General features: G+C 42.7%; 3 protein-coding genes, 1 long non-coding RNA gene and 2 pseudogenes across 5 annotated transcripts; 4 read left to right on the top strand and 2 right to left on the bottom strand.

Annotated features, from left to right (window-relative positions):
• The first annotated feature begins 24746 nt into the window (after positions 1-24746).
• On the top strand, positions 24747-25727 carry LOC133060474 (glyceraldehyde-3-phosphate dehydrogenase-like; annotated as a pseudogene).
• A 56875-nt stretch (positions 25728-82602) lies between these two features.
• On the top strand, positions 82603-161601 carry LOC133060987 (aldehyde oxidase 4). The gene is made up of 35 exons (XM_061149039.1): positions 82603-82656; positions 84812-84869; positions 89301-89397; positions 91876-91984; positions 95556-95682; positions 98596-98657; positions 101834-101917; positions 102728-102808; positions 104417-104561; positions 104810-104902; positions 108588-108739; positions 109167-109260; positions 110334-110443; positions 112734-112918; positions 115448-115610; positions 116214-116306; positions 117193-117362; positions 117703-117817; positions 118250-118372; positions 123275-123371; positions 127893-128017; positions 130481-130614; positions 131837-131924; positions 132242-132328; positions 132503-132694; positions 133691-133918; positions 135557-135652; positions 136032-136160; positions 148547-148621; positions 149796-149848; positions 150316-150430; positions 150592-150657; positions 156801-156986; positions 159261-159428; positions 160607-161601. Exons 1-35 carry the CDS (start codon positions 82603-82605, stop codon positions 160658-160660), a joined length of 4008 nt encoding a protein of 1335 aa, XP_061005022.1. The 3' UTR covers positions 160661-161601.
• Positions 83130-84953, bottom strand: LOC133060989 (biogenesis of lysosome-related organelles complex 1 subunit 1-like; annotated as a pseudogene).
• On the top strand, positions 119863-121094 carry LOC133060988 (tumor susceptibility gene 101 protein-like). Its single transcript, XM_061149041.1, has one exon. The coding sequence runs from the start codon at positions 119919-119921 to the stop codon at positions 121092-121094; it is 1176 nt and encodes a 391-aa protein (XP_061005024.1). The 5' UTR covers positions 119863-119918.
• An 11136-nt stretch (positions 161602-172737) lies between the features above and the next one.
• On the top strand, positions 172738-250374 carry LOC133060985 (aldehyde oxidase 2). Its single transcript, XM_061149038.1, has 36 exons — positions 172738-172791; positions 173548-173605; positions 175083-175179; positions 176308-176416; positions 177725-177851; positions 179971-180032; positions 182913-183002; positions 187781-187861; positions 190053-190197; positions 191606-191698; positions 199294-199445; positions 200893-200986; positions 203547-203656; positions 205000-205184; positions 205795-205978; positions 207579-207671; positions 208738-208907; positions 209466-209580; positions 211518-211640; positions 215794-215890; positions 216342-216466; positions 217206-217339; positions 219240-219327; positions 221929-222015; positions 222196-222387; positions 224398-224625; positions 228123-228218; positions 229864-229992; positions 231742-231816; positions 232556-232608; positions 235093-235207; positions 237070-237135; positions 237249-237437; positions 237736-237903; positions 248592-248667; positions 249749-250374. The coding sequence occupies exons 1-35, from the start codon at positions 172738-172740 to the stop codon at positions 248643-248645; spliced, it is 4038 nt and encodes a 1345-aa protein (XP_061005021.1). The 3' UTR covers positions 248646-248667; positions 249749-250374.
• LOC133060986 (uncharacterized) lies at positions 237947-245493 on the bottom strand. Of its 2 annotated transcripts, XR_009693882.1 has the most exons (4): positions 245402-245481; positions 244058-244117; positions 240813-240914; positions 237947-239658 (listed from the first exon to the last, which is right to left on the bottom strand). It is a non-coding gene; the product is annotated as an uncharacterized LOC133060986 (long non-coding RNA). The 2 variants fall into 2 exon arrangements; XR_009693883.1 differs by lacking the exon at positions 244058-244117 and having other exon boundaries at positions 245402-245493.
• Positions 250375-250597: the final 223 nt, after the last annotated feature.

The following is a 250597-nucleotide window of genomic DNA, read 5'->3' as shown; positions in this document are numbered from 1 at the left end:
TTACTTCTGCTCACTTTCGTGTAATGTATGTTTGCCTGGCACGTGCTTATGGGAACAGTCTTTGCGTGGGTGATTTTTGATGCAGTTGCAATGTTCCTGGATGGTGTTGGAAATATTAGGACTTTAAAAATCTTTTAATTATGTATTTATAGCCAGCCAAAAGAAGCAATGACCTTTCGGTTTGTTTTTATGTTTTGCTGTGGCTGTTGCTGCTACAGTTGTTATTTAAGAATTGTTAATGCTTATGAAATCACAGCCTTTTAGACATTAGAAAAAATCACGTATGATTCATAAACTTATACTCAATTGAAAAAAAGCCTTAAGATTTTTCACACTGGTATTTCCCCTTTCTGTCATTTTGGAAAATTTTAAATTCTTATTAAGCAGCACATATGCCTTCTATCCTGTCATGTTACTTTTTAAAATTTTATTCTATTATTTGCAAATCAGATCAACATTGCTTTCTGTCTGTGTGTACATCACTGATTAAAATATTGAACTGAATAAGCCGAGCAGAGAACTATGAGAAAATTAATCGACCCTGGACCTTTGTTCAGGCAAGTACAAACCCTTCTGTGGTGTCATGCATTTAGCATCTCTCCATTTGTCCCACTGAGGGAGCACAATCATGTCAAATACCTCATGAAACCCTCATGCACTGTGTCTATGGCACGGACCAGTTTCTCAGTCTAGAAGTCTTCTCTCAAAAGGCAAAGAGGGTCGTTTTCTTCAGTATTTCCTCTCCTCTTAGGGACCACTGCTCAAGGCCCTCTCATCAATAACCTATTCCAGAACAGATGCAGGAAGATGCCTGAGAGCAAAGTCAACCTCGTCTTGAAAAAATGTATTTTTTCAAGAACAAGGATCAATGATTGCCTGTCATGAGCTCTGCTCTGGTTTCCTGTGATGTCTCCAAAGATTACTGATCGTGGTTTCACAAGCCCATCTACAAACTCAAGGTCATGGGACAAAATTCACCTTGTTCGATCTGACCATTTGAACAAATTTAAAGAAAATAAGTGCTCTCTTAAAACCTCCACGTGTGGTGCAAATCACATCTTTCAAGTACACTTATCTGATGTTTTTGGTTTATCACGTGTTCCTTTAGTGAGAAATAGGGAAGCAAAACTAGAAATAAAACAGTTGTGCCTTCTCCCTAACATGTGTTAATATCATTCGATCTTCACTGAGCGGTATATTTGCTCTCTTGATCTATACATCTTATGGTTGAGAGTATTTCCCAAAAGTTCTGTCTGGCATTTGGTACTCCAAATTCACGTTTCTGCCTTTGGCATCAGTTTGCCCCATTATTCCATAATTTGTTCACATCTTTTCTTTGTCTTTGCTGAGCAGAGAGCAATCTGGCTATAGCAGCCCCTCTCAACTTCTTCTTTCTCATTTACAATTGAAAAAATGAAAGTGTTAATCACTCAGTCGCCTCCCACTCTGTGCAACCCCAAGGACCATAGCCTGCCAGGCTCTTCTGTCCACGGAATTCTCCAGGCAAGAATACTGGAGTGGGTAGCCATTCCTTTCTCCAGGGGGGTCTTCTCAACCCAGAGGTAGAGCCCGGGTCTCTTGCATTGCAGGCATATTCTTTACCAACTGAGGCACAAGGGAAGCCCCATTTACATTTACAATTACCTCCTCTAAATGTCATTTCTGAGAGCTTCCTGGGCATTTTATGCTGTATCTCTTTTCACAATTTCTGGTAAATGGGAGAAGAGCCATCACCACTCTGCACTTTCTGAAATGGACTTATGAAAAGCCCACAGCCCTGAATAACAACACCTGGCGCTCTTGTCTTTCCCATGTTATGAACCCAAAGATGTTCTCCCAAAAAATTCTGTCACTTTCCTATCAGAGACTTGTGGTTAGCTTAACAGCCATTTCCTTCATTTATTCTTCTCACTTTTGAGCCATGGAAGAATTTTTTTAGACTTTCTTCTTTTAAAGAGGTTGACTTTCTCAAACCCGGGTAATTGAAGGATCTCTTCTCAGCTATATTCTGCCTTTGTTCCAGTTTTGTGATTAGCTTTAGGGAGGCCCCATCCATACTTTTTGCTGGACCAAGCAGTTTGTGTTGTCAGACCCCTCTGGGAGCAAGCTTTTGGTACGAGTACAATAGTGTTGGAGGTGTGAAGACATCTTACGTTGGGGCTACAGAGGATCCTAAAACTACGTGTTCAGATAAAGACAGCTGGATCCAGTAAGCCAGAAGTAGAAGTCTCAGCCACAAACTGAGGGGCCAGAGGCCAATATAAAAGCCCAGGAACACCAAGGAACAGATGATCAGGTGTAGAAACAGCAAGTTAGGCAAGAAGAAGCAGTGAATCTGGACAGTTACCCTCAGCAAGTGCCATGACCCATACTATGATGCATGAGAGTCATGGGCACATTTCTGTGTTTCTATTTGCACTCTTACCCAGATGGTCTCTATTTCCTTCTCTCCCTGTGAGGTTCCTAGATTTCCACTCAAGTTTACATTTTATGATCATACGGTCCTACCTCCTTTGTTAGTTTTCTGGTTTTTAACATTGCCAGATATCACCTGTGGGTCTCATCCCTCTAGGTTTTGGTGGTGTCTATTTAGACAACACCAGCATCATTGCACCAAGATTGCAAGTCTTCTTTCTTTATCACCCTTAGTCTTTGCTTTAATATTTAAACACCACCATAACAGCTAACCTTTACTGAGAACTTTCTATCTACTGGGCACTATTCTAAGGTAGGAGCATGCATGCATGCTAAGTCTCTTCAGTCATGTCTGACTCTTTATGAACCCCTGGTCTGCAGCCTGCCAGGCTCCTCTGGCCATGGGATTTTCCAGGCAAGAATACTGGAGTGGGTTGCCATGCCCTCCTCCAGGGGAATCTTCCCAAACCAGGAATCAAACCTGCATCTCTTATGTCTCCTTCAGTGGCAAGAGTGTCCTTTACCACTAGTGCCAAGTGGTAATGGGAAGCCCTCTAAGGTAGGTACTATAAGCCAATTGTGTAAATGATGAAAGTGAGGTAGAGTGCTTAAGTCACTACCTGAGGTCACTTCACTAGCAAGTGGAAGAGTCAGGGTCGGAACCCAGGTAATCTGTTGTAGAATCCATCTTCTTAACCATCTCATCTAAATCTGTTAATTTTCCTGAGACCATTATTTTTTCTGGAGAATTACCAGGATCTCCTTTACTATTATTACTTTTTCCTCCTACTATATCTAGTATCCTCTTTGGTTTCGTATTTTTAGGTTTCATCTATATAAGATTTTTTTAGTCTCATAATTTACTTAATTCTTTCCCACATTTATCCAAGCTCCTCTCTCCAAGCCTCAGCATCTACTGTGTTCTGAGCTGTATGTCTATGGTTCTTACACTGAGCAAGAATCAGTCCAGATCAGAGGTTCTGATTTGGGGCCAGTTAATGTCTTTAGGGAGTCCATGAGTGTGCAAAATGTTTGTATATTCACACATGATTTTGAAAATATAGTCACAGAACTAGCATCAGATTCTCAAAGAGTCTATGACCCCTTTCCACTGGTCTAGAGAGACACAGAAATAATTATAATACACAGACATCTTGATCAGATCTCAGAGCCATCCCCCTAAACATGCGCTCCCAAACTTGGCAAGAAATGCTCTTCCTTTGTCTGGGACAGTCCTTGCAATGTTAAGAGATGTTTTTACACCACCTCATGACATCAAGGAACTGAGATTGGGTCTGAGATTTTACCCTACTTGTTGAACACAAACTAATAAATTAGCCCGACAGAGTTTGACAGATGCTAGCAGAAGACACAAGACCCCTGGATCAGAGACAAGGGACTTTATTCTTCACAGAAATAGCGGAGCTTGATTATTAGAATTTCTGCCCACATCCTACCCCCAGCTCCTAAGGCAATGTGAGGAAGGCCAGTCGTCATGTGGATGTGCAAGGGCTGCATTACACGAGAAGAACTCTCACATTAGGGAACTCCAATCTTTTATAATGGGTGGTTAACCTCCCAGAAGGTGACATATTTATTACACTGGACAGGGAGCATTTCTGGTAATTGCTCCACCGGAAGACACTGTCTTTATCTTCCAATACTGTCCATTCTACTATCATCCTTGAAAAGAAGGTCTGGAACCAGAACAGATCAGTGGTCTCTAGGGATAGGGGGTGGCTGGAGTGTTGATTACAAAAAAGGAATGGGGAATTTGTAGGGGAGATGGAGCTGGCTCACCGCTTGTTTGTAGTAGTGGGTACACAGTTGTACGAGTTTATCAAAACTTGCAGAACTGGACACAAAAAAGAGTGAATTTTACTGTATATAAATAAAAACTAAATATCATCATTAAGAAAATAAGAGCAAAAGAAAAAAGAACAATAACGAAGAAAGCGAGACGGGAACAAAAGCAGGCAGAGCCTCGGCTCACGAGATGGGCACACCTCCCACATGTGACGTGCATGCTGGAGGCTTGCTCAGTCTTTTTGCCCTTTCTCTTCAGGGGTTCCCTGCTCCGCTCTCCTCCACAGAGGGCAGTCCAGAAGTGTGTCCTGAATGTCTTCTGATGACACCAGTTCGATTTAGAAAAACTATTGGGATTGTGTATATGATCCTTTAGGAGGGGAGGAGTCCTAGTTATGAATGAGGGGGGCATGCCAAGGGCAGAAGAGTAACCTTTGGGCAGAAACTTTGTGCATTTACTCCATCCCAGGTAATTTATGCCGTTCTACTGGCTACAGACCCATCATGGAGAGTCAGAAAAGTTTCAGTCCAGTGAATATGAAACCACCGAGAGCTGCCAAGCCAGCATTTCTAGATTAAATGGCAAAGCATTACACCCATCACGTGGAACTGGTTTTCAAGGAAAGTACAATATTGCACATTAGAGACTCAGAGGTTCGCCATTTGGCCCAGCTCAGTGAGGACAGCTAGATATTTTTCTCAGAAATACAGACAGGTAGCACCTTAGTAGCTTTTTTGAAGGTGGAGGTTGTAAAATAGCATATTCTAAGTGAAAACAGAATAGGCCGTCTTCCACACATCTAGGTCTGTGAAAGGGAGATATAGAGAAGAATCTGTTCCTCACACTGTCATTTCAGCAGCACATTTTGTGGAGTCACAGCCAACGTGAAACATTTTTCTGAAATAAATGCCTTTATTCTCTCTGAATGTGACTCCTTCTCTGATGAGTACTAATGGTCTACAGGGAAGAGAGGAAAAGCTGCTTCCATTTTTCATGCTGCAGTGAATCAATAGCCACTAAGTATATGTAACATCCATAGAGCTTCCATTTCAGACCCTCCTCTGCCCAGTTCTTCCACATCCCTGCCCCTGAAAAGCCTATGATAAATAACTAAGAAAGGCCATATAGTAGTATTAATTTTAAAAGCATAATCTTTTTCCTACAAAGATATAAACTGCAGAAATTATACATTCAGGGATGTTTGGATTTCCAGAGGAATGTAGAAAAGTGAGAGAATTAGGATGATGCCAAAAAGGGGGACATGTGAGCAAAGACATCTAAAGGAAAGATTAAAGAGTGGATTCAAGTCCTTCACTGATGTCATCATAGACTGGGAACTCATGTGTCCAAGCTCCTCCCAACCCCCAAAGAGCAGCTCTTAGCCACCGCCCAGGCCCGGGGGTGAGCTCCCGGCTGTACCCTTGCAGTCTGTGAAAGGAGGGACTGGAGCAGGGGCCACATGGGTCCTAGAAGGTTTGGGGCTTGCGGCAGGGAATTCTGAGGTTGTGCGTGCCCACGGCTTGCAGCTAGAAGGCAGGGTACTGGCGGAGAGTGGAGTGTCCCTTTGATCCCAAGGATGCCTGCCCCTTGGGGAGGGGTGTGGCAAACAGGGGCCAGAACTGAAACCTAGAATGGAGTCCCAGCGATCTGAGCCTAAGGATGAGGTTGGGAATGGACTCCTTAAGTCTCATGTGATGCTTCCAGCCTTAACAGAAATATAAAGAAGACTTGACTTGGGGATGGTAATTCATATTCATAAAAAATATTACAGAAAAATCTAATAACAGTACTGAATCTAACCACCCCTCTTTCTTCAGCTATAATTTTCCTTACATCACCTCCCTACAAAGTGTCAACTAACCAAGTTTAATCCCTGTTAGAATTGGTAAACTTCTCTGTTGTAAACGTCCCTGGAACTATAATAGCCAACAGATAGAACTGGATTCAGCGGTTCCCCAGGCCAGCTCTAGTTTAGACAGCCATTTCCAATTTTGTCTGAGACCCAGTTTCCTATGTGTATGTCCACATATGGGACCACGTGGGCAAGTCTGTGCCTCATTTATGAGATAGCCTCTCCCATAGGCACAGACAGCTCTCATCTTCACTCTGCTTTTGCACTCACCCCCCTTGCCCCCGTTCTCCCTTCTTCTTTTTTTCTCCATCTCCCCATCCCCTGTTACCTCATCTCCCTTCTAGCTGAGTTATTTTCTTGCATTTCCTCACTTAATGTCTCATTCATTCCAGGATTCCAGGTAACCTCTCCATAAATGATTCCTAAATCCCTTCCTACTTCTGCTCCCTCATATACCTAACCCTGAGTTCATTGTGACCACCACTCTTCTGCTAAACTAGTCTTTCTCCTGCCCTCCATATGTATGGGAAATGGTACCACAATTCTTTGCTTTTTCTCACCCAGAACCAAGGCCTGATGCTTTTAACACACATTAGCCTTTAAGCTCACCTACGGCTTTCCTGTGTACTCACGCTACCTCGATCTAGCCCTTCTTCATTTACACCAAGATCGTTACAAGTTCTGGAACTGGTCACCTTCCTTCCAACACCTCCCCAATACGACCCTACTCATGGCAGGGTCCCCACATTTTCCAGAATTCCTTAGGAAGCTTTCTAAAAATGTGATGGGCTATTTCCCTCAGTTTTACTAGACTGGCACCTCAGGCTGTGGGGCCTAAGAATAGCTCTGAATTTTTTACAAAACTCACCAGGGGACAAATGCAACCCACCTGCAGGTCTGGCATCAGGAACCACTGCAAACAGTAGTCAAAGAAGTCTTCCAGAAATATCTGCTCAGAGATGCCAAATGATTTTTCACTGGCTGCTGATGCCATCTTGAAACTGAAGCCTGCCTTTGAAGACTTTCTGCAGTTTGCCTGCTCTGACCTGACTCTCTCTCTCTCTCTTTTTTTAAGATGTATGCTTTTTTATTTCAAAAAATCTTTTATTTATTTGTTTGCTTATTTATTTGGCCACATGGCATGGCATTTGGTATTCTAATTCCCCAACCAGGTACCGAACCCACAACCCCTACAGTGAAAGTGCAGATTCTTAACCACTGGACTGCCAGGGAAGTCCCTCTGAGCTGACTCTTAACACCACCTCTTTCTAATCGCTCTTCTGGAGTCAAGGCCATCCACTTGGCTTCTTCCGAGGATGTCGCGGACAGCCTCCTAGCTGAATCTGCACCAGCTCTATCGCCTCCTCTTCCAGGAAGCCTCTGGAACCACTTGCCCCATGACCTCCTGGGAAGCCTGCCACCTGGACCCCTCTTCTGACTCGTGGCTCCTGCTGGCCCTAATTGCAGTTCATCTTGCTCCAGCCGAGGCCCCATGTGAGGCACAGAACAACTGCCTGACAGCTGCTCCCGCTGCCTTCCCGCCAGAGGAAACCTGAGGGGCTGGTCCTCATCCTCATCACCTTCCCCAGAGCCCAGCCCAGGGCCTTTCAAACCTGAGACACTCAGTCGTGGGCTGTTAATGACCGTGTGCAATGTCGCTTCAGCCGTGTCTGACTCTGTGACCCCATGGACTATAGCCAACCAGGCTCCTCTGTCCATGGGATTTCCCAGGCAAGAATACTGGAGTGGGTTGCCATTTCCTTCTCCAGGGCATCTTTCTGGCCCAGGAATGGAACATACATCTCCTGCAGTCCTGCATTGCAGATGAAATCTTTACCACTGAGCCACTGGGAAGCCTGTTAATGATCATGGTGCTTATCAAACTTAAACTTTTTTTTTTTTTTAACCAAAAGACTAAAACACAATTTTTTTTTCCTTAAAGTTTGCACCAAATTGTATTCAGAAGAACTGCAGCCCCTGGGCCCAACCCAGGAACCTGTATTTCCACCTAAACTAATGTTATGTTCTATTTTCCTGATTTCTTTCTCTTTTTATGTCAACTATAATGGAACAAACAGTCCATCAGCTCATCCTCAGGTGATACTTTCTAGTATCTTTAACTCGATGTCTTAACCTGAATGTCAAAAGGGAATAAAACATCTTCAAAGCAAAGCACTCTCTCCCTTATAACTCGTTTTTTAGTTTTCCTCTCACTGAAAATAGAGCCAGAGTGAAAAAGAATCTAGTATCATAGCAAATTTTACTTGTTCAAAATATTGACTTAATATCCATTTGCCCCATGGGTAACTTTGCAGGAATCTGCAGGTTCCTGCCCTCCGGTCCTACCCTTGAGTGAATATACCTTGTCCATGACCTTTTATCTAGTACAACTCTTTTCCTTGTGGCCAAAGCAGGACCGTCAGAGTCTGTTTTGGCATGTAAGGATCTTTATTAAAATCCAAAGAAAACCAAGGGTACAAATTATAAGCAAATGAGCTCCCTGTATCACTTACCTGACAGCTTGGTATAGGTTCAAAGCATCTAACTGCCTCCTTTCCTTTTCTTTTTAAAAACCTGTCTCACCAAGTGTCTGCTGGACTCATTTGGAATTTTTGCACAACCTTCTGTGGGGAGACTCCAAATGCTGGAGCAGAGCAAGGCCCCTGGATACAGAAATGATCCAGGAGCTGTCTCAGGAGCTCACAGACAGATGGATGGGTAGGATAGATGTGCCCATCGCAATTAACAAAAGACGGTGAAGAGGGTTGTACAGGAAACTTGGGAACCGGTGTCTGGGAGTGGAGCAGAGAGCAAGAGGTGGTGGAGAGGGTGGACATCCACAGAGACTTTGCCAAAGAGCCAAGATTGAACTAAAACATGAATTATAAATAGAAGTTATCAAGAAGTAGGCAGGGGAAATGAATGGAACAAGACAGGGGAATTCTAGGTTAAGTAAAAATCACATGCATTGGCTTGTGGCCTTGTAGAATGAAGAACTTTCAGAAAAAGCAATTTTAGATGATTGAGGGCATGGCATGTTGGAGGGTTCACTGTAACCCCTGCCCCTCCCCAAAGTGTGGAACTGGAAAAGGCAGAGGAGAGCAGGTCCTGACAAGACTTTAGTGCATATCGAAAGAATATAAATTGTTTGTGCAGGTAATGGAGTGTTACGAAAGGTATTCTGATAAGAATATTTACCATTTTGAAATATTACCACGCCTTGTACACAAAGTAGAGATTAGAAGGGGTCACAAGGGAATGCAGGGTGACAGGTGTGTATCACACAGCCCAGGAAAGGGTCAGTGGGATCGAGGATTAGGGCGTTGGTGGTGGAGACGGAGCAAGAGGGCAGATGGAGAGATGGTTAAGGGGCAAAATCAATAGGATGTGGTGGGGGACTGGGTTGAAGAGTTTGACTTTTGTCTTCTTTATGTTTATTGATGTGTTTTTGGCTGTGCTGGGTCTGTGTTGCTGTGTGGTCTTTCTCTCTAGTTGCAGTGCACGGGGCCCTCACTGCAGTGGCCTCTCGTTGCAGAGGACGGGCTCTAGGGCACCTGGGCTTCAGAAGCTGTGGCTCCTGGGCTCTAGAGCGTTGGCTCAGTAGTTGTGAGGCACAGGCTTAGGTGCTCCCCGACATGTGGGATCCTCCTAGACCAGGGATCGAACCTGTGTCTCCTGTGTTGGGAGGCAGATTCTTTACCACTGAGCCACCAGGGAAGCCCTGTCCTCTTTATTAGTGGAAGAAGCTTGAACGTTGATGGGAAGAATACAAGTGAAAGGGAGAAGTTGAAAACGTCGCCGATGGAAGGGGTAGCTCTACAGCACCGACTGAGGGACACCTTCTCTATTTCTTTCAGAAATCTTTCACTAAAACACGCTTCTCAAGTCTGAGGAGGAATTCCCCCTGTGCTTCCTAGAGCTCTGTCCTTCCCCTCTAGAGTGTTTTCTGTGGGGCTGGGATCCCCTACACACTCGCTAGGTTGTCAGCACCAGCCACCTGCAAGAGGAGTGTGGTGTTCACCCCCGTAGTGTTCACCCCCGCGGGGTTCACCCCTGTGTCACCATCGCCCTGTAGGATGAGTCTCAATTTTTTGGTCTCCAGCCTGATTATGCCCTTACAAGAATGATTAAGGACCCTAAAAAGCTTTAGTTCATGTGGTGGTGGTTGGTTTAGTTGCTAAGTCATGTCCGACTCTTGCGACCCCAAGGACTATAGCCCTCCAGGCTCCTCTGTTCATGGGATTCTCCAGGCAAGAATACTGGAGTGGGTTGCCATTTTCTTCTCCAGGGGATCTTCCCAACCCAGGAATTGAACCCAGGTCTCCTGCATTGTAGGCAGATTCTTTACCGACTTAGCTATAAGGGAATTAGTTCATATGAGGTAGAGCTATTAACCTTCATAGTATCTGAAATTAAAACTGGGAAATATTTTGCATATTTATTTATTTATTTGAAAATACCATGGGTGAACTCATTACACATGAACGTGCATAACATGTGGTTGGTGAAGAATAACTATTTTTACAAGGAGAAATCAATGAGCGGAGTGGCGCTGTTTTACCGTTTTTGCAAACCTCTTTAATACTGGCTTGAAAGAACACAGCTAGATTTGCATATTCAGCCTGTCAAGGTACCAGACATGATGCAACCTTTGGAAAGCTCCAGTGCAACTTGTGAGAGAATGAGAAGGAAGAGGGTAAATATGACAGTTTTGACCTCAGAACCCTGAAGGGAATCCATGGACTATGCTCTAAGAATCGCTAGCCAACCTGATGAGACAAACATTCGGATTGTTTCATTAACTGGAACTTTCAGTCAGTTCCCAGAAACTTCCATCTCTCTGTCATTCTTTCCAACAAAACATATAACTTAAGGCAAGATTTACAGAATTCTTCTGAAAAAGAAATTCTCATTTAGCCAATCTGCCTTTATTGTTCAATCCCCATTGCTTTAATCAAGTAAGCAACTTGCACCATAATTTTTGTTCCGTGTTGAAATTATTCAGTGTGAAACAATTTATGGAGACACAGAAACTCCGCCCGAAGATCTGCCCTTTGGTGGCTCCCACAAAGAGCAAAATAAGTTTTTATAAAATATTTTTTATAAGGTTATCATCAAATTTAATTTCAAACAAATTAATTCAATTCCCTGGAGAAATGGTTTCCTTATTTTTTTAACTAGGGGAAGTTGTTTAAACCATGTTTTTCCAGATGTGTGGAGCCATTTCAGCTTAGAGGACTCTGGGCAGGGAGCCTGGTTCCCGCCCTTGAGTTCACGGTCCAGTTCACATTAACCATCTGTGTTGCCTCGACCAAGTTATTTCCCCTCTTTCAGCCTCATTGTTATTTCCTTCTATAAATCTAGGCCAGTGGTTCTCAGATTTACTTCTGTGAAGGAGCAATTGGAAGTCAAGGGCTTTTCCTTGAATATCATATTCTTTACTGAACATCATAGAATAGTGGCAAATTTAGTTAGGCTGAGTAGAACGGGAACAGTTTTAGACTTAGAAAATATGACTGTATTATATGGTCCCTGAAAGTGAAAGTCACTCAGTCCTGTCCGACTCTTTGCGACCCCAAGGACTACAATCCACGGAATTCTCCAGGCTATAATACTGGAGTGGGCAGCCATTCCCTTCTCCAGGGGATCTTCCCAATCCAGGGATCAAACCCATGTCTTCCACATTGCAGGCAGAGTCTTTACCAGCTGAGCCATCAGGGAATCCCTGGTGGTCCCGGCACCAAGACAAAATGGGGAGCACAGAAGCCCATTAGAAAGAAAATGCCACCCAAGTAAGCATAGTCTATTATTTGCAAATCACCCTCATAAATATTCACTTGTTCATTCCATCTTATTGTCACCTATCACCTGCAGAGCTGTAGGTTTTAGAGAACAAAATGGAAGGAAAACTTGAACAAAATTCTGCCCATTAACTACTTCTGCTAATTGAGAAAAGTTCAGTTTCAACTGTAGCTATAAACTCCCCTCAATCTTGCTTGGGAAACAATGATGATCAGTGAAAGGAAGGTTCCTATTGGCTTTAAAAAGTCTAACATTCTATGCTTTTTATCATATTTCAACCAACAGCCAGACTTACCTCATAGAAGTATGGCCTATGAAACCCAAAAGAGCTTCTAGTCAAATCCCTAACTTGCAGATAAAGTCAGGCCTAGAGAGGTGCTGTTGTTGTTGTTGTGTCCGACTCTTTGTGAGCCCCATGAACTGCAGCACACTAGGCTTCCCTGTCCTTCGCCATCACCCGGAGTTTGCACAAAGTCATGTCCATTGAGTCAGTGATGCCATCCAACCATCTTGTCCTCTGTCACCCCTTCTCCTCTTGCTTACAATCTTTCCCAGCATCAGGGGCCTTTCCAATGAGTCATTTCTTTGCATCAGGTGCCCAAAGTATTGGAGCTTCAGCTCCTGAGGTTTTCCTAAATTCACCTGGCTCGTTAGTGGCCAGGGCTTAGAACCTAGGTCTCCTGTTTCCTGGGGGGCTCGGTGTTTTTGAACTTTGCAAGCTTGCCTGATAATAAATAGCACAGACACTCCCAGTGCACATACAGTTAATCCTCACTTGATGTTCCATCATCACATATAACTTAGCCAACAATTATTTCTTCAGTTGAGAACTTGACGTTAGAGAACTCATCCCCGGCACATAAGATTCTGGCTTGTTTATAAGTTAAGATTTAATTAAAATCCACTTAGTTTTTTTTAATAAACCAGAAGAGATGGAAAAATAAATATGCAAAGCAGTGAATTTAATTGTGAATTGATGAGGCCACTGTTCTGTATCTGTCTTTGTTTTGTTATCCATGATGGGTTCCATTCAATCTTGCTCAGTCTGTAAGCTCTAATGAAGTCCGTGTGTTTGTCGCTGACACCAGCATTAAAGTCTGCATTTGGCTGTTGTGGAGAATGGTGAAACAGCCCAGAAGAAAATGTCTGACTTTCCCTGGATCACGCAAAGAACCGTAAATGATCTACTGGGACTGAAAATAAAGGATGCCAAAGGTCTCCTTGTGATGGGGAACACTTGTAATGGTGACAACAATGACGCCATAGTTACCACTTTGATTGGAAAGCAAAATTAGGGACTTCCCTGGTGGCACAGTGGACAGGAATCTGTCAATGCAGGGGACACGGGTTCAATCCCTGGTCTCAGAAGATCCCACACGCCACAGAGCAACTAAGCCCGTGCACAACAACTTCTGAAGCCCTCAAGCTCTGGAGTCTGCAAGTCACAACTACTGAGCCTATGTGCTGCAACTACTGAAGCCTACACACCTAGAGCCTGTGCTCTGCAACAAGAAAGCCACCGAAGTGAGAGGCCAGTGCAGTGCAACTAGAGAGCGGGGGGCCACTGTAGAGAAAGCCCGTGCAGAGCAACGAAGAGGCCCTCCAGCCAAAAATTAAAAAATAAATTAAAATTAACCAAAAAAGATCTGTCATGGCATCTACTCACAAATCAAAATACATACCTGGTGATTCAAATTCACTCTTTTGCTCAACTAATAGCCAGGTTGTCACGTAATTATTAGTTTGTGGGATCTCAGTTCCCTGACCAGGGGTCGAACCTGCACCCTCACGAGTGGAAAGCACAGAGTCCTAACCACTGGATCACCAGGGGGTTCCCAAAAATAAATAAATAAAAATTAATGAAAGAAGATGTTTCCCTGGTGGGAAGAGGGTTTCCCTGGTGGCTCAGATGGTGAAGAGTCTGCCTGCAGTGTGGGAGACCTGGGTTCCATACCTGGGCCGGGAAGATCCCCCAGAGAAGGAAATGGCAACCCACTCCACTAGTCTTGCCTGGAAAATCCCATGGATGGAGGAACCTGGCAGGCTACAGTTTATGGGGTCACAAAGAGTTGGACATGACTGAGCGACTTTGCCTTCCATCCCAGTGAAAGAAGATGTGTCCTGGCATCTATCCACAAACCAAAATATTTGTCTGGTGATTCAAACTCACTCTTTTGCCCAACTGATAGACAGCTTGTTACATAATTAAAATCTCTAAAAGGTGCAATTTCACCTCTAGAATGTGGTTGAAAGCAAGTCTCATTTTTCAGTTTTATTTCATTTTGCTTATTAGGCCTATGATAATTGCTTCTAGGTCACGGTGTTACTTGGGACACGACATCTAGCTGGCTTCTTTCCCACTAATGATAATTCTCCTACCTGTTAGGGCCTGATACAAAGCTTAAAGGAGTTTTCCACCCAATTATTATCTCTCTTGAAAGGATTTTGGAATTATTTATAGAGACTAACACAAAAGATGTGCTCTCTTTTTATTATAACAAGGTCCTTATGTTACAGATGGTTCTGCTAAAGAAAGCTGAGGCTACTTGCCACTAACCAAATCACAGGATCATGAAGACGTGAGAAACTGTATTTTGTAGGGTAATGCTCAACCACATCTGATCTTTCAAAAATTCAGAAAATCCTGCTAAAGACTGTACATCGTCTCTAGAGACTCAACAGATGTCTGTTGATTCGCCCAGAAACTCATCCAGCTGTCCTGACTACTTCCATTATTCAAGGAATGCTTTGTCGGTTTGCTTCTTCCCTCCAGCAACAGATGAGAGCAGCCACTACATTCTCTATAAACAGCCCAGGGCGTTTTCACAGACCACAGGCGTCACCAGGCGTTTCCTCAGTTTTCCTTTCTCCAAGCAGCCCGTCCCGAAGGTATCCAACAAGGAGAGGCATTTTATTATTATTACTATTACTATTTAGAACTCAATTATTTTTTTAAGTGACAGAGCAGGAAAGAATCTCCCAGCCATGATGTGTGGCAGAAACTAACACAATTCTGTAAAGCAAGTATCCGTCAATTAAAAACTAAGTTAAAAAAAAAAAAGAATCTGCCAGCCAATGCAGGAGATACAAGAGATGCCGGTTCAATCCCTAGGTCAGGAAGATCCCTGGAGAAGGAAATGGCAACCCATTTCAGTATTCTTGCCTGGAGAATCCCATGGACAGGGGAGCCTGGTGGGCTACAGGCCATGAGGTCGCAAAGAGTTGGACATGACTGAGCACAAAACAGAACTCAATTCTTTTTTTTTTCAGGACTCAATTCTTTAGACTGATATTACTCTGTGAAAAGTACAGGTAAAATAAAATCATTTAAAACATTCATTAGTCTATCAAGTTTACAGTTATTCAGCATCTGTCAGGCGCTGGGCTATATGCTGGTAAATCAAGTCTACTGAAAAAGACACGATTTCTTCTCTAGGATTCATCATATGGTGGGAAAGACGGAGAGAAAAGTAATTACACAGCCATGTAGTAAGTATGATAGCCTTTGGCTGCACCACATAACTTGTGGGATCTTAGATCCTCAACCAGGGATTGAACCTGAGCTCTAGGCAGTGAAAGCACAGAATCCTAACCACTGAACTACCAGGGAATTCCCAATATTTTCTTTTTCATCAGTGGAATATTCCTCTACAATCCAAGAAGTGCTTTGAAAATTGTTATGTTTCTGGATTAGCCCAGTTATGATGATTTATAAATTTTAGTCAAGGAAAATTTGGGGATTTTTAGGTAAGGAAGAGAGAAGAATAAATATCATTTAAAACACTGCATGCATATGAAACAGAAACAGTTTCAAAGACATAGAGAACAGACTGTAGTTGCCAAGGGGGAGTGGGGTGGAGATGGGGTGGAGTGGGAAGTCGGGGTTAGCAAATGTAAGCTATTATGTATGGAATGGATAAACAACAAGGTCCTAGTGTTCAGCACAGAGAGCTACATTCAGTATCCTGTGATAAACCATAATGGAAACAAACATATATATATTCATCGTATGTATATGTATGAGTGAAAGTTGCTCAGTCATGTCTGACTCTTTAGGACCCCATGGGCTGTAGCTCACCACGCTCCTCTGTCCCTGGAATTCTCCAAGTGAGAATACTGGAGAGGGTTGCCATTCCCTTCTCCAGGGGATCTTCCTGCCCCAGGGATGGAATGTGGGTCTCCCGCATTGCAGGCAGATTCTTCACCATCTGAACCAGCAGGGAAGCCCATGTATATGCATAACTGAATCAATCACTGCGGTACAGAGAAATTAATGCAACACTGTAAATCAACTACACGGCAATTTTTAAAAAACAGGAAAAAAAAACCATCGTACACATTCATTTTAAAGCTAGATACAGAGTTGCAAGCACTAGTTTAAAATAAATAGCCTATGTTTTTTATGGTCTTCTCCACATTTTTCTCTCAATTTCCTATTAATAAATCTGTTTGACTTTGCTAATGAGAAAACAGAGTGTTTTTAAATGTTGTTTTCAATCTTGTAGAAATGAGATTAGAATGCAGAATTACTAATCAGATATGTATTATAAGGAAAATTCTGCCTCATATGCCTTTTCTGCCACTATTACAGTCTTCTGGAAAACAGAAAATTGTAGATCACGTGCACAAAACCCCATCTGTTAGTGCTGCTGGCTTCACCTATGGCTTCAGAACTGCTGAGTCACCTTCATGGTTCTGGTTCTTCATCTAAGAGATTAATTCTTTCTCTCAATCTTTATTTATTCTGCCTTTGACCTTGGCTCATGTGGTAATAAACATTCTTTGAAGTCTAAATAAATATCTGTTTCATAATTTCAAAGGGCAGAGACCTCAACAAGCATGCATTCAGTGTCAAATCACAGTCGTGTTAGAGCAAGTCAAATAAGTCCATGCTTATATATGGAATTTAAAAAGATGGTAATGATAACCCTATATGCAAAACAGAAAAAGAGACACAGATGTTTAGAACAGACTTTTGGACTCTATGGGAGAAGGCAAGGGTGGGATGTTCTGAGAGAATAGCATTGAAACAAGTATATTATCAAGGGTGAAACAGATCACCAGCCCAGGTTGGATGCATGAGACAAGTGCTCGGGCCTGGTGCACTGGGAAGACCCAGAGGGATGGGATGGAGAGGGAGGCGTGAGGGGGGATCGGGATGGGGAACACATGTAAATCCATGGCTGATTCATGTCAATGTATGGCCAAAACCACTACAATACTGTAAAGTAATTAGCCTCCAAATAATAAAAATAAAAGGAAAAAAAAAAGTAGAGCACGCACACAAACACACACACAAAAAGTGCATGCTCTTCAGAGTGCAGCCTAGCACAAAGGTGGACTAGTGGACCGCTGTCTTCTTTCTAGATGAATCCTTGGTCTGCGGACCTGGGGGACCTGTTCCAAGTTAGCCTATTTAATATGTAAGATAGAACCTTATTAAAGAAAATTCTGCCCCGAAATAAATTCATCAGTCATATCTATTTACGTATGTAATCAGATGGTCTTAGCTCCAACAAATACTCAAAGAAAACATTATTTAAAGTGAGAGTTGCAGCGTTTACTTTTTTTTAAAGAACCTTGCTTTCTGTCCAATTTCTCAAAATTAAAGCATGAGCTCCCTCTGCTGAGTGAATGAATATATGAGACAGAATCTAAAACTTTTATGCCGTGCCTGTGATGCCAGTAACTTCTTAGAAACATAAGCAATTATGAAGTGTAAAAAATATTTTACTTTTTAAAATCCATGACTATAATACAAGGTAGAATGGAAAGGTAGAGGAGAGTCATTTACAAGATACAGATTCATTAGTTGAGATTTTTCCCCCTAAGCCTGACTCCTGCATAACACTTTGTAACCACCATTGATGGGGTCACCAGGAAGTGTATACACACCTATTACCTGGCTTTGATCCTTCATAGCACTGATCATATCTGATTTGATTGTACTTATTTATTCATTGATCTGGTGATGGCTGTCTGTCCCTGCTAAAATGCTGGCTTCCTGCTAGAGAAGACCTTGTCTGCTCTCAGCCCTAGAGCAGTGCCAAGCACACAGTAGGTGCCCACAGTAGGAATATTTGTTTACTGGGTGGAGGAAGTATAAGGGAGGCAGGGAGGCAGGTCAGCATTTGCTGAAAGTGTCCCTTAGGAACATGATCCCATTAGAGGGCAATTCAAGCAGAATTGTGTCCAGTCAAGCAGAACTGGACACAAATTAGTAGGAAATGAAAGAGAGAATCACTGAAGGCACAGCAAAGTGGGGTAGAATTCAAGCTCAACCTTAAAGATGGGGAGGGTTTGGTTAAGTTAGACAAGGGAACAAGCACTGTACTAAGCACTGGGATGCAATGGTCTTTACAAAAACGCATAGGCCCTACCCTATGGGTGGGAAGTCGACAGTCTAAGGAAGTCTACACAGTCAAAGAGTGAAGACAGATGTAAAGCAAATAATCACACAAACTAAAATTTCAATTGGACAAGTGCTCCAAAGCAGAGGTGCATAATGCTAGAGGAATGGACAGCAGGATGGTCAATTTTATGCAGGAATTAGGGAAGGCTTTTCCTTGCATGCATGCACACAGCCTTCGATTCAGCTAAGTGCTTCAGCTGTGTCCAACTCTGTGACCCCATGGACTGTAGCCCACCAGGATCCTCTGTCCGTGGGATTCTCCAAACAAGAACACTGGAGTGGGTTGCCATGCCCTCCTCTAGGGGATCTTCCTGATTCAGGGATCTAACCTGCGTCTCCTGCATTGGCAGGCAGGTTCCTTACCCCTGGCACCGCCTAGTACCACACATGTCAAGGGGTGGAGATGCAAAACAGTGCCACCGCAGGACCACGAGGGGAGAAGCTAGAGATAGACACAGCACCGAGGAGGAAAGGCCCTCTGTGTCCAGAGAGCAAGAAAGGGCTCTAATGGCTTCCACGGTTTTTCAGGGATTCTAAGCTACTTTGATGTTCTTTTTCTTTTTATACCTAATTTTTTTTTATTATTATTCAAAACATTTATTTTCACTTAATTAAAAAAATGTTTATTGAAACTTACCAGCTGACGTTCTTTTTCTTACTTTATTTACAAGAGGGTCCAACAACAAGTGGGTTCTCCAGGTGGCTCAGCAGTAAAGAATCCGAGGCCAACGCGGGAGACACAGGAGATGTGGGTTCCGTGCCGGCGTCTGGAAGATCCCCTGGAGGAGGAAATGGCAACCTACTCCTGTATTCTTGCCTGGAAAATCCCATGGATAGAGGAGTCTGGCAGGTTACAGTCCATGGGGTTGCAAAGAATTGGACACAACTGAGCGCGCACACACACATACACACCACAAGAAGTATATGCTACTTTAATAATAATAATTTAAAAAAAGGGACATTTATGAAAGAGAAAATGTCACCATGTGCCCACTGGAGCCTTCTTTTGCAACTTGCCTTCTTCCTCTCCAGGCCTACAGCAGCTGATGACGAGATCTCGCTGTCAGGCAGGAGAGCCTGCCAGGGGCCACCATACAGTTCCTGGCGTGGGAAGTGTGGCGGGGGGGAGATGCAGGCACGATCCACTTAAGAGCCTGGACTGCACAGAAGATAACGGCTCTGTGCTCTCGTGGCCTCCCATCCGAGTGCGGGTACCTCAGTGAAGAAAGGTTGTTTCATTAAGTATTGCTGCTGTTTCCCGATACATCCATCTGCGCTTTCCACATGGCCAGGCTACTTAATTTCTGATCTTTGTGGCATAAGTCACTTAAATGACCAGGTTTTAAACGGGGAGGGGGGCATGACCTTCATGGTCCCCCCATGCAGGCCCCAAATCTTCACCTGCCATTGTCTGGTGGGGGGTGGGGTACATCTATCCTGTTCTGAAAGTCAATATCAACAGCCCCCAAAGGGGATTGGGAAGATCCCCTGGAGGAGGGCATGGCAACCCGCTCCAGTATTCTTGCCTGGAGAATCCCCATGGACAGAGAAACCTGGTGGGCTGCAGTCCACGGGGTAGCAAAGAGTCAGACACGACTGAGCGACTAACACACAAAGAGGACCTTTAACTTGTTGCCTTAAAAGGACAACTAGTGGGTTCATTGAGATCAACTGACCTGGCAATAAATACCAATGAGAACGACATAATTCATTCAAACTTTTAGGGTAATTCTATACTATAGTAACTACAGCATATCATATATAGCTATAAAATATTAACTATGAAATATAATCCACATGTGAATAACGTACTGCAGAATTGCCCTTGTTACCCCTCCATGCCTCTGTATGAAAGAATTGTTGGGTTGGGCCTGCAGCTCACTCTAAACGTTCCTCTTTGAATGCTGAGGCTTTGCATCCCTGTAGGCTCCCTCTGGAGCCTGTTCTGTTCACATTCTACCTGCCTGAGTTAGGACGTCTGTCTCTGTGAGGGCCTTTAACCACTGATGGTAATCTCAGTCTATCTGCAATCCACTGTTCAAAAGGAATTTCTCAAAGATGGAATCCTCACCCCTGGCCTTCCCTGGGGGCAGCTTCCCCAGAAGGAAAGTTGTGACTGTGTGTTGCTCACAGGCCATCGTTTCTCCACCCTCACTCACATCTGATGCCCTTGGTCGTTATCAGCTCTGTGATGCCTGCATCTGCACTGAAGCTGCAGGGAGGGCTCATGGTGCCTTGCGGGGAAAAGTTTTACTACAGTGGAATCCCCAGAAGAGGACTCATGCGGATCACAAGACATCTTACCTGGTGTCAAGAGCCTTGTTGCTGTTGTTCAGGTGCAAAGTTGTGTCCGACTCTGTGCAAACCCACGGACTGCAGCATGCCAGGCTCCTCTGCCCTCCACCATCTCCCTCAGTGTGCTCAGATCTAGTCCATTGAGTCAGTGATGCTCTCCAACCATCTCATTCTCTGCCTGCTTTCTCCTTTTGTCTTCCCTCTTTCCCATCACCAGGATCTTTTCCAAAGAGTCATCTCTTTACAACAGGTGGCCAAAGTATTGCAGCTTCAGGTTCAGCGTCAGTCCTTCCAGTGAATATTCAGGGTTGATTTTTTTTTTTTTAGGATTAGCCATTTTGATCTTTCAGTCCAAGGGATTCTTAAGCGTCTTCTCTAGCACCACAATTCGGAAGCATTCTTCAGTGCTCAGCCTTCTTTACGGTCCAACTTTCACACCTATACTTGACTACTGGAAAAACCATAGCTTTGACAGTATGGACCTCTGTCAACAAAGAGATGTCTCTGCTTTTTAATACACTGTCTAGGTTTGTCATAGCTTTCCTTACAAGGAGCAGCCATCTTTTAATTTCACGACTGCAGTAACTGTCTGCAGTTATTTTGGAGCCCAAGAAAATAAAATCTGCCACTGCTTTCATTTTCCCCCCATCTATTTGCCATGAAGTGATGGGACTAGATGGCATGAGCTTAGTTTGTTTAATGTTAAGTTTCAAGCCAGCTTTGTCACCCTCCTCTTTCACCCTCATCAAGAGGCTCTTTCATTCCTCTTCACTTTCTGCCATTAAAGTGGTATCATCTGCATATCTGAGGTTGTTAATATTTCTCCTGGCAATCTTTATTCCACCTTGTGATTCATCCAGCCTGGCATTTCACATGAGGTACTCTGCATGTAAGTTAAATAAGCAGGGTGAGAATATATAGGCTTGACGTACTCCTTTCCCAATCTTGAACCAGTCAGTTGTTCCATGTCTGGTTCTAACTGTTGCTTCTTGGCCCACATCAGGTTTCTCAGGAGACAGGTGAGGTGGTCTGGTACTCCTATCTCTTGAAGAATTTTGCACAGTTTGTTGTGATCCACACAGTCAAAGGCTTTAGCGTAGTCATCAAAGCAGATGTTTTTCTGAAACTCTCCTGCTTTGTCAATGATCCAACAAATGTTGGCAAGTTGATCTCTGGCTCCTCTGCCTCTTTGAAACCCAGGTTGTACATCTGGAAGTTCTCGAGTCACTTACTGCTAAAGCCTAGCTTAAAGGATTTTGAGCATTACTTTGCTAGCTGTGAAATAAGCACTATTGTATGGTAGTCTGAACATTCTTTGACATTGCCCCTCGTTAAGATTGGAATGAGAAATGACCTCTTCCAGTCCTGTGGCCACTGCTGAGTTTTCCAGATTTGCAGGAGTCAAGAGCCTATTGAATATAAAATACCTAGTTTTATACCAACCTTGTCAGGTAAATTAACTGGAAAAGAAAGTTCCCACAGGACCAGCCTGTGATGAAACTGAAGGCAAAACAGAGCCCATCTTGTTATAAACTACACAAGAAAAATTCATCTCTTTTCACTTGACTTTTAACCAAAAAATGTTTTAGCCAACCTTATCCATTAAGCTGGCTTTTGAATGTCTTTTGTCTCTTACCATAGATCAAACCCCCTTCGAAGGATAAAGGTTTATTGCCACAAAAGCCACAGGTTTTGAAAGAACATCCCCCACCAAGATCTCCCCAAATGTCTTGAGGAGGACAGCACTGTTGAGATAAATGTGTGGTCTCTGCATGGAGACTACTTCAGGGAGCATAACATTTAGTAGCCCGTCTGTGGTTCAGGATTTGGGCTGAAAATAATCACTTGCCTTCATAACTGTCTTTCACTGATCGATGCTATTTGTCACCGTTATTTGTATTTCCTTTGTTCTCATCACTGCTCTTATAAGTAACACACCTGTGTTTACCACTGACCCTCTTGAGATATTTCAACTCTTCCAGCTCACCCACATGCTCTTGCCCTCAATGTACCATCTGTCTGCCACAGTCGCATGGCCTCAGTGACTCAGACTGTTCCGCCTGCTAGATCAGCCCCTGTGCCTCGGCAGAGTGCTTCCCAGAAACTGGCTGAGTCCTGCTCTGCTAGCACAGGTGGAAGGCTGCTTCTCCAAGGCAGGGTCCCAAGATACCTCTGGTGGCAACTGCGTCATGGGAGAGCCAGCATGCTATGTGTGGTCATTTTTTGATTCCATTTTCACTTTAGAATGCCTTTTTATCCTAAGATTACTATTGGTTAATAAGGTGTAAAGCTGTTTCAGTAGTAGACTCCTCTGTCCATGGGATTCTCCAGGCAAAAATACTGAAGTGGGTTGCCATTTCCTTCTCCAGGGGATCTTCCCAACCCAGGGATGGAACCTGGGTCTCTTGGATTGCAGGCAGATTCTATACCATCTGAGCCACCAGGGAAGGCCTTTCAATAGTATACAGTGCCTTTAAATGAATGCTTCTCTGTCAACCCCACCATGGAAGGAACACAGCAAATTCCTTTAAATGACCATTTTCTTGCTGGAGCAACACATGCAAGCCTTAAGCCAGTTCAAATCTAGTTCTGTTTTCATTCCTGTCTTTTACAAGGTGCGAGATTATTAAGTTTACGATATCCATTTTCATCTGTCTTGGTTGCTTTATCCTGAATTGGATTCAACATAATAAAAATATTATGTATTTTTATACATACTTATGTGCAAACAATAACAGATTAGATCTATATCATTTGAGAGTTCCAGATCATTGCACTATTTTCTTATACGTCTTCTTTCAAAGTTCCAAAAATATAGGATTCTTAGCATCACAAAAGAGACTAATAAACCTATGATATAGGTATGATATAGGGCTAAGAAATGTAATTATTTCAACAAGTTCTTATAGTGAATGGGTGGCAGAGCCAAGACCAAAACTCTCAAATAATAAAAATACCGAAACCGAGCAGTATCGTGTTCTTAAATGTTTGAAATAAAATGTCTGGGGTTAGCAGAAGCCCACCGACAGAGGGCAGCAGAGGCCTTCTCGCCCACCTCAGTGCGTTTCACGCTCTAGTTTGAGAAAAGCGGCTTTTCTCCAATGTGATTTCTGTGGTGACGGAACCAAAACAGCAGATATGTTACCAGTCCCCGCGTTAGTGACAATGAGGAATCAGGTGGTGGCTGGCCAGATGCTGTCTCCAAGTCAGAATGTGTTCTACCCATCGGAGCCGAATGGATGACAGCGCCTCAGTTCCTAGGTTGTTGAGGGGGCAACTGTCTAAGCAGGAAGACAGCATTTAAAGCACTAGTGCTTGAATCCGGAGTTTTTCACCAGGAATTCTTCTCATTAGTCAATAAATTAGAGCAAAGGAGAGCAATGAAACTAAGAAACTGCCTGAAATTCTTATTTGCATTTCCTAACCAAATACCAGGCCTCTCCCTGGTGGCTCAGATGATAAAGAGTCCGCGTGCAATGCAGGAGACCAGGGTTCGATCCCTGGGTCAGGAAGATCCCCTGGAGCAAGGGAATGGCAACCCACTCCAATATTCTGGCCTGGGAAATCCCGTGGACAGAGGAGCCTGGTGAGCTACAGTCCAGCGTGGCGGCTACGACGGACGGTGCAGAAGGTGGCCGATAGGAGCTACTCCACACCCGAGGTCAGGGGCGGTGGCCGAGAGTAGCAACCCCATGTCCAGGGAGCGGCGGCTGCGTGGGCGCAGGAGGGCGGAGAGGAGCTACTTCACGTTCAAGGTCAGGAGGGGCAGCCATGAGGAGATGCCCCACGTCCAAGGTAAGAGAAACCCAAGTAAGACAGTAGGTGTTGCAAGGGGCATCAGAGGGCAGACAGACGGAAACCACAATCACAGACAACTAGCCAATCTGATCACACGGACCACAGCCTTGTCTAACTCAATGAAACTAAGCCATGCTGTGTGGGGCCACCCAAGATGGACGGGTCATGGTGGAGAGGTCTGACAGAACGTGGTCCACTGGAGAAGGGAATGGCAAACCACTTCAGTATTCTTGCCTTGAGAACCCCATGACCAGCATGAAAAGGCAAAAAGATAGGACACTGAAAGAAGAACTGGTTCTCTGCTCCTGCCCGTTGGACAGATAGCCGTAACTTTCGTGCTGTGCCAGCCGCATCTCTGAGACAAGATGGTGAAGGTCGGAGTGAACAGATTCCGCCGCGGGTGCCTGGTCACCAGGGCTGCTTTTAATTCTGGCAAAGTGGACATCGTTGCCATCAATGACCCCTTCACTGACCTTCACTACATGGTCTACATGTTCCAGTATGATTCCACCCATGGCAAGTTCCACAGCACAGTCAAGGCGGAGAATGGGAAGCTCGTCATCAATGGAAAGGCCATCACCATCTTCCAGGAGTGAGATCCCACCAACATCAAGTGGGGTGATGCTGGTGCTGAGTACGTGGTGGGGTCCACTGGGGTCTTCACTACCATGGAGAAAGCTGGGGCTCACTTGAAGGGTGGCGCCAAGAGGGTCATCATCTCTACGCCTTCTGCCGATGCCCCCATGTTTGTGATGGGCGTGAACCACGAGAAGTATAACAACACCCTCAAGATTGTCAGCAATGCCTCCTGCACCACCAACTGCTTGGCCTCCCTGACCAAGGTCATTCATGAGGGACTCATGACCACCATTCACACCATCACTGCCACCCAGAAGACCGTGGATGGCCCCTCCGGGAAGCTGTGGCGTGATGGCCAAGGGGCTGCCCAGAACATCATCCCTGCTTCTACTGGCGCTGCCAAGGCCATGGGCAAGGTCATCCCTGAGCTCAACAGGAAGCTCACTGGCATGGCCTTCCGCGTCCCCACCCCCAACGTGTCCATGGTGGATCTGACCTGCGGCCTGGAGAAACCTGCCAAATATGATGAGATCAAGAAGGTGGTGAAGCAGGCATCAGAGGGCCCTCTGAAGGGCGTTCTAGGTTACACTGAGGACCAGGCTGTCTCTTGTGACTTCAACAGTGACATTCACTCTTCTACCTTTGATGCTGGGGCTGGCATTGCCCTCAACAACCACTTTGTCAAGCTCATTTCCTGGTACGACAATGAATTCGGCTACAGCAACAGGGTGGTGGACCTCGTGGTCCACATGGCCTCCAAGGAGTAAGATCCCTGGACCCCCAGCCCTAGCAGGAGCATGAGAGGAAGAGAGAGTTCCTCAGCTACTGGGGAGTCCTTGCCCCACCTCGATCCTCCACCATACTGAGAATCTCCCGACCTCCACACAGTTTCCATTTCCAAGGCCCTAAGGAAGGGGAGAGGCTTAGGGAGCCCTGCCTTGTTGTGTACCATCAATAAAAGTACCCTATACCCAGAAAAAAAAAAAAAAAAAAAGAAAGACGAACTCCCCAGGTTGGTATGTGCCCAGTATGCTACTGGAGATCAGTGGAGAAATAACTCCAGAAAGAATGAACGGATGGAGCCAAAGCAAAACCAATACCCAGTTGTGGATGTGACTGGTGATAGGAGCAAGGTCTGATGCTGTAAAGAGCAATATTGCATAGGAACCTGGAATGTTAGGTCCATGAATCAAGGCAAATTGGAAGTGATCAAACAGGAGATGGCAAGAGTGAATGTCAACATTCTAGGAATCAGTGAATTAAAATGGACTGGAATGGGTGAATTTAACTCAGATGACCATTATATCTACTATTGTGGGCAAAAATCCCTTAGAAGAAATGGAGTAGCCATCATGCTCAACAAAAGAGTCCGAAATGCAGTACTTGGATGTAACCTCAAAAACGACAGAATGATCTTTGTTCCTTTCCAAGGCAAACCATTCAATATCACGGTAATGCAAGCCTATGCCCCAACCAGTAACACTGAAGAAGCTGAAGTTGAACGGTTCTATGAAGACCTACAAGACCTTTTAGAACTAACACCCCAAAAAGATGTCCTTTTCATTGTAGGGGACTGGAATGCAAAAGTAGGAAGTCAAGAAACACCTGGAGTAACAGACAAATTTGGCCTTGGGGTACAGAATGAAGCAGGGCAAACGCTAACAGAGTTCTGCCAAGAGAATGCACTGGTCATAGCAAACACCCTCTTCCAACAACACAAGAGAAGACTCTATACATGGACATCACCAGATGGTCAACACCGAAATCAGATTGATTATATTCTTTGCAGCCAAAGATGGAGAAGCTCAATACAGTCAGCAAAAACAAGACTGGGAGCTGACTGTGGCTAAGATCATAAACTCCTTATTGCCAAATTCAGAAATTGAAGAAAGTAGGGAAAACCACTAGACCATTCAGGTATGACCTAAATCAAATCCCTATGACTATATAGTGGAAGTGAGAAATAGATTTAAGGGACTAAATCTGATAGACAGAGTGCCTGATGAACTATGGGCGGAAGTTCATGAAAATGTACAGAAGACAGGGATCAAGACCATCCCCATGAAAAGAAATGCAAAAAGGCAAAATGGTTGCCCGAGGAGGCCTTACAAATAGCTGTGAAAAGAAAAGAAGTGAAAAGCAAAGGAGAAAAGGAAAGATATTCCCATTTGAATGCAGAGTTCCAAAGAATAGCCAGGAGAGATAAGAAAGCCTTCCTCAGCGATCAAAGCAAAGAAATAGAGAAAAACAACCGAATGGGAAAGACTAGAGATCTCTTCAAGAAAATTAGAGATACCAAGGGAACATTTCATGCAAAGATGGGTTCGATAAAGGACAGAAATGGTATGGACCTAACAGAAGCAGAAGATATTAAGAAGAGGTGGCAAGAATACACAGAAGAACTATACAAAAAAGATCTTTACAACTCAGATATCATGATGGTGAGATTACTCACACTCACCTAGAGCCAGACACCCTGGAATGTGAAGTCAAGTGGGCTTTAGGAAGCATCACTACGAACAAAGCTAATGGAGGTGATGGAATTCCAGCTGAGCTACTTCAAATCCTGAAAGATGATGCTGTGAAAGTACTGCACTCAATATGTCAGCAAATTTGGAAAACTCAGCAGTGGCCACAGGACAGGAAAAGGTCAGTTTTCATTCTAATCCCAAAGAAAGGCAATGCTAAAGAATGCTCAAACTACCACACAATTGTACTCATCTCACACGCTAGTAAAGTAATGCTCAAAATTCTCCAAGTCAGGCTTCAGCAATACGTGAACCGTGAAGTTCCAGATGTTCAAGCTGGTTTTAGAAAAGGCAGAGGAACCAGAGATCAAATTGCCAACATCCTCTGGATCATCAAAAAAGCAACAGAGTTCCAGAATAACATCTATTTCTGCTTTATTGACTATGCCAAAGCCTTTGATTGTGTGGATCACAATAAACTGTGGAAAATTCTGAAAGAGATGGGAATAGCAACCACCTGACCTGCCTCTTGAGAAACCTATATTCAGGTCAGGAAGCAACAGAACTGGACATGGAACAACAGACTGGTTCCAAATAGGAAAAGGAGTATGTCAAGGCTGTATATTGTCACCCTGCTTATTTAACTTATATGCAGAACACATCATGAGAAATGCTGGGCTGGAAGAAGCACAAACTGGAATCAAGATTGCTGGGAGAAATATCAATAACCTCAGATATGCAGATGACACCACCCTTATGGGAGAAAGTGAAGAAAAACTAAAGAGCCTCTTGATGAAAGTGAAAGAGGAGAGTGAAAAAGTTGGCTTAAAGCTCAACATTCAGAAAACTAAGATCATGGCATCTGGTCCCATCACTTCATGGCAAATAGATGGGGAAACAGTGGAAAGTGTCAGACTTTTTTTTTTTTTGGCTCCAAAACCACCACAGATGGTGACTGCAGCCATGAAATTAAAAGATGCTTACTCCTTGGAAGGAAAGTTATGACCAACCTAGATAGCATATTAAGAAGCAGAGACATTACTTTGCCAACAAAGGTCCATCTAGTCAAGGCTATGGTTTTTCCAGTGGTCATGTATGGATGTGAGAGTTGGACTGTGAAGAAAGCTTTTGAACTGTGGTGTTGGAGAAGACTCTTGAGAGTCCCTTGGACTACAAGGAGATTCAACCAGTCCATCCTAAAGGAGATCAGTCCTGGGTGTTCATTGGAAGGACTGATGCTGAAGCTGAAACTCCAATACTTTGCCCACCTCATGGGAAGTGTTGACTCATTGGAAAAGACCCTGATGCTGGGAGGGTTTGAGGGCAGGAGGAGAAGGGGACAACAGAGGATGAGATGACTGGATGGCATCACCAACTCGACGGACATGAGTTTGAGTAAACTCCGGGAGTTAGTGATGGACAGGGAGGCCTGGCGTGCTGCGATTCATGGGGTCGCAAAGAGTCAGACACGACTGAGTGACTAAACTGAACTGAAGCAAATACCAGGGCTTCCCTGGTAGCTCTCACAGTAAAGAATCTGCCTGCAATGCAGGAGACCTGGGTTCAATCCCTTGGTCAGGAAGATTCCCCTAGAGTAGGAAATGGCAACCCATTCCACTATTCTTGCCTGGAGAATTCCATGGACAGAGGAGCCTGGCGGGCGATAGTCCATGGGGTCACAAAGAGTCAGATAGCACTGAGTGACTAACACTCTCAAGCAAATACCAGCAACTAGAGCTACATCAGCTGTGTGATTTTGGGGGTTGGAACAAGGTGAGACTGGGAGGGGAAGATAAAAAATAAATTCAGAGCATAGATGTAAAGGACTAGGCTGAATAAGCTCCCTTCCCAGCCTCCAGGGTCTCCACCAGCTCCCCTTCCAGTCAGCTGCCTCCAGTTCTTTCCCATGCGGGCTCCCTTTCCTCCTCGTGTCCTCTCTGCCCTCCCCTGGGTCTCACATTTCAGACCTTCATGTGCTTCCCAGTCCCACACTCAGGACTCAGACTCCAGCTTCCATCAGTGAAGTAGGGGTGTGAGGGGACTGGAGGGTGGGGGGACTGTATATATGCCTATTCAGACACTTGTCCTCAGCTCCCCCTAAAGAAGTTAGTCCTACAACCAACTCAGCTGGCAGTGGAGACAGATTTTATTAACCTACCTGTGCTTATTCAGCAATACAGATTAGTTTTCTGGGAGCATTGTTGTTTATCTCGTGCATGTATACATGGCACTCCACGTCATGTTCAACTCTTTTGCCACCCCGTGAACTGTAGCCCACCAGGCTCCTCTGTCCATGGAATTTCCCATGGCAAGAATACTGGAGTGGGTTGCCATTTCCTTCTCCAGGGGATCTTCCTGACCCAGGGATCGAACCCACATCTTCTGCATTGCAGGCAGATTCTTTTACCACTGAGCCATCCAGGAAGCCCCTTTAGGGGCATAATAACACCTTCTCTTATCCATACCCTGGAGTCAGAAGCTGCTGTGTCAGTGGCTCAGACTGTAAAGAACCTGTCTGCAATGCAGGAGACCCAGGTTGGATCCCTGGGTCAGGAAGATCCCCTGGAGAAGGGAATGGCAACCCACTCCAGTATTCTTGCCTGGAGAATTCCATGAACAGAGAAGCCTGGTGGGCTACAGTCCATGGGGTTGCAAAGAGTCGGACACAGCTGAGCAACTAACACTTTCACTTTCAGATGCAAAAGCACTTTAAAAATCCTCAGGGAGGTAGGCCCTTCCCTGGATATAGGACCAGGAAAAGTATGGATTAAAGAATCAACTTAGAATGTATGTGTCTGCATATGCACATACGTTTTGTGCTTTATTTTTATAAAAGTAATATATGCCCTTTCACAGATATTTGACAAATATGAAAGGACATAAGGAAGAATACTGAAATCTCCTGTAAACCTACCACCTATATATAGCCACAGTCAAAGTATTTTGAAAAAAATTAAAAACTTAATTCTCTTACAAATCTAAACTAAGCACACATGAAAAATGTATTTAACTCATTACTGAGGGAACCAGCAAGATGATAAAACTGAATGAAAGTGAATTGAGAGACCATATGTACCAGCACTGAGATAACAAGGAAGCAAGACTGCTAGATACAAAGATGGGTCACATCTTGCAGAGAATGAAACCATAATCTTTAAGAGCAGATATAACTTGATTAGCTACTGGGGAAAAAATCCACATGTTGTCATGTAACTTTACAGAGTTCAGGCTCTAATCAGTAGTAAATACAGTTGTTCTGCTTATCTGCAGTTTCACTTTTCTGTGGTTCCAGTTACCCCTGGTCAACTGCACTAGGAAAACATTACATGGAAGTTTCCAGAAATAAGCAATTTGTAAGTTTTAAAGTGCACCAATTTGAGGCGCATGATGAAATATCTTGGAGTCCCACGCCATTCTGGCAGGGACAGGAATTATCCCTCAGCTCAGTATTTCCTCCTTGTTAGTTAGTTACTAGCTTTATCATAAGTACATATGTATTGGAAAAAAACAATATGCTATTATTCAGTATTATCCAGTTTCAGGCAACCACTGGGGTATCTTGGAACATATTCCCTTCAGATAAGAGGGAATGACTATAATAACTTAAACAGGGGAATGTTTCCCTAGAGAATCAGATAATCATTGCACAAGTCTGCTAGACTGTTCTGATGACATGGAAAGGACATACAGTCCTGCTTTTTTCCAAGTTTTGCATGGTTTTTCTTAACACATCGTTATAATTTTAGTAGATTTCCTCTAGTTTAAGAGTCTTTAGAGCAGCAAGGGAGAAACAACATATAACACACAAGGGGATTCCCATAAGGATAACAGCTGATCTTTCAATAGAAACTCTTCAGGTCAGAAGGGAATGGCAGGACATATTAAAGTAATGAAAGAGAATAACCTACAACCCAGATTACTGTACCCAGCAAGGATCTCATTCAGATATGAAGGAGAATTCAAAAGCTTTACAGATAAGCAAAAGCTGAGAGAATTCAACACCACCAAACCAGCTCTTCAACAAATGCTAAAGGATCTTCTCTAGACAGGAAACACAGAAATGTTGTATGAAAGCGAACCCCAAACAACAAAGCAAATGGCAATGGGACCATACTTATCAATAACTACTTTAAATGTAAATGGGTTGAGTGCACCAATCAAAAGACAAAGTCTGGCTGAATGGATACAAAAGTAAGACCCTTATATATGCTGTCTACAAGAGACCCACCTCAAAACAAGGGACACATATAGACTGAAAGTGAAGGGCTGGAAAAAAATATTTCACGCAAATGGAGACCAAAAGAAAGCAGGAGTCACAATACTCATATCAGATAAAACAGATTTTAAAATAGAGGCTGTGAAAAGAGACAAGGACACTACATAATGATTAAACGTTCAATCCAATAAGAAGATATAACAATTATAAATAAATATGCACCCAACATAGGAGCACCGCAATATGTAAGGCAAATGCTAACAAATATGAAAGAGGAAATTAACAATAACACAATAATAGTGGGTGCCTTTAATACCCCACTCACACCTATGGATAGATCAACTAAACAGAAAATTAACAAGGAAACACAAACTTTAAATGACACAATGGACCAGTTAGACCTAATTGATATCTATAGGACATTTCACCCCAAAACAATCAATTTCACCTTTTTCTCAAGTGCACACGGAACCTTCTTCAGAATAGATCATATCCTGGGCCATAAATCTAGCCTTGGTAAATTCAAAAAAAATTGAAATCATTCCAGTCATCTTTTCTGACCACAATGCAGTAAGATTAGACCTCAATTCCAGGAAAAAAAAAAAAAAAACTATTAAAAATTCAAACATATGGAGGCTAAATAACACGCTTCTGAATAACCAACAAATCATAGAAGAAATCAAAATATGCATAGAAACGAATGAAAATGAAAACACAACAACCCAAAACCTATGGGACATTGTAAAAGTAGTGCTAAGGGGAAGGTTCATAGCATTACAGGCTTACCTCAAGAAACAAGAAAAAAGTCAAGTAAATAACTTAACTCTAAACCTAAAGCAACTAGAGAAGGAAGAAATGAAGAACCCCAGGGTTAGTAGAAGGAAAGAAATCTTAAAAATTAGGGCAGAAATAAATGCAAAAGAAACAAAAGAGACCATAGCAAAAATCAACAAAGCTAAAAGCTGGTTTTTTGAAAAGGTAAATAAAATTGACAAACCGTTAGCCAGGCTCATCAAGAAACAAAGGGAGAAAAACCAAATCAACAAAATTAGAAATGAAAATGGAGAGATCACAACAGACAACACTGAAATACAAAGGATCATAAGAGACTACTACCAGCAGCTCTATGCCAATAAAATGGACAACTTGGAAGAAATGGACAAATTCTTAGAAAAGTATAACTTTCCAAAACTGAACCAGGAAGAAATAGAAGATCTTAACAGACCCATCACAAGCACAGAAATAGAAACTGTAATCAGAAACCTTCCAGCAAACAAAAGCCCAGGACCAGATGGTTTCACAGCTGAATTCTACCGAAAATTTAGAGAAGAGCTAACACCTATCTTACTCAAACTCTTCCAGAAAATTGCAGAAGAAGGTAAACTTCCAAACTCATTCTATGAGGCCACCATCACTCTAATTCCAAAACCAGACAAAGATGCCATAAAAAAAGAAAACTACAGGCCAATATCACTGATGAACATAGATGCAAAAATCCTTAACAAAATTCTAGCAAACAGAATCCAACAACATATTAAAAAGATCATACATCATGACCAAGTGGGCTTTATCCCAGGAATGCAAGAATTTTTTAATATCCGCAAATCAATCAATGTAATACACCACATTAACAAATTGAAAGACAAAAACCATATGATCATCTCAATAGATGCAGAAAAAGACTTTGACAAAATTCAATATCCATTTATGATAAACACTCTCCAGGAAGCAGGAATAGAAGGAACATACCTCAACATAATAAAAGCTATATATGACAAACCCACAGCAAACATTATCCTCAATGGTGAAAAAATGAAAACATTGCCCCTAAAGTCAGGAACAAGACAAGGGTGCCCACTCTCACCACTACTATTCAACATAGTGTTGGAAGTGTTGGCCACAGCAATCAGAGCAGAAAAAGAAATAAAAGGAATCCAGATAAGAAAAGAAGAAGAAAAACTCTCACTGTTTGCAGATGACATGATCCTCTACATAGAAAACCCTAAAGACTCTACCAGAAAATTACTAGAGCTAATCAATGAATATAGTAAAGTTGCAGGATATAAAATTAACACACAGAAATCCCTTGCATTCCTATACACTAACAATGAGAAAAGAGAAAGAGAAATTAAGAAAACAATACCATTCACCATTGCAACAAAAAGAATAAAATACTTAGGAGTATATCTACCTAAAGAAACAAAAGACCTATACATAGAAAACTATAAAACACTGATGAAAGAAATCAAAGAGGACACAAACAGATGGAGAAATATACCATGTTCATGGATTGGAAGAATCAATATTGTGAAAATGAGTATACTATCCAAAGCAATCTATAGATTCAATGCAATCCCTATCAAGCTACCAACGGTAGTCTTCACAGAACTAGAACAAATAATTTCACAATTTGTATGGAAATACAAAAAACCTCGAATAGCCAAAGCAATCCTGAGAAAGAAGAAAGGAACTGGAGGAATCAACCTGCCTGATTTCAGACTATACTACAAAGCCATAGTCATCAAGACAGTATGGTACTGGCACAAAGACAGAAATATAGATCAATGGAACAAAATAGAAAGCCCAGAGATAAATCCACATACCTACAGACACCTTATCTTCAACAAAGGAGGCAAGAATATACAATGGAAAAAAGACAACCTCTTTAACAAGTGGTGCTGGGAAAACTGGTCAACCACTTGTAAAAGAATGAAACTAGAACACTCTAACACCATACACAAAAATAAACTCAAAATGGATTAAAGATCTAAATGTAAGACCAGAAACTATAAAACTCCTAGAGGAGAACATAAGGAAAACACTCTCCGACATAAATCACAGCAAGATCCTCAATGACCCACCTCCCAGAATATTGGAAATAAAAGCAAAAATAAACAAATGGGACCTAATTAAATTTAAAAGCTTTTGCACAACAAAGGAAACTATAAGCAAGGTGAAAAGACAGCCTTCAGAATGGGAGAAAATAATAGCAAATGAAGAAACAGACAAAAGATTCATCTCAAAAATATACAAGCAACTCCTGCAGCTCAATTCCAGAAAAATAAATGACCCAGTCAAAAAATGGGCCAAAGAACTAAACAGACATTTCTGCAAAGAAGACACACAGATGGCTAACAAACACATGAAAAGATGCTCAACATCACTCATTATCAGAGAAATGCAAATCAAAACTACAATGAGGTATCACTACACGCCAGTCAGAATGGCTGCTATCCAAAGTCTACAAGCAATAAATGCTGGAGAGGATGTGGAGAAAAGGGAACCCTCTTACTCTGTTGGTGGGAATGCAAACTAGTACAGCCACTATGGAGAACAGCATGGATATTCCTTTAAAAACTGGAAATAGAACGGCCATATGACCCAGCAATCCCACTCCTGGGCATACACACCGAGGAAACCAGATCTGAAAGAGACATGTGTACCCCAATGTTCATCGCAGCACTGTTTATAATAGCCAGGACATGGAAGCAACCTAGATGCCCATCAGCAGACGAATGGATAAGAAAGCTGTGGTACATATACACAATGGAATATTTACTCAGCCATTAAAAAGAACTCATTTGAATCAGTTCTAATGAGATGGATGAAACTGGAGCCCATTATACAGAGTGAAGCAAGCCAGAAAGATAAAGACCAATACATTATACTAACACATATATATGGAATTTTAAAAGATGGTAATGATAACCCTACATGCAGGACAGAAAAAGAGACACAGATGTATAGAACAGACTTTTGGACTCTGTGGGAGAAGGCGAGGGTGGGATGATCTGAAAGAATAGCACTGAAACATGTATATTACCAAGTGTGAAACAGATCGCCAGCCTAGGTTGGATGCATGAGACAAGTGCTCAGGGCTGGTGCACTGGGAAGACCCAAAGGGATGGGAGGGGGAGGGAGGTGGGAGGGGAGATCAGGATGGGGAACACATGTAAATCCATGGCTGATTCATGTCAATGTATGGCAAAAACCACTGCAATATTGTAAAGTAATTAGCCTACAACTAATAAAAATAAATTGAAAAAAAAAAAAGAGTCTTTAGAGTGTATATAAATATGTGAATAAATAAAACATATTTTTTCCAAGTAATGATGATGTTGTATTTATTATCATGCCTGTTTCTTTTTCTCACTTTATAGGGTATCATGAACATTTTTCCATGTCACTAAATATTTTTCAAAAACAATTTTAATGGCTATTAAATTTTTTTTTATTCAGATGTGCTGCAATTTATATAACCAATCCCTTACTGTTGAGAACAGGTAGTATTTTAATGGACATTCTAGTACACAAATCTTTGCATTCATTCCCACTTATGTCCAGTTCCAATTAGTTCCTAGAAGGGAAGTTTCTGTCTACTTTTTAGGTCCTTAATACTTACCATCTTTAAAAAGATTATTTCCACTTACACTCTCAGCAACTGAGTATGATTACATTTATTTCATCACCCCTCACCAACATTGGGGGTATATATATATATATATATATATATATGGTTATACATATGGTTATACATACCATATACATATGGTTACCTATATGGTTACATATATATATATATATATATATGTATATATATATATATATAGTTACCTCCCACGGGATATAATACAACACAGGTCATTCATCAGTCCTGAAAGAAAAAGAGAGAACACGGAAACATGGAGGAGGCACTTCAGTCATTGATCGAGTCATTGAAGATCAATTCTTAAGTCCCTCTTCATCATGAACGTTTTTAAGATACTGATGCTATTTTAATTGATGATGCCACTTCTATCTTAATTCTTCTCATGGAAGTTAGTAAAGAGATGGACTACCCAGAACATCAGACTCAGAGAGGAGTGCAAGGTTTTATGAAGGACCTTGAGTCCTTGGTCAAAAATACTACTGGTTCCATAGACCATGGTAGACATTTGAGAGTTTGAATAGGAAAGTGATAGGATCAAAATTTCCCTTTAAAAAAAAAATTAAAAAAAATTTTCCCTTTAGTGAACCTGGCAGTGCAGTTTGGATTAAGTGTCCACTAGAAATAAGGCCAAAGGCCATTTTAGCATGCCAAGTGAAAGATAGTGGCTGGCACCTTGGAGTAGAGAGGAGAATACAGGTACAAGTCACTGACTAGGTGTGAAGAGTAAACAAGAATCAAAGAAAACCTTGAAATTAGAGGTTGGCAAGAGATGAGGGTTCAAGGGGCCAGTAAGGTATTTGGGGTACTGTCCCCCAAAATTTGAAGTCAGTTAGAAGGAAATTCTGGTGCTTTCAATACCGAAAGGTGTGGGGTCTGGGTGCTCCATGCTCAAAAGCCAATAAATATGCCAAGATCATGGAAAGGAAAGTTTACTTTATTTCATATGTTGGCAACTGGTGGGGTGGGGACTATATGCAGAAACAGCACAGTTATCTCTGAAAGTCATCTTCAAAGTGGTCATTGGTGGTCTGACCAGTGTCATCTTGGTTGTTTTGGGTACAGTTAATCTTCAGTTCCAGGATCCATTTGTTTCCATTTCTCTGAGGCCAGTTCTTGGAATTATAGCAGCTTATGTCATGGATAGTCTGGTCATCACATAGCTAACTTCTCCACCTGGTGTTTTAGTATCTATAAGAGAGCTCACAGGATATGGCTCAGAATATTATCTATAGCCCTTGAGAAATAAAGGTCCTTGACTATGTTTAATGAGTGCATTGATATTATTTGGTCTCCTTTATTTGGACTATTTTCCTTTTTTAATGCATTTCTCATTTCTCTGATTAAACTTATTCTTCAACTAAAGTTTTCCACAGACAAAAAACAGGCAAAGGACATGGGGTGGTGGGGCAAGGACCATAGAGTCCTGCTCTGCTTCTCTTTGAGAAATGCTGCGGGTGGAGATGTGGTTTTGGGAGAAGCCATGTGAGTGAATGTTGTCGCCAAAGGAGAGACTAATATCTGAAAACCAATTTTTAAAACATATATCTCACCTTCCTCAGAAGCTTTCAAGTAAAAAGACAAATACTTTAAGACCAGAATCTGAAGTAAAGGTGTGGAGAGAAAGGGAATTGGTCCTGTGATTTATTAATGAAAATTATAGCCATCAATTCACGGAGACAAGATGGAGACAGAGAATGAGAGGCGTGAAGACAGAATCTTTGGCACCACTTTTCATTGGAGTTACTGTTAAAGTCACAGTCTTTTCAGAGTTCTTTCACAGAAAGAACTAAAATTGGAGAACCTAATAATTTTAGGGCTTCCCCAGTGGATCAGTGGTAAAGCATCTGCTTCCCAATGCAGGAGATACGAATTCAATCCCTGGGTCTGGAAGATACCCCTGGAGAAGGAAATGGCACCCTACTCCAGTATTCTTACCCGGGAAATCCCATGGACAGAAGAGCCTGGTGGGCTACAGTCCATAGGGTCACAAAAGAGTTGGACACGACTGAATGACTAAAACAACAATAATGATAATTCCAGGATACCCATCCTAGACATTCAGGGATATGAATTCAAAAGCTGCCCATTTATAAATATTTCTGATACCAGGTCAATTCAAAGTTTATGTTGATGGGTTGATCACTAAGTGTTTCTCTGATTGCCCTGATACTTATCTGCACCATCTCCACCTTCTTGAAGGCAAAAAAATTTTTAAATGTCTAATACCTGTGATTAATTATAGATTCCTGAAGTTTTTACTTTCCACTTCAGTGAAATTTAGGGAAAAAAAAAGATTTTATCCTCCACTCCTTCCCTCTCCCCTTCCTTCACATACCACCATCTATTCCCACAGCTGGGGCCCCTGTGGATTTTAAAGAGGCCTCTTTCTTATTTTAGAATAGTTGGGTTTTTTTTTTTTTTTTTTTACTTTTCATTGAAATATAGTTGAATTACAATGTTGTGTTAATTACTGCTGTGCAACAAAGTGACTCAGGTATACATATACATTTTTTTCATATTCTTTCCACTATGGTTTATCACAGGGTATTAAATATAATTCCCTGTGGTATAAAGTAGGACCTTGTTATTTATCCATTCTGTATATACCAGTTTGCATCTGCTAACGCCAAACTCCCAATCTAACCCTTTCCCACCACCCCCACTTGGCAACTACTAGTCTATTTTCTATGTCCCTGCTTCTATTTCTGTTTCATAGATAGGTCCATTTGTGTCATATTTTAGATTCCACATCTAAGTGATATCATATGGTATTTGTCTTTCTCTGACTTCACTTAGTATGATAATCTCTAGGTCCATCTACGTTGTTGCAAATGATATTATTCCATTATTTTCTAAAGCTGAGTAGTATCCCATTGTATGCATGCACCACATCTCCTTTATCTGTTCATCTGTCAACAGACATTTGGGTTGTGTCCACATCTTGGCTATTGTGAATAGAGTCGCTATGAACACAGGGTTACCTGTATCTTTTTGAATTACAGTTTTGTCTGGGATATAGGCCCAGGGGTAGAATTGCTGGATCACATGCTAATTCTAGTTTTAGTTTTCTGAGGAACCTCCATACTGTTTTCCACAGTGACTACATCAACTTACACTCCCACCAACAGTGTAGGGGGGTTCCCTTTTCTCCACACCGAAAGAGGCCTCTTTCAATGGGAGCTGGTTGTGGTTTGGGGTGGGTTTAATCTTTCTAGTAAATAGATAGAAGATGAACAACTGGTAGGTGGACTGTTGAAGTGCAAGTTTTTATGGGCTGGGTAAAGCCACCCCTGCCTCCCTGGCAGTTTCATTGTAGAAGTGGATTCATGCTTAGGTGAGAATTATTATTATCATTAGGTGGGAATTCACTTAGGTGAGAATTATTCTTACCTAATGACTGATTTTTTGCTCAAGGCAATAATAATTCAATAATAATCAGTTTCTAGTTCTTGAGAACACACCAATGAAACCAAGTAGGGAAATGGAGGCAAATGTGTGGGAGTTTTTTCAACTGCACATAATTGCACAGTTGCCATATGTGTAACAATAGCTGCCTGTGAGAACTTCATCAAATTAAAATGACTTTGTAATCAAAACAGGAAACCAAATGTTTCTCCCATGACCTAGAAGTAAAAACAATATTAACACTTAGGGCTTCCCAGGTGGTGCTAGTGGTAAAGAATCCGCCTGCCAATACAGGAGATGTAAGAGACACAGGTTCGATCCCTGGGTTGGGAAGATCCCCTGGAGAAGGGCACAGCAACCCACTCCAGTGTTCTTGCCTGGAGAATCCCTTGGACAAGAGGAGCCTGGTGGGCGACAGTCCACAGGGTCACAGAGTTGGACGTGACTGAAGCGACTTGGCACACAAAATGCACTATATTCAGTTTTGAATATATTTAAATTAACTGTCTCTAAAACTAAGACCCTCTGGGAATTGCCTGGCCATCCACTGGTTAGGACTCTGCTCTCACTGCCAAGGGCCAGAGTTGGATCCTCTGTTGGGAAACTAAGGTCCCTCATGCCCCATGGCAAGGCCAAAATAAAAAAAAAAAAATTGTTTTTAAATTAAAAATAAAAATAAGACTCTCATCTGCTTGCTGTATTTAGCAAGAGAAACACACTTTGGAGGATGGAAACATTCTTATAAGGTGCTGAAGCAGAGGATAAAGAAGTGGACATACACCTGTCAAGCCAGCAAGCAGCATTTACACAGGTGAGTACACTGCTAGTCATGACTTTGAGCTCACAATGCATTTCTAAATGAGGTATTGTCATTTTCTTGATTTATAGCTGTGGAACCCAGGTATAAGAGCTAGTGGTTGGTCAAATGTTAAACAACAAAATAAAGGCAAAGCCCAGTCCTGATTTGTACCCATCTCTTCTAGTCTCCTCCAAAAGTCCTCCTCCCCTTCTTCCCTAGCTGACTCTTACTTCTTAAAAAAGAAAAAAGTAATAATAATAATAATTGAGGTCATCAGGTAAGAACTGCCCCAACCCCCATCTCCCCTCCCCACCCCCACCACGCACATGGTCTTAGATGGTGAAAGGTCTTCCCTCCTTTCCAGGGTCGATGTTGACACTGGCTCCTTGTCCCACTCACTCTCCACAATTATCCCGCCAACGTTCCATACCTTTAACTTCTCTTTTCTTTACAACCTCATTCTGATAATCTCAGGTCTGTCCCATCCTTAAAAGTGACCCTCTTTGATTCTGCTTCCTCCTCTAGCTATTGCTTCTTTCTCCTTCCCTTCAAAGACAAGTTTTTACAGCAGTTTCCTACATTCTCTACTTCCTTACTTCCCATTTATGCCTCAACTCACTGCTCTGCCGAGGCCACAAGTGGCTCACTAGTTCTCCAATCTGAGACTCTTCAACTCTTTCTGGGCATCCCTGCTGCCTTCTACACTGCAGACCATTTGGTCCTTGCAAATCTACTCTCCTAGCTTCTCTGACATTAATCTCTCAAGTTTCTCCTTATGCCTCTTTGCTCCTTCTCTGGCTCTTGCACCTCTGCCTAATCCTATTATCCTTCTGGAAACCCAGACCCCTTAGAATATAAAGGTATAGACCTTTCTCCCAGATAAACTATGTCCTACATAAGTTTGAAGGTGGGAGGAGAAGGGGACAGAGGATGAGATGGTTGGATGGCATTGCCGACTAAATGGACCTGAGTTTGAGTAAACTCTGGGAGTTGGTGATGGACAGGGAGGCCTGGTGTGCTGCAGTCCATGGGGTCACAGAGTCAGACATGACTGAGCAACTGAACTGAACCCCAAATCTTCATAGATGAGCACAACCAAAGTTGATTTCTTGATTTGGGCATGTTCTCCTAGGCAGCTCTCCTCCAAGTGTGATTCAAGCATCCATTCTCCAACATGTGGCTCAGCCATCTTGGAGTCTTCAGCTTCCAGTTGCACAGATGGGAAGTCAGGACAAGTGAAAGATGCATATGATTCTGCCCCCATTCCATTGGTCAGAGCTGGGTCATGATGTCACCTAGAAGCTACCTAGAAGCTGCCTGCCTCCATTCCAGGAGAACCTGAGAAAAGTAGCTAGCTATACATATAGAAGGACTTCCCTGGTGGCTCAGACAGTAAAGCGTCTACCTACAATATGGGAGACCTGGGTTCAATCCCCGGGTCAGGAAGATCCCCTGGAGAAGGAAATGGCAACCCCCTCCAGTACTCTTGCCTGGAGAATCCCATGGACGCAGGATCCTGGTAGGCTACAGTCCATGGGGTCGCAAAGAGTCAGACACGACTGAGCGACTTCACTGCACTTCACTTCATACATATAGAAGGGGCCTCCATAGTGGCGCTGGTGCTAAAGAACCTGCCTGCCAATGCAACAGATGCAAGAGATGCAGGTTCGATCCCCGAGTCTGGAAGATACCCTGGAGAAGGACATGGCAACCCATTCCAGTATTCTTGCCTGGAGAATCCCATGGACAGAGGAGCCTAGCGGGCTACAGTTCATAGGGTCGCATAGAGTCAGACACGACTGAAGCAACTTAGCATGCATGCACACACATAGAAATGATGCAGACTGGATACTGGCAAACACTACAGAACTGCTTTAAATGTCAGGATTCCTCTGGATCCCGCAGCTCATTGCTCTTCTGTCTTTAAGGCCTCACTGATGCTCTCATTGTCTCTCCTCATTTCTCTACCTCTCCATGCTGGTAAGGAACCACTTCAGCTGAGCTTTCCCATGAAGATCTGACTTCTGTCTCCAACATATTTCATTTGGTTGGGTCATGGACACTAAAATCAACAAGATCAAAAGTCAACTAACCATCTTCCTCTTTAAACCAATCTCTTATTCTGTTTTGACCTTAAAGAATGACCTTATCATTTACCTACTCACGTAAGGCAGGAAGCTAAGTGTCATTCTCAATCTCTCACCTTCACTTCCTACAGAAAATCCTCCCAATAACCTCTTACATGTTCTTTTAAGACTATTTAACATGCTTCTATTAAGTTTGACTATTTAAATTTTTTTGAAATTTTTCAATCATTTGGGAAAATGAACACCTGTATGTTCTTTCCCTAGATTCACCAATGATTTAATACTAATATTTAGCCATATTTGGATTTGCTCTCTCTCTTGCTCCCCTCCCCTCCCTCCACACTATTCTATCAGTGTTTATTCTTCTGAATGGTTGAAATTTTTCAAAATAAAAAATAGTAAAACATTAGAAGAAAATAAAATGTTAAATGCACACATATATTCCTATGTTATTTTCCTTCATAATTACAACACAATCATTCTTGAGAAATTTAACATTATATAATACTATTTCTCTCATGAAAGTGAAAGTCACTCATTCGTGTCCGACTCTTTTTGATCCCACGAACTATACAGTCCATGGAATTCTCCAGGCCAGAATGCTGGAGTGGGTAGCCTTTCCCTTCTCTAGAGGATCTTCCCAACCCAGGTCTCCCTCATTGCAGGCAGATTCTTACCAGCTGAGCCACAAGGGAAGCCCATTTCTCTCATATGTGATTCATGATCAAATTTCTCCAATTGACTCAATAATGTCCTGGGATTTTTTTTTGTTTGTTTTTTCTGATCTAGGATTGAATCCAGCATCATACATTGCATGTCTCTTTTATATCTTTTATTCTAAGACAATCTCATACTTTTTTTTTTTTTTTAATGGCATAGATATTTGTGAAGAGCCAGCAGGGTTGTTCAGCAGAAGATCCCTTTGTTTGGATTTGATGGTTGTTCCCTCCTGACTGGATTCAGGGTAAACATTTTTGGCAGGAATATCAAGTATGTCTTTTGAGCACAACTCATCTGGAGTCACAAGACCATAATGTGGTCCATTACCAGTGATGTTAAATTTGATCATTTCGTTAAAGTGGTACTGCCAGATTTACCTATGCAAAGGTAATGTTTCCCCTTGGTAATGAATAAGCTATTTGTGGAATGACAGTTCAAGATTGAGTGAATATTTTGTTCCCCTCAAGTCTTTCACCCATTCATCTAATATGAACTGATGACTCTTGCCTGGTGATTTAACTTTACTACATATTTTTCATTTATTATTTGACATTCATCTGTAGAGAAATTTAATTGTTTATATCAATATGGACTTTAAAAAATTAATATGTCAAAATCAATTTCAATCATATGTTTTCTGATACTCAAACTGTCCCAGATTTGGCCAGTACAAGCTGCTTTTGGCAGAATTTTGACATAAATTCATCAGTTTTTGAGCACATTCTTATTTTCTAACTCAACAAGATTGAATGCTTTCTTAGCCCCAAATCTGGAATTGACCTTTCTCCAAGGAACCCTGGTCACCTTTAGTGGGAAATGGTATTTAGAAACCAGATCTGCTGTTAGGTATGTTTGTTGCTACTAGGATGTCTTTATTCTTGGACTCATTGAGTGGAAAACACATATTTTTCAGCTAGGAAAATCATATTTTATGAAGAAAATATGTATTTGAAAAGAAATTTTCAATCCAGCACTGCAGAGTTCCTCCTGACTTTCCCCCATTCCATATTTTTATCCCCCTCATCCACAGTGAGAACTCTGGTTCCCAAAAATATACATGTATGTATTCATTTGCTCAGTCCTGCAAAACACCCACACCAAATAGATTCAGAATCACTACACTCAACACTACAAATCACAAACTCACTAAGTTGAAACTTTCTTTTTATCCTAACAATTGACCCCAGTGAGAATGTATAGCCTGAAAATCAAGTTCAAAATCTACTTGGATTAATGTTTTGTGGTAATAGTATCAGCTCTACATACAGTTAAATTATTTGTTTCTGCTTATATATTCAATTTTAGAGAATTTTCCCCATCACCATTTATGTAATTTTTATTATATAAAACATCTTCATAACTATTAATGGTTGTATATAAGGCTTCAGTTGTTGATATTTCACTAACAAGGTATTAGGGAAATTAAAATGGAGGAAGTCTTGTTCAGATTTCAGAAGCAGGAGAGCAGGCTTCTGACCTTACCTCTGATCTGCTGGGATACTGTCTAGATTCCATGCCTGCTTGCTAGTGCAGCAGGTCAGGTGGCACTTTAGATAAAAAAAGGGAGTGGGTCTTAGAATTCTCGAGCCTCTGGAGGTCTGGTCAACCATTCGGGGTATAATGAAACCCTATGACTCACAAGATAAACAAACAGCATTGTAAAAAGGTTAAAGGAAAATGAAAGCTGAATTTTTGCATGCAAACTGATGATTATATCAGTTTTTGGCCTAGGATTACAAGTGGGAAACCCTGAAACTGCAATTTGAAGTCTCACCCATGTTTGGACACACCATTCAGGACCTTTTCCCAACTGGAAATTCAGATTACTGTTAAAAAGGGACTTTACAGAATGCTGTTTAAGTCTGGATCTTGGTTGGTCCAATTTGGTGATGTATGTGTTGTGACTCTTCTCTATTGTTTTTACTTCTTTTCTTTTAATGATTGTGTGTTGAACTAAGTTAATTCTCTATTAAATATTGAAATTGTGTAACTAGTCATTTGTTTTGTAAATGAATCTTTCAAACCTGAATGAAAGTAAAACTTTTGGCAGAACATAAGGTATTTGGACTTAACTTCAGACTTTATGATGGGGCTTCCCTAGTGGCTCAGATGGTAAAGAATCTGTCTGCAACGCAGGGGACCTGGGTTCAATCCCTGGGTCAGGAAGATGAATATTTCTTCGGGAGACTCAGGAGAGTTTTTAAAAATATAAATAGTAATTTGTTCTTTCCCAGTGTCCTCGTATACCTAAGAGTGTGACAATAAATCTACCTGCCATGATTATCCCTTGGGATGGGGGCTGCAAGCTGGGACTCAGGGTGTTTATCTCCATCTCTACTCCTCTTACCCTAGCTATGGTGTCTGGGGTGTTTCTGGGACTCATGTCACTCCAGGCAGAAGTAACCCAGCAAAGATCATTTTTTTGAGCATTGGTTTGGTGCAATTACTATCTTAACTCTGGTGCAAAACCGCAGAGATTTTTGAATGCTGATACTTATATTTCCTTTCCAGGCCAACTAGATCAAAATCCCTGGGAGTGGGATATTTGTCAGTCAGGGTTGTTTTGTTTTTTTGTTGTTTTTGTTTTTTTGCTTAATGCATTGCTTTATGAGGAGCTACTTATCAGTCTTGCAAACTCTGGGCAGAAGATTCTTGAGATACCAGCCAATCCAAGCATCTATTGATAGCAATCCAGGCATGGGCTCTTTTTTTCCCAGAAATTTATCAAGAATTAACTATGTATCCTTGAGTCTTTATAAATCATCTAAAATTTTATGTAACTAAGATGTAAATACAGAGAATAAGATAGAAGTCATATTCAATGGTGTTTTGATATTAATGTTCAATTCATTTCTCATCCAAGAATTGGTGAGTCTTCAGCCAGTTATAGCTAAAGACTGTCCTTGGTCTTTCTCTGCCCCGATTTTACAATATGTCTATGTGTCTAGTATTTTTCTTATCCCACACGGTCCTGTGGATGTCTGATTCAGGACCCTTCTTACACTACACGAATTATTTTCTGTCCCTAAACACCTAGTCTTCTTATCATGATGTTTCCACAGAGGCTGTTCCCACCACCACTCACTGCAAGGAAACCTCCTGCTCTTCCCCTGGCCTCTGGTCCAGAGGCTCACCAGCTCTACTTTCTACCTGTCTATTCCAGCCACGGCATTCTGTGCTGGGTGCCTGTATCCTACCCAGTGATGCAGCAGAAATTATTTCCTCATTGATGTCTGAGTTAAACATGGATCCTGTACTGAGCAGACACACAGACTTCATATAAAGAAAGAGAGACATCTTTAAACTTCCTCTTACCTGCAGCTGCAGAGTTACCATCACCACTTCTTACCTGCCTCTGTGGGGCCATCACCAGCCTCAGACCCATGTGCTACCTTGCCCGCCTGACTCAGGAGCAATTTTAAAAAGACACTACAAGGCATATGTTCCATTTCAGTAGTCAAACCAAAATTAGGCAGAGTGTGGTCTTAAGAACTTCATAAAAGAGGTGGTGTTAAGTGACTTAATGAAATAAGAAAAAGTTGGGGTTCAATATACTGAAGGAAAACTACTATGTTTCTGTTATGGGAGCTGCAAAGTGATGTTTTTCTTGCAAAGTGGTTTCTGCCACTTTTATGGGGTAAATTTAAAATGGAAATGATCAGAGAAGATTCTGGAATTTGAACAACTGCAGTAGTTTGGATGTAAGAGAATTAAGGCTCAGACAAAGGGATGGCTGTTGAAAGTGGAGAACAGAAACCTAGAAACATGAGAGAAGTAAATGGCAGGGTTTGAACATGGATTGGTAATTTGGAAAAAATATGAGAAATTAAGGCTTAAACCTTTGCAGAACAGTTAATCATTAATGCCATTAATTACATGAAGAATCTCATCAAAGGTAATAACAAAGGAATGAAATAAAAGAAGCACCTCAAACTAAAGGATAGGGAGAAGAGGGAACACTCCTACACTGCTGGTGGGAATGTAAATTGGTGCTGCTTTAACAGGGAAGAGTCAGTTTTGACTCTTGCTTGTTAGGTCAGTTTCTTTAACTTTACTCTTGGTTTTTGCCATTTTTGTTATCATAATCAAACATAATGGCCTGCCTCAGAGAACCACGCCCCCTCTGCCTGACCCTTAAACTCAAGTGCCTTTGTTTAGCTCTGCTGCTGCTGCTGCTGCTGCTGCTAAGTCGCTTCAGTCGTGTCTGACTCTGTGCGACCCCATAGATGGCAGCCCACCAGGCTCCCCCATCCCTGGGATTCTCCAGGCAAGAACACTGGAGCGGGTTGCCATTTCCTTCTCCAGTGCATGAAAGTATAAAGTGAAAGTGAAGTCGTTCAGTCGTGTCTGACTCTTAGCGACCCCATGGACTGCAGCCTACCAGGCTCCTCCGTCCATGGGGTTTTCCAGGCAAGAGTACTGGAGTGGGGTGCCATTGCCTTCTCCATTGTTTGGCTCACAGGGGGATAATCTAACCCTGCCCACCTGTGAATGACAGTAAGAAACTAGCACATCCCCCTGCCTGAGGCTTGCCAATCTAGGATATATTTGCAAGAATTAAATGGATTTTCACTTTGTTTTCTCTCCTACCCTCCATCTGATCCATAAAAGGAACTGGCATCCATACCTCATCTCTTTATCCCTTTGCTTAGCACAAGGCATTATTATTGTCTGGATAGAACTATATAGACGGTTGGATGAATGGTTGATGGATGGTTAAATGCATTGTTACATAAACAAGGTGAAACACTGTGGGTATTGGGTCTTCTTTTGTAATGTTTTTGAAATTGCTCCACTAGTTCTAGAAAAATAAGATTGATTGTACAGTCCATCTTACAAAGACACAGCGGAATAATTAGAAAAGTACAGAGAAGATACCAACATTTTGGTCAACAGTTTGTTGCTGTTGTCTGTAGTTTTCCCAAAGAATATATCCCATCTTAGCAGTGTGGAAGTTGAAGCTAATAATAAACCTTTTAAAATCAGTGCCATTGAAATCTAGGTAAGACAGATCCCTGAAAGGCAATGTTAACAGTGGGATTTTAGAACCATTTTTAGATTTATAGTATTGCACTAAATCATTGGGGAAAAGATAAGAATATATATACATTTCTACAGGGAATGTCCATGGGCTCCCAGTTTAATAGGTAAGACTTTATGAGATATTTACCATGCTTCCAGCAATGGCTTTCCCACAGCTGACCCTGGGAAAGGGAGCAACTCTGATAAGTTATATCACCCCAAACTGGGTCATGTGTTTACTTCAGCAATTCTATTTTGCCACTGGAAGATTTGGAAACATAATCTCTACTTTGTAAACAGGGACTTCTTCCAGAAATTTTGTGGTTATAGGTCACCAGGGAAGACAATGACTAGGTTAATTGGCTTTTTTCTCAATTAATGTATATGTATATTTATTAACACACCCAGATGTTGCCTAAGTCTGATCTGCTTTCTAATCACACCTGCTCTCCCAGAACTTATTTACCCCTCACACAATCCACCTGACCAGGATTCTGCTTGCTTGAGAGAAAATAACCTAAGATTATAGATTTAAAAATTACACTTACCTGCTAAAATCTGTATTTTAATGAGGGATTTCTAGAATAGTGCCTGCCTAAATCTCCATGTTTCCCCCAGTTTAGGGGCCTGTGACCCCATTCAAGGCCCCATTGAAAAATGCTTGAAGAGAAGATATCAAGTATCTTTCACACCCAACCACACAGATGGGTGCTGAACATCCCTTCTTTCAAAGAAAAATTGTTAACATATATATTTTTGTGGGGATTCCTAAGTACCACTAGTGGTAAAGAACCTGCCTGCCAATGCAGGTGAGAGCAGAGACGCAGGTTCAATCCCTGGGTTGGGAAGATTCCCCGGAGGCGGGCATGGCAACCCACTCCAGCATTCCTACCTAGAGAATCCCCATAACAGAGGAGTCTGGGGGTCTACACTTCATAGGGTCACACAGAGTCAGACATGACTGAAACAACTTAGCACACACACACACATACATTTTAGTGGCCAAAATTTTTTCCTAATGAAAGTAACTTTTATTGCATTTATTTGTAATTATATAATATGTGCTTATTATTATTATAAAAAATTTTAATAAACAGTAATGTCCTTTCCTACATTTCTTTATGCATATTTACATGTCTATTTACCCTTCGGATCACTTTGTACATGCTGTATTTAGTTGAAACACATTTTTAAAATGTTTTTCCTTTTTTGTTTTGCTATATTTAGGGGGGGTGGAATGTTGCCTCCTCCAGCACCACTTCCCCCAAGGTAATCGATGCTAATAGTCTTGTGTTCATCCTTCCATTTCTTTCTCCATGTTCATATAATAAGTAAACATTTATACACACATATGGAGTTTGGGGTGCAACATTTTAATGTCTTTATGTGAGAATGTTTCTCTCATCTCCCAGTTACTATCATTTCTCCTCCCCTAGAGAATAAGTTGAAATTAGTGTTCACCTGAATGAAAAAGTAGTAGCTACAAGGGAACTTTCTTGATTCAGAAAAGACTGAGATGACTAGAGAGGCAATGTACAAAATAGAATACAAGGGAGGCAGAGAGTCTTTAGCACGCCAGCCCCACCCCTCACCTCATTGTAGTTCCCTTGTAGCCACACCCCAAACTCCATATGTGTGCATAAATGTTTACTTATTATATGAACGTGGAGAAAGAAATGAAAGGATGGACACAAGACTATTAGTATCGGTTACCTTGGGGGAAGCGGTGCTGGAGGAGGTAACATTCCCCCCACACACCAAATATAGCAAAACGAAAAAGGAAAAACATTTTTAAAATGTGTTACAACTAAATACAGCATGTACAAAGAGAGGGTGAGATGGTTGGATGGCATCACTGACTCAAAGGACATGAGTTTGAGTAAGCTCAGGGAGTTGGTGATGGACAGGGAGGCCTGGCGTGCTGCAGTCCATGGGGTCACAAAGAGTCGGACAGGACTGAGCGACTGAACTGAACTGAACTGAATGCCTGTGCCGCTGGACTGCATTCTAAGCAGCAAGAGCGGAGGCAGCACACCCACAACCGTTTCAGATACAGATCAGCACCACACCTCGCAATCAGCTTTTACAGAACAGAAATATCTGGTTCATCTGATACCCTTCACACCTGCAGAAGCAGTTCAGAGGTGTTAAATGCTCATCTCATTGAAATGTACCTTAGTGGGTGTAAGGCGAGTGCAGAGAAAAAGAGAGCAAGCCGGGCAGTCAGGCAAAAGGGAAGTTTAATAGAGGGAAATGAGAGGGTGGCTGGAAGGAGAACCAGTGTCCTCCCTTTCTGACGGGGTCTTTCTTATACCCCGACAGTGCACAATTTTCTGAAGGGATGGTTAATTTTTAGCCTGCAGTCGAGTCCTGTGGCACGTAGCCAGAGGTCTGGAATCTGGTGTCTCATAGCTTTGAGAAGGTAGCCACCAGTGAGAAAACAGAATGCTGTTTGGGCAACTTGGTCAGTCTCAAGGGTCACTGTGATTTTATTCTTTCTTTGCGAGGTCAACATAATGATCCATTTCAACCACAAGCCGCCATGTAGGCCCTATCAGTGGATGTCTGATTATTTGCAAAAGAAATTAGAGCTTATACCATCCAGTTCACTTCTGGAAATTTACAGGGAAAAGCAATACTTTTCCCTGTAGATTCTTTTTTAAAAAATTTATTCTTTAATTGGAGGATACAGGAAATTCTTGCATAGAGAAGCTACTAAGCTGGATCATGTTTTGAAAAACATCTTTGACTAATTAACAAATACGTGTTACTTTCCACACGCACATTTTACACTTTCATGGGAAAACTGGATAGGTATTCCCTGGGTGGTAGTTCTTGCTCTTCTTTCAGGAATAAAATTTTCAAATTCCAACATGACCCAGATTTGAAACTTGAGGGAGGTAGAGGTTCTGCAAAGCCACATGAGTGCTTAATTAGTGCTGTTTCAAAGTGACTTTGATGCTTCATCTGAGGCGGTCAGGGGGCAGGGATGGATGGACACACTGGCAACAACACAAGTGATCTACCAAAGTTACCCCATTTTATCACTTTGTTCCTTTGAATTTAGAATTATACTATGCATATTCTAACTATAGCTCAGAGTTATAGCTCCACCCTAGGCCCAGGGATGGGGACAGAACAATTTTGCTTGGGGTTCCTGCATTTAAACATCCACTGGAGACTTGTACCTTCAGAACTTTAAGAATTGTTTTTCAGTCAGTTCGCGGAAACAGTGACTTTGTCTCCTCACTCACTGACTCAGTGTCTCCTTGCTCTATTTTCTGTTCACTCAGCAAAATGATATTCCCAGTAAGAAGGAAATGGCTGTGAGCCAGCATGACTTTTCTTTCTTTTTTTTTTTTTTTTTTATTAGTTGGAGGCCAATCACTTCACAACATTTCAGTGGGTTTTGTCATACATTGATATGAATCAGCCATGGATTTACACGTCTTCCCCATCCCAATCCCCGTTCCCACCTCCCTCTCCACCCGATTCCTCTGGGTCTTCCCAGTGCACCAGGCCGGAGCACTTGTCTCATGCATCCCACCTGGGCTGGTGATCTGTTTCACCATAGATAGTTTACATGCTGTTCTTTTGAAATATCCCACCCTCACATTCTCCCACAGAGTTCAAAAGTCTGTTCTGTATTTCTGTGTCTCTTTTTCTGTTTTGCATATAGGGTTATCGTTACCATCTTTCTAAATTCCATATATATGTGTTAGTACAGCATGACTTTTCTAGCAGAGGAGGTGGAAGGTAAAGGCAGTGAGCTGGGCCATGAGCTGAGCTGGAGGGACCAGATGCTCTCTCTCAGGAGATACCACAGTGACTGGGGAGAAGAAAAGGAAAGGGAAGTGGGCAAAGAGAACCGAAGAAAAATCTCTTCTGCTCGCTGCCCCAGGAGGCAAGAGGATTCTGTCCAAGGACCTCCGGGACTCGTTTACTGCCTATTGGGCATGGGGACACCCAAAGCCCCACATGCTAGGCTCTGCCATCACCTTTTGCTTTTTTTTTTTTAATATACTTTTCTATCTCAGCAGTTAATTAGTTCTGGTAAGAGAAAACAAAAACTTGTGCTATACCACGATCTTCTGGAAAACAAAAGGAAGGCTCTTAACTATCAGTCTCTCAGATGGTTAAAGTCAAAATAATCAAATCCTGGCCTAAATGAGAAATTAACTACTTCAAATGCAGCGACAGAGGCACCTTTCATCAAACAGCATGAAAAATCAGGGTAATATGGTATCACAAAAAGAAAAAGGCAATTTTCTAGCAAGTGAACCACAGACATGGAATACTGTGATCTAACTGATAAAGAATTTTAAGTAGCTGTCGTGAAGAAATTCATTGAGCTACAAGAAAATTCAGGAAGACAATATGATGATCTCAGGAATAAGATTAGTGAACAGAAGAGCTACTTTACCAAAGAAGTTGTAAATCTGAAAAAGAACCAAACAAAAATTTGGAACCCAATAAATAAGATGAAGAATGCATTATAATATGCTGGAGATAGAGCAGATCATATGGAAGAAAGGATTAGTGACCTCAAGACAGGAATATAGAAATGACTCAAGTGGAAGAGGAGAGAGAACTAAGATTTTTAAAAAGTGGAGAAACCTTATGAGAACAATCTGACTACATTAGAAAAACCAACATAAGAATAATTGGCCTCCAAGAAGGACAAAAAAGAGACAAAGGAGCAAAAAATATATTTAAAGAAATAATAGCTGACAGCTTCTCAAACCTGGGGAAGGAATCAAATATACAAATCTACAAAGCTAACAGAACACTTTATTATTGCAACACAAAAAGACTTTCCCCAAGAGACATTATATTGAAATTGTCAAAAGTCAATGACTTTCGAAGGGAAACAGGGGAAAAATGCATTAACCTATAAATGTATCTTGATTAAGCTATCAGCAGATTTCTCAGTAGAAATTCTATAGGCCAGAGAGAATGGAATTAAATATTTTAAACAATGAAATATAGGGACACCTCTGGTGGTCCAGTGGTTAAGAATCTGCCTTCCAATGCAGGGGATGTGAGTTCAATCCCTGGTCAGGAACTAAGATCATATGTGCTGCAGGGCAACTAAAGCCCAGGGTCACAATAATTGAGCCCGTGCACTCTAGAGTCCATGCTCCACAACAAGAGAAGCCTGTGCTCAGGGCTGGTGCACTGGGAAGACTCAGAGGGATGGGATGGAGAGGGAGGCCGGAGTGGGGATCAGGATGGGGAACACATGTAAATCCATGGCTGATTCATGTCAATGTATGGCAAAAACCACTACAATATTGTAGAGTAATTAACCTCCAACTAATAAAAATAAATGGAAAAAAAAAAGAGAGAAGCCTGTGTGCCACAAGTAGAGAAGCCCCTGTGTGCTGCAACTAGAATGCCTGCCTGCTGCAACAAGGAACCCAGGTGCTGCAACAAAGACCCAGAGCAGCCAAAACAAACCTAGTCAAAGACAAAAATTACCAGCCAAGAATACTCTTCGGCAGTTATCCTTCAGATATGAAGGAAAAGTTAAATCTTGCCCAGACAAACAAAAGTTAGAGGTCACCACCACTGAACCTGCCAAGAAATGTTGAAAGGAGCTACTCAAGCTGAAACAAGAAGTACAGAGAACTCTGATTAAGGTGATAAACAGTCAGAATTAGAGCGCCTTAACTAGTTTTTAGAATACTATATATTAGACTCTTACCTATAGCACAAAAGTTAAAAAACACTAAAGATAACTTATATTTACTATATTTTAGTAGTGAAATTACAGCCTAAAAAGAGACAATTTGTGATATCAAGAATATAAAAAGCAAAAAGTTAAAGGGTGAAGCTTTAATAGGAACATGAAAGTAAAATGCTCAGAAGAAAAAGGACCACTATGAGATGTTTTCTGTAAACCTCATGATAACTACAAAACAAAAATCTAGAGACATGAAATATTTTTTAAAAAGGAGACTGAGCAAATCATCATGGAAAACCACCAACTTCAAAGGTAAACAGAAACAGAAAGACAAAGAAACAGTGGAGAGACAGACTAATCATTCCCTGCCCATCCTTTCAATGCTGATGTTCCATAGGGGGGTGGCTGATAAATGCTTGTAAATAGTGATGACACGGAATCCCAAACTCCCTGACCCCTGCCTTTAAAGTCCGAGACACTGATGTACACATAAGTTCATTTTCCTTTCAATCTTTATTCCCAAGCCCTGATGTAGAATGCTGGGAGCTACGTTGACATACACAAGGAAATTCCTTTGCACTAACTGGAGGTAAAATTTCTCCATAAAATCTAGAGTTTAATCCCCACCCCAGGCCTCTGGCATTTGGAGAGCTCCCTCAAGGGCAACGCCCCCAGTTCTCATTCCTTAACCCAATGAGAGGAAAAGCCGTGGGTGCAAAGAAGAACCAGAGAGGAAAAGAGAGCACACTCTCCCAGGAAATGAGGGGATTAAGACCTGGGGCCCCTTTTTAATATGCATGGAGCTTAGGGGCTTCCAGCCCCTGGAGAATGTAGTCTTCCCCTTGATTTTTCATTTTTTTCTAAGTTTTAAAGACTGACATGGCAAGATCAACATCCTTACCTTGATCTCATTTATGGCCTTGGATGTAATTAGCCCAAAGAGGCTGCTTTATCACCCCTTTAATAACAACACCTTTCAATCAAAGAACTGATCATTGTTTGTGATGTGACATCAGCCCACACATGGGGTGTTGGAATAGAAAATGTTGATAGAGCCAAGGTGATGTTTCTCAGAACTTATCATTTCAACAGTCATCACCTCTGAATAGCATTTCACTAAAACTGATTTATGGGCTTCCCTTATGGCTCAACTGTAAAGAATCTACCTGTAGTACGGGAGACCTGGGTTTGATCCCTGGGTTGGGAAGATTCTCTGGAGAAGGGAAAGGCTACCCACACCAGTATTCTGGCCTGGAGAATTCCATGGACTGTACAGTCCATGGGTTCACAAAGAGTTGGACATGACTGAGAGACTTTCACTTCACTTCAAAACTGATTTATACCCACTTTTCAACCCTATAATTTGGCCTCCACTCTCACCACACTACTAAAACAGCTGTCCCCAAATTCCCCAATATCCTCTGTGGTACTTTAGCCCTTAATCTTGACCTCTTAGCAGATTCATCATGGTTGGCCACTCCCACCCCCTCTTTCTTAAAACACTCTCCTGCTTTAGTTCCTGTGATGCCTCACCCTCCTGGTGTTCCTGTTCCTTCTCAGTCTCTTCCTTCTCTGTTCACTTTTTGCCTGTTTTTGCACATTCCCATTTCTCTGCCCATCCTATCGATGTTGATGTTCCTCAGGACTCCATCCTGGGCCTCTTCACTTTCACTCTATGGGTGTTCCCTAGACAGCCTTTTACACTAGTCAGTAGCTAGGGCATCTTAAGGCCAAGATCTGTGTCACTCATCTATATCCTCAGTCCCAGACACTCTTCAGGCCTATGAATATGACCCATGATTCTCAACTTCTACCTGCTTCAGAGGGTTTACGAGAGGGAAAACTAAGAATATATTCCAGGTCCTAAAAATAAAAGTGGAGAAGAATCTCCTTTCCAATGGTGGTGATCATTTGAAGTCCTGGAATAGATACATCTGGTACATTGGGAGAGTGTCACCTTGTGCAGTTTCAGAACCACAAATGGAAAAGGCCATAATGATGCATCACAATTCTCTTACCGTGTTTTCTTCTAGTGTGCTTTTTCAACCATGACATAAAAGTTATGAGACGCCTCTTGACCCAACACAACAAACACTCTTGTCTCCCAGTTTCCCCTTCCGCTCAACATCATACCCATCTAGGCCGTACGTCAGACAGTGGGGAACCTCACTGGAGAGCTGCTGTGAAGACCTTGCTTCCTGCCCTGGGGAGCATGTGCATCTCTTCCCTGAGAGATCTTGACCCCTTGCAATTTTTCATTCAGAGGTGCGGGTAGACTGGGCTTCATTACCTGTGTTAGGTGTTGAGTTTCTCCCCTAGTCCAGCACCCAGAGGGATAAACAACTAAATTGTATAGCTGCCACATGACAATCAGGAGAAATGGGCAAGCCCTCTAAGGAAATAAGGAAAGCTCTGCACAACAAGGGCAGTGGGCATCTGTAATATCGTTTGATGCAGAGTGCCAGAAAACGAGACAAGGGAAATCCCCACGTCACCTGGAAAACTCAGGCCTATCAGCAAACATGACCACCCTGCAGATGAAACAGGATTCCCATATCAAAGAAGAGTGTGTCCATAGAAGAGGCGAGTCATGATCGACTAGAGCAAAAGGGTCTCTCAGAGGAAAGACTGTAGATTCAGCCTTGTTGAGGGGAAAGTGAGGCTAGATCACAGCACTCCATAGCAAAGGTTCTCAAGTGCGACTGAATTGAGTCCAGTCCTGGCTCCCTTACTTCCTAACTCTGGGGCCTTGGGCTGTTAGTCACCTAGGTGCTCTGAGTCCCTGTTTCCTCATCTAAAATGGAGCTGATGGCAGTGCCTGACCCACAGAACTGTTGTGAGCATGAAGGGATGCAACCCACGCAGAGTGCTGGGCAGATGCCTGCAAAAGGTCAGCTGACAATAAGAGTTAGCTGCTAGTGCTACTTATGCTATTGTTAATGCTGCTAAGTCACTTGTCCAAGACAGGTGTTTAATCATATTTGTTCATTCAATAAATATTTATGTCAAGCACAGGTTATATGGTGTTGGTCCTTTAATGGACCGGAACCTGGTGGTCCGGAGTCGACGATAAGAAAGTAAGAGAGAGAAAGAGGCTGATAGCGCTTGTTGGTCCTTTAATGGACCAGAACCTGGTGGTTCCGAGAGTAAGAGAGAGAAAGAGGCTGATATCCCTTGGTTTACGCGGAAAGCCAATAGAGTCCTGTTCTTAGGGCTCGAGTAGGCACATAGGCACTGGGCGCCCTCTCGAGTGGGTGAAGGCACAGTGCGCCTTCTCGAGAGGGTCTTAGAAGCCCAGACAAGAAAGTGAGCTCAGCGGGCCTCCGCACTCCAAGGAATTAGCCAGAAATAGAGAGAAAGACAGAAATAATAGAAAGAAAGACAGACAGAAAGAAAGACAGACAAAAAGAAAGAAAGAAAGACAGAAAGAAAGAAAGACAGACACGGGACCAAAGCTCTGATGGAGCAAAGGTGTTTTAATCAACATGGCGTGGGCATATATACTGTAGTAATTCTCAGCAAAGATTAAAATTCCAGACTTAGAAAACATAAGATGATCCCTACCAAAGAGAGAGAGTTGCAAACAATCATCTTTTACCATTTGGCTCACAATAAGGAAGAGGGTACTTATCACTGTAATGAGAAATGCCTGGATTCCTCAGCCCCGGGAAAGGCGTGCCTCTCCTCTTAATTCCTGAGTATTTAGGAATCAATAAGGGCCAGAGGGTTCCTGACAGATCCAAAACAGCACACAGGAAGCCTCTTGTTAAATGCTTCCTGACAATATGGGAGTTCAGGTTACAAACATGACCTGCATGGTCCCTGTTTTTGACTGAGATGGTGCATTGTTCATCAAGCTTCTCAACGGCTAGAGTGAAATATCACTCAAAGATTTCTGCCCCATGTTAAGTCCACTCAACACTGTTTTGATCCAAGTTTGACTTCCCCTGTACATTTGCCTGCAGGAAGAGTGCACTGGTCCAACACTGTCTGTACGGAACGGTTTCTTCTTGTAAATTAGTGTAATGAGTCTGCATTCTAAAGCAATCCCTGGGGAGTCTGAGCAGGCTTCTAGGGGCCAATCAACACTCTGGAGCTCTGATTCAGTTAGGTGTCTGGTGGGTTAAGCAACAGACCCCAGGTTATAACGGACGCCACCCTCCAGGGTCCTGTATCCCCCCCATGTCTCTTCACCCGATGAAACTTCCCAGCCCTGGACACTCTGCCTGTTGAGCTGGCATCTGCCTGTCTTCATGTGCAGACAGCTGAGACATGGGGCGGCAAAAGCCCTAAGCTTGGACTCTGAAAGTCACTCAGTCATGTCCAACTCTTTGCAACCCCATGGACTGTAGCCCGCCTGGCTCCTCTCTATCCATGGAAGTCTCCAGGCAAGAATACTGGAGTGGGTAGCTGTTCCCTTCTCCAGGGGATTTTCCCAACCCAGGGATCGAACCCAGGTCTCCCACATTGCAGGCAGATTCTCTGCCATCTGAGCCAACAGGGAAGCCCAAGAACACTGGAGGGGGTAGCCTATCCCTTCACCAGGGGATTTTCCCGACCCAAGAATTGAGCTGGGGTCTCCTGCATTGCAGGTGGATTCTTTACCGTCTGAGCCACCAGGGAAGCCCTGGGGAACTCCAGCTGAGCCCCACCTCCAGCACAGCTCCCTGCCCGACTCTGGGCAGGGCGCTCAGATGCAGGGACCTCACTCCCCAGGGTGGCTGACAGGATTAGAGGGTAGAATGTATGTGAACAGACACTGGCAGCATCACACAGAAGGCAGGCGGAAGAATCACAGCCACAGGACCCCTGCCACCTCCCTGGGGCACTCTGGCTTACCCAGACGGAGGGACGGGAGACCTGAGTCCCTCCAGCTTCAGGGAAGAGCGGACTGCTGGCAAGGACAGAGCTGCTCCACGGTCACTGCTGCAGAACCCGACTGAACCAGTACAGGTGGAGGAGTGAGCCACCTGCTGATGTCATATGAAGGCCCTTGAAGCTTTCTTGAGCCGAAAGAACTCCCTCACCTGCCTGTTAACTCCCAGGTAGTCACTCACTACTTGAGGGATATCTTAGGTGTATTATATGAATTAAGGTATAACTGATCTGTTAGGCCACAGATTAGTTATATAATACATGAATAGAGAGAAAGCCACATAGCCTTCAACTCCTTGAATGGACCCAGTTTTTCCTCCCTCAAAGCCTTTCCACATGCCACCAGCATCAGTCAGGTTGTGCCGGGGTCCAGCCTCGGCAGGATCCAGGGGGCACCCTCAGGATGAACGGCGTCGGTGAGAGAGAGAGAAGATACGTGAGACCCGCCTTGATAGGGTCAAGTCTGCGAGGGAGAGAGAGAGAGAGAGAGAGTGACCAGACGGGGGTGTTTGCAGGGTCTGGCAGAGTCTGGCAATGCTTTATTTTTTACCGTAGCTTTTATACCCCAAGTAACTACATTTCTAAGGGGAAGATAGTTTAACATTACGTCAGCTTGTCCTTCACAAAACCAGGGTGTTTTCTGCATACTTCTTTGTTTATGAGGGTCTTGTACATTATCTTCTGGTCTTGGGGCCTATTAACATTTTATGCAGGTCAGGTGAATGTAAACCTATTTTCTGTTTCTATGGTGACCTTAACTGAAAGGTAGCAGTCTCATAGGGAAATAGTACAGAGTAGAATTATATCCTTGTTAATACAAAAATTAATCCTTCTGCAGAAGTTGTCAGTTGCATTTATCTAAGAAGTTTACCCCATACTGACTCTGCGACTTTGGTGAGGCAGCTTCTGCCTAGCACTCCTGGCTGACAATTAACAACCATCTCATTGTTACCACACTAGGTCTAAGTCCTTGTTTCTCTAGATCTTTAACTATATTAACAATGGTTTCTATAACACAACCTTAGCACATTAAAAGCAAAAACACAGCAAGCAAAACACAGCAAGCAAATCTCAACCCAATAACCACCTATAGAATAATTTTTCTTATGTTTTCTAATAGGACTCCTTTACCCCTTAAAAAGGCTCTATGTCTATTAGGGCTTTTATACAATCAAGTTATTTATGCTATTTTATGATTAGGATATTATAAGCAATCATACATATTAGTACCAAGGGCATAAATGCATTTGGCTAACAAACTACCAGCAAAGGAGTTTAAATTAAAACACTCCTTTCACCCTGGATAATCTCATAAAATACCACCACCTGGGAAACTTATTGATTAAAGTTCTAAATTGATTCTTATTTGGGAAGAGATCGGGGAAGGCCTTCTGCCTGTGTCACAGAAATTAGGGAGTAGTCTATTGAGGCAGGCATCAGAAAGACAGATATCATCTTTAAAGTGAGCGCTGGGGGCAGCTTTTCAAAATCCCTGAAAACCTGATCTGTCTTGCCTGTCAGGTTTTTTCCTCATGACCTTGTCATGGGTGGGATCTCGTGAGCTGGCCTTTTCGAAACCCCTGAAAACCTGATCCGCCTTGCCCATCAGGTTTTCTCCCTCATGACCTTGTCATGGGTGGGATCTCGTGTGCCGGCTCCCGGCCAGGTTGCATACACATGTGCGTGCTATGCTGAGTCATGTCCGACTCTTTGCGACCCTATGGACTGTAGCCCGCCAGGCTTCTCTGTCCATGGGATTCTCCAGACAAGAATACAGGAGTGGGTTGCCATTTCCTTCTCCAGGGGATCTTCCCAACCCACGGATTGAAGCCAGGTCTCCTGCATTGTAGGTGGATTCTTTCCCACTGCACCACATGGGAACCCCACATGTGTATGTGTAGGTATGCATACACATACATACATAAACATGCATACACATACATATATAAATACGCCTATATGCATATATTGGAGAAGGAAATGGCAACCCACTCCAGTACTCTTGCCTAGAGAATTCTGTGGACAGAGGAGCCTGATGGGCTGCTGTCCATGGGGTCACACAGAGTCGGACACTACTAAAGCGACTTAGCAGCAGCATATACATATATATATACACCTATATACACATATTCATACATACAAACATACACATATATATGCACAAAAAAAATTCTTTTAAGAGACTGGCTCATTCAGTTGTGCAGGCTGTGAAAAGTCCAAACTCTGTAGAGGAGCAACCTAGAAAAACAGGATTTCTGTTACAGTTTTGAGACAGAATAATTTCTTCCTCTTTAAGAAACCTCAGTTTCTGCTCTTAAAGCCTTCAGCTGATTTTGAGGCTCACACAGTGTCAAAGGCTCTCTCCTTTCCTTGAAGTCAGCTGATGTTAACCATATGTACAAAATATCTTCACAGCAACACCTAGACTAGTGTTGGACTGAACAGTGGGTGCCATCACCTCGCCGAGCTGATACACATATGCAACCATCACACTGCCTCTTTGTATGGGATTTCACCTCCCCCCTCCCCTGACTGGCACCTTCTTGCCTTCTGGATGTCAGTGTAAGTATCACTTCCTCAGGAAACCCATTCTACCCATCACCTTATGTCACAGTTGTTCTCTCTCTTAACACCTTTCATTTTAGTCCTCTGTTGCCCTGATCCAGTTCTAAGTATACCTTTGAGTCTGCTTATTTCTCACTGTATCTCCCTACCTGATCCTAGCTCCATTAGGGCAAGGCCACGTAGGTTCTGGTCACCACGGAAGGCTGCTCTAGCCCATAGAGCTTTGTCAGACACCTTGGAAAAGGCTCCCTTCCTTCAGGTGGCTGTGCCCCTCACTGATCAGGGCCTGGGGAGCAGACTGGGCTTCCACTGCCTGAAAGCCCCTATGCAGGAGTCAAGCCATGCAACCAGGCAGAACAGAAGACAGTGCCTGCATGAGAAGACAGAATGAATGAGTGTCCCTGACACAGTTGAACAGGGAGCATGTTCTGGGATGCTTAGATTTCAACTTGAGAAAAAGCCATGTAAAATCATAAGGAACGTGGAGGTGAGGGAGCAGGATTTAGTATTGTGTGAGGGAAGGGAGGTGGGATTCAGACAGCAGGAGGGGCTTAGTGGGGGCAGACAGAAGACTAAAGGATGAGAGAAATACATCAAAGAGGACTGCTAGCAGGAGGAAGGAAGGACAGAGTGGGGGTATCAGTGGCAACTGGCAATTGGAAAGGACACAGAAACATACCCCATCAAAATCAGAATAGATGCCAGGGGATACCTAATCCCAGAAACCCTCAAAGGCAGGCACTGTCCAACAAGAAGACACACTAGAATCCCCAAGAAGGGGCATATTTACTTCACAAAAGCACTGACTCGTTATCATAGTATTCCAAGTTTATACTTTTAAAAGCTTCTTATTTTCTTAATTCAAGATACGAAGCATAAATCTTTACATGGGCCTTAGTGGGAGTGTCACTGAAAGCCATGCTGACTTACTGGAAAAGGCTGCATGATATAGTGGCTTTAAAATCAGACTTTTGTTGTTCAGTCACTTCAGTCATGTCTGACTCTTTCAACCCCACGGCCTGTAGGCTGCCAGGCTCCTCTGTCTATGTGGTTTTCCAGGCAAGAATACTGGAGTGGGTTGCCACTTCCTTCTCCATTAAAATCAGATGACTGGGATCAAATCCAAGCTCTGCCACTTAAACTAACTGTAAGTGTTTGTTAGCCTTGGGCAAATTTTTGATGCCTCTGCTTCCAAAATTGTTATATAAAGAAAAAATGGCGGCTACCCAGGAGAGGCCCTGCATTAAATGAGCTGAGCTGTTTAACAGAGTCTGACACCTATTAACAGCTAAATAAGTGCTAGCGATGGATATTATCATGATGATTATAACTCCTACCCAACAAGTCCTTTGTTTCTAGCCTTATGTTTTCTGATTTCTCTAGCCCAAAACATTACAATGGAGATGTGAGCAAAGAAAGATTTTTTTGACTAGGTCACAGAAGGGGAAGAATATTGATATCTGAGGTTTGGCAGGAACGTTATAAACACTAACCCATTATTCCAACTTAGTGTCAGCTGAAACTTCCTTTAGGCACCAGGGCATATCCAAACCTGACCTGATTAAACAACAATACATTTTTAAAATGCTTGTGGGAAAATGTAGTAATATTTTGAGAGGGTAACAGGCAGGACGGCCAGGGGTCTCCAAACAGAGGAAATAGGCTGCAAATGTCAGACATTTTTAATCTCTCTCTTAAGCAGCAGGAGGAAACAAACTAGTGATATATTTTTTTTCCCCTTCTCTATACAAATTTAAAAAGAGGTTTCTCTTAAAACACTGTGTTGCCATAATGACACCTGGTTCCACCTGAAGTTAACTATTCTCAAACCTTGAGTTAACTAATGCATTTTTCTTACGGAAATGTTTGTCTTAAGCTATGTTAATGTACTATGTATTTACCCCAGACTCTGTGTTCAAGTCAGTTCCGCCTAATGGCTCAGAACCGACTTGACAAATCAGTATGTTATACTCAGACACTGTTCCCCTAATCTATGTAAATGAAACTATTTGTATGGTAATCTGCCTTTCTACAAGATTCAAGTCAATCGTTTTATGGCCCGGGATGACTTGGTCTGGTGCCAAGATTATCCCAAAATACATCTTATGGATGAGGGGCCTGGTGCCATTCTCTGAGTTTTAAGACATTCCTTTCTTTCATTAACAGACTGCTAGTGACTATATAACATCCAGCTGAAGACTAGCAGGGGGGCACTCTTTCTGCCCCCTTCTGATGTCTATGTCAGAAGCTTTCTCTATCTCCTTTATACTTTAATAAAACTTTATTACACAAAAGCTCTGAGCGATCAAGCCTCATCTCTAGCCCCGGATAGAATTCTTCTTTTCCAGAGGCCAAGAATCCCAGCATCTTTTCATGGTTCAGCAACAACCTTTCAATTTCTACATGCGAAAGGCACCTGACAACCAGTCAATAATTGTATTGCAGTATTTGTGGTTGAAATTGTTAGGCTCACTCCTCTTCAGGAGCTAAAGCAAAAGAGGGAGCAGAAAGCAGGCTGAGATGTATGATCATTCTTTTTATTTTTCAACAAATTTTTATGAAGCCCCTAGAAACTCATGGCCAAGCGTGTCCAGACTGGAGAAAATAAATCAGAAATCTGACCTCTTGGAGCTTATAATTTAACTACACTTGAGTCTATGATGAAATTAACAAAATAGTAGAAAATATTAAGCTAAATATGACCCAAATGAAGTTGCATGGAAAGGGAAGAGGAATGATATGCAGCTATTGTTGGTAAGATCTAGACAAGTGGCCTTAAAAGAAGAGGAATTCAAGCTGGAGAAAAATGCAAAAGCAAAAGCATGAGGGTCATCAAAGTATCAGGTACATATCAGAACACATAAAAATTGGTTTGACTGGAGGGAAATCTGGAGATAAATTTAGAAAACCAGGCTAGAACAAATCACAGAGATTCTAAATATAGGTTAAAAGTGCAGATTTTATTCTGTCAACAGTGCAGACCTTTGAAGGTTTTTATGAAAGTAATGGTATAAGGAAGGTTTGCTCTGACAGATTATGTAACATTAATTAGCCTGGGAGACAACAGCTAGAATGCTACTACAAAGACCCTGAGGCTGCGAAAGATTGAAGGCAGGAGGAGAATGGGGCAACAGAAGATGAGATTGTTTGATCTCACTGAGTCATCACTGACTCAATGGACATAAGTTTGAGCCAACTCAGAGAGATAGGGAAGGACAGGGAAACTTGACATATTGCACTTCATGGGGTTGCAGAGAGTTGGACATGACTTAGCGACTGAACAAGTCAGCCAAGGGATTTATCTAACAGGCAGTTAATTCAGGATTGGCAAGAGGTCTGGGTTGCAGACAGATTTATGAGTCAGTGCAATTAGCAACTAGATCCGGGAAACAGCACAAAACTTACTGGAAGGTGAAACTGCAGATAGGGAAGAAAATGTAGAAGGGGATGAGAGAGAGGGAAAAAGAAGAAAAACTGAAGAAGAAAGAGAAGAAAGGATAAACCAAGGATGGCTCCCCTGGGAAAGGTAGATCTAAGAGGCAGAAGTAGAGGGCAGGAAGTGCTGAACCCCTTGAAAGAAGTGGGGCATGCTGGAGTCTGGGCACACACTGGGAGTGTTACCAAATCACAAGTCTGTGTGCCTGACGCACAATGAGGCCAATCAATACTAAAATATCAGAGTTTGGAACAGAGAAAGGTTTATTACAGATTCATACAAGGAAAAGGGTGGCTCATGCCCTAAGAACCCTAAAATTACTGAAAGCTTTCAGCAAAGCCTTTTTAAAAGCAAGAGGTGAGGGAGGGTCATGGTTAGTTGCTACAAACTTCTTAGTGTCAGATCCTCTCTTCTTAAGGTCAGGTCATGATCAGGTAGCAATGTTCCTATAAATTTCTATCAAACAAACGCTATTCTCTCTCTTTACAAGAAAGGACAAGGTCCCAAGGCACAATTTTCACCCTTCAAGGTCCCAGTTCTGGCCCAGTGGAGGCAGATTTTGGCTGGCAGCTCTTTCAGGGCCAGATTCCCACACCCTGCCCAGCTGTCATCTCTGAAACAGCCAGGCACTTCAACCCAACTGTGTTCTCAGGCCACAAAAATGGGGTAGACCAGATCTCACAGACTGGAACCCAGGCAGATGGCCACTGCTATTAGGATTCAGAGACAGGGAGCGGGGAGAGGTTCACCATTGCTTCAAGGACTGGGCCAAGGCTAGTGGAGCACCTTAGTGAGGGCTCTGGAATCCTGCAGGACGTAGTCCCCAGTCTGTTCCCAGGGCCCTCTAGCTCACCCACCAGCCCAAGGCTGGATGAGCTGGAGGGTCTCCAAGAGAAGGCCTGAATCTGCCTCTTACCTCACTCTCCACCTGATGACCACCTGATGATCACTTCCCTAATGGTCTCTCATTGGCAGTTACTTGTGGGCGGGGCACACTGTGGTGCTGACCAATAGCTGAGCAGGACAACTAAAGGTGGCTCACTGACAGTTAACTGCCTGTGGGCGGGGCCCACTGTGGTGCTGACCAATAGCCAAGCAGGACAACTAAAGGTGGCTCACTGACAGTTAACTGCCTGTGGGCAGGGCCCACTGAGGCGCCTGAGCAATGGCTGAGCAAGACTGGTTGCCCACCAGCTAGAGGCTGTGCTCATTCTGCTCTGTTATAAAAGCAGGAGCACATCCTTAGATAGAGCCAGTGCCTGCCACCTGCCCGGGGGAGGAGGTGACCACCAGACAGCAAGATTTTAGAAGCCCTGAAAGTCCCCCATTGTATGCCCCCTACACACCTACACATCACAATAAACCGTGGAAAATTCTGAAAGAAATGGGAATACCAGACCACCTGACCTGCCTCTTGAGAAACCTGTATGCAGGTCAGGAAGCAATAGTCAGAACAGGACATGGAACAACAGACTGGTTCCAAATAGGAAAAGGAGTACGTCAAGGCTGTATATTGTCACCCTGCTTATTTAACTTATATGCAGAGAACATCATGAGAAATGCTGGGCTGGAGGAAGCACAAGCTGGAATCAAGATTGCTGGGAGAAATATCAATAACCTCAGATATGCAGATGATACCACCCTTATGGCAGAAAGTGAAGAAGAACTAAAGAGCCTCATGTTGAAAGTGAAAGAGGAGAGTGAAAAAGTTGGCTTAAAGCTCAACAGTCAGAAAACAAAGATCATGGCATCCGGTCCCATCACTTCATGGGAAATAGATGGGGAAACAGTGGAAACAGTGGCTGACTTTATTTTTCTGGGCTCCAAAATCACTGTGGATGGTGATTGCAGCCATGAAATTAAAAGAAGCTTACTCCTTGGAAGAAATAGACAGCATATTAAAAAACAGAGACATTACTTTGTCAACAAAGGTCCATCTAGTCAAGGATATGGTTTTTCCAGTGGTCATGTATGGATGTGAGAGTTGGACTATAAAGAAAGCTAAGCGCTGAAGAATTGATGCTTTTGAACTGTGGTGTTGGAGAAGACTCTTGAGAGTCCTTGGACTGCAAGGAGATCCAACCAGTCCATCCTAAAGGAGATCAGTCCTGGGTGTTCATTGGAAGGACTGAAGTTGAAGCTGAAACTTCAATACTTTGGCCACATGATGCAAAGAGCTGACTCATTTGAAAAAACCCTGATGCTGGGAAGGATTGAGGGCAGGAGGAGAAGGGGGCGACAGAGGATGAGATGGTTGGATGGTATCACCGACTCAATGAACATGAGTTTGGGTAAACTCTGGGAGTTAGTGATGCTGATGGACAGGGAGGCCTGGTGTGCTGCGATTCATGGGGTCGCAAAGAGTCGGACATGGCTGAGCGACTGAACTGAACTGAACACACCTACTTAAAACAAAGTAGTCTCCACCGGTCTGAAAGGCACAAGCTCATAATCCTGACATGGATGAAGGCACCCTAAACTCCAGAAAGCTCGATTAATGTGTCCCTAAACCAAGGGGGTGGGCTGTGAAGGTCTCAAGACTTGGGTAAAGAGCCATGGACTCTGGTCTGCAGGCTGCTGGGCAAATGTCAGCTGGCAGTGGCATGGATGAGGCCACCCAGGTGGCACCTCGTGCCAAAGTGTGACAGAGACTTCAAGGCTGGGTCCTTATGGGACACAAGGAAGCTGGGGGTCACAGGAAATGACCCGTGGGAACGTCTGGTGCTTTGGAGGGGAAACATGCACAGACTCAGACCATTTATGGCCTAGGAGGCATTTGGTGATGTGCAGCTAACCCAGCCCGGGTCTGAAGTCACTGGCCATTCTGATCAGCCTCTCCCAGTGCCCAAATACCCATGTTGCCATGAATCTGAGGCATCAAAGGCCCGGGGACCTTACCTTGAAAGTTGTTCAGTCATGTCCAACTCTTTGAGACCCCATAGACTGAAGCCCTCCAGGCTCCTCTGTCCATGGAATTCTCCAGGCAAGAACACTGGGGTGGGTAGCCATTCCCTTCTCCAGGGGCTCTTCCCAACCCAGGAATCCAACCCAGGCTTGTCTCATTACAGGCGGATTCTTTACTGTCTGAGCCACCAGCGAAGCCCATGGGCCTGGCGGGGGCCTCGCCGAAATGCGAAGCGCCTGGTGATGAGGGAGCGCTGAATGAAAGTTATCAATTCATCCGACACCTCCCTGCTTCCCGCTGTCACGAATGCTTTGCTTCTCCAGGTAAATGTCCATGGAGAGCATGATCCTACCCTCCCATCAGGCCCCACGCGGCCGAGCTTATGGGATGCGGAGACCCCGGCGGGGGCGGGGCTGGGTGTGGTCTCGACGCGCATGCGCGGAGGCCAGGCGTCCTCAACTTCTGTCCTGGGCGGCATGGGGGCCGCACAGCGGTTGAGCAGTTGACCCCAGGTGCGGGGAGGACCAGGACTCAGGCCAGGCAGTGAGCACCACCAGAACCCCGCTCGCGGGGACCTAGAAACACTGACCAGGCCGGCAGCAGCCACCCTCAGTTGTACCTCCAGGACATGCTTGTAAAAAGCGCACCCGGGTGTCTTGAGGACCCATGACCGCAAGGCGACAGTGGTGGCATTTATCGTTGTGCTCTGGAGCAAAGAGAATTTTAGGCAGAACATGTTGCGGCCAGTTTGGCTGTTTTTTGCAGTAGATTCAGTGGTTCTCGGAAAATACTTTGGTAGGAAACAGACTGAAAACCATACTTGACAAGGTCCGAAGGAAAACCGTTCTGGAAAGAGAAGTGCCTCAAATATTAATAGCTGCAGATACCTTGATGCTTCTGAAACCCACTTGTCAAGCTCTGCAAAAACTAGGAGTAAATCTCACCAGATGATTCATCTCTGTTGTATCAATCCAAGTACAAATGGATGTATATTCTTCTTTCAAAAGTGGATTTTTCTCCACCTAGTGCCTTCTGCATGCAAGGGAAAGAGTTTAATTGAAGCAGACACCTAGTTTCCCGAGTGTAGGGAAGATAAATTTCCTTCCTTAAAACAGCAAGGACAAAAACGTGCCAGCATGTATTTGAGGGTTTTATCACCAGTATAATGGCCTCCCTGAGAATACTAGGCAAAGTATTTCACTATTGCAGGAGGGTTGTCCTGTTTTTCAGAGAGTGGGCTTGCTATGCTCTGGAAAGAACCACGTAGTGGGCTGGACCTGGGAAATCGGTAAAGAACATGGAGGGAATAGCCTGAGATGTGGGAGACCCAGGATGGTGAGTATAACTGGTGTACACTGATTGACCCAATTTGTTACTTAAATTGTTAGCATTATTGTTCTAGTTGGAGACACCGATGAGCCATTTGATAGATCTTTGTGCTTACTGCCCTGAAGAAGCAACATTCAGATTATATTCACTCTTTTTCCATAGCAGCGGGTATTGACTTAGCAAAATTCTGATCTTTGTGTGTCTACTATAACTTCCTGTATAAGTCACCAGAAAAGAAAACTGCAAATGATTGTCAGCTACAAAATACAGAAAGCTGAGTCTCATCAGCTGGAAATTTGCAAATTTGTTTTGCCTCCTTTATATTTTAAGGACCCCACTGAACTAATTAAGCTAAAGTTACTAATAGTGAAAACGTTATCTCTGAATGCCTTCTCTTTATCATGCTGCTTTGCATGTGTAAAAAGAAAAGGTTTAAATCCAAGAAAATGTCTTTTAAAGTAATTGTGTTATAAAGATGGTATCTTGTGCTTTTGGTTTATCATTAACAGACAGGTACTGAAGAATTCAGGAAATACTATACTGTGCAATAAATACTATACAAATTTTCATTTTAGGTAAATTTTGATGCTACCAAATATTAGTGAATTCTAGTTATTCATATGTCAATGTAGTTATCTTTATGTAAATGTTCTCTTATTTAGATAAAACATTGTTAAAGAAAGAATTTTATAGTCTAAATATAAAGTCTGTTTTACCTGGTGTGTTTAGCCTTTTATTCTTACTACATACTGACTCTCCTCAGTTTTCCATATCCCTCCAGTAGGTTCTTGTTTTTAAAAATTACATAATTTATTGGGTTTTTGTAAACATTTTAACTTTTTTAAAATCAATTTAAGATAGTTTTATGCTTGTTTGACTTTGTATTTTAGCTTTAGATGGCATTTCATTCTTTCTGTGGCTGAGTAGTGTTTTATTGTATGTATAGACACCACATCTTCTCAATCCAGTCATCTGTTGGTGGACAGGGGTTGCTTCTGTGTCTTGACTATTGTAAATAGTGCTGTTGTGAACATTGGGGTAAGTATATCTTTTCAAATTAGTGCTTTCATTTTTTCTGGATATATGTCCAGGAGTAAAATTGCTAAATCACATGGTAGTTCTTATTTGTAGTTTTTTAAGGACCCGCCATACTGTTTTCCATAGTGGCTACACTAACGTACATTCCTACCAACAGTGTATGAAGGTTTCCTTTTCTCCACATTCTCCAACATTTGTTCTTGGTAGATTTTTTTGATGATAACCATCTGGCAGATGTGATACCTCATTGTGGTTTTGATTCACATTTCTCTAATAATAAGCAATGTTGAGCATCTTTTCATGTGCCTGTTATCCATCTATATATGTTCTAGAAGAATATTTTAAATAAGAATATTTGTCATTATTTGATATGTTGATTCCCTATGTTACTGCTCTATCGAAAAAACAGTTTAGTTTCTTTTTAGCTAGAGTAAAGATTGTGTACATTTAGTCTCTGCTTTGGTATGTGAAAGAATTAGGGATCCTTTCAGTTTATCAACAAAAACAATGGAAGAGAGAAAACAAGCTTATAAAAGTTAAAAAATTCTTGAAAAATAAATTAAATGGTCAAAACAGAAACTACTTTGCAGCAAATTATAGTTAATAGTTTTAATTTTTTTTTACTGTTTTTAAATCATATTCCTTGTCTTCTGAATTTTCCTTTTAGATTTCATTTACTGATTCTAAATGCTGTTACCTAAAGTTTGGGACTTGAGAACACAAGTTGATTTTCTGAATGATTTAAAGACTTGGCAGGTCTTAGCATACACCTCTTCATCTAAAATAGATGCTATCAGTTCAGTTCAATCACTCAGTCATGTCCAACTCTTTGCAACCGCATGGACTGCAGCATGCCAGGCTTCCCTGTTGATCACCAACTCCCGGAGCTTGCTCAAATTCATATCCATCGAGTTGGTGATGCCATCCAACCATCTCATTCTCTGTCGTCCCCTTTTCCTCCTGCCTTCAGTATTTTCCAGAATCAGGGTCTCTTTCATTGAGTCAGTTCTTCACATCAAGTGGCCAGAGTATTGGCATTTCAACTTTAGCATCAGCCCTTCCAATGAATATTCAAGACTGATTTCTTTTAGAATTGAATAGTTTGATCTCCTTGCAGTTCAAGGGACTCTCAAGAGTCTTCTCCAACACTGCAGTTCAAAAGCATCAGTTCTTCAGTGCTCAGCTTTCTTTATGGTCTAACTCTCACATCCATACATGACTACTGGAAAAAACATAGTTTTGACTAGAGAGACCTTTGTCGGCAAAGTAATGTCTCTGCTTTTTAATATGCTATCTAGGGTGGTCATAGCTTTTCTTCCAAGGAGCAAGCATCTTTTAATTTCGTGTCTGTAGTCACCATCTGCAGTGATTTTGGAGCCTAAGAAAATAATGTGTCTCACTGTTTCCATTGTTTCCTCATGTATTTGCCATGAAGTGATGGGACTGGATGCCTTGATCTTAGCTTTTTGAATGTTGAGTTTTAAGCCAACTTTTTCACTCTCCTCTTTCACTTTCATCAAGATGCTTTTTAGTTCCTCTTTGCTTTCTGCCATAAGGGTGGTATCATCTGCATATCTGAGGTTATTGATATTTCTCCTGGCAATCTTGATTCCAGCTTGTGCTTCACAGTCTGGCATTTCACATGATACTCTGCATATAAGTTAAATAAGCAGGGTGACAAGATACAACCTTGATATACTCCCTTCCCAATTTGGAACCAATCTGTTGCTACATGTCTGGTTCTAACTGTTGCTTCTTGACCTGCATACAGATTTCTCAGGAGGCAGGTCAGGTGGTTTGGTATTCCCATCTCTTTCAGAATTTTCCACAGTTTGTTGTGATCCACACAGTCAAAGGCTTTGGCATAGTCAAAAAAGCAGAAGTAGATGTTTTTCTGGAACTCTCTTGCTTTTTCAACAATCCAACAGATGTTGGCAATTGATCTCTGGTTCCTCTACCTTTTCTAAATCCAGCTTGAACATCTGGAAGTTCTTGGTTCATGTACAAGATGCTATGCTGAAAAGTTTTTTTTTTTTGAGCTTTTATCATTATTCTATATTAAATATAGCAGTATGATGAATGATAGTCCATAATGATTGTGAAAGCAAATACTCATTTATTTTAATGCATAAGTTTGTTGGCAACTTGCTTGACTTTCTAAGGCTCTTAGTTATCAAAGAATTATTAATTCACTCAATAAAATGTGAGGTAAAGCAGAGTCACCTTCTAAAATGAAAGGGAATTTAAGAGAACCATAGAAATAATTCCATAGAACCTGTGGAAATATTTGCCACCATAATTTCAACAAAGTAATTCTATTTATTGACTCTTTTTCCCCTGTGTGTGCGCTCAAAAATGAATATTGGTTGTATTCACTATTAAAACAGATCTACTGTGTTAAGATGAGAGTGGCCAAAATATTTGCAGCCAGTATTCTTATAGGTTAGGTTCAAAAGGCATAAACACTCAATATTTTTAATAACCGAAGCATATTTAAAAATTCTCCAGTCTGTAGTATTCTAACCTAAATGTCCAAATACTGAATAATGCCTAGTATCAAACATTATTCTATAAAATTTCTGTAATTTATACAAACAAGCTGATTTTGCTCATGGCATCACCATAAATCCATTCAGTTCAATAAATCCTCTTTGAATTCTCACTCATTTCTTTTCACTTTTTTCTTTTGAGATGCACTCTTTTGCATCCATTTTCAAAAACTAGAGCTGCTGTCTGAGGGTCATGTGAAGAGTGAAGAGGGTGGAAGACTAAGCAGGAGTGTGAAATTAGGGAGGCAGTTTATATACAGTGCAGGTAGTCAGGAGTTTTGTTGAAACTATAGCAAAGAAAATAATAATGACAATAATTATAGCCAATATTTGCATGTTACTGTAGAATTTCCAGAGTGTTTTCACATGTCTCACCCACCTTAAGCCTCATAGTTTGCTTCTGGGTACTTAATAAGACTCGCTTTGTAATTTTTGCTGAATCATTCATTATATCCAGCTGTCAGTTTCTGGGAAATGATTATGTCTCATATTTCATAAACATACATACACACCCTCTGAAAATATATGTTCTTAAGGTGATTAGCAAGTGGTTAAGAGCTTCATGTGGAAGATTTGCTGGATTTTGTGATGAAAAGGTGTTAAGGATACCAGTGACATCATCAAAGAGAACTAACTATAGGAAAATCTGTAGTGAGTGGGCCAAAGTAAGGAAATTGGACACAGGGAGGCCAGGAAGAGGAGAGAAGACTCCAGGAATTCTCATTGGAAAGATTAATCCTGAACCAAAGTCCTTCATTATTTTTAATGGCTAAATTGTTTTCCATAGTATCTATATTTCATAATCAACTATTTTTTCCATTGAAGTGCATTTGTCCTACTACACTGAAGAACATGTGTACTAAATTTTTGATAACATGAGCAATGCAGATTTTTAGGCATGAAGCTGAATATAATGGTTATATCCTAGTTCTTATTCCTAATTCTGTTTATTTGAATCTTCTCATATTTTCCCTTGAGCAGACTTGTTAAATATTTAATTACTAGATTTTCACCAAAAAGTTTTTTTTATCATTTCAACACTTTTCACATCTTCTAAATATTTTTTTCTGCATTTATCTTTGTTATATCCCTCTTCCTGCTTTTTCTGGATTTATGTTTATTTTCTACCTTGTTGAGTTGAAAGGTTAGTGCTTTTATTTTCAATCATTCTAGGTTAAAAATAAAACATTTCAGGTTATAGAATTTCCCCCCAATACAGTTTTAGTCACATCTCATTGGTTTTGACATATAACTTTTTCATTGACATTTATTGTTATGTCTTTATTTTCTGTTTTTAGTCCTTCTTTGAACCAAAGTTTTAAGAATTTAATTTTAAAATTTATCTGTGGTTAGATGTCTTTTATTTGTGTTTTTATCATTAATTTCCAATTTGATTGCATTGTGATCACTAATGACTGTTTACAGGGAAAATAAATAGAAAATGAAATAAGAAACAAACTGGAATGGGGGGATGGGGAGCATATGGATGAGACATGCATTAAAGAGTAAAGAAAAATAATGAAAACAAACCACAAATAGGAAGAGGAAGTAAAAGGGCCCAAATGACTGGACAGATTAGGAGGACTGAGTCTGTCAGTTACTAACTTGGCAAGAAGTTTGGCTTGTTGAATAGGGTACATGATTCAGGTCAGCATTAGGAGACCAGAATGACAGAGAGAGGGAAAGTAAATGCCCAGGCAGCACACTCCTGCAAGAAAACCCAGCTCCTCTCTGGTTGAGAAGGTTCTTTGAAGACTAGCAAGAAATGCCTTACTTGATCTGCTCTGATAATCTTTTTCTGCCCTCATCCCTTGACATATTAGCTTCTTGGGTAGACTTACTATTTCTTTATCTTCCACTAAATTGGAGGATTTCAATATAGAAAACTGAGGAACCCATCCCACTCATACTATTTTCTTCACCCAACAGTCATTTTTGAGTTCCTATTATGACCAGTACTGTAAAGGGTTATCCACTTCTAAACATCTAACATTTACAGCCCATGTATGCATTCCAGTTCTCTTTTTGCCAAGCAAAGAGAAGCTGCTCCTACTTGAGAAAGAGTGATTGGCCAAGGTTGCAGTTATTTCACAGCCAGAAGAAAATTCCATACCCCACTCTCTACCTACAACACCCAGTCACCGGGGGAGCAGGAGAGGAGACAGATTTCCCAAGCCACTCCCTAATTATTTCTTTCAGTGAAGAAATAATGAAGCTGCCCAGAAATGTCATGGTATCCACAAGTCCCTAGGGAGGAATTGGTACTTAGTGGTGAATACTCCTGCCTCAATTTTTCAGACCTGTAAGTGGGGATTATAATAATCCTTATCTAATTGGTTTGAGAATTGAATGAGCTAATGCTTTAGAACAGTGTCTGGCACACAGTGAGCACTCAATAAAATGAACTCTTACTGTTATTCCAGAATGTAGGTACCCTCACCAGTGCACAGTCATGAAGGCACTGCCATTCCTACAGAAAGAATGAAGCTACCAAAGAGAATACAGATAAAAGGATGCTGAGGTTAAACAAAGCCACAGCATCATGCAGGCCTTTTCATTAAAGAATTAAACAGCCATCCAGAAAGTTGTGACGCAAACTGGAGAGAAGCCAAGACTTCAGTAGACATCACTGAACGGGATTTTATACTTAAAGACTTTTCTTTGAACAAGTTAGGACCTGTCTGTAATGAGCACTGAGAGCCCTGAAATAAGACTCCTAGGAGGACAAGAACACCTTAGATCATCCAGAAAAAGGTCCAGAAAGAACTTGGATCATTCTTTGAGCCACAGTGCATAGGCTTATTATCAGTTCTTGAGTAAGAAAGAACAGGATAGTAGTCCACTCTAAAATCTTTAGCATAAAGCTCACTACAGTATGAATTTAGTCCTTTTTAGAAACGTAGCCTTTGTCTTTATAAAGTCATAGATGAGCTGGGCTTTGTGCTAGACATTGGAAACACATGGTGAACAAGACAGACCCACATAGAGTTTATGATTCAATAGGAGAGACTGGCATTAATCAATAATCACACAAATGTCATTGTAGGCCTTGATAAGTGCCCAGAAGAAATATAAAGTAGTCAATGAAGGTAATATCTGGGACTTTGAGACTTGGGGGTCCGACAGCTTTCTGAGAGAGCAAGAGCATTGCCACACCCTCAGGATAAGGGGGCATTGTCTGGGCAAGAACTGTAGCAGGTGGTGCCAGGAAATAGAGAGTGTGCTTGAAGGCTCTGAGGTGGGGCTCTGGCTGTGGGCCAGCAACTGGAAGAAGGCTTGTGCAGGGAGCTTGTCAGCAGGATAGAGAGCATGCCAGGCAGTGCCAGGTTAGCACCTTTGCTTTCTTCCAAATACAGGGCAGGTCACTGAAGGGTTTAGGCACACAGTTGATGCTGACATATTTAGATTTGTGTTTTCAATGGATCCTTCCAATTGCAGTGTGGAAAGGAGTTTGAGGGACTAGAATGGAAAAGAGAAGTCCATTTTGGGAGACTTTCAACCTGGCCATTAGAGCCAAGGTTATGATGAGCACAACCAAACACAAAGACCCCTTTACTGAATCAGATCCCAAAAGGCTCATACTTGTCTGGATGCTTCATGTGCTGGAGAGACACCCAAACCATAAGAGTCCAGGTGACCACAGTGAGACTGTCATTTGGGTAAATTTAGTTGAATCAGAAAGTGTCAAGAATAACACTTAGCCATGTAGAAGTTCATGAAAATAATGAGTTTGACCCAGCAAAATAAGTAGCTGGAAATGTGTGACTGAAATGATTAGCCAACATGCTGGGGTTTTGAAGAGGCTGCCTGGATTCAGAGCGGCTGAACAACAAGAGAAATTAGACAGATGAAGATCAAATTGCTCTACCAGTTTTATTAAAAGCAGAGTTGAAGAATTTGGCTTAGGTCCATGGGCAAGCCATGTTGCAAAAACTTCTAAATTCAACCTGCCTCTCAGAGTGTGCCCTGTAACTGAGGAAGGAGGTACAGGATAGAGCCTGTTTGGGGAACTTTTGCCTTTTGTGGGCTCGTTCCATAAGCAAAAATTAGAAATTATATTTTACAACTGCATTGGTACATAACTATAAACCAGGGTGGTTTATATTGATTTTTTCTTCTGATTGTAAAAGAAAAAAACTTTTTTGTGGCCCTCTAAACTGGGATGCATCAGCCCAGCAGAGGGCAGAATCCTGGGGTTGCAGGTATATTGGTCCTGAGATGCAGGAAAGGGGATGTGAGCTGAAAGTGCCCATGATGAACAGTGCTGACCCTCATGGGATCTGCCCATGGAACATGACTGGTTGTCCCTCCAACAAACTACACTAGGATCCAAAGACATGTTCTGGTCCTGGGTGACCAAATTTGTGTACCAGCAGATTCGGTTCCCTCAGTTCCGTGTACCAAGTGGCATTAAATACAGTCTTGGGACTTCCCTGGCAGTCCAGCCATTAAGACCACACTTCCAATGCAGGGGGCACAAGTTTGATCCCTGGTAGTGCAGATGGTGATTGCAGCCGTGAAATTAAAAGATGCTTACTCCTTGGAAGGAAAGTTATGACCAACCTAGACAGCATATTAAAAAGCAGAGACATTACTTTGCCAACAAAAGTCCGTCTAGTCAAGGATATGGTTTTCCAGTGGTCATGTATGAATGTGAGAATTGGACTACGAAGAAAGCTGAGCACCAAAGAATTGATGCTTTTGAACTGTGGTGTTGGAGAAGACTCTTGAGAGTCCCTTGGACTGCAAGGAGATCCAACCAGTCCATCCTAAAGGAGATCCGTCCTGGGTGTTCATTGGAAGGACTGATGTTGAAGCTGAAACTCCAATACTTTGGCCACCTGATGCAAAGAGTTGACTCATTGGAAAAGACCCTGATGCTGAGAAAGATTGAGGGCAGGAGGAGAAGGGGACGACAGACGATGAGATGGCTGGATGACATCACCGACTCGATGGACCTGGGTTTGGGTGGACTCTGGGAGTTGGTGATGGACAGGGAGGCCTGGCATGCTGCAGTTCATGGGGTCGCAAAGAGTCAGACCTGACTGAGCAACTGAACTGAACTGAAAGGGGAGCTAAAATTCTACATGTTGTGTGCTGTGTGGCCAAGAAATAAAAATAGTCTAGTAGCCAAAAATAATGTGTTTTCCAGTCTTTGTATCTCTTGGAGAATGTTAATTAAAATCTATAACTCGTCACAGCACGTCCAGAAAGACTGATTGTTCCTAATTCTGTCACGCCCTGCAACTGACTGCCCTTACAGCAAACCCACCTATCTGACCCTAGTCTGACTTATCGGTTTCTGTCTGGGTGTTTGAGTTGTTACACATGGACAAGTGGCACATGTGTGTTTCAACAGCTGGTGCTTTCAAACTCCAGAGAGGGCTTCCATGATGAAGTTTCTAGGCCCGTGATGCAGCCCAGCTCCCAACATGACCTTCATTTCCAGGGAGGATAAGAAGGCCATAGTCTTACATCTTTGACTAAACAAGATCCACGCCTACTGATAAGGCAAGAGCTTAAGAAATAACTAACTCCAAGGTGTAACTGCCTGTTTTCACATGGTGGGAGAAACCACATCTCTGTATTATTACAAGCTTAAATAGGCTCTGGGAGGAACTCTGTGCTATTAAATCTTTAAGAACAGTTGGTGTTCTATATATACACATTTCTACTCACCAGGCAGACACTGTAGCTCTGTTTGTTTGGAAAAGATGGCAGAATAGCCTGGACCTGGACTTGCCAATACAACTCAGGAGGCTGGTCTGGGTCTTCCTACCAAGCATGCTCCATCAGTGGTGAAACTAAGCCAGCCAAGCCATGGGCTGGAAGGCACCTGCAGTCAGATGCCCTCACAGTTCTTAAAATTTTGATGGATTATCTAGGGTGAAACAAATCACCAGCCCAGGTTGGATGCATGAGACAAGTGCTCGGACCTGGTGCACTAGGAAGACCCAGAGGGATCGGGTAGAGAGGGAGGTGGGAGGGGGGATCGGGATGGGGAATACATGTAAATCCATGGCTAATTCATATCAATGTATGACAAAAACCACTACAGTATTGTAAAGTAATTAGCCTCCAACTAATAAAAATAAATGAAAAAATAAATAAATTAAAATAAATTAAAAAATTAAATAAAAAAATAAAATAAAATAAAATTTTGATGGGTAAAGGATAGGGGGTAAATTGCCCCGGCATTTAAGAGCTGCAGTAATTTTGTTGTAGCCATGCGTTCTGGGAAACAAACTCACTCAGAAGGGCAATGCAGATAGTGGAGTGCAGTTTATTACACCAGCGGGCCCAAGGCAGAGTCTCCTCTTAACCAAGGACCCAGACCAGCATTTGTGACAATCTTTTATACCCCATGTGTACATGTCCAAACCCACCACCCCAAATTCCTTGAGACTTACATAAACTAAGGAAGGGTAAATACAATTCCAGTAACTCCATCACTCATGTGCCATGTGCTCAGACAGTTAAACAATTAGCCAATAATCAATAAGCACAAGGTTATACTCCAACAGGTACAGAAAAATTTATGGCCTGTCTGGAGGAAGGGGTGATTAGTGTATGTGTTCTCTTAGACTATGAGTAACCTGGATACGATCTTCAAGATTCCCCTGTCCAGAGGGGTCTTATCCTTCTGTTGTCATTATCATAGGCACTGAACACAGAATTCAGAGTCCATTGGAGAGGTGGCCGAGCATGATCAGCATGAACAGTCCTAAGATGGAGTCCAGGCCCTATGAATTCCTTCTTCAGTTTCTATTTTACAGGCAGTGAAAACTTTATTACTCTGTTAGGGTAATGTGGTACCAGCCTTCCAGGGAAACCAAAACTTATTCTGTGTCTCATATTTTTTTTAATTCTATCTCAAGCACGGTTCCAGCTGGCAGCAAAAACCCGGTCCTGCAGAGAGAAAACCCAGCAGTACAAAGTCCCTGTAGGAGATTTGGGACAGTGGTATTAGGAAAGGACACTTGCCTTGACATCCCTGTCTGTTCCTGGCATTTCTGCATTTGTCTTTGCTTCCTGACCTGAGAACTCCACTCTGAAGCCTGGGAGTGTGGCATGGCCTCCCCAATGCCTGAAAATGGGAAAAGGGGTGGCAAGGTGGAAGTACATCAGCTAATATTTCCTGCCACAATAGAAATACTCTACAGTTCCCATGTAGCTTGTGCTTATCATCTCTGAGCTGATGGTCTCCAGTCTGGATGATTCCTCTGACTTCTAGATTTCTGTACCCAATGGACATATGCACTTGAAAGTCAAATAAGCAGCTCACATTGAACAGACCCAAAAGACTCTTGGCTCCCTTGCCCTTCTCCCCAGTGTTACAAACCCTGTCCTGCTGTCTCAGCAAATGGCCCCATGGTTCACCCAGCTGCTCAAGCCAGAAACCCAGGACTGATCCTTAAGACCTCTCTTTGTTTTACCCCCACCCATATCTCATCTACCCAGTGGATTCTGCCCCCAGAATTCATACCAATTCTGTCCTTTTCTCTCCATCTCTGATGCCACCATCCTACACCCTAGTCTGATTCTCCATCAGCCCCATCAATAGCTTCAGATCTGGTCTCCATGCTACCCTCTTAGCAGTAATAACTCATTTCTCTATACAGTGGAATGATCTAATATAAACCATATCACATCCCAGCTCAAAACTCTCCATGGTATCCCTTCCCACATAGAAACGTGCAAACTCCTCCCCCGGCCATGTCATCTTTCTGACCTTCTCTCATGCCATCTTCCTCTCTGCACACACCCACGCTGGCCTTCTTTCTGCTTTTCAACATGACAAGTTCATTTCTTCCTTAAGGTCACTTGGAACTCTTTTCTTGTGCCTTCTCTCAGTGGGTTGGCCTTTTGGACTCAATTGAAGAAGGCACCCTAGTGCTAACTATCCAAAACTAAGCTAGTCTTTTAAGTCCATTTGTATCATCCCCCTGTCTTTATCATATCACTTACTATTCATTTCTTAAAGTTAACTTATTTCTCTAGTTGTTTGTTATCCCATCATATTAGAAATACATGGCATTTTATCTAGTACTTTACAGTTCACACACACACATTTGAGATCCAGGAGAACAGTGATCTTGTCAGGCACACAAATATTTTTTAGTAAATGAATCATCTTATTTGATACTCATATTCCTCTCACTCATTCTCATGCAATTCATACACAAGAATAAAATAAACTTCTTGTAAATCTCTGAAACATAATAAACAGTTTCAAACTTCCTTGACTTTACACAGTGGTCCCTGTGATGAAATGTCCTTTATTTGTTCTTCTATTCATCCTTCAAATCCCTGTTTGCTAAGCAGCATGCAGATGGATGTGAATAGGAGCCATGGAGGTGATGAGGCAGGGGAGTGGGGAGCCTGCCCAGTTGGTGAGGTCCGAGCTTGGGGCTGGAAGGAAGACTGGAGTCTCTGCAGGGAAAGTCTGCCCCAAACCTGGAGCCTTCCCTTTCCTCAATACAGGATGCAAGGAGATGGGGGACTTTGAATATTCAACAACCTACCCACCATCTTCATTTGTGTGTTTGTTTAAGTTCCCAAACTTTTACTATCCAAATAGAAATTGACATGTAAGATAGCCCCAGTCACCTGCTCAGCCTAAAAGCGGTAGAGGCATTTTTGACTCCACCCCTCACACACACACACACACACACACACACACACACACACACACACACACCTCACATCCAATTTGTCAGCACATCTGGGCCCTTCTTACTGCTGCCCCCAACTGGCACCCTAGTCCAAACGTCATCATCCTTGGCTGAGCCACCATCATAACTTCTAATTACCTCTCTTCTCTCTCCCATGTCCGTACCCTTCATTCTCTGCAAACAGCCTAGCCATCTTTTTAAAACCGAGACCCTGTCACCCCTACTAAAAGCCTTCCAGTGGCTTCCCATCATATTTAGACAGTTCAGCAAAACCTTCATCATGCCTGCCAGGCCTCCCTGCATGCTCTGGCCCAGACTCTGACCACTGGCCACCCTTCCAGTCTTGTTTCCTACCGTGTTTCCATCTGGAGCCCAGGAAGGAGGTCAAAGACACGGACTCTGGAGCAACTCTGCCATCACTGCTTGTGTGGCACTGAACAAATTGCCTGACGTCTCTGTGCTGCGGTTTCTACATCTCTAAAATGGCATCCCACTCCAGTACTCTTGCCTGGAAAATCCCGTGGACGGAGGAGCCTGGTAGGCTGCAGTCCATGGGGTCGCTAAGAGTCAGACACGACTGAGCCACTTCACTTTCACTTTTCACTTTCATGCATTGGAGAAGGAAATGGCAACCCACTCCAGTGTTCTTGCCTGGAGAATCCCAGGGACGGGGGAGCCTGGTGGGCTTCCATCTATGGGGACGCACAGAGTCAGACACGACTGAAGCGACTTAGCAGCAGCAGCAAAGAGAAGATGACAACACTTTATCAAGCTGCTGTAGGCCTAAGGGAATCCTGAAAAGGGTCTCCAGCCCATAGCAAGCTCCTGCACATGCTTCTGGTTTTAAGTAGTTTGATGTCTTAACCTTTAAATTCAGAGAAGCAAGTGAGTATGAAAAAACAGGTTAAGAGAATATACTTGCAGTTATATTCTTGCAACTTAATGCAAGTTAAGGACACATTTTTATGAAGTCTTTATAAAGAAATTATGAAGGTATGTACATAGCAAAATCTCCCTTTGCCCTTCAACTGGAGAAAAACCTAAGAAAGTGTCATGAGTTTTAATAGCACTGAATTAATTGATGGCTTGATTAGTTAAAAAAAAATAGTCTATTTAAAACTCTCTTTTATTTTTTTTCATTCCTGATGTTAAACACCTTCCCCCAGTAAAACCAGTCTTGGATTTCAAAGGGGACTGCCAAAATCACTGACCTGACTGACATGGAAGGGAGGAGAAGGGCGCACTCATGGGCTGGGCGGGCCGGGAGCTCTGGTTGGTGCTTCGTCTGCCAGGATGGCTATAAGTCACCTCTTCTCTTCCTGCTTTGGCAGCTTGGGCTTTCCCAAGGCTGATAAGCATCCAGATTTTTGCCCTACCATATCTGCTCTCCAAGAAAACAATAACCCTCTATCCTGGTGGAGGTATTTTTTCTGCCATAATGCCTTCCCTTTCCGATTCTGATGAGTTGATTTTTTTTGTGAATGGAAGAAAGGTAAGTTTATGATATGATTAATATGCATTTTCATATGTCAGAGATAAAAACCAAGCTGATTTTCTTTTACTGATGCTGTTTCTGATTTATTTAAACTCCCTTTTCTGTCTTTTTCAAGTCACATGTAGTAGTATGAACTTGACCATGGGTCGTTAGTTTAGGGTTTAGTGCAAAATGATTAAAGCTTGGGAGTGTAAATTAGCCTCCAGCTAGTTTGCTCTTTTCTTTTGGAATCAGTAAGGAACTCTCATCTTTATCTGTTAAATTACAATGGAAGTGAATTCTGACCCAGGCATTAAAAGCTATGTCGTCCTCCCATTACATGGAGGTTAGCTCTGCTTGAGTTTAGCAATGCTATTCTATTTTATTTATTTTTTTCCTTTGGAGGCTTGTGTTTTATTCATGGGCTATCGGCCTCCCTCCTGCCCACCCAGGGCAGGTAGGAGGCATGAGGGGAAGGGAGGGCAGCTGGGCTAGGAGGGGGCCGACTGCCGCTGCGCTTTGTAGATGTACTCCAGTGCAGGGGCGATGGTGCACATGTCCAGCTCGATTTTCTGAGCCCAGCTCTGCACATCCCCGATTTTCCTGAGTGCCTAGTGGAAGTTCTCCACCGTCCCGATCCACTGACCTGTCTGCTTGGCAGACGGGGCAGCCTGAATCTGTAGGGTCTTCACCTTGTGGTCCAGCTTTCCCTGGCTCCTGTTGGCCTGGGCCACACCTACATTGAGGTGATCCACCAAAACTTCTGTCAGGCTGGTGGCTGGAGTGATGGCCTCTTGCCTCCTCTGCTACTCTTTGCGTTCATTCTGCTTGGCCTGGTGCTCTTTCAGCAGGTGGGACAGCATGGTCACGGTGGGCTGGGGACAGGGCGCATCCGGCCCCCTCCAACAACACTGTTTTAATAGAAGGAGTATATGACATTGAGGATAATAATAGCAAAGGAGGGTTTTATTTTGCCCTAATAAATACTTTCAGGCTGCTCAATGACCCTCAAGGCTAAAGCATCCCGGCCTGCTACTTTGAGCCTGGAGCAATATCATGATTGAAGACAGCACTAAATCAAGTGTGACGATGATCCGGCAATTAGAATGGTTGAGAAACATTGACCTGGAATATTGCATCAGGAACATCGATGTCTTTATAACACAGAATAGTGTCAGCAGGCTGTGTCCCCTCAATGTAGGGGCACACAGGAGGAAGGGGCAGTGGTCCTGGCTTGCAGGCCATCACTCCCAACCCCCATCTTGCTTCCACCTTGGAAATTATTTCCGTAGCCACACAGGTAGGGTGTTAAAGCAGTCTAGGTGTAATGCTTTGCTTCTGTGATGACATTTCGCTCAGCCTGCTCTGCACGCTGAGATTCTGAGTGGGGAGCACTGAGCTCATCTCTGGCTGAGTGAATCTCCTGAGGACTCAAAAGGAGACTTGAAAATAGGAGGCAGTTATGAAAAATAATGTGGTTTGTTACTTTTTCTGGGGTGATCAAAAACACTTTCAGTGGAATAAGGTCCTGTGTCTCTAGTTTCAATGTTGCGCCCCTTCCTAATGTGTTTCCTCCAGTTCTCCTCTCTAATCTTGCCTGACTGTACCCAGCAGAGATGCTGCCTGAGTTGGGGAGGACAGATAACTTTATCTCATGTGCAGGCTTCGATCTATTGGGAGTAGCAGCCTGGAGTGCCCTGAGAGGCAGAAGGGAGATTCCTGTCCCCTTAAGCTCTTCCTTCACCCAGGCACGTCCGTTTCAGGGGGCAGGGGGAGCTGGTGGGGGCAGCAGGGGCTCCCTCATAGCATACTCTCCTATGACTCCCTTAGAGAACCTTCTCTGGCTAAGCTTTTTCATGACTTCATGTGGCTGAGTTATCTTGAGTCAATTTTGGAATCTGTTTCCCCATCTGGATCCTCTCCGAGTAGCTGTAAGGGAAAAAATTATCCAGAATTTACAGTTGTCACATATATGAGAAAGTTCAGAGACATTGAAACAGTGTTCCATTATTTCTCCAGAATTCTATTTCCAGTGTTAGAAGAGGCTTCTTTTGTTGTTTTTGGTCCTTGTGAAGCCAGCACCTTTCAAAAACATGCCCCCAAAACAACAGATAGGATTGCCATAACACGATGGTATTATCTTCCTAAAATCCCTTCTTATTTCACAATGTAGGTCATAGAGAAGAATGCTGATCCTGAAGTAAATCTACTATTCTACTTGAGGAAAATCCATATCCTTTTATTTTACTGTAATTAATCTGGCTTTGGTGGTAAAAAGAAAACATGCTAAGACTTCTAAAGGAAGTCATTCTTCCTTTTGTATTTGCTCTAGATAAATAACCTTGTGTTCAATTTGCACAGTCTAGTTGGAGTTCAGAGAATGCATTTAAAAATGACAGCTTCGTGCCATATTCATTGTATTTTTTGCCTGGGAAAAACCAAAATGATCATCCAGTGAACCATGAGTGGGATAACATTGGAAATAACTTTTTGACTTTTGAGCCCCATGGTCACCTTGATGATGGTTTTATATTCAGCAGGGTGAATGTGAAAATGTCCAGCCAGGAACTTCCCCAGTGGTCCAGTGATTAAGACTTCCATGTCCGGGGGCATGGGTTCAATCCCTGCTTGGGGAATTAAGATCCAACATGGCAGGCCAAACAAAAGATTAAATAGTCCAGCTGCTTGCTCAAGGGTACATGTCACTGACAATGACAATGTGTGTACCTTCCCACAAGGGCATTTCACTGACTTGTCATCTATGCCTTTTGATAATCCTTATCAGAGAAAATAAGGTTTTATAAGCCTATTTCAAAATCCCATTGTATAACTAATGCACTCCAGATCTTTACTTCTTATCTGGACTCTTTTTCACATCTCACTCCTCCTGCACCTTGATTAAATATTCAAAAATAATTTCTTGGGCTTGAGTGTAACTATAAAAGGGTAGCAGGAGAGAGTGACTGTGGCAGTGGTTACACAGATCTATGAGATACAATTGCGTAGAGCTGGGTATACCACATAGTATGAGAGCATGCAGAAGTGGCAAAATCTGAAGAAACTCTAGCCTTGGGTTTTCTGTTTTCGGTATGATATCTATGTCAGTTTCCTGGTTTTGGTGTGTTGCACTATAGTTCTGTGGGATGTCAGCATTGGGGGAAACTAGGGAACAGGTCCATAGGGCAGTCTGTACTATTTTTGCAACTTCTTATGAGACTACAATTGTTTCAGAATGTTTTGGAGATTTTGGGGGGAAGTTTCCTGGTGCCTAGTGGTTAGGATTCCGGGCTTTCACTGACATAGCCTGGGTTCAATCCCTGGTCACAGAAATGAGATCCTGCAAGCCACATGGCCAATAGATAAATCAACAAATAATAAGTTAAAAATAAGTATACTTATTCAGTGTCTACTGAGAACCAGGCACTGTACTAAGCTCTGAGGAATTGATGGTGTGCCAGACAGTCCTCTCTCCAGAATCTTCATTTCCTTCTGCTTCTGGCTCTTGGCCTCCCAACATGCACATCCAAAAACATGAAGCGTGACTTCCTTTCTCCTGGTCCTTTCCTCGCCAGACTTACCTAATAACTGTGTGTACCTAATGTCTCATTTCTCTGCTGACTCCATCTCTCACTATTTAACATTTCAATCTGGTTTCCTACCCCCATTATTCTACTACTCTAGCCAATACTGCCCCTCAGTGTCCCCATTGCACTCACTATTCAGGGAATTGGGATTACAGTTGAAACAAAACAAGGGAGGCGGGAGGGGGGATCGAGATGGGGAACACATGTAAATCCATGGTTGATTCATGTCAATGTATGGCAAAAACCACTACAATATTGTAAAGTAATTAGCCTCCAACTAATAAAAATAAATGAGAAAAAAAAAAAAAACCAAACAGGCCAAATCCTTCCTCCTTGGTTTTGCCACCTCCCATTTTCCCAGCTTTAAAATCTGTGTTAGTCAGCATACACTATCACTTCCCTTTTCTTACCTTTCTACATCTGTGCCACACTTTACCATGCTTTCTCTAGACTCCCAAAGTGAAGAAACTCTATATTAGGAACAAGCTGAAAATTCATGGGCTCCCAGGTAAGCAAGGCTGGTAGAGCCCTAGACAGAATCAGCCCCAGCCTCCCATTTCCATGGTGGCTCACACAGTGAAGAGTCTGCTTGCAGTGCAGGAGACCTGGGTTTGATCCCTGGGTCAGGAAGATCTCCTGGAGAAGGAAATGGCAACCCACCTACGCGGCCCAGACCTGCTGGGGTGCAACCTCATGTTACCCCTCCTTCTACATGACAGATCCCGGCCTGCTGTTAAGCAACCTGACCTGTAAAAACAAGATACTGCACCAGCAAGGGTTGATGTCCCACAGCTACATGGGTTAAAGAGGGTGTGTCATTAGGAAGCTGCTTTAATGCAACTGTGAGATCCTGGCTCTAGGATAAAACTGGAGAAATGGGATGGGTCAGAAACATCCTAAACACTTGTCCTCACTTTCCCACACCCTTCACATACCCAACCCTAACACCTTGCAGTTCTTGAAACAACTCTTCATTCAGTAGATGAATTTTACCAAGCACCACGTGTGCAGAAGTAAGCTGGAAGACACAGCTTCTGCCCTCAGTCTAGTGCATGAAGAGACAGACAGCGGGTGTGATGAGTGCCGTGTAGTGGGAACACGGACAGGGCCCTCCCACCAGGCTTGAGCAAGGAAGGAAGAGAGAAGGGTTGTGTCGGAGTTTCTGGGAAAGGGGAATTCATGGGGGAAAGGGTATTCTTGGTGGTGGTGTGGGGGTGCAGAAGCAAGATAATATATTGCTTTAGAAGAACTGAAAGCAGTTTATTCCAATGGATATAAAGCTTTGGGGGGTGGGGGTGGGAGGGTATAGCAAGAGATGAATGAGGAGTGAGATCCTTGAGGCAAAGAGTCAAGTTTGGCATGCAAAACTCAATCACTTACTGGTGAATGACCAGAAGTCAGTGGAAATTCCAGGGTCAACTGCACACGCTGGCCATGGGCATTTAGTCTCAGGGTAACTTCTGTATATCCCCATAGTGTTGTGCATCTTGGGGCCCTGAGAGAGTTCTTTTCTTAAAGAACCAAAAAAACCAAAAAATAAACTTCTGATATATTATTGTTTGTATTTGACTTATGTAGGGTTGTCAGCTTTAGCATATAGAAATACAGTATGCCCAGGCAAATTTGAATTTGAATGCATGGGACACACTTACACTAAAATATAATTCATTTTTTATCTGAAATTCAGATTTAACTGGGTGTTCTATATTTTGTCTGGTCACCCTACCTAGCGAAGAGCTTTAGGATGAGTCAACAGAACATGGAAGAAACTGCCTGAATCAGGCACTTCTGTTGGGACTGGAGGAAGGAGGCATCAAACTACTTGTCTGGTAACCAGAGGGCAAAGCAGCTGGTTGAATCAACCTTTCACTTTGCACTCAAGGCAATGTTAAAACAAGAAGCATAGATCTGCTTTAAGGTCTAACAGAGTGAAAAGTCAAAATTTGCCTCTTCTTTGAGTCAGACGGCTCCTGGATTCCTTTGCTTGAAAATGTCAGGTCACCAAAGGCAAAGAGAAGGGGTTTCTCTGAGTTTTCCATTCAGGTCAATGGTGCTTTCTCATGAAGGCCTCACCCACGTGACTCTGCCTGAAGACAGAAAGCTGGACTTGCCTGCATGGGCTCAGACAAGGGAACACAGGGAGCAGGGTACCACCCCCTCTGAGCCTCTGCAGAGAATCTCAGCTTCCTACTCTGCGGCCTCCTGACCTGGTATTATCTCTTCATGGGCAGCAATTTCTAGATGAAATCATTCTCAGCCTCCACCCAAGCCAATTATAACCTGTACCCACAAAATCTTTCTTAAACCTCCCCCAGAGAAGTCCCAAGCAAATTCTAGTAGACTCTAATAGCACCTGAAGCAAAGGGATTACATGTATTATTTGTTCTTTCTTTGTGGAAGCATGCCAGTGTCTTACACGGAAGAGGTACACAAGAGTTTGTTGATATTACTGGCTCAGGAACCAAGTTATCAATTTATATTTTCTAATCCTGTAATCCTATAAGAAAATAAAAGCGTTACATTGCTGAACCAGGAAAAGATAAACTTCCTGGCAGGGGTTTCTGAGTTTTATTTATGCACCACCTCCTAGCACCTCCACAGCAATAACATAACACGAGTGCAGAATCTATTGTCCCCAACCCTGAATTCAACAGGCTTTTCCCTATTCATCTGGATGCAGACTCTGATCTAACTGGCATGAGGCTCTCTGTAGTCTTCACATGTCCCACTCGGTGTGAATATCCAGAGGACTCACTGTAGAGCATGAGCTTTTGATTACAAGGTGCTGCCCTTGTGCCACTGGAGAGCTACCATACTGTCTTTCTAAAATCCAGAAAATGCCTCATTCACAAATGCCTTGGGGATTTCAGATAAAGCCGTGAGATGTGGGTGTGTAGGGATATCTTCTCACCTTTCATCAATTAGCTCACTTATGTGCAAAAAGTGGGGCAGCTCTCTTAAGCAGGAAATCTTAGGAGACTCCAGAAAATGACTCACTTGTTATCAGTATCTGAGGAAGAAAAGTATAGAAAGCAGAGCAGCCTGGGTCCCTCTTCTCCTTGACCTCCTTCCTTCCAGTCCGCCTCACCGGCACCAAGTACGGCTGCGGGAGCGGAGGCTGCGGTGCCTGCACTGTCATGGTGTCCAGATACGACCCCAAGACCAAGAAGATCCAGTATCCTTTGCATTGGCCCAAGCGCTTCTGGGAAGGGTGCAGAACCGCCACGTCCTGTCCCTGTGTCCCCTCTCCTCTCTCCAGGCGTCCATTGCACTCACATGGCCTCTGGACCTGCTCTCCTGTGACTTCCCATGCTCCAGATCTTTCCTCTGGACTCTCTTCCCATCAGGGTGTATCTGTCCTGCATTCCAGCCTCTCAGGGCCACTCTGTCTCTTGCCGTACAGATATTTGCTTTGCTTTTGAGCAGATCTCAGACCGAGGGCCAGGCAAGAATGGGTTTACACACAAAGAAGGGAAGCATTGTCCTGGCAGAAGGTTTAGATCAACAAACACTAGAAGAGTTCTTCCCCTGAAGGGCCGAGTGAGACCTCCCATCATGTTCTGTGACTGAGCCAACGCCAACTTGACCTAAAATGTAAATTTGCTCACTGCTTGCATGTGGTCGGAGAGTTGTCAAGCAGGATTCCCAAGTTTTTGGTCTTAAGTCTCTGGGTTATGCTTTTCACAGATTAGGAGGAGGAGACGCAGGGGAAAGGAAAGCGGTGAGTTTAGCTTTGGACGAATCGCATTGCAATTACTATGGGACATGCAAGAGGGATTGTCCACAGGTATCTACATAGACAGGTCTGTTACTCAGAGGGGAGGTCTCATCCGGAACTAGTTTGTTGGAAGTTATCAACATAGATACTAACAATGACAATAGAAAGAGCTAATGTTTATTGAATGCTAGGCACTGTTCAAAATAGTTTACATCATGTTATCATATTCAGTCCCCAAAACAACTTTGAGATAGGCTCGACTGTCACTCATATTGAAAAAAGAGGAAATGGAGGCAAAGAGGGTTAACTAACTTGTCAAGGTTATGAGGGCCAGTTAGTGGTTTTCAACCCTGGTCATTTAGAACGTAGCGGGAATCACAGGAGAGCTTCCAAGTTTAGGACACTGCACAACAAGAGACAGGGAGATGGGCAAAGAAAGACACCCCCAAAAGGAGACCAAGAGGGAGTAGCCAGGTATGAAGGAGGAGCATCCAGAAGAGAAAGTTCCCAGGTGGTAGAAGTGCAATAGTATGAAAGACCAGGACATGGCTCAGAGCCATTAGATTGCTCCCAGAGCACTGTCAGCAGACTTGTGGGGCTGGAAGATGAGGTACAAATACGCAAGAGTGACTGGAGGGCCAGGAAGGCATGGATAGCTTTTGAAAAAACTCGACTAAGAAGGAGCGAAAGATGGGCTGGAGAGATACATTGGCCTGGGGATTTATTTTTAGCACACAAAAAAAAAACATTTGAACTTCTAAATTCAAGGGAATTTAGAGAAATGAGACCCTAGAAAGGAAGAGCTTAGAAGGGCAATTGATAACGAAGCAAGTCCATGGGAAGACAAGAATAGAAGGGATTCAGAGCCCTGGGGAAGAGGTGGGGTGGGGTGTCCTCACCCTCCAGGCCTGGACTGGGAAATGAGGCTGACTGCAGCTAGAGATGAGTAGGGGTGGGTTGGGCAGTGATAGGAGAATATGCCTCTATTTCCTGGATGAGGCATAAGGCTAAGACAGGAAACCAATGAGCCCTGGAAAAGTTGAGAGAAAAGGAGGAGGGAGATAATATTAAGAGAAAGTAAACTTAATGGAGGAGGGCAGCTGGAGGACGAAAAAAAAAGCGCAATAACCCAGGGTTCACGCTAGCTCTGTACACCAAGCACTCTTCCAAGAGACTAAACTGGACTAATGAAGACTGGACCCCATTCCCAACCAGTGAGATGAGAATCTGATGTAACCACATCTGCTGTGTCAATAATACAGACTCTAGTGTGAGAGAGACTGTCAAGACAGGGGCATGAACCCATGGTTTACATACTTGCCCATACACTGGAATCAGCTGAGGAGCTTTGAAAAGTGATGGAGTGATTGCATCCCAAAGATTCTGGTTTAATTAGGCTAGCCTTGGACTTCCCTGACAGTCCAGTGGTTAAGACTCTGTACTTCCGATATAGGGGGCTCGGGTTCAATCCCTAACCAGGGAACTAAGATCCCACATACTGTGTGGCATGACCAAAAATTAATAATAATAATTAGGCTAGCATGCAACCAGAATTTTTGTATTTTTAGAAACTTCCCACAGTTGAGAATCACTGGGGTAAATTATCCCATGATGGTTTACATGAGTCAATATATCATTTTGTGATGAGAAAAAGCCTTTTTTTCCTCTGAATGAGAAAAATAAACAGAGAATGAGGGTCTCTTGGAGGTTCTACACAGAGCTCAGTTTTCTTTTTTTCCATTTCTCTCTACCATTCTACTCCAGCCCTATATTAAGTCCTTTCTTGAACACTTCCAAAAATTACGGTTTTTATCTAACGTTCTCTGTGTTCTCAGGGAAATACAGTCTCAAGACCCTTTCTAGAAATAACTCCCTGAATTATGTTACCTCCTCCGTGTGATTCCAGTGTGCTCTCTTTACAAAATCCCATCACAGCCATTATCCGGTTACAGCCTGCCTGGTGCCCATCTGCTCTCTGTATGGGGCTGCCGTCACCACCGTGGAAGGTGTAGGAAGCATCAAAACCAGGATTCACCCCGTGCAGGTAAGCGGACAATGTGGGGGGACCCAGTGCTGGTATCGGCACCCTCCATAATCCAATGGACTCCAGTTAGGTCATCAATTTTGAGGTATTTTTTGTGCTTTTAAATTCTCATTTTGTGGGATTTAGTGCTTCATAGCTAGGGATCTTTTCAGAGCTTGGTATATAGGGACTTCCCTAGTGGGCCATTGGTTAAGATTCTGCACTCCTCCTCTGCAGGGGAGCACAGGTTCCATCCCTGGTGGGGGAACTAAGATCCCATATGCCAAAAATAAAATAAATTTTTTTAAAAAGAGAGAGATTTGTGTATAAGATTTCTTCATCTTTATAATTTTAATATATCTTAGCTTCTCAGTCTCATCCTTGCCCTAAACTAAAACAAGGACAACCCAGTCTGATAAGAGAAGAAAATGAGATAGGAAACTACAAGTTTATAGAAGATACCACTGGCCTACCACATTTCGAAATTACTGAACTGTGAATAAGAAGCTAATCTTGTATACAAATACTCCCCAAATGTCTCATGAGAAGCTGAACACCATGCTACAATAAAGCACAACTAAAATGACGAAGTATTTATTGATACTAATGTTCAGAGGACTTTTTAAAGAAATTGCAGTGTTACTTTTATGAACTATTGAACAAGAGTTTCTTCGGAGATTAAATTTTAAAAGCAGGGTGTAGAAAGAAAATTATGGATTGCCATAATCTCCTTGGAAATTTCTTCCCCTAGAAAATTGTGTTAGAACGCGGAGGCTCAGAGCTTCCTCTGTTGATGTGGTGCATTTATGAGCACTTTTGGTAGTGTTTATCTTTCAGCTGTAAACTTAATGACTTTTTGATCTTATTAAGCTCTTACTCCACACTTGGCTCACCATCCTAACAGTTATGGAAGCAACCTAATGCTGCAGCTTATCAGAGTTCTTCCTCCCAAATTCTGACAACACTTGATAGTTCAGTAGTGTCCCGAACAGGCTTTTACTGACATGTGAGAGCCGCTTCTCTTGTGTTGTTGGAAGAGGGTGCTTGCTATGACCAGTGCGTTCTTTTGGCAAAACTCTATTAGCCTTTCCCTGCTTCATTCCATACTCCAAGGCCAAATTTGCCTGTTACTCCAGGTGTTTCTTGACTTCCTACTTTTGCATTCCAGTCCCCTATAATGAAAAGGGCGTCTTTTTGGGGTGTTCTAAAAGGTCTTGTAGGTCTTCATAGAACCATTCAACTTAAGCTTCTTCAGCGTTACTGGTCGGGGCATAGAATTTGATTACTGCTGGGAAAGATTGAGGGCAGGAGGAGAAGGGGACGACAGAGGATGAGATGGTTGGATGGCATCACCGACATGACATGAGTTTGGGTGGACTCTGGGAATTGGTGATGGACAGGGAGCCCTGGCGTGCTGCGGTTCATGGGGTTGCAAAGAGTCAGACACGACTGAGTGACTGAACTGAACTGATCTGAGAGCCGCTTGTTAAATGTTAGGGATTTTGTGAGGCAGGCTTTAAGCACAGCTGTTACTAAAAACTAAACTATACAAACTTAAAAGTAGGTAAATGATATTAAAAAACAAAGTTAATAAATAGCAACTTTTATTGTATCCTAATTATTTTACTACATTTTTCTATCACCTATGCTTTTGAGGCCATTTATGTCTATTGTAGCTACACAGTGGAAGTACCTTGTAAATGTATCCACATTCAATGACACCACATCAGAAGTTTAACCTCAGCCTCTATGGAAATATTTATATTACCAAAAATAGTAGAAGCTACAAATAAGGACTGTCTTCCCAGAGATCCAGTTGTTAAATATTTACCAGCACATCTGCTGTGTCCGTCTATATGACACATCTGAAACAACTTGCCTTCTAGCAGTAAACCCAACACAGCCATATTTTCCTCTAGGACTATAACAATGTCTTTCCTTTCAGTTGAACCATGGATGAAGTTTTTGGTTTCCATCTTAAGGCTCATGCTGTTTGAAAAATGTTTATTTAAAAACATTTGAATCACATTCAGGCCAGCGAACTGAGTATCCTCAACTCATTGAGAAAGACATGGGACAAAGACACACAGTGGGACCCACAGAGTCATGTTTCCCATCCGCTCATGGATTGGGTCTTTGTACAGAATGAACAAAGTAAATTGTCATTTCTCATTCTATTTCTCACTCTCTTTTTTTTATTGTTTTGTTATATATAAATGCATAAAGTTGAAAGTGCATAAATTAAGTATATAAATGGCACAACACTACTAAATTATACTTCAAAATTTTCAAAGCATTTATATATATTGTCATTTAATCCATAAAACATTATAGAATATAAATGAAGAAGAAGATAAAATTTACTTGCCAGAGACTGTTAAATGATTTGTATATACTCATTCATTTATTCTCAGTTATCTTGTGCCATAGATACCATTATTATCCTAAGTTTAAAGATGGGAATAACTTGTGGACACAAGGTGGGAAGGAGAGGGTAGGATGAATTGAGAGAATATTATTGACATATATACACTACCGTGTGTAAAATGGAGCTTCCTGGGTGACTCAGCAGTAAAGAATCTGCCTGCAATGCTGGAGACACAGGTTCAATCCTTGGGTCAGGAAAATTCCCTGGAAAAAGAAATGGCAACCCACTTCAATACTTGCCTGGGAAATCCCATGGACAGAGGAGCCTGGCAGGATCCTCTGTCCATGGGATTACAAAAGAGTTGGACATGACTTAGCAACTGAAATGACAACAATGTGGAGAGTAGATAGCTAGTGGGAAGCCGCTGTATACCACAGGGAGCTCAGCGGGGTCTCTGTGGTGACCTAGAGGGACGGGATGCGGGTGGGCTGGGAGAAGGGCTCAAGAGGGAGCGGACATATGTGTACTGATTCATGTTGTTGCACAGCACAAACTATTAATAACACAACATTGTAAAGCAGTATATTGTTGTTGTTTAGTCACTAAGCTGTGTCCAACTCTTTTGCTACCCCATGGACTACAGAGCCCCAGGCTCCTCTTTCCATGGGATTTCCCAGCCAAGGCTACTGAAGTGGGTTGCCATTTCCTTCTCCAGGGAATCTTCCTGAAACAAGGTTCAAAATGCATCTCCTGCATTGACAGTCAGATTCTTTACCACTGAGCCACCAAGGAAGCCCCAAAAGCAATTATACTCCAATTTTTTAAAAAAACGTCTTTTTAAAAGGAAGTGAAAAAGATGAAGAAAGGAAGAAAGTCAAGTAAATCATCCAGGGACCCACAATTAATGAATACAGGAAGGACCAAAATCCACATGAACATGACTTCAAAGCATTTTACTCATTACTTAAACTATATTCTTATTTCGCAGGTAAAGAATCCAGAGAGTCTAGAGAGTAAAGTAACTTAATACATGCCAATAGGCTTTTCTTGAGTCGGTAGAGTGAAACATATGATTTCAGGAAATAGAAATATCCTTCCAGATTGACATTTTTCACCCTGCAGTTATCTCTAGAAAGTTAAATATATAAGCTTTGCTCCTATCTGGTATACAAGGGAGGGAAATGTGAGGTTTACAGTAGAAGTAATGTACCATTTTTCCCCCAGGAAAGACTTGCCAAGTGTCATGGGACACAGTGTGGCTTCTGCAGCCCAGGAATGGTGATGTCCATCTACACACTGCTGAGGAACCACCCGGAGCCCACCCCTGAGCAGATAACCGAAGCTCTTGGAGGTGAGGCTTCTCAGCCCTCAGCAGGCAGGACTTCCAGTGGGAGGTGCCGAAGGAAGGAGGGAAGAAGGCCCCAGCTGGTGGAGGGAAGCTGTGGTGCAGCTCTGGGGCTCCAGGCACCTGGTCAACAAGTAGGCTCATTAGCCCTCACCTTGACCACAGGCCTCTCTAGGAAGGGCCGCCCTCATTGGTCAGCATTGGTGCCAAGAATTGGGGCAATATTGTTTCATTACAAACCTTTCTCCTTTAATGGAGCCTGTAGTCACTCTGCAAAAGCATTCAAATAGACTGTTTCTAACATTTTTAATACAATAGTTTCCAAATGTGGAAATCTGGGTAGTGTACAAGAATGAGATTTATTGGTTTATTTTTAAATCAACCTGTCAGAATTATTCATTAACCCTACTTACTAAAATTAATTTTACAAAGAGAATAGATTTCAGAAACTTTACCTTTTTCTGTCCTGGTTGGGTTCATTACAAGATCGAGAAGCCCATAAACAGGAATTAGTTATCACAGATAAGCTTGGTGAGCAACTCAATCTCCTATGACTAGCTATTGAATTTAAGTGAACAAACACTATTTACTACCAGAAAAAAAGCATTTTATCAAATGTAGTTTCCTTCAATAAACATACTAGGTTCAATGTAACCAGTTACTAGTTCTTTGAAGAAAGCTGTGGAAGCAAACCTCTAAACATTATAAGAAAACTCTTTGTCCCTTTCAGTAAACAAGCCTACACAAAAATTCAGTTTTATGATGAAAGGATACAGACTAAAACAAAGTAAAATTTCAACTTAAGTTGTATGGTGAGTAGAATATAAATATTCACTAATATTTTCCCTTATCTCTCATCAACTTCTACATTCAACATTTTTCAGTTTCTCATTAAGTATTGTAAGAATTTTGGCCAATGGTTTCAATTATAATTTTAACTAAACCTGAATAAATTTGAATAACAGATAATCTTTGTTTTATAAAATAACCCTCACAAATGAGATATTTAGAGCTTTGAAAAGTAAAAGTCTTGAGATTTGCCTTACTTTTTGTATGTTTCTTTGAATATGCACAGACAGTCTTATAAACATGAATTATTTCCTCCCAGATTCTATGCCTATAACTCACTTAACCACCAGGAGATGGCATTGTAAAGTTTGGCTAAATTATAAAGATAACTTCATTCTAGGTGTGGATAACTTCGAGAGTATATTTTGTTTCACACTTCATTTGCTTGATCTCTTTTCTAGAATTATAAAAGCTAGGCACACTGATCACCTTTATGTTCATATTTTGAGAAAACTGATCAAATAAAAACTCAAAAGGAATGCAATTAGACATGACATATACCTTCTATAATGATCAGCTGATACAAATGACCACTTCATTTAATCTTGTTTTTTTCTTCAAGACTAAGAAAAGAAAAAATTTGAATTTCCATATTTTTCTCCCTCAGAATCAGAAAATTTTCTGTAATGGGTGCTATTTGTTTCCCTTGGTGGGCTTTTACTAGCGCTTCTGATTATGTGGCAAACAAAACTAAAAGCTTTGATATAGCTCTCTCTAGCTTTTAATGCTTTCTCACTGTTTATCAATGAGAAATTGTCCTTTGCCTCTTAAATAGTTCAATTTCATGCCCTATAGCTATGTTCTAGGTATTTCAACTCCTTTTTTCTATGCCAGAGAGAGGTTTGTAATTCACAAACTCTTGTATTCTTTCTTCTTAGCAAAAGGAAAGATTAAAATATGGAATCTAAATCCATCCTTGTGCATGTAGTTTCTTTCTAAACAATTCTTGCTCAAATGAAAAAAGAGAAGTAAACCTATTATCCAGTTTCTCCACATGACTCACTGGCAACAAGTTTCCAAACAACACTTTGCTTCTAGCTAACTAAACCTGCCCAGTTGACATTTATACATTGCTTCTGAGATTTTTAAACTGTATTTGAACATAATAATCTTAAATTTATTTTTAACATAAAAATGATGTATTTCTATTATGAAAAATGAAAAAAAATGAAAAGATAAGGGGAAAACTCATTCGTGTGCTAGAAGACAAGCACAGTCAAAATGCTTCTCTTTCCGTCTCTTTTGTGCATAGTTTTTGTAGGCTTATTTTAAATTCTTGTGACTATTATGTATGCAATTGCATATTACATATACAATTTTTAACTATACAACATTAGAATTTTCCCATATTACTAAAACCTCTTCATAAATGTCATTTATACTGGCTTCAAAATTTGAATATACTTTTTCAAAGGACAGTGGTTTCATCACCGTTTCTTTTTGAAGTAACTAATTAAAACAATACCAGGTAATTACTGAACACCTACTTTGCTGTACTGGGAGGATTCGAGAACATCTAAGACTGTCTTTGTTTTCTCCATGAGCTTAAGAGCCAATGAAGGAAATGAAGCATGCACATAAACGACCCTACTCCAACATCGTCAGCGATAGACCTGGGAAAGGATCCAGACAATGAGTGTACGGCTCTGGCTGGGGTGTTAGAGCAGACTCCATGGAGGAGGGGGCTGTGGCCCTAATAAATGGACACCCTCTCCCCAAGAGGACCTTTGAGGCAGAAGAAACTACGTGAGAGAAGCTTAACAAAGAGGCCCATGTGAGATGTTATGGGGGACGGTGGTCACATGTTACATGAGTTAGGGCAGGGGTGAGAAATAAGGTAGGAAGGGTCAACTGGGAAAAAACTATAGAGATCTCTGATATTTCAGGATAAAACTGTAATCACAAGTATATTCTATTTTTGAAGGGCATTTCTGTTTCAAAGAGCCATTTTGTTGGTTTGAGAAACAAAAGGTAAAAACTGAAAAACTACTAGTATAGCTATTACACTGAAAAAAAGCACAACTATGCAATATATCTCTATCATTCCTTAAACATCAATTTCTTCTTCAGGTAATTTGTGCCGCTGTACTGGATACCGGCCAATTGTAGAAAGTGGAAAAACTTTCTCTGCGGTAAGTTATGATAAAAAATATTTTTTCAGTTGATTTAACATATTAAGAAACCTTTGTGTAAAACTGTCTCTTGCATTCAGTTATCTCTAAACTGTCGTGCTTTCTAGCCACTGAAAGTGATTAAATGCCCCTATTGTTGTTTTTAAAAATAAATCTTTAACATCTATCTTGTTTACAGCCCTAAATTAGGCAGGCAGTCTTTCGAAGTAACGTATGTGGTCCATTACTTCAAGAAATGCAAAGCCTATAGAAGAAAATGAAATATATAGATTAAAAAACAATAAACACATAGTTGAAAAGCAAGATATTAAAAGCTCAATATATCCTCTCTAGCGGGCTTCCCAGGTGGCACAGTGGTAAAGAACCTGCCTACCAATGCAGGAGATTTAGGAGACTTGGGCTCCATCCCTAGGTTGGGAAGACCCCCTGGAGTAGAAAAATGGCTACTAACTGCAGTGTTCTGGCCAGGAGAATCCCAGGGACAGAGGAGTCTGGTGTGCTATAGTCCACTGAGTCACAAAGAGTCGGACACGACTGAGAACAGCACGGCGTAGCCTCTCTACCTTGTAAATAAGCTTTAGAGGAATATGGATTAAACAGAATCAGAGTGGGGAGGGAAGATACAGAGACTTATTGGAGAAGGAGAGTTTTGAGCCAGGTCTTAAATGAAGTGATATTGATGGATGGGTAAAGAGAGGTGATTAGAAAATTTCCAGTAAGAAAATGTTTGGAAGTAGAAAAAAGAAAGATGTCCACAGTTCAACTAAGAATTTGATGTGGCTGAAGCATTAAGGAATTTAGGCTTAAAGCTGATACCTACTATATAGTCATTGTTTATTCTCAAGATAGAAGTCACACAAGAACAATATTTCAAAATTCTTGGCACCTGTCTATAAGGAGAATAAAGCCTGGAAAGAGAGAATGGGGATGAGGGCATGTACTAGTGCACTATCCCATGTATGAGGGAATGAGGACCTAAACCAGTGTGGTAGATATGGGCCCAAAATGATACCTTTCAGGAAGAGGATTGCCAGAATCATAACCTCTAGATGATAAAGGAGGCAGTGAGAAAGAAATCCAAATCAGCTTCCAAACTGAGAGATCAAGGAATCAAACAGGTTGAAGGAAGTTGTTAAAGAATGATTTACTATATGGCCTGGAGGCAGGTGATGTCTTGAGATAGATTTAATTTTCATAAAGTTAAATATCAAGACTAGGCATCATCATGGCAAGTATTCAGCTGTGTTTTTCATCACCTATTTTTATGGTAAAAATTATTTTTATATAATTTTGATTGACCAAAACCAATTCAAAGGGTGCAAGTTCATTCCAAATACTAAAACGTCTGAAAGAAATCTTTGTTTATACCAGAAATGAAGAATTTCAAAAAGATTTCCAAACTACAGGCTAGTTTATTTTAAATCCTGAGCAAGGTATTTTTTATGTTGTGCTATATGTGTGGCCATTTTGACTCACGAGAACAGCAATTTCATATGACTCAATCTATTACTATTTTCCTGAGGGCAAAATACATACAAAGGTAGACATTTTGTCACACTCACTCAGAGTCCCCACATTCAGCCACTAGTTGGTCCCTTTATCGTGCATGATGTTGTCACAAAGTCCAAATCCTTTCTTAACTCTGGACAGTTACCTTATGAGTGAAAATACCCACCAGCATTCCTGCAGTTCTTCCTGTGTGTCACATACTGTGCACACCTGTCACATATTTAAATCTGACAAACCTTTTGGGACGGGTTTTATTTTCCTAATTTAGCAAACTCAATCCAGCTAGTATGTGTTAAAGCAGGAACTAGAACACAGGTCTCTGACTCCACGTATAAAGCCAAACCATAGGTCTCCAGACCACCACAGATCCTTAGGCTGTTTCTGCATGTGAAAAGGGCAAACAGGAATGATGATTTGTCTGAGAGTTGAGGGAACTGACCAGTGAATTCAGGCCAAAAACACTACTTTGGGTCTACATGAAATGTCCTGAAAATTAAGGCAAAATGTTTTGGGAACTGCATTCTCCAAATACCTTGGAATAGCTCCAAAAACATTCAAAGAAACTCAGGTTTTTCAGTCTATTTATATTTGTATACAGGACATCTTAAAGGCAGTTTGTCCTCCCAGGACTTCATTAAAAAATACACATGCATCATCTCCTCCCAGGACTTCATTAAAAATTACACATGCATCACCCTTCTGATGAAAAGCCAGCTGTTTGTCTTTCTAATTACCCCCTTGTAACTATACTCCTTTTGGAGAAGACAATGGCAACCCACTCCAGTACTCTTGCCTGGAAAATCCCATGAACGGAGGAGCCTGGGAAGCTGTAGTCCATGGGGTTGTGAAGAGTCAGACATGACTGAGCGACTTCACTTTCACTTTTCACTTTTATGCATTGGAGAAGGAAATGGCAACCCACTCTAGTGTTCTTGCCTGGAGAATCCCAGGGACGGGGGAGCCTGGTGGGCTGCCGTCTATGGGGCCGCACAGAGTCGGACACGACTGAAGCGACTTAGCAGCAGCAGCAACTATACTCCTTTAACCTCAGTTCCAGTAGGAAGCCTTAGCTGATTGACCCACCTTCCTCTAATTACCTTCACCTTCCCCTGAGACTCAAGCGGAGCCGTTTACAAGACCCAATCAGGAACATGTTTGCACACTCCCTGCATTTTATCTGATCCTTCAGTGATGGAATAGCTTATGCTCTGTCCCACACCATTACAGAGTCCCTGAGATTCCCTGGTTGCTAAGCTGGTAAAAAAAAAAATCTGCCTACAATGTAGTTCAATTCCTGGGTTGGGAAGATCCCCTGGAGAAGGGATAGGCTACCTACTCCAGTATTCTTGGACTTCCCTTGTGGCTCAGCTGGTAAAGAATCTGCCTGCAGTGTCGAAGACCTGGGTTCAATCCCTGGGTTGGGAAGATCCCCTGAAGAAGGGAAGAGCTACCCACTCCAATATTCTGGCCTGGAGAATTCCGTGGACGACAGTCCATAGGTTCACAAAGAGTTGGACACGACTGAGTGACCTTCGCTTCGCTGAGGGCCAGGATGAGCTCTGTTACTTCTTCCATAGCTCCTATGGGGCCTGGGCACTGCTGGGTGCTCAGGGTGGTGTTTAGAAAACCAACCAGTGGGTTTGTTATAAACTGTATTACTTCCTCAGGAATCAACTGTTTGTCAAATGAAAGGATCAGGAAAATGTTGCATGGATCAAGAAGAGACGTCTTTCACAAGTAGACAGGAAAAAGTAAGTATCTATTGTTCTACTTAAGTTGGAATTGACTGAAAAATGCCCACATCAATCCAAATTTATTATTCTACTCTTCCCAATGAATAAAATGTAAAGTTAATGAATTCAAGGTATAAACAGTCTTTAAAAGCCCCCCAGGTTAGCAAGCCCACGACTTTCACGAGGGGCTTCCCAGGTGGCACAGTGGTAATAGAATCCACCTGCAATGCAGAACACATAAGAGACATGGGTTCAATCCCTGGGTCAGGAAGATCCCCTGGAGGAGGAAATGGCAACCCACTCCAGTATTATTGCCTAGAAAATTCCATGGACAGAGGAAACTGGTGGGCTACAGTCTACGGGGTCGCACAGAGTCGGACATGACTAAGCACCCGTGCACAGACTTTCATGAGGCTAGTCACCACAGAAGACTGTTTTCCTTCAGAGCACTACAAATTTCTGTGCCTTAATCTGGGCTTACCCCCTGTCATACCCCCCAACAAGCACTACAAGGGATGAAAGCAGGGACAAGTCTTCATGCCTATGGCAAATAAACACCTACCAGTGATACCTGAGACCCAGACAGAAGCTTAAAATCCAACTCCTGACACCAAAAGAGGAAGCCCAGGGCCCAGCAGATCTGCCAGGGAAACCATCAGTGTCCTCTGAGGGTGGGAAGAATTCTGCCAGGGCCGCCCTGTGGCTCTGGTGCTTCTATTTTATATCCATAATGTCAGATGTGGGCTCTGACTCTGAAGTTTCACACTGAGAGACTCCTATACATCTCTCAGCATCTCTGAAGTTCCATTTGTGTTTTGTTTTGTTGAGATGTGTACCAAACTGTACAACGAAGATGAATTCCAGCCCTACGATCCAAGCCAGGAACCTATATTCCCTCCTGAACTGATAGTAAGATACTTTACTTTTGTTGTCTTATAACATGATGTGGTTTAAGCATTTTGCCTTACACTATGAGACTACTGAGTTTTAGATCCTAAAAGTTGGGAGAGTGACTAACACAATAACCCATTTTTAGAAACATGTTCAACTCCACTGTGAATAGTATAAAACAGACAGCTGAGGAAAGCGGTGCTGCCAGGACCACAGGGGTGCTTGGGTCTACCCCTCCACTGAAGATCCTGAGCTCAGAGAGTGTAGGTGACTTAACCAAGATCACACAGCTACACAGTGAGATGCGTCAAAGGCATTTTCTAAAACTAGTAAAGTAAAACTCAGATGATACTTATTATAATGGAATTTCATTATTCCTACTCTTAACCTCTGTGTTCTCAACTCAGTGGGGAGAAAGAGAGAAAAACACAAATATTGTGGTATGCCCATCATTCTATTCCATGGCTCTGTCCTGGAGAGAGCATGAGGTGAGGGCTATGATTCTACTGGCTTCTCAGAAGGCTTCAGTCCCTATGTTACCAACCAGGGTTCTTAGCCTCCTTAATCAGAGAAATCCATCAGAGGCCAGACAAGAAATTCAGGTAAACCTTCACTAGGGCCCCTGCTGCAGCATGGGGGAGTCAAAACACACAACAGGTTCCCTTTCGGCTTGCTTGCTCCCTGAGGTGGGGGGCGAGCTTGTTCCTTATATGCGGTGAGGGTAGGGGTGTGTCCAGGGGTCAATCCGGAGGGATGGCTTAAATGGTTTGCCCATCCCTTAGGTGATGTTAGGTGCAGGGGGGTGTGCACCATACCCTGCTTTTTCTCTGGGCTCGTCAAAAGCGGCAGCTGGGTTTTTTGGTCTCTTTGCATTCTTTGTTCAACATTTGCCTCAGTTGCGCGTGCATATAGTTATTTTTTGACCCATACAGTTTCCTCGTATTTTGTTACTCAAGGAGAGATCCAGGTGTAAGCATTACAGCACTTCAGCAAAAGGTCCCAGGTCCCCACCTGTCTCACATACACACCCCTCAGAGCGTGAGAACCTGGACACACCTTGTATTTAAGGATTATTTGTAGATGTAGATATGTAGATAAAGGTATATATTTTAAATATATTAATATATTTGATATATATTTCAATATTATATATATATGTACAAAGTTGTAAAAGTATCCATTTACACTCTACCAGATGAATGATTTAAGGGATTTTTTTCCCCCAAGGGTAATATTGCTTATAAGCAATTTCTGTCCCACTGAAGAATCTAATCTCCAAAGGAGGGGCCCCTTTGGGTCACCATTATGGCAGAATTAGAGCAAGAAGCCTAGCCCTTTAATTCCAGGCTAAGATACCTTCAAGCTGCCATGCTGCCTCCTCTCCGTGTAGTCACTTCACAAATGTAGAGTTTGCTCTACTCTATATGCAGCTGTTGATGGACAGACACCCATTATGAGAGTTATTCAGTGGTGCTAACACAGATCTTCTCAATTTAGGTAGCTTCAAACAGGCCACCGTCTCCTGATACCTAGAAGTTAGGTTGTCTCAAAAAGCTAAAATGACCTGCAGGCTACTTAGACACCCAAAGCATTACTTGGAAGTTTATTGGTTTTGTTTCCCTATAGAGAATGGCAGAAGACCCGAACAAAAGAAGGCTCACGTTTCGAGGGAAGAGGACCACCTGGATCACTCCTGTAAACCTGAATGACCTTCTGGAGCTGAAAACCAATTTCCCTGAAGCCCCCATCATCATGGGGAACACTGCAGTGGGTAGGTGGTCTAGGGGCATGTTTTTTAGTCTAGATTGGGGGTAATTCAAACATCTGTGTCTCTTTTAAAACTCTGCATAAATGCGATTCACTTTTATCAGTGAGTACCTATGATCCTTTAGAATGTTGTGTTGTTTTCTTTTACAAGTGAGTTGCCGTGTAATTTTCACTTTGAATTATCAGCAAACCACATATATTAGTATCCACTGTCTTTCTTTTCTAATTGCTTTACATGTTTTTCTCCTTAAGGACCCAGCATTAAATTCAGAGATGAATTCCATCCAGTTTTTATATCTCCACTTGGGCTTCAAGAACTATATTTCGTGAATAGCACAGATGATGGTACGTATACTTTTTTTCAAATAAGATGTAACCATTGGCTGATAGTGGGCTGTTAATCAATTACAAAAATTGGACTAATTTGAAATCTTCATAGAATAGCTGACCTCATTTACTCTTTCAGAAATATTTATTGAGCACCTATGTGAGACTTCTACTAGCTTTATCCAACTGCCCACCCAGCTGTGTCACCATGGACTACCTTGTCATAGAAGCCATAACGGCTGGAGGATGGCACACAGCTCAGCCAAGTATAGACAGAGTGACTGAGTAAGAAGACTTAAGACATTATTTGGCCAGTAGGAAAGGTTCTTGCCTGATATTACTCCCTGATTCACAAATTTACTTGAGGCTTATCTTATAAACATGCACACTAACCAAAAAGAGAAAAGATCTGGGCCATAAGATTTGAAAATTTAACTGTGAACAACAACCTTATTTGTTTTTACAATCTTCACAGTTTACTAAGCATTCTCACATCTCTTATTTGTTTTGATCCTCACGATAACCCTGGGAAGTAGACATAGCAGGTGGTCGTGAAATCCCCATTCTCCGAAAGAACATACAGGATCAAAAGGCTTAAGTAACTGCTGAACTTCACAAAGCTAACACAAGGTCAAGTCAGGACTAGATCCTAAGTCTTCTTAATCCAAGTCAAGTATTCCTTCTTCATCATGCACCAAATAAGGCTATCTGAGACATGTGTATCGCTGTCTACTACCCAAACTCAGCATGTGAATGGATAAAAATCATCAGTTCAGTTCAATCACTCAGTCATGTCCGACTCTTTGCAACCCCATGAACCGCAGCACACCAGGCCTCCCTGTCCATCACTAACTCCCGGAGTCCAACTAAACCCGCGTCCATTGAGTCGGTGATGCCATCCAACCATCTCATCTTCTGTCATCCCCTTCTCCTCCTGCCCTCAATCTTTCCCAGCATCAGGATCTTATCAGATGAGTTAGCTCTTTGCATCAGGTGGCCAAAGTATTGGAGTTTCAGCTTCAACATCACTCCTTCCAATGAACACCCAGGACTGATCTCCTTTAGGATGGACTGGTTGGATCTCCTTGCAGTCCAAGGGACTCTCAAGAGTCTTCTCCAACACCACAGTTCAAAAGCATCAATTCGGCACTCAGCTTTCTTCACAGTCCAATTCTCACAGCCATACATGACCACTGGAAAAACCATAGCCTTGACTAGATGGACCTTTGTTGGCAAAGTAATGTCTCTGCTTTTTAATATGCTATCTAGGTTAGTCATAACTTTCCTTCCAAGGAGTAAGTGTCTTTTAATTTCATGGCTGCAATCACCATCTGCAGTGATATTGGAGTCCAGAAAAATAAAGTGAGCCACTGTTCCCACTGTTTCCCCATCTATTTCCCATGAAGTAATGGGACCAGATGCCATGATCTTAGTTTTCTGAATGTTGAGTTGTTTTTTTGTTTTTTTTTTGAATGTTTTGTTTTAAGCCAACTTTTTCACTCTCCTCTTTCACTTTCTTCAAGAGGCTCTTTAGTTCTTCACTTTCTGCCATGAGGGTGGTGTCATCTGCATATCTGAGGTTATTGATATCTCTCCCGTCAATCTTGATTCCAGCTTGTGCTTCCTCCAGCCCAGCGTTTCTCAGGATGTACTCCGCATATAAGTTAAATAAGCAGAGTGACAATATACAGCCTTGACGTACTCCTTTTTCTATTTGGAACCAGTCTGTTGTTCCATGTCCAGTTCTAACTGTTGTTTCCTGACCTGCATACAGGTTTCTCAGGAAGCAGGTCAGATGGTCTGGTATTACTATCTCTTTCAGAATTTTCCACAGTTTATTGTGATTCACACAGCCAAAGGCTTTGGCATAGTCAATAAAGCAGAAATAGATATTTTTCTGGAACTCTCTTGCTTTTTTGATGATCCAGCAGATGTTGACAATTTGATCTCTGGTTTCTCTGCCTTTTCTAAAACCAGCTTGAACATCTGGAACTTCACAGTTCACATATTGTTAAAGCCTGGCTTGGAGAATTTTGAGCATTACTTTACTAGCGTGTGAGATGAGTTCAATTGTGCAGTAGTTTGAGCAATCTTTGGCATTGCCGTTCTTTAGGATTGGAATGAAAACTGGCCTTTTCCAGTCCTGTGGCCACTGCTGAGTTTTCCAAATTTGCTAACGTATTGAGTGCAGCACTTTCACAGCATCATCTTTTAGGATTTGAAATAGCTCAACTGAAATTCCACCACCTCCATTAGCTTTGTTTGTAGTGATGCTTTCTAAGGCCCACTTGACTTCACATTCCAGGATGTCTGGCTCTAGGTGAGTGTGAGTGATCACACCATCATGATTATCTGAGTTGGGAAGATCTTTTTTGTACAGTTTTTCTGTGTATTCTTGCCACCTCTTCTTAATATCTTCTGCTTCTGTTAGGTCCATACCATTTCTGTCCTTTATTGAGCCCATCTTTGCATGAAGTGTTCCCTTGGTATCTCTAATTTTCTTGAAGAGATCTCTAGTCTTACCCATTCTATTGTTTTCCTTTATTTCTTTACATTGATCACTGAGGAAGGCTTTCTTATCTCTCCTGGCTATTCTTTGGAACTCTGCATTCAAATGGGTATGTATTTCCTTATCGCCTTTGCTTTTCGCTTCTCTTCTTTTCACAGCTATTTGTAAGGCCTCCTCAGACAGCCATTTTGCTTTTTTGCATTTCTTTTTCTTGGGGATGGTCTTGATAAAAATCATATGTCTGAGTAAATATCAGATACGTAAGCAGAAATCAAATGAAGAATTTTCTGCTTTGCCCTCTGATCTTCCCATCTTAGTCTTCTCATTCTTTTCTTATTTTTTCACTTGTTGAAAAGTTCATATTAATGGACCCACAGAAGGAGATAGAGCAAGAAAAGGTCAGGCTGTATAGGGAAGGGCTAGAAGGAAGGGATGTGGTTATGGTGAGGTAGAGATGGAGGGACTGGGTGGTAGAACCTGTAGAATTAGGTCAGTATTTCTCAACCTTTTCATCATTTCTCACTCTAAGGAGTGATAGACATTTTTTCACTCATCATCCTCCATCAAATTTTAACATCACAGATAGACTATATATCTATATGGGTATTAGGGCTTTATAAATAAAAAGAATAAGTTTTTTTCACTGCCTTGGTGGCAGTATTGCCCCCATTGAGAAATGCATGAACTAGAGGACATCACTACTCAAAACACTCCCTGTAAGCTCACAGGCAAATAGAACTAAGCCAAGTTTCAAGCAGGTATCTCTTCTTGTTATGATAAAGGAACAACAGGAAGAGATGGCTTGGAAAAAGGGCAAATGGGCAATGCAGATTTGGAAGTCAACTTCCACTCAAGTGTAATGATCTTTTCAAAATCTTACAGGATCTTGGTTGAAAATGTCACATTTGATCTGTTTATTCAGGACAGCACTACACTGGGAATAAACAAAGTAATAAATTTCAGATATCTATGGTTGAGATGTCCTAAAATGTAAGGCAGATATAACTGTGTACATGAATGAGAAAAATCTTTGGTACTTAATATCTGAGAATAAAGCAAATTGCCAAAATATCTTTGTTTCTGTCCTTCTAAGTTTATATGAAAAGAGAAGATATATTTGAAAGAGTGTTTCCAAGCAGCCCATGCATCTTGTTACCTTCCACTTTAAGTTTAAATTCCATACCTTACTTTCAGGGGTGACGATAGGCGCAGGATACAGCCTGGCCCAGTTGAATGATGCCTTACATTTTATTGTTTCCGAACAACCAAAGGAGAAGACCAAGACCTACCATGCTCTCCTGAAGCACCTGAGAACCCTTGCTGGAGCCCAGATTAGGAACATGGCGGTATGTTCTCTAGTGTCATATGAAAAAAGACTGTGTCAGAGCAGCCTTAGAGACGGCTTTGGGACAAGGAGAATTGTGCTGACAGCAGCACAACACATATCAGTTTAGAGTTTCCTCAGGCTCCAGTCTCCTCACTTCCCCATGTTACTGGACACGTGCTAGGGTCAGTTCTGAAAGAGGTTTTTTTCCTCATTGCATATAGATAAGCAATATTTTCTCAAGTTCGAATTGGCATCAGAGGGGTGGGAATCTTGCACACTGTGTTGTCTGACTATATTTAGCTGCTCCCCCCCAAGTTTCCCAGATCTTTCTATGAAACAAAGAAGAGAATTTTTAAAGCTTACACAAGATCCCTGTATACATAATTCCTTACCTGTCAAATGACTGAGTGTAGCTTTAAAAATGCCATCTTTTCTTTTTTATCTAGACTTTAGGAGGGCATGTGGTGAGCAGGCCTAACTATTCTGACCTGAATCCCATTTTAGCAGCAGGAAATGCTACCGTCAATCTGATATCTAAAGGTAAGAGACCAAGCTTTAGGCGTTTGATTTTATAATTACCACATCAGTTATGTAGCTCCTTTGCAAACTATGAACAAGGAACCCAAATATATCTCACTTAGACTCACCAAATATATCTGGCTGTATCTCCATTACCTCAAACATGAGGATGAAACTGAGATCATTCGCCTTGTTTTCTGTATGTTCTATATCTTGTGGATCACATAAGTTCCTGCACTGGACAGTTTTTCTGAACTAGTTGGCTGTGTTTGTGCATAGTCCGAATTGTAGTATCAAGGCAAACAAAGGAAAATTTAATGAGGTGTATATACGTGATTTTAAAGTTTTATGGCATATTTTATTTCAGAGCTTCATAAAGGTGAAAATTTTCCTTATAGTACCTTTCATTTTAAACAAAATCAAATTTGTGGGGCGTATTACTCATTTCTTCTCTCTTTAGGCAAAGACAGCTTAAACTTTGCCAAGAGAAAATGATTTAAACTTAAAGAAATAAAAATAAAGACAAATGTGTGTTATTCACAGGTCCAAGATACCCTCTCTTTGATTAAAATCAGATTTTTTAAACTGTGGTGGAGCAAAAGAGAGAGTATGATAAACTGTGTAAGGGGAAAAAAGTATATATCAGGCATCCCGGCCCTGCCCTTCATCCATCCCTATCTCTTTGGACAGGTCATCTGTCCTTTCTTGACCCAGGGCCTCAGTTTTCCCATCTATGAAATGCACTGTAACCAGTGTACCCATTACCCATTTGTGAACCTCCTTTATACTAGGTAGTTTCCAAATAGCTTTAAAGTTCTTCAAAGCCCAAAATCTGTGAATGGTGTATAATGGGCATAAGAACAAGAAAGGATGTGTTAGTGTACTGGGTCCAACCCTGCCATTATGCATGAGAAACCAGAAGCCCAAGGTTCCAGGACCTGCCTCAGCCAACCGATCATGGGAGCTGGGCGAAGAACCCACATCTCTGGCTCCCAGCTGCACTCTCTCTTTCTACCAGTGCATCACATCTGTCCCTTTGGGCATATTCTCCAATTTGATAACTTCATCCTAATCAAGGTCATTTTTTCTAATAGAAGGAAAACGGCAGATTCCTTTAGATGGCCGTTTTCTCGAGAAGTCACCTGAAGCCAACCTCAAGTCAGAAGAGATTGTGTTATCTGTGTATATTCCACACTCCACTCCGGTAAGGGCTCCCTGACCCGCCGCCTACCCCAGGGAAACCCAGCTTCACCCTGAGCAGCAGGCCACATGTGGGCTTCCGAGGAAGGGGTGTCCTCTCCTTTCCAACCAGCTGCTGCAGGGCGCCTTTGGGGCTGCCCACAGGAGGAGTGCCTTCCCAGGTGACTATGGATTTGCTTTCTTATCAGAGCCACAGTTTGAACTCAGGGGTCCTGCGTGCTTTGCCTTTGGTCAGTCCTTTCCTCCATAAAAGATAAAGTAAAAAATATATATGACTGTGTCAGTATAAAGATAAATATGATCCAGGCTGCCTTCAGTGTTATATATTCATTATTATTATATTCATTTTTCCTTTTGATTTTAAAAGAAATGAAAACATTTCCATGAGCCTTATCTCTCTGCCTGCAGGGAACATTAGCCCTGTAAAAAGGAGAGCCCTTTGTGTGAAGAGTTGAATTGGGAGTTTCAGACAAAGATGCAATTTAGCCAAGATTGAGTAAAACTATAGTCTGTTGACTACAGCAAGTTTCTGGTAAACTGAAAGTTCATTGCCATAAATGTACTACCAAGTCAACCAGATATTTTAAGTGCAATTTTCTATTTATTAGCTGCCTTTATTATTTATCTACATGTCTGGCACAGTGCTAAACTCCAAAGACTACAAGACACAGCGTTCAGTCTTTAAAGGTCTCTATACCTATGAGGAGGCCTTGAAATAGGAAGGAACTAATCTCAGACAGGAAATGAGTGGACAAAGAATTGAGGTAGTTCCAGTGATGGGGAGAGGCCTGCCCTGGTGTTGTTAACCATGAAGGAAGGCGGTTGGGATCAGCATAGATCAGTGTAGAGAAGGGGGTGGTCTTTCCAGGATTTTCATTCAATTTTTAAATATTTTTTAAATTTTGTGTGGGGTATAACCAGTTAACAATGTTGTGATAGTTTCAAGTGGACAGTAAAGGGACTCAGCCATCAAAAACATACATCCATTCTCCCCCAAACTCCCCTCCCATCCAGGCTGCCACATAATTGTCCCATTTTTTTTAATTCTATAAAACAAATAGTCAAAGAGTTAATAGTCTCATGGGGGTGGGGGCTGGGCGGCATGGCAGGCTGAAGGCCAGATGTCAGGGCGAGTTGTGTGAAGCAACCTGTGAGATGAGTCTGGAAGGGAGGTTGGGGCTCCATCACCAAGCATATCTATTGCTCTATTAAGGAGTCTGTATGGGTCCTAGCAAACAGCCACCTCTGAAGGCTTTAAAGAAGATCCAGTCTTAATGAAAGTCGCTTTTTAGAAATATTGGTCACTAGAAAGATAGAGGATGAGTTGGTTGGAGGATAGCCTAAAAGTCGAATGGTCAGTTAGGAGGCTAATGCAATAGGTCAGGCAAGGGAAGGTGATGAGGAATGAGGGGCAAGTCCCCAGCAGTCAGTGTGGTACAGCAGGAGCAACCAGTGTCTCTCAAACACGTCTTTATAACCTTGCTTTCTAGATCAAAGATGTTTGCTCCTCGTCAGGGTCCGTGATGGTAGGGTCTAATCTCTCCCCTGCCCCCTGCCAAGATGCTGGCCACACAAAGAGGCTTTCACACTTTGTGGCGCCAATGTTTCAAACTAGTAATGAAACTCAACCTAGAATGACAGATTTAAACTTGGCAAGCACCTTGGAGACCATTTGTCCTGTGGTTTCCAAGGTTTTTTTTCAACAGGAGAATTCTTTATTCAAATGAGATTTACATAGAACACCAAACTAAAACTGCCACAAGTGGAAGTGAGGAAGTTCACTGTGAGAGGCACCCTACCTCCTCATCTTCTGTTCAACCATCTCAGCAGTCACCAAGGTGCCATCTGATCAAATTAAACCTTATCATTTTAAAGAAGATTAAAACTGGAACAGTTTAAGTCCCCTGCCCAAGGCCACACACGGATTCACAGTGGAGGGTAGATGAGCACAGACCCCAGAGCCGACACTGCCTCTTCCTCTGTGAACTTGTGCGGGCGACTCAGCCTCTCAGTTCACTCAGCAGGAAGCTGGACGTGAGCAGAGTCACTGTGAGGATTAAATATTAACACATAATATAATAATACATAATAATTAACACATAATGTAATAGGTAATAATAGATAGAAAGCACGCGGGCAGTATGTACTCCTCAGTCAGTTCGATACTCCGTAACCACACCTGTGTGAGAACTTCTATCACTCACAAGATCTTCCTCATTATCAATACCGAACATCGTTGTTGCTGTACATCAGACAGTGAAGATAAGCACTACACATCGTTTCTCTGTTTCTAGTGGCACTTTGTGTCAGGACTCCGGCTAGCCCAGCGTCAGGAGAACGCCTTTGCCATTGTCAATGCTGGGATGAGTGTGAAGTTTGAGGATGGCACAGACACCATCAAGGAACTTCAGATGTTCTACGGAAGTGTTGGCCCCACCGTTGTCTCCGCAAGCAAAACCTGCCGGCAGCTTATTGGGAGGTATGTCATAACACATCTGAAACATGAAACCCAGGCCTTGCCATTTTAATATTTTAATGAAAATAACACTTGGAAAATTTTTTCTGATTCTAATATGCATATATATATACACGCATGCATATAATGTGTTGAAAATTTAATCACTGCAGAAAAGTACAAAGAAAATAAAAATCACCCAAAAACCAACCACTTTCAAGATGCAATGATTCTTTTGTTGTAGTTTCTATGATAATAATTCATAAATTAATCTAAGATAATCTAAGTATATAGTATCTCCAGAATTCCACTTCAAATTAACCTGAAAAATAAGTAAATGTTTCTAATACTGTGTCCTAAGATAACTGAAAATGTCCTTAAAGAGCTTAAAGGAGATGAAATAGTCCAAAAGGTGAATTGGCCTTCCTCCTGTCATTTGCATTATTTCTAGCATTTGAGCAGCAAGTTTTTGAAGTTCTTCTAACCAGGAATTTTACAGTAATTTTCATCCACCCATCATGTTTTTTGTCAACAATTATAACTTAATGCAAGTTTTTTTCTGATACTGAAATAACTAAAATAAGTGTTCTCAAAGCATTTATATAGAAACTTTCAGGCATGAAAAATGGCAAGTATCATCAATAATTGAGTCATTTACTAGTCTTTAGTCGGGAAGATCCCCTAGAAGAGGAGATGGCAACCCACTCCAGTATTCTTGCCTGGAAAATTCCGTGGACAGAGGAGCTTGTGGGCTACAGTCCATGGTGTCACAAAGGGTCAAACACGACTGAGCAACTGCACACGCATGCACCCGTGCCAGGCACGGTGTCGTTGTTGGAGACCCAGCCATGAACAAAACAAAGTCCCGGATCCTGGGAAGCTTGATTTGAGTGCTTTTTTCATCCAAGCTATTTGAGGTAAATCAACATTCCAGGCCATAACATTAAAAATAATCAAAACAATCTGATTAAAAAATAGGCAGAGGATTTGAATTGATATTTTTCCAAAGAAGACACAGAGATGGCCAACAAGCGTATGAAAAGATACTCAACATCACTAATCACAATGCAAGTCAAAACCACCATGAGCTTTCATCTCACACGTTTGAGCTTGTGGGCTACGGTCCATGGCATCACAGAGTCAAACACGACTGAGCACGTGAGCACGCATGCACTCGTGCCAGGCGCGGTGTCGCTGTTGGAGACACAGCCATGAACAAAACAAAGTCCTGGAACCTAGGAAGCTTGATGTGAGTACTTTTTTCATCCAAGCTATTTGAGGTAAATCAACATTCCCAGGCTGTGATGTTAAAATAATAAAAACAATCTGATTAAAACATAGGCACAGTATTTGAATTGACATTTTTCCAAAGAAGACATACAGATGGGCAACAAGCGTATGAAAAGATACTCAACATCACTAATCACAATGCGAGTCAAAACCACCATGAGCTATCATCTCACATGTTAGAATGAGTATTGTATGAAAGACAAGAAATAACATGAGTGGAGAATAGGAAATCCTTATGCACTGTTGGTAGGAATACAAATTGGTGCAGCCACTGTAGAAAACAGTATAGAGGTTCCTCAAAAAATTAAAAATAGGACTACCATATGATCCTACAAAGAAGAAGGAAACATCTACTCAAAAGACATAGGCAATTCCATGTGGCATGCAGCATTATTTACAATAGCCGAAATAATGGCTATGGGGTCCACCTAGCAATCTAAGTGGTCATTGATGATCAATGTATAAAGGAGATATATATATATAGATAGATAGATAGATAGATAGATAGATATACACACACACACACACACACATATATATATTTAATGGAATATTATTCAGCCATAATAAAAGAGGAAACCTTGTCATCGGTGGCAACGTAGATGAACCTTGAGGGCATTATGCTGAGTATGATGCAGAGAAAAACAAATACTGTATGATCTTATATGTGGAATCTAAAACAAAGCAAAAACTGAGCTTGTAGATATAGAGAACAGTTTGATGGCTGCAGTGGGGTGGAGGATAGAGTGCAAAATGAATGGAAGGGGTTAAAAAAGTACACACTTCTAACTATAAAATAAATGTCATTGGGATGTAATGTACAGCATGGTGACTATACTTAATAATACTATATTGTATATTTGAAAATTGCTAAAGACAAAACTAGATTTTAAAAGTTCTTGTCCCAAGAAAAAAATTTGTAACATATGGTGATGAATATTAACTAGATTTAGTGTGGTGATAATTTCACAATATATACAAGTATCAAATCATTACATTGTACCCCTGAAAATAACATAATGTCATGTCAACTACACCTCAATTAAAAATTAAAATTTTTTCAATAATATTTTTGAAAAGAGGACTTTGTAAGAAAATTTGGGAGCCACTGCCTCAGATTCTAAAGAAAGCTAGTGAGGTATTTGAGAGTATTTTGTGTAGACTTCAAAGACAGATACATATTGCTCTCCATCTTTTCGTACTCTGCTGGATTACTGACTGTCTCTGCCTCTCCTGTGAAACGTTCACACTCTTTCCTGCTAGGCAGTGGAACGACCAGATGCTGAGTGATGCTTGCCAACTGGTCCTGGATGAGATTTACATCCCTCCAGACGCTGAGGGTGGCATGGTAGAGTATAGGCGAACCCTCATCATCAGCTTACTCTTCAAATTCTACCTCAAAGTGAGGCGAGGCCTGAATAAAATGGTAAGGATGATTTCTCTGGGTCTCTGGAGTCCTTGGCCTTCTGGACATGAGCCTGCACATGAAGGGCCTCCACGGCCTGGTTTTAATAATACACAGAGGGTGTCAAGGGTGGGGCTTTCGGGTGGAGCTTCCCCGCCTCCAGCAACTTCCTCCTGGCCCTTCTTGTTTCTTTCCTTCCCTCGCCCTCCTTCACTCCTGAGCTGAGAAGGGGATAGATGACCTTGTTATTCCATTTGACTTATAATTTGTATGACAGATGCTAATATGCATTCAAGTTGATTTATAGTAGTGAAGAGCATTCAATGAATAAATACAATCTTTTCCTTAAAATAAGACCTATTTTAATATTTTGAAAATATGAATAAGACAAAAAGGGAGAGAAAATCATCTATAATCCCACAGCCTGTACATAACCATTATTAGTATTTTATTATGTACTTCAAACAACAGTGCTAGCCCAGGGAATTCAAAGCTCAGGGCTCTCTCCCAGCAGAACTGGTATCTGATGTCTGGAAGAATAAATAGGATAACCTATTCCTGACATGTGTTTTTCCATGCTAGTCACTCAGATTGTAATTAAATGTGAAATAATCTTCTTTTCAGGACCCCCACAAGTTTCCTGATATCCCAGAGAAGTTCGTGAGTGCTCTAGAAGATTTCCCGATAGAAACACCCCAAGGAACTCAGATGTTCCAGGTCGGTGGCTGGGGTTTTTTGCTTTTTAATCTGTCTGTGCATGTAAGTGTATGCCATTATGCATATATCTTCTTTCTTTTCAATAACTTATTTTTATTACTTGTACAGACAAAGTCTGCTAAAGCCAGTTAATGTTACCCATTGTCACCCACGCCTGGCTTTCTTGGTTTAGCTTCTATGCTTTTACTGAAGGCTACACAAAGCATTAGATTCTGTATCTCCTTTCCCTACTATTTTCAGTTTTGCTGCTTAAAATTTCCTCCCTTTCTTGGCCCATGTCTGTCCTTTCTTTAAAATCTGACTTAACATTTACTGCTTCGCTCAGTCCTGTAGAAGTCTTTGTGACCCCATGGACTATACAGTCCATGGAATTCTCCAGGCCAGAGTACTGGAGTGGGTAGCCTTTCCCTTCTCCAGAGGATCTTCCCAACCCAGGGATCGAACCCAGGTCTCCTGCATTGCAGGTGGATTCTTTACCAACTGCGTTATGAGGGAAGTCCCTGCTTTCTTATTATCATCCTAAATCTCCCAGAAACTTGTGTATATTTCTTGCACCAAATTAGTTGATGTCAGCTATTCTTTATTGCTATACAAAGTTGATCACATTGTGTTAATGTTATGTTATGTTAATGTGTATTCTGATACCTCAGCAAGGTTGTAGTCTTTGAGGGCAAATAAAAAAAGTCTTCTTTTTTGGGGTGAGGGAGTGGTTGTAATCAGAATGTATCCTTTACCGTACGGATCTTTATTAATGTTGACTCACAGATATAGATACCCAGTTGCCTATAGTCTTTCTTGACGTTGGAGTAGGCCAAGATATATCAGACCCAAGTTTCAGTGCTTGAGGACGTCTGGCAGTAAAATAACTTGCTTTGTTCGTGAACAGTGTGTGGATCCCCACCAACCCCCACAAGATCCAGTTGGCCACCCAGTCATGCACCAGTCAGCCATTAAACACGCCACAGGAGAAGCGGTGTTTGTTGATGACATGCCGCCCATCTCCCAAGAACTCTTCCTGGCTGTAGTCACCAGCACCAGAGCTCATGCAAAGATCATGTAAGAAAATAAAACGTCCTTATATGTTACTGGAATGCATTCACAATTTCATATTAGAATTGACAATTTATTACATATGTGGGTCAATTAAGAATAATTTTCTCTTCTGAATGGGAATCAGTCATTTTTTAAACATAGTTAAGAAAAAAAAAAATATATATATATATAATATATATATGGCCAAAAGTAAGAACTACTAACTGCTGGCACTTTTCACATGGAATACTGCCCATGACTTGTTATGAGGTCATCAATTTTTCATGGTGTTTGAGGAATCACTTATATTACCCTGAACTTACCTCTGTAACTCAAGTGTGTGCTTTCAAACTTTCCTTCCTAGATTAATTGATACTTCAGAAGCCCTGGCCTTTCCTGGTGTTGTTGATGTGATAACAGCAGAGGATGTTCCAGGAGATAATACCTATCAGGGAGAGATTTTCTATGCACAAAATGAGGTGTGTGATTTGTGTGCCGCTTATCATTCAAATGCTTTGCTGGAAATGCCAAAGTGATTATTGGTCATGACCCATGTTCACATCACAAAGACCTGCAGGGAACCAGTGACTCCCCCTCAAATTCTCTCTTGAACGGTGGACCCTTTTGAGATTCTGTTAAAAGCCATAAGCCTTCTCAGGGAAGGCTTCTAAAAAACCATCAAGTGGTAGAAGCAATACAGAACATAGGACATTAAAAGAACCAACATTATCTCAGGACAACTGGATTACTGGCTGTGACATGGGAGTGGGAAGGAATGTGACTGAAGACAGTCACAGGCCAGGTCCTTAAATTCTGCCTCCAACCTATGTATCCCCTGAACCCCACTCAAGTTACTGTTTTAGATTTATTCTCAGAGGTTGAAAATAATACAACATGTGACTTTTCGGCAGGTAATTTGTGTGGGTCAGATCGTCTGCACTGTGGCTGCTGATACCTATGCTCATGCAAAAGAAGCTGCTAAAAAAGTGAAGATTGCTTATGAAGACCTAGAGCCCAGGATTATAACAATAGAGGTATGCAGGCCACCCTATGTCTTCTAGAAAGACTAGGGTGGTATAATTTTGACAGAATTCAACCCATGGGGTCACAAAACCATATAGGGCTCACCTATACTGGGTTTAGAGTTGTCCATAGTTTTAGAGAGAAGGCTCTAGCAATCTACACCTCGAAATATAATACTGAGAATTTTTCTGCCTGGAACTCCCTCCTTTCTTGTGTCCATTTCTCCTCCCTTGATCTCTTGCTAAGGTATGGCCACAGAATACAGATAAGGGATACCAGTGAGATGTTCTATGACCTCACATACAAAACTAGTCAATGGGGAAATCCAGAGAGTGTGAAACTCAGAACAGTTGTAACATTTACTGGATTACAGCTTGGGTCCTCTGTCTCCCTGCCTACTTCCTGCTTAAACACAAGCTCTGGAGATAGTACTCTGACTCACAGTCTGACTCTGTCATCTAGTGGGACCTTAATAGCAATGAAAGCTTTGACAAGTTGTTTCAACTCCTCATACCTCAGTTTCCTCGACTGTAAAATGGGAACCATGAAAGTACCTACACCAAAAGGTCACTGTGAGGTTAAATGAAAGAATTCAAACGCTTGGAACAGCACTTGGGACATGGAATCCATTCAATAAATGTTAGCTGTCTTTTTGTTTTAGTTGTTTTTGTTAATGAGGACAAGAACATATTCTCAGTGCTTTATAACCCCAGTACCTAGTGAAGCACTAAGCCCATAGTAGGTGCTCAATAAATATGTGTGATGGAAGGATAGATGAGTCCGTAAGCAATGTGAATCCCAGCCAATGGGATGCAGTCTTCATCATTCTCTGTGATTCTCCTCTGTCTTTCCCAATGGTTACCAAACTCAAGTATTTCCCAGTTATCCTCGGAATGCCTCTTAATTCTGTCCCTATCTTTCTATTCTCATTTTGTCTCCCATCTCACGGTTCGGCCAGATCCTCATCACCTGTCATCAGATTAATTATCATAACTGCTTTAAAAGGCTCTTGTATTCTATTTCAACCTATCTGTCTATCACATTAACTTTCTAAGCCTCAAAGTTCAGCAGATCACTTCTTCCACACAGCAACGTCCCCTGAGATGAGGTTCTTAGTATGGGACTCAGGATCTTTTTGGGGGGGCTCTTCGGGCCTTCATTGCTGCGCACAAGCTTTCTCTAGTCGTGGCGAACAGGGGCCACTCTTGTTGCAGAGCGCGGGCTCCAGGGCATGCAGGCTTCAGCCGTTGTGGTGCGTGGGCTCAGTTGCCCTGTGGTGTGTGGGATCTGCCCAGATCAGGGATTGAATCATGTCCCCTGCCTTGGCAGGCAGTCTCCCAACCACTGGACCACCACGTAAGTCCTCAGGATCTTTCTTAATCCAACCTCAAGGCAACTTTCTAGCCCAACCTACTGTTTCTTGATAGAAAATCTCCACTGGGGGTGTGGGGGGCAGCTGGGTGGGCGGCGGCTGGCTCGTCTGTGTGGGGTTGTGTGGGGCGGCCCCGGAGTGGCTGACCCTCTGCCTGCAGGGACCTGAGTCGCGAGGCGGCGGCCATGGCGGGGTCGGAGAGCCAGCTCAAGAAAATGGTGTCCAAGTACAAATGCAGAGACCTAACTGTACGTGAAACTGTTAACGTTATTACTTTACACAAAGATCTCAAACCTGTATTGGATTCATGTGTTTTTAATGATGGCAGTTCCAGGGAACTAATGAACCTTACTGGAACAATTCCTGTGCCTTATAGAGGTAATACATACAACATTCCAATCTGCCTGTGGCTGCTGGACACATATCCATATAATCCCCCTATCTGTTTCGTTAAGCCTACTAGCTCAATGACTATTAAAACAGGAAAGCATGTGGATGCTAATGGGAAGGTATATCTTCCTTATCTACATGAATGGAAGCACCCAGAGTCAGACTTGTTGGGGCTTGTTCAAGTCATGATTGTGGTGTTTGGAGATGAACCTCCAATCTTCTCTCGTCCTACTGTTTCAGCATCCTATCCACCATTCCAGGCAACAGGGCCACCAAATACTTCCTACATGCCAGGCCTGCCAAGTGGGATTTCTGCATACCCATCTGGGTACCCTCCCAATCCCAGTGGTTACCCAGGCTGTCCTTACCCACCTGGTGGTCAGTATCCTGACACAACAAGTTCCCAGTACCCTTCCCAGCCTCCTGTGACCACTCTTGGTCCCAGTAGGGATGGCACAATCAACGAGGACACTATTGGAGCCTCTTTCAGCTCAGTGGTCAGGGATAGGCTGAGATGGCGGATGAAGGAGGAGATGGATCGTGCCCAGGCAGAGCTCAGCGCCTTGAAACGAGCAGAGGAAGACTTGAAAAAAGGGCACCAGGAACTCGGGGAGATGGCTACCCGTCTAGATCGAGAGGTAGCTGAGGTCGCTGAAAGCATGGAACTTTTGAGAAAGAAGGATGAAGAACTCAGTTCTGCTCTGGAGAAAATGGAAAATCAATCTGAAAACAATGATATTGATGAAGTTATCATTCCCACAGCCCCACTATACAAACAGATCCTAAATCTGTATGCAGAGGAAAATGCTATTGAAGACACTATTTTTAACCTGGGAGAAGCCTTGAGGCGGGGAGTAATAGACCTAGATGTCCTCCTAAAGCATGTACGTCTTCTGTCCCGTAACCAGTTCCAGCTGAGGGCACTAATGCAGAAAGCAAGAAAGACTGCCGTTCTCAGTGACCTCTATTGACTTCTCTGATACCAGATGGAAACTGGACTCTTCTAAAGTATTCTTTTCTTCTCTTCTTTTCTCTTATATCAGTAGGTGCCCAAAATAAGTTATTGCAGTTTATCATTCAAGTGTAAAATATTTTGAATCAATAATATATTTTCTGTTTTCTTTTGGTAAAGACTGGCTTTTATTAATGCACTTTCTATCCTCTGTAAACTCTTTTTGTGCTGAATGTTGGGACTGACTATGCTAAATAAAATTTGTGGCATAAAAAAAAAAAAGAAAATCTCCACCCTTCCAGTTGGCTTGTTCTCATTTTGGCCCCTCAGCTTGATTTCAACCTCAAACTACTGCTTTATGAGGTGCTTTAAACTGTAAATGATTCTCCCTCTCTTCTCTAGCTGTCCTCAGTTCAGTTCAGTCGTTCAGTCATGTCCGACTCTTTGCGACCCCATGAATCGCAGCACGTGCCAGGCCTCCCTGTGCATCACCAACTCCCGGAGTTTACTCAAACCCATGTCCATCGTGTTGGTGATGCCATCCAGCCATCTCATCCTTTGTCATCCCCTTCTCCTCCTGCCCACAATCCCTCCCAGCATCAGGATCTTTTCCAATGAGTCAACTCTTCGCATGAGGTGGCCAAAGTATTGGAGTTTCAGCTTCAGCATCAGTCCTTCCAATGAGCACCCAGAACTGATCTCCTTTAGGATGGACTGGTTGGATCTCCTTGCAGTCCAAGGGACTCTCAACAGTCTTCTCCAACACCACAGTTCAAAAGCATCAATTCGGTGCTCAGCTTTCTTCACAGTCTAATTCTCACATCCATACATGACCACTGGAAAAACCATATCCTTGACTAGATGGATGTTTGTTGACAAAGTAATGTCTCTGCTTTTTAATATGCTATCTAGGTTGGTCATAACTTTCCTTCCAAGGAGTAAGCCTCTTTTAATTTCATGGCTGTAATCACCATCCACAGTGATTTTGGAGCCCAGAAAAATAAAGTCAGCCACTGTTCCCACTGTTTCCCCTTCTATTTCCCATGAAGTGATGGGACCAGATGCAATGATCTTAGTTTTCTGAATGTTGAGCTTTAAGCCAACTTTTTCACTCTCCTCTTTCACTTTCATCAAGAGGCTCTTTAGTTCCTCTTCACTTTCTGCCATAAGGGTGGTGTCATCTGCATATCTGAGGTTATTGATATTTCTCCCGTCAATCTTGATTCCACTTTGTGCTTCCTCCAGCCCAGCATTTCTCATGATGTACTCTGCATATAAGTTAAATAAGCAGGGTGACAATATACAGCTTTGATGTACTCCTTTTCCTATTTGGAACTAGTCTGTTGTTCCATGTCCAGTTCTAACTGTTGCTTCCTGACCTGCATACAGGTTTCTCAAGAGGCAGGTCAGGTGGTCTGGTATTCCCATCTCTTTCAGAATTTTCCACAGTTTATTGTGGTCCACACAGTCAAAGGCTTTGGCATAGTCAATAAAGCAGAAATCGATGTTTTTCTGGAACTCTCTTGCTTTTTTGATGATCCAGTGAGTGTTGGCAATTTGATCTCTGGTTCCTCTGCCTTTTCAAAAACCAGCTTGAACATCTGTAAGTTCATGGCTCACGGATTGCTGAAGCTTGTTTTGGAGAATTTTGAGCATTACTTTACTAGCATGTGAGATGAGTGCATTTGTGCACTCATTTTGTATAGCTTGAGCATTCTTTGGTATTGCTTTTCTTTGGGATTAGGAAGAAAACTGTCCTGATCCCACTCAATTCAGCACCTAACTTTCATCACCTACACAAGGTCACCCTTGAGCATTCCTGGCCCCACCAACCTCCTTCTCTTTTCCTCTCTTTACTCTGTTATTTGCCCGCCTCACCACAAAGTTGGTACCTTAACACCAAACTGCCTCAGGCCCTCATTCGGCTGTCTAGAGTAGGACCGTATTGTATATATCAATCCTTGTCTCCCCCTCAGCTCTTCCTCAGAGCCCTGAACAAAACTAAGGCAATGCCAGTGCCTGTAATCCATTTCAACCCAACATCTGTTGTCTCTCCTTACTGCTTGGATTGTCTTGGTGTGTGAAGATCTGATTGAGCAGGAGCTTGGGGTTTTGATGGTGGGTGAATGGCTTATTAGAATGCTTTTTAAAAAACAACACCTTTTTCTTGTTTGTTTTGGTTTGTTATTTCCCCTGCAGCAAGCCCTAGAGCACAATTCATTTCTTTCTGCTGAGAAAAAAATTGAGCAAGGAGATGTAGAGCAAGCCTTTAAACACGTTGACCAAATCATTGAAGGTAAGTGATCTTGAGCCAAAAAGGTAAAGCCTCTGCAGTTGAAGACTTAATTCAGTCATCTGGCTTGAGAAATACTAGAGCTCTCAGGCAAAGTTTCTCAACCCTAGTGTGATTTTTGAATCACAATTTTAAATGCACAAATAATTAATTTACTAAGCTTGATGAAATTTTACATATGTATAAGTCTATGGGTGGAATGGTTAGATAACATCACCAACTCAATGGACATGAATCTGAGCAAACTCTGGGAGATAGTGAAGGACAGGGAAGCCTGGCATGCTGCAGTCCATGGGGCAAAAAATTGGACACGACTCAGTGACCAAATAAGAACAATAGGTCTATGTAAATACTACCCATACCAAGATATAGAATATTTCCAGCACCCTGAAAGCTTCCTTGTGCCCCTTCTCAGTCAGTAAACCTCCCAAAGATTTTTGTTTTAATTTTACTTATTTGGCTGTGCTGAGTCTTTGTTGCTATGCAAGGGCTTTCTCTAGTTGGAATGTGCAGGCTTCTCTTACCGAAGAGCATGGGTCTAGGGCTCTCAGCCTTCAGTAGTTGTGGCATATGGGCTTAGTTGCCCCTCAACACATGGAATCTTCCCAAACGAGGGATCAAACTAGGGCCGCCTGAATCGGCAGGTAGATTCTTAACCACTGGACCACCAAGAAAGTCCCCAAAGATTTTATTCTAACCTTTACCACTGTAGATTAGTTTTACCTCTTTTGAACTTCATATAAGTGGAACTTTATAGTATAACTCCTTTAGCGCCTACTCCTTTTATTCAATATTGTGTATGGAGGGCTCATCCATGTTGTTGCATAGATCCATAATTCTTTTTCATTGTTCAGGAATATTTCATGGTATAAATATTTATATATCCATTATATCTGTAATTATACCCATAATTTATTTATCTATTCTACCATTGATATGTATTTGAATTTTTTCAACTTGGGGCTTTTATGAATAGTTCCTGTAAACACTGTTATTACACATGTCTTGTGGTGAAGATAAGCACTCATTTTCAATAGAATATACTCAGTAGTAGAAATGCCAAATAATTCTGTTTTAATATGTTTTGCTTTTAGTTAATGCAAAACATTAAAAAATGTTTTTCCTACTTTACTCCTAATAACAATTGTAAAAGTTCCATTGTTTGTTTATTATCATCAGTCTTTTTAGTTTAAATCTTGTACACCCTTCTCAGTATTTCTTTCTAGTACTTGATACTTCACAACGCTATTGTAATGCTATTGTAAATTATATTTTTATTTAATTTTCTACTCATTTATGTCTAATATATAAAGACAGTTGGTTTTTGTATATTGAGCTTACAGCCAGGAGTTTCACTAAATTCCCTCACTATTTTAATTGTCTTACAGAGTCTCTTGAATTTTCTGTGTATAAAGTTGTATCTTAACAGTTTTATTTATCTTTCCTAATCTTGATACTATATTGTTTGCTTGCTTGCTAGTTTTGAATTGCTGCACTGGGTAAGACTTAGTACAGTTTTTTAAAATACAAATATCCAGATACCACCTCAGACTTGTGAAATCAGAACCTTGGAGTAAAAGGTCAGAGCATCAGTATTTTTTAACAGATCTCCATGTGGGTGAGTCTAATTTGTGGCCAGAGTTGAAAGCTGCAGTTGTCTTTACTAAGAGAATTGCTACAGATCTTAAGTAAGAGAAAATAGTGATTTTTACAGTAATTTTTACAATCTGTTACCTACTTCTAAATAAACGGAATGGCAAGTGCTATATTTTTTACTGAAATACCTTTAGAATACTTATTTCCCAGCATCATTCTGTTTAAGCAGAAAATGTAGACTGATTCCCAATCATAAAAACAATTTACTACCTCAGAAGAATAGTTAAATACAAGCAGGAAAGCTAAGAAAGATGCTCAGAGATTTGACAATATCTACCCTTGTGTCAAACATTCATTATTCCATAATAGATTTTATAGAAGAAACTAAATGGGATTTTACAAAGACTATAAATTTGGGCTAAAGGTTATTTAGTTGTGATAAAAATATTAGTTAACATTTATCAGGTACTCATTGTGCCAGGCACCCTGCCAAGCATTTTACATGTTTTATGTTATTTAATCCTGACAACAACCCTAAGAAATGAGTAGTATTATTATTAAGTCTATTTTAAGTTCCTAAGTATTACTGCTTACTATTTAATATGTAAGTAGAACACCGCTGAGAAAGAACACATCAGTAGTTCTTACTTTACACATCAGTAGTTCTTTAATACTTAAGTAGAACACCACTAAGAACTGGTTATGAGATCTCAACCAGTTACTTAACTTTTCAAAGCCTCAGTTTCATCATCTGTAAAATGCAGCTACTGATGTATTCTTTCTTAGCGGTGTTCTACTTACATATTAAATAGTAAGCAGTAATACTTAGGAACTTAAAATGGACTTAATAATAATATAGGGTTGTTGTCAGGATTAAATAACATAAAACATGTAAAATGCTTGGCATGGTGCCTGGCACAATGAGTACCTGATAACACATCAGTAGTTACATTTTACAGATGATGAAACTGAGGCTTTGAAAAGTTAAGTAACTGGTTGAGAGCTCATAACCAGTTAGCAGTAGAACCAGGACTGGAGCCCAGAATTGGTTGAGCCCTAGGCCCTTGCTGTTAACCATAGTAGTATATTTTCTTTAAATTTCTGTTCTCGCTGAGGGTAACAGAATGACAAGATGCTAGCTAGCTATTTGTCATTCAGGATTCTGGCCATAGTGGGAGTTCAAGTTGAGAGTTTGAAAGTCAAAGGGAATTTAAAATTTGGACAGAAATGACCAAGACTTGGAGAAGACTCTTGAGAGTTCCTTGGACTGCAAGGAGATCAAACCAGCCAATCCTAAAGGAAATCAGTCCTGAACATTCATTGGAAGGACTGATGCTGAAGGTGAATCTCCCATACTTTGGTCACCTGATGCGAAGAGCCAACTCATTGGAAAAGACCCTGATGCTAGGAAAGATTGAGGGCAGGAGGAGAAGGGGGTGACAGAGGATGAGATGGTTAGATGGCATCACCGACTCAATGGACATGAATTTGAGCAAATCCCAGGAGATAGTGAAGGAAGGGAAGCCTGGCCTGCTGCAGTCCATGGGGTCACAAAGAGTCGGACACGACTGAACAACTGAACTGCAACACAACCAGGAGTTATTGAGAATATAATGTCTTGTAATAGTTAACAGCATGGATCCTGGGGTCAGGCTGCCTGGGTTTGGATCCCAGCTCCACTCTTTACTGGCTATGTGACCTTGGGAAGCTTACTTAACCTTTCTATGTCTCAAATTCCTAATAATACCTGCCTCATAGGATTGGTACAGAGAGTGCATACATTTATTATCTATAAAGTTCTAGGCCTCAGAATAATATCTATCATATGTAAAAACTATTTAATTATTAAATAAATTTGAATTTAGATTAAAATCGGTATATACATGCTGAAAGCAAACTTTTTTTGTAGGGGAAAGGGTGCCTTTTTACATGACTCACATCCTATTATCCCAAGAATTAATTCAAGAAATCCTTTGTTTTCTGGCAAAGCAATTCACTTATTTTTAACAGTATGGGGTTCTTTTGGTTAGTTTTAAAGTAAAAATACTAACTTTCAAATACTTAAACAAGGGCTAAATGTGTCTCTAGTACAACCTACAAAATAATAAGGATGAAGAACTTATTTACAAAACAAATACAGATTCACAAACTTAGAAAACAAACACGGTTGCCAGGAGGGAAGGATGGAGAGAAGGGATAGTTAGGGAGTTTGAGATGGACATGTACACACTGCTGTATTTAAAATGGATCACCAACAAGGACCTGCGGTATAGCCCAGGAAAGTCTCCTCAGTGTGATGGGCAGGCTGGATGGGAGGGGAGTGTGTGGAAGAATGGACACATGTATATGTATGACTGAGTCCCTTTGCTGCTCACCTGAAACCATCACAACATTGTTAATTGGCTATACTCCAATATGAAATAAAAGGTTTAAAAAAACAATAATAAGGATGTACTGAGCAAGCCAAAAATCTCAGCTAAATCAACAAGAGCAGGCTGGTTTTAAGGTAGGAATCAACCTACTTACCTTCTCTGTGACCCAATAATCCTGACATCGCCTCATTAGGGTACATACTATTATTACCCCCAATTTTCTAGATGAGGAAATGAGGATTTACTAACTTGGCCAAACTCACTGAGCAAGGATATAACAGAGCTAGGATATGTGGTCATGTTGGCCTGTGTACTCAAGTCCAACACATCACAGATCTCACCACCCACTGGACAGGCCAAGAGAAGGGAGGGAGCCAGCCAGAGTCAGGCAGCTGGTGAGGCACAATGAAGATTGATGAGAAAATGTGGTTTAACCAAATGATGCGAAGTCAAGCTCTATAAACTGAAGTAACTTGCTCTTTACAAAGTAAACACCACCAAGAGTCCCCAGGTTGGAACTTTCAAGTAAACCTTGTCCTGTGTTTATGCTTTATAGGTGAGGTCCACGTGGAAGGTCAGGAACATTTTTACATGGAAACGCAAACTATCCTGGCTATCCCCCAAGAGGAAGATAAGGAAATGGTGATACACCTTGGAACACAGTTTCAGACCCATGTGCAGGTAACAGAGTATTTTTGGAAAATGAGACTCCAAATGGCTGTGTGACAGAGGCCCTTACAACCAGGCTTTCCACTCTAAGGGCCTTTTGATGTCTGCACTCCCTGCATACTTGCCATTGGCTGAAGTCCAGAATGAAGGAAATGGGGCAGATATTTCCCTAAAAGGGCAGACCTTTCACAGATCTGAAAATTGTGCTGCCTTCCCAAAATAGAGGGCAGAGTCCATCTTCCCCTTCTAACAACTTATAGTGTAAAACTTAATCTCAGGGAGGTCAAAGCCTTAATATTGCATTTACATTTCCCTTTGTGGTGCTTCTGAGTTGCATCTCTGTGTGAATGTTTTTATAAATCGGTGGCGTATGTGTAAAGTGATCACATCTTCAAGACGTTTTCAGCCCAGTGCAGCAGCATGTGTATTCCAATCCTGTTGTGGTTGAGATTTAACCTCACCAAGGCAAGTAAAGAAAATCCTCTGACATTCCCCTCTTCTGAAACGTGGAGCTGTAGGTCCTAAAGCAGTGGTAGGCACAGGGGATCCTTGGCCAGTTCTAGGAGGAGGAATAATGACAGCCTCACTGAAGGAAGGAGCTGGGGGCTTCCTGGTGGGGCACAGTGAGTTGGTAGCTTGAGGTCCTGAAGGATGGCGAGGCTCAGTAGGTGGAGGAAGCTCCCAGCTGCCATTCAAAGAAATAAACATGTATAACAGAGCTAGCAAAACAGCCTATCAGCAGATGTTTAACCCAGAGCCCTTGAGAAGATGCTGATGCTGAGCCGGGATGTAGCTGCGGCCTCCACTGTTGCAAATTTTGGAGTGGACAGAGATGGAAATATAGGCTTTGATGCTAATCTGCTACATGATCTCCAACAAGCAGCTGGACACCAATATCTTCTGTAAATTGAGGAATTTGATAATGATCACCCCTGAGATCTCTTTTGGCAGACTGTATGTGGCTCTGGGGTCCAGAGGAATAACATGTATGTCCTAAGGTCCTTAGTTATTTCCCATCATCACCTTCTGAGGTGCAATCAATCATGACAGCAGGCATTTCCCAGGGATAATAGGGGCACTGGGTACTCACAGCCCAAAGCCCATAGCCTGGGGCAGCATCAAAGGCAGGGCCAGTAAAGAATTTGAATAGATATTTCTCCAAAGAAAGTCTGTGAATGACTAATAAGCACATGAAAAGACGCTCACACGTGGCCAAATATTAAGTCGTTTCAGTCATGTCCGACTCTGTGCAACCTTATGGACTGCAACCCACCAGGCTCCTTGGGTTCAATTCCTGGTTGGGAAACCAAGATCCCACAAGCCTCGTGTGTGTGTGTGTGTGTGTGTGTGTGTGTGTGTGTGTGTGTGTGTGTGTTTAAGTCACTTCAGTCATGTCCAACTCTTTGTGAACCTATGGACTGTAGCTCACAAGGCTCCTCTGTCCATGGGATTCTCCAGGCAAGAATACTGGAACAGGTTGCCATTTCCTTCTCCAGGGGATCTTCCTGACCCAGGGCTTGAACCTGCATCTGTTAACATCTCCTGCATTGGCAGGCTGGTTTTTTACCACTGGCACCACCTGGGAAGCTCAGCATCATTAAATCACTGTGTGTGTGTGGATAGTCGCTCAGTCGTGTCCAACTCTTTGCCACCCCATGAACTGTAGCCCATCAAGCTCCGCTGTCCATGGGGATTCTCCAGGCTAGAATACTAGAGTGGGTTGCCATGCCCTTCTCCAGGGGTCTTCCCAACCCAGGGATCGAACCCAGGTCTTCTGCATTGCAGACAGATTCTTTACCGTCTGAGCCACCATGGAAGCCCACTAGAAAAATGCAAATGAAAACACAGTAATAGCAGTTCGCTAGACAGACAAAGGACAAATAGTAACAAGTGAGAATGTGGAGACATTAAAAGATTTATTCCCAGCAACAGAGCATGAAAATGGCAGAGCCACTTTGGAAACAGCTTGGCAGTTTCTCAAGATGCCAAAGATAGAGTGATCATATAACCCAGCAATTTCACAACTAGGTATCTGTCCAAGGTGGACTTCCCAGGTGGCTCAGTGACAAAGAACCCACCTGCCACTGCAGGAGATGCGGGTTTGATCCCTGGGTCAGGAAAATCCTCTGGAGAAGAAAATGGCAACCCACTCCAGTATGCTTGCCTGGAAAATTTTCCAGGGAGAGAGGAGCCTGGCTGACTATAATCCATGAGGTCGCAAAAGAGTTGGACATGACTTAACAACTAAATAACAGCAAACATTTTCATTAGGAGTGACTGCTTAATAGATATAAGTGTTCTTTGGAGATGCTTAAAATATTCTAAAATTAAGTTACAAAGATGGTTGCATAATTGTGTGAATGCTGTTTTTGCTCAACTACTGAATTTCTCTTCCTAGGTAGAGAGGAAGTACATGAGTGAGGAAATAAGCCAGTAAGTTGCACTTACCTGACTTTGGAGACTTACCTCTTTCAGGAATACGTGGCTGCAGCACTAAATATCCCAAGGAACAGAATCGCCTGTCACACGAAAAGAGCTGGAGGAGCATTTGGGGGGAAAGTGAGCAAGCCTGCTCTGCTGGGAGCTGTCAGTGCCGTGGCTGCCAACAAGTAAGAGTTACAGTGGCTGCAGGGCAGATGCCACCTATGTCCCCCCAGCCCCGCACCCCAACTTTCATCCCACTGATCATAGCCTTTCATTTCCAAAGGGCATGGTCAGCACATGGGTGAAGACACACTGGACCTAGAGCCAGAGGGCCTGGGTGTCAGCCCTGCTCTGCCCACTCATTCACAGGGTCACCTTGGGCAAGTCACCTTGGTTTCCTCATCAGTAAAGTGGCGAAAGTAATAACTACCTGTGTTCCAGGGTGGTTGTGTGAAATAAATGTAATCACTATAAATTTTGACTCACTGCACAGATGTAACTAGGGGTTACTTTTATGAGTTGCATTGACTTTCACTCATTTAAATGTTTATGTTTCAAACCATTAAAATAAATTAAGCTGAGGTTGGCTGAGGAGAGGGAAGCTCAAAATCCCAACCTTATGAGGGGCATATTTTTTCACGAAATAAATCAGGTGTGTTGCTGCCTGGGAATGTTCTCTTAGCCTCTGCATGTTCTGGATGGAATAACCAGACCCCAGGAATAACCACGACTTCTGTGAGTTAACCTTATAACTACTAAATTTCACTAAGTATATTCAGGACAAACCTAACTTACCCCTGGTTACTGCTCCAAAAAGAAAGACTGTGAATGTTCCAGCTCGTTGGCGCTTTCCAACAATAGAGAAGACCATCTAGTAAGTACAGGTGTGTAGGTCTTGGGAGCACTCCCGCAGAAGCAGGAGGAGTGTTCACTAGGCACTTGAAGAAGGAAGAGTCTGAATGCAGCCAGGGGAGGTTGACAAACGATTGGTTCTCCACCCTTTCAGCCTCCACATCCCACTTATAACAAATATATTATCCCCCTTTTAATGTCCCCAGATGAAATTCATAATAGTACAACCAGCTTACACATATAATTGCAAAATAATCATAAAATTCCTTGATGTAATATAAAAAGGAAGGAAACTTAACCAAATAACATGTTATTTCAATATCTGAATATTTCATCATTCTCAGATGTGACTAAACTAAAATGATTACAGTAATAGGAGTTCTTTTCCCACATTTTAATACCCCCACAAATTTTCAAAATATTAAGGCCTGCAACTACCCCCAATCCCACATTGAGAAACCACGAAACTGAAGTATCTTAAGCTTTCTTTCCTTATTTCGATGCATCTCCCCCATCATGAAGCATCCAGCATGTTAACAGAATCATCTCCTACAGGACTGGCCGCCCAATACGGTTCATTCTGGAACGTGGTGATGACATGTTGATAACTGCTGGCCGCCACCCACTGCTCGGAAAATACAAAGTGAGTGACAGCAGCAAGTTCAGGAAACTGCTTAAAACACTGTCCGGTGATAACCAACCTATAGTACAGACAATTTACTAAGTTCTGTGCCACTTGAAAGGGACATTGGGATGCTGCCTAAAACTAATCAGAACTTCCTGTTGAGGTCATGGTCTACTTGGTCACCACCCTCAGTGTTCCTCTGGTGACTGTCACATCAAACCATGTGCATAAGCTGGGTATAGACTGACAGCTGTGACCGGATGTGTTTGTGTTCAGCATGGTCTGGTTGTAAAGGACTATTGAGGAAACGGTTTACTTGTTCTATCACTTTGCAGATTGGATTCATGAACAATGGTGTGATCAAAGCTGCTGATATTGAATATTATATCAACGGCGGATGCACTCCTGATGAGTCTGAGTTGGTAAATAAGAAATACACCTTTCCCATAAGTTACCATTGCACTGCTCTTTGTACGAATAATCATCATACAAATTAGACAAATTCTGTGAAGCATTTGAGTTAGAGATAACATTTGGATAAGCGGTTTTGAATACTTGATAGATATGAAGTTTTGTGTTGTTCTGCTTTAACTCAGGTAATGGAGTTCATGGTGCTGAGATCTGAAAATGCATATTATATTCCTAATTTCCGGTGTCGGGGTAGACCTTGCAAAACAAATTTGCCATCCAACACTGCTTTCCGAGGATTTGGCTTCCCCCAGGGCATAGTGGTCGGTGAAGCTTATATAACTGCTGTGGCCTCTCAGTGTAACTTAACCCCTGAAGAGGTAAGTCATCAGTCTGAGCACCCTAGCAAAATTCTGACATCGTTGGCTCAAATATATGTTGAATATCTATGTATATTAATAGACGATGTCATCTTCTAGTCTTGAGGTGTCTGATGCTAAAGAACCCACCTGCCACTGCAGGAGACGTGGCTTCACTCCTGTGTACGAAGTCAATCATAAAACTTATTAACCAAAACAACAAATAGCACTTCTGATTTTGTGGATCAGTTGGGTAGCTCTTCTGGCCTAGACCAGCTCAACTAGAGTTTTATAGTCTAAAAGACAGTCGAAGCTGGCATGTCTGGTGGTCCTTGGGCTGATTAGTCTAGGGGATGTCTCAGCTGGGAAGGCTCTCTCTGCTTCACAGCTTCTCACCCTTGAGGAGGCTAGCCCAGATCAGTTCTCAAGGTGGCTCGGAGAATGAGTAGCAAGAATGTGGCAAGCCCTAATGCACAAACACTTTTCAAGTCTCTGCCTATATTGTCCCATTGGCCAAACAAGTGTCATGGCCAATCCCAGAGTTGGTATGAAGCATTCAAGGGCAGGAATAGAGAAAGTGGAATAATATGGCCATGTGTACACACATTCTAGCACAGTTCAAGATTTTGAGGAATTAATCTGAGAATGATTAAGAATAAGGAAAAACTGTGTATGAGTAAAAGGCTGTGGGATCAGGAGAATTTTGTCTCAGCTCTAACAAATCTTGGGACAGAGTTCATAATAACAGTACCTACTATTGCTCAGAGTGGTAAAGTTAACTGAGGAAATGCAATTAACCTACAATCTGGAGCATATGAAGTGTTCAGTAGTGGTTTCTATTGTTAGTATCATTAAGTTTATACATGTATGTTTGTACTTACATATCCACAGTCATTTCAATAATTGTTTTGTTTTTCAGAAAGACTTTGTTCATATCAGGTATATAGCAAAAATGCTTGCCTCTCGTCAACAATAAACCTATAGCCTTGAAATTCACTTTATTTCCCTGTCTTTCAGGTTAAAGAAATAAACATGTATAAGAGAACTAGCAGAACAGCCCATAAGCAGACATTTAATCCCGAGCCCTTGAGAAGATGCTGGAAAGAATGTCTGGAGAAATCTTCCTTCTCCACTAGAAAACTGGCTGCAGAGGAATTTAACAAAAAGAACTACTGGAAGAAGAGGGGGCTTGCCGTGGTCCCCATGAAATTTACAGTTGGGGTGCCCACAACCTTCTACAATCAGGTGAGGTAAAGACAGGTGTCTCTGGCAGAGAGACATGATTGTCTTGCAATCATGTGTGAGGAGGGATGGTCCCCTCCAGGGAGAACAAGAAATGGGGCACTTTTCTATAGTAGGAAACACAGTGGATTTAGGCAAGTGTTGGAAACCATGGGTATTGGAGCAGACCTGGGGCAACACAGTCCCAGGGACCTTAGAAACAATCAACAGGTAAACTCCAGCTCAGGGGGTTAGGCCTTGGACTGGGCCCCAAAAGTGAGTATTAGAGTATGGCATCGAATTTCAAATCCATGAGAGAACTGGGGTAAATAACGATCCTTTCCACCTCTTTTCTAATTTCTCAGTGACCATAGTCATTTGAAAGTGAGAGATTTCAAAAACGCATGAGAATAGAGCTCTCCTATCCATACAGAACTTGGAATTCCTACATTGAGGCTCAGTGACTACTATCCTTCCTTTTTAATTCCATCTTAAACAGTGTTTCATAGAGTTCTTATTTCTGATTTTTTTTTTTTTTGACTTCTATATCCATCAATCTCTGAAATATTCTAATAACCAAACCCATACAAAGACAGGCACCCTTACTAGTGTGAATGAGTTTTGGCCAAGCTGGTCTTTTATTAAAACTACCTTTAATATACGCTCTTCCTCAGAGTCTACTAACAAGGTAGAAAGGCAAGTGAGAAGGAGGGAGGGAAGGTCAGGAGAGTTTGGAGCAGATGTTCAGTCTTTCCCCCAGGTAGTATTTCTCAAGCCAGAATAACAGATCTCCTTTAAAGGAAAACAAAAGTATTCTTGTGGACTCTCAATAGTTGCTTATTTTTTAAAATATTTTTAACTGTGTGTTAACCACAGAACAAAGAATAAGCTTCTTATAGCTCTTATGCCTTTATAAAACACAAATTTGGAAAATTAATAAAAATAGTAATGATAAATGCCAATAATGTTCAGAATAGTAACATTAACTAAATGTGATAAATTATGTTGCTTTTCTAAATTAAATCCACACTTACAAAATGATGATGGCTCCACTGCCACTGCACGAGGAGTTTTGTATCCCAAACATGGCCAATCATCCAAATCACCTGGGAGTTTTTAAAAAAATGGGTATATGAACTCCAAGTTCAACCTTCTACTGAATTGGAATTTCCATAAGGGGGCCCACATCCCTCCCCAACCACGATTCTTAAGGTCAGCAGCATTTGGAAATTATTACAACATCCCGACTTTCTTCCAGCTCCTCTAGTATCCAGGGCAGGTTGTGCCTGGAAATTGACTTATCCAAGTTCCATTTGTTTTAAAATTAATCTTCATGTTTAGGGAGGAACAAACAATAGAGTTTTGTGCAGGTTGGGGCTTTGGAGAGACAACGCGCACGCCAACCACACAATGCCTCCTGTGGGCAGGACACATGTGGGAGTGTGGCTGAGCCACACTTCATGCCTCTGCACTAGTGTTTGCAAGTCTGGGGCTTATCGACAGGGCTTGTCTGTAGCTGTCTGTAAAGGTTTTCCTCTCTAGTACAAACGATGAGAGGTTGGCTCATGGAAGCAAAACCATTCATCGGGTAACCTCAGCTAAACTCATGGCAACATTTGTCCACATCAGTGTCCAAACTGGTTTTATAATTATTATCTCCAGGCTGCTGCTCTTGTCCACATCTATCTCGATGGCTCTGTCTTGGTGAGTCATGGTGGCTGTGAACTGGGACAAGGCCTTCACACCAAAATGATCCAGGTGAGATATGTATTCCTTTTCTCCATTGTGGAAGAGTATCGCTGGACCTCAACCTTGTCTGCATGTGTTGTCCTAAACTAGATGTCCCAGAGTGACTGTACTGCTGCGTAGCTACTACAAAAGAGGTATAAAAGAAAACACAAAAAGATTCTTCGGTTGGCCACAAAGAGAACAGCATATGCTTCACAGTGCCATTTAAAATCTTCTGAATTATATAATCAACATATAAAATCCCCAATGTTCCCTTAAATGTTGGTCAGTACAGAGTAGCTGTACAGTTTTATACTCAGTTCAAAAAAGAATTAAAAGGTTTTGAACTTGTGGGGAGGGAGAATTAAAGTCAATGAAATAAATAGTATTTTTCTTCTGCTCCTGGCAGGTGGCGAGTCGTGAACTGAACATCCCTGAGTCGTATATACACCTATCTGAGACCAACACGACCACAGTTTCCAATGCGACCTTCACAGCTGGTTCAATGGGGGCAGACATCAACGGGAAGGCCGTGCAGGTGACTTTTTTCCATTTCTCAGTCACCCAGCTGACCGTGCTGGAGGGGACCTTGTCCCGTCCCTTCTTTTATGGAACATGAAACTGAGGCCAAGAGGGGCCAAGCAGGTGGTTCTAGATCTCTCAGATAATCCCTGGCAAAACTAAGACTGCAAGTGGTTCCAGCTCCCTCTGCGGGCTTCTCTCCTCCCCCTTGAATAAAGTCTACCTCTAACTGTTCTAAAAACTCTAAGATCACTTAAAACCCATTTTGGGGGGTCTTGCCACCTGGCATGCAAGATCTTAGTTCAACTTAGTTCAGGGTGTATGAACCCATACACCCTGCAGTGGAAACGCAGAGTCCTAACCACTGGACCACCAGGAAAGCCCCCCACTGGGGTCTCTTTTATTAGCAGAAACTATCTCATTTCAGTAATTTAAACGTCCAATCCAAAATTCCAAAATGTACTGCAAATTCCACTGTCTTTGCTACTTCCCAGCTTGGGCCTGCAGGCAGAAAGGGGCAGGCATGGCTTCTCTCCGTTTCTCTCCCTACCCTTTCTCCCCTGCTACCATCCTCCTCACCTACATTTCAGACCCTTATAAAGTCCAAGGAAGAGTGAGCGCAGAGATGAGAGGCAGAACGGGTCTTACTTGGCTGGCATCAGTGTAATCTGACTGTGCTACGTCTGATTCCTCCCCTCTCGGGGGCCATCGTGAGCTCCCTACAGGGCCCCTTCCAGGCGGCTTTGACCTGGGCCGTGCCTCTCTATGGCTTTAGCCACTTGCAACCTGCCCCAGCCCCACCCTGAGCCCCAGGCCAACTGCCTCCTCTTTCTACTGAGGGACCTCTCCACTTTCAGAAAGCTGTGATACAGGAAAGTAAAAGTGAAAGTCACTCAGTCGTGTCTGACTCTTTGCCACCCCATGGCCTATACAGTCCATGGAATTCTCCAGGCCAGAATGCCGTAGTGGATAGTCTTTCCCTTCTCCAGGGAACCTTCCCAACCCAGGGATCGAACCCAGGTCTCCCGCATTGCAGACGATCCTTTACCAGCTGAGCCACAAGAGAAACTCTGATACAGGGGGTCCTTTTAAATCTAGAGGTTAGAGCTTAGCCAGAGCTGGGAGGCAGGGCAACAGAAATTATTTCATAACAGTTACAGAGTCACCAAAAAAATACATACTAGAGTAAGATTGCTTTCAAAAATCAGTGGGTAAAGTACAGCTTACAACATGAAAACTTCATTTATTAGTAGAACCATGTGGCTATTGCTGGGCCACCTTTGAGACAAAATAAAATCCTTCATCTGAAGTCTAAAAAAGTACGAGATCTCAAAACGAAGACTCTGCACGCACTGGCTTCCGCTGTCTGGTTTGGACAGAGCTGTCCAGCAGATCCAGAGAGAGCTACTTGGGAGGAAAGGAGGGGCAGTTTGTCACCCAGTTGTCATCAGACCTCCTACAGCTCTGCAGTGGGCTTCCATGGTGGGTTGATTATGAAGAGCTTTCGAGGTTCACAGCTTCCCAAGGCTATAGACTCTTTGTCAGCCAACCATCATGCCAGATTTTCAAAAGAACCACATGGAGCAGAAGCTGGGGCTTCATTGGCTGCAAAGGAGACGGTGGCTCTAGCCCTGGTGTAAATAGGCTGTCCATTGGTTGAGGAAAGTGCAGTTGTTAATTTCAGAACCCCAGAATTCTTTTTTAAATCTCAAGTCATTTATATGGGAGTAAAGTATAGGAAATAGTTATAAAAAAGAAAAAAAAAATGCCTTGAACAAAAGTCCTGAATAATTTCAAATTAAAAGCAGCAGTAAGAGGATGAGGTAAACCAATACACATTAGTACAGTTAGGCCTACAGAAGTAGAGATTGACTAAGTATTAAATACCACAAAGCATAGAAAGCAGCAAACAGAGAAGATTGCTTTCATTTTGGTTTTGTCTTCTGAATTTTGTCTTAGAATGGAATGGTTACATACAGAGAATTCTATTAATTAGAAAAAAAAATATCACCCAGGGTGGCATCCACAATGCAGACATCACCCAGAACACGTGTACATCTGGGGACTTGGTGAATAGGAGGATGGCGCTTCCCAGAGAAGGCCCTCCAGGGCCCCAACCCTCCACCTGCAGACTTGGTTCAGAAGCAGACTCCAGCCTGCAGAGACCCCAGCTCTGGGGAATGCACATCAAGGTCTTGGAGTAACTCTGAAGCACCTCTCCCTGGGCTCAGCATGGGGAAAGCTCTGCCTGCCCCTTCTCCCTGAAGAGATGGAGACCCCAGCGCACCAACATCCTTCTCCTTGTGACACCCTCTCCCTCATTACAAGTTTCTAGTCTCCTGGCTTCGGCCCTCTGATCCCACTGAGGCAGGTGCGGGAGGGTGTGTGCAGCCACCCTTTCTCTGCATGACCTGCGTAGGAGGTAGAACACTGCTGCGGTCCTTTAATGGACCGGAACCGGTGGTCCAGAGTTGATGATAAGAAAGCAAAAGAGAGAAAGAGGCTAGTATTTCCTGGGTGATGCAGAGGACCAATAAATGCAGAGGACCTAGGACAGGGCTTGTACCACTCACAGAGGCACAGGGCGTCCTCTCAAAGAGGTCTTGAAAGCCTGAGCAGGAAAGTGAGCTCGGCAGGTTTTTATGCTCCAGATAATTAGCCAGAGAGAGAGAAAGAGAAAGAAAGACATGGGAACCCAAGTCTCTAGTGAAACAAGGGTATTTTATTAGCAGAAATTCAGGCTTATATATCTTTAGTAAAATGATTACTCAGCCATTACAAAGGATGAAATCCCATCAATTGCAACAAAATGGATAGTCTAAAACATACAAGGTCGCTGACGCTGAAAAGAGTCATTGAAGGGAGCTACTGAAAAGAATCCAAGCAGGTACCCTTTCCCATGATCTCAGTCCTGAGAACTGTGTGCAGCTCTACTCGTTCCCGGAATAGGAACTGATAAGGAACAGAGAATCCTTGAGAAATGGCACACAAATGAAGAAAAGTACAACATACTGGATTCCTTAAAGTTGAACATCCCCTGACAATTCCCCCTTTTTTATTTTTTCATAATTGGGGGTGACTGTAGATACTTTAGTGGAAAAGGTCCTGACCAAAGGAGTTTGTTTAGCTTGAATAATTTTAGTTGAAAGGCATTGATATAATATGCATATAACCACTAGGGCAATTATTAGCGTTATAATTTTAGATCTAATACTATGTATAATGTTTTGTAACCATCTTCGAGGGTCTAGCCCAGATAATTGATCAGCTAAGTTGTTTAGCTAAAGTTTTCAAATTAGTGGAAGAGGGTAGACTTTTAGAAAAGGTTTCAAAGATTTCTTTTTGTAATAATTGTACATTCAGAGAGGCATTATCATGTATGTTTTGTAAATGAAACTTGATCTGTTTCCAGTTGTAGGCACTATGATTGAATTGAACAGGAGTAACACAAAATCGAGTAGGCCTCCAATCACATTTTAGTATCACTTGTTTTTGTAAATCTATTAATTGATCTCTGACCCACTTGATGGCTGTTTTTAGTTCCTGTATTTCATCTTGAATTTTCTCATCTATCTGAGCCTGAGTGGCCCACATACTATGAGCATCTTTAGTCCAATTTTGGATAAAATTATGTGTTTGAGTTGAAGCTTGTAAAGCAATGCCAGCGACGGCAGCAGTGGTGCAAATAGCTATTAATCCCAAAATGCCAAGAATCAGCCATCCAATGAATTGTTTAGATCGTCGAAGTAATTTAGTAACCAACCAGGAAGTGAGCCCAGCCATGGGGCCCTCTTCCCAGGGCCATTGGAGATTTACTGGTAACCACAAATTACATAGAGATCAAAGAATCAAAAGGGATTTATTTTTTAAGGAAAGAAGAGTTAAGACAGGTATATAATTTGCAATTTATACAAGTTACAGAACGTAAAATTTTATTGAACTGTAAGTTTCCTATAGCTATAACAAAAGGAAGGGGAACACAAGCTTGTTTGAAATATGATTGATTATAGTGAAAGAAATAATTACTATGACTACAACTGGTCCTTGTGAAAAGTCCGGTCCAAGTCCCAAGTTCTTTGGTGTTTGCAGCAAGTTTTTAGATGTCTCATTGTTCAGGCCCAATCTGTTTATCAAGGACAATTCAAGGATGAGGGGGTGCCATTCCACCATCAAGCCAGTCAAGAAGTCTTTTGTCATGGTAATGTTCCATCGTAGTATTAGTAACTTACCATGTCACTTGAGTAGCATAGTCACACACAGTACTGTCAATATCATCTGAGCAGTTAGATAACCACATACCATGGGGTCCCCAATTGACAATGGTGTACTTAGCCACAAACATCAATTTTCCTGATTTGGCTTGACATTTGTCCCAACAAACAGGAGTATATTTAAAGTTCTTATAAGTAAATCCTTCATATAATGTTTTTTGTCCTTTCCCTAGAGTTTCAGTTATATTGACATGGTTTTCAGAAAAATAAAGGGCAGTAGATAATCCAAGCAATGTCCAAAAGTCCTCTTTTGGAGGCAAGACGAAAGCCCAAGTTTGTCAGCTAATGTTAATGCATAATTTTGCTGGGCCCATGCACAGAGGAAGGACTTCATGACCTAGAGAAATATTAATTAGTCTTCCCTCCTCCTCAGGGTGTGACGGCCCTTTCATACTCCAGGGAGAAGGCATATGTATGGAATCATTGGTTGATACGATCGGTCTCTTTTTTGTCCATTCTACAACCTGTAATAAAGGGGGGTTGGGTATGTAAGCCCAGTAAGTATGATTAGTTAGTTCAGCTTGAGTGGGGGAAGTGAAAGCAACCAAAGCAAGCATAGCAACAAAAATATTTTCAGGACTCCAAGGCATTTCCTGTTGAGAAATCAGATTTTCAGTTTGATTAGTAAGGGTTTTTATTTGTCTCCAAGAGGGGAGATCATAAGGTTGATGCCGCCAAGGGTGGTGCTTTCTGGAGATCTTTAGAGGCATCATGGCTCATATTGGAATTTCTTCCTCCTGGGGTGTTTACTGTTTCACCTCTAGTTTGAATGCCAGGGGGCCCCCTTAGGCTGAATCTTCCAAAGAGGAAGCCATGTGAGTTCGTTGGATCTATCTGGAGAAATACAAGCATACTCCTTTCCCTGTAAGATTAGTTTCCCAGACTTTCATTGATTAGTTAACCCATCTTGGTACCAAATGGGCAGAGAAAGAGAAGTGTCCTTCAGTTCCTCAAAATGTTTTTCTGCTCTTGCCAAGATATCTCCCTGCGGTAAGTTTTAAAAATTTAAAACAAATAAAACTGTATTAACAATAGTCATAGGTTTAGAGAATATCTTATGTTGTAATCTAGTAAAGTCTGCTTTAGATAAGGAAGACAGTAGTGTTCCTGTGTATGCCCCCTTTTTAAATTTTTTTATTTGTAGTTTTAATGTGTGATGTGTCTGTTTGATATGTCTTGTGTCTGTGGATATAAGGAATACCTGTAATATGTTTAATAGAAAATGTTTGTAAAAATTGTTTGAAACAACTTGAAGTATAGGTAGGGCCATTGTCTGTTTTTATAGAACTAGGAGTTTTCATTATAGCAAAACAGTTATAACATGTTTTGTAGCTTCACCGCAAAGAGGTGTGGCCAAGATAAAATAAGAATTTGTGTCGATACAGACGTGTAGGAAAGAAGAAGGAGAAAGTTTAGGGCAATGAATTACATCTACCTGTCATAGTTTATAGTTTATTAGGTTGTAATCTCTGAGGATTAATATCTTGTGTAATGGGTCGAAGATGTAGAGGTCTACAAGTAGAGCAATTATTAATAATTTTTTTAGCCTGGCGGTATGGGATTTTTTTTATAGCTGGTGTAGAGAGCCAACATTGTGCAACAGAGCATGTTGTTTCTCTGGAGTAGCAAAGGAAACGAGTTTATCAGCCTGTTTATTACCATGAGTCATAGGACCGGGAAGACAGGAATGTGTTCGAATATGTGTAATATAAATGGGAGAAGTGTGGTTTTTAATAATGGATTGTAGTTTGAGAAAAAGTTGTTGAATTCCACCTATTATTTATGGTGGAGGTTTTTATATTTTTTATACAAAAACTGAGTATAGGAACCAGAGACTATATTAATGTGGTAGGGATGTAGGCAAATAACTTGAATAAGGGCATATAATTTGTTTTGTTGAGCAGAATGGAATTTAGTGTAAAAGACTTTATATTTTTTGAGAGACTAGAATAAGGCTTTGGCGTTTTTAGTCCCATCTATATAGAAAACTTCAGCTTGAGGTATAGGCTGTGGGCTGATGATGTGGGAAATAATAAATTTAGTATTTTTGAAGAAATTTCATAGCTTGTTAGTGGGATAATGAAATGACATTTTTTCAAAATATTTTAGAAAAGCTATTTGGAAATCAGTAGAAGTTTGTAATGTATTTTTGAATAGAGATTTTTTAATAGGTATTACAATTTTATGGGGATTGGAGCCAATTAGAGTTTTAGTCTTATTTCTTTTATTGATAATGATTAGAGCAATTAAATCAAGGTAGGGTGTAAGTGACTTTATTTTTCTAAAATGGGTATAGATTCATTTTATTGGGTGTTCTTGTTGGGCAAGAGGTCTTGTGGGAGAATGAAGAGAGGGGAGTACAAATAATTTTAAAGGTAAATCTAGTCTAATGTGGGTAAGAAAATGTTTTTGTAGTTTATTTTGTACTAAATAGAGTTTCTTTCATTTCTCTTGAGAAAGTGATCGAGGGTTATTTAGATTAGGATCTCTTTTCAAAGTATTAAATAGATTAGTTAGTTGACAATTAGCAATGTCCAAAGAGGGGCTAATTCAATTTATATCACCTAAAAGTTTTTGAAAATCATTTAAGGTGGATAATTTATCAGTACGAATCTGTGTTAGTTGGGGAGTAATACGTTGCCTATTAACAACAAATCTTAAGTAATGGTAAGGCATAGAGGTTTGAATTTTTTTAGGGGTAATGATTAACCCAAAGTTGTAAGCATTGTTGAGCTATATCAAACATGTATTGAGTTTTTAAAACAGATGGAGCCGAAAGCAATATATCATCCATATAATGAATAATAAGAAAGTCAGGAAATTGTTTTTTCATAGGCTCAAGGGCTTTAGCTACGTAGTACTGATACATGGTGGGAGAATTTATCATTTTTTGAGGTAGTACAGTCCATTGATATCATTTATGAGGCCCGATGTGATTAGGAAAAGGGAAGGAGAAAGCGAATCTCTCTCAGTCTAAAGGGTGTAGAGGTATATTAAAATAGCAATCTTGTAAATCAATAATAATAATGTGTCAATCTTGAGGAATAGTGGTAGGTGATGGGATCTCTGGTTGTAATGTACCCATAGGGTTCATAGATGCATTAACTTTGTTAAGGTCTGTTAAGAGACGCCATTTGTGAGATTTTTTTTTATAACAAAAATAGGAGAGTTCCAAGGAGAGCAAGATTTTTCAATATGTTTTCATTCTAATTGTGTATCTATAAGTTTCTTAGCAGCCTGTAATTTTTTTTTAAAGGGGCCACAGCTCTGTCTCAATAGGCTCGTCATTTTTTTTAAGTCATTTTAATAATTATTTTGTTTGTTAAATGAGCAGTGGCCCCTAGGGAAAATGTGGAATGTATATCTGAGTTTGTCATTGTATAAGTAAATCTCTTTTTATTAGATTAAGGGGGTGTATCTATCACATAAGGTCTTAATGTTGTAGGTTGGCTTTTTGGCCCCTCATATGGATAAATTTGAGTACTCTGATAAACCTCTTGTACTTTGGTTTGAGAAATTTTTGCAATTTGGCAAGAGATTTTTTGTATAGGCCAGGATTTGGGCCATAAATATTTGGATATAATAGTAATATCAGATCCAGTGTCGAGGAGGCCAGAAAATCTTTTACCATTAACTTTGATATTTATATTTGGTCGGGCATATTCAGATATCAATGATGTCCATAAGGATTGTTTTTGATCTATACTGTCAAATCCACCTGTCCATACAGCATTAGAGAAGTTAATAGAAATGTAAGGTAAAAAAAGTAATTGAGCAATTTTGTCCTCCTTTGCGAATTGCCATAGAATCTGAGATGACATCATAATTTGAATTTTTTCTTTATAATCTGAATCAATTACTCCAGGGTGAACAGTAATTGTTTTTAGAAGTCAAACTAGATTGGCCAAGTAAAAGACTGAAGATTTGTGGGAGCAGGGGACCAAAAACTCCAGTAGGTATTCTAGAAGGGACTGAGGGTAAAGGAGAAAATCATTTAGGGCTGGTATATCAATGGCAGCACTGCTGGATGTTAAGGGTTTGAGGGAAAAGATGGAATTCATCCCTGGTTTTTGTTGAAAGGGACCTGGGGGGTCTCCTGTTTGGAGTTTTCTGGAATAGGTTTTTCTTCAATACCAAATTTAGATTTACAATCTTTGGCCCAAAGTATTTCTCTACAGCAGTGAAGACAGATTTTTGAAGGTTTTTTATTAGCCTTCTTAGGGCAGTCTCTTTTTAAATGGTTTTTATCCCCACATGTAAAGCATCTTTTACTTTTACTTTTAAAGCAAGCAGCCATTGTTTCCGCTAGCATTTGCATCTTTTGAGTTTTTGATCTTAGATTGTGACAAGCTTTCAAATAATCAGTAATAGTCTCAGTCTCATGAATTGGAGCTATAGCTTTTTGACATTTCTGATTTGCATTTTCATAAGCAAGTAATTTTCCAAGCTGTTTTCTGGCTTCTTTTCCAATTACAGTATGGGAAATAGTAGTTTTTAATCTAGCTAAAAAATCAGCATAATTTTTATTAGGTCCTTGTAATATTTTAGTGTAGCTACTTGTAAGCTCTCCTTGAGGAGTAATTTGATCTCAAACTTCAAGAGCCACTGTTTTTAATTATTCATGTAACAATGGAGGGCATTGTATTTGAACTTCTATGGCATCAAATTGTCTGGTGTCAGTTAACATTTCAAAAATAATTTGGTTTTGGGAAGCGCCAGCTCAAGCATTTTTGTTAGCATGATCTCTGGCTACATCATGAAACCACATTGTCCATTGAAGATATTTTCCTGGTTTAAGGAGAGCTTTTATTAAAATTTGCCAATAAAATTCTCAACAGAAGATGTCATAGCATTTAGAAGCTCTTTAGTAAAAGGCGAATGTGGACCATACATAATTACAGCCTTTTTCATTTGTTGCATGTGAAAGAAGTTAATACCTTCATATAGAGGTATTATGTGTCCTTGAGCATCAGGATTTCTTAAAATTGGAAAGGCAGAAAAACCATTGGCTTCAGAGACTTGTGATTGCAAAGCCAGCAATTCAGAGAGCCTCTGTCACGAAGGAGAGCAAGTAAATGCTGATTTTTTTTGCAAATACAAGTCTGTGCTAAGGACTTATTATTATCTAAAAAAGTATTGCCAGTTTTGGTGTCAAAAGGTATCTCAGGAGAGTCGTTGTCTGAATCATTAGGTTTTAGCAAAGGAGAGACTTTTGGAGTCGCACCTGTTGGCAGAGGAGGAGCATTTGGAGCAGCTGGCATAGGATTAGTAGGAAAACTCTGAAATATTTTATGTTGTTTTAATTGGGCCTTTTGTAAAGTTTTATCATCTAATTCATATTCATGTAATAAGTGTTCTGTCTGTTGTCGAATATCAGGAGAGCTAGAATTACCTCGGAATGGCAGAACAACAGCTTTAATAAGAGCCCACGGGGCCCAGAAATCAACTGGAATATTTTTTCCCCATCTGGTGGCTCATTCAACATTTTCTTTGACCTGGTGCCAAATTTCTAAATCAAAACTGCCTTCATCAGGGAACCAAGGATTACATTCAACCACTGTTTGAAGGCAAGCCTCTATTAGTTAGTGTGAAACCGAAAGTCCCTGAACTTTAAACAAATGGTGAAGTAAAGTAGAGAAATAATGGGGCCTTTCACCCGTTTGACCCATGTCTTAGTACTTACTGACCTCAGTAGGTCCTGAGTCACTCCGTCCAAAATGCCACGTATACCAGGTCCCTGTTCGGGCGCCACTTGTTGTGGTCCTTTAATGGACCAGAACCTGGTGGTCTGGAGTCGATGATAAGAAAGCAAAAGAGAGAAAGAGGCTAGTATTTCCTGGGTTATGCAGAGAACCAATAAAGCCCAAGGATAGGGCTTGTACCGCTCACGGAGGCACAGGGCGTCCCCTAGAAGAGGTCTTGAAAGCCCGGGCAGGAAAGTGAGTTCACCAGGTTTTTACACTCCAGAGAATTAGCCAGAGAGCGAGAAAGAGAAAAAAAGACATGGGTCTCCATGTGAAACAAGGGTATTTTACTAGCAGAAATGCAGGCTTATATATCTTTAGTAAAATGATTACTCAGCCATTACAAAGGATGAAATCCCATCAATTAGAACAAAATAATCTAATACATACAAGGTCACTGATGCTGAAAAAAGTCATCAGAGAGCTACTAAAAAAAAATCCAAACAGGTACCCTTTCCCATGATCTCAGTCCTGAAAACTGCGTGCAGTTCTACTCGTTCCCGGAATAAAAACTGATAAGAAACAGAAAGTCCTTGAGAAATGACAGACACACACACAAAAAGTACATCATATTGGATTCCTTAAAGTTGAACATCCCCTGACAGAGCACCTTGATTTGGAATGAGGGGCTGTTTGTCAGTTACAGGTCTCATTCTTATGGGTCCTTAGCCTAAAATGAGTTAGCAAAGCCTTTTAACATCCTGTCAGTAAACAACAAGTTATTAAATAATAATAAAGAAAGAAAAAAGAGGTGCAATGTCATGTGTCATGAATCAAAGGAAGTTATGAAAAGAGCAAGTGGATGTGTTGAGGGTACCCTCTTAGGCAGCAGGGAAATCAGGCAGGTGCTAACCCTGAGCCTGGTACCTGAACAGCCAGGAGGGAAGCAGAGTAGAAGGCAGGCAGGAGAGGTGAGACAGAGACCTGAGGGCTGAGGCAGGCTGTACGTGCTCACTGTCAAAGCTGGATATGGCTATATGGAGAATATTGTATGACCCTCCTTACTTTGGCGTATTTCAAATTTCTCTATCATGCCAAGGAAGCCAGAAACATTAATATCTGGCATTTGGAGCTTCAGTAGGGGGAGGTGACCTTATTGGAGAACATAAAGTGAGAGAATTCTACTTAGGAAGAAAAGGCATTCAGGAGGTTATGAAAGAATGACAAAATGCTCTGCAACATCTCACTTTCTTAAGGGAAAGCTTACCTCAGGAGCCCCTCGCACTGTTGAGTGTAAAGCTTTGCACAGGAGCATGTGGTCAGGGTGCCAGTGAGGGGAAGAACAGCTGAGCTGCAGACAGGCGGGAACTCTGTGACTCAGGTTTGTCTTGAACGTGGCACTCTTGTAGAAGGTATCCATTGGTTATGAGGTCAGTATTGAAAACTGAATGAGCCAGCAAAGGCGGATTTATGAAAACGGGGCTCTCCCTGATGCATGAGAAGCCAGAGGCCATTCCCCAAAGACGAGATGACAGAACAGAAGGAATAAAACCAAGAGAGGGTGTGAGGGGGGCTCTGAGGCTGAGAGGAGTAACTAAGGGCAGACAAGTAAATAGATTTGCATTTGAATTGAGTGGAAGCCAAGTTGAGGCCCACCAACACCTGGGGATCAGTAGGGGTAATCTTAAGGGTCTGAGATTTCACCTCAATAATTTTTACTTTCATTTCCATTAAAATCTTTGAAAAATTAAAGCAAGCATGTTTTGCATCATCAGAATACCACTTTATAAGTGGAGTATTGCCATGAGATCTCTTTGTCTGCATTTGGGACCAAAAGTATACTTTGTGTCAAGGTAACAATAGCAGAGATGGACTTGCTACATGAATGATGTTTCCTTGCCCAGTGAATAGCAAATGATGGCAAAGTATGAAGTGCAAAATAAAAGTCCATAGCAATTTAAATAAGAGAGAAAATTGATCCATCAATTGGCACACACTAGGCACATGAACTCCGAAGTATGTATGCCTCAGCACTCCAGACCTTTCTTCATCCCAAGCAGCAGTTTAGCTCCAGAAAACAACATCAGCAACCCACTGAATTAATGTTATTCTGAATTTTATTGGTCTTTAGATTAGTTTGTATGCTTTGTCATTTTATTTTTGCCTCAAAGTTATCAAAGAGCTATAACTATAAAGAGACTCTATCTAACTTTATGTTAACACATATTTAAACAAGATGATAAAAATAATTTTCAGTCAACACCTCAGGAGCCACAGGGATGTCTGTCTCCCTCAGAGGGTTTCCATTCGTGACTCACGTTTAAGAAGCCCTGCCCAGAGGACTAGGAAGCAGGTTCACAAAACTGATCATCTACATTTGAATTAATTTAAGTATTCTGCTGTTCCCTGAGGCCTTCATTTCTGATATTGCAAATATTTCTTTTTAGAATGCCTGCCAAATTCTTAAGGCCCGTCTTCAGCCAGTCATCAAGAAAAAGCCTAAGGGAACATGGGAGGAGTGGGTGAGTGTTCTCTTTATCACCCTTGCCCAGAAAAGGGCAAATACACCCAGGTGGGTCAAATCCTGCGTGCACAGACCAATTGGTGATGCCCTTTCAAGAACAAAACATTTCTTAACATTACTTCTGCTTTTCCAAAAGAGTAAGAGAGATGTCTGTGTTCACTGCAATGTGACTTTATTTCAGAGCCCAGTATCTCACAGAGAACAACGACAGCATAAGTAATAAGTGTTAGTCACTCAGTTGTGTCTAACTCTTTGTAACCCCGTGGACTGTAGCCCACCAGGTTCCTCTGTCCATGGAATTCTCTAGGCCAGAATGCTGAAGTGAGTTGCCATTTCCTTCTCCAAGGGATCTTCCCTACCCAGAGATTGAACCCACGTTTCCTGCCTTGCAGTCAGATTCTTTACCATCTGAGCCACCAAGGAAGCCCTGATGACAGCAATGTCTAAACTGAAACACACCCAGTTTGCTGCCCTTCCCTGTCACTGCCCAGGCCCCCTGGGCCTGTCCCCAGGGGCCTCAAGGCCTTGGTTTTCTCACCAGAGCAACAGAGATAATAGCATCCTAATATCAAAAGATTACTCTATTTTAATAACTTTATAATAGTTATTTAATTACTATAATTATACTAAATACAATAAGCTACATTCAATTAATATAATGATTAATTATTTTGTTTTTATTATTATAGCCATTAGTAGTAGTATTCCCAGCACTACCCAGTTTATTCCAGCAGGGAAGCTGACATAATACACTGAGACAGCCATTCAAATTACTTGGTAAAAAGTCAGGGAAAGAATACATACATGCATATACACATATACGTATATGTGTGTTAAATATAGATATACATACCTGTGTGAATACCTAATGTACACAAGTGCATGAATGTGGCCTAGCCCGTTTTCTAATTTAAAAAGCCAAAAAGGGTGAAAAAATAATAAACTTCACACTAAAACCTCAAAAAATAGAGAGTCCCAGAGTACAGCCAGCAGCTGCCTTTAAGCACCTGCCTTGGAAAGCCTGACCTGTGGCTTGTATGGGCGTGAGTCTCACTCCAGAGGAACACAGATACAGAGGTCAGTGCAAACTAGAGGATGCAAGCCCCTCATGGAAGGCCTTTCTCACTGCTTTCCCCAAACTTTTATTCTTTGTAACCAATCATGTCTTCCAGATTTCAGAAGCCTACGAAGAATCCATCAGTCTCTCCGCTACTGGATATTTCAAGTAAAGGACATTCTTGTTTTGGCTTAGATTACACTTAGGCAAGGATGGTGTGCACTCAGCTATCTGACCAGGTGTCCTGAGAGCCCTGGAGCTCTTCTGGGCCCCTTGTCAACCCTCAGCCCTGGGTCATGGGGTGCAAAGGGAGGAGGGGGAGGGCCAAGGACTCCCAGGGGCCGCCACGCTATTAACCAACCAGAAGGGACACCATAGCTCCCTACGTACCACTCTGACCATCCCAGCAACTGTGCACTGCAGGGCAGGGGTGGGACACCAGTGGACCTTCTTCCCACATCTGCAGTGGTTCTCTTGCAACTCTGATCACTACCATCCCGCTCTCAGGAAATGGGGAGAGAGGCATCAGCCACGGGGTGGGTGCTATCTTCATCTCCAGGACCCAGAGCTCAGGGGGTGTTCAGTCCACTAGTGGGAAAATGCCTTTTCTTTTCATTCCTGACTTCTCTTCTCAGAGGTTACCAGGCAAATATGGACTGGAAGAAGGGGGAAGGTGACGCTTTCCCATATTTTGTTTATGGAGCATCCTGTTCCGAGGTTGAAGTCGACTGTCTCACAGGGGCTCATAAGGTAAAGAGCGACATTAGTGTTCACCATCTTCACAAACATTGTTTTCTGTGCTGTAAAGATTCTCCCAGTGGGAGAACCAGGGACAGATATATAATTTGAGTCCAGATCTGTTTTAAGTAAACAGTATTTCCCATTGTGCATTTTCTCTCATGTGTTTTCAGCTCCTTAGGACTGACATCTTCATGGATGCTGCTTTCAGCATAAACCCAGCTGTGGACATTGGACAGGTGCGTGATACCAGAACCACTGCCACGGGGGGGTTTGGTCAGTTCCCTTTAGAAAATTCTTTCCCAGAGTCCTCTAAATGTTGTTTATGCCTGATACAAGTATTCTACAATATATATTATACACTGCACACACAAATAGATAAGATATTTGAAGAATATTCAAGAAAAAGTTGTCTTTTCTTCAGTGGTTGCCTTTATGGCAGGAATATGTATGATTTCTAATTTAGCCTCAGTTCCTTTCAGTTCAGTTGCTCAGTTGTGTCTGACTCTTTGTGACCCCATGGACTGCATGCAGCACAACAGGCTTCCCTGTCGATCACCAACTCCCAGAGCTTGTTCAAACTCATGTCCATCAAGTTGGTGATGCCATCCAACCATCTCATCCTCTGTCATCCCCTTCTCCTCCTGTCTTCAATCTTTCCCAGCATCAGGGTCTTTTCAAATGAGCCAGTTTTTCGCATCAGGTGGCCAGTGTATTAGAGGTTCCACTTCAGCATCAGTCCTTCCAATGAATATTCAGGACTGATTTCCTTTAGGATAGACTGGCTTGATTTCCTTGCAGTCCAAGGGACTCTCAAGAATCTTCTCCAACACCACAGTTCAAAAGCATCAATTCTTCAGCGCTCAGCTTTCCTTATGGTCCAACTCTCACATCCATACATGACTACTAGAAAAACCATAGCTTTGACTATATGGACCTTTGTTAGCAAAGTAGTATCTCTGCTTTTTAATATGCTGTCTAGGTTGGTTGTAGCTTTTCTTCCAAGGAGAAAGCGTCTTTTAATTTCATGGCTGCAGTCACCATCTGCAATGATTTTGGAGCCCAAGAAAACAGAGTCTGTCACTGTTTCCATTGTTTCCACGAAGTGCTGGGACAAGCTGCCACAATCTTTGTTTTTTGAATGTTGAGTTTTAAGCCAGCTTTTTCACTCTCCTCTTTCACCTTCATCAAGAGGCTCTTTAGTTCCTCTTCACCTTCTGTCCTAAAGGTGGTGTCATCTGCATACCTGAGGTTATTGATATTTCTTCCAGCAATCTTAATTCCAGCTTTTGCTTCCTCCAGCCCAGCATTTCTCATGATGTACTCTGCATATAAGTTAAATAAGCAAGGTACAGTAGACAGCCTTAACATACTTCTTTCCCAATTTGGAACCAGTCCATTGTTCCATGTCCAATTTTAACTGTTGCTTCTTGATCTGCATACATATTTCTCAAGGCAAGGAAGGTGGTGTGGTATTCCCATCTCTTGAAGAACTTTCCAGAGTTTATTGTGATCCACACAATCCAAGGCTTTAGCATAGTCAATGAAGCAGAAGTAAATGTTTTCCCAGAATTCTCTTGCTTTTTTGATGATCCAACAGATGTTGGCAATTTGATCTCTGGTTTATTTGCCTTTTCTAAATCCAGCTTGAACATCTAGAAGTTTTCGGTTCATGTACTGTTGCAGCCTAGCTTGGAGAACTTTGAGCATTACTTTGCTAGCATGTGAGATGAGTGCAATTGTGTGGTAGTTTAAACATTCTTTGACATTGCCTTTCTTTGGAATTGGGATGAATACTGACCTTTTCCAGTCCTGTGGCCACTGCTGAGTTTTCCAAATTTGCTGGCATATTGAGTGCAGCACTTTCAGAGCATCATCTTTTAGGATTTGAAATAGCTCAGTTGGAATTCCATTACCTCCACTAGCTTTGTTTGCAGTGATGCTTCCTAAGGCCCACTTGACCTTGCACTCCAGGATGTCTGGTTCTAGGTGAGTGATCACACCATCATGGTTATCTGGGTCATTAAGATCTTTTTTGTATAGTTCTTCTATACATTCTTACCACCTCTTCTTAATATCTTCTGCTTCTGTTAGGTCCATACTGTTTCTGTCCTTAATTGTGCCCATCTTTGCATGAAATGTTCCCTTGGTAACTCTAATTTTCTTAAAGAGATCGCTGCTGCTGCTGCTGCTAAGTCGCTTCGGTCATGTCCAACTCTATGTGACCCCATGGACAGTAGCCCACCAGGCTCCTCTGTCCACAGAATTCTCCAGGCAAGAATACTGGAGTGGGTTGCCATTTCCTTCTCCCTGAAGAGATCTCTAGTCTTTCCCATTCTGTTATTTTCCTCTATTTCTTTGTATTGATCACTTAAGACTTTCTTATCTCTCCTTGCTATTCTTTGGAAGTCTGCATTTAAATCTTTCCTTTTCTCCTTTGCCTTTAGCTTCTCTTCTTTTCTCAGCTATTTGTAAGGCCTCCTCAGACAACCATTTTGCCTTTGCATTTCTTTTTCTTGGGGATAGTTTTGATCACCGTCTCCTGTATAATGTTATGAACCTCTGTCTGTAGTTCTTCAGGCACTCTATCATATCTAATCCCTTGAATCTATTTGTCCCTTCCACTGTATAATCGTAAGGGATTGGATTTAGGTCACACCTGAATGGTCTAGGGGTTTTCCCTACTTTCTTCAATTTAAGTCTGAATTTTGCAATAAGGAGTTCATGATCTGAGCCACAGTCCTCAGTGGACATTAATATGTTCATAGTTAGGGAACACTATATAAATTCCTAATAGAAAGTTATAACAGTATTCATATTAATATTGGTTTTAAGTAGACCACAATGTAGCAAAATATAAGGGAAAAAGAAATACTAAAAGTTTTTCCCCTCTTGCTGAATTTCTGATTTTTATCTCACAAATAAAATGAACATGTCCAAAGGCTTTTTAAATTTAGAGTTAAAACCTTTCCAACTGTTGGCATGACTTTGCTTTTCTTCTAGCCTGTTACTCACAGTGGGTTCCCACAAACGAGCAGCATTAGCCCACCGGAAACCTACCGACCAGCCCCAGCTGTTGGGGAGTTGACTAGTGCCATTCCACACCTTAGGAACAGTCTACACAGGCTGAGCAGCTTGGCTTCACACCCGACAGACCTGTGGTGCTTTCATATGCAAACAGCTTCCCACTGTCCTAAGTCCTAGGAGACTGGTTTATCTAGATCGATGTACTTTATAAGGAACAAATGGGCCACTCGGTATTGCTCAAAATGTGATCCTCAGAGTCTGCAACAGAAGACCTGTAGAGTTTATTGGAAATGAGGATCCCTGGCCCATCCAGTCCTAGACTAGCTCCATCATAACCTTGCTAGGCTGAGACTGGATTCCCCACTTTTTTTTTTTTAATTATTTATTATAATTGGAGACTAATTACTTTACAATATTGTGGTGTTTTTTGCCATACATTGACATGAATCAGCCACTTCTGTACATGTGTTCACCATCCCAAACCCCCCCTCCCACCTCCCTCCCCATCCCATCCCTCTGGGTTGTCCCAGGGCACCGGCTTTGAGTGCCCTGTTTCATGCATCGAACTTGGACTGGTGATCTATTCCACATATGGTGATATACATGTTTCCATGCTATTCTCTCAAATCATCCCACCCTCGCTGTCTTCCACAGAGTCCAAAAGTCTGTTCTTTATATCTGTGTCTTTTTTGCTGTCTCACATATAGGGTTACCATCTTTCTAAATTCCTTGTTTATGTGTTAATATACTATATTGGTGTGTCTCTTTCTGACTTACTTCAATCTGTATAATAGGCTTCAGTTTCATCCACCTCATTAGAATTGATTCAAATGTGTTCTTTTTAATAGCTAAGTAATATTCCATTGTGTATATGTACCACAGCTTTCTTATCCATTCGTCTGCTGATGGGCATCTAGGTTGCTTCCATGTCCTGGCTATTATAAACAGTGCCGCGATGAACATTGGGGTACATGTGTCTCTTTCAGTTCTGGTTTCCTCAGTGTGTATGCCCAGCAGTGGGATTGCTGGGTTGTATGGCAGTTCTATTTCCAGTTTTTTAAGGAATCTTCACACCATTCTCCATAGTGGCTGTACTAGTTTGCATTCCCACCAACAGTATAAGAGGGTTCCCTTTTCTCCACACCCTCTCCAACATTCATTGTTTATAGACTTTTTGATAGCAGCCATTCTGACCAGCGTGAGATGGTATCTCACTGTGGTTTTGATTTGCATTTCTCTGATAATGAGTGATGTTGAGCATCTTTTCATGTATTTGTTAGCCATCTGTATGTCTTCTTTGGAGAAATGTCTGTTTAGTTCTTTGGCCCATTTTTTGATTGGGTCATTTATTTTTCTGGAATTGAGCTGCATGAGCTGTTTGTATATCTTTGAGATTAGTTCTTTGTCAGTTGCTTCATTTACTATTATTTTCTCCCATTCTGAAGGCTGTCTTTTCACCTTGCCTATAGTTTCCTTCGTTGTGCAAAAGCACTTTTAGCCTGAAATTCACTGCAAGTGGGTAAGGCTTAGGAACCACAAACCCCACCTCCCATTCCCTTTTCTTCCCCTTCCTCCTAGCTCATTCCTGCCTCTTATTGCTTAAGCAGAGGCAGAAAGGGAGAGGTCATGATCAGGACTATCTTGCATTTTTCCCATTGGAAAAAGAAAGAAAACCACAAGTGGGTTAGACTGCAACTCTTGGAATTTGATCTTTTCCTTAGGGACAAGCACTTGGAAATACTCAAATTTAGTGTTTAAATTTATTTACCTTATTCTGTAATTTTATATTTCAATAAAATGCAAACTCTACTTCAATTTTTAACCTCCAGGAAGACACTCCTTTTAAACAAGACCTTTCTTTTCCCTAAGAACACAATCATTTGTAAATAGGACACAGCATGGCTTTAATTTTAAAATATTTAATTTAATAAAAATATTTCTTCCAACCCACCTTGTTTAACACTGATCTAGTCTCCATAGTAAATTATAAAGGGAAATAATGAAATGCAGAAATTATAATAAATACAGTGTCATGGTTCCATTTATTCTAGTTCATGTTCCTTTAATGTTAGCTTCTTTATTTTTTTTTAATTGCTTTTAGCTGCTTTATTTAATTGGAGGGTAATTGCTCTACAATGTTGTGCTGGTTTCTGCCATACAACAAGGTGAATCCGCGATAAGGATACATACGACCCCCTCCCTCGTGAGCCGCCTCCCTTCCACCCCCACCGCATCCCACCCCTCTAGGTTGTCGCAGAGTATCAGGATGGGTGTTCTGTGTTACACAATTTCCCCTTAGCTTTCTATGTTACATATGGTAATGTCTGTTTCAGTGCTACTCTCTCAGTTCGCTGAACCTAGAGTAGTCTGTTATACAGAGTGAAGTAAGTCAGAAAGAGAAAAACAAATATCATATATTCACCCATATATATGGAATCTAGAAAAATGGTACTGATGAACCTCTTTGCAGGGCAGGAATAGAGAGGCAGACATAGAGAACAGACTTGTGGGCACAACAGGGGAAGGAGAAGGTGGGACAAATTAAGAGAGTAGCTTCTTTAACAACTAATTCAACAGACATTTATTGAGAATCCACGTGCCAGGCACCATGAGTAAGAATAGAATACAGGAAGGTCAGGCCTCAGCGTACTTAGGAGCCAGTGAGAGTGAAGCAAGAGCAAGAACAGAACAGAGAGTATACAGGGAAAATGCCCTCCGATGCCACCATGACAGGGTAACTTGTTCAAGATGCTGTGAACCTGAGGAGGCAGTTCCTAAGTCCACCCAGGATGGACTTGGATGGTTGGAGGACCCAAACATCTCCAAAGAGCCAGTTATTCTTTGACTGGACTTGAAGGATGAATAGGCATTTGCCAGGTAGACAAGCTGAGTGGTGAACAATGAAGGGAGTAAACTGCTTTACAAAGACTTGGAGGTCCTGGGAATTCCTGGTGGTCCAGTGGTTAAGACTCGGTGCTTTCACTGCCCTGACCTGGGTTCTATTCCTGGTTGGGAAACTAAGATCCCACAAGCCTCATGGCCGTGGCCAAAAAAATATGAAAAAAAAAAAAAAACCATGAAGACTTGGAGATCTGAATGAATCTGATGGATTTGGCACGTTACCCAGAATTTGAGAAGTGTCAGGTCCCTGGAGGGTGGGGTCTCTGGTGAGAAGAGCTGGGGATGAGACCAGGCTACCTCTGGATGGCAGGCTCCAAATCCTGGAGACCATCCATAAAGTCACCACAGTGCCTTCAAGAGTGGCTTATTATAGTGCAGAGCTCCATTTTCAGTCACACAGGAACACTTATTCAACCAATATCACATACTTACGAACTGGAATTTTTGCCGGTAGATTGAAGGAGCATTTGTCCAAGGCATGGGATTCTATACCATAGAAGAGCTGAAATACTCCCCAGAAGGCGTGCTTTACTCTCGGGGTCCAGATGACTACAAAATCCCCACGGTCACTGAAATACCTGAAGAGTTCAACGTCACTTTGGTGCGTTCCCAAAATCCTATCGCCATCTACTCGTCCAAGGTAAGAACTCGAGTTTGTTAGGGCTGCCATAACAAAACACCACAGACTAGGTTGCTTAAACAATGGAGATACATATTCTCACAGTTCCTGATGTGGGGGTTCAAGTTGAAGATGTGATTTATTTTGAAGCCTCTCTTTGACTGGCAGATGTACACCTTCTCCCCATGCCTTTATATGATCATGTGTTTATCATATACTTAATGTGTCTCTGTGTCCTAACATTTTTTTTCTTAAAAGGACACCAGTCATACTGGATTGGGGTCTACCCTAAAAACCTCATTCCTTAATTATCTTAAACCTAATTATCTTAAATTTAATTATCTTAAACTTAATTATCTCTCTAAAGACCTTATTTCCAAATATGGTCCCAGTCTGAGGTAGTTAGGGTTAAGACTTCAGCATCTGAATTTGAGGAGGCACAGTGCATCCCATAACAACCTACTCTGTCAATAAACAGTAATACGGGGACTTCCCTGGTGGTCCAGTGGCTAAGATTCTGTGCTCCCAATACAGGGGGTCAGGGTTTGACCCCTGGTCAGGGAACCAGATCCCCCATGCACCAACTGGGAGGATTCACATGCTACAACTAAAGATCCTGTGTACCACGGCCAAGGTCCAGCACAGCCAAATAAATAAAAATAATGTTTTTAGAAAAAGAAATATAAGCAGTCCCGTGAATTCACTTAACCTTTGCAATTGCAAATCCCAAAAGAAGAAGGAAAAAAAAAAAGCAAACATTCAGTGACTTCAGAAGCCCAAGTAGAGTCTTCACTCTTGGGTGGTTGTTCAGTTGCTCTCAGGAGAGATTATGAAATGAGTTTGAATCAGACGAGAAGGGCTAAGGACCAGACATCTTGGGTCATTAGGCTAAGTGCCACCATGAGATTAAACTGAAGTAGACATATTTCACTGGCCCTGGACTTTGTTTCCTGCAAACTTTCTTATCTACACTGCCTCTCCCCGCACTCTCCCCAAGTCAGGATGAACTTTCACACAAGCTTCTCACTGAGTTTACTCTGAGGTGTTAATGCCACAAATACAGGAGGTGTTGACCCTAGGCATAGAACCAATGAGCTCTCACTGGCTTATAAAGACTTAGGGCAAGGTCCTCAAACACCTGTGGAAAACACACAGCTTCTCCAACTGAAGTTCTGTTCTAGGCCCACATCTGGCCAGACAGATGGCAGCTTTAACCTCAGGCTTTCCCTCTCTTTATTGGGAGTAGATCAGGTTGGGAGGAAGGTGAGACTTCCTGTCCAAATGGTCTCTACCTCCACTTCACCAGACCTTGACCAGGGACATCAAGACCATCCTGACACAGGGCACAGCCCTGGCCCTCGGGACCTAGCCACCTCTCTGCCCGGTCTACTCCCTGCTCTCCCCGCCTCCCCTCTCCTCAGAGGAAAACCCTCCTCTGCCAGCTCGTCCTCTCCCCCTCTCCCCCACATTTGCTTCAGAGAGAACACCACAGACTGGGATAGCCTTTATCTGCTTGGGCCCTTGGAACCATCAAGTCCCTGGACACAGACCAAGGACCGGAACACGTTAAAGAAAGAAAGAAGAAAAACTAGTAAAAAGAAGCATTGCTGAATTATTCAGCATGTAATGCCACCACATTGTTCATTCAAAAGCACTCAACACACAGTCAAGGAAGCTAACACATACAAAGGCTTCCACAGTCCACCCTCCAGTCCACTCTCCAGGGGCAGCCTTTGTTAACACATACAGAGACTTCCACAGTCCACCCTCCAGTCCACCCTCCAGGGGCAACCACTGTTAACACATACAAAGACTTCAACAGTCCACCCTCCAGGGGCAACCATCTCACTCTGTCAAGCTCAGCTACAAAGATTATTGTCGTTTTGTTGTGGTCTTGAGTTCAGTGAAAATAGCCTGGAGCTGCAATTGGAGTATCCTAGAGGGCCCTAAGGGCTTCTGTCTCCAGAACTTTACTTGGGTGGGGAGAGGTTGCAGTGGGAGGGCAGAGAGAGACAAGAGATTTTAGCTGTTCACTGTCCTGATGCCCCTGGGACATTTCCATGAGCCACTCTGAGGAGGACCCCCCATACACAAATCAGCAGGTTGGGGAGTGATGGGGGGAGTGGGGAGGGTGGGAAGCAGAGGGGGTAGGGTGGGAATTCGATTCCGGTAATTCTGATGCAATCCATTCAGAGAGTTGTAAAGCCAGGAGGAGTGTGTGTGTGTGTGTGTGTGTACACAAATTAGTCCTAAAAGAACCATGCAATTCTGACAGCCTTTTACCCTCCTTCTCAGGGATTAGGTGAGGCTGGAATGTTCCTGGGATCCTCCGTGTTGTTCGCCATATATGATGCCGTGGCTGCTGCCCGAAGAGAGAGGGGGCTGACCAAGACTTTCACCCTGAGTAGCCCAGCAACCCCTGAGTTGATTAGAATGACTTGTGTGGATCAGTTCACTGACATGGTAAGGGTGGTGAGGAGAGCGCCCTATTAGAATCACCCCTTGTGTGAACTTTCAGGTTCTTGGTATGGATCTGACAGCCATGAAAAAATTACAGGGCAAGTTTATCTTTTCCATTGAAAATTCTCATTCTGGCTTCACTTACTACTTCTTATATGCTTCAAACTGCAAATACAGCTGAAAGTGAGCGACCCTCTTCAAATGATGGTTTAAAGTTTCAGACCCCATATAAAAACACACAACTGACCCAGTGCTCATATCAAATGGACATGCTAGGTTACTTTAAACATTTTGTAAGATGAAATTGACATGTTATTTTCATTACCTCAATAACTAAATTAGATTAAATAGACATCAGATCTGGTCAATTATTCTGAAAATATTTGTTGAGCAAACTAATGAAAATAATTTAAATGAAACTATCAAGTCACGGGGCTTCCCAGGTGGCACTAGTGGTGAAGAACCTGCTTGCCAATGCAAGAGACATGAGTTCAATTCCTGGGTTGGGAAGATTCTCTGGAGGAGGGCATGGCAACCCACTCCAGTATTCTTGCTTAGAGAATCCCATGGACAGAGGATACTAGCGGGTTATAGTCCATAGCATTGCAAAGAGTCAGACACGACTAAAGTGACTTAGCATGCACGCACACACATCAAGTCACTGGGCACACTTTGATTTGCCCTGTAATCACACACTAATGGATCATAGGTCCATTTTCCAGCTGCTAAAAATTCATCTAAAACTATCATCAGAGACTGTTTCTATACTGAACTGCTTACTGCAGCCCTAAATGAATCTCTGGTGTAAAATTAGATTGCCTCAAGAGGGAGGAGACACTCACCTACTTATAGCTGATTCATGTTGCTATACAGCAGAAACCAACACAACACTGTAAAGCAATTATCCTCCAATTAAAAACTTTTTAAGAATTAGGTTGCACTTTATGCCTTTGAAATTACAGGGCTTCTGAATAAGATGCATCTTATCCCAAACATAAGAAGTATATGAGAATAAGGAGATTCAAAACTCACAGATTGAAAGAAATATGAAAATTATCTAATTTTGATAAGAATAAAATGGATATTGACTTTCCTTTTTTTAAAAAAATTTGTCTTATGAATTACAACTTATTTCATATGACAATATTTTATTAATAACTTTTTCTTTTGATCTTCTTTAGATTCCCAGAGATGATCCATCAACATTTACACCTTGGTCCATCCATGTGTCTTAATCCTCAGAAAACGTGTTTTCCTCAAAAAATGCGAGAATACATGTTTGACCTTATAATTTTCAAACCCAAGCAAAATGTAGGTTGGCCCCCAATTATCGAGGGTAGTTTTAGCATCTTTTCATTGTTCTCTGTGGTTTAGGCCACTGTATGATATATTTTAGGATTCACATTTTCACCAAAATGTATAAAGGAAGTTTAGAATCAAAAATTCTTCTTTTCATTTGTATTATCATGAATATCTACAGCATCAGAATTTTCAACAGTGGTAGAGTTTTCATTACCCAGCAACTCAATAGAGACTACTCATACTTTGTTCTACACAAGTGTGCTCACCCCCAAAATCATTCACCCCCAAAACTCTTGGGATTCCCTGGAGCCAATGGTGTGCTAGTAGTAGCCAGTTCCCCTCGAAAAATCAATGATTTGTTTTGTTTGCCAATTTCCAAGTTGTAAATACCCCATGTCGGCCAACTCCAAACCACAGACAAGAGAGGTCTCTGAAGGCAGAGTTGGAAGAGATGCTTGAAACCTGCTCATGATCTGCAACTTGAAAGCCCACTACAATCCTTGGTTCCTGCCGTTCCTCCCATGCAGCCCATTTAGATGGGGCTTAGAGAGGTAAACTATCCAGAGCCTCCCGCTGGTCCTCATCTGCCATGAGCCATGCACATGGTACCATGTCTTCCTTACCTGGGAAACAACACAGACTAAAACGGCTCTCTCAGATCACACTGGTGTCCCTTCTTTTGGCTTAGGGTCTAAACGGTGAAATCAGAGCCCACTTCCTTTTGCCATCAAAGGGCCACAAAATCCTCAGGGTTCTCTTTCAGTTATTTCTTAGCTGTTTTACATTGCATTTTCCTGAGGAAATGTAGTCTTATGCCAGAGAAGATGTTCAGTCTCCTGTGAAGTTTGAAAACACGAATAAACTAAATCATTTGTTGGGATCTGTGTGCTAGATATTAAAGCTCTGCGTTTCCATAGAGAATGGACATGGAGGGAAGGAGAGGGTGGGATGATTGAGAGAGTAGCACTGATATATACACAGTACCATGAGTAAAATAGCCAGCTAATGGGAAGCTGCTGTCTGGCACCAAGAGCTCAGCTCAGTGCTCTGCGGTGACCTAGAGGGACGGGGTGGGGGTGGAGGGAGGGAGGCCCAGGAGGGACAGGATGTGTGTGTACATACAGCCGCTTCACCTTGCCGTATGACAGAAACCAACACAACACTCTAAAGCAACTATATTCCAATTAAAAAAAAAAAGCTCTGCGTTTATTAATAGTAATTTTGTGGTGGAAGAATAAGCTTATAGCAATTGTTTGTGTGTGTGTAAAACTAGACTGGAAAAAGGGAAGGTTGGCGAATAGAAAAGAAAGGCTTACTAGTCAGCCTCTTATTCTGTGAGGAGTAGGGGTGTGTGTGTATGTGTGTGTATATGTGTTTCTAAGTGTCTTTTAATTTACCCAGTAATCTAAATTACCTGGAACCCAGCCCACAAAAATTCATTGTCCCAGACTGAACAGTAAAAATCAGGTAGCTGATATATTTTTCTAGCAGTAAAATAGGAAGACACATTCATCACAAACATAATTTTAAGAGTATTATACTTCCTAGACTGTGTGAACAAGACTTCTGATAACAGAAACTGGATTTTTACAAAATAAATCTGATCACTTCAGTAGTATTTAGTTAAGTAGAAGAATTGGAGTTGGGGAGGAAGAATTTATAAAAATAGTATAGTTTAAAGCATAGCAATTTCAAATGTAAGGTTGCTATTTTAATGCCTTTAAAATGAGACAATTTATGTTATCTTATAAACAATCTATCTTACTAATGGAGATAAACATCTGTGATTGTGTGTCTAATTTTAGATGTCATTACAGTGATAGTTGTGCGAGAAGTGTAAAATACAATCTTTGCAGCCAGAGGACTCAGTAGACAGTCAAGCACAGTTTGAGTGATAGAGCACATGATCATCATTAATTCTGGGCACAACGGCTAGTGCCTGTCACTCACAGAGACTTACCTTTACTATTGCTTAACTGGAAGCTCAATAAAAGTTTGTCAGAAGAGAAATAACATTACGCGGCCGGTACTACACTTGCTGCCTTTTTCCTTTCAACCTAAAGGACACAGAGGGCCCAACTGTCTTGCTTCTCCTGGACCGAAAGTTTATGATAGAACAGTTTTGTGCAACCTTACAACCTACTAGGAAAATGGAGTTGAGTGAGTAGTGACTGGGAGGGATTGGATTTCAGTTCAGTATATTGACCCTGCAGCATTGGGCGTGATCTTGGCTTTTAGAACTGGGGGAGGTCAAAAAGAGGGAGAGGTCAAATGGGACAAGAATGCTTAGATATCTATATTGCTTCTTCCAAGGGAAAATCTTTAACTCCTCCTCACTTGATACTTTCTATGGTGTAAATTAGCCATATTCTTAACACTATCAGAGCCGGGGGTATCACAAGTTGACTTTTCTGAAAGAAAGTGCTGAGACAGAGTTTAGGGGGCACGATGTTTCTTCGGGCTCAACATTTTGGCCAACTGATACAAAGAGCTGCCTGATCAGAAAAGACCCTGATGCTGGGAAAGATTGAAGGCCAGAGGAGAAGAGGATGACAGAGGATGACATGGTTGGATGGCATCACCGACTGGATGGACATGAGTTTGAGCAAGCTCCGGGAGATGGTGAAGGACAGGCAGTTCTGACGTGCTGCAGTCCGTGTGGTTACGAACAGTCAGACACAACTGAGCGACTGAACAAAAACCTTAGGAGGAAAGGCTGAGGAGGCAGAATTGGGCAGAGGGAGAAGTCAGACTGATACAGGGCCCTCTAAGCATCAGCACCCTAGCAGGGAGCCATGGATCGAGCATTGACCCATGGAGCAGCCCTGCTCAGGCTGAAATGGACAGGCCTGTGTATCCCCAAGTGACTGGTTCACTGACTACAGGCCTGCACTGGAAAAGCTTATCCTTGAACAAGGAAACTCCTCTGCTCTAAGGAGACCCTGAGGGCACTGACAGCTGGAGACCACACTCCAACAACACTCCCTACAGCCGGGTGGCAAGTCCTTCCAGGAAGGGGAACTGAGAAGCTCACCTCCAGTCTGTCACACACATCTCCCAAAGTGATCCTCCCTGATTCATGAGTTTATTAACATACAAATTCTACAAGGGTGTAAGCTGCAATTCACACTTAGTTATACATTGGATTAATTGCCTTTATAAAAAAAGAATAATTCTGATGCCTTTGAACTGTGGTGTTGGTGAGGACTCTTAAGAGTCCCTTGGACTGCAAGGAGATCCAACCAGTCCATCCTAAAGGAAATGAGTCCTGAATATTCATTGGAAGGACTGATGCTGAAGCTGAAACTCCAATACTTTGGCCACCTAATACGAAGAACCAACTCATTGGAAAAGACCCTGATGCTGGGAAGATTGAAGATGGGAGAAGTGGACAACAGAGGATGAGATGGTTGGATGGCATCACCAACACGATGGACATGAGTTTGACTAGGCTCCAGGAGTTGGAGATGGCCAGGGAAGCCTGGTGTGCTGCAGTCCACGGGGTCACAATGAGTCAGACATGGCTGAGCAACTGAACTGAACTGAATTCTACATTCAAAGAAATACATAATTTATGTATATATAACATTTCAATATTTTAAATCAGTACTTACCCCAAAAATTTCATATTATTTGTTTGCTCTATGCTTTCCTTACTTATTCAGTTGAATTTGATTAAATTCATTTATTATCACACTGTACCAGATGTTGTTATTAATTATAAATAAAACCTCAGGGAAAAAAATATGAGGTTTTAAAATTCATTGTTGTTGTGTAGCCACTAAGTCTTGTCTGCTTCTTTTGCCAACCCACTGTAGCCCACCAGGCTCCTCCATCCATGGGATTTTCCAGGCAAGAATACTGGAGTGAGTTGCCATTTCCTTCTCCAGGGGATCATCCCGACCCAGGGATTGAACCCGGGTCTCCTGCATTGCAGGTGAATTCTTCATCGCTGAGCCACAGGGAAGCCCTTTTAAAACTCTAACCCAAATTTTATTATCTGGAAATTGATACTAGGTCAAGAAAATTAATTTGCTTTGAGTAAGTAAATGACTGAGTAGAAGTGTTCAGGAAGGTTGACTTCCTGCAGAGCTCTAAACCTCTGAGCCCTGGTTGACAGATGTAAAAGCAGAAGAAGCGTTATATTAATAAGAAAACACAAATGTTGTTGTTAACATTTGCCTGGTATGTCTTTCACCCATCTATGTTTAACCCTTTCCTTTTTCACTTTAAACATGTTTCTGAGTACACACACTTATATAAATACATATATGTATATACATGTATGCGTGCTAAGTCACTTCAGTCATGTCTGACTCTTTGCAACTTCATGGATTGTTTGTAGCCCTCCAGGCTCCTCTGTCCATAGGGATTCTCCAGGCAAGAATACTGGGGTGGGTTGCCATTCCCTTCTCCAGGGGATCTGCCCAGCCCAGGGATCAAAACTGTATCTCTTATGTCTCCTGCATTGGCAGGCAGGTTCTTTACTACTAGTGCCACTTCGGAAGCCCTGTATACCTATATATATCTTAGTGTATATATGTGTGTATATATATACACACATATATATGTAGTACGTACATATAAATAGTATATACTAGGTTTGGAGTAATTTTTCTCATCGAATTTCTAGTCATCACTTTTAAGTGGTAATCCATTCCATTTGTGCCTTATAATTGTTAGAAGGGTTCGATTTTTCTACTTATTTACACATACAATAAATAACAAGTTATATAATTACTGCCATATGGTTTTATTATTCAGACTGGCACTCCTCTTTACCTTTCTTATCAGGGTTGTTTTTTGTGTGACCCTTCTCCTCAGGTAAGCTGGTTGTTACCCAGGAGGGAACACTTAGTTGTTTTTTGTGTGACCCTTCTCCTGAGGTGAGGTGGTCGTTACCCAGGTGGGAATATTTAGTTGTTTTTTGTGTGACCCTTCTCCTCAGGTAAGGTGGTTGTTACCCAGGCGGGAATACTTAGTGCCAGTGCCTTCTCTCCTCTCAGAAACCAGCCTACAGCTGCTAGTCTCCTGCCCTCTAGTGTCCAATGTGGCAGCAAGCCCTGTGATGCCAGACTGAACCTTTTTCCTTCATAGAAAACTTGATCTTTCAACCTGAAGTGAAGTGAAAGCCGCTCAGTCGTATCTGACTCTTTGTGACCCCATGGACTATACAGTCCATGGAATTCTCCAGGCCAGAATACTGGAGTTCGTAGCCGTTTCTTTCTCCGGGGGACCTTCCCAACCCAGGAATTGAACCAGGGTCTCCTGCACTGCAGGCGGATTCTTTATCAACTGATTTCTTTCAACCTAATACCTGGTAAGAAATTCTTTTTATCCTCAGAGTTCCAAGATGCTGTCAGCGGATGTCAGATGTGTGTCTTTTTCTTCAGTCTAGCATGGAACTTTAGGAGAACGTCCAGTCTCTAGACTCAGATCTCTCTCAGATCACAGAAAGTGTCTTTAAGTGTTCATGGTTGCTTCTCCTTCGCCTCTTCCTTTTACTCCTTTAGCTGTCCTGTTCTTCAGGCTTTATCTCTGGCATCTAGGCTCCAGGTCTCTTGTTCGTTTCTTTATGATTGTTTCTTCTGCATGTCTTTACTCCATGCTCGGGTTTATGTGTTGCCGTTTGTTTTCCAAGTCACTAATGTGGGTTCCCTTGTCTCTCCCAAGCTTGTGGTGGCTGCCAGCATTCCTTGGTGTTCCCTGGCTTGTAGACACATCGCCCCAATCTGCCTCCATCAACTGAATTGTTTGTTAGTTGGTTGGTTGGTTTTTTTTCTTGAGAGAGTCTTGAGGGCAGGGGTTGTCTTAGTCCATTGGAGATGACAATAGCATGTTCTGTTTTGAATGATCGTCTCTGTAACTCTCAGGTATGTATGAATTCCATACATACAAAATACCATAAGTTGGCTGGCTTAAAACAACAGACATTTATCTTCTCACTGTTCTGAAGGCTGTAAGTCTGAAATCACAGTGTCAGAAGGGCCGTTCTTCCTCTGAATGCTGAAAGAAAGTCTTTCTTGCCTCTCCCTAGGTTGTGGGGGTTGCCTGCAGTCCTTGGTGTTCCCTGGCCTATGGACACATCAATCTCTGCCTTCATCCTCAGATGTCTGTTTCCCTTCCTGTATGTCTGTCTCCAAATCTACCTCTCCTTATAAGGACACCAGTCACTGGATTTAGGGCCCACCCTAATCCAGTGTGACTCATCTTCATTTGATTACATCTATGAAGACCCAGTTTCCAAATAAGATCACATTGGGAAATGCACTCAGTTCAGTCCCCAACCGGCCTCCTTAAAATTGTATTTGTCAGCTCACTGGGCTCCCACTTAGTTACTGGGATACCTAAGAGGCAACAGACTTTAGAAGCCAACATGTTCCTGATCCACCCCATGGGCTGGCAGGACAGAAGCAGGGCCAGTGGCCTGCTTAGGAGGCTGGAGGCGGCCACACAGCCCTCAGCTCCTTGATCCCCCCTCATAACTGCCCAGACACGTGGGAAGGAAGGGCTCAGATGGCCCATGTGGCCCCTGACCTCCTATTCACACCAAAGTCAAATGTCTTCTCCATGCCTCATCCACAACCCAGAGGACCAGCTGTCCTCCAGAGTCACAGTCTTTAAGGTGAAGATTTCTAGGTTTTCCCCAGCCTAGCACTCCTCCCACACACAGCCCAAGGCCTTACTTCCCACAAGCCCAGCTGTGAGGGGCAGGGAAGGAGTCTCACAGCCAAAGAGGCTGAGAATGGGGGGTCTGGAATATGGACGTGTAATGACCAACCCAAGGTCATTTAATGACCAGCCTAGGGGGTCTTCAAAGTGCCCACTGTCAGTCTGCTTGCCCATGTTCCATCTCTGGGTTTCAAAGAGCTCACACAGAAGGGACACCCCAAAAGTAGTGGCCAGTACTTTTCCATTTCCTTCAGCAGGCAACACTTGTTACAGTTTTTTCCCCAGAAACAGGTGTATTTGAGCTGTTGGGGAGGGCAGTATCATTTCCAATAGTAATCCTTTCATTGGGTAACAGGAATTCTTTGATGTTAACTCCTAAGACTTTTTTTTATAACAAACATACCAGCACCTGGGTCAATAGACATGGCACTTCTCTCACTCACAAAAACAATCTATTTAAAAGTAATGAAATTCAATCCCCTCCTTTCATTAAATTTAAAAAAAAAAAAAGCAGTGGTTCCCCATTGTTTTGAATAAGATCTGAGAATCAGAAAAACCTGGCAGAGACACCCTCTTACCTTTCTACTGTGAACAGCCTTGGTCACTCTGCCCTGAGTGATCTTTTGACTCAACTCCCCAGAACCCCAAGAGCTCTGAAGGAGAGAAAATGTGAGGACTTTAGGCCTCACCCCTGGCCCTCCAGGCTACACAGTGACTTTTAAAAAAATTTGTTTACACTTCAGAGGATATCATTCAAACAAAAATTTCCCTGGCTGAAACATGTTTGGAAAACACTTATCTAAAACATTTCAAGATTCCCAGCAATTAATGAATTTGGTTGCCTAATCCAAAGAACTTAGACCTTTCAACTCTAATACTATAATCTGACTTCGGTATTCTAACACTGATCTTCTCCATTAAATGCTTGTACCTTCTGTTGATGTTGAAGGAGTTACTCCTATAAATATTTTTTTATGAATACTTGTTCCTTTTTAAAATTATTTATTGATTCATGTGGCATGCAAGCTCTTTAGTTGCAGCATGTGGGATCTAGTTTCCCGACCAGGGATCGAATCCTGGCTCCCTGCCTTGGATGTGCAGAGTCCAGCCACTGAACCACCAGGGAAGCCTTCTTATACATATTTTGAAACAACATGCTTTTCATCGGCAGTGGCCGTGTTCCTGTAAATGGGAACCATGTGCTCTTTGCAAGCACTGGCTACCCTGTTTAAAGAGCAGAGTAAGGGAATTCCCTAATAATCCGGTGGTTAGGACTCCATGCTTCTACTGCTAGGAGTCCAGGCCAAAAAATAACAAATGACAAGGACAGAGTAAGATAGAGAACACACTGTGGACCCCTAACAATGCCTGTGTCAGTCTTGCCCTCCGTGGAAGCAGCCGGAGGAAGGGCTTCAGTCTCCACGTGCCCCTCTCCCTCTCTCGGCTCCCGCTCCATTCCAGTTCTCATGGAATCAACTCCTAGTCCCTTCCTCAGGGAGGCCTTCTCTGATTCCTCTCCCCAAACAAAGCTAATCTCCCTGTTCTATGCTTCTCACAACGGTTGATATTCAGTTACATGTGAATTGTCTCTCATATGAACCATAAAGTCTCTGGAGAAAGAAAACCAGTAGATCTTGTTCCCCACTGTGCTTAATACTGGGTTGGCCAAAAACTTTGTTCAGGTTTTTCCATAGATGTTAAGAAAAACCCCAAATGAACTCTTTGACCAACCCAATAATAACTGAGCAAATGAATGAATGATCACTGATGCCTCCTTCAGTTAAAGTATTTGGAGTAATCAGTCAAGCATTGACGAAGCCCTGCAAGGAACAAGTTATCATCCATGCTGAGCATGGTGGGGAACACAGCCTGCTATTTAACCTCCAGGAGAGTATTACCTAATTGGAAAAATGAGATCCAAACACTGATAAGACAACCTACTATTAGTAACAGATTAGAGACTAGTTTCCTGGTTCCCAGTTTATTCAGTGGAAAGTAAAGAAGCAATCAGTTGGATATGCAGATGCTTTTAAAGGAAATGAGAGAAAGGAGAGAAGGGAGGTTTGCTTCTCTTCTTGACGATAAACAGAGAAGGGGGAGGGTAGGAGGACAAACAATCACAGGGAGACAGGAGCAGGATTGCTGTCCCTAGACGTGGAAGGGACTGAAGAAGTGCTTCAGTCACTCAACAGCTGTTCAACAGGCAATCACTCTGTGCTCAGCTCCATTCCGGACCCGAGAGGCAGTGGTGCCCTCAGGGACCTCAGCTTCCAGTGGAGAAAGCAAACAACAGGTAAAGAAGCATCCACGTGAGTGGGTGAAGCACCATGAAGAAAATGAAACAGCGGTTAGGAGAGTGCTCCTTCAGACGAGCAGGTTAGGTAAGAGCTCAGACCCAAGTAGCAAGAAGGCACCGCCAGGCCAACATCTGAGAGAAGAGGAGTCAACGTGGAAAGGGTCTCATGTGCCAAAGCCTAGGACAGGAAAGAACTCAGTCCATTCAGGAAGCAGGGGAAGGCCAGTGTAGCACAGACGATGGCCAAGGGAGGAAGCGGTGAAGCTGGTCTCCGAGAGGATATGGGTCCATCCCACAGGCCTCCTCAGAAAGCCTGTGAGGTTTTGCTAAGGCAATGGGGACCACTGGAAGGTTCCCAGGAGAGAAATGCCAAGGTTAAGCAGAGGAATGATGATGAGGGGATAGTCTGGCTGGAGCAGGATACTTTTCTGAAGAGAAAGAGAGTCTGAGGCCTAAAACAAGGACAGATGATAGAAGGCTTTGGACACTAGGCTGAGGAGTTTGGACCTTATGCTCCATAGGCTCCAGGCCTCAGAGGGCTACTGGGGTGTTTGTAGCAGAAAATGTCAGGATCAAAAAGACTGACCTGGGGCTTCCCTGGTGGCTCAGTGGTAAAGAATTTGCCTGCCAATGCAGGAGACAAGGGTTTGATCCCTGATCCAGGAAGATCCCACGTGGCTTGGAGCAACTAAGCCCATGCACCACAATTACTGAGTCTGTGCTCTAGATCCCGGGAGCCCCAGCTACGGAGCCCACATGCTGCAGTTACTGAAGACTGAACTCCCTAGAGTGCCTGCCCCACAACAAGAGAAGCCACTGCAATCAGAAGCCTGAGCACTGCAACTAGAGAGTAGCCCCCATCCGCCGCAACTACAGAAAAGCCCGCGTGGCAACAAGACCCGGCACAGTCAAAATAAATCAATAAATAAAAGTATTATTTTAAAAGGCTGACCTGAAGGTCTTACCTAATTTGCAGTGTGATCTCCAACTTCTCCCATGGCCCTGTTGTACATTTCTTCAACAACTTTCTAACACATGTGAAACACTACATACATACCCATACATGTGCACATGGGTGTAAACACTTGTCTCCATGAGTATATGAAGCAGGTATGCCTGGGACCCAGGAATTAGAGCTGTAAAGACAATTGGAAGCTGTCAGCTCCCTTCAACCGGAGAAGGCAATGGCAACCCACTCCAGTACTCTTGCCTGGAAAATCCCATGGACGGAGGAGCCTGGTAGGCTGCAGTCCATGCAGTCACTAGGAGTTGGACCCAACTGAGCGACTTCACTTTCACTTTTCACTTTCATGCATTGGAGAAGGAAAAGCCAACCCACTCCAGTGTTCTTGCCTTGAGAATCCCAGGGACGGGGGAGCCTGGGGGCTGCCATCTATGGGGTCGCACAGAGTTGGACACGACTGAAGTGACTTAGCAGCAGCAGCAGCAGCGCTCCCTTCAACCAGGAAGTGTTTTCTGGACTAGCTCTGCTGGAAAGAATCTGAAGCCACATGCAGATCAACTAGGAAAGAGCATGAGTGCGTACTAAGTTGCTTCAGTTGTGTCTGACTCTTTTTGACCCCATGGACTGTAGCCTGCCAGGCTCCTCTGTCCGTGGAATTCTCCAGGCAAGAATACTGGAGTGGGTTGCCCATGCCCTCCTCCAGGGGATCTTCCTGACCCAGGGATCAAATCTTCTTTTCCCACAACTCCTGCATGGCAGGCAGACTCTACCGCTGAGCCACCAGGAAGTGGGAAAGAGGATCTTCCTCAATCAGCCAGGTCAGGAGGTTGCCAGGTCTTTGCCATCCCTGGCCTGAGGCATCGCCACACAGTGAGTTCACCTTAAGACAAGGGCTTGATAACATTGGGGAGCCAGGAAGGGCTAGTGAACAGAGAGGTCTTGCTTTCTCTCCTGAAACCAGACCACACAGGCACGAACAACCTGCTTCATCCAGCCATGAGGCCAACCCTGGGCATTCATTTCACTGAAAGAATAAGAACTGCTTGATTTTATCCACAGATATCTAACTGGAGTTCTTCAAACAGATCAAAAATGATATATTTTTTTAATTAATGTATCTATCCAATGTTTTAAGCCAGAGAGCTTGGTTTTAGTTCCCATTTTGCCACTTATCCTCTGCATGACCCTGAGTTACTGATGTCACCTGTGTTCAGTTGCTTGGTCATGTCCAACTCTTTGCAACCCCATCGACTGTAGCCCACCAGGCTCCTCTGTTCATGGAATTCTCCAGGCAAGAATACAGGAGTGGGTAGCCATTCCGTTTTCCAGGGATCTTCCCAACCCAGGGATCGAACCCAGGTCTCCTGCATTGCAGGAAGATTCTTTACCTTCTGAGCCACCAGGGAATGCCCTCACCTATCTGGGCCCCAGTTTATTTATCTGTTGAGTAGCTGACTAAACTAGACACTCTTTTCCAGTGGAATGATCTTTTCCAGGTGGAGAGGAAGGGCATCAAAGAGCTAAGTGGATGAGACATCCCACACCTCCACGTCAGGGCACAGACAGGACTGGTCCACATGATTCCCTATGAGGAGACATTTCTGCAGCTAGAATTAGAAAACAGTTGGGGAAAGTGGGAGGTCTCAGAAAGCCCTCTGCTAGCTTTCTCAGAGAAGGAGAAAATCCATCCTGGACTTGTTCCTGGAGCTGAGTTAGCATGCAGAGGGGCTTTGAGTTTAGACAGTTGTTTATAGTTTTCACAGTGAAGCCCTCCAACTTCCGAGGATGCAAGAAGAGGTGTGGGCTGGCCATGAGCAAGCCTGGAAGCCAGGATTGGTGGAAGGCCAAGTGAGGCAGAGTTGGGAGGCTGGGCCACACAAGTGCCCTCAACTTAAAAGGCCATGAAGCCAGGTAGTCTCCACCCCCTTGCTCTGCTCCCTGGGGCCCCACACTGTCTGCTTCCACACCGGGAGAGATTTCAGTTGCTTGAACCTTAAATCCTATCTGCTCGTTTCTACGGCTGGCTCCAGAGAACACTCCCCCTAGAGCTGTAAGGCGAAACTTCATCTCCTGGTACAATGCCTTGCCCTTCGAGATCGGATGAACTGGTTTTCTTTGTGAATGGGAGGAAGGTAAGTGTTGGGTGTCACCACCACAGTTTGCAGAGCCAGCAGGAAACTTCTAGCCTGAGGGGAGCACATGTGGCCTGTTTGGGTTGAGACCCCCTCCAATCAGGGACAAGAAGCCAGAGACTGGGAACCAGTCTACTTTGGCCTGTTCTACACTCCACCAGGGAGTGGGGGATGTGATAAAGCACTGGGGGTAAAGACACACGCCTCGTGTCACACGGCCTGGGTTCCAATCCAGCTCCATCGTTCCCTGCACAACCTTCTACAAGTCACTTCACTGCCTGAGTCTCAGGGTGCCCGTCTTTATGACTATTGTAGAGATGGAAAGAGAGATGCTTCTTTTACTGATTAGAAACCTCTTAAATACTTATAGAGGACCTCAGCGCTGGGCCCAATTCACCAGAAACACTCTATTCTAGCAATGTATCTTGATTCTCAAACTCAGGAGGCTAAGACGTGGGGCATTCTTTATTAAACTTATTTTTTCTGTTCAGTTTCCATTATACAGAATTAGTTGATATGTGCATGTGTGCTAGGTCGCTTCAGTTGTGTCTGACTCTTTGTGACCCCTTGGACTGTAGCCCACAAGTCTCCTCTGTCCATGGGATTCTCCAGGCAAGAATAACAGAGTGGGTTCCCATGCCCTCCTTCAGCAGATCTTCCCAACCCAGAGATCAAGCTTTTGTCTCTATGTCTCCTGTGTTTCATTGGGTCACCCATTCAATCCCCACAATAGTCTCCTCTCTGTTTCCAATGCAGGTGATTGAGAGGAATGCAGACCCAGAAGTCACTCTCTTGAGCTTCCTAAGAAAGAACTGGATCCTTTTGGTCAGAGTCTTGGCCAGGTCTGTGTTTGCCTTAAAGCTTAGGCTAGCTGTGATTATGAAACTTAATCAAACTTCTCTATCTGCAAACAGCCAGGCCCCTTGGCCCTCACTCTCTTTTTGCTCTTGGCAGTGGTTCTAAGGCTATTAAGTTAATTGAGCTATTTAGAGAGGATGAAGTTTCCCCAGAGTTTCTTATATATTGATTTAATAGCCATGAAACAGAAGCTAAGCTCTTTACTTCAGCACTAATTATTCCTTTAAGGGCCTTCCAGATTCCCAAAAGGGTGGTTATATAAGAGAGGTTTGTTTTGCATGTACCTTGCCCTGGAGGAAAACCAAATTCTCCAGATTTAGGAAGAGCACGTGTCAAAGGAGAAGATTACCTTTCCCAACATTTATTTTCTCACAACAGGTTTTCCCTCAACTTTCCATATTCTGAAATTTAGATTTTCATAATGGCTAACTTATTTTAATTGATAATTCTAGTGTATCTTTCAAAGAAGGCAAATTTCGAAAAAGAGAGAAATTACAAGTTTTGTTTAAAAGCCCACATGGTTTATGATTCACTGTCAATGTTTGAAAATTAGGAAATCTCATTAAAAAAAGAAATAGGAATTTCTCATGAAAAATAGGAATACAGTCATTCTTATCTGGTAGCAATCTTACTTAGAGCTGAGTGGGGCCTGTCTGTCATCCTCCATCTAAAAGGGGGCCCAAGCTTTCCAGGTACACTCAGCCCACTCCAACTCATTCACATACTTTCTGATAAGCATTTATGGTTATGACTTAATTTAGATGAACAAGCCATATGTCTTTTTAAAAAAAGCCAGAGATTCCAAAGTCTTCTTAGCCAGTCTAGTTAATTACTAGTTTATCCAAACCATAAACTGTGTGGAAATGGACCACAATCAGGGAGAAAGATGACTAAAGAGAGGAGCAGAGGCTCCTTGGGATTGGACCTGGACCAAGAGGGAGCAGAGAGGTACTCCAGGTGGGATACAAAAATAAGGGTGGGAGTTTTCTCTGAAGGCTCACTGACTGGGTTTCAAATGCAACACAAATAACAGAAAAACTAGCAATACAGTAACCTGCTAAAAATAAGCGCTTCTCTTCCAGTTACATGATTGGAACCCAGGAGAATACCTATAATGAAATAGGATTTTTCTAAGGGCTTTTACTTTGTTATCTGACAAGATGCTTATGATAAGCCTGTGAAGATCGAGGAGACACTGCTTTCCCCTCATTGCTGGTGAGGAAACAGGTAGGAGGAGGTTTGTGTGAGCAGTGGCTCACACAGCTAGGAGGACACACAGTGGTCTCAGCTGAGGCTTGGAGGCAGGGAAACGTCTTCTCAGACCCGCACCTCACTCCACAAAGGAGACTCTCCTCACTAGCAACACCCTAGGGAGGAAGCTCTAAAGGAGGCGACGTGTCCGCCAGGAGTCTGTCCTTGACCGGCCCTCCCAGTGCGCCTCACGGGAACCAAGTATGCCTGCGGAAGAGGAGGCTGTGGTACCTGCACCGTGATGGTGTCCAAGCGAGACCCCACGTCCCAGGAGATAAGGTATCACCCAGATGCCCGGGGGTCAGGCTCGCATTCTCCTCCCATAGCTGAGGACGATCGCAAAGGCCTCCCAGCTTTGTGACTCTAACCCTCTCTAGGTCTTAGACCTCTCTGAAAATCTGATAAAAGCTTGTGCTTTTTACAAAAACTACTAATGCACAACACCGTAAAGCAACTGTACGCCAATAAAAATTAATCACAAAAAGAAACTAATGATGTTTTACACAGTTTCCAGGGGGCCGTGGATCTCCCAAGGCCCATTGATGCATCCCAGTTAAGAAACCCCAACTTAGGGACCTCCCTGGTGATCCAGCAGTTACGACTCTGTGCTTCCACTGCAAGGGACACAGGTTTGATCCCTGTTGGAGGAAGATCCAGCATGCTGCAGATCCCGCGTGCTGTGTGGTATGGCCAAAAAAAATGAAACTCCAAGTTAAGCCAAACATTCATTTGACAGGTGAGGAAACTGAGGTTCAGAACGATGAAGTGACTTGTTCAGTCATACAATTAGTAAGCCATAGAACAAGAACTCAAGCCCACATTTTGTGGCTGTTTTTACTGTTGGACTGAACCTGGCCCATGATTTCAGCATTTCCTTAAGGGCTGGATTCCAGTACTTGGACTGCTCCCAAATCTGCTGGCCCATGATTGCAAGAAATGGCCTCAGGACACAGGCCTTCCAACTCTGCTGGATAACCTTATACAGAGTTTAAAATAAACAGGCAAAAAAAAAAAAATCTCAAATATGGTTAAAAGACAAGGTGTGCCTTTTACCTGTTATGGGATCAAGGCTGTAATGAGTAATAATTGACGTCCAACTTATTCCTGATGAGACAAGTCCATTCCCACTGAATCCAGATCCAGCTGGGTCTGTTCTGAGCTTGGAAAGTGTTTCTGAGGTTCAGAATGCCCATATTCCCCCTAAAAGCCCCAATTATTACAGCGGATACAGAGTCAGCAGAGAGGACTCTAATTCTCCCTCCTGGTCACCCCTCCAGTTGCCCACCCTCTAGGCTGAATGACGGGCTGGTTGAGGGGAGGGGTTTCGCTATGCTTCTTCGTTCCCGCATTCCCACCAGGCAGAACTGTGTTACTCCTGTTGATTTTCCCTGTGCTTCTCACATAAAGACACTTCTCTGTCACCGCCTGCCTGGTGCCCATCTGCTCTCTGTATGGGGCTGCTGTCACCACTGTAGAAGGTGTTGGAAGCATCAAAACCAGGCTTCACCCCGTGCAGGTAAGAGCACATCCCAATTTTCTCACTTCTTAAGCCTATCTTTGTAATCAAAACTGTGTTGACTGTGCCTCCTAGGGCTTCTAGGTTGGTCCACAAAGTAGAAGCTTTAGATACACACTGATCCAGATAATCAATTCTGTTAAATGACTTAAAAGAAAGCTAGAAATACATCCATATTTCATTAGCTGATCATCTTTCTTCTTATTTTGTCTGCTTGAATGGTAACAGCATGATCAAAATATTAATTAATGCATATTAGACTGTAATGCAGAATAAATATTACACAGAGGGTATTATGCATAGAATAAAACATCTCGAGGATGACAGGGTAAAATTCAGGTTTATTCCCTGTGGCATGGAGTTTTAAGAGTACTGTGACAGGTATGGGCAGAAACACACCAGTCTCTCAGTCATCGGCTCAGGGGTTTGGAAAGTCGTACATCCAGACACACTAACGCTGCAAGTACTACCAGGCAGGAGTCATCTGGATTTAACCACATAAGAATCAATTCCAGGAATGTCAGCAAAGGCAGAAGCCCCAGCAGAGTTCACTAGAGTCTCTGAGAATGTCAGAGAGGATGCTTACCCCAAGACCCATAAGCCCAAATCCTAGGATTACACTACGCTCTGCATCCAGAGCAAGCCTTTTCAAGCTTTAATGTGCCTAAAAATCAATCAGCCAGGAGCTTTCTAAAAATGCAGATCCTGATGCAGAAGGTTGAAAACAGAGACCTGAGGTTCCACATTTCCTACAAAACCACAGGTGGGACCAACAACAACACTGCCAGTCCACGGACTACGCTTTAAATAGCCAGGACCTAGAACACAGACCAAAATCTTGGACCTTTGAAAGTTGAACTCCTTTTGATCCACACAGAAGAATTTAGAGAAGAGAGTATTGTCAGGTCCATAGTGGAGAGTCTCTCAGCTACTCAGAAAGAGGTGACCCCTGCTCAGAACCAAGGTGGGAAAGATGTGCAGGTGCTTGACAAAACTGTTTTTGAAATTACGCACACATTCCTTGTCATTACTGATTTCTGGAGAATTCTCACTCTGGGAATAGAGGTTGTGCACCGATAATTCCCAATGAGAGGGATCTGGACATTTGAGCTTGAGAAGCAACTGTAAGGCTAGGACATGGTTCCTGGGTCCCCTCCCCCAGGGGTGCTGGCCGACTCTGCTCAAGGTGAGGGTGCTCTGCTCAGGGAGGGGGTGCCACTGTGCCAAGGGGGACGCTTGGCGTGGACCCTGGGGGGCGGAGGTGGCAGTGGGAAGTCAGGGCCTGTGACCACGCCTGTTCCCCTCCAGGAGAGGATTGCCAAGAGCCACGGGACCCAGTGCGGCTTCTGCACCCCTGGGATGGTGATGTCCCTGTATACGCTGCTGAGGAACCACCCACAGCCCTCTGAGGAGCACCTGCTGGAAGCCCTGGGGGGTAGGTCTGACCTGAGGCCAGGCGGGGGCCGGTGTCAGGCTGCGCTTCCCCTACCACGCCACCCCAGCCCCACTCAGGGACCCCCTCGATGGTTTCTGAAGTAGCCGCTTTCACCAGGAGCAGAGAATGTCAAGCGTAGCAGCTGCTCATCAGAGCACTTGCTGCCCAAACAAGGGGCCCACACCCCCATCTTGACACCCCACTTTCTCTTCCCTACCCAGTGACTTTACCTGGCTGCCTTCCTTTGGGCTGTCATAACAAAGCACCACAAACGGGAAAAGAAAACAACAGGAATGTCTTCTCTCATGGTTCTGGAGGCAAAGAGTCTGAAATCAAGGCCTTAGAAGAGACTCTTCCTTTCCTCTTTCCAGCTTCTAGTGGCTGACAGCAGTCCTGGCCCTCCTTGATTTAGAGATTCATCACTCCGATCTCTTCCTCCATCTATTTATGGCCTTCTCCCCTGTGTATCTGTGTCCAGATTTCCTCTTTTTCTAGTCCAGTCACTGGATTAAGGCCTGTCCTAAAATGAGTAGGGCTTCCTCTTCACCTGATTACATCTGCAGCTCTGCAGAATTTCAAATAAGATCACATTCACAGGTTCCAAAGGTTGAAATCTCAGCACATCTTTGGGGACACGATTCAACCCATAACACAGCCCTTCACATATGGAAAGGATCTTTTGAAATTTACAACGGGCTTAAGTTACTAAAGGGGAGTTCATAGACATATTTTTTTTGCAGGAACAGTAAACCTCATGGGTTTCCCAGGTAGCACTAGTGGTAAATACCCACCTGCCAATGGAAGAGATGCAGGTTTGATCCTGGGGTCGGGAAGATCCCTTGGAGTAGGAAATGGCAGTGCACTCCAATATTCTTGGGAAATTCCATGAACCAAGAAACCTGGAGGGCTACAGTCTATGGGGTCACAAAGAGTTGGATGCGACTGTGCACGCACGCATGCATGCACATATGCACATACATGGCACGTTCTGCTTCCTCACAACAAACCTCACGTTGGGGCATCAACCATTACTAAACAAGTCATCTGTTAGATACACAAGTCCTTAGACTGAGGCCTGAAGGGTCAGCCCCACACACTCTCCTAGTCTGCCGGTCATGGTAGACTTCCTTTCCTCTCTCTATTCCATTACAGGACATCCAGTCAAGTCATCTAAAATCCTGCCTTCCTTAGTTTAGGTCCTTCCACTAGATGAGGTCCTGCAACAACTCCTCATCCCTCACGTGGCCACACCCACCCTCCTTCACCCAGCATTCAGAGAAGCCCAGCAGCTGGCCTCCCAAATGCACTCTTCCTCCTCAGCTATGTGACTCCGCACTGGCCGGCCTCCTCTCAGCCCTCTGTCCTCTGCACATTCCCACTTTTGCCTGCGCTGCTCTGCGAACCCCGAGTGCCCCTCCCATGCTCTCCGTCAATCCATTTCTTTCCCATCCTTCAGCATGAGCTTCTTTGTGAAGCCTCTCCAGATGACCTCGATTCCACACTAACCTTCCTCCACCCCACCCTCCCCCACGCCTTCATCCCTTGGAAACCTGAGGCTCTCATACTTTCCCATGCAATAAAATCACCACAGACCTCTTAAATGCAGATTCCTGGGCTTGTCCCCAGACATTCTGATTTAGAATTGGAGAAAGGCCAGAGATCCACATTTTAAACAAATACCCTAGGAAATTCTGAAGTGGTGACCTAATGTCCAGTGAGGGGCTCTACTAACAAGCTGTCAAGGCATGATACTTCACTCATATAGAGCCTTAGAAACAACGCATATTCTCCTGTTTAAGGATCACTTACATCTTGCATAGTGTCTGAAATATAGTTGTTGTCAATAGATACACGTTGAATCAATGAATAATTTAATAGATGGATGCAACTGAGCTCACCAGATAGACTATCATCTTCTTTCGAACAGAGAATAAAACTGGAATTGAGGTGATGGGAAGGGTATTATCTAAGAGGAAGGAAAAAGCAGTGAACAGCCTAGCAGATATTCAGATATTCTCAAAAACAAAACACCTGTCTTCGTTTCAACTTTCTAAAGAAAAATAAAGTAAAAATCACTAAAAATAAAACATACTGATAACTTTGCTTTTCCTCTGGTTAGGTAACCTATGCCGCTGCACTGGGTATCGGCCAATTCTCGCAAGCGGAAAGACCTTTTGTTTGGTGAGTAGGGGGCCGTGGGGGTACCCATAGAGCAAGAACGACAGTGACAGATGGTCCAGGCTGGGAACACAGGAGTCGAGTTTTTTTAGACCATGCAAATAGATCGTAAGGAAGACCGGTTGAGTTATCAATAGCCCCATCTAACTCACAGGAGTCTGAGCTCTCTGTTGAGGGAAGGGTGGGTGTTATACCACTTTTCATCCTCGACACCACACCACCGGAAAGCCAGGTGATCCAGCCAGCCAGCTAGACATCTTCCATGACGATTTCAGCAAGGCGTCAGGACAGGATGAAAGGAGGTCTCCAGCAAACCCAAGGAGACAAGCGAAGATACAGAGTTTGCCTGGGGGAGGCAAGGTTAGTGCCGAGAATCCAGACCAGCTGGGAAAGTGCAAATAAAGAGCAAATAAAGAAGCCAAACAGGCATAGTAGCATCCAAAATTCACCCCAAGTACCAGAGTGCAGAGAGATTCCCCCACCAAATAGTGACACCTCACTGGGCTGCTGTGAAAATCAAATGAGAAATTGCAGGCATGTAGCATAGTCTTGCTTAGCACTTAGAACTCAACAAATATTTACTGCTGTATCGAGGATGCCATCGACACTACGAATAGTGTTTGCCAAACACATCTGATCACCCTCTGCAGAGGGCAGGATGGACATAGGCAATACCGCCCTTAGACCCAAGCAAGGGGGACCCCAAACTTCAGAGAACCCCTCGCTGGTCCCCCTACAGCCAATCTCAGGAGGCCACATGGCCAAAGTGACTTGTTCACTTCGAGCCGTCACCCTTTCCTGGACTATGCTCCAGACGTGGTCTTGACCCCACTCCCGGGAACAGGCCTCTTCCCCCAGTCCATCTTTCTTGAGAAGATCATAACAGCCAGCATATGCACCAGCGGCCAAACACTGGCTATTCCGGGAGGAAGTAGACAGAACTGGGATTTGCCGGCTGATTCACGGGTGTGTGAGGCCCCTCACAGTACAGACCCAGAGCCAGGGTGAGGAGGGAAGAGCAGCAGGCCCCAGGCCAGGGCCTCCATCTGTACCCTTGCCTCAGCTCCATGAAGAGCGGACAAGGGCCTAGAAATGGACCAGCAGGTGTGTCCCACTCCCCAGAGCCAGGTCCATCCCCCATGCACGTCCCATCTTCCATTGCCACATGGGGGAGCCAGCGGTTGATGAGCTGAGAAACAAAATGTATGGCTTGTAAAGCCATCAAATTACTGGTGTAAACAGAAAAACACTTGTGAAATCCAAATGAAGGAAGTTAAAGGCAACCTCTCTCCCTCTGGAACATAGATGTTATCCACCTTTCCAGGCACAGCCTCTGGGGGTAAAGGAAAAATTGTAGTAGAGACCCATCATGCAGCGAACAGGCCCCAGGAACCTTAACAGGTGAAAGGAAGCAAGCCCCAAAGCAGGGATACCCAAGGCTCTTATCTGCTAGGCAGGAGGAGACTGGCTTCTTCTGCTACCGCTCACTCATGGCCTGTCATGACGGCTCAGACTTTTGAGTGAGAGAGGAAGTGCTACTGGCTTGGCTCAGCTGGTTTTGCTTCTTGGACAGAACTAGGAAGCTGCCGGCCTGAGACATTTGTGCAGAGACAGAGAATTCAAGTATCTGGAAGAAAGTATTTTACTAGAGACTTAGGAGAGACTGTTTGAGGAATAAAATACAACAAGTGAGGTTGGAGAAAATGGGAAATGAAAGAACCAGCAAATGGAAACCTGCTTTAAAATTCATTGATTGTCCATTCATTCCCAGTCAGTGCCATACAGATTGCAAATGTTGGGGAGATCCGGCTCCAAAACTGCTTTCCTTCTTTGTCTTTCTTTTTGTTTTCTCTTTTTTAGGTCCCTATATAAATGATAATAGTCAATGTTGTCAAGTCTTGCAGAGAATGGATACTAGCAATTGTTATTGCTCTGAAAAACATCTTATCAAGTGATTCTACGGCTAGGAATTCACCTAAAAAAAATTCAGAGATGTACACAAAACTATACCTGCAATGAACAGAGGTGTTGAGCGACTTCACTTTCACTTTTCACTTTCATGCATTGGAGAAGGAAATGGCAACCCACTCCAGTATTCTTGCCTGGAGAATCCCAGGGACGGGGGAGCCTGATGGGCTGCCGTCTATGGGGTCACACAGAGTCAGACACGACTGAAGCGACTTAGCAGCAGCAGCAGCAGCAGTTATAAAATATGGGGAAAAAATTAAGTATACATCAATGGTAAATTTTACAAATATATTTATGGAATAGCCAGAAGATAGATTAATATGCCATCAATAAAAATATATTTTAAAGACTTTAATGACAGGCAAATAAATGAACAAAAAGTGAAAATAAAAGGTATATTGTACTAACTATAAATATAGTACAAATATATATTATATAAAAATGTTTATCAGTAATGATAGTTTATTTCTTTTATACTTCTTCATATTCTTTATTATTGTTTATGCTATATATTATATATTGTGAATGTATTGTATATTCTATCTATATCATTTATCTATACTATATATTCTGTATCTGAATCATATAAGATCTTCTGATTATCCCTATTCCAATAGAAATCATCGAAAGTAACTTAAAAAGCTTGGAGCCTCATTTAAATTGCTAAACCCTTTAAGGCACACACTGATTTACATGTCAGAAAGTTTTTCATAGGAGAGGCAGGTGGTGAGAAGGAGGCTCAAGAGGAAGGAGATGGATGTATACGTATAATTGAGTTGATTCACGTTGTTTTTGTATAGCACAAGCTAACACAATTGAGTATAATTGTGTTAGTAAAGCAAGTATACTCAAAATTTTTTTTAAATAGATTTTTTTTTTTTAAGTTTTTCATCTCAAGGCATTTCACTGTCCTAGGAGTCAAATGGCTGTCAACAGAAAGGAACAGGAAAATGCTGCCTGGATCTGGGAGAAGATGATTCTTCCCCGCTTGGCAGGAAAAGTGACGTGAGTCCCTTTCCTTTGTCTTCTCCCCAAGAGTATCACTTAACACCAAGAGAGCTGAAAGTGTGCTTGATCATTCTGATGGTCATTCTCTGCTTTTACAAGCGTCCAAAGTGGAGGCACGAATAAAGCGCCTCTCATTTGGGAGCAGGGTAAAGAGGTGAATGAAAGCTCGCGCTCTGATTTCCCCCCTTCACTCTCTGGAAGGCTGAACAACGAAACAGGAGCCGGTTTAGGTCAGAGAACAAAGTCCTGCCCCCGCGAAGCGGGTCCTGTCCTTGCCTGACCCAGCTCCTGCCGCCCTGTCCTCTGCAGAGGGAGGGCGCTGCTGCCTCGGGGAGGCTGGGGAGCCCGTCCAAGCTCAGACGGCGCGTTCACGGCCCCCACGGCTGGGACGTCCAGCCTGAGACACCCCAGCCTCTGGCTTTGCTCTCTGAGAGATGCCAGTTTCCAAAAAAAGACCCACTGCCAAGTTCTTACAGGGATTATTTACAGAAAATTCCTAGTGAGAAGACAGGAAAAATAGAGTCTGCTCCCTGTAGACATGGAAAGCTAAGTGAACAGAGCTGCCCTTAAACAAAACTGAGCCCGTCGTTCCCTGCTGGTTCTGTTTGTACCCTTAACACCTACCTTCTTTCCATTCTCGGCCTCCCCCGTCACTTTATTTCTCTCTGGGGAAGCTGTGCAATGGAAGAGAGGGGTGTTCCCCAGGAAGGCAGGCTACACCCTGGACAACCACTTCACGTAGGATCAGTGCCCCCTGGAGGGCTAAAAATACTCTGAAGTCTGCATTTTGTAGCCTCCAGAATTCAAACCTGGGAGCTCAGTGGTAAAGAATCTGCCTGCAATGTGGGAGACCTGGGTTCGATCCCTGGGTTGGGAAGATCCCCTGGAGGAGGGCATGGCCACCCACTCCAGTATTCTTACCTGGAGAATCCCCATGGACAGAGGAGCCTGGCGGGCTACAGTCCGTGGGGTCACAAAGAGTCAGACATGACTGAAGGGACACATGATTGGGCTCTGGCAACCACCTGAATCACTTTAACCAAGCTCAAAAGAGCATATTTAAACTGGACCATGCCACATAATTCATTTATAAAGGCAAACACAATTTTAAGGTGGATCTTATGATCACTGAGCCACATCATTTCCTGTAGGAAAGCACACACAGGACGTCACAGTATAAGGGGAAGATTCCTTGGTGAGCATGGATGCAGAGCCATTGATAATCATAAGGGTAACACCACAGAAGACTCTTCTCCACCCATCAGGTAGACCTACTAGATGGCACGTGTCTGTCCCATGACACTCTCATTTCTTGAAGCTATGTTACTGTCTTCCATGGGGTAACTGTGAAGTCTTGGCCTAGCTCCTGTTTAGGGGAATTTTAATTCCTCAGCTCAGATTCACTGTTTTCCATTTTAATTCTCAGACACTATCTTACTTCTAGGTTATAGATATACACCACATTATTGCCCCCAGGTACTAACACTGTACAGGAGAAAGGGATCAAGACCATCCCCATGGAAAAGAAATGCAAAAAGGCAAAATGATTGTCTGAGGAGGGCTTACAAATAGCTGTGAAAAGAAGAGAAGCGAAAAGCAAAGGAGAAAAGAAAAGTTATTTCCATTTGAATGCAGAGTTCCAAAGAATAGCCAGGAGAGATAAAAAAGCCTTCCTCAGCAATCAATGCAAAGAAACAGAGGAAAACAACAGAATAGGAAAGACTAGAGATCTCTTCAAGAAAATTAGAGATATCAAGGGAAAATTTCAGGCAAAGATGGGTTCGATAAAGGACAGAAATGGTATGGACATAACAGAAGCAGAAGATATTAAGAAGAGGTGGCAAGAATACACAGAAGAACTGTACAAAAAAGATCTTCACGACCCAGATAATCACAGTGGTGTGATCACTCACCTAGAGCCAGACATCCTGGAATGTGAAGTCAAGTGGGCCTTAGAAAGCATCACTACAAACAAAGCTAGTGGGTGTGATGGAATTCCAATTGAGCTATTTCAAATCCTGAAAGATGATGCTGTGAAAGTGCTGCACTCAATATGCCAGCAAATTTGGAAAACTCAGCAGTGGCCACAGGACTGGAAAAGGTCAGTTTTCATTCCAATCCCTAAGAAAGGCAATCCCAATGAATGCTCAAACTACTGCACAATTGCACTCATCTCACAAGCTAGTAAAGTAATGCTCAAAATTCTCCAAGTCAGGCTTCAGCAATATGTGAACTGAGAACTTCCAGATGTTCAAGCTGGTATTAGAAAAGGCAGAGGAACCTGAGATCAAATTGCCAACACTCACTGGATCATCAAAAAAGCAAGAGAGTTCCAGAAAAACATCTACATCAGCTTTATTGACTACACCAAAGCTTCTGACTGTGTAGATCACAATAAACTATGGAAAATTCTGAAAGAGATGGGAATAGCAGACCACCTGACCCACCTCTTGAGAAACCTGTATGCAGGTCAGGAAGCAACAGTTAGAACTGGACATGGAACAACAGACTGGTTCCAAATAGGAAAAGGAGTACGTCAAGGCTGTATATTGTCACCCTTCTTATTTAACATATATGCAGAGTACATCATGAGAAACGCTGGGCTGGAAGAAGCACAAGCTGGAATCAAGATTGCCGGGAGAAATATCAATAACCTCAGATATGCAGATGACACCACCCTTATGGCAGAAAGTGAAGAGGAACTAAAGAGCCTCTTGATGAAAGTGAAAGAGGAGAGTGAAAAAGTTGGCTTAAAGCTCAACATTCAGAAAACTAAGATCATGGCATCTGGTCCCATCACTTCATGGCAAATAGATGAGGAGACAGTGGAAACAGTGTCAGACTTTATTTTTTTGGCTCCAAAATCACTGCGAATGGTGACTGCAGCCATGAAATTAAAAGATGCTTACTCCTTGGAAGGAAAGTTATGACCAATCTAGATAGCATATTAAAAAGCAGAGATATTACTTTGCCAACAAAGGTCCGTCTAGTCAAGGTTATGGTTTTTCCAGTGGTCATGTATGGATGTGAGAGTTGGACTATAAAGAAAGCTAAGCGCTGAAGAATTGATGCTTTTGAACTGTGGTGTTGGAGAAGACTCTTGAGAGCCCCTTGGACTGCAAGGAGATCCAACCAGTCCATCCTAAAGGAAATCAGTCCTGGGTGTTCATTGGAGAGACCGATGCTGAAGCTGAAACTCCAGTACTTTGGCCACCTGATGGAAAGAACTGACTCAGTGGAAAAGACCCTGATGCTGGGAGGGATTGGGGGCAGGAGGAGAAGGGGAAGACAGAGGATGAGATGGCTGGATGGCATCACCGACCGATGGGCATGAGTTTGAGTAAACTCCGTGAGTTGGTGATGGACAGGGAGGCCTGGCGTGCTGCGATTCATGGGGTCGCAAAGAGTCAGACACGACTGAGCGACTGAACTGAACTGAACTGAACTGCCTATACTTCTAATTCCAGCTAAGGCAAAAACTGGTCCTTCAGATGTTGGCAGGTATGCCTGAGTCTGGGGTCCTACTAAGGACCTACACAAAGGAATAATGCAAGTTTTCCCTCCAGAATCTGGGAAGACCTTACAGAGACAGGGGGAAGAGCAGGGGAGTGTTGGACAAATGTCAGGTCACTTCATCTACATGTCACAATTACCCTTCAAAATGGGCATTATTTCACTGGGAATGTTGGGGTTGGTATTTACAGACTGTTACATTTAGAATGCATAGACAACAAGGTCCCACTGTATAGCACAGGGAATTATATCTAATCCCCTAGGATAAACCATAATGGAAAAGAATATTTTAAAAAGAATGTAAAAAAAAAATGTAAATATGTGTAAAACTGAGTCACTTTGCTGTACACAGAGATTGGTAGAACATTGTGAACCAACTACACTTCAGTTTTTTAAAATAGGTATTATTTCCATTTAATCTTTAGAGAGATTAAGCACATTTCTATTGAGAGGGTCAGAGAGCCAAGTTGTGGCAGAGCTGATAATGAACTCAAATCTGTCTCCCCCGCCCCACCAATCCCACTCCCCGCCGCGCTCGGCCAGCCCATCTCCCACGGGTTTCCCCATTGTATATCCTTCCAGCCCCATACCCCACAGTTCTCTCCTGATTTGCCTTACTCTTTAGGAAGACTTCTTGAGAATAAGCGTTTCCAAAACTAAAACATATTTAATTTAGAGAGGATTGCAGTTTGGGTAACTTTTCACTGTGCTTTAGTTTCCTAATAGATGAAATAGAGATGGCAGTTTACTTTCTTTGTACAGTTGTTGGGAGGATTAAGTAAATTATTAATATGTGCAGAAAGAACATGGAATGTAAGCACTCCATAAATGCTAACTAGTGTTATTAAAGCAAGTGGGGGGTGTGTGTGCTTACACAAGAGCATATATGTTCAGAGTCATGTTTTACTTAAATTACAGAACTTCTCAGAGCTTTTTGCATTTTGAATCTTAACTTGACAGATGAGGGGGGGCTAGTGACTGGGGCACAGTGAAGAGGATTTCCCAAACTAACTGACCTCTGATTGTTTTTCATATACGGTCTTTGTATTTTGCAGGATACTATTTGAACTGGTTCATAGGATATTCTTTTCTTTAGTGTCAACACCATTCTTATTTAAAAGTATTTGGTTTGAACTATTTTCCCATACAAGGAGAGTCGGATCTATTACTGTGTTCATTTTGCCTTATTAATGTAAAGAATTATGATGCTGTTTCCAATTGAGCCCGAACGATGGAACCATCTTCTTCTGCCCTTTATAAAGATTTGCACAGAGTTGTTCGTGAAAGAGGAGTTCCAGCCCTTGGACCCTACCCAGGAGCTCATATTTCCCCCGGAACTCTTGGTAAGAGGGGTTGGGTGTTTTATGTACTTATTGAAATGTCACTGGTTATAAGCTCAGAATTTAAAAACCACCTTTTCCATCCTGTGAAATTATCAAATTGTAGAAATTCTTGATCAAATCAGAATGCTTGTCCCTGCCTGGCTCACCCAGCCCTGGCTAATGCCCTGTACACACTTCCCAAAGCCTCAACTGAGGCTATATTTTAACCGTTTTCATCATTACTGCCACCATTGTCATCTGCAATGTATCCCTATTGACTGTCCCAGTCAATCCAGTTTTTCTCAACTTCTAACTCGGTCTTTCCAGCCCTTCCCAGATATTGACCTCAAGTGGCACTTCCAGGGCCTCCCAGTTCCTCAGCCTTCCCTCTGTCAGCATTTCTATCTTTCCTCTATGACATCCAGTTGTTCCATTCGATAACATATGTATTTCTGAAGGGGTTCTGATACATTTATTCCTACATTTAACAAATGTCAATCATTCAGTAACATGCCAGGCACTGTTCTAGGTACTGAATACACAACAGGGAACGAAACTCACCCTAAGACCTGCCCCCAAGGAGACTGTAATCTGATGGGAGAGATACACAATGAACAAGATGATAGATGATATCCTTTATATGAATAATCTAAAAAAATGATACAAATTAATTTATTTATAATACATAAACAGACTCACAGACTTAGAGAAGGAACTCACGGTTACCAGTGGGGAAGTGTGTGGGAAAGGGATAGTTAGGGAGTTTGGGATGGACATGTACACACTGCTATATTTTAAACGAATAACCAACAAGGACCTACTGTATGAACTCTGCTCAATGTTATGTGGCAGCCTGGATGGGAGGGGAGTTTGGGAGAGAGTGAATACATGTGTACGTGTGGCTGAGTCGCTCTGCCATGCACCTGAAACTATCAGCATTGTTAATTGGCTATACTCTAATATAAAATTAAAACTTTAAATAGAGATATAGATAATAGATAAGTTATATAGGGTGTTAGCAAGTGATAAGGAGAATAAAATAAAACAGTGAAGGGGGATAGGATACAGGGGGTTGCAATTTTCAATGTTTGGCCAGAGAAGACATCTCTGAAAAGGTAGTATTAGATGAAAGTGGTGAAGTAGGTGCGGGAACTGGTCATGGTGGGGAAGAGCAATCCAGGCAGTGGGGCCACAATGCAGAGATACCAAGGAGAGGAGAACTCCTGTCCTGATCAAGGACAGAGCAAGGGTCAACCTGGCAGGAACTCAGGGAACTAGAGAAGTCAGAAAGCTGCAGGGCTGGGGGCAGACCGTCCTGGACTTAGCCTGCTTGGCTTTTACTCTGCGTCAGATGAGAAGCTATCAGAGAGGTTGGACATAAGAGGGGTATGCTCCTGTTAACCTTGTAGTGGGTGGCATCTGGGGTGGTTTGGGCTGCTGGGACAGGAATAGCCTGGGGATGGGTGAGAGAAGGATCAGTGAGCCCATCAGGACATCTGTGTCCTCCTGAGGGTGGTGGTGCTGGACCGGACAGCCGGCATGCACGTGGTAGGAGCCAGTGGATTCTGGATACGCTTTTGGAAGAGCCAACAAGATTTCCTGGTGAATGTGATGTGGTGTGTGGGGAGGGAAAGGAGTCAAGGCTGACTCTGGGGCTTTGGGCAGCTGGAAAGGGGAGTGGCCATTTACTGAGAAGGGGAAGACCTCTGGAGGAGCAGGGGATTTTCCCTTTAGAGAATCCTTTCTGAGGGGGCTTGGAGGGGGATGGGATATGAAGAACTCAGGTTTGGACATGTTAAATTTGAGATGCCTATTGCATATCTAAGAATAGACACTGAGCACTTATTCAGGTATGTGAGCTTGGATTTCAGAGGTAAAACTGAAGATTCTAATTTAGGAGTATCAGTATAATTATGATTTTTTAAGGCCATGATACTAAATTATGCTAAGTTAATCTATACTGAAGGGTCAATGACAGAGGCCAGCTCATACTGTCACTTTCCTCCAAAGCACTACACGTGAACAAGTCTTAAGCTAAAGGAGTAAATATCTAATTCAAGCATTAGCCAATGGTATACTGAGTATCCTTTTGGTCACGGGGAACCCAGAACTTCTGAAATCTCTCTAGAGAAATATACCTCCACCCGGAGTCTATCATAACCCAGGAATACAGGTGTGCCCACCTGCACACACCTTTGTTATTTCCACTTAGAGAATGGCAGAGAACCCAGAAAAAAGAACCCTGACCTTTCATGGAGAGAGGGTTACTTGGATCTCCCCTGGGACCTTCAAAGACCTCCTGGAGCTGAAAGCAAAACACCCAGAAGCCCCGCTCATCCTGGGCAACACATCACTGGGTGAGTGATTACAACGGTTCTCACACCACCATCAGGGCCTTGGTGCTGAACTGGACTTCCTGTCTCCTAGTCTCCAAAAACTACATTTTAAAGATAAAAACATCATCATTTTTAATAAAAATGTTATAGTACAATAGTGTATTATAAAATGTATTCTTATATTGTATATTATATAATAATTATTTATACATTACCTTTTATATATACTGTATATAATACTCACATATATATATATATATTCCCTGGTGGCTCAGATGGTAAGGAATCTGCCTGCAATGCAGGAGACCCAGGTTCGATCCCTGGATCAGGAAGATTCCCTGGAGGAGGGCATAGCAACCCACTCCAGTATTCTTGCCTGGAGAATCCCATGGACAGAAGAGCCTGGTGGGCTACAGTCCATGGGGTCACAAAAAGTCAGATACAACTGAGCAAAAACCATAATATACTACATATACTTTTATATATACATTATATAAATAATATTAAAAGTATAATACAAATATGGTAGTATTATCATATGATAAAATAACCTCCAAACTTCAATATACACAGACCCTGGGAGTACGCAGTGTAGCCGCTTGAGGGGTGCAGCAGTATTAGAGAACTGTTAGTCATCTAATTTGTCTTGTCCTTTTAAATCTTGTTTCCATTAGGTATTAAGTAAACAGAATAGAATTTTATGAAATATGGTGGATATATTAACAATCCACACTCAGTTATCACCACACTCACTTTGAGAACCAGAGCTTTACCAAGAAGTTTGCCCCATGGACCCCCCAAACCATAGTCCCTCCCCTTCCCTTCCTCTCAGGGGTGCTCATTAGACTGAATATGGTGTTGGTCCATCTCTTCTCTGATTTTTACATGTTATACCCATATATTTGAGTTCCTAAGCAACGTGTTGCTTAGTTTTGCATATTTTCGAACTTCACTTAAGTAGACGGACACAGTATTACTCTTCTACAGTTTGATTTGTGCATTTAACATTCTTGAGCTGGGACTTGCCCACGTGGTTGCACGTAAGTGTGCTGATTCCATCCTGTGTCCAGGGCACAGTTCACACCTCCATTCTATTGCTCAAGGCCATGGCATAAAGTTTTCCAAGTCTTGGCTCTTTCAAATACCTCTATGCACATCTCCTCAGAGTCTTCTAAGACTCTCTCATCCATTTTATTTCCTATTTTTATATTCACGTAATGAGTATAAATAAATACATACACTGGAAGCGCATGTGCTATAAAATTACTTGGCAGGGTGTATGGCCACTGCTGACACATATATATGCATTTATTGCCAGTGTTTTAAATTAGCATCTGAATATTTTAATGAGAAACTTTCAATGCCAAAAAGTTGCATTTTCTTTTTCCTAACACTCTCTCTCTAAGATATATACTGCATTTACTTTCAGGACCTGCCACGAGATCTAAAGGACATTTTCACCCAATTCTGCTCTCTCCCGCTAGGATTTCTGAGCTGAATGTGGTGTCTAAAACAAATGATGGTGAGTTCCATGTTTTCTTTGTAAAATATTCACGAACCAATCCCTGCACTAAACTTAACACTTGCATTAAACTAAACACTAAATAGTTTAGAACCTCATCATACATTTATCTCGTCTGGCTTGTTTCCAACTCTTTGACATTTTTCTGATGTGATATTATATCCCCGTCATGAAAATTTACTATCAAAAGCTTTGTACAGAATATGAGGTATTTGGATGATGTCATTCAAGACCTTGTAGTCACCTGTAGGATTCTTGCCTATAAAAAGCCATGGTGGAACTTCCTTGGTGGTCCAGTGGTTAAGACCACGCTTCTAATGCAGGAAGCGTAGGTTTGATTCCTGGCCTGGGAGCTGAGATCCCACATGTCTACCTCTCGGTGAGGTAAAAAAAAAAAACAGGCATGGTGACACAAATGCAATAAACTTGCAGTGTCAGATTAATGAGAAGACAGCAAGAAAGAAGTACTACCTGTCACTTGGATGGTCAGCTCCAGGGAGGGAGGCAGGTTTGCAGGAGGTATTTAACTTAGTGTCTGGCATTCAGATGCTACTTGTCTCTTAGGGGCAACGGCAAAAGGCCAAGTAAGACAGAAACCTGCCCAGGGAAGCACCCCCGGTCATTTACAGCATCCTTAAGGGCCCACTATGTGCAGACTCTTCATCAGGCAAGGTAGGAAGGAAACATCCAAGGCTTTGCCTTCAAGACGCACAGCAACCCCTTTAACAAAAGGAATTTTATTTTACTCCTTCCCTCATCCAGCAGATCACACATGCACTTGTCTAAGGTACAAGCATATATGTACTAAATGACTTAATGGAAAGAAAAAAAGACTGAATGAGTGGGCCAGGAACATGAATTTGGAATGCAGAAGTAATAATGATTTCCTTAACTCGGACAACAAAGAGGTGGGCTGAACTGAGAGCTTTAGTCCAGACTGACTCGTAGGCCGTCATGTGTTTTTGGAGATCCGTGGTGGGCAGGAGAAGGGACCCACCTTGGCAGTATCACTGCCATCCCAGAGTCTCACGTTCCCAGCCTCAACCATCATCAGCCAAACTTGGACTGTGCTGCAGACCAGCAAGCCTGCCTTCCCTGAGCCTGACCCACCCATTTGCAAGGAAAGGGACCCTTCCTGGTTTTGCACCACAGCCTCACAGCTTCAGCCTTGGGACAACTTAAGTAGCACATCCACACACCACTCAGAAAATGAGGGGAGCATGCTTAGATATATCTGAAATCTTGGGGCTGGAGAGAAGAGGAAGAGAGAAGAGTAAAATGGGTGGTCTGGGGGTATAGTCAAGTAGCCTTTTTTTTTTACACATTTATTTATTTGGCTGCACCAGGTCTTAGCTACAACTGGCAGGATCTTCAATCATCCCTGTGGCCTATGGGATCCAGTTCCCTGACCAGGGATCAAACCCAGGCCCCCTGCTTTGGCAGAGCAGTCTTAGCCACTGGACCACCAATGAAGTCTGTCAAATAGTTTAAGCAGACAGTCAAGACAGTACAACCCTTTTCCTCATCTTCACCCCAGGCCCATGGTTTAGCCCATGATTTTCAAACTTGTTTTAGCATCACAACTCAGTCCTCAAACAAATCCTAATAGATGAAAATATGCTCTTCTGTTTGAAGGAGGGGGAAGACTTTCTCCATCCCACCAAGCCCCCTATCTTTCCTCCAACAGGGCCAGGACAAAAGGAAAGAGACCTGGCCCAAGGTCCGCAAACTGGCTGGTGGCCGGTCACCAAGGCACACCTCTCCCATGTCCAATCCAGAATTCCCATCATTACTGCCATTCCCTGTCCCCCCAGGCCCAACCCACTGGCTGTTCAACTGGCTCTTTGTCAGTTTAGACTCAGCAGGCAAGATAGAGGCAGATTCTAAAATCTTAACCGTGTGTTTTCCTTGGGGCCCCTTCAACTTTAAGTGTGAGTCACCTCTAGAAGCCTCCAGGACCTTTCTCAGGATGCCCAAGCTTTTCCTGATGCCCAGAGGAGTGAAGGACACTTGTAGGGGAGGGTCACACTGGAGCCAGCTATGCCCCACCACCACCACCAGCAACCCCAGGAAATAAATATCTGTGACAGCTTGCGTTTGTTTACCTTTTGTGTGCAATTCATGTCACCTACTTGTTTGGCTGGACATACATTCCCCGCCCCCCTCAAAATCTTTAGTACAGTAAGTGCTACAGGAAGTCAGCGCATCTCAAACCCATAGACCCACAAACTCTGAAAAGCATGGAGTTAAAATAAAACCCATGTTCTGAGAATCATATAAAGATAAAGATCTTTTCAACACCACTGAAAAGCAAGCTAGGTTTTGTGACCAAAGGTGGAATAAAATATGAATAAAAGTTCAGTAAATAGAATTTTCTCAGTACAGCTGTGTCATGCCTGGCACAAAGTGAGTGGGTAATGTGAGCAATGGAAAGAATCAAACAAAAGTCTCTAAAATGGATTGTCTCACCTCAGCCTGAGTCTGAAACCCATACTTATGAGGACCTAGGCGATAGGGAAGACAGCTGACATTTTACTCTCCCCTGGGGCTGAACTGCATTGCCTGCCTTTTCTTTTCTTTTTATTTAGGTTTTTACTTTATTTTTTATTTATTATTTTTGGTCACGCAACATGTGGGATCTTAGTTCCCCGATCAGGGATCAAACCCTGCAGCGAAAGTAGGGAGTTTTAACAACTGGACCACAGAGAAGTCCCTGAACTTCTCTTTTCTATCTATGTCAAATAACAGACGGTCTTGCTAGTCTGTCTGATGCTGCTGACCATAACCAGATAAAAATCTTTGTCTCTAATTTCTTCCCTACTAATACAGCTCTGGATCTATATGATAGGAGGAATTGTATGGTAGAAAACAAGCATGGTCTGCCCAGTGTTCCTGCAGGCAAAAGACAGGCAAGATTTTGAGGAAGTTAAACCTTTACTGGAACTTGTGGTGATGGGAAGCAATAGACAGTCACAGATGGGACCAGATCCCGTATGCCTTTTATGAAATACTGATGCAGAAACAGGGTGAGGACTCTAAGTTGAGAGACGTTCCAGGCAGAGGAGCAGAATAGTTACTTTTAGGCGTGATTTGCTTATGGGATTCCCTGATGGCTCAGACGGTAAAGAATCCACCTGCAATGCAAGAGATTTGCATTTGATCCCTCGGTAGAGAAGATCCAAAGGAAATGCAAATCCACCCCAATATTCTTGCCTGGAGAATGCTATGGACAGAGTAGTCTGGTGGGCTACAGTCCAGGGGTTGCAAAGAGTCGGACACAACTGAGTGACTAACACTTTCACTTTCAAGATTTGCTTAGCATACGGATAATAAGAAGCAGCTAGTAGTTTTGTTAATCAGTTAGGTTAACTATGATCACTGAAGCACCAGGGGCTGTTATGTGGGTATGTTGGTAGGACGGGGAAAGTATTGTGCCAAGTACATTTTTCAATTCAGTTGCTCAGTTGTATCCAGCTCTTTGGGATATCATGGACTGCAGTACTCCAGGCTTCCCTGTACATCACCAACTCCTGGAACTTGCTCAAACTCATGTTCATCGAGTCGGTGATGCCATCCAACCACCTCATTCTCTGTTGTCCCCTTCTCCTCCTGTCTTCAATCTTTCCCAGCATCAGGGTCTTTTCCAGTGAGTCAGCTTTTCGCATGAGGTGGCCAAAGTATTGGAGTTTCAGCTTCAGCATCAGTCCTTCCAATGAACACCCAGGAATGATCTCCTTTAGGATGGACTGCTTGGATCTCCTTGCAGTCCAAGGGACTCTCAAGAGTCTTCTCCAACACTACAGTTCAAAAGCATCAATTCTTTGGCACTCAGATTTCTTTATAGTCCAACTCTCACATCCATACATGACTATTGGAAAAACCATAGCTTTGACTAGATGACCTTTGTTGGCAAAGTAATGTCTCTGCTTTTTAATATGCTATCCAGGTTGGTCATAGCTTTTCTTTCAAGGAGCAATCATCTTTTAATTTCATGGCTGCAATCACCATCTGCAGTGATTTTGGAGCCCCAAAAAATAAAGTCTGACACTGTTCCCACTGTTTTCCCATCTATTTCCCATGAAGTGATGGGACAAGATGCCATGATCTTAGTTTTCTGAATGTTGAGCTTTAAGCCAACTTTTTCACTCTCCTCTTTCACTTTCATCAAGAGGCTCTTTAGTTCCTCTTCACTTTCTGCCATAAGGGTGGTGTCATCTGCATATCTGAGGTTATTGATATTTCTCCCGGCAATCTTGATTCCAGCTTGTGCTTCTTCCAGCCCAGCGTTTCTCATGATGTACTCTGCATATATGTTAAATAAGCAGGGTGACAGTATACAGCCTTGATGTACTCCTTTTCCTATTTGGAACCAGTCTGTTATTCCATGTCCAGTTCTAATGGTTGCTTCCTGACCTGCATACAGGTTTCTCAAGAGGCAGGTCAGGTGGTCTGGTATTCCCATCTCTTTCAGAATTTCCCATAGTTTATTGTGATCTACACAGTCAGAAGCTTTGGTGTAGTCAATAAAGCTGATGTAGATGTTTTTCTGGAACTCTCCTGCTTTTTTGATGATCCAGTGAGTGTTGGCAATTTGATCTCAGGTTCCTCTGCCTTTTCTAAATCCACCTTGAACATTTGGAAGTTCACGGTTCACATATTGCTGAAGCCTGGCTTGGAGAATTTTGAGTATTACTTTACTAGCATGTGAGATGAGTGCAGTTGTGTGGTAGTTTGAGCATTCTTTCGCATTGCCTTTCTTAGGGATTGGAATGAAAACAGACCTTTTCCAGTCCTGTGGCCACTGCTGAGTTTTCCAAATTTGCTGGCATATTGAGTGAAGCACTTTCACAGCATCACGTTTTAGGGTTGGAAATAGCTCAGTTGGAATTCCATTACTTCCTCTAACTTTGTTCATAGTGATGAAGGCCCACTTGACCTGGCATTTCAGGATGTCTGGCTCTAGGTGAGATCACACCATTGTGGTTATCTGGGTCGTGAAGATCTTTTTTGTACAGTTCTTCTTTGTATTCTTGCCACCTCTTCTTAATATCTTCTGCTTCTGTTAGGTCCATACCATTTCTGTCCTTTATTGAACCCATCTTTGCATGAAATGTTCCCTTGGTATCTCTAATTTTCTTGAAGAGATCTCTAGTCTTTCCCATTCTATTGTTTTCCTCTATTTCTTTGCATTGATCACTTATATCTTATATATATAGAAGATATATAAGATCTTATATCTTCTATAACATATAGATATAGCTCTTATATCTTATATCTATATTTTATTTCTCTCCTTGCTATTCTTTGGAACTCTGCATTCATATGGGTATATCTTTCCTTCTCTCCTTTGCCTTTCACTTCTCTTCTTTTCTCAGCTATTTGTAAGTCCTCTTCAGACAACCATTTTGCCTTTTTGCATTTATTTTTCTTGGGGACGGTCTTGCTCACTGCCTCCTGTACAATGTCATGAACCTCTGTGCATAGTTCTTCAGGCACTCTGCCTATCAGATTTAATCCCTTGAATCTATTTGTCACTTCCACTGTATAATCGTAAGGGATTTGATTTAGGTCATACCTGAATGGTCTAGTGGTTTTCCCTACTTTCTTCAACTTAAGTCTGAATTTGGCAATAAGGAGTTCATGGTCTGAGCCAAAGTCAGCTCCCAGTCTTGTTGTTGCTGACTGTATAGAGCTTCTCCATCTTTGGCTGCAAAGACTATAATCAATCTGATTTTGGTGTTGGCCATCTGGTGATGTCCGTGTGTAGAGTCTTCTCTTCTGTGGTTGGAAGAGAGTGTTTGGTATGATCAGTGTGTTCTCTTGCCAAAACTCTGTTAGCCTTTATCTTACTTCATTTTGTACTACAAGGCCAAATTTGCCTGTTACTCCAGGTATCTCTTGACTTCCTACTGTTGCATTCCAGTTCCCTATAATGAAAATTACATCTTTTTTGGGTGTTAGTTCTAGAAGGTCTTGCAAGTCTTCATAGAACCGTTCAGCTTCTTCTTCAGCATTACTAGTTGGGGCATAGACTTGGATTACTGTGATATTGAATGGTTTGCCTTTGAAGCGAACAGAGATCATTTTTAATATTAATGAAAATAAAGTTATGTGGGAGAGTGAAGTATTCTCCAAGGTTAATCCATAAGAGAAAAATTAAAGCCCAGTCTGCAACCTGCTTAAAAAAAAACAAAACAAAAACACTAAAAGCAGTTAGAACCCAGCCCTGGAAGTGATCAAATCATACCCTATGTGTTAGTGACTCATTCCACAAATCCCAGGGGAAGTTAAAGGTTAATTTTTCAAGGCCATCTAAGTCATCTCCTGATGGTTTGGGTGACTTCTTCATTTTCAAAGATTGAGCTGAATCCTTTACATCCCTACTACAGAGAAACCCAGAGCCCATGCAATTATCAATATCAATACTCACAAGTACGGCTGCAACAGTTTTTTTTAATATATATAAATATTTGCTATTCTCTTTTTATATATGATTTATTTATTTTTCTTTTTGACTGCGCTAGGTCTGCATTGCTGGGCACGGGCTTTTCTCTAGCTGTGACGAGTGGAGGCTACCCTCTAGTTGCAGTGCACAGGCTTCTCATTGCAGCAGCTTCTCGTTGCAGAGCTCGGCTCTAGGCGCGAGGGCTCTAGAGCGTGGGCTCAGTAGTTGTAGCACAGGGGCTTAGTTGCTCCACAGCATGTGGGATCTTCCCAGATCAAGGATGGAACCCAGGCAGATTCTTATATACTGTTGCAGGGGGAGCCTGCAATAGTTTTTAAATTCTGAGTTATTTCCTTGCCAGCTAGTGAATAGTAGTTTCTTTTTTTTTTTTTTCACTTTGTTTTGTTTTGCAAAGAGAAAAGGCTTTATTGCAGGGGCTAGCAAGTAGTATTGCCCTGATCCCAGGAAGCTCTCCCATTTCTCCTGACTCCCTAGCCCCTCCCTGGGAACCCCACTCTCCCACACTCAACAACACCCAAAGCAATACCTGAAGCAGCTCCTTGTATGGACTGTATTCATTCTGATTGGCTTGTGCCCCTCCTAGAACTGGTGTTGAAGATTTTCAATATCAAAGTCACCAATAGAGGGGCAAATCAGCCCCTCTATAGTGGTGGAAGCATTGTTGATTTACACAATGACCTTGGCAATTGAAAGACCTTTGACTTTTTTAATGCCATCAGTTTTATCCCCCTTAATCACAAAACAGCTTGGCATGGTTTCACTGTGGTCAGTCAGGAAGGGGTCATGGAAAGTTCTAGTAGAATCTGCCTTCTACTCATTGTTACTGTTATTCCTGCTTTCTAGCCTCTATTTTCTTTGGTTTCTCCTAAGAGTGTATACTAGCTTAGCGGTTCCCCATCCTGGCTGCCCAGAAGCACTCCCTGGGGAGACTCTGATAAAGCCCTGCACCCAGGGATTCTGATTTGATCGACGTGGGAGGGGGGCGTCTGTGCTGTTTGAGTTCTGGTGATTCTCTGGTGAGTCTGCAGTGTGGACAGCCCCTGCGCTGGCTGAACACCAAGGCCCCGGCACCCTGATCACAGCCCAGCGGCCCCTCCCACGTCACCTGTAACAGCTGTGTGCTTTCCAGGACTGACGATAGGCGCTGGCTGCAGTCTGGCCCAGGTCAAGGACATCTTGGCTGAGAGGGTCTCTGAGCTCCCAGAGGAGAAGACCCAGACGTACCGAGCCCTGCTGAAGCACCTGAAGAGCCTGGCCAGCCAGCAGATCCGGAACATGGCCGTATGTCCTCTGGGCCCATCACAAGGCCTGCTGCACCTATCTCTTAATTTCAACAGAATACTGAAATAAGCATTGGCAGGATCAGTGTGCACATGGGTCTCAGCAGACTGAAACAACAACACAATAAACATTTAATATAGCAAACATTATTTAATAATATATTTAAAAGAAGACTCTGAGTCAAGTTCAGTAGTATAGCTAAGTAGCAATATAAGTGGGAAAAGAATGTCATGGTTTCACTAATTTCATGATAAAACCTTCAAAGAAACTAATTTAATCTTAGGCTGCTATGTTGTTGTTAAGTCGTGTCCTGCTCTTTGCAAACCCATGGACTGCAGAAGTGTAACACCTTAAAATAAGGAGGGTAGCCTCCCCCACTCCAGACTGTTCGGACCGCCGCTAGACAATAATGCTCAGAACAGGGAGCAGACTTCAGGGTCTGGTTGATTTGACCTCAGACGAATGCAGATGTAGATCTTCAAAATACACATGACCCCTTCCCTTACATACCCCCGAATGATGTATTAGAAATTCTTGGGATATGGGGAATGGAGGGAGAACAGGTTTCTATTGAAAAAGCTCTTCAAGTGATTCCAGATTATTCCCTGTCACGGGTTCTGACTGACACCCTGGAGCCTGGTGAGGACATGATAACAGGAGAGTAAGGGGTTGGAAACCACAGCAGAGAGGAGTGGTGGGCCATCATGAAAGCTGCCTTCAGATATTTCTAGACTCCTGAGAAGAGGTGTGATATATTTCATTTGATCACCAAGGGTAGGAGTATGACCGATAGGTGAGAATCCAGGGGTGTAGATTTCAGCTCAGGGGAAGCAAGAGCTTTAAAGTTAAGCTGTTCATAGAGGAATGGGAGACTCAGTGATAGATGCCCAGCACCTAAACATGGCCCCCGGGAAGTCCAGCAATTCAAGAGGCCATAAGAGAAGGCTGAGATCCCAAGGCAGCACCGTGGCCACTTCTGTAGCCAGCACCGCGGCCTTCTGAGCCACCTGAGTAGGGGTGGCTCAGAATTGGCCGCTGCACCTCAGTGCTTGGGTTTGCATCCCCGTCCTGCCTCTTCCTAATCAGGAGATCTTAATCAAGTTTTATAATTCTCTGTGCGCCTGTCTTCATCTGTTAAAGGGGGACAGTGGCCTCATCTCACTGAGGTGTTGTGAAGACTGAGTGAGTAAATATGCATGAAGGAGCGAGACAGCAGGTGAAACACACCACACGCCACTCAGTGCTCATTACCATCCATTCCTCACCTGACCCAAAGTCTCGGGTGGGGACCTCCCACAGCATCTGAACTGAGGCTCGTCTGCAGAGGAGGCCGAGACTCCTCTCGACCCTGTCACCTAGCAGGGAGGGCCATGCGCAGGTGCCGGGAGGGGCGGGGGGCTCCAATTTGAGGGATCAAGTGACCGAGGCTGTAACTCTCTCTCTTTAGTCCTTAGGGGGTCATATTATAAGCCGGCATAGCTATTCAGATCTGAACCCAATTCTGGCTGTGGGCAACGCTACCCTCAACCTGACATCAGAAGGTAAGCTACCCAGAACCCTCTGAACAACACCTGCAGCGCTTCTGTCTCTGTTTTAGGAGGTGCTATGTCAGAGCTATGTCAGAGCCCATGACTCTGGCGCTCAGCCCACCATGGGGAGCTCAGGGTCCTGGCGGAAGTCACCTTCTGCACCACCCACTGCATAGGCCACATACACATGACCCCCAGCCCTGAGCACAGCTCAGCCAGCCCGCGGCAGCCGGGGCTGTGTGCCGAGGCCTACCTGAAGCCTCTGTGTGACCGGGGGACCACTTCCTCCTCTCGCTCCTCATGCCCCCTCTCCAGGTGCCGTGTGAGAAGTCACAAGTCTAGTGAGGACACGCTGGGGACACTGTGGGCCCCCTGGGGGCAGGAGGCAGGCTAGCAACATTTTACACGCTGGCTGAGAAGGGCGGTCCTTGAGGGCTGCTCCAGGGTATTCCACCCTTGTCTCCCCACAACGCTCGGCCCTCACACTGGCTCCGGCTGCTCCTAAGAGGCTGACACTCCCATCCAGTGTGCGCTGACTGTGCCAGGCTCTGCTGGATACTTCACACAACACGTCTAACTTGTCCAATCCCCCAGCTGAGGTCGCTTGCAGAGGCGGGTGAGGGATGGGAACCCAGTCAGCCTTGATTTCCCAACGGGCATGCTCGCCTCTTCACCATTAGCCACCTCCCCAGGTCTTCTAACTCCCCACTTTCCATCACTCCCCGCCTCCCCCACACCTCATCAAATACCCTCACATGGGCTGAGTTGGACCCGGGGAACTGGAGTGCAAGGGAGCAGTCACACTGCCCCACGTGAACTCCGGGGTGTGGCCGACTAGGAATTATCTCACCAGCATCATAAGCCTCCCCAGGGGATTGTTGGCTGACACAGTCTGGTCCCTGATGGGTGGGAACTGAGAAGTGTTGGGAGGGACCTGCTGGTGTAGGAAAAGCCCTCACACTCCTGTTCAGCTTTATGTGGGGCCCAGGAGAGTAAATCCCTCGGCCCCGAAGGCCCCGTCAGCTGTTTTGCTGGGTCCGCCGGGCCTGTAGCCCAGGATCACCCCATCTCGAACCCTGAAGACTAAGGGGGAGGAAGCCGAGGCTCTGGGGCGTCAGGAGAGCAAAGACGGCCCGGCCCCCACACAGGGCCTCCTACTTTAGGACCAGCGGTGCTAGCTGTGTTCCTCTGCTGGGATGTTGGTCGTCACCTTTGGCTCAAGGTCTCTGGTTTCCCAGCTCTGCCAAAGCCACCTCCAGCCTGCACTCAGCGCAGCTCCAGCGAGGCCAGTAGGTGAGCTGGCTGGCCCCCCCAGGAGGGAGGCCCAGGTCCACAAGGGTCCCTCTGGGGTCCATCTTCCTCTGTCTCGGCCGCATCTACCTTCCAATCAGCATCTCACTGCTGCTCCTGGACCTGAACGCGTGTCAGATTTGCTGGGCTGCACTCTCCTGACACATTTCCCGTGGAGCCACAGCCACTTTTTAAAGCCAGAGGGGACTGCTCTAACCACCACCACCCTGCGCTGACAATGGGGCTGAAAGGAGGTTTTGTAAATTATTCACACGGCTTTAAAGAAGTAGGTATCCAGCTTAGAGAGCGTCCTAGGAGTTTAGCGGTAAAGAATACGCCTGCCAATGCAGAGGACCTGGGTTCCATCCCTGGGTTGGGAAGATACCCTGAAGGAGAAAATGGCAACCCACTCCAGTGTTCTTGCCTGGAAAATCCCATGGACAGAGGAGCCTGTCAGGCTCACAGTTCTGCACTGTGCTTACTCGATGAGTCGTGTCCAACTCTCTGTGACCCCATGGACTGTAGCCCGCAAGGCTCCTCTATCCATGGGGTTTCTCCAGGCAAGAATACTGGAGTGGATTGCCATGGCCTCCTCCAAGGGATCTTCCCACTCCAGGGATCAAACCCAGGTCTCCCGCATTGCAGGCAGAGTCTTTGCCAGCTGAGCTACCAGGGAAGCCCGGGCTAAAGTCCACGGGGTCACAGAAGAGTTGGACACGGCTCGGCAACTAAATAACAATAATCCAGTTTAGAAGCCAACAGCTGCAGCAAGAACAAAAAGCAAATCCAATAATCTGAGCTCTGTTAATAGTGGAAACAAACCCTTTCTCAGCTTAAGCTATGCCCTGACCTTGATCATAGTCTTGAACAAGTTAGGTTCAACAGTCTCTGCTGAAAGATGAAAACAGGCCTTAGGGACAGGAAGAGACCCAGTTCACATAGCATGTGTGCTAACAAGAGTAAATGTCATAGGGATTCCCTAGCAGTCCATTGGTTAGGACTTGATGGTTCCAGTGCTGGGGTCTGAGTTTAAGCCCTGGTCAGGGAACTAAGATCCCACAAGATCCATGGAGTGACTGGAAAAATAAAGTAAATGTCATGAAGCTGCCACCACCCTTCCTTGTGAGGAGGACGGGTGGGGGGCTGGTCCACCACGCTCAGATCCCCACTCTGCTCCACGTGAGGAAGGTGACCTTTTCTCCTCCACTGCTGACGTTTAAGAGGGTAGAATAATCGCGCACTCCCCGTTGCAACTGTGCAGAAATGTCATTTTCTTCAACAGAAGGCACACGGCAGATTCCTCTAAGTGAACATTTTCTCGCTGGGTTGGCAAGTGCAGACCTGAAGCCGGAGGAAGTTTTGGAGTCTGTGTATATTCCTCACTCTCAAAAGGTAAGACTTGAGAGCTGTGTTTCTCTTTCCAGAACTGAGTCCAGTCATCTTTAGATGTTTCAAAACAGATGGAAGGAAAATAAGTCTGCCCCGAAAACCTGTTTCCTGTCCTTCATGGCTTGGCGCGGCACCCAGGCCCACAGCCGCCCTCGGGCCAGCAGTTCTGGGCGGTGTGGAGCTGGGGTTGTTGTTTCAGCTGTGGGGTGGGGCCTGCCCAGCCTGTGGTCATGCTCACACACCCCCTCGTGTCCAAGGTCTGGGAGGCGGAAATTAAAGTTCTCTGGCTGTGGAATGAGCTTCTCAGCCTGACCCACAGGAGATGGAGGCTGGGGCTAGGCCTCCCCACTGCCCGAGCTGACCCCCAACAGTTCAGAAGACCAGGAGTGCCTAACACATGATCCCCAGGGGAGACGTGGCCACCCAGCAGGCTACAGAGGGGACCCTCCGTCCTCACCCCTGTTCCTGGTGCTTCTCCCCCAAAGCGTACCTGAATCTCAGAGGCCAGTCTTCCCAAGAAGGGCAACACAACAGACACACTCAGAGATCCAAAGCCAGCAGGGTCATGCAGGAAGTCTTATGTCAAGTCATGCTTTCAGCCAAGTATGATCTTCCTTTATTTTTCCCTTGGGAGTGGAAACTCTGAAATGTGTTCCCAGTCCAGTGTGAATCAGTGTAAGAGACCCAGACAGAATAACAGGCCGGCCCGAACACAGTGCCCCCGGTGGCCAAACAGTGGAAATACATGCAAGGCAGCGGCCATCTCTGCTAACCTTATGTCCCCACACCAGTGGTCCTGGTGCCAAGGATCAGGCGGGGAGCCATCACCCTCCTGACTCTTGTCCCTGATAGAAAATTCCCTAGTCCACTGTTGGAAAGTTCTGTTCAGCACCTTTATGAACTTTCCAAAATGAAAAAGGGATAGTATCTACAAAGCAAGAAATCCAGTGGGTCTCTTTCACACTTTAAGCAAATCACCTTCAAAACACCTGTGTTGGAGGGATCCTCCATCCTCATGGGGGACAAAGGGTTTGGAGACTAGCCTTAATGGCACCTGGAAATAAGAGCACGTGGAAATGACGCAGGGATCCCTTGCAGAGACATCCCGGCCCCAGAGGGAAAGTGCAAGTGAACCTGTTAATTGAGAGTATGGGGTGTTGAAGATGGACCTTTGGGAGGACATCACTTTGAACAAAGAGGCAGCCAAATTGTCCTCAGAATGTGCCAAATATCCTTTGTGTCTCTTTCGATTGAGTCTAAGTGATTAATTAGTGGCACCAAGAAGCAGAAAACTCGCTCTTGGTTCTGACATATCAAATAACTCCAAATGGTCCTTGTCTCCACAGTGGGAATTTGTGTCAGCCTTCCGACAGGCTCAGTGCCAGCAAAATGCCTTGCCCGACGTGAATGCTGGCATGCGAGTCCTCTTCAAAGAGGGCACAGATATCATCGAGGACCTGAGCATTACCTACGGGGGGGTCGGGGCTGCCACAGTCAGGGCACATAAGTCCTGCCAGCAGCTCCTAGGAAGGTAAGCAACAAACCCTGTCCCCTGATGGTGAAGCTTGACATCAAAAAAACAAAAAGTGGAAAGATGGAAACTCCTATATGTAGAATCGTTGCTTGTTCTTTCTGTAATTTTGCTAAATGACTCTAACCTCATTTGACTTTGGCTAATAAGGCACCACCCTTTGGGCGAGGTGTACCATGAAAATGGCCCAGGAAAGCGTTCAGCCCCAGGGCTTTTGCACACATCAGCGCTCTGGCAAACCCACACCAGGCAGCATCCAAGCGCGCCCCATCGCTCCCGCTGCCCAGGGGCACTCTGTTTCCTTCTCGGCAAAGGCAGTGTCCACGTCTGAGTCCTGTCCAGTTCACCATGGGATTGGCCATAGCCATCTCTTTATTTAATGCCTGGGTTCTAGCATGTCCGGGCTACTTAGTGCAGCCTCCCAGGCCTCGGTTTCCCCGAACAGCTTATTTAAGTGATTTCTAAGTTTCCATCCAACTCATAAAATGAGATCCTGGTGTCTCTGAACCATCACCATCCAGCATCTAGCACAGGCCTCTAGTCACGGAGACCTCTGGTCATGAAGACTGCCTTTTCTCACTGGTTCTTTCCTGCCCCCCACCCCTCCCAGGCACTGGGATGAGCTGATGCTGGATGAGGCTTGCAGGCGGCTCCTGGACGAAGTCTCCCTCCCAGGCTGGGCTCCAGGTGGGAGGGTGGAATTCAAGAGGACTCTGGTAGTCAGCTTCTTCTTCAAGTTCTACCTACAAGTTCTGCAGGAACTGAAGAACCTCGTAAAACCGTTCCCTGAGCCTGTAAGTGCTCTGGCTTTTATGGGCTCCTGGCAGCATAAGCTCCCACCTTCCCCACTCCTTTTGCAAACTGTCTTGTGGGCAACCTGTCAGTTCCAGCTTTTCCTTCTTCCAGGGTTCAGCCCTTCAGGATTACTGCGGGGTGAGGCTCAGGACGCCAGACTGTCTTTGGTGCACAGATGTTTACCGAGTGCCCTGAGCAGGGAAACGTGATGGGGTCCCTGCCTCCAGTGTGCAGCTGTTTTTTCTTTTAAAATCAACTCTGTTGAAGTATAATTACATAGAACAAAATGCACCTATTATTTAAACTCAGAGCGTTTCGACAAGTGTGTAAACCAGTGCAGCCACCACTTCAAACAAAAGTATTTCCATCGCCCCCAAAAGTGCCCTTTGCCCCTCTGCTCTCAACACCCTCATCCCTGCCCCCAGGCAACCCTGATCTGCTTAATGACACTATAGATTAGTTTTGCCTATTCTGGAATTTTATATTCAATATGAAACATTAAATAAAATTTTATTTTTCAAAAAATTAAAACATTTCTGTGTGCATGCTAAGTTGCCTCAGTCACGACCGACTCTTTGCAACCCCACGGACTGTAGCCCCTCCCAGGCTCCTCTGTCCATAGCAAGAATACTGGAGTGGGTTGCCGTGCCCTCCTTCAAGGGATCTTCCTGACCCAGGGATTGAACCCCTGTCTCTTTTGTCTCCTCCGTTGGCGGGTGGGTTCTTTACCACTGGCACCACCTGTATGCTAATATATAAGTAGCTGTTTCTCCGAATTTCTGATTATAAACTTCAGGAATAAGTTACCAAAGCAAAACATTTTTTCTCTCTTTCTCTCTCTTCCCTGCTCAGTCTATCTTTCCTCCCCAGACTATCACTGCAACTCTCACCCTACCTTGCACCCGTGTTCCCCAACCACACCCCACCCCAACAGTCACGTGTTCCTAAACCTGTCTGGTTTTTATTCATTCAGATGAAGACCTTCACAGGACTTCCCTGGTGATCCAATGGCTAAGACTCCACATTTGTTCTGCAGGGCACACGGGTTCAATCCCTGGTTGGGGAACTAAAGAAAGAAAGATGAAGACCCTCATAAACCACATTTACTCGAATAACTCTTGCCACCCTTGAATTTATGAATCAAGACACTAGATATGTTTCAGTGACATCCAAAGAGCCTTTCCAGTCTCACTGCTCTCCCAGAAAAGCTGAGGAAAATAATTAAGATTTGGGTTCTTTTGTGGGCAGTGAACCATCCCAGCTCATTCTAGAATGGCTTCCCCAGCCCCCAGTTTTCTTGATTTTCCTGCGGCCTCTGCCCAGCTCGCTGCCAGAGGGCCTCTCCCTCCTCGGGCTAGCTTGGCTCGAGGATCAGATTCAACCAGTCTGTCCAGGTCTTCCTTGTCTGGAAAGGGAGGGAGGGCAAGGTGCATTTGCCAAAGTGAGAACCTGGGAGGCGTTGTGGGTTTTTTGCATCATCCCTGCTACCTGAACCTATGGTTTCTCGGTGACCTTAGCCAAATCTTTTTCACATAAATCAAAGCCCAGTTGAATCATAGACTAATCAGCTTATCTTTATTGTTTTGAATCGTCTCTCAGAACAACTGCCGTTATCCTGAAATTTCAGACCGATTCCTGAGCGCTCTAGAAGACTTCCCAGGCACAGTTTCCCAGGGAGTCCAAAGGTACCAGGTGAGTTTAATCCAATGGAAACTGAGAAGCTAAGAGACAGTGAGAGCTGTGTGAACAAGCGAGCACTTCAGAGTTGCGCGTTTCCTGGGAAACTCTGACTTTCTGAGTTTTTCCAGCACATTGGCCCTTTGTTGCAGGCCGATGCAGGGAGGGCCTGGATCTAAGATTAGACTCGAGCTACTGAAGCTGGGTGCCCTCAGGCCAAAGTCACCTGAAGCAGCTTGACCTCCAACTAATACCTGAGAGTCTCTTCCAACTGCCGTTGTTTGGGCAAATGTTTGAAGAGTAGCTTGGCTGGGCGTGGGGCAAGGACAGGGCAGGACAGTAGCAGGGCTCAGTCTCCAGCCCCTGATTGCAAATGTTTAACCTCCAGTCAGCAAAATGAGAGCCTGCAAGCAACTGAATCCCTTCTCTCGAAGGGCAATTGAGAAAGCATCTATAATTTTCCACTGGATCACAAGCCCTCCCACCACCTGATCGCCACACTCACTCCACACACATCTTCCGGTAGAGGAGTTCCAGAATAAGGAGTTCCTTATTCCACTTATTACACTCCCAGGGATCCAGATCTGGATGGGCCCCCCCAGGCCCCCACCAGAGACCCTGCTCCAGTCAGTCAGCAGGCTTTTGGCTTAGATTTTGGTGCCCCACTCTCAGGAATTATATCACTCCAAGCCTCATCATCATGATGACTTTATGTGTAAACAGGCTGATCCTTAAAAAGGTAAGAAGGCAGGACAGGAAGACCCCTGAATTCCAGAAGACAGGGATATGGGCCACCGCTCGGGAAAAGAAGATGCCAAAAGGAGAAGCCAGAGTGCTCCTTCACCAACTTCACAATTTCACTAAAACATTGGCCCCATCTAAAGCATTGCCACAGAGCTGAAATGACAGCTACCTGACCAAGTTACGTCATTAAACTCTCGTGCTCATCTGACCCACTCCAGTATTTGTTGACTGAGGGCAACTGTCTGATTTCTCAACCCTGAATCAGGAGTGTTGGCAATTGGCCAGGCCACTTCTGAAGATGGAAGTTTCCCAGGGAAGCTCTTGTCTTTCTCTGTAGAGTGTCGATTCTCACCAGCCCCTCCAAGATCCAGTCGGACGCCCCATCATGCACCTATCGGGTCTCAAACATGCCACCGGGGAGGCCGAGTTTTGTGATGACATCCCCATGGTGGATAAAGAACTCTGCATGACGTTAGTGACCAGTGCCAGAGCCCATGCAAAAATCATGTAAGTAAAAGAAAAGCTTTCAAAAAAACTCTTTCTAAAACACACTTGGGGATTCCCTGAAGCAATGTGACTGTTCTTTTGAAATGTCGTAAACCCAAAGAACCTAATGGAAAGAATGTTTAAAAGGTCACTAGCCCCAGGAGGAGGAAAGGAATGTCACTAGAAATGAACATCATGAAAGGGAGAAAAAAAAATCAGAACTATGGGCCCTTGCTTTCATCTCCCTGCGGCAGCCTCAGGCATGGCTCTGAGTAGGGCTAATATTAAAACCCTGAACTAGGTTATTGCTGAATGGTAAATGTGGCCACTGTCTGAAACTTCCTTAGGATGCCCCTTGCCACAGCCACGATGGCCACCCCCTCCTCTCCTCTTCCAGCAGCTACAGTGTTATCCCTGGCCCAGCAGGGAGGCTCCTGGACCCTGCTCTCTGGCAGGCCAGCTCTGATTGGTAAGGGCCTATAGTCCAGTTGTCATATATTTTGACTTTCATCCATGCTCTATCCCTCCCTCCCTCCAAGCTTACTGATTCCTACTTCTCAAATATATCTCTTTTTTCAGATCAATTGATTTGTCCGAGGCCCTTGAAATACCTGGGGTGGTTGATGTGATAACAGCGAAGGACATTCCAGGCACCAACGGCACGGAAGATGACAAACTGCTGGCCGTAGATGAGGTGAGGTGTAGAACGTGCTGTCTCATGTGACTTGGTGCAGATGCTCACCAAGGTGCCACCTCCAGGCAGCTTTCCATCCTCTCCCAGCCCTTTCTGCCACTAGGGGCCAGGAGTGCCAGTTCTTCCAGCTTCTCTCTAATGCTCCTCTCTCTCTTCCAATGCTTCTGTGTGGGGCTTCCCTGGTGGCTCAGAGGGTAAAGAATCTGCCTGCAATGAGGGAGACCTGGGTTCTGTTCCTGGATTGGGAAGATCCCCTGGAGAAGGGAATGACTCCAGTATTCTTGCCTGGAAAATCCCATGGACAGAGGAGCCTTACAGGCTATAGACCTGGTCACAAAGAGTCGGACACAGCTGAGCAGACACGCTTTCACTTTTCAATGCCTTTATAGACCTACTCTTCTGGAATCAGGAAATAACATTGCAAAAAGGAAATTTATTACAGAAAAACAACAAATACTCATTTTCCCACTGTGTACCGTTGAGTCAGTTTACTCTTATTTGAAGAATAAGTGCAAGAATTGGCGTGTATCAGGACGGAAAATCCTTGAAAAAATCTAGACAGGAGAATACAATATACGGCCACTCTCCATTATTTACACTGAACTCTCTTCCTTCCTGGACCAACCCTCTCCCTACCACCTCCCACTGACCTTCACATATTCCATTTTTAATAAAGTTACTCATATCATTCCTGACCTTTAATTCAATTCTACCGTCATTCACTGGGCACTTGCTTTTGGAGCCAAACTATCTTAATTCATGGTCTCGCTCTGCCACTCACTAGCTCTGAATCATCGCCTGTGAAACGGTGTCTTGATACCTGTAAAATATCATCACCTGAAAAATGGGAATAATGAGAGGAACCCAGCTCATTGTATTGTTATGGAACTTAAATGAGCTGATACATGTGAAGCGTTTAAGCAATGCTTGGCATGTGAAGGTTCTCGCTAGGTGTTAGCTATTGTTGTCACATCTCAGGCTGTTTCTCCTCCAGCCATGAAACAAACCACTGTTCCTTCGGTTGAACTCCACATGAGGTGGTTGGCTATTGCTTAGGAGCTATGTTATCTTCTCGGGCTGCCAAAACAAAATACCACAGAATGGGTAGCTTACAAAGCAGAAATGTGTTCTCTCACAACTCTAGAGGCTAGAGTCTAAGATCAAGGTGTTGGCAGGTTTCTCCTGAGGCCAGTCTTGCCGGTTTGCAGATGGCTACCTTCTCCTGTGTCCTCATAGGAGATGGCCTTTTCTCTGTGTATGAGCCTCCCTGGTGTTCCTATCTCTCCTTTTTTTTTTTTTTTTTTTTTGGCCACGCCTTGTGGCATCCAAGATTTTAGTTCCCCTACCAGGGATGGAACCCATGACCCTGCAGTGGAAGCGTGAAGTCCTAATCACTGGGCCATGAGGGATTCCCTTTTCTCCCCCTATGTCTTCTCATAAGGACACCAGTCATACTGAATTAGAGCTCCAACCTTAGGGCCTCATTCACCTTCAACCTTCACCTTCATTACCTCTTTGAAGGCCTTATCTACAAATACAGTCCCTTTGGGGGTCTGTGCTTCAGTTTGGAGGCTATAGAGGGAGGCACAGGAATCATAGTGTACAAAATATACTCTCCTTATCTTTAAAATGACTCCATGAAGGCATCACACATAAATGAATCACCCTCAACAGAGGACATAGCAGATTCCCATCACATCCACTCGGGGGCTTACATTCAATTGAGTAAAATGGCTAATGAAACCATATGTATGATTTAAATTAACTTTTAAATTAAAAGTTTAAAGAATTTTTTTTTTAGCCAAACACATTATGTGACTCTAGTCTGGTTATTATTGGTCAATAATGGTAACTAAGGCACCAGCCATTGGTAGGTTTTCACTGATAGTACTTTTACCCAGAATTTTCCCCCTGCTTCATGCCTATACTTTTCACAGGTACTCTGCGTGGGCCAGATCATCTGTGCTGTGGTTGCAGAAACAGATGTACAGGCAAAACGTGCTATTGAAAAGATAAAGATAACTTATGAAGAGCTGGAGCCCGTAATCCTCACCATCGAGGTAAGCACAGTGCCTGGGCTCTCCTATAAGGTTGTAGAATCAAAAGTCCTTTGTAAACTTCTTAATGAGAGACTTATTCAAGGCTCTACTTCTTTCTCGTCACTGGTTTACTCTGGAAAAATCAACTTTTTCTGGAAGGTATTACTTGCATGAATTAAAATTAGCTTTGGTTCCAAGAAACAGGAAAAAAAAAAATAGAAGTTTCTTTCTCCTACACATTCAAAAAAGTCTAGAAATGGTCAGTTTCAAACTTGCATGTGGCTCTGAGTGTCAGGGTCTGGGCTCCTTATATCTATTAGTAGTTGCTGTTTCCTGCGTGGTTTCCATTCTCTAGATCACACTTCGGTCCACAACAGCTACTGAACATTGACCTTTGAGTCCACACTTCAGTCAACAGAGAGAATGAGGCAGTGATGAAGAGAATATCCCCTCCCCTTAAAGACACTTTCCAGAAGCTGCACATAATCTTTCTACATCTCTTTGGTTAGAACCTAGTCATGTACCACACCAACACACCTAGAAAGGGGGTCTGGGAAACATACGTTTTATTCTAAGTGGCCAGGTATTCACTAGAAACTGGGAGTTCTATTACTTGAGGAAAATGGTGGGAATGCATATTGGGAGCAATAATCTTTCCAAAACGGAGCCCAAAAGCAGTGGGACTTTCATGATGGAATTCCATAGAAATTTCCATCCTCGCTTCTGGGTCTAGATGATGGAATACAAATGCAACTTCCAGCAAAAATAATGAATTTAGATTAGAAAAAGCAGATGTGGATTTATGGCATTTGTGTGCTCTAATTCAATGAAAGATAAGTTCATATCAATTAAGTTTAAAAAAAAAAGATTACTTAATTTTTGCTTGTGAAAGAAATAAAATTTTTTCAAAGGCCCTAGTGAACCATTTGAATATTTTAAAAACGTCCCTAAAAGGTACAACTTGCTCAATATTCAGAGTGTTAAAAAGGTCATGTTTCTAGTTCTTTCTAAATTCAGTTCAGTTCAGTCACTCAGTTGTGTCCAACTCTTTGTGACCCCATGAATTGCAGCATGCCAGGCCTCCCTGTCCATCACAAACTCCCGGAGTTTACTCAAACTCATGCCCATTGAGTTGGTGATGCCATCCAGCCATCTCATCCTCTGTCATCCCCTTATCCTCCTGCCCCCAATCCCTCCCAGCATCAGGGTCTTTTCCACTGAGTCAGTTCTTTCCATCAGGTGGCCAAAGTACTGGAGTTTCAGCTTCAGCATCAGTCCTTCCAATGAACACCCAGGACTGATTTCCTTTAGGATGGACTGGTTGGATCTCCTTGAAGTCCAAGGGACTCTCAACAGTCTTCTCCAACACCACAGTTCAAAAGCATCAATTTCTCGGCGATCAGCTTTCTTCACAGTCCAACTCTCACATCCATACATGACCACTGGAAAAACCATAGCCTTGACTAGATGGACCTTTGTTGGCAAAGCAATGTCTCTGCTTTTTAATATGCTATCTAGGTTGGTCATAACTTTCCTTCCAAGGAGTAAGCCTCTTTTAATTTCATGACTGCAATCACCATCTGCAGTGATTTTGGAGCCCAAAAAAATAAAGTCTGACACTGTTTCCACTGTTTCCCCATCTATTTCCCATGAAGTGATGGGACCAGATGCCATGATCTTAGTTTTCTGAATGTTGAGCTTTAAGCCAACTTTTTCACTCTCCTCTTTCACTTTCATCAAGAGGCTCTTTAGTTCCTCTTCACTTTCTGCCATAAGGGTGGTGTCATCTGCATATCTGAGGTTATTGATATTTCTCCCGGCAATCTTGATTCCAGCTTGTGCTTCTTCCAGCCCAGTGCTTCTCATGATGTACTCTGCATATATGTTAAATAAGAAGGGTGACAATATACAGCCTTGACGTACTCCTTTTCCTACTTGGAACCAGTCTGTTGTTCCATGTCCAGTTCTAACTGTTGCTTCCTGACCTGCATACAGGTTTCTCAAGAGGCAGGTCAGGTGGTCTGATATTCCCATCTCTTTCAGAATTTTCCACAGTTTATTGTGGTCCACACAGTCAAAGGCTTTGGCTTAGTCAATAAAGCAGAAATAGATGTTTTTCTGGAACTCTCTTGCTTTTTCCATGATCCAGCAGATGTTGGCAATTTGATCTCTGGTTCCTCTGCCTTTTCTAAAACCAGCTTGAACATTCGGAAGTTCACGGTTCACGTACTGTTGAAGCCTGGCTTGGAGAATTTTAAGCATTACTTTACTAGCGTGTGAGATGAGTGCAACTAATTAAATCAACTCTATTCCAAATTCCCATTTTGTCAAGTTTGCAAGAAGTTCAGGCCACTCTTCTTGGCTCACACCCCTTTCTAGAGTTGTACTAGGATGCTAACAAGGGTTTTTGAAATTTCAATTCCAATCCCATTTCCTCAAGGGGGGAAATAGCACCCAAAGGTACTCATGAAATACCTTGGGACTCAGAATGCTTAGAGATCTAGAGTTGCCTCAGAATAGGACTCTCCACCATCAGCAAAAAGAGTTCTTCTGTGAAGAAAAGTAGGTAAAAGAACAGTCATATATACCAATAGTCATTCATCCATTCATTCATTCACATGACTGTATATTATGAGAAGCAATATAGAGTTCCGTCTAAGAGCACTGGTTCTAGAACCAAACTGCCAGGTTTGAATCTTGGCTGCAGCACTTCTTATCTATGTGACCTTGGGCAAGTTTCTTAACATATATGTGCCATAGTTTCCTCCTTTGTAAAATGAAGGGAACAGTGATAATACCTGCCTCATCAGGTTGAAGCCTAAAGGAGTTAATATGCAGAAAGCATGTAGAACAGTGGCTGGCACCTAGTTAGTGTCTGCTAAATATACATATATTATACTAAGATTATACTAACTTAGGACATATTTACAGATGACAATAAACATACTTCCACACATACTAGATTGACATACTGAGATCTTGGTATAGCAAAAAAAAAAAAAGGAAAACTTCAGCTATATTCTTCATTTTCTGCTGCTTTGAGAAATCAAGCATTTATTATTAGGCAAGAGGTTTCTGAAAACTGAGCCAGGCTTGAAAACTGCCTCCATCACTTACTTGACGCATGACTTTGGGAAAGTTATTTTAACCTCCTTAAGCCTAGTTTCTTCATGTGGAAAGTGGAGAGAATAATAGAATTCATGTGAGAATATATGTAAATACACTGTCTATTGTACAGTGTTTGACACAAAACATGCACTCAATAAATATTAGCTGCTTTCATTATTCTCATTGTCATTAACAAAAAAGGCCATGGACTTGAGACCATTAGCGAGTAAGAACGCAGGAGTCAGGTACCCTTGTGAAATGTGGAAAACACCTACATCTAAAGGTTATTAGGCATTATCATTACAGGGTAATAATCCTAGATTTCTTAACATTTGGAAAATTCTGTTATTAAATTAGTGGGTGATTTGAGGAAAACTGTTTTCTGGAGGGGGTAGAAGTTGCTTTGCATTTTGTTTCTTCTGTGGGGGTCGATCTTCAACACTATACTCTTGGCAAATGGACATATTTGTGCTTACGTTGAATAAATTAAATTTTTTAAAAAAAGAAAAGAAAGAAAGGTTAAGCAAGAATCAACTGTCATAGAGCAATCCACAGAACAGCAGGACAGGATGGCTTCCAGTATTCATGTGTCAGTCAGTTCATAATATTGTTGCAAAAATAACCTAACATAAAGGGCTAGGAAGCCCTTATGAGATATGCCAAACACACAAAGAAATGAACAAACTGCCTACCATATCTCTGTTGGGTTTTCTTGCCCCAGAGTGCGTTAGGACTTGAGTCCTCCCCTTCAACGTGAAGTCTGACACAAGTATTTTTATTCATGAAGCAGGAAAAGGGGAGGGCCATCATGGTATCCCCAGATCTCAAACCGTAACATCTCTCTAACCCTTGCTGGCTTTCTCTGCAACTGAGAAGTCATTTCCTATGGCATCCCAGCTCTGCGGGGAGTCTGCTACTCAAGGACACACTCCCTTGCTGGCCTGTCTCCTTTCACGTGTCCTAGCAGATGGCGATTGTCGGAGTTTGCCGGCTTTTGAGTAAGAAAAATTTGCCAGTGGAAGAAAACAACAAAAAGAATTAGCTTTTTTTTCTTCCTGTCACTCAGGATGCCATAAAACACAACTCATTCCTGTGCCCTGAAAGAAAACTTGAACAAGGAAACATCGAGGAGGCATTTGAAAAAGTTGATCAAATTGTTGAAGGTGAGTGACTCAGGATGTTTCCTAGAATATTTGTGCAATTCTCTTTTGAAACAGACAGGAGAGCACGTGATTTCCTCTCAGAAAGACCACCCCCTAAAGTCGTGGCATTTTGCCAAAGTTCTCCTCCTCGCTTCCTCCTCGCTTCCTCTCAAATTGTGCATGTGTTGCTTGGGGTTGGGAGGGGGGCAGGTAGGGAGCAATAGAATAAATAGAAAATTCCTAAGACTTTGATTAGTCAAGGACAGAATGAAGAACAAAAGCAGAGATTTTCAACTTCTTATCCAGAACCGCAGTCTGTGAAACAGATGACCTCAGTTGTCACAGGACAAAACACCTGATCATCAGTTTCTCAATCAGGACAAATCCAGCCAGCCAGTCCATGTCTCACTTGCTTTTGAATTCCCCAACCAGCACACACCTTCAGGCACTTTCCTGTTCTCGCCCTTAACAGGGGAGGTTCATGTTGGAGGACAAGAGCATTTTTACATGGAAACACAGACAGTGCTTGTTATTCCAAAGACAGAGGACAAAGAACTGGACATTTATGTGTCATCACAGGATCCAGCCCACGTGCAGGTGAGGTCCAGTATCTCCTCCACCTCCTCCCCAACTTCCCAGTTCCCTCATGGCCTTCAGCCTCCACAGCCTCACAACGGCCCCCATTTTACGTGCAGAATCTTAGAATCTAAGTATTATACATCAGCAGAGCAGCTAGGACTCCGGAACCAATTTTTATGTTTTCCGGTCTCGTCAAGTAAATGAAAGAACAGCCACAGCCATTTTCAATTTAAAGTGAACATTCACTGGCTTCATGCTTAAATGTGACAGTGATTGGATGACACAATTATATCTGTACTTGATTTTCCCCTAACATAATCACTACAGGCAACCTTTGGAGTAAACACAGCACTTCATAACACATTATCATTTCCCCAGCCATAAAGTGCTCTGGGTTTTAGCTGCAAACATTTCTTCCTCTTTAATAGCTTGTCAGGAGTTTGCTGGTTTTCACCTTACTGGGACTTTAGGTATAGGCATTTGGCTAGGATCCAAGTTTTGACAGGAATCTAGAACTCCGATAATTTCCCTTTTGGAAAAGACCACTTTTCTGCTGGAAAGTTTGTTTTATGGAGATTAGCAACATTTATGAACTCAGTAGAACTCTGAAAGGTTCAGACTGTCTCAGTTGTTTATTTCTTTGTTTTTACTAACAGTAGGTGTGGATGAATTTTGCTGTTATGTTGTATTTTAGGAAGCAAAAACCTTCTTTACCACTTCACCCTTGTAAAACTTTCCCATTACCTACCTTTTACAGAAATCAGTGTCCTCTACTTTAAACATCCCCAGCAACAGAATCACCTGTCACGTAAAGCGAGTGGGTGGAGGTTTTGGCGGGAAGATAGAAAAACCGGCTGTCTTCGGGGCTATTGCAGCTGTGGGTGCTCTCAAGTAAGTGCACCTAGGGACACGGGAGGGCATAAAATGCACAGAGCTGAGGGCACATCAGCGGCCTGAGGGTCACTCGGGCTGCTGTCATCACCATCTGAGTGTCCTTGGGCAACTCAGCCTCTTGTCTCTTTTACCCACCCTCCCAAAGTTATTGGAAAAGCCAAAGGCACTTAGAAGTTTGAATAGACTAATTTGCTCTATAAAGGAAAAGTGGTGTTATTAGTTGAACACCTCCAGAGCTGACACTGCCCCATCCTTGAGCTTCATGGAAGGTGACCCATTTAGGGGTGGGCAAGTCACCTGCCCAAGTGGAGTGCCAAGGGAGAGGCTGCTCCCCCACTTTTCCTTCCTGCCACCAGCTGAAGACAAAGTGGGGTGAGGAAGAAAAGTCTCCCTGCTCCTGGGAAAGGCTGGCTTTTCAATGGTTGTTCAGTGGACACAAGACATCCTCAGACAGAGCTCCTGGTCTAACCTCAACCGGAAGTCTTGCTCCTGCACTCTTCATGCTGTTCACGTGTTGACTTTTCTATTCCTTGTTCATTTTTATGGCTGTTTTGTCTTGTTTTGTTACTATGTCAAAACACCAACTGTCCTGCAAACTTCAAAGGTCCTGCTTCCCTTGACAGTTTCCATGTAATTCAGAGGTCCCAAAGCACTCAGACGTGTGTCTCATTTTGCAGTGACAGGTGGGGAGAAGGCAGAATCTGAATTGCATCCCCGGTTTTATCATAATGAAACTCTATTCACACCCACCAAGGACTCAGCAAGGAATAATTAATTCATCGTATTTCCACCAGGTTTTGTGCATTTAAGTCTTCTCAAACAAGACTGTATGTTAGAATCATCTAGGGAGCATTTAAATCCCAATACCTAGGCTGCCCCTCATTGACCCTGGCATCAAGTCTATTTCAAAAATTCCCCAGTAATTCCACTATGCATCCAAGTACGAGAACCAGTGCCTTAAGTTACTATCCCTGCTGTGCATTAAGTAGTTCCCAGAGCAGTGTTCCCAACCTATTGATAATAAGAGTCTCCCAAGTTCATAGAAAGTCCTGCCTCCCCACCCCAGACCCAGTGAATCAGGATGACCAGGAGATGGACTGGAAACTACATTTCACCGATGCTCCAGGTGATCCTCACCATTAAAGAAAAAAGAAAACTCTGGTAGAATCGTGGGTTTTCAACATGTACCTGAGGACCCCTGCTTCAGAATCACTGAGAAAGATGTAGATTCTAGAGCCCCTCCCACCAGAATCCTAGTGCTAAGGCCCAGGAATCTGCATTTCACCAGCACTCCAGATGATTCTTCTGCACTTCAAAATCTGGGAACCTCTGCCCAAGGTAAACAGAAAGCCTGAACCTCCTAGCTACCCAAGAGCCCAAATTAGCCAACACAGTAGGATTCATGGCTGAAAATGAAGATTCTAACCCAGACTTCCTAGGCTGTGCGCTTCTTGTTCTTCCAGTCGTGTTGCTAAGTTTGATGTACCTGTTCACACTCTTTCTCCCTTGTAACTAGTGGCAGGGATATGCGAAAGGAACGGATCTGGGTGAGGGTCACATTTGAAGCCTAAGAACACGAGTTAACCGACATGTGACATTAGTCTCTTTTGACTTGATCTCCAAACACTGAGTTCTAGAACATGGAGATGATAGTGATTTGGTCACACATCAGTTCATATCAGTGCCTAGCACACCGTATGCAATCAGCGAATGTACAAGTGATGGGTGGATGGTTAAGTGAATGTACATATGAGTGGCAGGGTGGATGGGGGATGGATAGATGGGACGGTAGATAGTTAGATGAGAGAACGGATAAATACGTAGGTGGATGGTAGATGAGTAGATGGATGAATGGATGGGTGGGATTGAAGAAGAATCTAAAATTTGTTTTCTTTAGAACTGGTCACCCCATTCGTCTTGTTCTTGATCGCGAAGATGATATGTTAATAACTGGGGGAAGACACCCATTATTTGGAAAATATAAAGTAAGTATTAAAGAGGAGAATACTAAAGTACCTCATTTTATTTGAATGGTTTTACCCCTTTCTACTATTTTTACTTTGCCGAATTCTAAAAACAATCATCTTAACATCTACAATGTTAAAAGGATGCTGTGTATTTGAACGCTCATAACATTTTGTGAAAAACTTTTAGTAAATCTATTATAAAATTATAAAGAAGCTAAATGATAAAAAATACAGTTTCCAATAATGATAAAAACACTATTTAAGGAACAGGATTTATGTTAGTGATTCCTCAAAGACAAAAAAAAAAAAAGAAACTTCAGACATTTGTTATACCAAAGCTTCTTGATAATAAAAATATTATTTCATAATACAGATGTTTGGAAATGATTTGACCAATTTAACTGCAAAATCATTTTTTACAAGTGTTCCCACCAAATGGTTATGAGTGTCACAAAAAGCTCTTTTCAAATAGGAAAAAGAATCCACTAACTAGTGAAATAATTTAAAATTGTCTCAAATTACATCCTTTGTATTTTTGTGCAACAATAGCACAAACACTATGGTAAATAATTGCTGGGATCTAGTTGACAACAACACTTCAAATTTGTGGCCGAGTTGTTAGGACAGATCTAATGTAATTGTTCCCATAACAAACATGCTCTATTTGGGAATTGCTTATGGCATACACATGGGCTTCCCAGATGGTGATAGTGGTAAAGAACCCACCTGCCATTGCAGGAGACATGGGTTCAATTCCTGGGTCAGGAAGATCCCCTGGAAGAGGGCATGGCTAACTGTTCCAGTATTCTTGCCTAGAGAATCCCGTGAACAGAGGAGTCTGGCAGGCTACAGTCTGTAGTTTCACAAAGAATCGGACACAACTGAAGCAACTTAGCACACATAGCATACATAGATTTTCTGTCTGATTTGGCTGTTGCTTTAGATTACTAAATTATTCTATTCTCTGTAACTAAACCACAGCTTTCCATAGCACAGGACAATTTTATTTCTTCCACTGACATTAGTAATTTTTATAATTATAGAGGGAAAGACCATAGTTGGCCAATAAATCTTTTTTTCACCTTCAAATAAAAAATAAATAAATACACACAACTCTTATTATCTTCTAGGCCCAAGAGCAATGTGAAGGCACCCTCTGGGATTGTGGAAGTTGGTGTTGTGGTAGCTGTTGAGTTCTTTGGTTTGGGCTGGATTATAAATCAGGCTTCAATTATACCATAGTTATGAGACTGTTTTATTTTTATTTTTTTTTAGTTATCAGGTTTTTTAAATTTATTTTTATTAGTTGGAGGCTAATTACTTTACAATATTGTAGTGGGTCTTGTTATACACTGACATGAATCAGCCATGGAGTTACATGTATTCCCCATCCCAATCCCCCCTCCCACCTCCCTCTCCACCCGATTCCTTTGGGTCTTCCCAGTGCACCAGGCCGAGCACTTGTCTATGAGACTGTTTTAGTACTAGTACTTATTAAGAGGGTTCTAGACTATAAATATTTTGGTAATTATAGTAATACAAAATATAATTTCAAAAAACAAATAGACTTTTTGAAAAAAGTTTTATTTTTAAATATAATTTTACTTCCAATATTATAATGTGTATGTGTCCTCAAAGTTTTGCTTGGTTATTCAGAACTATTCATAAACTAGCATAATAGATGTTTATGTGTGCATAGGTGCTTCCAAAATCCTTGAAAAGTTTATATTGAACAGTTTAAGAATACCTCTGCTCCCTCACTTATGGTACTGTTTTGCTTAGCAATCCTTTCTTCACCAAAACTTCAGCCTAGCATTTGTCAAAATTACCATAAATTCTGAACTTGTACGTTTTGCTCCATTTCCTAACTTCTCTGATTTGTTATCCAAAATTTCCCTTGTAGTATGAATATGGTAAATGGTTCCATCAATGTGTTTATCCCTGTTTTCAAAAAGGCAAAGAACCAGGGCCAATTCTTTCTTGGTGGAACTACACTAGTGAGTGGTAATTTTTCTTTTCATCCTGGGCTGTGCAAACAAAATGGTCTAGGTGGGAGGAAGGGAGTGGCAACTTCAGAAAAATACAAGGTGCACTCAGTAAGTCCTGGTAGTAACAGCAGCTCACATTCATGCCATCTTTCAAGAGTGACAAAGTGCTTCACTAGCTCAGTAAGATGAGGGCGGTCATTCCTGTGTCCATACCCCAATCTCCAAGGCTTTCTCATAACAAGGAGCACTTCTATTCCTTCTGACACACTCTGGAATCCCAGAGACTTTTCCACAAGGCGGAAAACCAAAGACTAAATTAGAAGGATAATCAATAAAAAGTGAAGAGAATCTTCCAAGAACAAGGAAGAAGGGGGTAGCAATTAAATGCTGGGAGACAAGCAAGGATTTTAGTATTTCATACTGACTGTGAAACCAGAAAATTACACGTTGAAAGAAAAGGGCTCAGCAAAGCTCAGGTCAGAGGAGGTCTTTGTCTGCCAAGCAGTGAAAAACAAGGGACTATCCAGCCGTAGTCCACCACAGAGCAAATGGGAGTGGTCTGCTTGAGCTATGGCTCAAACTTAGCATTAAATTCCAAACATACCGTAATATGTCCTTCATTTGGTGACAGGTGGGATTCATGAACAACGGGCGAATCAAAGCTCTAGACATCGAGTGCTTCATTAATGGAGGGTGCACGTTGGATGAGTCAGAGCTGGTATGTATATCAGAAACCAGTGTCATCCTGGTTTTTGAACAGAATGCAGAATTCTGTGTGAGTCTTTGTGGAGCAGTTTCTTCAAATACTTACCTCGTTCCAGTTCAACACTATAACTGACTTTTAGAGAAAAGAAAAAAGATGTTGTCCAGTATATGTAAATATCTCCTTTTACTTTAGGTAATAGAATGTCTTACCCTGAAGCTGGAAAATGCATATAAAATCCGCAACCTCAGGTTCCGGGGCCATGCATGCCTGACAAATTTACCATCCAACACGGCCTTTCGAGGATTTGGCTTCCCCCAAGGAATCCTGGTAACAGAAGCGTGCATCACAGCTGTGGCAGCCAGATGTGGCCTTCCGCCAGAAAAGGTAAGGTAGACATCAAAGTCATAAACAAGGCTACTGAAGAGTCAGAGGAGGCAGGAAACCAGCTACCCAAGGAAATACCCTGGAAGAGCCACACAAATTAGACCTGGCTTGGAACTCAAGATAAATTAAGGGCTATCTAAAAGAGTGCACCTCCACATATTGGCCTTCCTCTTTTTACAACAATTTATTTTCTTCCTTTCTTGTTTTAATTTGTACAAAAGGAATTATTCTTTTTCATATTCAAACCATACTGAAGTTATTAAAGTGAAAAGCAAACATCTTTCTTTTTTATCCCCATCCCTATTGGTTAAGGGTAACCATTGTTAACAGTTCTATGTTTACTGTTCTAGCTCTTTCTCTGTTTACCCACCATCTGTATTTCTACATACATAAATATTAACATATGATGGATAGGTGCACTTATATGCACATTTTCAAAATGAGACTATAATAAACACATAATTCTGCCCCTTACCTTTTCTACTTGACAGTACTCCTGGCCATCTTCTCATGCTAGTAGAATGAACTACTTCATTCATTTTCATGACTGGATAGTACTATTATGTGTCTAAATTTATTTAGACAATTTACTATTGATACATATTCAGTTTGTTAACCATTTTTTGCTATTTAATTGGTATTGGTACAAATGTACCAAGGTTATATCTTTGCCTTGTTGTGTGTATCCGTACAATAAACTTACAGAAGCAGAATTGCTGGTGCACTTGAAAACTCTTGAGAGGTACTGCCAAAAGAATGCCCTCCAAAAATATTATTTTGTGCAAGATCCTAAAGTGTTCATAATATGTACAATATGCCAGACCAAAGAGAGGCAGCCACTGACAATTGAGATAATTGTTGATAATACTTTTCCAACTCCTCACTCATTCCAAGCAAATCCCAGCCTACTTTTTCCACTTCCATCCCCTGTTTCCCCCAATAGAGACCCTCTGCTGCAGCAAGACTCTCCATGTCTTTGAACTTCTTTGTCATTAAATTCAACAGGGAGGACCACCAGGTCTGTGAACTGTAATTGTTGGGGGTACTTCTTATGTACAGGGGAATGCCTAAATATTGAACAAGGGAGATGATGGTTATCCCAAGAGAAGTCACATAAAGTGTTCTGTGGATACAAAGGAGACAAACATCACACTGGCTTGGTGGAGGGTATGGAGCAGAACTTCCTGGAGAGGATGACACTGGCGTGGCCTTGAAGATATAATAGCACAGAGAATGAAAGGTCATGTGGGCCAGTGGAACACTTGAACAATGAGAGGCAGCTTCATTGTGGCTCCACTTTATCTACAAAATGAGGACAACACGACTCACCTCACAGAGTTCCCACAAGAAATAAATGAGTTAGCATTCATGAAAATGTTTGTTTCCATAAACCGGTTGTATTCCAGTGTAACTGCTATTAATCGTAACTCCTTTATCATTAGAGTGATTGGGGATGATGAAAAACCCTGAGCATATCTCAGTGGGCTCCCCTGCTTCTTTGTCAGATGTTGCAAGTTTCTAGGGCATGACACACCCATATTTAAATACATTTTTTAAAGATTTGACCACACATTCCAAAGGCAATTGGAAGGCTTAGAGAAGATCTGCTATTTGTCAGTAGGTGCAGGGCTCTCCCTCTCTAGCAAAACAAGTCTTCCTTATGACAATAAATCCTTGCTTTAACATACCATCTACTAACTCTGCTCCACCCTTTGAACCGTGCAGGAAAAAAAAGGATACTCTTCCTCCTTCAGCGCCTCCATCCCACTGCCCTTCACAGATCAGTCTGCCCTTTAAGGAGGCAGAAACTCTGATTGGTGCCCTGAAGAAAAGAAATCATGCTTCATTATTTCTATAAAAACAAAGACTGAGCTCAAAGAAAAAGAAACAAAAACCCTGTCTTCTCCCCCACTGAAGTGTATGCTTTAGTGGGGAGGCTTTTCAAATCTCTATTTTGCAATCACTTTCTGTCTTATCATAACTAGTGATTCCATTTCTCACTCACTTCAGATTAGGGAGAAAAACATGTACCGAACAGTTGATAAAACCATCTACAAACAAGTGTTCAACCCTGAGAACCTGATAAGATGTTGGAACGAATGTCTGGACATGTCTTCCTTTCACAACAGAAGAATGCAAGTGGAAGAGTTCAATAAGAAGAATTACTGGAAGAAAAGAGGCATTGCGGTGATTCCCATGAAATTTTCAGTCGGCTTTGTTGCAACAAGCTATCATCAGGTAAAGCTTATATGTGTGGGTGGTAACCCTCCTGTAGGACACACTTGGCTCTGACTTGGGGAGAGTGTCACATTTCCCCGGGGCACTGAGTCCCTCCCCCAGCACCTGGGAGAAGTAAGCAGTCCCCCACCTGCAAGCACTTTCAACACAGTGCAGCAGAAAAACACCTCAGTGGCAGAAAAACGCATCCGCGAGCATGAGAGCCACAGCAGCAAGACCGCCGAGATGGGGCACTGGCCCCACTGACCCCACTGTTCAAACAGGAAACAGGAGTAGGAACTTCCTGTGGTTAAGTGATTCCTGTGATCCGCTGGTTAAGGCTCCGTGCTTCCAAAGCAGGGGGTCCAGGTTTGATCCCCGGTGGGGGAACTAAGATACCATATGCCCAGCAGCCAAAAAATAAATAATAATAACTTTTTAAAGGGGGGACAGGAGCCCACAAGATCCAAAGAGGCAGGAGGAGGCTAACTGTCATGTCTACAAGTCTGGACTGAATCAATCAATGGAGCATAAATGATCCTAGATAGCTGCCAGGGTGGTTTTTCTCTCTGACACCAAGTGTTGTCTTTTCTCCATCAATTCCCTGACGCCAACTGGGTGTCCAGCAATTCAGTTCTGGCACTAACTACCCAGTGTTAGCACAGACCCCAAAGATCAAGAGCCAAGCGTACATACTGTCTCTGTCCAGGCATGCCCCCTCCAGCTTATGGATGTGTTCACCAACCCGGAAGCTCCCAGAACCCTGACATTTGACAAGGAAGGGTAATGGATTCATTACATAGGTATGGTTGATTACATTATTGACCATGGGTGGCTGAACTCAACCTCCAGTTGCTCCCGTCTCCCTGGAGACTGGGAAACAAGGCCGAGAGACAGCACCCTCTGACTGTGTGTGGTTGATTTTTGTAGTAATGAGCACCCACTCTGAAATTATTTAGACTCCCTCCATGAACCATCCTGTGAGCATATAGAAGACGATAAATTCCAAGGGTTTTAAGAGTTCTGTACTAAGAACCAGGGCCAAAGACTACATTTTTGGGAGGAGGGGGATTATTATTTTTTTATTGAAGTATAGTTGCTGCACAATATTTAACAGGTATACAGTATAATGATTCACAATATGAAAGGTTACACTCCATTTATAGCTACTATAAAATATTGGCTATATTCCCCATATTGTATAATATATCCTTGTGCTTCATATTTATTTTTTATTATACCACATCTCCCCTCACTTGTACGGCTCCCATATCCTACTCTCTACCGTCATCCATGGGAGCAAATTTCTCATCTTGCTACCAAAAAAACCACCTTTCAATCAAGCATTGACTTTGTCTCCATTTGAAAGGCCTCCAGCTTCCCCACAGAGTTCTAAATTGAGGCACCCAAGAATCATCTGCTTGGGAGTTGAAGTGTGTTATTCCAGGTCAGCTGATGACTCACAAAGCTGGAACACTCACTCTCTCAATTAGGTATGAGAAGCACTGTCCTCAGAGAGAGTCAGTGGGCCCACAGTGAATAAGTACTATTATTAGCACCCACAAGCCTTGATGCTCTGGAGCTGCTCCAAGCCACCCTGGGCTTCTGGGCATCTCCAGACACGAACAGATTAAAGTCCCAACTCCTCCTCCTCCTGGAAAGAAAAATGCCACATTTCCATTCGTCCAATTTGACAAATACGTATTTAGTGTCTCTGTGATTCAGACCTGCTCAGAGTTCTCTACAGCACTCAGAGATGAGCCAGACCAGGGCCCCTCCTCTGAGAGACACTCAGAGAGGAGCTTGTCACGCTAGTGTTCATTCCCCGTGGCTGCCGTAACAAAGCACCACAAGTTTGGTGGCTTAAAATGACACATTTGTTCTCTCAGTTCTAGGGGCTAGAACTTCAAACTCCAGGTGTCAGCAAGGCCTTCTGCAGGCTCCAGGGAAGACTCCTTTCTTGCCTCCTCCAGCTTCTGGGGGTTCCTGGAGTTTCTTGGCTTGTGGCTGCAGAACTCCAGTCTCTGCCTCCATCTTCACGTGACCTTCTTATGAGGACCCTAGTCAATGAATGCAGGGTCCACCCTCATCCACTACGGGTGTCTCTAGTGGCTCAGACAGTAAAGAATCTGCCTGCAATGTGGGAGGCTCAGTTTCAATCCCTGGGTGGGGGAGATCCCCTGGAGAAGGGAATGGCTACCCACTCCAGTATTCTTGCCTGGAGAATTCCATAGACAGAGGGGCCTGGCGGGCTACAGTCCATGGAGTTGCAAAGAGCTGGATATAACTGAGTGACTAACACTTTCACATTTTTTTCACTTTCTAACCCAGTATGACCTCATCTTGACTAATTACACCTTTATAGACTCTGTTTCCAAACAAGGTTACCTTCTGAGGTTCCAGGTGGACATGAATTTGGGGTATAGGCAGGGACACTATTCAACCCAGTGCACCCCCATGAGAGGAAGTGCCAAGGAGGGGTGACTGATCCTTCCTAGGGGGAATAAGATGGGTTTGGGGACATTTTCACAGAACAGACCAGGGGTCTGAAGACCAGGGAAGAGGCCAAGAAGAGAGAACCACATCAGCAAAAGCACAGGTCGGCAAGGAGCAGCTCTCAGACTTGGAAACAAGGAGGGAAAAAGACAGCTGAATCTGGGAAAGTTCTAGAGACCAAATCCCAAAGGTCCTCAGATTGTAGTCAGGAGCCAGTTTTCCCTGACAGACGGTGGGGAGCTTTTGTCCACCTTACCCAGTGGTGAACCCCTCTTCCCTCTGATTCCATTCAGTGGTCATTTAGGGGCACCCTTCCTGGGCTCAGTGGTAAAGAGTCTGCCTGTCAGTGCAGAAGCCACAGAAGATGCAGGTTAGATCCTTGGGTGGGGAAGAGGCCCTGGAAGAGGACATAGCAACTCACTCCATTATTCTTGCCTGGAGAACCCCATGGACAGAGGAGCCTGTGGGATACGGTCCATAGGGTCACAGAGAGTCAGACGCGACTGGGTTACTGAGCATGAGCACGTGCCCAGGCTCCACAGAAGCATCTGGATCTGCTCTCCCAGGGCCCCTCTGCCACGTCCATTACCTCACAGAACTGCTCACGATGACGACTCGCTCTCCAGCCTGCCTCCCACTACCCGTGAGCTACTTGAAGAAGAACCGCATCTTTTTCATCTCCACACACCAAGCTGAGCACAGGTTGGCACGTAACCTATGCAACCTGCAATGTTTCAGAAGCTGGTTGAGTGGTCAGCCAGAGAACTGAAGCGGAGAAGAGGCTTTCAAATAGTTGGAACTGATACTCACAACTCCCAAGGTATCCAAAGGGGCTCCCACTGAAACCAGGCTCCGTAGGAATGTTCTCTGTGGGCGACTTCAGCACTTCAGCATCCTACCAGGGGAGCTCTCTCTGCCCCCTGCCACTCCGTGAGCCTGGTGTTTCACCTCCTCGGTTCTGACACCAAACCTCCCTACACGCTGACTTGCACCAAGCTGTGCTTTCTGTGTTGTTTCTCTAGGCAGCTGCACTGGTTCATATTTACACTGACGGGTCTGTGTTGGTCACACATGGAGGCAACGAACTGGGACAAGGTATTCACACCAAAATGCTGCAGGTGAGAGAAATAAAATTCATCTCTCTATACGCTGTTGACATGACTGACATTTGGCACTAATTTCAGAGTTAATGACAACCCCCTGTATGCGCACCCTAAGAGCTTCACTATTTAGCTGAAAAACTTCTTACATATCAGATGGAATGGCAGAGGTGGTAGAAATCCACACATGTGCAAACATCCCTGGAGCTTGGCCAGGATTTATGGACGGAGGTGGTTCTTAGTGAAAGCCTCATTGGTGGGCCTGCAGAGCACTCAGTCCTTTGGCCACCTGATGCAAAGAGCTGACTCATTGGAAAAGACCCTGATGCTGGGAGGGATTGGGGGCAGGAGGAGAAGGGGACAACAGAGGATGAGACGGTTGGATGGCATCACCGACTCGATGGACATGAGTTTGAGCAAGCTCCAGGAGCTGGTGATGGACAGGGAGGCCTGGTGTGCTGCAGTCCATGGGGTCACAAATAATTGGATATGACTGAGCAACTGAACTGAATTGACAGAGCACTGTTGTGGGTACACATGCAGGTTTATCCAGAGTAGGGGGTTTCTCAACTTTTCTATCTTGAGACCAGTATGTATAATTTTTAAAGTCTGGACAATAATGTTGGGTGGCTAATATATTGTTTTGACCATCAAGGACAAGTAGTTCATCAACTGTCATCATCCTTTTTAAAGATATTTTAACACACACAGAAATACACAAAGTAGGAGGACATAGTCCTAAAAGAAAGAAAGAATAATCCTTTAAAATGAAAAAATTTAACTGTGAAACTGAAAGTCAGTCAATCATATCTCAGACTCTTCACAATCCCATGGACTGTGGCATGCCAGGCTCCTCTGTCCATGGGATTTCCCAGGCAAGAATACTGGAGTGGGTTGCCATTTCCTCCTCCAGAGGATCTTCCCAACCCAAGAATTGAACCCGAGTCTTTTGTGTCTCCTGCATTAGCAGATGAATTCTTCACCCCTGCAACACCTGGGGAGCCCCAGAAGAAAAGAAGGAGGAAGCTAAAGTTAAGCTGGGGGCACTTCCCCGGTGGTCCAGTGGCTAAGACTCCATGTTTTCGATGCAGGGGGTCTGGATTTGATCTCTGGTCAGAGAACTAGATCCCACATGCTGCAACTAAGAGTTTGCATGCTGCAACTAAAGGTCTGATGTGCCACAACTAACTAATAAATATTTTTTAAAAGCAAAGTTAAAGTGGGAACTAGGGCAAGAAATAAGACAGGCCCTCACAGTCCTTCCAAGTTCATCTGATACCAGTACCAACAGACTTAAGACCAAACTCTGAATCAGTCAGGTTAATTTCTATCTCTCTACCTGCCACTGTCACCAAGTAAATCTGAATAAACTCAACTTGGCCTATTCTCTACACATGCAAAATTTAGAAAGTAGGAAATCCTTAATATCCTAAGTACACTAAATTTGAATTGAAGAACTGCTATGGAATAGTACCAAGAAAACACTTCAAAAATTAGCATGAGGTCTTACTAAAAAGTGGTTTTAATTGTTATAAGATGCATTATGTTAGGCTTTAGAGGATATTGTGGATGTAATAAAAATAAATTTTTAATTAAGAAAAAGAATGACTCAAGTCTTCAAAGAAGTTCTTACCAGACTTGAAATTATTTCTTTTTCTCATAGGTGGCCAGCCGTGAATTAAAAATACCCATGTCTTACTTGCACATCTGTGAAACAAGTACAGCCACGGTGCCTAACACAATCTCTACAGCAGCGTCCATCGGAGCAGATATCAATGGCGGAGCCGTGCAGGTGCTTCCTCCTGTCTGTCTTTCCCTGGGTACTTTCTCCACACCTCTGGTTTTCGTAACTGGATACAGGCACAGTGGTTGGCTTCAGAGAAGTCATCTGTGTCACGGAGTGTAGGCTTGGGATGACCAAAATGCCCGGAGAGTGTGTCAGATGGACCTAAACTGAGGTGACAAATAGACCCAGAATATAATGACTCCAACACAACAGAAGTTCTTCTTTTGTACGTATAATAGTGCAGAAGGAACGTTGGGTCATTTGAGCATCCAGATTGATGGCAGTTCCTCCATCTTCAACATGTGGCTTTCAAGGTTGCCCAGAGTATCATGAGTGAGCCAGAGAAGGGAAAGAGCATGGGGGAAGACCTGGGAGGAATACAAGTCACTTCCCGTCAGCATCCATCAGCAGAACAGCCTCGGGCAATGTCCAACAACAGGGGAGGCTGGGGAAACCTGGAGCAATGGGAAAGGGGGGCTCTGTGGAGGAGGAGATATTGGCAAACAATCAGTCTCTGTCCCTGGGAGACACAGAAAGAAGACATCTGGGTGCCGCATAACGCAGACCTGTGCAAGGCTCCACTGACACACGCAGGTTCTTACAGGCAGGTAGGCAAGCAGAAGCCCAGCCAGGGAGACCTGGTGCAATTAAAGTTTCTACATCAGTAAGAATTCTACTATTTCCTTTTTTTTGTACTTATTTTTCTTAACGATATATAAAAAAGATAAACTTCACTAATTCAGAATAGAATGATGACTTCATATTTCTTAATTCAAAGATCTTACTGCATGTATTTTTGAAATAATATCTATTTTTCATGTTTCTGTTATAAACTGTCCACTTTTTCCACTGGGACACTTACTCCCAGGACACTGCAATTATGCTACCAAGAAAGACCACTTTCAAATCCATCTTATCATTGTGGAGACATCTCCAAAGGACTCAAAAAATAGACTCATTTTGCTCAGAACAAGTTGGGAAACCTCAAATTCCTGAGATCCAGTTAGGTAGAATCAAACACAAAGCAAGAACTCCTCAGTGTGTGTGGTGGTTGTCAGCCCAAACCATGCATTAGTCTGTCTCCTAGGGTTCTAGGTTTCCGTATCAAGAATCAGAAACTTTGTTGATCTAGCTCATTACAAAAACAAATTTATTTTCTCACTTCACACTCATAGCCAATGCCTTAACTGCAGTAGTTTAATGGTGGATGGATGAACAGACAGAAGGATAAAAGGATAGACAGAGAGTTGAACAATATTTCAGACCCAAAGGGATACTGGCATATCATTGTTATAGACTGAAAAGCACAAATTTGAATGAAAATAATTTTGTTCCACTGATCGTAATGGCTAAAAAATGAAAAGAAATTTTATCATGAAATTTTCATGAAATTTTTCATTTCATGAAAAAATGAAAGAAGGTTAGGGTTAGGAACAAAGAGGGAAGGAATTAAGAACATGAATATTCTTAGAAAGGGGATCTGAAAGTATAAATTCAACTGAGCCCATGTTTTCACAGGAAATGAATGAGGAAGAGAAAACACTCTCTAACAGATGCGCTCCTCGGGGTCAGGAGTGGTGTGATACCATCCCTGAGTTCCCCCTGTGTCGGTGTCAGGCACCTCATAAGCATTCACCGAACTGATCAATTATCCACCAATGTTCTTTCAAGTTTTTTCAAATCCTTTCAATATTCTTTCAAATCCTAACCACCACAGTCTTCTCTAACGAGCCTTCACTTCTTTACTCTTTTAAGAATGCTTGTCAGATCCTTCTGAAACGCCTTGAGCCCATCATTAAGAAAAACCCAGAAGGTGCCTGGGAAGAATGGGTAAGTTCTGCTCTGTCTGTAACTGCAAATGAGAAGGTAGTCCACACCGGGGCTGAGAGTGCTGTGGTAGTGCGTGGTGGTCCCACGCAGACTCAGTCCTAGGAGCAGGACGCTGTGGAGAGAGCAGGATTCTCAGGCAGGATTCCCAGGGTTGCTTTATGAAATATAGGTGTTAGTGGAGTAAAAACCCAGGAAACAGCATCGCTGAGGGGAGTAACAGAAGTGTGTGAGGAATTACCAGAGACTCACCCTCTCTGCCTGAATAAGAAAGAGGAAAAGACAGCCTTCCTAAGCCGTAAAAATGTGATGCTTTAAGTAGGGAGGGAGAAAACTGAAAAGCCTAACTGTGAATACGCCTCAAGGGAAATGACTTGTTTCATCCAACTTAGCAATGTCCTATATCTTATTTCATTAAAACAATTATCTCACACTGGCACACGCATTGGCCAGAGTTCTGACACTTAGAAATGAAGCTGTCAATACCTTGTGAACTAAGCCCCTATATCACGAAGTGCAGCAAGATTCTATTTTATTTGCTTAATTTAGGTTTCTGAACTCAGTCAGAAGGAGACTGTTAGTATACCAGCCGAGGAGCAAAAATATTAAGATGGGTCCTATTATTGGCAACAAAGCACCAGTAACAATTGTCAAATGTGAATTTTGGTGTATAGAATATTTTCATTTTCCCCTCTCAGATGGTATGTTTATCTTATTCTGACTAAATATGCCCATTCTGCAGATAGAAACTGCTTTTGAACAAAGAATCAGTCTTTCAGCTACTGGATACTTCAGGTAAAAATTACAATAATGCCTTGACTTGGCTAAGAAAATATGAGGCCATCAAATCACTCTGGCCCTCAGTTCCTTCATTTGTAAAATAAATTTTTATTTTGTGGTCCTTAAGGTTCCTGCTAGGCCCCAAATTCCATGATTTCACATAGGCCTTTGAGCTATGTTCAAAGAAATAGTAAATAATAAAAATACCCCTAATTTGTAAAAATAAATAAATAAATATGAATTGTAACATCTAATCATTATTTACTATTCTTTACTATGAGTAGTAAGAAGATATCATTAGAAATAAGTTGCAACTCAGTTTTACAAATCTCCCTCCCTTTATCATAAAACCTTTCTATTTTGAAGCTCCTTTCTGGACAAGAGAGATGGATAAGATGCTTAATTTTACTTCTGAACTCAATGAGAAGGAAATTGTTATTGTACCAGCTAAGGAGAAAAAATTTTGAATGTGTTCTATTATTGGTAACAAAACAAGAGAGATGGAGAGATGGATAGGATGGTCATCAGCACTCATCACTGGTGCAGTGCCTGGCAGTGAAGGCCCTCAGTAGATGCATGTTAATTAAATGAAACACAAAAATAAGCATGTGTGCATGCTCAGTCGCTTCCGTCATGTCCAACTCTTTGCAACCCTATGGACAGTAGCCCACCAGGTTTCTCAGTCCACAGGGTTCTCCAGGCAAGAATGCTGAAGTGGGTTGCCATGCCCTCCTCCAGGAGATCTTTCCAACCCAGGAATCGAACCAGCATCTCCTGTGTCTCCTGCATTGCAGGCAGATTCTTTACTGCTGAGCCAACAGGGAAGCACCCACAAAAAGGAGAGCTGATTGTCAAATGCAGGAAGTATTGACATTAGTTTTACAATCAAATGAAACAAACCAACAAACTACACACACACAGAAAATCTCATGAAGAAAGAAGGTAACAGCCAGCCCAATGCCCTGTACATCAGTTCAGTTCAGTTCAGTTGCTCAGTCATGTCCGACTCTTTGCGACTCCATGAATCGCAGCATGCCAGGCCTCCCTGTCCATCACCAACTCCCAGAATTTACTCAAACCCATGTCCATCGAGTCGGTGATGCCATCCAGCCATCTCTTCCTCTGTCGTCCTCTTATCCTCCTGCCCCCAATCCCTCCCAGTATCAGGGTCTTTTCCAATGAGTCAACTCTTCGCATGAGGTGGCCAAAGTATTGGAGTTTCAGCTTCAGCATCAGTCTTTCCAATGAACACCCAGGACTGATCTCCTTTAGGATGGACTGGTTGGATCTCCTTGAAGTCCTAGGGACTCTCAAGAGTCTTCTCCAACACCACAGTTCAAAAGCATCAATTCTTCGGCACCCAGCCCTTTTCACAGTCCAACTCTCACATCCATACATGACCACTGGAAAAACCATAGCCTTGACCAGACAGACCTTTGTTGGCAAAGTAATGTTTCTGCTTTTTAATATGCTGTCTAGGTTGGTCATAACTTTCCTTCCAAGGAGTAAGCGTCTTTTAATTTCATGGCTGCAATCACCATCTGCAGTGATTTTGGAGCCCCCCAAAATAAAGTCTGACACTGTTTCCACCGTCTCCCCATCTATCTCCCATGAAGTGATGGGACCGGATGCCATGATCTTAGTTTTCTGAATGTTGAGCTTTAAGCCAACTTTTTCACTCTCCTCTTTCACTTTCATCAAGAGGCTTTTTAGTTCCTCTTCACTTTCTGCCATAAGGGTGATGTCATCTGCAATATCTGAGGTTATTGATATTTCTCCCAGCAATCTTGATTCCAGCTTGTGCTCCCTCCAGTCCAGCATTTCTCATGATGTATTCTGCATATAAGTTAAATAAGCAGGGTGACAATATACAGCCTTGACGTACTCTTTTTCCTATTTTGAACCAGTCTGTTGCCTTGTACACAATGAGTTCCAAATTTCTGAGTTCATCTACCCAACAAAAGGGCGGATCAGCCCTCTAGCTGGGTCCATCTTCCATTAACAACACATCAAATTACCGGCCCTTTTCCACCAGCCCTGTATTACCGTCAGTCCCTTATGAGCACAGTCTAGGGGTCCCTCACAGAGTCAGACACGACTGAAGCGACCTAGCAGCAGTAGCAGTCACTTCCCGGATTCTGGGAACCCTAATAAAAATCAGTTGAGGTTTTCAATGTGCAAATCTAAAACTCAAATCTTAATTCCTCAAGATACAGACACCCTGTGAGGTCCGGAGCGAGTGAAATAGCTTGTTGGTTTCTCCTTTTTTGGCATCCTAACTTGAGCACAAAGAATTTCCTCTTTAAAAAAGGAGGCAAAAGTTAGGGTTGCTATAACAAGCTAGATTGCAAACACAGGTAGCAGTTTAATTGAGCTGAAAAGGTGGTCACAATCAACAACAATCAAATAAAATGCTAATGAAAATTTTGGTAACTTTTAAAACAAATCAATATTGTTTGCACCCCCTTCTAAGCTAAAGGACTTTATTTCTTCCATCAGGGGCTACAATGCCTTCATGGACTGGGAGAAGGGAGAGGGAGACCCTTTCCCCTACTATGTCTATGGAGCAGCCTGTTCTGAGGTTGAAATTGACTGCCTGACAGGAGCCCACAAAGTAAGTCATTTGACAGCTTTCCTCTTGGCAAGTTAGAACAACAACAACAAAATGTGTTTACATTAATAACGCCCTTTCATTATGTAATACTTGCACAATAAGAACAAGATTCTTTCAATTCCATGGGAATGTCGAGAGATTCAGCTTCATCCTAAATTTCCACCCAAAAAGAGGTAGTCGAGAAAGAATTGCTCATGACAGCCTAAAATGCATTAAATTTTTTATTCTATTTCAGACAAAATTACATTCCAAAGTTTTGTGGGGTTGGGTTTTTGTTTTTTTTTTTGTCTCTCAAAAAAAGGATCTATTCCTGAAGGAAGGTCAAGTTATCTATCTCAGTTCAGTTTAATCACTCAGTCGTGCCCTGCTCTTTGCAACCTCATGGACTGCAGCACTTCAGGCTTCCCTGTCCATCACCAATTCCCAGAGCTTGCTCAAACTCATGTCCATTGAGTCAGTGATGCCATCCAACCATCTCATCCTCAGTCATCCCCTTCTCCTCCTGCCTTCACTCTTTCCCAGCATCAGGGTCTTTTCCAAGGAGTCAGTTCTTCGCATCAGGTGACCAAATTATTGGAGTTTCAGCTTCAGCATCAGTCTTTCCAATGAATATTCAGGACTGATTTCCTTTAGGATAGACTGGTTGGATCTCCTTACAGTCCAAGGGACTTTCAAGAGTCTTCTGCAACACCACAGTTCAAAAGCATCAATTCTTCAGCGCTCAGCTTTCTTTATAGTCCAACTCTCACATCCATACATGACTAATGGAAAACCATAGCTTTGACTAAACAGACCTTGTCAGAAAAGTAATGTCTCTGCTTTTTAATATGCTGTCTAGGTTGGTCATAACTTTTCTTTCAAGGAGCAAGTGTCTTTTAATTTCATGGCTGCAATCACCATCTGCAGTGATTTTGGAGGCCAAAAAATGAAGTCTATCACTGCTTCCCTTGTTTTCCATCTGTTTGCCATGAAGTGATGGGACTGGATGCCATGATCTTAGTTTTTTGAATGTTGAGTTTTAAGCCATTTTTTCACTCTCCTCTTTCACTTTCATCAAGAGGCTCTTTAGTTCCTTTTTGCTGCCATAAGGGTGGTGTCATCTGCATATCTGAGGTTATTGATATCAAGTTATCTATCTGACTAGGTAATTTAGTAAACTGTCTTGAATAAGTGCTTTAAAAGCATATAGTGGTGTGACATCTCCCTGAAGTCAATTATCCCAAAGGTAGTATTGAGATCAGTGGCACCAAAGATATTCCTGAGATCGATCACAGGCACGCAGGGCTTTCTGTGGCTTCTCCACAACCCGCGTGCACGTGCCCAATAACACAACACAAGGGCCAGATTAGTGTGATGCTTCTCCGGGAAGGAAGTAAATTGGTCTCAACACTCACCCTTAATACACCCAAGATCTTACAAATCCCCAAATTCATACATGCCACTGTGGCTACATGATTTCCTCAGTAAAATGGCAATAATACCAGCTAGACCAAACCACTATGGGGATTAGATGAGCTCATGATTTTAATAAAATCGCAAATCCAGCTTCAGAATCAGATGAACAATTAGGCTTATTTATTTACTAAGTGATACCCAGACGCACCCACATATCATGGACTTTAAAGTCACTTAAGATAAACCAAAACTGTGAATTCAGAAGACCTTCTGGGGTCATCAACAGTCCTCCTAGCACTAAATTTGAAGAACTTGGTAGATGTCTTACCACCTCTAATGTTGATGGGGTTCCATGTAGTGCTAATCAACCAGCAAGAGTCCTGGAATAAATTGGGACCATTTGAATAAACCCTAAAATAGTATTTTTAATTCAAGTTTTTACAGTCAGGTAATTTTAATTTTGGCAGAAAATCAGAACAGACATCGTCATGGATGCCTGCTGCAGTCTAAATCCGGCCATCGATATTGGACAGGTAGGTGCTGCCCGATCTGGATGGATGTCATTTCCTGAGAGTCATTGTGGGGTTGGTAAAGGCCTTCTGAAAAGCACACAGTATCACAGAGCCTGACATTTTTCCCTCTTCAGGTTGAAGGTGCATTTATTCAGGGAATGGGCTTTTATACCACTGAAGAGCTGAAATATTCCCCAGAAGGTGTCCTGTACTCTCGAGGACCAGATGAATACAAAATTCCAACCATCAGCGATGTCCCAGAGGAGTTTAATGTCTCCTTGTTGCCATCATCACAAACTCCACTAACCCTCTATTCATCCAAGGTAAGCATTCAAACCTACAACTACACAATGTGCTTTTAAAAACACACACACTACCTTTCCTATCGAATAACTACTTAACCCACACAGGATTTTTAAACTTCAAGTGATACTAGGATTTCTAAGAGTACACAAGTTTCACTCAGTCAGTAAGTCAGTCAGTCAACAATTATTGAAAATTATTGTATGTAAGACGCTGTGCTAGGATTTGGGGATACAGTGGTGAAAAAGACCTGCCCCTAACCTACAATGGCTGATGGTCTAGTGTAGAAGCCTCTAAAACAAATGTGCTCCCTTGCAGGGCCTGGGGGAGTCTGGGATGTTCCTGGGGTCATCCGTGTTCTTTGCCATCACTGATGCTGTGGCTGCAGCTCGCAAAGAAAGAGACATAGCTGAGGACTTCACAGTGAAGAGCCCAGCGACTCCAGAATGGGTTCGAATGGCCTGTGCAGATCGGTTCACAGAGATGGTATGGAATTACTGTTTATTTTCCTAAAAAGTGATTTTTCTATATGTTGCATCTTAGACTACTCAGGTAAATTATAAGATTATATATAAATGTTATATATAAATTATAAAAAATGTATAAGCTATAAAATATATATCATATTATAAATTATATATAATTTACTCAGGTAAATTATAATCAGATTATAAGAGCACATTACAAGATACAAGCTCATCAAGATGATAAAAATAATCACACAAATACCTTTTAGTATATGCAGTAATTTAAACTTTATGAAAAGCATCTCCCCATGTTATGTAACTTAATCATCTGGGCAATCTTCAAGTAGGATAATTTATGATGCTTCAGAAACAAACAGCTAAATGTGAAACAATGGACCGTTTTCACCAAACCATTCTAAGTATTCCCTCCCTCTATCCTACCTAACCTATCCAATTCTTCAACAAAAACAAACACACAAAAAATAACCCAGGTCATGGAGAAGTATTTGATAATGTCACTTTCCACGTCCCCTGTACAAACACAGAGTACACCCAGTCTGTCCTTTATTCAGGAAACATGTGGTCTCATGTCCCGCTGATGCTTTTCTACTTCATTTCATTTCACAGCAGTGCCTCCCAGCCCAGGGGTGGGGATTTGGGAGCCATCTGCTATACACACATGCACACAGCAATGCCAGCCTGCTGACTGGGGCAGACACGCGATGTTGGGTGGGTCATTGGTTCTACCCTGCACTGATTTCCTCATAGCTTCCTTACATCAATGGTAAGGGTAGTTCACACTGACTAAATATTTTACAGATTATTTCACTACTCTACAGCTCCTACAACTCTATCAGGTAACTACTATGACTTTCTTCATTTTACTATTGAGGAAACTGAGGTATAGTAATTTACCCAAGGTCAAGATTCAAGCCCAGACCATCTGGCTCCAAAGAAGTAATAATTGCCTCCTAGAGAGAAAAGAACTGATTTTATTAGTTGGAGGCTAATTACTTTACAATATTGTAGTGGTTTTTGCCTCTCTTCTTAAAAGAAATGTGTTTTCATAACTATATTAAAAGAAACCCAAATACTTAACTGACCTCCTCAAAACAGCCAGCCATAGAGTGAAAGAACAAAGTGACCCAGGATTTAGGAATATTACTTAAAGGGATGTGTCATAACTACTCATTTCCTTCCCCTGAGTGATCCAGTCCTCTCCCCATCTCCAAATCTGACTCAGCATTTCTTGGACTCCAATAATACTGACCATCCTGGATTTCCCTCCATCTCCCAGAGATGGTTCTGCCCCTCAGACTGACCCTCAGCCAATTGCACTGTCCATAGAAAGAATTCCAATCATCTGCCTGGGGCCAGTCCCTCCTCAGATGGTCAAGGCCAGAGACCCTGCCCTCCTCCATCGCAGGAACTCCTCCGGCTGATCTGGCCTGGAGAGCTGTGTCTGCCCATTCACAACAGCACCAGTGACACGAACCTGCAGAACCATGTGACCTCCACTCCCCAAAGCACAAGCATTTCTGACCTTTAAACAGAAATTCTCCATCACCTTTTGCAGTAGTAAATATCCTTTTCTGGAATGGGGCAGATTCAGGTAACCAAAAAAACACAATAGAAGATACAAATCTTCCTTTCTTGCCTGGTTGAACATGTTCAGCCTTCAAATGTCCCAGCTTTTAGAAAATGAATTTCTTCATTTCCAAGACTTCAGGCTTCTTTTAATAGTCCAGTTGTCTGGCAGTCACTCTGTCACATGCTGTGATAAAATGTGAATCACTTTAACTTCATTCACCATTTGAAACTCAGCCTGTCAGCTACCTGGTCCATGTAAGGAGGCCACAATTTCTCCCAAATCTGATGGTTTCATGGTAAGATTAATAAATGCCTTCATGGATGTACTGATTTGTACACCCATCAACTAAATGATCAGAGTCAATGTGAGAGTAACCTCCTATTTTCTAAAATATTCATAAATGGATACATTCTAAATATCACCTCATTTTATAATCTATATTTCATATTAAAACCTCATTTGCATAACAAGCATTTTTATCTTCATAAAAGTCACATATGTCCATTATGGAAAAACTAGAAAATGCTGACAAGAATAAGATGAAAGTTAAAATCAGCCCTAATCCCATTAACCAAAAATAACCATAATAACCATAACATAACCATCTTGGGTTATGTGTATATATATTTATAAATACACACATATGCACACTTTTAACCACATTTTAATTTATATAGGGTTTTTTGTTTTATTTAAAGTTTTATTGTAGTTTAGTTTGCTTGCAATGTTATGTCAGTTTCTGCTGTATAGCAAAGTGAATGTTATACATATTCATATAGGTTTATATATATAATATATCCTATTTATATACTCATTTTACAAAATTGGGATATCCCTAATGTAAATATTTTAAAAGATTTGAATAGTATAATGGGGAGTGACTCGGTTGAGCCTGCATTCACAGGAAATCTGTATTGAGAAGGTCATTTTCCCATGCAATGTCACTCAAAAAATATAGTTGCTTAAACCCAAAGAGAAAATACCTGGCCAAAATTGTTTATCCCCCAAACTTATAATCTTTATTTATAGCCACTGGAACAAGTTTTGGAGGCAGGATCAGGGCAGAAGTTTTAACTTCTTAATACCAACCCTCCCATTATTAAGGCTACTTAGACCATGTTGAGAAAGACCATTTATCTCTCATTCTTTTTTTTTTTTTCATTTATTTTTATTAGTTGGAGGCTAATTACTTTACAATATTGTAGTGGTTTTTTGCCATACATTGACATGAATCAGCCATGGATTTACATATGTCCCCCACCCTAAACCCCCCTCCCACCTCCCTCTTATCTTTCATTTTTATCTCAACCCACAATATTCCTAGTAATTCCACTGACCTCATGTATATATGAATCAATGAGAATACAGCCTTCTTCAAATCCTTGACAAGACTTGGGTGACCCAATGGTTTCTCTCTTCTAGCCTACAAACCTCCTCAGCTGTACATCAGAAGAGAGAGAACAATTAGAGCCAGCCTTAAGCGGGGCCTCCTGAAAGAGACAGAGGGGAGGAAGTCCTGATTCTCAGTTTAACAAAGAGAACCAGAAACACACGAATATAGGTTCTACTGTCACTTCCTGTCCCAGGAAATGTCAGTATTCCTCCATCCATATAGTAACAGAAACCGGAAACCTTGGACTTGGCCCAACATTTCTCTTTCTCATACTCAGTAGCTAGTCCCTCATCACACCCTGTCAGTTTGAACCCCTAACAATCTCTTCCACCAGTCATGTTCCTGTTGTTGTTCAGTCACTAAATAATGTCCAGCTTTTTGTGACCCCCATGAACTGCAGCATGCCAGGCCTCCCTGTCCTTCACTTTCTCCCTGAGTTTGCTCAAATTCATGTCCATTGAGTCAGTTGCCATCAGATGCCATCCAACCATCTCATCCTGTGTTGCTGCCTTCTCCTCTTGCCCTCAGTCTTCCCCAGCATCGGGGTCTTTTCTAATGAGTCAGTGCTTTGAACCCTGGACTCTGCAGGTTTACAGGGTGCAGACCAGTTATAGACCTCGTAACTGGGCTGTAGGCTAGAACAGAGAAACTGTTGGATCACCCAAGTCTCGTCAAGGATTTGAAGAAGGCTGTCTTCTCATTGATTCAAATATACGTGAGGTCAGTCTATTTTCCTCCATTTCTATTGACTCCATGTCTAGCTACTATGTCATTCATGCGTTAAACATTTATTGAGGATCTAATACGTGCCTGGCATTAATCTAGGTGCTGAGAATTCAGCAGTGAATCAAACAGAGTGATCTCTACCTTCAAGAAGCTTACTTGCTAGAGATTCTAAGTCCAACTTCCATCTCTCTAGCCTGGGTCAAAGCAGTCTTGTAACTGATCTCCCTACACCCATTGCAACCAGAGATGTGTGACAAATATGATTGTGTCCTTCTACATGTACACAAGGTGAACAATTTCCCATCGCTCTTAGGATAAAGATAAAACTGTTTATGTTGCCCTGCCAAGCCTATAAACCTGCAGAGTTCAACCTGGCCAGCACGCCCCTACTTCTCCTGCCACACTAGGTATCCTATCTCGCCTTGTCTCTCCACACCAGCTACACTTGCTTTCATCTGTCTGTTCCACACATCAAGGACAGATGCCTCCACCAGCTCTTCCTGCTGCTTGGAATCATCTTCTTGCTTTTCCTCACTCAGCTAATCCCCTGCTCACCTTTCATGTCTTATTCAAATTCAAGAAATTAAATATTTCCCTTCTTCCATAGTTTGAGGTTAAGGAGTATAGTGGTGAACTAGACTCACCGGCACCTTCTGTCTCTCTCGGTGTTTACAGCATAGGAGAGGGGGAAGACAATTGCTGTAAAGTGTAAGTGCTTGCCCAACTCTGGGTTATCCCTGAGTGTCAACAGGACAAACTTTTCTAACCTAGCCTTAACTTTTTCTTACAGTCAAAGGGGTAAGAGATGAGGCCCAGCTTTGATCATTCATCCTATAATCCATTCATTCATCTAGCATACGTACTCAGCCCTTTCCATGTGCCAGGCACTGCTGGGAACTAAAAAAAAAAAAAACACTGATATAGTCAATCTCTGCCAAATGGATCCTACATTCTATTGGGAAAGCCAGACAGTCAACAAGTAAAGAAATACACAATATAATTTCAGGTGGTGATAAATATTGTGACACAGAACAGAAGAGTAAGCAGCTAGCATGTGATAGATTATTTTAAATTATTAAAGAAGCTTTCTCTGGAGTATTCATGTTTGATCTGAGGCCTAAATGATGTGGAGGAACAAGCATGAAGCTGGTAAGGGTGTATTCCAGGCGGAGAATAGCCAGTGCAAATGCCCTGGGGCAGTTTCAATGGATTCAAAGTAGTCCTCAAAATGGCCTTCGTCATAAGTCTCTGATCTTACCTCCCTGGTAGGAAAAAAACAAAACTGAAAGGCTGCAGTTGTTGTTTTCCATGGCAGAGAGATAAAAGAAATAGAAATATGTGGTCAAGCCACTCTATCTTCACATCTTCAGGGTGAAACCTGAATAGTTCTTATCCAGTCAGCAGTTTCCTAGCAACTAACCTCTATCACAATGCAGATCTACTGCTTCAGATCTTTAGAAACTCATTCATTCACACAACAGGCCTCCTAAAATTCTCATAGCCTGGCTCTTGACCAGTTTTTTTTTTTGGCACATTAGAGCAAATTTGAACCTGCATTAGAATTTATTGAGGTGGCCCAAAAGTTTCTTCAGGTTTTTTAAAAGTTTGTTCGTGTTTTTCTGGAAGATGTTACCAAAGGAAAGTTTTGAATAACCCGATACATTTGCTCCAACTCCAAGGTAGCTTTTAGTTGAGATAAGTAAGGATTCACACTGGCATACAGCACTGTACTGTGAAAACAATTTTTTTTAGAAACATACTGATACTCTTTGTATTTGGTCTGTGAATGCTTTTGTCAAAAGACAATTTGTTCTGACAAGTAAGAAGGTCTGTATACTAGAACATGAGCATTGGAAAGTCCCAGATCTCTTCTTTTAATAACCTTCTTATAACCACAAGGTAAATAAAAACCGGTGTATAGCTACTTCTTCAACAGAAATGATGGTTAAACATTCAGTATTTTTCCTTTGAATTAAGTAAAATAATGCATGTAAAAGTACTGTGTAAATACAAGTCACTACATGAATATTACAGTTCTGGTCTCCACCAAATATCCATGACTGCTAATGACCTTTTTTCAAAATATGCCTCTCCCAGAGGCTTAAAAAGACTTTCCACATTAAATCAAGCTGACCTGCTAAGGGCAGGAAGAAAACCAGCCCTTAACACTTAGCAGCCACTTTCACGGATAACTGGCTTTAAGCATCAGTGAGAAGCAGGCACTGGTAAGAAGCCTGGAGCTTTTTTTTTTTAAATCTTTTGGTTGCAAAAGGGACCTTGGTTCCTGGACCAGGAATCAAACCCATGCCCTCTGCATTGGTAGCATGCAGTCGTAACCACTGGGCCACCAGGGAAGTCCCTGGAGCATTTTTGTTGTAAGAAGTTCTACAACTTGAATAATCATATGAAATTTTTTTTGACCAGTATGACAAAAAAAAAATGTCACACGACCAGTATGGTTACCTTGATTACAGTTGTTAGCTGTGGCTCTTCTCCAGGGGCCCTTTCTTAGGTGGTTCCCTCCTGGTCAGAACAGTGTTGCTGGTGTTAATTTCTGCCCTGAGCCCAACAGAGCAGCCTGGCTCAAACAGAAACCATCAGAAATATCATTCCTATACAAAATTTCCTCTCTAGTGATGGGAGTGAGAAAATTGTATTCTTGGGAAATGTATTTTGTAAAGTCATTTAAAATACGACAAGGAAAAAAAGAGGAAATTTCCTTTAAATGTATACAGAAAATGCCTAATCAGCACTTTCAAATTAGGACTTTACTTAGAAACAATTATTTCATTAAAAAAAAAATCTTTATGATTCAGAGACAAAAAGGAATACACAATCTTAAAAATTAGAAAAATACTGCTTTCTAGAATTTGTCCTGCCCTGTAATTCTATAAAGTTGGCGAATGTCTTTTTTCTGAAGATCTTTACCTTCTCCACTTTGAAAACCTAAAACATAACCAGTTCGGAGAGGGCAGGAGGGAGGAGCGTTAAGATTAAAAGATACAAAAAAACTACTGGACTTCCCAGGGGTCCAGTGGTTAAGACTCCACAATCCTAAATGCATGAGGTGTGGGTTCAATCCCTGGTCAGGGAATAAAGATCCCACATGCTGTATGTAAAAAAAAAAAAATTTTTTTTTAAGATACAAGCTACCATGTATTGGGTTGGCCAAAAAGTTCATTTGGGTTTTCCCATAATAACAACCCAATATAAAATAAATATGCAACAAGAATATATTGTACAGCACAGGGAAATATAGTCACTATTCTGTAATAACTTTAAATGGAGTATAATCCATAAAATGTTGAATCATTATACTGTACATGTGAAACATAAAATATTGTAAATCAATTTATACTTCGATTTGGAAAAAACTAGAAAAAAAAACAAAAGGAAACCCTAAAACAGCCTCCTTGCAGCTACTCCCCTCCCTCTGCCTCATTAGGACCCATGACTCGTTTTCCCTCCCTGCTGCTTTTGCGTTTCTAGGGGCACACACTCTGAGAGAGTTGGCAACATTAACAGTGCCGCCTGTTTAGCTCAGGAAAGGAAGCCCTTCCTGGCAGATGGAGGAGGAAAGGCCTGTGAGCACTTCCTGGCTGTGACCCGCCTGCTTTACCTGCGCTGTTCTCGGCTGGTCCGCCCCCAGATGCTGGTCCGCCCCCAGATGCTGGTCCGCCCCCAGATGCTGGTCCGCCCCCAGATGCTGGTCCTCAAACCCATATCCTGCCCACACACAGTCCTGCGTTCCTCTGAGCAGCGGGAGATATACTGCCGGTCCTACAAGCCTGCGTGCCCTTTCCTTACGGTTTTGGAAGCTACTCCAGCAGCGTGTGGAAACATGCGGTCTCCAGCCTGTTCTGCCAGAGGCTGGGCCGCAGACGACCGGCAGGACCTCAGCGCAGCACAGTCAGGCCTCAGTCACGTGGATTCCGTGAGCCAGAGCGCGGTGCAGACCGCGTGACTTGGGCGGCTGCAGCGGCTCCCCCAGGACGCCGAGCCTGTGGTCCTGCTCCCGTGAGAGGCACGCACAGCCAGACAGGCGGGACACACACACACACACACACACACACCTTCACACGTTCAGACAGCCGTGAACTGGCCCGTTCTTCACCTCCTCCTCCCTGCCTCTCGTGCTGTCTTGGAAGAGGTTTGGTGCTGAAACTGGTCCCACACTGAACATGCTTGTTCCAGGAGGCAACACGTGCTGAGACTTCATGCAGTGACCTTTCTTGCTGCTGAAGGGGATGATCTGATACTGCTAGTGAATATGCATTTTTGCATCTAAAATTCTCCTGCCTGGTCTCTGGAAGGTTGCTCGTTTAGTCTGGCAAAACTGGAGGCATCCCTCAGATTAAGAGAGGGAATAAGGGATGCAGAATGGAAAACAGGAAAAGGCAGCCATCTTACCTAGTCAGGGAAAGGAGTTATGACACACTTTCTTAGCTTTGTGATTACGATATGGCCCTGCAGTCAAAGGCACCGGGGTTGTGATCCCAGCCCTAATTTTCTTTAAAAAATGTGTTTTTAATTGAAGGGTAATTGCTCTGCAACATTGTGTTGGTTTCTGCCATACATCAACATGAATCAGCCATCCAGCCCTACTTTTGATGATGCATTTAACCACTCTGATAATTTAATTTTTTTATAAAATTAAAATGGCAGGAAATGTTTGTGGAGAGAATAACTCTAGTTTCCTTATAATGTTGTTAAAAGGTTTGAATAAAACACATGAAAAGCATTCAGCAACTGTCACACGTAGTAAATGGTCAATATACATTGATGATGATGACGACTGGGTCAGAAGTCCCCAAGGCTATCTTCAGTTTTGATGATACAGTGATGGGCTCCCAGAACTCAGAAAGCTGCTGTTCATGGTAATGGCTTATTACAGTGAAAGGATATAGATTAACATCCTCAAAGGCAAAGGCACATGGGGCAAAGTCCAGGAGAGACCAGGTGAGGCTTTCAGGGTGTCTTCTTCCAGTGGAGTCACAGAGAGCCACCTGCTTTCCCCAGTGACAGTGTGGAAGAAGAAGATATATGAAGGATTGCCAGCCAGGGAAGCTCGGCTGAGCCTTGGTGTCCAGGAGTTTTATTAGGGATCAGTCACATAGGCACAGGTTGTGTGCAAAGCTGACCTTAGTCACTCAGTGTCCAGCCCTTCCAGAAGTCAAGTGATGTTATTAAGACCTCAGGTAAACAAAGGCGCTCTTACAAGGCAGGATGTTCCAAGAGCTGGGGTGTTACTCCCAGGAGTTGGTCAAAGGCTAACCCTTTCTTTGGAAAGTGCAGAGTTTGGACAATGGAGGCCTCCTGAGTTCATCCTTTATTGCACAGTGAGAATGATGAACAATCCTGGATTGATGACACTAGGTGTTGAAACCAGTGAGACTGGGCACAGATATACTTCAGAAGGCTTAGCTGTAAGTAGAATCAGTCTTGACCACCAAAGTCAACATATTGCCTTAATCATAGCAATCAAGAACCAACAGGGAGAAAGAGGGGGAGGGAGAAAGGGAATGATGTCCCTAAACAAGGGAGAAGTGAGAGAAGATCATGAAAGGCCAGTGAAGGTCTGTTTACATCCCAGAGCCGGGATCCTTGAGGGAAAAAGGGAAATTGGGTCCTCGCTCAAGAAGCCAGGGAGTGGGTGAGCCACACAAAAGGCTGGGGCAGCAAGAGAATGAGCATTGATCTGAGTCCCAAAGCAGAAGAGTGCCCCAGGAACCCTGGTCTGGTGACAAGAATAGGAACAGGTTTTCGGAGAGACTACAATTTAGCAGATGAGCTGACCTGAATCTACCTCAGACGAGACTGAGGAGCTTTGTCCTGCATCCAGCCCAGTCCAGGTGGAACAGGCTGACCCTAAGTAAGACAGCCAAGTAAATCCCAGTGCAGCAGTTCGGTTAGAGAATCAGGGAAGTCCCTCGCAGGAGGGCAAACTAGCCCTCTATTTACATTTCAGTACAGATTGAAAGCGAACAGTAAGAATGGGACTGGTAAAGATATCCTGACAGGTTAGGGGTTGGGCTGTGTTTTTGTTTGTGGTTTTCTGTCCTCCTTTTGTGTTTTTTTGTGAAATAAATATCAGGAGACAAGCTTTCTGAAATCTTCATAACTTTTCATTATTTACAGAAAGCTTTTTTATGTTTTTAACACTTTTGTAACTAAAAGTCAACTCTTCAAACAAAAACATGATAGCAGAGGAGGCGGGAATATAGACTCTGCTTATTCTGCTTTGGGGCAAACCCAGCAGAGAGAATTCTGCAGATGGGAGCTGCGGACCAGAAGGAAGAAGGACAAAGATGTTAAATTCTTAGGGCTTCTAGCCCAGAATAGAGAAATGGGCCTGAGTTTAACTGGAGCCAAATCATTTGGCTAGGCATGTAGGTGGGGCTCTTCTCAGATCCCTGCAGGGGAGTCTAGGTCTGTAAACTACAAGCAACTCTCAGCCTAACCCCTTTGCCCTCCCCATCCTCCTCCCACAAAGATTTTCATTGGATTTATAATTCTCTTGGGGATTCACATCTGAGAGGCAGAGAAGATAGGTAAAAAATCCAAAAAAGGCAAAGGATCAGTCGCTCACTCATGTCCAACTCTTTGTGACCACATGGACTGTATCCAGCCAGGCTCTTCTGTCCATAGAATTCTCCAGGCAAGAACACTGGAGTGGATAGCCATTCCCTTCTCCAGATCTTCTCAATCCAGGGATCAAACTGAGGCCTCCTGCTTGCAGGCAGATTCTTTACCATCTGAACCACCAGAGCGTGCCCTCTTAATTAGCAGTTACAGACGTTAGCAGAGAGTACAGCGCTGACCCTCTATCTTTTCAGAGTTGTCATTTGAAAGGCACGGTACAATCCCATTCCCCAGGAAGATCCTGCTGCTTCCCATCAGAAACATCTTTCAAAACCTACAGATTTGATATCATTTTCCTGGTGAAATATTACAAAGGTATTATGATGTTTAGTATTTAATTTACTTTCTTTCTTAGATCCCAAGAGATGATCCTAAGACATTTAAACCCTGGTCTATCACTGTAGCATAACACGGCTGTCATTGCCTTAAAGGTAAGATCAATAAGCTGAAAGAGAATTACTCAAAATGACAAGATCAGCTAGTCCAGTGGTTTTCAAGTTGTGTTCTGTGATATCTTAGGATTGCACAAGTGCGTCAATCAAGTTTCCTTTTTAAACCCTTTTTTTAAAAAATTAATCTTTATTAGAGTACAGTTGTTTCTTTTTTAATCTTATCCAATATTTTCAATATTTATTTATTTGGCTGCACCGGGTCTTAGCTGCAACATGCAGAATCTTCTAGTTGTGGCATAGTTCAAGATAGTTCAACTAGTTCAAGATCTAGTTCCCTGACCAGGGATCGATCCTGGGCCTCCTGCATTGGGAGCATGGATTCTTAGCCACTGACCCACCAGGAATTCCCTGAGTCTTTAACTATCTTCCTTTAACTGCAATTTCAAATTTTTGCACTCTTCAGAGAAGCATAACTTTCTTATGTATTTGCTTTATGTGCTGAACATTGACCTTACTAAATTTATTCCACACTAAAATCATATATGTGTGTGTGTTCCCCATAACATTTTAAATCTCTGCTAAAAATGTGTCAAAACCAGATTTCCTTAATGGCTCAGTGGTACAGAATCTGCCTGCCAATGCAGGGAACGTGAGTTTAATCCCTGGTCAGGGAAGATCCCGCAGGCTCGGACCAGCTAAGCCCGTGAGTCACAACTACTGAGCCCGTGTTCTGGAGCCGGGGAGCCACCACGACTGAAGCCCTCCTGCCTTGGAGCCCCCATCCACAACAAGAGAGGCCACTGCAGTGAGACGCCCGAGCACAATGAGAGAGTAGCCCCAGCTTTTCGCAACTAGAGAAAGCCAGAGCAGCTATGAAGATCCAGCACAGCCGAAAATAAATAATAATCTTTTTTTAAAAACCTCTGATCTCATTTTATATGATCTCTCTGATTCTTATTTTATAAATGAGAGACATGGAGGGCAAGGGAGAATAAGTAACTACCTAAGTATACTCATTCAAATCTGTGAAGCTTACAGTTCATTTTGTCAACTACGTATTGTTCTCTTCACATACAAAATTTGTACCCCTTTATAATTATCATCTTTTCTTTTTTCCCAGGAGTTTCAGTTTTTCACAAGTGAAAAGATGGTTTGTTAATGCTAACTGGACTCCAAACTGATATTCTTGTATTGTTGTGAGTGGGAGGAAGACACAAAATTTAGAAATATTATTCAGATTTTATTATATTAAAAAGATGAATCATTAGTTTCAAATTGTTGACTTAGACTTTCTAGCCTAAAGGCCACTAATCAAACACTGCACTTGTCACAGCAAGGAGCATAAAGTTGATTTTTTTCTGAAGATATCATGTATTTCCCTTTATGTGCCCATCCAATCTAACTGAACTAGTAATCCAGGTTACAATTTTACAATGAAAGATACTTCTCAGCAGATGAACATGTGATTAGTTTCCCCAGAGATGTGTTTGATTCAGTGTAAGGACACCACAAAATTCCTAAAGATTTTGTATCATTTTGTTTTAACTGTGGAGTAGCTATGGGTCTGTGTATATGCATTGGACAGCAAAGGAATATTTTCCTCATGTAAGCCAGCTATGCAACTGGTTAACATTCTTTTGGAATTTGGAGGGGAAAAGCAATGTAAAAACATTTTTAATATATTATTACAAAACCCTTTATTTTTTTTTTTAATTTGATTATGAAAAGTATCCACTCTGTTATCAGTTTCAGAAATGCTTAACTGTTCAGTTTTCCACATGTAGAAGTAGGTGCCATGGAGCTGGACTATAAAGAAGGCAGAATGCCAAAGAATTAATGCCTTTGAACTGTGGTGCTGGAGAAGACTCTTGAAAGTCCCTTGGACAGCAAGGAGATCAAACCAATCAATCTTAAGGGAAATCAACCCTGAATACTCATTGATGCTGAAGCTGAAGCTCCAGTATTTTGC

Source organism: Dama dama, chromosome 8, assembly GCF_033118175.1.
Source record: "Dama dama isolate Ldn47 chromosome 8, ASM3311817v1, whole genome shotgun sequence".
Lineage (NCBI taxonomy): Eukaryota > Metazoa > Chordata > Mammalia > Artiodactyla > Cervidae > Dama > Dama dama.
This window is presented reverse-complemented; position numbering and strand designations above follow the sequence as displayed.

Excerpts from the sequence above, each read along its gene's own strand:
- LOC133060987 (XM_061149039.1), top strand. The coding sequence starts at position 82,603 with ATGCCTTCCCTTTCCGATTCTGATGAGTTGATTTTTTTTGTGAATGGA. Across the intron at positions 104,562-104,809 it reads CATGGGGAACACTGCAGTGG|GACCCAGCATTAAATTCAGA; the intron begins GTAGGTGGTCTA and ends TTTCTCCTTAAG. Across the intron at positions 118,373-123,274 it reads CCAGGATTATAACAATAGAG|CAAGCCCTAGAGCACAATTC; the intron begins GTATGCAGGCCA and ends TTTCCCCTGCAG.
- LOC133060988 (XM_061149041.1), top strand. The coding sequence starts at position 119,919 with ATGGCGGGGTCGGAGAGCCAGCTCAAGAAAATGGTGTCCAAGTACAAA.
- LOC133060985 (XM_061149038.1), top strand. The coding sequence starts at position 172,738 with ATGCCTTGCCCTTCGAGATCGGATGAACTGGTTTTCTTTGTGAATGGG. Across the intron at positions 187,862-190,052 it reads TATTTCCCCCGGAACTCTTG|AGAATGGCAGAGAACCCAGA; the intron begins GTAAGAGGGGTT and ends ATTTCCACTTAG. Across the intron at positions 237,438-237,735 it reads TAACCCTCTATTCATCCAAG|GGCCTGGGGGAGTCTGGGAT; the intron begins GTAAGCATTCAA and ends GCTCCCTTGCAG.